The sequence below is a fragment of the Cavia porcellus genome, unplaced genomic scaffold (genome assembly GCF_034190915.1).
Source record: "Cavia porcellus strain 051 isolate PalLab524CR breed Dunkin Hartley unplaced genomic scaffold, mCavPor4.1 scaffold_31, whole genome shotgun sequence".
Classification (NCBI taxonomy): domain Eukaryota; kingdom Metazoa; phylum Chordata; class Mammalia; order Rodentia; family Caviidae; genus Cavia; species Cavia porcellus.
The window spans coordinates 31,639,038-31,844,964 of record NW_026947514.1 but is presented as its reverse complement, the minus strand read 5'-3'; the positions used below and the strand labels follow the sequence as shown (position 1 = coordinate 31,844,964).

General features: G+C 43.8%; 1 protein-coding gene across 6 annotated transcripts; it reads left to right on the top strand.

Moving 5' to 3' along the window:
• The first annotated feature begins 44,966 nt into the window (after window positions 1-44,966).
• Window positions 44,967-193,200, top strand: Smoc1 (SPARC related modular calcium binding 1). Of its 6 annotated transcripts, none has more exons than XM_063241320.1 (13): window positions 44,967-45,341; window positions 118,262-118,427; window positions 119,970-120,082; window positions 138,776-138,875; window positions 140,848-140,895; window positions 154,294-154,383; window positions 156,819-156,899; window positions 173,088-173,280; window positions 173,817-173,899; window positions 175,301-175,406; window positions 186,718-186,962; window positions 190,664-190,714; window positions 191,153-193,200. In XM_063241320.1, the coding sequence occupies exons 1-13, from the start codon at window positions 45,243-45,245 to the stop codon at window positions 191,164-191,166; spliced, it is 1,389 nt and encodes a 462-aa protein (XP_063097390.1). In that variant the 5' UTR covers window positions 44,967-45,242; the 3' UTR covers window positions 191,167-193,200. The 6 variants fall into 6 exon arrangements, with proteins under 6 accessions (XP_063097390.1, XP_013010713.1, XP_013010716.1 ...); XM_013155259.2 differs by having other exon boundaries at window positions 191,150-193,200; XM_013155260.2 differs by having other exon boundaries at window positions 44,968-45,341; window positions 154,327-154,383; window positions 191,150-193,200.
• The last annotated feature ends 12,727 nt before the right edge of the window (window positions 193,201-205,927 follow it).

The following is a 205,927-nucleotide window of genomic DNA, read 5'->3' as shown; positions in this document are numbered from 1 at the left end:
CAGTGTGAAGACTTTACATCATCAGATTTGTCAACATAGAAAGGCGCTTGAGCTCCAGGCTTTCTCCAGAATCATTGTAGAGAAATTTTCACCAACTTAACTTTTCACATGGTGGTCATTTCCTATAAAGGACAATTTCATTTTTATTCTGGAAAAGCAGAAAGGAGCCAAAGCAATAAAATCTCATGGAGATGTGGGAATGTATTTTTAAGGAGCGGCACCTGTCACCTGGTGTTTGCTGTACGTTTTTTTTTTTTTTTTTTTTTTTTTGGTTTCGTTTTGCTTTTTGTTTTTTGTTTTTTGCTTTTCTGAGACACGTTCTTGAATTCACTATGTAGCCCAGGCTGGCCTGGAATTTGCAGTGATCCTCCTGTCTCAGCCTCCCGAGTGTGGGGATTACAGGTGTGTACCACTGCGGCTGGCTGGGATTGTGTTTTTAAGTGAACTAGAGAGTATATTCTTTAAGTTCCAGAAAAAATTGACATTTTAAAATTCATAATTCCATGCCCACCTTGGCAGCACATATACTAAAATGCATAATTCTAGACAGCACAATCTCTTCCAAAGTTGCAATTAAGAAATGCATTTAATTTATAGATCCTGGTGGGTAAATTACCATTGGCATAATACCCAGAATTCCCATTTAGGATTATGGCCAATTTTTGCCATATTTCCATATATATACCCCCAGTAAATTAGGTGTAATGGTTTAAGATAGTTTTAATGAGTAGAGATCCCACATTTCTTACATTTAGCTGTAGGTGTTTTCAGTTTTGGCTTCTATTGTAAAATGGGTTCCTCCCTCTTCCCATTGCCTTTTCTGATTGGAAGTTTCTGTTTTTGTTCTTCCCAAATGTGACAACCAGAAATGTATCCGATCATTGGCAAGGTAATTGACTCCTGGGTGTTAATTTTCTATTAAATTAAATTAAATTAAATTAAATTAATTGCTAAATATAGTTGCTAACTATATTGAACAATCTTATTTTTTTGTTAAGATGAAATTCATATAACATTAAACTATCCATTTTAAACTGAACAAGTCCTTCTAAATTGAGCACACATAAATGTCATGCAAACACTCTCTCTAACTTCAAAATGTTGAATCACCACAGCACAGAACTCCTGGGTCCATTACTGTGTGCTGTTATTCCACGCATTCCGAATTGATGTTCTAGAAACAGGACAATATATCACAGATATGGTTGGGTTGTATGGCATGGCCTCCAGGTGGAGGTGATCACGAGGGGCCTGGAGGTCATGGATTTCCTTTTCTCCTACAGTGTGGGAAACGCACAGATGTACGATTTTTTCCATTACACAGCCTTGATTTGATTGCAACCTTCCTTCCTTGCCGCTGTCCCTTCCCATTTCCAAGATAAAGCTGAGGCCTGGCATTGTCTGCTCCCGTGGCTCCTCACTTCTTGTTCCCTAGGACTGACTTTTCACTTTCTCCGGGGCTTGCATGGAAAGCTTTGGACTTACATTTTGGTATGAGGCAGGCAGGGAAATGGAACCAGTCTAAGGTTTCTGCAGGTCTTGTACACATGCCTTTCTCTGCCTTCTGCCTGCTTGGAAGTAAATAGTTTGAGCAAGTCACACTGAAGTGACCCTGAGACCTCCTTTGGCCAGTCACAAGCCGGGCTCCTGCTGCCAAGGATAATCAGTGCTTCCGCACGGCTTGTGCAGTGCTACGTGCTGCCAGGCCTGGCCAAGAAGCCCTGGGGCTTGGAGTGGGCAGAGGGTGGTGGAGGCGGGGAGGGCAAAGAAGTCTGGGAGGTCAGTTTGGCTTGCAGTGGTTAACACTCAGGGATCAGCAACTGCGTAAGAGCTGCACGTTATTTGTATAAACATATTTATTCTTAAATTTCTCACAGTATTTTAATCATTTATATTCAATGAAAACTTCCCAATGCTTTTGCTGCTATTGTAAATATACTTTTTAATCTCATTTTCTATTTGGCCATCACTGGGTCCCAGGTTGTTTGTGTGTGGCGTGTGTTCACATGTGCATGCTTCTGTGGGTGTGTGTTGATCTGGTTGCCACGCTCTGTCTCAACCCTGTGTATTTTCCTCATTGATTAAGTTGAGAATTATGAAATATTTAATGTTTTAATTAAATTAATTGTTCAACAATTTGCCAAAGTACTTACTATGTTGAGGATCAAAACAAATATTAGCAGCAAATTTTTGATCATAGAAAAAAGTCAAGCAAAGTTTAATCAAGTAACAGGAAGTTGATATGTAGGCAACAGCATCCTGGAAAATGAGGACTAGGACCCAGGGTTCGGATCAGGAGATCCCAGCTGTCCCACACCTTCTTATGGACAGAGCTCTGGCTACTTGGAAGTCAAAGAGAAACTCTTCTGGAATAACACCTTTGGCCATGATTTTAACTGGTGTACATTAATATTTATCTTAGATTGTAGACAAGTGCTTGTCAGTGATGTTGACTGATGAACATTTCTCCTATCCCCACTTTATCTTTCTGTTTAAATATTTTTAGAGGAACATTTTAAACATATACTGAAAAATAGTTTACTAGACTTGATGTACACATTGCTTGAACTCAAGAGGCATTCATGACCAACTTTGTTTCATTTGTAAGGCATAGATTCCCCAGCCCTCTTTTTTGACTTTGGTTTTTTATTATTTATTTATTTTTATTAGTTTTATTAGTAACTATATTTTTATTAGTAATGATTATATTTTTCATGGGAAGTTGGTACATATACATAACACATCTTAATTTTTTTAATACCCTTATCCTCCCCTACCTCCATTCTCCCACCTGTCCCCCTCCATCACTGTTTCCTTTTGCAAAATATCTCTCTCCCATTTCCTACCATCTATCTTTTATTTTTCTTTTTATTTATATTTTGGGCTTTTCCTATAAGAGAAGCTTTATGGTATTTATGCTTATATGTCTAATGTATTTTATTTAACATTATAGTCTCAAGGTGTATCCATTTTCCTATGCATGACTCAGCTGTTTTTTTTTTTTATACTGGGGAATCAAACTCACCACCTCATGCTTGCCAGGAAGGTGTTTATGCCGCTGAGCTAAATCCTCATTCCCTGCATGACTCAAATTTATCTTTCTTCATGGCAAAGTAATACACTATTGTATGTAGATAAAACATTTTCTTTACCACTCATCTGTTGATGGAATATAGGCTATTTCCAAGACCTAACTATTATGAACTATGCTACTATAAACATAGCCACGCGTGTATCACTGTGACGTTATGTCTTTAACATTTTTGGTAAGATATCTATAAGCAGAATAGCTGGGTCAAATGGAATTTCTATTTTTAAGTTTTTTGAGGAATGTCCATATGATTTCCATAGTGAGTGTACTGGTTTACATTCCCACCAAAATTTTCTGTATTTCCTTTTACCCATATGCACGCCAGCATTTGTTGTTATTATTTGACTTCTTGATGTTGGCTGTTCTTTCTGGAGTAAGATGGAATGTCAGTGTTGTTTTAACTTGCGTTTTTCTAATGGCCAGAGATGCTGAGCATCTTTAAAATGTATTTATTGTCCACTTGACTTTTTATGAGAGGCGTCTACTTATTTACCTTTCCTGTTTTTGATTGAGTCTATTCTTTTGGGGAGGTCTAATTTTTTTGAGCTCTTTATATTTTTTAGATATCAATCCTCTATCTGGAGAACATGTGGGGTCTAGTAAGAGACAAGCCAGGTCTCCTTTACTGTGAGCCAACTGATGCACTGGCTGAGAATCAAGAACACCCTTCCCCATCAACACTACCTCCACGAGCAACTGGCTGGTTCAGAGGACAGGCTGAGTTCACAGCAACTGAGATAAAACAAAACAAAACAACTAAATGCTTGTGTTGTTTGATTGACTTTGCAGGCCTAAGGCTGATAGTCTGAGCATCTATTGGGAGGAGGACAGTATGCAATATAGCAAATATGGGGGATTTCCTTCCGTTTTGTTTTTGAAATTCACTGATTTATTTTTTGTTTTGTTTGTTTCAATTTTTTGAGACAGAGCCTTGCTCTACATTTCAGGGTGGCCTTGAACACACAAAGTAGCCAAGGATAGTCTAGAACTCATTCCAATCCTTCTTCCTCAGACTCCCAAGTACTGGAATTACAGGCATGAGCCACCACGCTAGCATCCAGTGACTTAGCATCAATATAAACTCAGAAATTAAGTATACTTAATGTGTTTCAAACTCATGGTTGTTAATGATTATTATTGTTGACCTTTTAAATGAACAGAACGAGGAAAGGTGTATGTATTTATGTATGTATGTTGGGTAAAATTATTCATGAGTTCGTATTGATACTTCTGTTTCAAATGCAAGATTGTAGTTTTTCTAGCTTTTTTTTTTTGACAGGCTCTTACTATATAGTCGAGATTGGCCTTGAACTCACCAGGCCAGCCTCCAAGTCACAGTTGGGATTACAGATGTGTGCCATCACACCTAGAGAAGATTGTAGTTTTTAATGCAACCTCATTGATCTTATGTCAGTAGTTACCTCAAAGTGTAGTTTCCAATGTCACCAAGTTATTTATTTGGCTTATTCTATATTACACATATACTAATCTTATAAGATGAGCATCAACAGATATACCAACATTTTGAATACTGAAAACCACTTAAAAGGGTTTTTTTTCTCCCACTAGGAATGCATACACTTTTATACTGTCCTTTGGGCTGGTTCTTCCTGGGTGGATATGCTATAGCTAGGTTCACTTGCTGTATTTTACTTTTGATTTCTAGGTATTACTTTATAAGTGTATTTTTGTTTTATGATTACATAGGTAGTGAATCTCACTGTGAAATATTGTAAGCAAAGGTATAGTCAAAGAAATCTGCCTGTGTGTTAGGTACAGGTGCAAATTCCCTATGATGAGTGCGCTCAACATGTATGACAAATATGCAATAATAAAAATAAAGAAAAGAAGTCTGCCTTATGTACTCTCAAGCTCATTTACTCCATTTTTAAGAGAGTTATTTATCCTTCTGTTTAAAAAGTGTAAAAGTCTATGTATTTATATTCTACATAAAATAAAAAATATGGCACATACTATGTATATTTTCCTCCCTTTTCTCATTTTCTCCTGTAACACAATATTCTAGAAACTACTACATAGTATTGTATAGCAGTATCTTGATTCCTATTTATAACTGCGTAGTGTCACACCATGTGGTTTATGTTTGTGTATGCACTTCCTTACACAACGATGAACATTCCCCCCACCAGTCTTTTGTTACAACTAGTGCTGTAATGAAAAATAACATACACATATATTTGCAGTAATGGGGATTGCATGTGGGGGTGCCATGTCACGAAGCTACATCCCCAGTCCTTTTTTTTAATTGGACAGAGTATTGCTCAGTCACGCAGATGGGACTTGAGCTGGCAATCCTTCTGCCTCAGTCTCCCAAGGGTTGCCATTACATGTGCACCACCGTGCTCAGCTATGTGCTTTCATATTTTGCCAGCCTGTCTTTAAGATGTTGTTTCTAGAAGTGGTATCGTGTTGGGCCAACTGGTTACATGCTATGTAGATTTTATTAAATTTTGCCAAACTGCTTCTCAAAGGATGGTAGCATTTGAACAGCAGTACTCATTTTGCCCTGCCTTCACCAGCAAAATGGGTTGTGTGGCAGAGTCACTTACCAAAGGTGGCTGCAACAGCATCCCTTGTGGTCATCTAACTTGTTCTGGGGCCTTTTAACCACTTTGAGCAGGAAGTCAAGTCAAGTGTAGTGGCAGGAGAACTCTACGGCTTCTGAAAAGCCCGTGAAGTCTGCTTTGTTCCTGAGCTGCTACTCCTGAGGGCTGGGAGGCTGCTTCCTCCACTGAGAAAGGACTCCAGGCCTCTGCTGCAGCCTCCTCTGAGTGCCCGGGGGGCAGACCCAGGGGAGCGAGGCAGCTGGACAGGGGTCTGGGAAGTCAGGGCCCAGGGAATGGCCATGGCTGAGGCTGCACAGAGTACAGAAGTGCTCAGCCCTGCCTAGTAAATAGCTGTGGTTTAGTTCACAGAGTTTTGGGGTTATTTGTTACACAGTAATAGATAACTGATGTAGCTGTCAAACTTTGGGTTCTTCCCACACAGGTAGGCGAGAAACAGTACTCTGTCAATTGATGTTCATCTTATTAAGGACATGGCTATACATATTTTTAAACAGTGGAAAGTCATTTACATTTATTTTTATACCCTGTTCATACCACTTTTTTATTTTTTTTTTTTTTGCTGTAGAGCTGTTGACAACACACACCCCACTCCCTTATCCTCCTCCCTCCTCCTCTTCTGTGACAGGGTCTCCCTGTGTACCCCAGGCTGGCCCACACTCCTGGTCCTGCTTGCTTCAGCTTCCTGAGTGCTGGAATTATAGGTGTTCACTACATCTGTAGTGTATAGAAGTTCGCTGACTTCCCTAGCTTTAGATTTTACCTTTTAGAGATTTTAATCCTTTGTAACATAATTTGGAATTTTTTTTCACAGTTTATCATTTGTCTTTCTACTTTGCTATGGAGAATATTTTACTTTTTATGCTGTTATATTGAATTTTCTCCTGTTCTCATTTTGAATCACAGGAAAGTTTTTATTTCTCTCAGGTCATAGGAGAAGCTCCCAATATCCTTAATAGTATTTTTATACTGTCATTTTGGGAGTACATTTAAATTTCTCATCTTTTTGGAATCTATCCTGGCTTATGATGTAAGAAATGGTTCCACTTAAATTTTTCCTAAATGGCTAAGGTGTATATATTTCAAGGAGCTTTCATGGACTCCTACTGAGTATTTTCAAAAATGAATATAAATTGAATATTAGCAAATGTCTCTTTTGGAAAATCAGATGTGAAGATACGATTTTTTTCTCTAATAGACTGGCTTGCATCAGTGGATTTCTTACTATTTACTTGCCCATATGTTTATAGACCAAATTCCATTTGATCATGATATATTGATTTTCATATATGATTTTGGATTCTGTTTGGTATTTTATTGAGGGTTTTTGCATCAATGTAAGTCAGATGTAAGACTTTTTTGGGTGCATTTTTTTTGTCAAGTTTGGAATCACCATTACTAAACTTAATGAAACAAAATTAGAAATTTTCTTTATTTTTCTGTGCTTTGGAATAGTTTAAATTGTATAAATCATTTGATCTTTAAAGATTCCATAGGTGCCTCCTATGAAATCACATGAGATTGGTGCTTTTCTTGTTTGAAAATGAGTTTTAAAATATTTTCTCTTTTTCTATGAAAGTTGTCCTACTTAGATTTTCTTTTTTAGAAACATTTCTATTAGTATCAATTTTGGAAAGCTGTATTTTAAGAAATATTTACTTTTTTAGGTTATAAGAATTACGAGAGCTATGTAAGTCAGCTTCATTAGTTGGAAAAATTTCTGTTTTTGTAGTTATTTTTCCTTTTTTCTAATTTTAACCAATTGTACTTTTCCTCTGTTTTTGTTTTTTTCTTGATTGTATTACTTAGGTTTTTTTTAAAAGAACAAACTTAATTTATTAGCCCTGCTTTTCTTATTTTTTGTCCTGTTTTTCTCCTAACTCATTAATTTTATTTTATTTATTTATTTTTTTAAATTTTATTTAAGGAGAAAAGAAAAAAAAAGCAGAGAAAGGGTACAAGTTATACAGATTTACAGAAAAAAAATGAACAGTAGGAAATTACTAGTTAATAGATTACATATTGTCATCTTAGAAATAATTGTTCTAGTCACAAAATTAAAGCTTGTAAAGTGGACATTCCAACAATGATACTGCAAACAGTTCTGTTCAATGATCCAATAAAACTCTGTGATATCATTTCCTATCTTATACACTTAAATGTACATGCAGTTATATAGTTTAGAGCACTTTCTTTTCGTCTCTTTTGTACAATGACTATTACACATTTTGGGTTTCATTGCTCCCACGGTTCTTATTACTTTTTTTGGAAGAGAGTAAAACCAAATGTGACATAACAGAACAGAATCCGTCAAGTCAAAAGGGTGGACATAATAGATAATGTAAAAACATAATACAAGGTGATCAACAATGGTTACCATAATGCCTCCCGCTATCTCTAATAGAATTGCTTATATCATTAGTTATAATACAATTGAACAAAACAGTAAAGAACAAAACCGACAAAACCAAAACATTGGCGACATTGTAGGTCTTAAAAAGTAGATAAAAGTCAACGAGAATGGGCGTTATAATGAATCTCATTATCTTCACAGCTGATGCCTAAACTTTCGAACCTGATACTATCCAGCAAAACAGAATAGGGGAACATCAGTCAAAAACCAGATGGTGAGAGTAATATAGGGCTTCAAATCGAGATAATGGAAAGTCAAAGTGGGTTACTATAATATATCCTGCTATTTTTTTTCCTTTAATTTTATTTTAAAGCTTTATTAATTTATCTTTGCTGATTAGTGTTGGTTTACACGGTAGAGTCTTCTGAATTTTTGAGTTGGTGCTTGATTCACATATTTTTATTTACCTAGATGTAGGTGCTTAAAATTGTAATTTCAGTTACTCCTTTTTGTATATCATAGATTCTGACATGTCATGCTTTTATTCCTAGTTCCAAGAAATTCTCTAGTGTAATTTAGTAGTCCCTCATTGATTCAGAATTGTTGAAAACATTATTTTTAAAATCTTATTATTAAGTTATAATTTTGTTAGACTGTAGAAAGTTTTGTAAATTTTTCTTTTTAGGGACTTATTTAGTCTTTTTTCTTTTGTGTAACCAAAAATATGGTCAATTTTGATGAAAAAAAAATATGGTTGCTACTTCAAGTGCACCTAAAAAGCTACAGTGTCTAACAACAGTAATAAACTGTTGAGTTCTACCATAAAGCATAGAAATTGCAAAGAGAATAGATTTTAAGTATTTTAAATGTTCCACACACAAAAATAAGTATATGAAATGAGTTATATTAATTAGCTTGATTTAATCATACTATAATGTATATGATTTATAAAAACACATTGTATCCTGTGTATGTATTTGTCAACTTGTATTATTTTATCAATTAAAGATAAAGTTTTACAAATAAGAACAGCTGTATTCTGTTATTTGGGGAAGAGGATTTAACAAGTTCTATCTTATCAGACAACAAGATTGTGACAGTTTTATTTTTAATTTTTGTTTTTGTATACATATGTTCTAGGGGTGTCTTTATTCATTTAAAATTTAATAACTGAGACAGAGATCTGAAACTCTTAGCTTTTTGTGTCTCTTGTAGGTTTTCAAGTTGCTTTGTTAGTCAATCTAAGAATCTTTTTATGGAAAAAAACTAAAAATTTCATAACAAAATAATAGAAGAAAAGTGGTTAATACATTAAGTATTGTTATTTTTAAGTAGTTAATCAGAGTACAAGATACGGACATGAAAAACTCTCCTGAGATTAGCCCAAACTTTTCAGTAACTAAGTGAAGCTAGGAGTATAACGCGTTTGTATTTTGTTTTAGTCCTTTTCCCTTCCCTCTTTTTCCCTTTCTCCATCCCAGCCATCAACTGAGACTCTCTTATTTTAATAGGTGCATTGTATGTATTTACACCATACATTCAATATATTTGGCTCACTTATGTTTTATTGTGATGATGACTTATGTCATATATCTTTTATGTTTTATATATCGTATTACACACAACTTTTTCATTCTCTCTCTCGATGTATCCTTTTGGTATTTAGGAAGGTTCCACTTTTTGTTCTAAAAGTTACCTTTATAGTCGTACTTTTATATAATTACACTAGTCCTCATTTCTCCTTTGCTCTGGATGGGACCTCATCTTTTATTCCCATAACATGAGTAACATTAAAATTAGGTAGTAAGTAACTTCTCTGTGTCACTTCCTTTTCCAGCAGTGTTTGAAGTAATATTTTTAAGCTCTCAGATAATACTTATAAGGCAATCAGGAAGTTTATTCTACTTTGCATATACATTTTCCATCTTCCCCTATTTCGTATTAGTTATATTGTTTACAATGTTGGATCAAATAATCACCACATAGTAACTTGGCTTACTTATAACCATCACTTGGTATTAAGTTTTCAGCTACATTTATAGTTAATGTTTACCACCAGTGCTTGTAGGTATCTTTCCAGTTATCATTTGCTTTTTTCTTTTCTTCTCTTCCTTTCTTCCTTCCTTTCTTTCTTTTTTGAAGCAAGGTCTCACCATGTAGTCCAGACTGACTTGAAACTCACTGTGTAGTGCAGGCTGGCCTTGAATTCATGGAGGTCCTCATGCCTCAGCCTCTGGAGTTCTGGGATTATTGGTGTGCACCACTATGCCTGACAGTTTTTTTTTTATTTTATTTTATTTAAGGAGAAAAGAAAAAAAAAGCAGAGAAAGGGTACAAGTTATACAGATTGCAGAAAAAAAATGAACAGTAGAAAGTCACTAGTTAATGGATTACATACTGTCATCTTAGAAATAATTGTTCAAGTCACAAAATTAAAGCTTGTAAAGTGGACATTCCATCAATGATACTGCAAACAGTTCTGTTCAATGATCCAATAAAACTCTGTGATATCATATTCTATCTTATACACTTAAATATGCATGCAGTTATATAGTTTAGAGCACTTTCTTTTCGTCTCTTTTGTACAATGACTATTACACATTTTGGATTTCATTGCTCTCACGGTTCTTATTACTTTTTTGGAAGAGAGTAAAACCAAATGTGACATAACAGAACAGAATCCGTCAAGTCAAAAGGGTGGACATAATAGATAATGTAAAAACATAATACAAGGTGATCAACAATGGTTACCATAATGCCTCCCGCTATCTCTAATAGAATTGCCTATACCATTAGTTATAATACAATTGAACAAAACAGTAAAGAACAAAACCGACAAAGCCAAACCATTGGAGACATTGTAGGTCTTCAAAAGTAGATAAAAGTCAACGAGAATGGGCGTTATAATGAATCTCATTATCTTCACAGCTGATGCCTAAATTTTCGAACCTGATACTATCCAGCAAAACAGAATAGGGGAACATCAGTTAAAAACCAGATGGTGAGAGTAATACAGGGCTTTAAATCGAGGTAATGGAAAGTCAAAGTGGGTTACTATAATATATCCTGCTATTTTTTTCCTTTAATTAAAAGGATAAAAATTTTTTTAAAAAGTATTAAAAAAGTAAATAATGGAGTGGAGACTGAGATAAAAGAGGGCATAACAACGAAACAGCACAGATCAAAACATAACCATTTAAGCAGAATAGTGTTTCACCACCAGATAATCCTGACCTAAAAGTAGTTACCATATTGTCTCTTTCCTTGAAATCCTTGAGTACAACTTCGTATACTGTAGCATTAAGTATATCAAAACAATGTAAAACCATTTAAGAGAATGACAGCATTACAGAGTATTTAGAATCGACTAACAGAAAATGAATAATGGTTTCTGTATAATCTCCTTGTCTTTAAAAGGTTTTTGCTTATACTATTGTACATAATAAAATCCAGTAAGATACAACCTATTTAGACCATTGGAGACAGAAGGACAAAAGCTAGATGAGACTTCAAAACAAGATGATACTAAATCAGTATTACCTATTAAGATGTCATTTTCTCCAAAATAGCTGTTCCTATCATCCAATCTTCTCTGTCTCATTTCTGTTGAGCTCTTATTCTGTCAGTAGCTGTCAGTTTGTCTTCGTCACTTTGTTCTCTGCTCCATTAGTCGTGGCCTCCACTATTTCTGGATTCTTTGTATTTTTCTTTTTTTAGAATATCTTGCAATACTCTCTGTAGAGTTGAATTGGTGGTTGCAAATTCCCCCAGTTCCTCTTTATCCTGGAAGCACCTTGTTTTCCCATCAATTTCCAGGGACAGTTGTGCAGGATATCTCAATCTTGGCTGGAGATTATTATCTTTCAAAGCTTGAATTATTTCCCCCCACGCTCTTCGTGATTTGATGGTTTGTGCAGAGAAATCTGCTGTAATTCTGATGGGTGTTCCCTTGTAAGTGGTCTGTTTCTTGTCTCTGACAGCTTTTAATATTCTGTTCTTGTATTGAATTTCTGGAATTTTTATTATTATATGCCTGGGTGTTGCTCTGTTTGGGTTGTAGGTAGCTGGGGTCCTGTATGCCTCATACATCTGAGTATCTTTACCTTTTGCTAAATTAGGAAAATTCTCCTGGATTATTTCTGTGAGTAGCTTTTGTAGTTCATTTGTTTGTGTCCCTACTTCTTCTTTTATGTTCTTAATCCTTAAGTTATGGCTCCTCTTATCATCTTCTTGTCTTTGTATTATTGCTGTTTGTTTCTTTGTTATTTTTAAGAAGTTTTTCATTTCATTCTCCCATATTACAATTCTGCCCTCCAGTTCAGATAGTCTGTCCTTAGTTTCTTTCAAGCTGTTATGCCAGTCTTCGATAGACTTCTTAGTTTCTTGGTAGTCCCTTTGAACCTGCTTCACGTATTCTATGCTTTCCCTGTTTTCTCCATCAAACAATTCTCCCCTCTTTTTCTGTTCTTCCATTCCACCATCTGTTTTTTCTTGGGTGGGGCTTAGCATTTCTCTAACTATTTTGCATACTTCTAGCTTCAGGTCGTTGATAACTTCATTCCTGAATTGGTCTATGAGGCTCTCTATATGGTGCTTTATGTGTATTGGTGCGGTGTCCGCTATTGCCTGTTTCTCAGAATTGGGGGCCGAGGAGCCTTTCTTGTTGCTGCCTCTTCCCATATTCTCTGTTCCTTATATATGCAAGCTTATATGAGAGGCCCAGCTTCTCTCCCTGTCAGCCACAGCCTGATCGAATTGCGCCGGTTAGGTGTTCCCACTCACCGCTGCGCACCAGGCAGCCTACGCGGGGGCCCGCCCCTCCCGGCCTCCGGCCTGACAGTTTTTGCTAAGACTACTTTACTGGTGGATTTTTTTTGGAAGAGATGATAAAGAGCGCATTCTTGAATTCTTGCATATTATTAAAAGTTGGTGCATGACCTTTCTATATGCAGGTTGGTTTGGCTGGATATAAAATCCACAGCTCATATGTCCTCAAGTATCTTAAATGTTATTCTGTTGTGTTTGAGCATAAAACATTGCTGTCAATAGTTTTGATGACAATTACAATGTCTTTCCCTTATAACTGATTTGGTCTTGCTTTGATATCCAAACTACCCCTCTGTTGCTGGATTTTTTAAGTGAGTTGAATATTTTTGGAGATGTGATTGGCTTTTTTAGGTTCCAGGCTCTAGAGTTTCCTTTTCTGTTGTTCTTGTAAAGACAACAAAATATGATCTAGTATTTTCTTTTTTTCCCTGCTAATATTATTTACTATTCACAAAAATCATAAAGGTAGAAGTTAAGTTTATATCCTAGTTTTTATAGTATATGTTTGCAGTTGATAATAAATTCATTCCTTGTGAATAGTTGGATTCTTGTTTCATCCTCCACCCCTCCCAACATTTCCTAATCCCTTTCCCACTTGCCAAAGATCTATCTTCCTATTTCCTATTTTCTATCTTTTATTTTGCTCTTTGAGTTATATTTTGAGTTTCCCATATAAGAAAAAGAATGTAGTTTTTAAGTTTGTGTGTCTAATTTATTTCACTTAACACTGTAGTCTCAAAATGCGTCCATGACTCAAATTTATCTTTCCATATGGCAAAATAGTACTCCATTGTGTATAAATATCACATTTTCTTTATCAGCAGGTGTACATCTGTTGATAAGCATAAATGCCATTTCTAATATTTAGCTATTATGAATTATGCTACTATAAACATGGGTATGCATGTATCACTGTAATATGATGACTTTAACTTTTTTGAGAAAATGTCTAGAGATGGAAAAGCTGGGTCAAATGGAACTTCTAGTTTTAGTTTTCTGAGGAATCTGCACACTGATTATCACAGTGGTTGTACGAGTTTACATGCCCACCAACAGTGCAGCGGGTTCCTTTTGATCTGGTATTATCTGAGATCTCCCTTTCCTTCTGCTATTTCCTGCTCCCTTACTTTCCTCTCCTTTGAGTCTATTGCTTGGCCCTGCTTGGTGTAGGTACTTTTTTTTTTAAATCGGTACCAGGGATCGAACTCACGACTGCCTGCTTGCAAGGCAGGAGCTTATGCCGCTGAGCTACATCCCCAGCCCCTGGTGTAGGTACTTTTGCCAGCACTTTCTCTTCAGCAGGGACTTCTTCCAGAAAGAGCTGAGGCTCATGGGTTATGAGAGCTTATAGGTCCCAGACTGCTCCAGGTCCATCAGTCACTGCACCCCCAGATCTTCTCGATCTGATGCCTGAGCTGGACCCCACAGAAGCTGCTCTGTTTCTGCCATTCTTCCTAGACTGATTCACTGTGTTTTTCAGTGAATTCTGGTGTTCTGCTCCTTTTTGTTTCTGCTCAGACATCCCACTTACATCTTGTAGCTACCAAAGGTTTATTCCTATGTGCATGTACTTAGTGGATTCTGGGGATACTTGGTCACCTAATATTGTTGCATTGTTTTCTATGAGCTTCAATTTTGCTATCTTGGGGTTATTCCATCTATGTTTTGGGAAAGCAATGGGAGATCAAAAGCTAAACTCTTGTCACCATCTTTCCACAATCTACTTTCTTATCCTGATCTTTTAATAATAGATTTTATTTTTTAAAGATGTTCAGATTTATAAAAAAATAGCAAAGATAGTAGAGATTTTAGCATCCAGTTTCTATTACCATTTTACATTGGTATGTATATTTGTTATAATCATTAGAAGGAAAAAAAACTTTTAGTTTTTTTGGCTGGACTAGGCTTTGAACCCAGGGCCTTCCCAGTGAACTATGTCTCCAGGCATTTTTATTTTTTTCTGAGATGCGGTCTCATTATGTGGTCCAGGTTGGGCTTGAACTTGGCCACTCTCTTGCCTCAGCCTTCCCAAAGCACTGGCATTACAGGCATGGGCCACCACTCCTGGCTTGGCAAATTAAATTTAACAGTTTATTTGAACTAAGAATGATTCTTTGAAAATCAGGCAGCCCTCAGAATCAGAAGAGGCAGTTCCTCTCTTTAATGTGGGCAGGCAGCATTTGTAGACAGAAAAGACACTTGATTGGTTGCAGTTCAGGTTTGCCGTATTTCAACTTGATTTGCTTAGTGGCCAACCTGTGACTGGTTGAAGCTTGGCTGCTGTGATTGGCTGATACTTGCTAATTGTTATAAAAAATATCCAAAATTGGTCATTGAATTTGCATATACAGTCTGTTTTGTGGGGATTTGAAATAAGGAGGCACCTCAAGGCAAGCGAAGTTTAATTTAACAGCATTCAAAATATTGATACAGTATTATTAAGTAAAGTCTGCACTGTATTCACATTTCTTAGTTTTCACCTAATAACCTTTTCTACCTTAGGAGCCTATCTAGGATGTTATATTACATTTAGTCATCACATAGCCATAGATTCTTCTGGGCTTTGACGGTTTCTTAGGCATTCCTTGCTTTTGATGACCTTGACAATTCCATGGTATCTTTAGGTATTTTGTAGAAATTCCCCTCACTTAGGATCTGTCTGATATTTCTCTCATGATCAGTGGGGGTTTTGGAGAGCAAGACCACAGAGGTAAAGTGCTACTCTTATCCCGTAAGCACGGGTAAATATTGTTAATGTGACCCTTCACTGTTGATGTTGACTTTGGTCTCCTGCAAAAGGACTGTGTGCCAGGTTTCTTTGCTGTGTGTGACTTTTCCTCCCTTCCCCCTTTCCATTCTGTCCTCTTCGGAAGGTGATCACTGGGTGCTGCCCACATCTAAGATTGGGAAATTGCGTTCCACTTCTGGAGGGCAGAACATCTACATAAATTATATTCTCTTCTCTCTCATTTATATTATTTATCCCATCACTTATTTCTATCAGTATACTGTCCTGAGTATTTATTTTATACCGTGGGTTAGTCCAAATCTACTTTATTTTGTTGCTCAGATTGTTCCAGGTTCGGAAATTGGAAGTTGTTTTAGTTGCTTTCTGTGTTTCTTTGATATACCCCCTCATTGTGTGTGTGTATGAGTGTGTGTGTGTGTGTGTGTGTAAATAGTTTTTCCTTCTGTCATGATGATGCTTACCATTTGTATTTCCTGCCCTCGTCTTGGAATCCAAGGAGCCCTGCTTCCTTGGGAGAATGGTATTAGAAATCAAGAGCTGAATGGGCGAGCTCTCCTTTTTGGCCCTGCATGGTGACCTCTATTTCTGGGCCTCCTCATCCTGCGAGGGTACCACATCCATTCTGCCTGCATCCCGTGGTGACCATGTTTGTTGGATGTGATAGGTACACTTCCCCACAGATTTGAGTTTGCCGCGAGGCCTTATTGGTTTCCAGTGTGGTTGGCAAACTTACTTTTCTCAGGGATGGCCGTCCCGTGTCACTGCCTCCACTCAGTCTTCCTTCCGGAAATCTTAGCAAGGGCCGGGGCCTCCCATTTCGCCAAGAAAATAGAGACTCAGTCCCTCAATTTCTCTCCTCCAATTGCAAATGAATTTTATGCTCACCTTCCTGGCCTCAGTTCTTCCTGTTTTATTTTTCTCTTTCATCTCAGAGAACATGTTTTTTTTCTACCTGCAGGCCAGTCTTCCCATTAGCTCTATCACCAGGAGGAAGTTTCTCTTTTAATATTCTCTAGAATTTCATCCCGTATTTATCTAGTTTTGTGTGTCCTCAAATTCTTCCCCAATCTTGCTTCTGTCTCGCTGCCTATGAAGTCATCTTTCTCATCCTAAGCACAAGCACACATCCACACTTTGGACATGAGTATGATGCTTCACTGTTTTATCACTTCTTCTTTTTCCTCCTGCCTTTCCTCCATCACTCTTCCGAGAAATTCAACCTAAGTAACTGTCTTGCTATTATTCCTTCTTTCCGTCATGCCCATAAAATTGTTTCTGCCTTCTCTGAGTCTTTTCCGAAATCCTTCCCTCCGAGAACGACCCTCTCCAGGCTCTCCTCGCCCCTGTCCTCTCTGACTCCTCTCAGGGCAGCACTTCTTCTCTTGTCCTCTCCTTTCCTTTTGGCATTTCCCCGTACTGGCTTCAGGGATGTAAGCTCCTTTGTTTCTCCTTCTTCCTCTTGCATTGCTGTCTCTGCTGCTCTCCATCAGACCTGCCAGGTTTGGTGCTTGGCCCTGTAATCCTCTCATTTCTACTTCCTATACCTGGGGGGGGGGGGGAGGAAGCATCCACTGTCAAGAGAAACCCAAAGTATAAATAACCTAAAGAGCAAAATAAGATATAGATACAGGAAACAAGGAGATAGACATTTGCAGATGTCGAGATGGAGGTGACGATGAGGAGGGGAGAGGTACATAAAAAGGATTTAGATTCCATATGTACAGTTACCAGCTCCCCACGAGTGTATTTGTTATGTATCACAAATATATACTTAAAAAAACATTCAGTAAAAGCCTACCAGGTGTTCCTACCTCTTGCTGTGCCCATGAATGATACATTGGACTTTAAAAGGCCAGATCCAGGTCCCTTCCTAAATCTAATACAGCAGATTCTCCATATATGCAACCCAGGTAGCTCTGTTTATTCAAAGCTTGAAGATGCTCTGCTGAGCAGAGGTGCAGACCTCTGACTTCAGTGTTAGTGATTCCCCTGAGGACCTCACACAGGTCTCCCCTGAGCTCCAGAACTGCACGTCCGTTTACTTATTGAAAGGTACACGATAACCTCAGATGGACAGGAGGGAAATGGAACTCACTCTTTCTTCCTCCTGCTCCTGCCTGCACATTTCCTACTCCCCTCTCTAGGGCTGTCACCATCCACCTCATGAGGCAGCAGAACGCGACCCGGCTGTGGCTTCCCCCTTCTCCCCACTTGCCTATCGAGTTGGGATTCCCAATTGCTCTGCTGGCTGCTCATTTCTCTCACTCTTTCAATCTAAGCCTCCCTATTTTCTTTCTGGAATACAAATCTCAGAGTTTCTTTCTTTTATGGAAATCATAGGGTGACCGTCTGACAACTTCTTGAGCTTCCCCGGCGGGATCTTCAGTCCCATCCATTGGAACCATGGATGGCACCTGTTAAAATCAGAACCAGAGGAATCTGCATTTTGAAAATGCTCCCCCACAGGCCCTAACACACGGAGACATTGAGGTAAAGCCCAAGCCTTGCAGCTGGCACATAAAACCCTTCATCCCTTGTGCTCTGTCTCTAGATTGCATGGTCTCCATGGATCTCAGTGGTCACCAGATTATCAAGCTGAGGTACCACTTAGCAAAGGTTGAAGTCTAGCCATCCAAGGCTACTTCCTCTCTCTTGAAGATACCTTGCCCTTTGCTGCCCATTTGCTTGCTCATTCTGATTACTTCGCTGGTTTAGAGAAACCAACCAGGCTGGTTAAACTAGAGAAGACTTCCAGCATTGTGGAGGGACGGGGCTAGAACCAAGACCAGTCTCTCTTTCCTGGGAGCCTTTGCTTCGGGCTGGTCTGCCATGGTGCTTCCAGGTACCAAAGGGTCCATGTAGCTGAAGGCCTGCATCACCTGTCCTATCCAGTTCCAGCGCTGGTCCTTCCCCCGAACCCTCTCATCAAGGGTCTGCACACCCCTTTCATCCCTGCTGTAAACTCAGATACCTGCTTTTCCTCCCTGCCCAGAGGCCAGGTCATTTCCCCGTCGGCCACCTCCTCCCATCAAACTGCAAAGGGGCCCAGTGATGCATAGACCAGGCAAACAGAAGTGGGGGCAGGCAGGAGGGAGGGAGAGAAGGAGGCAACAGAAGCAAGGCAGAGCTGGAGGGAGGGAGTGTGAGCAGAGGGCCAGAGCCACAAACCTTAATTTAATCACAGGGCCCCATGCTCAATTTAACAGACACAAGGGCTCCGAATGCGGTCCCTGTGCAGCGGTGGGGCAGTCTGCCGAGGCAGTTCCCGGGAAAGCATTAATTGCAGATGACAATGTGTAAACAGCCGGGAAGAATGGAGTGTGCAGGTGTGAGCGGCTGGGACCAGCCCTGGCTGTTTTCACACAAGCAAAGCAAGTGAGAGCACAAGAGGCCCCTTTACGGAGGCCCTGCTCCCAGGCCTGGATTGGGGCTGAGAAACCGCAGAGGGTGTTGGAGCTGGGCACAGGGCAAGTGGCTGGGAACAGCGTGGTGGGCTCTGCGTGTGTGCATGTGTGCGTGGGTACACATGCGCATGCGCACGCGCTGCCTGCATCTGGCCTAATCCCCAGTCAAGCCATAGGCCCTCTGGAAAGCAAGGCTGGATTTTTAATAACGATGAAGTTTGCCAAGGCCTGTACAGCCTGGGGGCAAAGCCGGGGCCTGCTGTCCACAGAGGCCGAGAGCCAGCTGGCAGAGAGGCTGGAGGGAATGCCCAGAAGCCTGCTCTCGCTTCTGCCCCAGGCGTGGCTACAGACCTGGGCCAGCAGACCCTCCTGCATCAGCCAGAAGCCTCCCCTTGGCTGTCATGAGAGGGATGTCAGGGCTGTTGTGTGGAATTGGAGGGTTGCTGAGATGGGAGCTCCCAGAGGCTGAGTTACCAGAATGCCTTTCACCTGAGGACCCCGAATTCCTCTCCCAAGCTGTCTAACAAGTATAAAAACAGAGACTTAGAAATGTAGGATAGGGACGAGGCCCCTGCCCAGCCACAGCTGGATGTTGGAATGATGCGCTTAGAGTAGGGGTCACTAACTATTGGAACATAGGCAATTATTATTGTGGATGCCGTCTGTGTGCCAGGCACTCTGGTCACCACGGTACTTACATAAAGCTCTGGAGCTGCTTTCTGTACAGCTTCCTTTGTTTTTGTTTCTTTTCTTTCTTTCTTTTTTTTTTTTTTTTTTGGTACCAGTGATCGAACTCCTGACCTCACACTTGGCCAGGCAGGTGCTGTGCCCCTGAGCTAAATCCCGGCCCTGTTTTTCTTGTGTTTCCTTCTCAGCCTTGGCAGCACTCTCTGGGGACAGATGCTCTGCCCCCATCCCACTTCTCTCTCCCACGATCCTAGAACCAATGGGCCCTCAGGAATCCCGGGAGTGGAGGCTTTATCCTTGGGTCAGGGACTTGTTGGCTGTTTTTGGCAGCCAATGGGTACTGGTTTCAGAAACACAAAGTTGACCATCATCCAATGGCTGAGAGCCGGAAGTAGCCACGTGCAACTAGATGCCCTGGAAGAGCTGCAGCTGATGAGAGGAGGTGAGAGCCCTGGTCTCTGACCCGGGAAGTGGCAGTGGGCTGGGGAGGAGACGAATTCTTGGTCTTGGGATGGGTGGCTTTGGCCACTGTTGGTCTGTGTTCTGGGTATGTTCATGAGAAAGAGAGGGAGCTGGGTTTAGAGCAAGTTTCTTTCTGAGGATTGCTGACATCTCACAGCTGTAACAGTGACCGTTTCACTGTTGAGGGTTAATAGTGGACCTAGGGATTCCCTGAAAGCAGGTGGATGCCAGGTTCCCACACCTATTCTCAGCCAAAGGCCTTGTGCCAAGTTGAGGGTCCTGGCAAGGGGTCTTTCTGCCTGGTGAGGGGAATTCACTCTGAACATACCAGGGGCCCCAAACCAGGAAAGCAGGCAGGGCATGCACACTGGTGAAGGACTTAGACAACGAAAATCTCAAATTGGCTCTAAAGTGCCTCAGGTACAACACAGATGTCAGCTGACCTCATTGTCTTGAATCTATGCTTTCTTCAGGTAGTCCTCTCAGTCCTTCTCTCTGGCTTGTTATCTATCTATCTATCTATCTATCTATCTATCTATCTATCTATTCTGTTGAGACAGAGACTCACTATGTAGTCCAGATTGGCCTTGAACTTACAATCCTCCTGCTTCAGCCTTGGGGGAACTGGCATTGCAGGTGTGCACCAGCATGCCTGGCTCGCATTGTTTTTTGGAGAGAGAAATGAGTTACTGTTTTTTAATCCATGTAAGTTTCAGGCACTCAAAGAAAAGCTAAAAACCTAAGTGAGTTTCTAATCAAAGGAAGGCCTAAAAAAATCAGGGTAAGAATTGGATATTGAGTATTATCTGTATTTTGGGGTCATTTTCCTATTATAATTTTATGTGTGTGGAGAAGGGCTGTGGATTGAACCCAGGGCTTTGCATATGCTAGGCAAGGGCTTTACCACTAAGCTATATCCCTAGCCCTCCAGTAATGGTTTCTAGTATAGTGATCTGGATCTGGAGCCTAGGATCAGATCCCAGCTCCATAATTTGCCAGTGTGACCTTGGGAAAGTTTACTTAAGCTTGGACAAGTTTCCTCACCTACAAAATGGGGATAATACTGAGAGCATGGTGCTGAAGTGGGAACCAGATGAGCTCAGGAATGGACTTGCTTAGTAGTCAGACATTACTAGACTATCTGGAGGTTTCCTGACCTCTGAGTCAGTCTTAGGCTTCCTTTGAAGGGGGGCCTTCTGGGTTTTCTGTCCCCTTTGTGTCACAAGTGTTAGATCAGCCTCTGGAGCTCTCAAGATGAAGACTGAAAACATGTCAGGCTGGTCTGGCAACTCATGGCTCCTGCTCATCCTGCTGTGCTGCATCAGCTCTGGGGCTCTATTTGGGCAGCAGTTCCTTGACGCTGACGTTTCTTGAATGTTATAAACATTGTTGGACAGATACTCAGTAACTACTTGGACAAGTAGGGATAGTAAGGAGAGAATGGTCCTATAGGACATGTTAGCACCAGCAATGTCAAAGGGAACAAGGGCTATTGGTTATTTTGACCACCAAACATCCATTCATTCACTTCACGTAACAGCCCCCAAGGTTTTGGGTGCTCCCCTCCCCACCTCTGACTCAGATCTGAAGCAGGTGACAGGTGTAAGCCCATCAGGGCCTCAGATTCCTCTGGTCCCTGTGAATGAGCATGTGGCTCAACCAGAAGCAATGAGGCACTGAGAGATTTCCCGAGACCTGAGGAAGGTGGCTGCCTCTTCCTGCTCAACTCTGACCAGAGAGGATGTGGTGTTGCTGGTGCTGCCGCCATGTTGCTATCCTATGGAATATCCTAAGGAATTTTCTAGAATGCCCTTCCATTGGAATTTGTATGTTTTTCCTCCTCATTAAAGTGGGATTGTATGTTTTTGGAGGAAGGCCATATAAGTGAGGCACCACATGCTCTCTGAATAACTTGTCACTGGTGAAGTTGACCCTGGTCACGTGGCTTAAGGGTTCACGTTGGTCAGGGTTCTGCATTGTAATGTTGTTACTCTTTCTATAACCCCTACTATTCTGCTCTGTTGGGAAAGAAGCCACCACTGCAACCCATTCTTAACCAGTGGGAGTTATGTTTCTTCCTTTTGCGGGTGCAGCACCTAACTAACATGTTCAGCATCCTTCTACATAAGAGATTCGTCTCTTTCCTCATGTTTGTTTATTCATTTATTTATATAACTATAGGCTCCTAGATTCTTTAATACTTTGGGTTATCACACAGTGCTACTCTGTTTTGTTGCTCAGAGTGGGAGACCTTTCAGCTGGCTCCTGTGCCCCTTTGGCATTCTCCAATCACTGAGGTCATAAGCTATCAATTCCATTCTTATCTAAGGTAGTTTAGGTCAAGGGTTCTGTCACTTTTTTTTTTGTTGCCCAGTACTGGGGATTGAACTCACGACCTCGAATTTGCCAGGCAGGCGCTTATGCTGCAGAGCTAAATTCCTGGCCCTGGGTTCTGTCACTTACAGTCAAAGGATTTTTAACAAATCTTAAGAGATGGATTTTAGGTTGTATTCCTCATTAGAAATTTCACATGCTGCTGACATTTTTCATATGTCAGTGCTGTTGAATGGCGGTTTTATACGTGTACGTTGAAAAGCACAGACACTCCCTTGAACTGTGGTGCCCACTTTGCTGGGCTCTGTAATAATATTAGGCCTGGGAGAGGGGAGCTGTGAGTGGCTCAAAGTCAAGCCTTGAGGTCCTAGGCAAATCACTTAACCCCTGAGCTGTATAAGAGGCGCCCCCTATCGGCTGAACTGACATCTGGGGAGTGTAAGGCAGTTCCTAAATCAGGGTTTCCAGATAAAATACCGACTACTCAGTGAGCTTGGAATTTCAGATAAGTAGTGAAAATTTTCCCAAATAGTTCATGAAATATACCATTCTACAAATTTATTCATTGTTTATCAGAAGTTCAAAGTTAGTTGGATATCATTTCTTTTTATTTGTTAAATCTAGCAACCTTCCCTCAAGTACTCTCTCACTTTTTGGTTCCTTAGACCATTTGTTCCGGGGAAGGTGACTCTAGAGTCACTTTAACTTCACAGATAACAGAACCTGAGCCAAGTGATGCCCTGGGAAGAGAAGGCCTGTGTGGTCTGATGTGAATGCAGTAAAGTCTCTCTTTCACCACTTGGGGAAAATTGCTTAAGCATATCACTCAGTTTTTGTCCTTGGTAGTGCAATGGGTTGATAATCACAGATGCTTTCCTAGCGCTAGGGTTTAGGGACTCCATCACTTGTGGCTGCTGCTGCTGGCACTCTTCTCTGGACAAATGAACAGAAAATCCTGAGAAGGCAGAAGAGGAGATTAAAGGTCTCAGTAAGGCATTTCCTCTGCCCATCCAGTCACCTTTCTGCACGAGGAGGAATGCCAAATCCTAGAGGCAGAGGCTGGCGAGCAGATGGAGTGTAGAGCAATCCAGGGAGATCTCTTTTCAGCCTTGGCTTTTGCTGGAGCTCCGAGTCTTCCCTAGGGGCCTGCCATCTGAGGGCTTGAGGTTGAAGGGAGGAACTGGTGTTGACAGGGCTTGGAAGACAGTAGTCCTGGGAGAAGGAGGAGAAGATGAGTTCCTGGCAGAGCTCACCTTACTCTTTGCAAACAGGCCAGGCAGGCACACGGTAAGGAGTCCCTTTGTTGAGCACTTAGTATGTATCAGGCAGTTTCATGTACCTCTCATACCCATAGCAGGTATGGTATAATCCCAGCACTCTGAAAGGCCAAGACAGCAGGATTGTAAATTGGAGCTCAGTTGGGCAATTTCGTGATTAGTAAGACTGCCTCAAAATAAAAAATTTAAAAGGGGTGGGTGTGTAGTTCAGTGTGAAGGCTCCTGGGATCAATTCCTAGTAGAGGAGAAAAAAAGAAAGGAAGAAAGGAAGGAAGGAAGGAAATCCTCTGAACTCATGTTATAGGTGAAGAAGATGAGAGACTGGGTAATGTGTCCAGTGTTGCACAGTTATCCAGTGGGGCAGCCAGGCACTGTTCCAGTCACATGCTCAGCACCTGCATGTCTTGTTCCGTTTAGTTCCCAGGACAGCGCTCTAAGGTGGATCTGATAGTATCTTCACTGTGTAGCTGAGGACTCTGAGGTTTATGTCCTGCCCAAGGTTGTCATTCACAAGGCCTGTGATTGAAGCAGCAAATTTCCAGCTTGCAGGTGCCTGGGAGTGTCCTGTGGCCAGTGATGACCTTCCCCTCCAGGGCAGCCCTCCGAAGAGGTGGAAGTGCCTGTGTGGAGTCTTTGATTTATAGGGGGCAGAGGAGGTGGGGGTTTAGACCTGGCTGTCAACTTGGGCAGTCACTTGAGGATTATATCTAAAAAACTGCCTCATAAGTTATCATGTGGGGAAAAAAACCACCGCTATCCCCCAAGCAACTGGCAGAACAACCTCAGTGGCTAAAAACCGAGGAACCAGTTAAATCAATTATGGTACAAGGCTGTGGTGTTATATTTTGTAGCTATTTTTTAAAATTACATTTTTCAAAGACTATGAACATAAGAAAAAGTTTCCAGATATAAATAATAGCAGAAAATAAAACTGTATACACAATGGGATCCCAATGAATAATTTTGCATATGACTTTTCATACATATTAAAAAAAGCCAGAAGAGCCAGACATAGTGTTGCATGTCTGTGATGGCAGCACTTGGGAGGCTGAGGCAGGAGGATTGCAGCAAGTTTGAGGCCAGCCTGTGCAACATGGTGAGTTCAAGACCAGTTTGAAGTATGTAGCAAGACTCTGTCTCCAAAAACAAAACAAGAAGAAAATATTCCAGAAAGTTGACACTGGCATCTTGTGCTGTGATATTAAAAGTAATTTAAATTTTATCAATTATGTACTCATCGCGTTTTACAAATCAGTTCTTTAACTCAGAGACCATCAGAGTTTAAAAAAACATGGGCAGCCTGGTGTGCCTGTAACCCCAGTACTGGGGAGGCCGAGGCAGGAAGATCGCCAGTGATTCTGAGACCAATTTGTTCTACATTAGTGAGTTCAAGGTCACTTGAACTGAATTACATAGCAACACCCTGTCTCTAAAAACAAAACAAAAGGGGGTGGGGATTTAGCTCAGCGGTATAAGCGCCTGCCTTGCAAGCCTGAGGTTTTGAGTTCGATCCCTGGTACCCGTAAAAATACCATAAAAACAAAACAAAAAATACAGATAAAAAAATATGGGGAAACTGAGGCCCAGGCCTGGGAAGGTGGTTCAGGCTGATCAGAAACCCAATGTGTTTGCCTAGCTAATTGAGGGCCCTTACTTGTGGCTCTGCCCGGTGCTGAGGTGAAGGGGTGACTGCGGGGTACAGTGGGGCGCTCCCCCCAGGGGCACAGCTGGAGCAAAGCAGCGGAGGGATGGGAGAGGCGAAGACGGGGCGGAGGTTGAGTGGAAGCGAAGATTGGGGAACCTTTCAAAAATGGAAACCAGATGAGCCCTTCAAAGGGGAGCAAATTCTCCACGGCGCGCTCCTTTGTTGCGAGCGTTTGAGGCGGCGGCAGCTGCGCGCCTCGCCCCCAGCCCGGGCCCGATGGGGCGGACACGGATAACTGCATTAGACGCACTCAGCTCTTTTCAATGGAACGCCCTTGTTGGAGGCACAATAGGGGGAACGGGGCAGCAGCCCCAGGCCTGCCCGGGGGCGCCCTGCCCTTCTCCGGAGAGCTGCTGCGCTCATTTTTCAGGCTGCGCTAATTGATGCTGGGCCACAGCTCGGTTCCAAAGCGAAGTTCGGGTCCTCCAAGCCACAGCCGCTGGAAACGAGGCCGCCCACCCGGCGGGTCTGGGCGGCAGCCAGGACCGCGGGGCAGCTGGCCACGGGCGGCCAGGGCACAGCTTTCCTATGTTGCTGGGACCCCGAAGGGGACACAGTCTTCTGAGGCCTTCCCAAAGGGCTTTGGTGCCCCAGACTTCCAGTTTCCGGGGAGCAGTGCACCCAGGAAGGAGGCAAGTGTCAGTTGCACGGGGAAAGACTCAGGCCTGGAAGACTTCATTCGTGATGACCCAAATTCCACATTGTTTCAATAATTCTAATCAAGTTTAAAAATAAAAGAGAGAACGGGCATTTCCTGCACCCTTGCATTGAGGTTGCTTTGAGAGAAGTGTTTTACAGATGTGGTGATCAAGGCTGAGGGGGTCGCTCGCTTGCTACAGTTGCTGGGCAGTGCAGAGCTGGGGTTTAACCAGGGGTGTCGGACTGTATGGCCGGGTATCCTGAGCCTGGCACTGATGGCGTTCTGTCCTGGCTCATTCTCATTGCAGGGGTTGTTCTGTGCATTGGAGGGTGTTTGATAGCATCCTTGGGCTCTGCCTTCCAGATATGGTCACCATACAGGTATCCGGACGCTGTCACCTCCTCTCTGAGGTGTATGGATGAGGTGTATGGGTGACGTGTTCTTCCTCTAAGAGCCAGGTGGGTTTTCCAAGAAGGCGTTTGGGTCTTTGCTTGGCAACCTTATCTTTTGGGGAAACCAGTGGACTCGCTGTGTCAGATTCTTTTAAAGTTCAGCCCTGTGGTTGGGGCCTGTAGCAGAAGAGGAGGCAGCGAATCAGATAAGGGCAAACTGTCTGTGTGTAAACATCCAAAGGTGTGTGGGAGTCTAGAGGCTCCGGCTGCCTAAGAGTACTTTTCTCCAGTTTCTCTGGGCCAAGACTTTAGTGTGGACCAGGCAGAGCCTTCTTCCCTTGGCTATGGGACAAGGTCAGACATCAGGGAAAGTCCTGGGGAAGGCGGCATGGAGGGAGGGAACAGTGTGCCTGGGAAAAACCAAGCCTTAGCCTGACACTGAAATACATACAGAGAGAATTCTGATGCAGGTATCTATCTTCCTGCTGACCAACATTTTGGGGGAGAGAGTTTAACTGATTTTCACTCCTGGCTGACACAGGTGTGATCCTCTCTCCACCTCCTTATTATACTGGGCCTGCAACAGCTTTGACCTATGGAATAGTTAGTTCTACTCCCCAGTCCCCAGAGCTTACCCAGGCCACCAAAAGCCAGCCCTGGACTTTGTGGCCACACTGAACTGAGGCCTGATTCAGTTCAACTACTTCATTCTCTTGTAGAGAACTGTTTATAACTGGGCTCTGCCATATTGGTTTTCCCATCGTTCCCATACAGGACCTTCTTCCTCTGCATCTGGGTGAATTGACTTGTTGCTAGAAATGCCATTCCCCAAAGGTGCCTCTGGAAGAGGAACCATGGGATCCAAAGAGGCATCAGCATCTCCCAAGCTGCATGCTCATCCCCAGCATCCCTCCTGGGGTTGTACATTAAGCCTGTGCTTGGTTGGGGCCCAGAGACTTAGGGATGGAGCTATCTCAAGAGAGCAGAGAGGGTAAGGTCTAGAGAATGTCAGAGAGAGAAACGGGTATCTGGAGAGAAGGGAAATTAGATATCAGGATAACAAAAATAGAGCAATACTTTAGATGAGGTTAGCTGGGTTCCCCTTCTCCATTTTTTTTTTTTTTTACAACTCACAGACATCATGAAGGAAATAGCTCATAGAAGTGAACGTGTTCTGTGCTTTCACTCTAACATAGGCTGCTTACATTTATAGGCAGACTAGCATTTTATCTCGTGTCTATTCAAGTAAACATGGATAATAAACTCTGAGTAAGCACAAGACATGAGCCTTGCAGTTTAACCTCTTTTTTCAGAATGCCTACTTTTCCCAATGAAGTAGTTTGTCAGCCCATTGCTACGCAGATCTCCTGGTACAGGTGGCTGGAACAGGGACTTTATGGGCGTCAAACGTTTTAAACAGTGCTTGAAACATCTTGGAGCAGGACCAATGGCTCAGGCTGAATGAAAGCCCTACAGCAGGTTGGAAAAGGTGACCGAGAGCTGGGTGAGGACTTGTGATAACTGAAGTTTGTCTTTGTATTTTTCTTTTTCCAAAAGCTTTTGAGTAAATATAAAAGTATATGTACATAACGCCTCCCCCCAAAACATCTTTAAGTTGGCTTGGTGTAATACACACCTCTTTCCTGTTTTCCCTTTAAAACAAGTTCAACTTAAAACAAAACAACTTAAAGTCATATTTGGTGACTGTGGTTTCCTTCTAAAAGGACCACGTTAAAAATGAAGACACAAAAATAAGTGTGTGAGACTGCATGTGTCCTCACCATATGTAACTGCTTTTTTTTCTTTCTTTTCTTTGAGTGTCTCCCCCTTCCCTGGGTGGTTTCCATTTGCCCTGCTTTTGCTGAGATAATTTGCACTCTCCAACTTCATTAGCTGCAACCCCCTCCTGCCCTGGGACAAAAAATAGGGCCAAACTGTTCAAAAGAACACATGGAAACCCCATTAATGATGGCCCTAATTGTGCCAATTCAAACCCCTCAATAACTCTAATTAAAACCTGTCTTGTTCAGGGCGCTGAATGGCAACACAGCTGCCACGCTAAACAATCACAGAGGAGACCTGAGAGGAAAGGGTCTCTCGTGCAGTTTGTGGCGGTGGTTGTTATGGAAAGGGTCAATGAAGGAGGATTAAGACAGGGGTGCAGTTGGAGTGGGGAACCTTGAAGTCTTCCATGTCAGGTCACAGTGTGAAATCAGAAGACCTTTAACTTCCCCTTCACGCCCCACCCCCAGGCAGGAACACCTGCAAAGGACTGGAAGGGCCATGACCACCAGACACATGGACACCACAAGTTGACTAAAACATCTGAAAGAAGGGGAGGGGGGAGGAAGCCCCCAAGACTCAACCAGCAAAACCAAACACCAAAAACCGAGAGAGACTTTTTTTCTCTGCTTCCAATGTTGTCTTTTAGGATCCAGCTGCACTTTGCTGGGCACCATAAATAACGGTGCAATTACATTAATTGGTTGCATATTTGTTGACACCGAAGGAGAAGCCCTGAAGGTTGGGGGAGGTGGATTTCAGCTGGAATGTAACACTCTGCCATCCTTTTGTCTTTGATTTCCAGTCACCTCCTTTAGTTTTCCTGGGTGGGGATACTGGGGGCCTGATGTGCTCATTTCTGAATATGTTCCCAGTCAGACTCATGTCTCATCTGTTGGCTTTCCCTGGACCCACTGATCCACTGAGTTCAGAAATTATATCCCACTGTAGGAGAACTTGAGAGACAGATTTCTGGCCACACCTGCCAGAGTTGAATTTTTTTCAGGTCTCTGCTCAGATGTCTGCTTATCAGTTATGTCCTCTTGCTTTTTCTGTCAAACTAGTGGAGAATTTCTTCCAGAGGCAGAGGATCGTATTTATTTATTTATATAAGGAGAAAAAGAAAAAAAAACAGAAAAAGGGTACAAGTAATACAAAATTTAAAAAATAAACAGTAAGAAATCACTCGTTAATAGATTACATATTCTCATCTTAGAAATAGTTGTTCAAGTTATAAAATTGAAGCATATAAAGTGGACTTTCAAACAGTGAGAGTGCAAACAGTTTTGTTCAATGATCCAAAAAGAACTCAGTAATATGGTTATCTATCTTATACACGTAAACATTTATGCACTTATAACCTTTACAGCACTTTCTTTTCTTTTGTACAATGACAATTACACATTTTGGGTTTTATTACTCCCACAGTTCTTATTACTTTTTTTGAAGAGAGTAAAACCAAATGTGACATATCAGAACAGAGTCAGTCAAATCAAAAGGATGGGCATAATAGATAATGTAAAAACAAAATACAAGGTGATCAACAATGGTTACCATACTGCCTCTTGGTATTTTAAGCAGAATTGCCAGTTATAATAAAATTGAACAAAGCAGTAAAGAAGAAAACCAAAGCATTGGAGACATTACAGGACTTTAAAAGAAGATAATAGTCAACCGGAATGGGTGTCATAATGAATCTTATTGTCTTCACAGTTTTGAGGCAGAGGATTTTATGGGCTTATTGACAGGCATATTATTTGGACCAAGTGGGAACTGGATAGACCTTTGCCTGGCTCTCTGAATCGTGTTGGAGTTTTCTAATGGCTTGACCCACTCTGTGGAGTCTCTGGAATTCCCTTTCTTTGGAAGCAATAGGATATTAGTTATCTTGGCCACTCAACTTTAGTTAGTGGAGAGTTCAGCTTGAAAATCAAGGCTCTGTTAACCAGGTGGACTTTGCAGAGTGGAGGTGAGTGGGGGCAGATGTAGAGAAGGAACCTCAGTAGGCAGTTCAAAGATGGTTGAGGACCAGAGACTCAGGACTCATTTTCTTCTGCCAAAGTCGAAATTGGTAGAGATTGACTTAGGACTGGATGGACCATGAGAGAGTGGGTGCCATGCTGAGGATGTCTGCCATAGTAGCTGCCCCCTTATCTGGTCCTGCCAAATGTCATCCTTGGGAAGAGGAGCCATGTTTATTCTACTTAATCACTGTTTCTTCATAGTTCTCATCACAAACCCAGCACACAGGAAGCTTTCAGCTAAGATTTGATGAATTGGATAGATGGATCCATAAATGGATGGTTGAAGACCTAAAGTTTTGGTTTCCAGTGCTCTTAGCTTTTACAAAGGAAGACATCACATGAGTCTGTAGTCACTGGTTATTTCTACATGGAATGGTGGAACGAGCTTAGGATTTGGAGATAGCAGACCATGGCTTTAATATACTTTTCAGAGCCATCATGAAGACAAAAAAGCTCATGAGAGTCAACCCAGAAAAGCACTGGATTTCCTTTTGCTATTTCTGTTAAAACCAGTAGGAAAAGTAACTTTCTGATTCTAGGCCTGTTGTGCTCATTGTAAAATAAGATACCATTGTCCTAGAAAGCAGCAAATGGGGGGAAGCAGGCTTGAGGACATAAGAGCCTGAATAAAACTGGCCTCCACCATCAGGGTTTGGTGTTCGCTACTCCTTTGCCTGAAATGCTTTTCTTCCAAATTTCTGCATGCTTTGATTTCTCACTTTTTCAGGACTCTGATCAAATGTGACCTTCTCATGGCGATCATCCTTCCAAAATACCAATTTTCCCCGCTCCATCACTCACATCTTCATCTGATTTATTTTTCCTTGTAGCTCTTATCTCCACTGACATTACATGTATATTTGTTATCTATCTTCCCTTATTGTATTCTCAGTTTTATAGAACAGGAACTTGTTTTTTTTTTATATTCATACCGCTTAAAACAGTGCCTGACACATACTAGATGGTCAGTATGTATTTACTGAATGAATGGATGGAGGAAATGACACGACCAGGAAGAGAATGACTGGCCCTAAATATTTGTTGGGTCAAAGCACTCCATGATAAGTGCATTGTAAAAGTGTGGCCTTTCTGTGGTTTCCAATCTGAAGTACCCAGAAAGATCTAGATTCAAATGCTGGCTCCACATTTCAATGGCTGTAGACTTAGGATAGTTACCAAGTACCTCTGAGCCTCAGTTTCCTTGTCTGTAGATACATAGGGCTATTGGGTGAGTTGGGATAATGTTTAAAAATGTGTTTTGGGCACTTCTTGGCATGAAGTATGTCGAGGACAAATGGTTGGTGCTTCCATCTTCGTGGCCATAGTCATCCTCATTATCTGGATGCTGAGACCTTCTATTCTCCACTCTGAGAATGGGGCCTGGCAATCCCATGAGGTACAAGGTGAATGAAGGGGGCACAGAATTTTATTTTGAAATGGCACTCCCCATCCTGCTTAGGGAGAGGGGAGCCAAGTCCTGTTCTGCTTCTTTTTCCCCTGTCCTTCTCAAAACTTGCACCTGGTTGCTAGTCACACAGTCACGTAGATAGAGAAGGACCACAAATTCCTCACTGAGTTTATGCCCTCAAGCTTGGCAACTGGCACAGAGGTCCCCCCATGGTATTCAGGTTATTATCATCTTGACAAGGAATCCAATTTCTCTTTAAACTGGAATCTTTTCTGCCCAAGGCCAGGGTAAGAACTGTTGCTTCAGAGGCCAAACAGATGAGTCAGGAGCAGACAATCCCAAGTCTTCTTGGTTTTGCCGGGGTATTGTGAGCAGGCACACCCTTAACCTCTGCTCACCCCTGAGAGCAGGTCTTAGGTGCCGGCAAACGAGGCTGCCTGCTCCAGGCTCCCAGCTTGGTAGTCCATGGGGGACCCGTGACTTTTCTGGGGTGTGTCAGCTTTACCCAGTTCTCTTTATCTGCCCAAGCGTCCTGTACCCAGTTACATCATATGACTGTGTACATGTGTGTATTTATTTATGTGCATATATGGGAACATATAATGTGAGTATGACCTCTAGTCATTCCCTGCTTTTGAAGCACTGGAAACAGTGTGGGCTTTGGAATGGTCTAGACTTCAAATGGTAGTGATCGGCTTTAAATTCTGGCATTGTCACAGAGCAGCCTTGTGACTGGCTTTCACAGAAGCATGATTAACAAAACGCCTGAGGTGGGAAGTCCAGCGTGGTGCCACCTGTACGAATGCCCTCATGCACATCCAAAGGAGCGTCTTCTCTTTTCCTCCAGCAGGGAAGAGGGCTTGGGGACTAGGAAAAGACTAGGTTCCTGGGAAAGGAAAGAGAAGGGAAGGGGGCCGTGTGCTTTGGAGAAGGAAAGGACCTACTCGGAGGGGAGAGTGCTGTGCAAATGTGAGTACAGTGGGGTGCTCCTGGAGCACGTGTGAGGCTCGCTCGGGCCCCCGCTGTGTTCAGGGGCACCAGGTGCTGCCCAGCCCTTCACAGTGTGCAAACCTCAGACTCAGTGCATAACAGGGAGTGCTGAGCAGAAGCAGGCCGGATGAAGGACCAAGGAGGGGCTCATCTCTGGGTGTGCTGGAGAATCACAGACCTTTACTGACAAGGGGACACCTTGCAGTGGGCACTAAAGGGCAGCCTCAAGACAAACCCCAGATGATGGAAGAGGAGAACCTTTGATTCTATCTGAAGTGTCTCTAAATCAAGACACAAAAGCGACCAGGGATTACTCATAGAGCGGCTCTGGTCGCCCCACCCCATCCACATATCAGGCATGTGATGCAGACACAGCGAGCTGGCAGGTTCCAGTGATGAGGAAATCGGAAATGATATTGAATTCCACTTGGTAGATGGATTTACAGCAACTACCACTAATGATGAGCTTCACCACAAGTAAATATGTTATCTTTCTATATCACTAAGTGATAAAGTAAAGCCATCATAACTAATACAATGTAAAAACGTTTTTTCATGTTTATTTTAGCCTTTAAGCTTCTCTGTGGACCTTTCTCCCACATATTCCTTTCCTTCCGTCCTTCCTTCTTTTCCTCCCTTCCTTCCTCTTTCTTTCTTTGGCTGGGGATTGAGCACAGTTTGTACATGCTGGGTGACTGTTCTTCAGCTGAACCATGTCTGCAGCCCTCCTTTAAAATTTTCTACATATTCTGTACACAATATGTCCAGAATTCTTAGTGGTGTGAGATTTTCTTGTTGTTAAGATATAGCATCTCCCACTCCAAAACATTTACTATAGATCATAGAAACAGATTAGAGTGATTATTTTCCCTCTGTCTTTCAGCTGTATTTGTAATTAAAAAAAAAGAAGTGCCCTTGCCAAGGTTCAGATTTTTTCTGAGAAATATTAGTCACCTCAAGAATGAGACTGTTTACCAGAAACACACACTAGGGGAAAGATAACCTTTTTAATAAATGGTGTTGGTAAAACAAGTTATCCACCGGGAGAAGACTGAATCTAGACCCATCTTTTACCATGTACTAAACTAAAATCAAAATGGATCAAAGAGCTAAATGTTAAACTAGAAACATTTAACCTGCTGGAAAACAAAATAGGTAAAAGTCTTGAAGTCATAGACATATGTAAGACTTTTATTTTATTTTGAGAAGGGTTTCACTATATAGTTCAGGCTGGCCTTGTACTTGTGGTGATCCTTTTTTACTCAGTCTCTTGAATGTTGGGATTACAGTGTCTAGCAAGGATTTTCTGAACAGAATGCCAGTTGCACAAGAAATAGTATTGAGAATCAACAAATGGGACCATATGAAATTTTAAAAATTTTACACAGCAAAAGAAACAACCAACAGAGTGAAGAGACAATCTATAGAATGAGAAAAAAATTCTTCCACTTATACTTCAGACAAAGGACTTATCTAGACTATATAAAGAACTCAAAAGTATTAGACTCCCAAAATAAAAGACCCAATCAAAAAATGAGCAAGTGAAATGAACAGACACTTCTCAGAAATACAGATGGCCACAAAATACATGAAGAAAAGCTCAACATTGCTGGCCATTAGAGAAGTGCAAATTAAAGCAACACTGAGATTCCATCTTATTCCAGAAAGAATGACCAACATTGAGAAATTAAATAATTACAAATGCTGGAGAGGCTGCAGGGAGAAAGGAACCCTTCTACATTGCTGGCAGGAATGTAAACTAGTATGACTATTACAGAAATCAATATGGAGAGTCCTCAACAAACTGAAACTAGAAATTCCATCTGAGTTAGCTATTCCCTGTCTAGGTATCTTCCCATACATACTCATGTTTATAGCAGCGTGATTTATAATGGCTAAATCCTGAAATGTCCTATATGTGCATCAACAGATGAACAGAAAAGAAAATGCGGTATTTATACACAATAGAGCAGCCTTCTGCCATGAAGGAGGACAAGCCTGAGTCATCTGTAGGACACTGAGTGCACCTCGAGACCATAATATTAAATAAAATAAACCAGATGCACAGGCTTAAATATCACCTGGTTTCTCTTGCATGAGAAACTCAGAAACAAAAGATAGATAATAGGAAGCAGGGAGATGGGTCATTCTCAAAGAAGAAGAGAACCAAGAGATGGGGGGAAGGAGGTGAAACAGGGAATTAGGGCACATAATGTGCCTGTGCCAACTCCACCAAGGAGTGTAAACATCACGTGCAGCAAACATGGACAAAAAGGTGGGGTGAGGGGCCAAGAGATGGGTGGAAGACAGAGGGGGGGAAGGACAAGCCATAAAAAAGGAACTAAGATGTGTTATGTACACGTAGCAACTTCCCACAAGAGTGTAAGAGTTACATACATACTACACACGTGCTAAGAAATTAAAAATTTAGCAAGGGAAAAAAAAAGAACGAGGCCCTCGTTACATATAAATCATGTAGAACTAATTTGTCTTAAGGACCTCTAGTACTGTTCTCCTGAACCTCCTGTAGTAGGTATGGTATATTCTAGAACACAGTGAAATAACCTTTTCTAAAGAATACTTCATTAATCATATATTAGGAAGATTCCATCCATCAGCGTTTTCAGAGATCAGCCTGAGTATCCTTCAGTTAGGGAAGAAAGGGAAAATCGTACTGGAACTCAGAAAGCGCAGGTCCTTGGGAGGAGGAGGCTGAGGCTGGGAGAGGGGAGGGGAGGAAGGTTAGGGGCACCGGGCATGGGGAGAGGGCCAGGGGCTGGCAGGAGCGAGGAGAGGGGCTGGTGGCCTGGTGGCGAGCAGGCCCTGGGAGGCAGGGCTGTGGGCTCACTCCACTGCCTGCTTCTATTAATCCAATTAAAGAGCTGAAAATCAGATCCCATGGGGAGCTTTGAGCATGAAGCTTTCATGGAAGCATTGGGAGGTTTGGGGTGGAGGGCGAGGGAAGTCACACGGGAGACACCATGAGCCATGGAGAGTGGGGACAGGATGGCCCTGCGTTCCTCAGGCCCCCACTTTTCTGGGGCCCACCAGAATCTCTAGCCCCCTCCTTCATGCGTCATCTGCCCTGTTGTCTTCCCTTCAGTCTCTGAAACTCCATTCTTTGGCTAGGGCTACTTAGCAGGTGGGGCATGGAAGGCCAGCCCTGTCATGGCCCTTGTGCTCGCCAGCATGAGAACAGTGACTGGTCCCAAAGCTGTAAGGAGAGCTATCCCTGCCCCTCCACACATCTGACACTCATTTGCTTCAAAACCTGCGTGAAAAAACCAGAGGAGGGTAGAGCACAGAGACATCGTTCCTCAGGGAAAAGGTGTGCCCCTGCTGGAGGGACACCCTTGCCCAGTGCTCCTTGTCTTGAGACTCCTGCACTTTCCATGTTGTATTGGTTTTTTTTTTTTTTTTTTTTTTTTTTTTTTTTTTTTGCCGGGGTCTCACTATGCAGTCCAGAGTGTCCTTGAAACTCACTTTGTAGCCCAGGCTGGCCTCAGGTTTTCAGCGATCCTCCTGCCTCTGCCTCCACCTCTGAGTGCTGGTACTCTATTCTTATTCTACAAACTGTCACTGGAGCTGTATGGGGTGGCACATCCTTGTACTCTCAGTACTTGGGGAGGCTGAGGCAGAAGGATCACACATTTGAGCCTAGTCTGGATAACTTAGTAACACATTTAAAAAAAAAAAAAAAAGGCTGGGGATGTAGCTCAGTGCAAAGACCCTGGGTTCAATCTTCAGCACCCACAAAAACAAATATCACCCCCATCCTACCAATGATACCCAGCACTGTGCCAGCTCCTAGGTCTCCTGTGCTGCTGCGCAGTGTGACTGCCCTCCTGGTGCGGGTGAGACAGTGAAGGAGGAACCGGCTCCACTCCATTGCCCTCAGCGGCCAAGGACTGTAACCCACCGGCCTGCTGTCTGCCTGGCTAGCAGGTGGGGCCCTGGCGGAAACCCAGATGTGCCCCTCGCTCTGTCATCCTTCTCCCACACTTCCCCCCAGGATAAGCTTGTTATGTGGTCAATACATTTATTTAGATTTAAAGAGGGAAAAGTCTCACCGCTACGAATGCAGTGTGCTGCTCCCGGCTGTGTGCTAGGGACAAGGGGCCCTGGGGTGGGGGTCAGGGTGGCGAGGGTGGCGCCTTCCAACTCCACCGTGCACCCAGGGCCCCTGGCGGAGGCTCCTGGAAGGGGGCCTCCCCCACCCGCCTGGGGTTTAATCTCCGCCAGGCCTCCGAGCTGGCTGCTGGTGTGTGGTCCCTACCCTGATGCCTCGGCAGCTGGAAACAGTGAGGAGGGACGGGGACCTCGAGCATAATACCCTGGCTCTTCTCAAAACAAAACCAGTGACTGCGGCTTTTAATCAGCGCAGGGCTGAGGCCTGGGAAGTATGTTTGGTTTCACACAGGCAGCCGTTTCCAGGTCTCTGCTTGCAGGCTGAGTTGTGACTACCATTTATGCAAATGGACACAGGACCTGGGCTGAGGTGCAGGGCCTGTGGGTGGGGACCTTGGTGGGTGGCTGGGCCCCGGTGGTGGGGGACAGGCCCTGTGAATGCAGCTTGGTGCTGGCCTTTATTGACCAGACTCTTCTGCAAGGGGATTGGGATCAGCTACTCCCTCTTATCACAGAAGCCCTGAAGAACCATAGCTTGGTGTACTGTGGTCTACCGGGCCCTCTGCCTTCACAGGCGAGCCCCTTCCAAAGGGGGCTGCAAACCTAAGTTTTGAAAGTTCATTTCTGTGTTAAGACTTGTTGAGGAAACTTGGTATTTATAGGGGCTCAGTTGTGAAACAATGTATTTGTGAAGCCAAGAATCCTGTCCTAAGCCCTGTTCCCCCACCACTATGCTGTCCAGATTATTCCACAACCTGCAGACATCCTACAGTGACTTAGTAAAAAGCACCTAAGGCAGAGTCAATCCTCTTCCCTTGGATGGCCACACTTGGCGAATAAAAATACAAGATGAACTTGAATTTCAGGTAAACGGTGAATACATCTTCAGTATGTCTGTGCTAGGAAACAGGGCTATGCAATATTGGTTGCACATTTATGCTAAAAGCTCTTCTGCTACGTGTCTGACATGCAGTTTAACAGACACCCGGCTCTGACACTCTGCTCTGACCCTGTCTCACTTGGGTCCCACTGCAGATCTCTTCCCTCCTGTCTGTTTCAGGTCCTCTTTTGTTTTGCCCTGGTTTTTCTTTTCTTCTTTTAAATTTGTGTCTCCCTGGGGTCCTGTGTTCTCTCTACATTTCTGTCTGGTTATAATCCCTCCTTATCAGCCTGGGTTTCTCTATCAATCTTGTCCCTCACTTTTTCTTCTTGCCTGGTTATAATCCCTCCTTATCAGGCTGGGGTTTTTCTACTCATCTTTTCCCTCATCTTTTCTTCTTGCCTGTCCCCTTGCAGGCCCTGCACTGCTCAAGACTCAGCCTTTGGAGCCTCAGCAATTAGAGTTGCGTGACTAAATTGTACATATCACAACTTAGTAACCCAATTCCTGTCAGAGACCATTAGTTGCTTGACCAATGTTAATCCATTTAACCTTATAACAAAAACATAAAGAAGTCACTGTTTATTGGAGTGAAATATATGCAATACAGTGTAAACATTTCAAAGTATGTAGTTCATTTGGCTATTGTGAATAAGGTTGCCATGAACCTGAGTCTTGAAATATCTGTTTGAATCCCTGCTTTCAGTTCCCGTGGCTATGTACCCAGAAGTGGACTTGCTGGTCATACGGTAATTCTGTGTTTAATTTCTTGAGGAATTGCCATCCTGTTTTCCACAGCAGCTGTATCATTTTACATACCAACCAGCAATGCGCAAGGATTCCAATTGGTCTACACTCTTGCCAACACTAGTGTTTTTGTTTTTGTTTTGTTTCATATTTGGATATTAGACATCCCAATAGGTATGAACAAGGAAAACACTTTTAATTACTAATTCCAAATGAGAAAGCTGAGTCTTTGAGAGAAGGAATGTCTTGACCATGGTCAGCCAGCAGGTTTCAAAGATGGAATTTGAATCAAAGTCAGTCTAACTCCCCAACTGGGAATCTTAACTATTATGTTGTATTTCCTGCCTCTAATACAAGCATCCAAATGCAAATTTTTCTGTCTTTGGACAGATGTCTAATTGTGCAAGACATCTGGTAAAGGCACAAATGTAGGAACAAATATGTCTGAGGGTTTTTACATGTCCTGATTGAAACTGTACCTCTCACATGGGAAAACAGCAATAACAAATAATTCCCCCTTAATTTGCATTTCATTCTAGTTAATTTAAAAGTAGTCTGTTCGATTTAGCCACTTTTTAGCTTGGTCTCATTTGGACATTTTAATGCGTACAAAGTGTGATTGAGATAGGCTTTGACTTCGCTGGGCTCGGGAGGGAGGACAGAGAACCCAGGAGATGGAAGGTGGGGCTCCAACCTCAAGATGCTTGAGCCGAACTGGCCAGAGAGATGTGGCCATCTGAGGCATCACCCAGTGCCACAGGCACTTGGACCAAGGAAGCACTGGGCTGTGGGAGAATGGAATCCACAAGGGCTGCACTGAGGGTCACACAGGAACGGTTCAGTGCGCTTGTGGCCTGTGGGTCGTGTTCCTGGTCGAGCGCAAGGCTGTCTCCTTGGCTGGTGTACGGCCTGGCCTGGCTCCTGCAGAAGGAATCTGTGGTTGGTGTTGTCCTACTTTCCAGGCTCTGGCTCCTTCCCGAGTGCTGCCCTGCCCAGAGGCTGTGGACCTCAGCTTGCACCACTGACTTTGAATCAAGCTCCCTGGCCCTGTTTCTGATGCCAGCTGAGATTTAGACTCACTTTGAGGAAAAGCTCCTGGTTTTCTAGTTCTTCCAGTTCAGATTAGTGACAGATAACACGTGCTTGGTGCCAGACAAGCTGACGTTAGAAAACAGCTCTGCCACCAAGGGCCGTGTAGCCACAGGAAAAGTGTCTTAGCCTCTCTGAGCGCCAGTTTTCTCCTCTGAAATATGGCAATAATAAAAAGGATAGTTTGGTTGTTGTGAGGATGAAATGAGATTTTTTTTTTTTTTTGGTCTTTTTCCTTTTTATCGGTACCAGGGATCAAACTCACGACTGCCTGCTTGCAAGGCAGGCGCTTATGCCGCTGAGCTAAATCCCCAGCCCAGGAGACTGGTTTTGACCTTTCTTTTTTATATTTTAAACCACATGTCTTCTTTTAGCACAAATATAACTTATAGGGTAGGATAGAAAAGTACAGAGAATGTTTAAATTATTACAGTGTAATGTATACCTTTCTTACAGTATAATGTATAACTTATTGTAGTAAAAAACATACTTTCACACATCCCCTTCAAAACACTCCCTGTCATTTCAAACATAGGTTTCCCATCCCAACTGGCACTGTCTGAAGCAGCTCTAGAAGCCCTTTTTCCTCGGTGTCTTTAGTTGCACTGTCCTTGGCTGTCTCAGTGTCCTGAATCATTTAAAAACATTTACCTTCGATGGTCGATTCTGACTTTAGGGACGAGCTGGAAGTCATGCAGTGCCATTTTGTGGTGAGCAAGGTGGACCAAGACACCTGTGACGTTTCCATGAGCCCGCTTTTCCCTTGGATGGCACTCTGCGTCCACGGGCACTGCATTTTTAATCATGTCTTGTAAAGACACTCAAGAAAGAGGACGTCCAGACCTGCTTCAGAAAGGGGCAAGAATGATGGGAGAAGTATGCTTGAAATGAGGGGAAGGTTTTTTTAGGGGGGTATTAATGGCAGTGTCTTTTGCTGTGACACATTTTAAAATAACAAACATTCACTGAATATTTTGACCACCTGTCCTGCCTTTATTGGAGGAAAAAGATTAAAAACAGAAAAACGGAGATCCTTGAACTGGAGAAGGATGTGGCAGAGATAAGGTATGAAACCATTATTTAAAGAACACTTTGGAATTTGGGATTTGGAAACGGCTCCATGGGAGAGCTTTGTGTTTTTTTCCCCCTTTTGACTTCTATCAGCATATGTTTGCAATATATAATGATTACATTCACAAGGGAGAGGTTTTTAAAAATATAATTTAGTTTATTGGTACAATTTGATATGCATAATGATCACATTTATCACAGGGAATTTGCGCCTGTAAGTGATATCTTGGTTCCTCTTTTTTCTCCATTTCCCAACCCCAATTTCAACCCCTCTTTCCCTCTTTATTTACAAAACTCTGTTTCCATCTATCCTTTTTCCCTCATTATTTGCTTTTCCCTTTCACCTTCCCCCCATCCTCCTTTCCCTTGAACAGATACTTCCTATTTTACAGTATTTATTGTACATTTTGGTCCTTATTTTGCATTTTCAGTTTCTCACACCAGAGAGACAATGTGATATTTATGTGTCCAATTTATTTCACTTATAAGTGTGGTCTCAAGGTGTATCTGTTTACCCAGAAATGTCTCAAGTTTATCCTTCTTTATGACTGAGTAGTACTCCATTGTATTTTTTAAAAAGCCACATCTTTTTTATCCATTTGTTGATGTTGATGGGCATTTGGGTTGTTTCCAAGATTTGGTGACTACAAACTGTGGGGCTATAAATATGGATGTACACATATTGTTGTGGTATGATGCTTTTAATTGTTTTGGAAGGATACCCAGAAGGGAATGGCTGGATCAAATGGGACTTCTGGCCCTAGTTTTTTTTGAGGAATCTCCACACTGATTCCCACAGTGGTTGCCCCAATCTACACTCCCATCACCAGTGGAGAAGGTTCCCTTTTCCCCACAGTCCTCTAGTATTTGCTATTGGTTAATGTCTTGATGATAGCTATTTTTCCTGGATTGAGATTGAATCTCAGCATTGTTTTAATTTGCATCTCATGAGTGATCAGTGATGCTGAACATTTTTCATGTATTTATTTGCCATTTATACTTCTTCTAAGAAATGACTATTCATTTCAGATGCCCACTTTTGGACTGAGTCTATTTTTTTATTTTAAAAGCAACAAAAATGGTTATACAAATTTCAAAAGGAGCTAACAGGAGACTGTTGTCAGTTTGGCAGAAGTCTCCTCAGAAGGATCAATTTTTCTGTTCTATTCAGGCCTTCCACTGATTTGACAAGGTCACTCACCTAGGGAAGATATATTCTGCTATATTCAATCTACTGATACAAACATTAGCCTCATTCAAAAACACAATCACAGACAGACCCAGAATGTTTGGCCAAATATCTGTGCCCCCCATGGTGCAGTCTGGCTGACACGTAAAACCAGCTATCACAGATGACATGCTCTTAGAGGCTGTGATGATGCCCTGGCCCTCACCTGGTGGGAACACACACTGTGCTTTACCACTATGTACCTAGGGATTCCTTGGAAGTTACAGCCTCCCCAAGGGCAGAGTGACCTCAGATTCCTGTGGTTCTCCATGGCTGATGGTGACCAGTTGTGAGGGTGACCAGTATACATCTCAGTGAAGAGGGTAAGCCATTGGTGCCATCATCAAGACTATAGACTGCTTCCCTGGGAGACCAAAAGGCCAGGGGCTGCAGCCCCTGGACTGCAGGGCACCAGAGCACTGCACATTGATGGGGTGGGTGCCTGGTGGACACGGTGGTGGCTGTCTTTCTTTAGCAGTTGGAGGGAGGGGACAGAGCAGCTGGGGTGGTGAAGGAATCCTCGAAGATGGAGAACAAATGCAGGCATTGAATGAATCTTCTCTTGCTGCTGCTGCTGCTGCAGGTTCTGACGTGCCTTGGTGAGCAGTGCCTCCTCGCCATGCCCAGCCACACAGTGAGTCCTCCTGGCTCCCCAGATTGCAGCATCCACATCTGCTCTTGTTCACTCACACAGCTACTTCCAGAGCCAGACAGCTCCAAGCGGAGCAGGTCAGAATGGCCTCAGCTCTGCTGGTGGCCAGCTGCACACCCCTAGTCCCTTTTCTCCCAGTGACCACGCTCATCTGAAGGACTTGGGCAATTTTTAAAAGCTGCTCACAACACAGAAAAAGTCATTTAAACTCTTCCAGGACACTGATGCCCTGTCTTCCAAAACAAGACCTGCTTTGAGATGACCTGCTTCTGAGTACACATTAATGTGTCTGGCAAATTATCTTCCTAAGGATTTCAAATACAAATTTAACCCCTGAAGGACATTTTCCTATGGCTCATCTCATTTTTGTTCCCAGCAATTTTGTGAAGACATTATCAGCTTTCATAGAGGTGACAGTGATGTCAGAGGCCTGGAGTAGTCCTCCATCTCTAAGCCCAGGAATAGTCTATTGCACAGGGATAGTCCTCTGTCTCCCGGGGATAGTCCTTCATCTCTAAGCCCAGGGATAGTCTATTATTGCACAGGCTGTTTCTTAACTAAAATTAGACTCTGTCTTTCATTTCTGGGAGGCCTTCCCCACATTTTGTCAAATAGATAAACACTTCTGATGGATTCAGACAAATTCTTTTTTTTTATTTTTTATTTTTTTGTCTTTTTCATTTTTATCGGTACCGGGAATCGAACTCACGACCGCCTGCTTGCAAGGCAGGTGCTTATGCCGCTGAGCTAAATCCCCAGCCCCGGATTCAGACAAATTCTTATTCTAAAGATCTCTAAGAGCATTATTTCTTCTAAACTTCAGCCTGGCATCCTCACCTTCCATCCTTGCTGTATGGATTACTTCTGTAATTTACCTATCTCTAGGTAGGAACCTCTGCTCTACTTTACAAGATCATTCGGAGGGGGAATGAGAGGAAACATTGGTGTGAATGCCAGAGGGAAGTATTTGTAATTTGACCATTCTAAAGGCTTTACATGCTCCATCTCCTTTAATCCTGGCTACAGTTCAGGCAGGCATACAGTTTTTTTTTATCCCCATTTCACAGAAGGGAAAATCGCACCTCAGTACCAAGTAAATTCTTATTCAAGGTTAGACCACTAGGTGGCAGACCCAGGATTTCACTCCAGCTGTGGAACTCCACAGTTTGACCACTGAACTAATTTCAGTGAGGAAGATGAGAATTCTTTTGGAGGTGTTCTAAATGTTTGTTGGGAGAACCACATATACTTTGTTCCTGTTCCAGCACCGGTCTGGGCTCTTCTGTCTGAGGACGGTGGGGAGGGATAGAGCCTGTAAGCAGGGAGCAGTGCATTCAGCCAGGCTTGCTATTTAGAAGAGCAACTGGCCATAGCCTGGTGGCCGATTGGGCCAGTATGGGGGTGATAAAGCTGAACACTGGAGTCGGTGGGAAGCTTGTTCATATGATCCAATGCCGAAGCCCCAGGGAGCAGAGCTAATCTTTGTCAAGACCTCTCAGGCCCGACAGGGAGGAGAGGCTAAGAGACACTGGCTTGCAGTCTCATTAGAGAACCCTCTCCTCTCCTCTGGAGCAAGCCCGGCACCCGTGGAAGCAAAGCGCTATGGGCTGTGCTGCGTGTAAAAGATAATCATGGCTCTCCTCCCCATGGAGTTAAGCACCCGGGAGACAGCTGCCCCCCTCTGACCCATCTCTGGGATCTCTGCTCCCACAGCCTACCACCTTCTCCACCAGTCTTTTCCTCCTCCGCACAGGGGATCAGGGCCCCTCTGAGTCCCTTTCCCAGGGTGTGAGGCCTCAGGGGAGCTGTTGCCTGGCAGCTCAGAGTGGGGAGCCAGGATTCCTGGGTTCCAGTCGGGTGATTTTTCATCTTGTCCCCTCGAGACCTCTTGGGGCAGCCGCTGTGGCACTCAGGTGTCACACCCAGGGAACTTGTTGGACAGCAGCGAGGGCTCCCACTCCTCACTTTCGATGCTGTCACAGCCCACCCTGCGCGGGTCACCTGGCGACCTTCTCATTGCCCTTGGTGTTGCTGCAGCCGGGAAATAGATTTCTCAGTGCCTCACACAGCCCTCGTGTAGCGATCTGAAAAAATGCGACTAGAAGTGCTTTCCCTGCCTCTCGCGGGGAGCTGTTCTGACAGCCTACACACTTGAGCGGAAAAACGACAGGAGCCAGGCTGCCTTGCCAGCCAGGTGAGCATTCGGGTGGGTTTAAGGCTGCTGGAACTCGTTCAGGCTTCCTCAGGCAGAAGAGTCTAGAGAAAGTTACTCTTTATCCCAACCTCTCCTGGAGTCCACTCGGGCGGAGCAAACGAGTGTCTCTCCGCAGTGGGGGCTGACAACGAGCCGCCCCTCTAGGCCCTCTCCCATTGGCTTTCACCTGCCAGCGCGTCGGCAGCTACAGGCCGCTGGGCCCGTCCATCAGGCAGGCCGGCCCGCCCCGCCCCTCCGGGGGGTTTATAACGGGAATTCCCATGGCCCGGACTCCGGCGTCCAACCTGCTGCCCTGCGGCCCCCGAGCGCAGCGGACGCCGTGCGCAGAGCACAGGCTCGCGCTCCAGCCCCCGGCCGGCCGTCGCCGTTCATGCCCGTGTTGTCCGGCCGCAGCCCCCGCCAGCCGCCGCTGCAGACCCGCCGCCGCGAGGGCCCCCGAGCCGAGCCAGGCAGGAAGGCAGGCGCGGTGTGCGCGCCGCCCCGCCCCGCCCGCCCGCCCGCGACCCCGGCCCGGCTGGCACCATGCTCCCCGCGCGCTGCGTCCGCCTGCTCACGCCCCACTTGCTGCTCGTGCTGGTGCAGCTGTCCCCGGCTCGCGGCCACCGCACCACGGGCCCCAGGGTAAGTGCGCTCCAGACGCGCGCCCACCTGCGGAGGGAGCCGAGGTCGCCGGGCGGCTCCTGCGGGCGCGTGAGGAGGGGGAAGGGAGGTGTCAGGTCACCGCCTCCTCAGCCACGACTCCGTCCCCTGCAGGCTTTTTGCAGAAGTTGCTGAATCAAAATCGCTCCGTTGCCTACCTCTCTTTGCAACACCAACCCTCACCCCAACTGTCATTGGTGGGTTTCCTTTCCCAGCTGCTTCTCCCACCGCATTTTGCACCAGGACCCCGAAGGCGCCTCCTGCGTCGGGGGAAGCTCGCTGAAGTCGGGCTTCCCTGCGGTCTTGCGCTGCGCCGGTCCCGGCGGGCTGGCGCTCTTGGCAAGCGGAGGGGGCGTGGGAGGGGGGAGCTCTGCCTGGAGAGTTTTAGGTTACCCGCGAGCCACACAAGGACTTTGTGTTGTTGTTGTTTTAAAAAGCGATCGCTGCTTGTAAAACCTGCAGCAGATAATTTTAATGCTCCCTCCTGCCGGCACGGCCGTGGAGGAGGGGCAGAGATGGGGGGCTGCGGAGAGCTTGCGAAGAGCTGCACGGTGTTGGAGGATCTCTTCCCCCCCGTGCAGTGCTGGGAGGTTGGACTGCTTGTTGAACCTTGGTCTGATTGGAGTTTCTGAAAGACGTGTAACGTGCCAATTCTGTGCACAGGACAGGCTGTCCAGGGCATTGTAAACTCTCCTGGAATCGACATGGTTGTACTTATTTCTGGTCTAGATTATTGCTGTCCCCAACACCCTTCAATTGGTCTAATAAAGAATTTCACTGCTTTAAAAATGTACTATTAAACCACCTCGTGGTTCACTTGGTCACACTTAATCCAGACCATCTCTGGCCACGCATCGCGTAGGTCAACTGTCAGGGTACCTGCTTGCCTAGTCCTTCTGAAGGTAAACCAGGATGTTTGAGAAGGAAGTTGGCTGCCTCAGCCAGCTGCTGCTGTCTCTCCTGGCTGTCCATCGGCCCTATTTCCTGGATGGTTTGCTAGCCCCATTACCACCTGTTCAGACCGCAGCTTCTTTATTCACAGATTTTGCTACACGAGAATCTTCTTTATAGCTGTCGTGTGTGGAGGAACAGCCTCGAAAAGCCTGAAGAGCCTTAATGACTGCTAACATGCGTGACTGCCCAGATGCAGAGGTGATTACATCCGATCCCAGCTATCGCTGTGAGATCAGATTTGCAGCCACTTAGGAAAGAAAAGTGTTTGTCCCGTATTGGGCCAGCCCTTGCTTTTATGGCCAGATGTGCAACAGTTAAAGTGCGGCAGATTAGATCCAGGGCGTGTCATAAATCCTCGACAGCAGGCATTCCCAGAGCCCAGGCAAGTCAGGGCTCTGGGAGTGACTTTTATGGATGCAGATGAGGATGCCTTTTAAATGAAGCTGCTTGGTTTGATATTAGGACTCAGAGCTCTTAAACTCCGAGGTCAGGCGAGCCATAGCGTTCCCTCCAATAATTAGGAACAGTCAAGACAGAGACGCAGACCAGAGCACCCTGACTGAAATCTGAATGCCCGCCCACAGGACGGTCCACAGGAGGGTCGAGAGGAGAGAGGCCCTCTGACAAATGGTGGGGGACTCCTTTGCTGCTGGGCATGTCTAACGTCTCAAGCCATATGGCTCTGCTTCCCTGCCTCCTGAAATTGGAGGAAGCACCTCTTAGGGGAAAGCGAGGGACCTGAGGGGAAACCTTAGGTTAAGGTTTCCTTGCAACTTCTTTAGTTTAGTAATTTCATAGAAGTGCTGGAGTATAAGCAGAAACTATAAACAGGCTTGGGTATACCCCAGCTACCTCTTTCTGTTTTTCACATTCTTTTGCTTTCTCTCACACACACATGTGCACACATGAGCAGATGCATGTGTTGAGAAAGTACAAAGGGGAATTTGCTATCTTGAGTAAGTAGTTACCTTGAGTAAGTAGTTGTTATGTACACTGTAGGCAAGAAGAGCTACACTCTATGCACATTTGGTCTGGTCACTTCTCTGACCTCTTGTACTTAAAGAATGGGAGGATAAATTTTTTTTTGGTGGAAAAGGAAATGAAACAGGCTAATGGGGACTTGCTCGAATCACTGGTGGTGCTTAAATGTGGCCTTGGGAGCCAAATCCTAGTTTAAGTGGGCTTAGAGGTTGTGTGCTTTCTACACAACCCAGCAGCTAGCTGCAGGGAGTGTTCGTCCAGCAAGCCATTCCTGTTAAAGGAGCAGATGACTCTATGAGAAAACCCTCAACCTAGAGGCATCAGACAGGTCTACAGAGAAAGTGTTAACAGTATTTTTTGCTGTCCATGTCAATAAAGAGTAATGTTTGAACTTCACTGCATCTCAAAGGACTCCGGGTCTCTTCTATGGCTTCTTGGTGGCCCCAGAAATATACAGAAGAACAAAAACATCTGGCTTGTTGCAGAATTCCCCTTGGGCACCCCTAGATCTCTTCTGTTAATCTTTTGAGTGACAGAGGCTTAAAGATTGGCATCTTTTTCAGTTAGCTTTCTAGGAAACCAAGAACATGCCCTCTTGGTTTAACTTTAGCTGGCTCACTAATTGAGCTCCCCTGAGGCCTGGACCCCAATGCTTGCCCCCTTATTTGCTTCCTGCCTTCCTTCATAAAAGTCCTGACATTTGTTTGACTCTGGAAGCCAGCAGCTATCAAGTATCAGATTGGAGGCTATTATGGAGGAAGCACCTGATTTTGGGGTCTTTCAGCCCTGAGCAGCCGCTTGGCTACCTGGGCTGGTGGTCAGGATTCTTTTAATTACAGAGCAGACAGCCATTTCTTTAATCCTGCACAATTTACTGAAAGTACTTCAGGGGAGGATGCAGGGGAGGGCTTTCCTGGGCCGATGCAATCTGGCTGATGGTCAGGCCAACGAGGCTGTCTGTCTCTGTTTAATCCTCCATCGGCCATTGAAGATAGGAAGTGAGGTGAGGCCAGGGACTGAGTCTATCTTGTCTTGCATTCCCAGAACTTAGGGTAGGGTAGGGATTTACTCTCTTGGCCTTTGTGGAATGACCACATGAATACGGATAATGAATACGGATAATGGATGTGTAGTGGTGGTCCGTAGATTCTACTTTTTAATGCTTTACCATGACCAGAGGCAGGATTAAAGAGTTAAGAAGTTTGAGAAATCGGAGGAAATGAGAAGATTGAGAGATCTCACTCAAATTAATTTCACAATTGTTTTAAGTATATTCTTTCTTTGTTCTCACCACTCTTGGTTACTTGATTTGTTTTCAAGCCCAGCTCTAACATTGCTTTCTAAGAACTCTTCACGCATTTCTAATGTTTGATTAGAATCCATAAATCTCACCTTTGAACAACTTCCATGTTGGTCCTCTTTAATTCTACCTTTAACCTTCTACAGTGAAAGTTGTACTACCAGGCCAGCATCTCCGTTTTCTCAGCAGGAAGTTACCTCTGGGCTTCTTCATGGCTAATCCTGGCTGATTACAGGAGCAAACTTTGCAGACCTTTGGAGGGAAGAGTAGAGATCTTGTCAGTGTCCTTACCCCACTGTAAAGCACTCTGTTCAGATTTATTGAGGTGACCTAAACTGTATAGTGAGGGCTAATCTGGAGCCCTGCTCTCCTCTAACCTGTTATTGGTTGCTTAATTTGTTTAAAAATTAATACACATGAGAGAAGACTGGGGAGGACTGAGCAAGCTCTTCCTTAATCCCTTTTCATATTGTGTATTTGCCAAAGCAGCTTTTAGACAGTTCCTTTCCCTTGGACTAGCCTGGCCAGTGTCTGCATCTAGGTGGGAGACTGATCTGCTTGGATGCACTTCCTATAAACTGTGTGTCCGACAAGAACTTTTCTCTTCCATGTGAAAGAATTTATCTGAGATGCTGCTTAGTTATCAGGCCAAACCTGAATTAAGCATTTTGGTAAAGCTGGTATAAAATGAGAAAAAGTTGAGGAGGCTAGGAAGGGGCCATAGTCATCTTGCAGTCTATAGGCAATGCAGTCAGAATGGAAAGATCTTTGGCATCACTATTTCTTAAAGTTGAGCATTTACCTTTCTTGTGGCCCAATGATTTTACTCCTGTGTGTGAGAGCCAGAGAAAAACTTACATCAGTACAGGAGACAGGTGTGACCATGTTCGTGCTACTACAGACTGGAAGAAGCCCAAATGCTCCACAGTCAGAGAGAGAAAGAATAAACCAATGAATTCACAAAGTGAAAAATTATACTGAGTCCAGACAAATAAATAAGTGACATGCAAAATTAGTAATGAAAAGAATATTAAATCAAATAATAGTCGAATAGATGCATCATGAAATCCTTTATAGACTTACAAATAGCTAAAATTAAGGAAACTTTTAAGAAATACACGTAGCTACAATAAGATGATCTGACAAGAAAATCCAAGTGATGGCTCCTGACTCACATGAAGTGACTGGCGAGGTAACGGTATGGTTAGTGTGAGTTTGTGGCTGTACTTTACCATTAGTAGGAGAAGGGAGGATGTGTTTGAAGATATTTGCCCATTATTAAAAGCCTAGTAGATGATTAAATAAAAAGTCAAAGTGGGCTGTGCATAAATCAATGTTGAATGTGTCATGAACCAAGGATTATAGTTAATTCAATTCTTTGCACCTGAGGTCAAATGCAGATTCCTGGAGTCAGGCACTCTTTCCTTGCCGCCGACTGCTTTCCCCTCCCCCTATCCAGATGTGCTTGTGGTCCTGATCTAAAATACCCCATTGAGGAATGATTATTGGCTTTTGTTTCAATTATTGGCCAGTCAGTCTCAGAACAGGCCTGGGCCCTGGCATAAATATGGACATCAGCTAGCTTCGGCCCAGCTGGCAGTGGGCAGTCTTCCCAATCGTTACCCAAAGGTCCTGCCCATGCCTCTGAACTCCCTGCTGGCATGTAGAACCATTCACTAACGGATGAGGCTCCAAAGCCTGACTTGCCAGTGCGGGTGGAGGTGGGGAGGCTGCTTCTAGTTGATGCCTGTCATCATCCCAACCTCCTTCTCCCTCCCCCCGTTTGCAGGGGCTGGGGGTGGGGCATGGCCCTCCTTAGCAGGTACAGGGCACCCTTTCTCTCCAGACCACATAGAGATTTATTGTTTCAGCAGCCAAGTTCTGGCATTGCCACCAGTGGTGGGGAATGTCAGTGCCGAGGGCCTCCTCTTTCTGTGCTTGTCACTACAGAGCTGTTTGGGAGAGGACAAGGGTTGAGTTGCTGATGAGAAATCGATCGTAGTTGCTGGTGAGGCTGCCAAACAGAGTCAGCATTGTCCACAGTACGTGCTCTGCACAGCCATGAGTCACCGAGGGGATAAGAGAACTGGATCTCGGTGAATACTTCCAGCTATTTCTATAAAGACCAAAGCAGCATGGTCCCTATAGAAACCGACTGGGTTTTGCTTTACATGTGATGTTATTCAGAATTCAAACCGACTGGGTTTTGCTAGATCCTAAAAGAACCTTACCTTTGACCACCACCTAAGCTTGCTAGGTCTGGAGTTCTGTGTCCTTCCATGATGTTGCCTTGGTTGCTCTCAGCCTCCTTGTTTTTGAGCTAGAGCAGAGCAGCCTGGTTTCTATGGCACCTGATTCCCCGTCAAGAGGACCAGGACTGGCTGAGGTCCCACAAGGTAGTAGGTCAGGTGCGTTGAAACCAGATCCCTACCCTATGCTGGTGAACAACTTTGCCTCTCCTTAAAAGCCATTTTACACTACAACGTAGATTAGATTTTACAAGGTTTGATTTGTAAAATAGTGGCAGTGGACAAAAAACTGGACCTGCTTTCCACAGTGGTTTATTTTTAGGGTTAGATAAGCATCTCTAAAACCTTGCTGGGAGTTCTAAGTGACTTTTGTGGGTGTTTATTGTGCTTTTGTTTTTGAAGAGTCCTGTAAAGCCCTGAGAACAGGATATAAAAGTAGGTAGTAAGCAAGAGAGCGAGGGGGTTCTTATTAAAGGACATAAGTCACTCCTTCAGGTACACTGTGCCACTGGCTAGGTCAAAAACAATGACACCTGTGTTACTAACACAACTTTGTGCAAGAATAGAAAGTCAGATCAGAACTTTCCAAAATTAGCCGTGTGTGGCTATTAAAAACTTGAAATGTGACTATAACTAGAAACTGAATTTTAAATTTTATTTAATTGTAGTTAATTTAATGTTAATAGCCACACCCAACACCCAAAGTTAAAGGAGGAAAGGTTTATTTTAGCTCACAATTTGTAGAGGTCTCAGCTTATTATTGGCTGGCTCCCAGGCAGAGAGGCATGGCAGAGAAGAAATAGCAAGGAGCAGGCCAGGTACAAGGACAGCTCTATCTAGCCCTGATGTGTTATCTAGGCTACGTAGGGCAGACAGCGCTCACGACCTTAACCTTAGTGCCCTTGAGCTAGCACCGCACTGTGAATCAATCCCAGCACCACACTAGATCCAGCCACCTCTGAAAAAGCCCCACCTATGACTGCAGGAGGCTTTGGAACATCTAGACACGAGTCATAACGCTGTCCATGGCCCCTTCATCTACTCTGGACCTCAGCTGCTCTGAGTCACCTTATGTGTTCGAAGCTTTCCTTCACTCTCATCGGTCTGTCAAAATCCTACTCATCATAGAAAGGTTCATTTGCTGTCCCCAGTCCTCTCAGATTTGCTCCAGGCCAAATCTTTTTTATTTCCTGTGCTTTGTGTCTCCTGTGCTGTGCTCTCCAATGTGTGTTCCCATCTGTTTTGAGTTCCAGCTGAGCAGGGGCAGCCTCGGCACAGATATGGATGTAGACAACGGAAGTTAGAGTCTGGATCTCCCACTATGATCCTGGGCCAGAAGCTGAGCCTCTTGGATTCTCAGTTTCATTATTTATCTAATGGAGAGCACAATGTCTGTGTCCCAGAGTGGGTTGAGGGGAGGATGAATAATTGTAATAGCTTCCTATTGCTGTGGTGACAAATTATTGCAAAATTAGTGGCTTAACATTCATTTTTGGAGAAATTTGAATCTTAAAGGGCTAAAAAATCAGGGTTGAAGGCTGGCGATTTATTTCAGTGGCATAAATGTCTGCCTGGCAAGCACAAGGTTGTGAGTTTGATCCCAGGTAGAGAAAAAAGAAAATCGAGATTGAGTTGTCTGTTAGAGATCTAGGAGAGATTTCATTTTCTTATCCTTTTCAGCTTCTAGAATCTGCCCTCAGCCCTTGGCTCATGGGCCCTTCCATTTCAAAGCCAGCAGTGGCCAGTCAAGTCTTTCTCAAACTGCCAGCTGTCTCTTCTGCTTCTCCTTCTCCTTATTTAAGAACCTATTATGATAAGATCAGGTCCACTGGATAATGCAGACCAATCTTACCTTAAGGTTAGCTGTTTAACAGATTTAACTCCATCAATATCCTTAATTCTTTCCAGTCTTAGGGCAAAGCATTATCAGAATTAGAAACCAAACATTTGTGGGAGACCATTACTTTGCCTCCAACATTCATGAATAGCCTAGTGTAATACCAGACTCATTCACTGGGGGCCACCAGTATGACTGCATCTGTTAGATTCTTTCTTTTAAAGTGGAGTCACTTATGGTCAAGTTGCTTAATTTTCTTTCTAGACTCCTTCCTGCCCAAGAACAGATGCTTATTTAGTAAGTGTTTATTGAATAATGAAATTTTCAATAACTGTAGATATTTTCTTTCATTGTAAGGTTATACTGAACAGTAAAAAGCAAATCAGAATGTATGATTTCCTTTGTGTAGAAAAACGTGGTTATACCTAGAAAAGTTTGGTGGATTATACATTATGCAGTTAGTGGTGGTTATCATAGGACCGCCCAGTATCTATGAGATGTATCTTAGTTGTTAAACTCATTCTGATTCTAATGCACATCTTTTAGTTTTAGAGGAAAATAATAAAGATTAAAACATGTGTGATTAAAGAAACATCTCCCAAATCTGTTTTAATCTGGCCTTGTTACTAAATAACATTTGACAAAGTCTCCATCTGATGCATTTGGCCTGTGCTCATGTTGGGCTGACTTGTATGCTAATAACAATTAGGTCCAGGCCTCCTCTTCATTTTCAGCATGTTTTGAACTCAGACTGCTTTAAAGGAGAGTTTTCAATATAAATGTTCAATATAAATAAATTAGGGCATGACTGTAAAAATGTATTTATTGATGCTTGTAAGAATATAAAGCAGTACCATCACTTTGTAGAACTGTATTTGAAGTTGTACACATTCTTTGACCTTGTAATTCTGGTCCATTACATACCTTAGGGAAATTCACTTAAATGTTTGTAAAAAGACATGTTTAAGGACGTTCACACTGGCATTCTTTGGTGGTCGTTAAACACTGGAAACTAGCTAAATGCTCAACAATAGGAGAATAAAAATAAATTGTGGTATATCCAAATAATAGACTACTACATAACACTGAAAAGGATTAATGTGAAGCTGAACTTAGTATCATGAATCAATTTCATAATTGAAATGCTGAGTGAAAAAAGGCAAATGGAAGAATAATACACATACTACAATTCATAGAAAGACTGAAAGCATGAAAACACTGTACATTGTTTATGGGTACAAACAGATGAAAGATGCATGAGAAAGTTAAGAGCAGTGATAAATACAGAGCTCGTTCTTGGTTATCTTGGGTGTGAGTGTGAGGTTAGAGAGGAATATGTTTGAGGAACACAGAGAAGGCTGGGATGGAACTGGTAATGTTTTGACTTCTAATTAGGTGATGTCTGCATGAATTTTCAAACTCCCTTTTGTATAAGTTGAATAATACACAATAAAAATTTTCTTCTATTATACTTACTCTTCTTGGATGATGTTGGATGAGATTTGTTATTTTCTCAAAGTTCCTGGCGCACAAATAAAATCCAAGATGCCCATTAAATTAGAATTTCATATAAATAACATTTTATAATGTTATGTATAAGTGTGACCCAAATAAAAACCAATTTATTATTGAAATTTTAGTTTAATTGGATAGCCACTATTGTAACTGAAAATCTTACATTAGGATCCCCCCAACTTAAAAAATAGAGGTATAGTTGTTTTTTATTTAATAGTATTACACACTTTCTGTCATATCTGGTAAATACTTTTCTTAGTGTATTGTATAAAAACACTATGGTTCAATTCATATTAAAATTTTACATTCTTATGAAGCTAATCTACCATTATGGATTTTATCTTTTGTGTTAGACTGAGAAAGGTGTTCCCCTGTTAAGATTTTAGAAATTAGAGTAAATAAGTTCCTAAAATCTTCGATTGCTTAAGCAGCAGCAAGTGTGTTACATACAGATCATCTATTAATGTTTACTGTGTATGTGTATAGCATTTTCTTTGAACTAAACTTCCTAAAGCAACCTTGTGGATACAGTGTGTGGCCTGTGTTTCAGAAATCCCTAGTAACATTTGAAAATAAAATGTCAGCTGGAAGCAGTCTGTGAAGGCCATTGCTTGGGGAAATTTGTAAAATGTGTTATTTAATAAGTGTGTTATCTTGGCAATGATATTAGGGCATTGGCAAGGAATTTAGAATTTCTGTGATACTTAGGTTCTTTTCATTCATTAAAGAAAAACTTTCTCGATTAATCATGAAAACTTCCAAGAAACACACAAAAAACTACTAACATAATGAATTTAACCCAACGTTTACAACAAACCACTTGTGGCTGGTTTTGTTTCTTCCACCATTTTCCTAATCCCCTTTTCAGATTATTTTGAAACAAATCTGGCATTATGTTTTCCCATATGTAAGTATATTCCTATATGGATGTCCCCAATTAATGATGATTTGAATTATGACTTTTCAACAGTGTAAAAATGATACATATACAGTGGAAACTATACTTTGATTTCTGATCTTTTCCGGGGTTAGGTGTGTGCAGTTTGTCTTTTATGATGCTGTGTAGTGATGGTGACCCACAGCTGTGTCACACATGTGACCCTAAGGGTAAATAAGCAATACTCAATGTACTGTTTGCTAAACTATGGTATTTGGTAGGTTAGGTGTAATGAATGCCTTTTTGTTTTATTATATTTCCAACTTATGATGAGTTTATTAGGATGCTATGCACTGTAGGTTGAAATCTCTATATCTGAAAGATTAGGGTTTACTAAAAAAACTAACCATCAAATTGTATCATGAGACAATTAACAAAATTTCTTAATATAATACATCCAAATACTTAATCAACACTTATGTCTCCCTGATTATCTCTTAAACATGTTTTCTGTTTGTTTGAATCAAGATCCAATGGATCCATATTCTGCAGTTGGTTGATCTGTCCCTTGAGTCTTTTTAAATGTATGGGTTTATTCTATACTTTACTTTGTAACTTATTTGTTGAATTAACGTGTTGTATATTTTAGCAGATTGTTTAGACGAAAGCCTTAATGATCATAAAGGAAATAAAACCGACTGAGGAAAGCACTGATTAAAATGATGCTATACTAAAAAATGAATTAACAAGTTGTGCTGGGCTTTTGCACACTAGATTTTGCTGCTTGCATTCCCATTGTGTTTTGCAACATGTTCCTCTATCCTTTATATTTCTTGTAAAATGGTGGGTAGATCTAGAAGTTTGACCAGGTATAGGTTTGATATGTATTTTTTTGGTTGGTGTATTTCATGGGTGTTGCCATGTACTTGCTTTCATCATAAAGCACATAACATCTGTGATGTTAGCCCTCATTAAAGACCATTAGTAGACTCATCAATTTACTGACTTTCAAACAATTACTATAACAAGGTGCACGGAAGAGGACTTTTAATTTCTGGGTGGCATTGTCATCATCTTCCATGGAGGGATAGAGAATAGTTCCTTCTCAGTGGTCTCCCTGGGGAGGTGGCTTGTGATTATTGAGCTCTGAAGGGGAGACTCTTTGTTGGTGGCTTTGGAAGGAGAGTCACCCAGGATTTTGGTGGAAGCTGTAAGGACATGAGGCACAGGATTCCCTGTCTGGTGCTAACTGTGGGGCTTTGAAAGTAAAACTAGATCAGGTTTGTATGAACTTTGATATGTTTATATCAATTGGAAATTTACATTGTAAGAAGCAGATAACATGTTTAAAACTGGCTTTACATGTGGAAAGGATTCATTGGCAGGAGTTGTGGGCTGAATTATGTCCTCTCCCACTTCCTATGTCAAAGTCTTATCCCCAGTATCAGAATATGACTATTTAGCAGTAGGGCCTTTTTATTTTTTAATTTTTATTTTGTATTCATATAGTTTAATATTATACTATATATGTGTGTGTATTGACACATCACATGTTATTTCATTAATGTGAACAATTTTTATTATGTATCACTTAAAAATAAAATTAATTTAAATAAACTAAATTTTAAAATGACAGGAAAATATAGTCAGTTAATTATAATTAGACAGGGTCTTTAGAAAGGTAAGGTAGTTAAAATGTGACTGATAAAGTGGTTATTATATCAAGTGTGAGTATTGTTTCTATATGAAGAGGTTAGGAAACCTGTCTTGTAGGAAACCAATCTGGCTGGCACCTTCATCTTGGACTTCTAGCCTCCAGAACTATGGGAAATAAATTTTTCCCTTTAAGCTGTGTAGTTATGGCTTCCCAAGCAAACTAATGCAGTGACCTTCAGGACTGGTGTGAGTCAGTGGCTTAATAGTGTCATCAAACACTCAGTATCTTTATGTTTCTCCCCCTTTGCTTTTTGCTTTTTTCTCCCAGTGCTGGGCATCAAACCCAGGGCCTCAAGCGTGCTAGGTGAATGTTCTCTGATGGACTTGCCCCAGTTTATTTATTTATTTAGATAAGATCTGACTGTGTAGCTAGGTGGGGGTTGAACATGAATTCACAATAATCCTCCTGCCGCAGCCTCCTGTGCCACAGGTATGCACCACCACAACTGGTTTATAGTCTCTGTTCCAAGTACAGCTGTCCTAATGGTGGCGAATGGCTACAGTGGCTCTAAGCTTCATGTTTCAACATCAGTCTTTCTAGAAGAAGGGAAGAGAATTAGCTTCCAACAACTCTTGGAAGAAGGAGAGTCATCCTCTTAAGATGGTCTCAAAACCTGGGCTCTTAGCTTATGATCTAAAGTAGATCAGATGCCCATTCTTTCAAAGAGTCTCTTTGGCTAAAAGAATGTCGTGTTGTGTGTGGCCTAGACTAGGCTCCTTAGATTCATCCCTGTGGCAGGGGAGGAGTCAGTGTTACCCAATTTTGGAACTAGAAGCCGTTTTAGTTACTTTTCTCTCATTGCTGAGACAAAATACCTGACACCCAAAATTAAAGGAGGAAAGGTTTATTTAGCTCACAGTTTGTAGAGGTTTCAGGCCGTAATCAGCTGGCTTCCAGGCAGGGTGGCTTGGCAGAGGAGAAGAATTTATGGTGGCACAAGATAGCAGAATCAAAAAGAGAAGAAGGTAAGCCTCTTTTTCTCCCTTTTATTGTGTCCAGTCTAGTGGGATCAGGGTGGTGCCAATCCAGTCAGTGGACTGATTCAGCAATCACCCGGCCTTAATCCCAGCATCCTTAATCCTAGCGTTGCACTGTGAATCAGTCACACACTCTAGATTCAACCACCTCTGAAAAGCCCCACTTGTGACTACATGAAGCTTTCAGAGAAGATCTAAACACAAACCATAAGAGCAGCCAAATTAATCCTGCTTGCTCCTCTTCACTATATGGCTGCTAGACAAGCTGAGTGTTATGGTTTATGTCAGTGGCCCCCACACCTCATGCAATTATGGATGGGACCAAATCTAGAATTTGTGTTGGTTCATTGTCTAGTGCTTAGATTGGTAGTGTGAGTGTTTCACCCACCCAGGGAGGGAGCCAGGATATGATGTAAAAGTGGGAAGAAGATGTGTCACTCTCTTGTGGTTCGTGCTTGCTGTTGGCAGCCAGCCATGAATGGTGGCTCGCCATGCTACCCTGCAGCTTGGAGCCTACTGACTGTGGACTGAAACCTCCAAGAACTGTAAGAAATAAACCTTTCCTTCCCTAACTTTGGGCATCAGGTATTTTTGCTCAGCAATAAGTAAAAAGTAACTGAGACAGTGGGGCAATGTCAGGGTGACAAGCTTGTGTCTGTTTTGGGATCTGAGGCATTCAGAGACACTGGTGGACAGCCCAGTGAAAGGCTCTCCTCTTACTGTATGACCAGTTTCTTTATCTATTAGACATAGACAAAGAAGAAATGACCTCTGAGCTCGTCACAGTATACCATTCCAAGAGCAGGAGCTGATGGGAAAGAGGAAACATATAAAGAATTCATAATCTTTCAGAATAGAATAAGTGGGCCATATAAGATGATTTGGGAAGGCCCAAATGTGGAGCGCATGACCATATAGGCCCATGATTGGAAGATTTTCACAGACACTTTCTTTTTATGCGTGAAATTGAGGGCCATTCAGAGTGCCTGTGGCCAGCTGGTGAGAGGCAGAGCCGGGACTAGAACTCTGATCTCTCCCTTCATTGCTCTGTCCATGACTTTTTCTTTCAAAGATGCCCTGGAACACTTGGGAAAATGGCAGAATTCCAGCCAGCAGCAGGAAATAGTTTGCATTTTCATAGAGGATTGTGTTTCTGAGTTGCTTTGGACTAATGCAGCAATTTCCAGTGGTTGGGACAGGCAGCCAAAACCTCAGGACCCGAGGAATCCTCACCGTCCCTACCCCCTGACTCTAAATGCATTTTGTAGCATTCTTGCTTCCCTAAAAGGGGCAAGTTTCTCATTACTACAAATGTTAGAGGTTTCAGTTAGGAGGCATGAAGCAGGGCAGATAGAAAATGTAGCCAGCCACACAGTTTGAAGGAGTAAAAGTAAATCTTGGTGTCAGACTTGTAATGCTTGTTAATAGCAATGGGATCCATGCAGATACAAATCAAACTGAACAGTCGGTGGCCTGCAGGGGAGGAGATATGTTTGATGATCAGCCTAGTGGTTTTCTGGGAGGCCTTTAAAAATCAGTACTGACCAAGGGACTGGAAGTAGAAATGCTTTGCTTGTCTTGAGGACATCCTTTCCCTGCCAATCTTCGGAAAGCCTTCAGAAAGATTTATGACTTGACGTTGGGGACTGAGTGGAGGAAGGAGTGCATCATTTCCATTCCTTATCTTCTGGCTTTGAGGACTGTGTGGTAGGATCTTGTTCTCTCCTGGTGGTACCGTCACTTATTATCACTTCTCTTTTAAGATGTAGGCTTAGAGGAAGTTTGAGCTTCCAGCCTTGGTCCTATTTGTTGCTGATTCTGTTTGTACATTTTCTTTCTGTAAAGCTGTATCTCCTTTGAGGATGAATTGTGCATGTTATCTCATTGCTGGGTGATAGAGTAGAAGTCTGAGCCATTACTTTTCAACTGACTGCCTATTTTATTGTCCATGTGGTAGTCAGTGTTGCATCGTGATTAGGGACCAAAGTGACCTGGCATTGGGTCATAGCTTGGCTGTTTTCTAGTGATATATTCCTGGGCAAATTACCTAAGCTCTAAATTTGATCTTCCTTATTTCAGTGGAAGATCCTACTTTCCTCACTGGATCACTGGGAACTCACTGGCAGGATGGAGTAATGGCAGAGTGCTCAGGAAATGTTAACTATTCATAAAAATACCAGATATAGCAAAAAAAAAAAAAATATAGGAGAAATGCTCATGAGAACCTCAACTTGTTTTCTTTCATTTTCCCCATAGGAATTAAAGCTAAAAAATCCCATCAATACATTGGTCATTTATAACCTGTAATTTTATTTCCTTTTGTTAAAAGAAAACTCATTGTGTGTGTATGTGTGTGCATGCGCGCACGTGCATGCCCTAAGTCAAACCTGACACAGATCAGGAGGATCTTCTGAATTGGAAATCAGTGGAGGAAGAGGCTCCTTGGCATGGTCTTCCTCCACATGTCCTGTGGCTGTGTGTTCAGCTCCTGGCAGCTACTCACCAGGTCCTTCCCAAAGTCTTCTTTCATTGGCTGTTTTCTTGGCCTGATACGTTGTTTGCCTGAGTGTGCAGCATCAGAAGAAGCTTGAGTAGTCTTGGCCACTTTCTCACTATTTCTCTAAGACAGAGAAATAGATTTGGCATTAGGAGGTCCTGCTAATTGATGTACCCCTTGGTAACTCACGACCCTGGGAGTCAAGCTGGTGACTGCTCAGTATGTTCCCAGCTCTGGTCCAGGAAAATTCCGAGGAGCAGAGGAGCAGTGCCTGGCTTTTCGCCCTCTTTCTCCTCTCACCCCGAGCAAGCCTTTCCTTGCCTGGGGTTGGAAAGCCATTAACAGCAGGGCCTGCCGGCTGCTTTCAGAGCTGTTTTCAGAAACAAAATCGTTGCGTTAGCTAGCATGACTTTATGGAGGAGTATTTCTGGGTAAGGTGGCTTGTGCCAGGCACACCTACTGTTTTTTCTTCTAAAAGTTTTTAATTGGTGTATGTAGATCATTGATGACTGAAGTGATTAATGTAGTTTAGTTACTATCAACTATTATTTGTCCTACTTTTTTTCTTTCCTTCTTTCTTTTTTTAGTTTACTTAAGTTTATCGGTATAATTTAGGTATATATAATGACCACATTCATTATAGGGATGAATCATTACAGGGATGAATGCTTGTATCTGTGCATGATATGTCTTGACTTCTTTTTTCCCCACCAATTTCCATTCCCTCCTTTCAAACCCACTTTACCTCCCTCTTCACAAAGCTTGGTTTTCAATATATCCTTTTCTCATTTTTTTCCTCCCTCTCTCCCTCCCTTCCTGTTTAATGTTTACTGCTTTTGTTCCTGTTTTTGCCTTTTTTTGGTCATTTGTGTTTTTAATTGAGCATTTTACATGATTCTATTTCCTGTTAGCATATCCATTATACTTTCAAAATTCACTTTTGAAATAGTTCTAGAGTTTGCAAGATACATTTATAGCTAAACAAAGTTTGTTTCAAATAATACTGTACCACTTCACTGGCAGCATAGGATCATATAATAACAGCATTCCTAATTCCTCCTCCCTTCCATTGTGTGATTGCTGGATTTCTTTCACTTATGCAAAAGCTATTGTCATTGGATACATGGTTGCTGTTATTTTGAACCAACTATTGTCTGTTAGATCAATTAAGAATTAAAAATAAAATTATTTTACATACACTTAGTCATTCTCTCTCTCTTCTTTTTGGTACGGGGCATCAAACACATGATCTTGCACTTGCCAGGCAGACACTTACACCACGGAGCTAAACGCTCAGCCCCTTACTTACTTATTCTCTCGTACTCTTCCTTTCTTTATGTAGATCTGAGTTTCTGATCTGTATCATTTTTCTCCTCTCTGCAGAACTTCTTGCAAGATTTCAATAAGGCAAAGCTACTGGCAACAAATTCGCTCTATTTTGTCTGACAAAATTTATTTTTCCCTCACTTGTAGAGGATAATTTACAGGCTAAAGAATGCTTGGTTGGTAGTTTTTTTCTCTCGGTACTTAAAATATGCCACAGTTGTTGAGTTTGCTTGCATGTTTTTTGAGAAGTCAGAAATAATTCTTACTTTTTGTTCTTCTATAGATCAGCATCCCCACCGCTTCTTTCCAGATCTTTAATTTTTGATTTCCTGCATATGTGTATATATATGTATATTTCATCTATTTACTTTGTTTTCTTGAGACAGGATTTCACTTTGTAGTGTAGGCTGGCCTTGAACTCACTATGTAGCCCGCGTTGACCTCGAACTCGCGGCACCCTTCCTACCTTAGTCCTGCTAAATGCTAGGACACTACGCCTGGCTCCTGCAGATTATATATTATATATCCAGGATACTGTGTGTTGTTTCCCCTTTTTCTGTTCCTTCCTTTATCTGGTTTGGTGTTTTTATGTTCTCTGATCTTCGTGAATCTGAAGTGAGGTGTCTGATATGAATTTTGGGGAATTCTCAGTTACTACTCTTACTTCTTTCTGGCATTGTATATGTTATATTTTTTGTAGTTGTTCCACAGTTCTTGGATATTATGTTCTGTTTTTTTCTCCCAGTCTTCTTTTTCCCTTCTTTGCTTTTCAGTTTTGGAAGTTTCTACTGATACATCCTCAAGCTCAGAAATTCTTTCCTCCTGTCTGCTCAGCCCACTAACGAGCCCCCATCAAAGGCATTCTTCGTTTCTATTACACTCATGTATTCTTGCATCTCTCTTTCATTCTTTTTTATTTTCTATTTCTCTGGTACATTATCCATCTGTTCTTGTATGTTGTCTACCTTTTTCCATTGGAGCCCTTCACATATTAATCGTAGTTTAAAAACCTCCTTATCTGGTCAGTTCTAATACACCTGGCATAGGGTCTGATTCTGATCTGTCTCTTCAAAAACTTTCTTTTTGGCTTTTAGTATGCCTTGTAAGTTTTTGTTGGAAGACGCCATGGTATATTGGGTAAACTGTCTTACAGTGAATAGGAATTTAGTAATGTGGTGAGTAAGGTACAGAAGGAGAGGAAACAGTTCTGTGATTAGGTCTCAGTCTTTTGGTGAATCTGTCCCGTGACTGGATGCCATTGTTCAAAGCGCCTCTCATTGTTTCCTCTCCTTTGGTTGGACAGAATCATTAAAGTAGGCAGGAGTTGGCTGTTTCCCTTCACCCAGATAGGCGAGGCTTTGATAAAAACTTCAGGAAGTTAGGCTGTCGTGAAGTAGTTTCTCCTGAGGGCAGGCCTCGTTAAGAAAAACAGAATGTTCCTGCGTATTTCAGGATTACTTTCCCCTACACTTGTTGGAAACACAAGGGGATTTTTCACTGATACTCACTGTGAGAATCTGGTAGGGCTCCTTGAGATAAAAACTCATCAAAGTGTACTGAGCCTCTAGCAGTGTTTCTACTTAAAATGTTTATGTTTAGGTGTTGGATTAGATTTTTCTACCACGTTGGTTCCTGCGGTGGTTTCTGCTCTTGGAGGCTGTGACTCCTGATAGCTGTCTGCTGTTTCTCTCATTTTGGGGGACAGTGGTTTGCGCTGAGATCTCCCTTCTCTCATGGATCTAAGAAGAGCTGATGATTTCCAGTTTGTCTAGCTTTTTCTTTGCTCTTTTTTTTTTTTTTTTTTTTGTCTTTTTTGTTTTTATCGGTACCAGGGATCGAACTCATGACTACCTGCTTGCAAGGCAGGCACTTATGCCGCTAAGCTAAATCCCCAGCCCCTTTTTTCTTTGCTCTTAATGGAGACTTCTTGGCTCCCTCCTTACATGCTCACTGCATTTACTTCTACTCATTCCAAACACAGAGTGTGCTCAGTAATGGAGCACAGCAACTGTTTCCCAGTTACTGTTCAGATGGCTTTGCTTTGCAGAGGTTTCCCATGTGCAGAGAGAAAACCAACTGCACCACGTAGAAACCAGCAGAAGCAGGCAGCCAGCTACCCAGCCTTTAGGGGATATGGTGGCATTTAGGGACTATGATCTACTTATTTGTCCACACTGAACACCTAGCAAAGAATGTGGCACAAAATTTGTGTTTTATTTATTTGAATCAATGAATTATATGAACGTTTATGGAGTTAATATTATGTGCTGGCCTGTGCTCCAGGCCCTGGGGAATGAGACAGTTCGTAAGGAACAGACAATGCTTACGATGTTCCCCAGGCTGGGTGTGAATTTAGAGGGATCCTCCTGTCTCCACCTCCTGAGTGCTGTATTAAGGTGTGTGTCACCATGCCTGGCTCACATGGCTCTTATTGTATTCCAGATACTCTTCTGAGCCCTTTACACATACTAAGACATTACATTTTTAAAAATTGCTGTTGTTGCTTTATTTTGTTTTGTTTTCTTTTCTTTTAAGATAGAGTCTTGCTATGTAATTCCAGCTGACCTTGAACTCACTACGTATCCCAGCCTGGCCTTGAATTTGCAGTGATCATCCTACCTCATCGTTCAGAATGCTAGTATTCCAGGCATGCGCCACCATGCCAGGCCTAACTCATTATGTTCTTGTGACAACCTTATGAAGAGACATTATTATTTGTCCCCATTTTACAGATGAAGAAACTCAGACACAGAGTGGTTCATTAACCTACAATTGTTTGCCTTGGCTAGCAGGATATTTACTCATAACTTAATAATGTGATGGAAATATTAAAACAAACATGTTCTTGCCTATCCCCAGCCCTCAGAGGCTTTTTGTGTTAATTATGAAAAACACAGTAACCGGGTATTCCCCCAAACCAAAACAAGGTACTTCCTTGTTCTTGTGATCACCACTACTGATTAGTTCATATCCATACACCCCATGGCCTGGTCCCTCATAGAATCCATGGTCATGCCAGCCTATTACCAGACATTGATAGCAAAACCTTGCCCTCTTCTCCAAGGAGGCAAGGAGCCAAAGCAGAGTTATGAGTACTGCTACATCTTGTAGATAGATGTTTCTCAAAAAGGTCTATTTCTGGAAGTGTAATCTTGCTTACTGAGATTCTGAAGGATCTAAGAAAGTACAGTTCTGTAATTCCCACAGGTAGTTCTTAGACATATTCTATTTAAGACTAGTTCTTTAGAATAAAGCTGTAGAAGAGAATAAAATCTACCAGGTAAGAACTGGAACCTATGGCCTGTGCAACTATCATTTTAAAGAACATGAACAACTCCAAATTTCCTTTACTCTTGCCAGTAGCTACTTGCATGTACTAAGACAAACTTCCCATTGAAGGAAAGAGTCTCTGGAAATGTCTGCTCTCTGCCCTCCCAGATGTTACAGCTGTGTCAGAGAGTAGAGGAGCATCTTGCTCAGGGATTAGAGTTTTCCCTAAACTGATATGTAATTAGGACTCTTGGCTGGAGTTCTAAAAGCATGATGTTCAGTTCTGTAGAAGACCAAGTCCACAGGGCCACCTGCAACCATGATACCATGCAAAGAAATTTAAAATGAGACTTTTTCTATGCTCTTTGCTGGGTACTCAAGAGATGTCCAGGAAAATGAAGAGAAGCAGTGCTGATCATAATCCCCAAAGACACAGTCCCAAACACATAGTCCCAAATGTTGAAATTCCATGAGATCCAAATCCCTAAGGTCTAAAATCTGGAAAATCACAGCCCTAAAAGATTAAAGTCCTGAGTATTAAAAACTCAAAATTCTGTATTATGATAATTCCTACTGGGGGAAAAAGACTACAGAGAAGTTGTGGAAAGCTGACTTGTTGGGAAGGGGTCAGTGCATTTTTGGGTGTACGAGGGTTAGTGATTGTACCATGTTAGGCATAATGAATTCCAGGAGAAGTGGAAAAGCGTCATTTTGGGTGTATTCGTGAGAAGATTGTGTGTGGGTGTGGCTGGATTAGGTAGGGCAGATCCAGGTACCACTAGTTGGACAGGCTGGAGAGAACAAATACAGAAGGTGAACTGGGCTCTTTCTGTGAGCTGGGATAGTTTGCTTCTACTGCCTTAGACATCAGAGCTCCAGGCTCCTGGCTTTTGCCCTATAGAACTTGTACCACTGACCCTGGGTCCTCATGCGTTTGGCCTGGCACTATGTCTTACACCATCACCTTCGCTGGTTCTGTGGTTCCCTCCGTAAATGAAAGATGCCTTTTCTGCATTTGTGAAAGAGATTTTCTCACAGGCTTAGCTTTGGGGGCAATCTTAAATAACTTGAGTTATAAGATCTGGTGTGACCAGTTACCAAGCATAGTGGTATGTGCTTATACATTTCACTTTCTGACCTATTTTTCATAAATATGCTCCTGTTATACTTGTAAGACTGTTGTTTATATACCAGAGCATTTATTACTGCAAATACATATGGTATTAGTGACCATTTTGCTGTGTTAAATAGGATTTTAGACATTAGGGATCTTTATCTTTTAGATTTGCAACATTTGGGGTTCTGGCATTTGAGGTCATGTTTACTGGGATTATGGCTCTATATTAGTCAGCTTTCCATCACTATAAAAAAGTACCTGAAATAATTAATTTATGGGAAGAAGGATTGATTTTGGATCATGGTTTTAGAGGTCCCAGTCCATGATCAGGTGGACCTATTTACTTTGAGTACCTGGAAGGGTGTTGGATAGCAATGATGGAGAGTATCTGGCAGAACAGACTGCTTACTTCTAGGCCAGGAAACAAAAGAGGAAAAGGAAAGGAAGGGCCAGTGTCCTTCACCCTCTTCTAGAGCCTCCAGTGACCTAACTCCACTAAAGGCTCCACCACCTCCTAGTCGCGCTATGCTGGAGACCAGGCCTTTTACACAGATGCCTTTGAGGGACGTTCAACATCCAAAGGATAGCAGACCCAGATCCAAAGAGAAGTGCTATGGTATAGATCATTAATGGCTCAAGCGTTTCCAAAGGGACTGGTTGGATAGCTGAGGTCAGTTCACTCCATTGACAAATTCTGCTCACAACCCAAAGGCTTTGGCGCTAAAACACAGCTCGAATTATGAGAAACATTTTGGTTAATTCCCTCATTCATTTATTCATTCTGCAACTCATTCATTCACTTACTTGTGACTCACTTATTCACTTATTTGTTTTGCCTAATTCCTGCAGGTTATGCTCTAAATATTCTTGGGGATGCAACCATCTCGGCAGTCTGGGAATTACTAATGGTCCAGATCTTCACTGTATTCCCTCAACCTTTAAGTAGTTTTGGCCCAGTTACTTTCAAGATTTTATGAGTTATCCTGTGATAGAGCTGTGGGAGGCAAGGGGGAAGTTGTATTTGCATCTGATCTGGTACAACCATTAAATTAAAAGACAAAGCATTCTGATTCTTATTAGGGTAGGGCATCTTAAGGAGCAGTTTGACAAATGTCTGAGAAAAGACATCTTTTGCCAGATTGAATAATTGTGCAAGTGCATATTGAAAAAGGCTTTGTTTTAGATCTTTGTTTTTAAACCCGTAACAAGCTATTCAGTGGTGCACACGCTACCCTGCTGGGTAACTGGGACTTGTCAGCTGGCAGAGTTGCATGATGCATTGGGAGAGAGAAATTCATTGCATTCTGTGGTGGTGGTTTAGCCCCTGTCGCTATCTTGAGAAGCCTATTGTAGGAAACATCTGTTGTTTTGCTGTGTGTAGCATCTATTATTTCTTTTCTGGGGATACTTTACTTTTCTTTAGGGTATTTCTCTCCCTCTCTCTTAGTACCCATAAGTGGATTGATTCTACTTCCCCATGTCAGGGTGAGTGTATGATCGAGGTTCAGCCATCATCATATGCTCTCCCGTGAGATAGGGATGGTCATGAGATCTAAGCTAGGCCAATGGACTTAGTTTTAGTACTTTTCTTTGGAACCATTAGGAAAGAGGAAGCCACTGTAAGGTTGGTACACTCTAACAAAAAAGCCAAGAAAGGAATGACATTCCTGATAATGTATTAGGAGCACCTGTGTGCAGTTTTGCTTAAAGCTCCCCTGAACTGCCCACTTATATGAGCAAATAATTTCCTATGAAATATAAAAATATTTAATGAAATTGTGGCTCTTTTCAGTAAGAGGTGGTGCCTGTTTCATCACCTCTGAATCCGAGTGAGCCTTGTGACTTGCTTTGATTTACAGCAGGTGGTGAGTGTCACATTGTGTGAGTGATGGAAACCAGGCCGTGAGGGGTCTTTCAGCTTCTGCCTTCATCCTCCTGGATCTCTGCCCTGAGGGGACCATATAAGAAAGTCAACCTAAAATGCAGGAGGAGGAAAGGCCACATGGAGGAGAATTGCGGTTTTCTAGTTGTTACTCATACATCCATGAGGCCATCTTGGTCTTCCAGCCTCTTGGACCATCCAGCTGAGTGCAGCTGCCATGGTGAGTCCAGATGGGACCAGCTAATGAACTGTCCAGCCAGCCCCCAGAATCATAGTTGTCATTTTAAGCATCTACATTTTGGAGTGGTTTGCTAAACATGAATAAATAACTAGTGTCATCCCCTTTTTTTGATTTATGTCAGTTTGGTTTTATTTTCTGTCCTTTGCAACAGAGATTGACTGATACATTTATAAAATAAACTAAATATTACAAGAAATGTAGTTTTGCATACCTTCCCACCTCCAGGTGAAACCAGCTGCCTTGATATAGTCTAATGTGTCAAGTATATGTATGTATGTATGTATGTGGGTTTTCTTGTTAGTGAAATTCATCTTTTACTCTTGATTGTGTAACTTATCTGAACAATAATGCCCCTATTTCCAGAAAAGCTATGGATTTTTCTAGCGTGTGCTTCAAGAAGAGGTCCTTGAGCAACTCTTTCATTGTTGTTCACTTATGGATTTGACTTTTCCTCCCTCTGTTTCATTGGTAGATTCTTTGCTAGACTCTCACCTCATGCAGGTGACTTCTGGGGTTCCTTATCTGTCCTGAAAAGTGCCAAGGAGAGGTGAAACATCAGTTATTTGAGAAGGCAGACAAAGCAGTGAAATAATATGGGCTCTGAAAGCCTGGCTCTGCCACCCACTAGTTGAGGACCTGGTATACAGCACTTAACTGAGACTCAGTTTTCTCCTATGCAAAAATGAGAGGTAATACTGAATTCATGAGGTTATGTTGACCTGAATGAGGTAAGGCATAGGAATGTGCCTATTCTACATGTGTTGATAGCTGTTTTAGTTATTGTCTTATTGCTGGGATGAAATACCTAGCACTATAAGTTAAAGGAGGAAAGTTTTAATTTAACACACAGTTTGTAGAGGTTTCAGTCCATAATTGGCTGGTTTCAAAGCAGGGTGGCATCACAGAGGGGCAGGGCAGAGGAGATATAGTCCATGTCAGGACATGCAGGAAGTAGGGAAGCAGCAAGCCTCCCTTTCCCTTTTATTCCATCCAGGCTACAAGCTGTTATTACTGCTGCTCACGCCCAGGTTGGGCCTTCCCATTATCCATACTGACAACTATGCTAAACCAGTAAGCGGCCTAATCTAGTATCACACACCCACGATCCAGCCAATAGTCCCACCTATCAGTGCCTGGCTTCTTGGGGAGCCATTTAGATATAACCCAGCCCAGATTTAGCAGTGATTCATTAACAGTGTTCCTCTTGAAGGAGGGAGAACACCATGCCTCCCCTATATCTCATTTTTAATTTTAGAAGAAATCATGCCCTGTTTGCTTTGTAATGTGTTATCCCTGATGAAGAGGGTCTTTCCTAATAGCTCATCTATTTTTTTCATATGCAGACTTGTGTAGTGATGGTGACCAGAAGGGTGATAATAATATTAGCGACCATTCTGTGTGTATCAGAAATGTGACAGTGTTGGGAAGGGATGCCACAGCAACACAGACAGGAAGAGTGACTAATGTTCTTCACAAAGTAGAGGCAGTCCCACTTAGTGTAGCCACTTGACACTGAGTAGGAGTTTCTAAGGTAGAGGTTGGAGAGGAATTTCCAGCAAAAATAACAGTATTTATAAAGATATGGAAGTATGAGGAAAAACAGTATGTTCTAGAGATTGCTAGAAGGAGAGTTCATGATGGTAGCAATTGATGCTGGCGGAGGGTACTAGTGGGGGTGATTCTGTGACTTTTAGGTATAGGTAATAGAAAGAATACTGCTTTCACTGGTTCTCCTAGAGTATTTACCTTTGGAGCCCTGAGCCCTGAAAAAAATCTGAGGTTGTCATTGTTTGAAGAACTGAGACCACAGGGAGAAGGTATGTGAATGTTTTCTGGCCAGTAGCCCAGTTGAGGTTCCAGCGACTGCCCAGATCAACTGCCAAGTATGAGAGAGACACCAGAGGAGATTGCCACCTCCAGATGTAAATACATCCCCAGTCTTTGAGTCTTCTGTGGAGCGGAACCATCACCTCCTCTGTATACATTCTGAATCCCTGACCATAGAATCTGTGAGCATTGCCTCAAAATTTGCTGCACAAATAGATAACCAGAACAAAGAGGAAAAGGAAGACTGAAGAGAAGCTAGAAGCTAAGGAGGTCTTGAAGCTAAATCAAGGCAGCTAACACCATCTACTGGATTTGACTACCAGGAAACCATTAATAGTGTCAACAGAAGCACTTTCAGGGCATTGTGAAAGCTACAGTCTTATTTCCAGAAAGGACAAAGAGGAGACGGTCTACTTCAATGAGCTTGGTCATGAAGCCTTGGACAGAAACGATGGAATTAGGTGGTAGTGATAATCAAAGAATTTTCTTTAAAAGATGATAGGGAAAGAGACTGAGGTTGGAGATATACAAAGAAATATTAATTATTGGGGGAATGTCCTGAAGGGAATAAGAGGCATTAGAGAAAAACAAGTATAGTTATGAAGAAATGGTCCTGAACCACCTCCGTTGAAGAGGGAAAGAGATGTAATAAGTGGTAAAGAAAGTCACTTCTGAGACTGGGAGCCACAGTTACTTATGTTTCTGGTGGCTTTGATGTGAGGCTTTCTTTTTTTCTGTCCTTTGAGACAGGGTCTCACTATATGTAGTTTGGACTGTTCTTGAGCTCGCTTTGTAACCCAGGCTGGTCTCGAACTTGCAACAACCCTCCTGCCTCAGACTCCTGTCTGCTGGGATTACAGGTGTGAGCCGCCATGCCAAGCAGTGAGAGGCTTTTTGAGCCAGTTGTGCTTTAGGGTCTAGGGGTGAGAATCACAGGAAGTAGTGTGGCTCATTTAATGTCATATCATTGAGGAACTGTATGATCGCCTTGACGGCGACAATTAGTGAACTTTACTGTTTACTGATGAAAGGAGTCTCAGGTGTCATATCTTTGCCTCTACTCTGATGATGAAATTATTTCTCTTGTATTCTTATTGCTTATTTTCTTCTTTCTGCCTTGATGAAGCTTCTACCCCTTTGTCCTATATCTCTCTGTGGAGCTACATGAAAGAGCATACTTTCAAAATCTGTGTGACCTTATAATTTAACCAAGGATATAGAAGACACAGGCAAAGGCCTGGAATTTAAGGTGGCTACTATTTTTTATGGTTTTTTTTTTTTTTTTCCTTTAAGGGCAGTGTCCTTCTCATTTAGTAACATTTAGAAAAATAGGGGTGGATAAGATTGAAAATAAAAGAGAATTAACCACTTATCAGTTCAATTATTTAATTATAGGATGACCAAAAATTGCAAGTTTTCAAATTATTATTAATTTTTTTTTTTTTTGGTACTGGGGATTGAACTCACAACCTCCCACTTGCCAGGCAGGTGCTTACGCCACTGGGCTAAATCCCTGGCTCTTAAATTAATTTTTATAAGACAATATGACAGGAAATATAAAAACGACAATTTTATCAAATTTATTCAATGTAAGAATTGACTGGTTGAAATGATACCTGCTGGTGGTACATATACAAACCTGCTGCCTGGGTGATGCTTGCAGTGAACTTGTCAAGTGGTTAAGAATGAGTCTAAGTAGAGTGGACACCTTGCAACTTTTGGGTGACTGTAACAAAATACCATAGAGTATTTTAAACAGTACCATAGTGCTTACAAACAAGAGAACTTTGTTGCCACAGTTCTGGAGACTGGGAAACCCAACATTAAAATACTAGCAGTTTCATATCTGTCAAGGTACTTGTTGCTCAGGATAGCCTTTCTTTTCACCCTAAACTCCCCTGGCGGAAGGCATGAGAACTTCTTTTTTGAGGGCATTAATCCCATTTGGGAGGATGCTGCCACCATGACCTAGTCACTTCCCAAATATTGTACCTTCTAATACCATCATCTTGCAGGTAGGAGTTTCAATATATGAATTTTGGAGAGACAAAAGAAACATTCAGACCATGGTGGTAGGTGAATGTGTTATTTATGGTATGAACTCCATAAAAACAGGTTGTATTTTTGACATGGAAAAGTTCATAAAGGCTGTATTATATTGCAGAATTCTAATTTGTAAATGACAAATGTGCAGGGAAAGAATACACCAAAGCATTAATGGTTTTCTGTGGGTAGGTGTATGATGGGAATTTTTATTTTCCTTGTTGAAAAGGAACACACATTTCTTGTGTTAACAAACAGAATCAGTAAAAACAAAGCAGCCCATGAATCTGCATATTTGGTCAACAGCATCTCCCTCCAGCCCAGGGAGGTCCCTTTCCTGATGCTTCACAGCCTTTACTGAGGTCACAGTGTGCTATGGGCTGCTGCTCTAGAGAGCGCTGGGAGCATGGATAGTTTCTGGCCGCAGACAGACTATGTTTAGACAAAAGAAAGGAAGGGAGATGGCTAGACTCGAGGAGCTGCCAGCCAGGCCTGGGCCTCAGCATACTCCGTGTTCTCATCTGGCCTGTGGCCTGTGTTTTTTTTTTTTTTGAAAAATATGTATATTTTGGACATGTCTCTCATTCTGATGGTGCCTTGGGTTCTGCGGGTGCTGGGCTGGCCTTCCGGTGCCCTCGGCCAGTTCTTCCTGTTAGTGTTGGAGGCTGGAGGAAGAGGCAGCTTTGGCTTATTGTGCTAACCTCCCCAGGTACAATTAGAATTTGGTGAATGCTGGGCTTAAAACAGTACAGGACAGTTGTTTCTCTGGTGTTGTTTTCCCTCTTTTAACCGGAAGTATAGAGGTGTGTGTGTGTGTGTGTGTGTGTGTGTGTGTGTGTGTGTGTGTTCATGCAAATGTACATATGTGCTTGGGAAACTTATTTGGGAGAATTCTACTCTCCCAATTCTTTTTTTGAAATCCCCTCCCTTTCTTCCTGCATAGCTGCCTAGTGCTTTGTGCCTCTCTGCTGAATGAAGCCCTCCATGGGGACAGCTGGCTTGTTCACTGTCCATTTATCTCTTTGCCCACTAGGCCAGAGAGGACTTCTTGGGGACAGGAGGCCCATATTTCCAACTATTCAAAAGAACTCAAACGACAGTGACGTTTAAATCTCAATCCTCCATTGTACTAAGTGCTGAATAATCATCTGTTGTGAATCACACCAACCAGCCTCGTGTCATCAATCTGTGTTTCCAGCATCCCCGAATCACAGTGAATGTCTGCACCACATGCTATGTGACTTTACCTTGGTGAGTGAAACAGCGCTTTGACATCTGCACGTGGAGCACACTGCATCTGAGAGCAGGAACTTGACTAAGCCCTTCCCTGTCTGCGGTAACCTTCTTTAAGCAAATGCATTTCCTCTGAGGGCTGCGCTCTGATTTCACAGGTGGAGAGAATCCAGTGCTACCTGTGAGGTTCCCCCTGAGGTATTTAGGTGGAAAGCTTGGCCAGGGCAGGAGGCAGTTCACAGCCCAGAGCGTGGCTTCTGGCAAGGATTTTCAGAACTGTGACTATATCTTGAGTGAATGTTCAGTTTTATGTTTTTGAGAAAAGTTATTTTCCATTGGGAAATGATCTTGGATTTTTCCCGAAAATAGCAGGGCATTTTCCCAGGGCACCCCAGGAGGTAGGAGCCACTGACACACTTTTAAAAGTCTGTATTTTTATGGACATTGGCCATTTAATTTTTTTTCATTGTTCTTTGGGGTGCATACAATTCTAACTGGGTGTGAATTAAGATGGGAATGTAGGGCAGAGGTCTCTGGGCTTAATGCTTTCGATGAGAGGAGTTCCTTGATAATTAGTCACAAAGACACTGTTGGAGACTGATTTTCAGTTTCTCTGTTCACTTGTCATCCATTCCTTTGATGCATGTTCTTAACCTGGAGACACTGATCCCTTGCTTTTTGTGTGAGCTTATGGTTTTAGGTTTGTGTGGAGCAACTGCCAACTATAGGAAATTAGGGGGAAAAAAGACTTCATGTGATGAGATGTTTTATGAACCAAGTCCTGTGTTATGTAGTTTACATAGATTCTCACATTATTTCAGTAGTCTTGCAAAGGTTATAATTCTCACCTTGAATGAACAAACCTAGGTTCAGAGAATTAAAAAATAATGTTCAAGGCCCTTGAATCCAAAGCTAGTTACAAAGTCCTTGTATTTTCCAGTTGTACCACATGGCTTTACTAGCACATTACACCAGGATTCAAGGTGCCTGCACAGGTGAGTTGGAAAAAACAGTTGGGAGGAACCTTTTTGTGCAGATTGTTACTCTGTTTGGAGCACCTAGTAGTTGATGTCGAGTCAGGAGGTTTGAGCTGGCAAAGGCACTGTCACTTTTTGCCTACAAGACAGGCTCTGTTTATTTTATGCTAGCTAATGTGGAAGGTGGCTTAAATGATTTATGTTTGAAGGGTTTTTTTTTTTGGTTGACAAAAATATCCCTATTGCAATAAGCTTTGGATACTCCATTTTTAATAAACCAGGCTTAGCAGCTGCATAAGGTCAGGAGAGACAGACTGTGTTTGTGCCGAGGAGGTGTCAAGTCAAACGTGCCCCTGGTCGGAGTCCCTCCTGAGCAGATGGATTTTCCATGGCCTGACTCTTAAGGATTAACCCTGGACATTCAAAACTTTAGGGTACACTGTTCCCTGGGAAGTCATCACGGGTAGCCTGAAATGGGGCTTTGCAGGGAGTGGGTCTGTGCAGTGCGCTATTACCAGGGAGTTTCCAAGGCCTGAGACTGTTTTGAGCTATAGATTTGAGACTGACACATTGAACAGCATCCAGACTCCATGTTACCCTGGGCACATCCTCAAGTCCTGGGAGTCGGGCAGCTGCAAGGGCCAGTAGCAGGGAGTCACCATGGAACTTGTTGCTAATGTTTATGCAGTGGCCGTTATGGAGCTGCATACAATATAGCTATTGTTCTGCATTTTAGGAGTGCCAGGCAGTGGCTGGTATTAAAATGTGTGCAGGGTTTGGATGGAGAATCCTCTCCGCCTACCACTATATTAGATTTTTGAGCGGCATTTAGGCAGTGCCTGGAGGTAGAGGTGGACAGTACATGTTCAACCCTATTTTTTCAAAGGCCCACTCATTTAAACTTCGTGTGTGTGTGTATGTGTGGTGCTTGCAGTTGAACCCAGGGGCTCGGACATGTTTGGCAAGCACTGTACCACAAGCTACATCCCAGCTCCTAGATCTATGAGTTTTGACAAATACACTAGCTTGTAGAACTACCACAATCTATATAGAGAGCAGTTCCATCACTGCTCCCCAGCCCAATTCTTTCATGTTGCTTTTTGTAGTTAACCTATTTATTCCCTGACAACCTGTTGTCTGCTTCTTTCTCTCTAGTTTTACTTTCAACAGAAGAATACCACATAAATAGAGTTAGATTGTGTTATAACGCATTTGAGTTCATCCATGTTGCATGTATCAATAGTTTGTTCCTTTTTCTTGCTAAGTAATAAACTATGTTATAAATATATCATGGCTTGTGTATTCACCCTTTGAAGAACATTTGGATCATTTCCAGTTTTTAAATGGCCCCCCAAAATGTTCTTCATTTGCAATTATACATAGAGAATAAAGTGCCAAGAAGTTAGTATCAGAATCTCCCTGAAGAGTATTATAGTGACCAGCTTTGAAGGATCAATTACTTAAAGAGACTTAAAATAGCAGAGATTAAAGTAAATAACCCATGTGAGAAAACACACAATGTACAATAGTAAAAAGTTAGAAAATAATACTGCGGCAAAGATTTATTAGCTGTATAAGTTAGCTTTGATAAACGAATGATTCCTTGTTACAGTAAAATATCAAGATTTTCATTGCAACAATATTTTCCCACACATGTTACATCTGGAATGAATATGCCTTTCTCAAATCGTCATTTAGTTGGGTTTCCCCCACCCTTCAAGACACAGAAATAGGTTTTTGAATATCAACTAGACATTTATGAAAGCCATAAGATACAGATATTCATAAACATTACACAAGTTACAATGAAGGTACCTGACAAACACAACCAACACTTATGAAATAAAGATGTTGGTCTTAGAAGTCCTAAAGGAGTTTTAATCAATGCTGTTCATGTCCTGAAATCAAAAAGAGGGAAAGGGTCATTTCCGTTTGAACCCAGGACTGTTCAACTGAGCTATATGCTCAGCTCATTTTTATTTTGAGACAGTCCTGCTAAGTGGCTAAGGTGCCCAAGCTGGGCTTGAGTTTGCAGTCCTCCTGCCTCAGCCTCCCAGAATGCTGGGATTACAGGCATGAGTCACCACACCTAACTTGGTGCTAAATTTTGATGAATGTGAGTAAAACTGTTAGAAACATTCATGTACAGGTGTTGCATGAACACAAGTTTTAATTTCCTTTGAGTCAGTATCTGGAGTTGGATTGCAGGGCTACATACTAAGTGTTATGTCTAACTATATGAAAAGATACTGCTACTCTTTTCCAGAGCCACTATACCATTTTTGGGTCCACACCATCAATGCATGATGAAGGCTCTAGCTGTTCTGCATCCTTCCTCGCTTTGGATGTTGTCATTATTTTTTAAAAATTTATTTTATTTATTTTTAGTATTTTAATAGATAAGCTCAAAAAAATAGATAAGCTCATTGTGGTTTAACCTTGCATTTCTAGTTAAATGTTTTAGGTTTCTAAATAAGGACCATGTATACAGTCACCATGTTCAGGGTTGAAACAAGTAAATAACACAATTATATTGAACTTATTTTTGTGTATGGAAAAACATTCATTTGTCAAGTGTGTGTATTTAACATTTACCACAATTTTGGTACCCTTGTTGTGGTGTTTCTTTATATTTTAATATACCCCGAGCCTGTGGCATTTAGAAATGCTATCTGGCTGCCATTAACAGATACTCAACCATGGTTGAGGCATAATTATACATAATTCACATAAAGGAATTCCAGATGTAGACAGCCCATGGCTGGTAAGGTGGCTCCACCAAAATCATTGGGGACTTGGGTTCTTCTATCTTTCTGTGCCATCATCCATAAACTGTGGCTTGCTTCTCAAGGTCAAAAGATGGTTTCTGGAGCCCTAGCCATCAAGCTTGCTTACAAGGAAGGCAAGGAGCCTCATGGTGCAAAAGCCTCGTTCCCTTCCTCCTCATGGCCATCATCCTGCCTGTGCTGCAGTGTGTCTGTATGCTCATTGTGTCTGACCACTCTCTGCTTCAGAAGAATAGCCAGAATTTTACTTCTTTCACTAGGAAGTATCCAGGCCTGTTCATTTGTAAATTCAGCTTTAAATTCCGTTTGAAAAAGCCTATGACTTTCAATTCATTGGAAAATTGGAAGCATCAAATTAGAAGATTGAAGGAGGGGTGACTAAGGTCTGGCTTATGGAGGCGTGGATGGTGAACACTTTGATGATGAAGGAAGAGTGTAAAAAGTCCCAAAGGGGAGCCAAAAACTGTCTATGTAGGGCACACAACTCTGCGGGGCTTTGAAACCTCTGGCATCTTGATTGTGTAATTCCACTGGCAGAGTTGGCTTGATAGGTAACAAAAATCATTTCTGCATCTCTTTCCTTTCTATTAGACTGCAGGTATCCCCAGAGGACAGAAGCACAGTGGATTTCTCTCCATACACAATGCTCTGTGTGCTTATCTATGTGAATTTTGTTCTCTTGATACCTTCCTAGAAAGACCAAACAAAGCAAAATATAATTGGATGCTTTGGGAATCCTTAAAGTTAGGGCTGCCAGATAAAATATGGGGCATCTAGTTAAATCTGAATTTCAGATAAACAATACATTTTTTTTTTAGTGTAAACATATCCCAAATCGCTCATGGGATACACGTATGATAAAAATATATTTATTGCTTACTGGAAACTTATATTAACCAATCATTCCGGGACTTCTTTCTTTCTTTCTTTCTTTCTTTCTTAACCTGACCATCTGGGAGTAACTGAGTAGCAAAAAGCCCCAATGTACTTGTGGGAGTAGCATCAACTTTAATGCAAGTGGTGGGAAACATGTGTGGATCTGACTTTGCTGAGTTTGGAGCCCCTGATACTTTCCTGAAACAAAGATGAGTAACAGTCCCTTTCCATAGCTGCTCAGAAGTGAACTCAGTGCAGCCACCGGTGAGAATCCCTGGCTATCAAGACACTTGGGGATGACGTGAGGTTTGTGTCCCCTTTTCACCTTGGTTCATCACTTGCCTATTTAGAATCTTGTATGTCTTTTATCTCTTTCTGTATTTAAACCTAAAATTAGACTGGGAAAGCTCTAGTTTACAACAGGCAGGAGTAGATCCTGATTATGTGAGCACAATAGGCCAGTGTTGACACATTCAGGGCTTTCCAAAATCAGCGGTTCTCAAAGTGTGGTCCCCGGGCCAGCAGTGTCAGATCACCTAAGGAATTCATTAAGAAATGTAAACTTGGACTCCACCCCAGACCTCTTTAATCAGAAAGTCTGGGAGTGGGGCCCAGCAATCTGTCTTTATTGAGTTCTTGGGGTAATTCTGATGTATCCTAAAGTTGGAGAACCACCTCTGTAACACAGAGGTCTCCATGCCTTTTCTGGAAAGGACCAGAGAGTAAATAGTTCATATTTTGTGGCTTATCGAGTTTCTGTTGCATTTATTAACTGCTGCCATTAGAATGCAAAAATAGCCACAGACAATATGGGAGTGTTAGAAAGTAAATAAAAGTTTTTTTATTTATAAAACCAGGGAACTGGGCAAATTTTGTTCGCTTTGAGAAGTGTGCTGGCCCCTGTAAAAAGCAAAGGCACCTTTCATTGATAGGTGTGAAATGCTCCTAGGTAACCACTTAATCAGAAGTGGGAGATACTACAATGAATAGGATCAACCAACAAATCAAGCCCCAAACTGAGCTGACCAAGTCGGGTAATGTAGCTACTGTCATCCTAGAAGGCTCCCAGTGACCAGAAGTGTCTGTCCATCTCTGAGTCTTATCCTGTTTCCAGCTGTGATGCTCATCAAGGAAACCATTTTGACTGCTCTTACTGGAGACTTATTCCTGTTTCTCCAAAGCACTGCCTGACAGTTGCATTCTTTCTCCTGTCCACACGCCCACCATTGCTCTGGAAGACCAGCCACTCTTTCTTTCCTCAGACCTCCAACACATCATGTTCTTCCTCACTCTCGGGTCATGACTGTGCCTCCTCTTTCACAGGAAGTATAGGAAAGGGAACAGAATTTCTGAAGCTGCCATTACATCTCAGAATCTACCCGATATCTCCCCAACTGGTGCTGCCACTGCGGGTCAATGCCATTGTGTCTCCCCAAGCCACACACCTCTGCTTTTGCTCTAGATCTTGTCTCCTTGTGCTTATTTCAGGCCATTAATGGAGCAGCTGCCTTCCTACCTTCTATATCACTGACCGCCCCCCATCACTTCCTTGATGTCAACACTCTGTAATTTCTCCCTCGTCATCTTCTTGTGATTGCTTCATTTTCTACTTCCCTTGATGGCAAAACCTTCAGTCTACACTTACACTTCCTGATCTCTTCCTGCTTCTCTTTAACCCACACCAATCAGACTTTTGTCTCCACTGCTTCCCTGAAACAATTGTCAGTGACTTTTGACTGGTTACTTTCATGGCCACTGCTCAGTCCTCAGTGTACCAGGGTGTTCAGGAGCATTTGACACAGCTGATGACAGTGTCCCTCGTGAGCCATTTTCCTCAGTTTCTGTGACTTCACTCTCTCTGTTCTCTTTTAACCTCTTTTTCTGGTTCCTCCTCCTCTCTGAGTTTCTCCTCATCTCTTGGGTGCTTTTCATGCCTGCCTCCTCAAAATGTTGGAGTTCCTCAGGGCTCAGCCCTTAGATCTTGCTATATTTATTCCTTTACTGACCTCATCTGATTTTATGGTTTAAATCCCACCGATTTTGTGGTTAAAATACAAAGTTATCTCAATCTGTGTCTATAAATACTGTACCCAGGCTAACATATCCGACTTCTTATTTAGTGTCTGAATGTGGATGTCTAATAAATATCAAAACTAAAACCAAAACTAAAATCTCAGATCTTTCCCCACCGTCCTTACCAAAATTATTTACCCTCTAGTTTTCCACAACTCATAGATGACAGCTCCACCTTTGCAGTGTGCCAAAACTTGGAGTTACAGAGGATGAAAAATCTTCTCTCTACCTTCTGGAGGCACAAAGTACACCAATGGGAGGCAGATTCATGGGAGAAAAGATATTCTAACTTATTCCATGCTTGGGGAATCACATAAAAGAAAAATATCTCAATATCCAGTGAGATCTAGAAGCTTGATACCTCGTCATAGGAGAAGGAAAGGGGAGAAGCAGGGAACGTTAGGAAGAGTAAATGATTTCTGGGAAGATGAATGGACTCCCAGGAAAACTGCCCAGGAAAAAACATGGGCATGCCGCAGTATTTAGCTTCTAGTCCTTCCTGCAATGCTGGTTCAGTCTTCCCTGGTTGATGAGACCCAGTTAAGAGTCCTAACACTGCAGCTTCTTTTGGAGGCTCTGTCTCTAGGCAGATAAAGGGAGTTTTGAAAAAGCTTCTCCCTGCATTTGCTGTTGACAACTGTCCTTAATTTGAAGTCTAAAGTGTCACATCTTGGGTGGCATTTGCGAAACTCCTCCATTTCTCATCTGAAACTTGCCTGGAAGTTTCATACACTAAAAGTTGAGTTGGTGGCTATAGAGAGAAAAATCAGATTAGTAGCTGAGTGCTAAGAGACTTGGGACTGGGTCAGTGCAATTAAATAGGTGTGTCTCATCTCAGGAGGTCTTGTGCAGGTGGACTCCCACCAAAGTTACGTCGCTGTGTGGGGCAAGCAGATAGGTGTTTAGTAAGAGATATTTCTAAGGAAAGAGAAGAGAAGTCAATGTTAAGGGCTTAGAACATAAAGTAGTTTCTGAGTCTGGAGGGTAGGTAGTTGAGGAGGTTTCTAGATGCTGGGCTCGAGGTCACTAGTTGGGGCGAGGGGCAAACAGTGGCAATCCAGCAAGATGTCCCAGTTTGCCATTTGCATCTGGCATCCCAATGAACATTCTGAACAGTTTGTACACAAGTGGGCTTAAAGGTCGTCTGTATGTGTAAGTTGTGGTTTCTCTGAAGCCTGTGTCAGATGGTTAGGCTTCCCCTTGCAGGGCTTTGAGGAAGAGCAGTTTTAATTGTAGTAATTCCAAGAGAGAAGGGGGAGGAAATTGGTTAGTTTGGAAGCATGTCGCCCAATATTGGTAGAAATCAGAAGAATCAAGTATCCTACAAATTTACAAGTAAGTAACAAAATCTCAAAAACAATGAGCCAGGATTTTTTTTTAAAACATGTAACTTGTTGGAGAAAGCTAAAATTTAATAACAGGTGTACTATAATTGTTGTCCGAAAGGTAATTTTTCTCTCTACAGTCACACGCATTTCTATCAAAGATAAAGTAAGACTCATTTATTTTCAAAATAAGCTTAATTTCATTAAACTCCACTTGATTGTTTACATAAATGGAACAAAGACTAACAATTGACAATAGAAATTGTTTTTAAGACAGCTTTGCTGAAATCCAGATTGGAGTTTTAAGTGCCTACAGGGCTAGTAAACCAAACCAGGGACTCATCATCAAATTTTGCCTGTAATATCTATAGATTGGGTGATTTTCTTTTTTTCTGAGGTTCCAAACTATCCTGAGTTTCCTGAGCCTGCTAGGAAACTCATTTACCCGTAAGTCAACCATGTGGATGGTGTATTCAAGGAATAGGACCAGTAGAATACTATCTCCAAATAACTTTCTTTGCCCCATAGAGTCAACTTTAGTTCTGTAAAGTTGCTCATATCAGAGAAGATGGCACTGCAGTCAAAGCTTGGTAATACAACTGGTATTTCCAATTTTGGGTTGATACAAATAGAACAGATTCTTACTGAAGTTACGTAAATAAATATATGGACATAAAACAAGATTACTCATTGATGGTTTTACAATTCTGGAGAGATCAGATAGGGAGAAAAAATTAATTTTTGAGTCTGTTAGTAAAAGTATTCTTTATTTAATTGTTGTAAGTTATAGGTAGTTTAAAAGAAAGCAAATTTCCTTAAGTCTGGAAAACAAAACATAAAAAACAACCAATAATGTTTCAAACAAAAATGTCAAAAATGATATAATCCTTCATTAGTTTAGTTTATAATAAATTCGTGTTCAGCTTGATGTTGGGTTAGCAATTTTAAGTTTGGTTTCATGTTAGGGTTCTGGAAATTCTTACCAAGTCCAATGATAGTAATTTCAAAGTTACTGGAAACCTAGTATTCCAGAGACTCGTCAGAATATTTTCTGTGAATGTTCTTGAGGAAGAGCTGTAGCTGATGGCATACATTTTAACATAATCCAAATTATGACTGAACAATTGCATTTCTAGGAATCTCAGGTAATATTTCAGTGTTTTTGTTATCATATCAGTAACATTAATAAATGTAAAGAAAGTATAGTACACTTATTATTTGACAAGGCTTCCCATATAACTCAACATATCAAATTATCCTAATTAGTTTACTAAGTCTTTTGTAAGGTGAGAGACATTTCACTTGAACTTTTCAGGAAAATGGCAAAGTTAGTTCAAGAGCAACAAGACAACTTAGAATTTAATTTTGGATAGAAAAACAGAGAGGTGGACCCTTTGCAGATGGGAAGGGGATCTAGGGATGGAGAGAAAGGGAAGGGAAGGGGACAGGGATCTAAAAAGGACTCAGATGTGATGTGAACTGTATAGGTACCAACTCCCCACAATGTGTGTACTCATTATATATCACAAATATGTAGTGATTAAAAAAGGAGTTAACAATCTCATTTTGTGAATTTGTTGAAAATGTCAAAAAGTTTTAAAATACTTGATTAAATGTGATCACAGGTATGTGCATCATTGATTTAACCAGTAAAAACTGAAAACTTTAAGGTCAAATACCTTATACATAATTGTAGAAAATACTTAGTGGAAAGGACTCCTCAGGTTTGCTTTAGTTTGTTTGTTTTTGTTTTTCCAAATATAAAGACATCAGGAAAGACAACATGAAGCACAAAAAATTATTTTGGCAAAATACGTTTTTGTTTTTTTTTTTTTTTTTTTTTTAGACAAATGACTCAAAAAGTGAAAGAAAGCCAGATGTGGTAGCCCACACCTGTAATAACAGCTACTTGGAAGGCTAAGGCAAAATGATTGCAAATTCAAGGCCAGCTTGGGTGACTTAGTAAGACCTTGTCTCAAAATAAATAAATAAAAATTTAAAAATAACAAGAAAAAAAACCTTTTACTATAAGAAAATTTTGTAATGTTGGAGAAAAGGCCAAATTCTAGTACTTTTAATTATATATCAGGATTTTAAGATTATTTATGGTCTAAGTAACTAATTTCCAATGAAAATCTAGGAAGTAAAAAAAATTCAACTCTTATATTCCAACATTTTATAGATATGCATTTCATAATTTCTAGAAGTAAATACTTCCTTGCAGAACAATTTTTTCATGTTTATTAACAATCTAAATTTTGAGGGGCTGGAGATTTAGCTCAGTGGCATAAGTGCCTGCCTTGCAAGCGTGAGGTAGTGAGTTCGATTCCTGATACCAAAAAAAAAAAATCTAAATTGTGTGTGTGTGTGTGTGTGTGTGTGTGTGTGTGTGTGCGCGGAGGGTACTGGGGAGCAAACTCATGACCTCATGTTTCCCAGGCAGGCACTTACACCACTGAGCTAAATCCCTAGTCCTCAAAATAAAAAGTTCTGTAAGGTCTGGGGCTGTGGCTCAGTGTGAAGGTGCTAAGTTCAATCCTTAATACTGGAAAAAAATTCAAGAGTAGATAAATATAAAATTTATGCTTACCAATTAATGTTCCAATATTTCATTTTATTTAGAAGTAATCTATGTATTCAACTAATATCCAAATTTTTATTTTTCTATTAACATCTTGTATATAATGTGTGTTAGTTATTACCTGAACAAGAAACTGTTAAACATATGAATATTGCTGATAATCCAGAAGACAGCAACAATATTGAAATAACCAGATTTACAGGCCGGGGATTTAGTTCAGTGGTGTAAGCGCCTGCCTGGCAAGTGCAGGGTGGAGAGTTTGATCCCCAGTACCAAAAAAAGCCAAAAAACAAAAAACAAAAAAAACCCAGTAGTTTGTGGCTACCAGATGTTGGCTGGGGGTGTAGCTCAGCAACCGTTAAGTGCCTGCTTGGCATAACCAAGGTCATGAGTTTCTTTCCCAGCACCCCCTCAAAAAAAACAAAACAAAACAAAAAACAACCCTCTCCAATTTACCTTACCCTACTTATGTAAATTTGAAAAGTATATGGGTTAGAATCTATGTTTCTAGCAGTTTTAAGTATATTTAATTCACGTGAGCACTCGTGTATCTCTAAGCCAATTTGAGTTGAATTATTTGAAGGTATTTTTATATTTCATGGACAGAGGATACAGATATATAGATATGTATACATACAGAAGCCCACTCAAACGTGAACACAAAGAAAGAGCTCATAGTTTTCCTTTAAAAATTTTTGCCATGAGCCGGGCGTGGTGGTGCACACCTGTAATCCCAGCATTTGGGAGGCTGAGGCAGGAGGATTGTTACAACTTTGAGACCATCCTGGGCTACAAAGTGAGCTCAAGGCCAACCTGAACTGCATAGTGAGACCTTGTCTCAAAAAGACTAAATAAATAAAATAAAAATTTTAGCCATGAGACAGACACAACAATATAAAACTTGTTTGTAAGGACAATTGGATAGAAATTATGCATTTTTGCAAATGGGACAAATTAAGATTACTTGTTCATATCGTCAAAGGATTTTGCTAGTATTAGTAAAATAAACAACCACCACCACAACAAAAAACCCAAAACCTGATCTTTTAAGATTGTTTCATTTGTCAATTTCCAAATAGTTCCTTTTACCTTGCCCATCCCACTTCTTCCCATCCCTCTTCTTTCTCCTCTCCCTCTGTTATCTCCCTAAAGTTTGCAAATGGGATGATTCTCTGGTAAAACTAGGTCTAAGATTTACATCTCAAAGGCACAAGGAAATAATAGCAGATTTCACCAAAAAGCTTTTGGGCTGCATGTTCATTGTTTATATTTTTCTTCTTTTTTCTTAAGTGTAAGGTAGGTCTGTTTCCATTGTTGAAACTTTTTTTTCTTCACAATTTCTGTGAGTATTTTGAGATAAATAGGTGAAATTTAGAGATTGGAAAGGACAGGTAGACTTTTTGTTGTTCTGGGGATTGAACCCAGGTCCTTCCCACTGAGCTACATCTCCAGTCCTTTTAAAATTTTATTTTTATGTTTTATTTTGAGATGTCTTGCTAAGTTGCTAAATTGTCTAGGATAGGGTCAAACTTGTGGTCTTCCTACTTCAGCCTCTCGTGGTGCTGGGACTACAGGAATGGGTCACCATCCAGCCATTTTGAATTCCTGCCAAAGGCACATTCCAGTTTTTGTAAAGACTCAAATTGTAAAACAAGGACCATTATTTCTAATTCCCCAAAGAATTTGGTTGTAGTCTTCTTGGTATCAACGGGGTGAAGACCACCAGTCATCCAACTGTAGTGTCTTCAAATTGCTCTTTTATATTAGGGAGATTTCCCACTATGATGCATGCTAGATTTATAGCTGTTCTTCTTTGAAATACTTTAATTAATTGTTTTCTTTCTTGTGTCTAGAGTTCCATGTTTGCTTATAAGGGAAGGTCTTTTAAAAAGTTACGGTCATTCTCTGAATAGACCAAAGTTTTCAAGCAAAGGTCTATCTTATGAGTAACTGCAGATCAAAACTAATACGCCTTTTGGGGCTTTCAACACAGATGCATGAGATGCTTCCAAAGAAGGAGAAAAAACATGCAGCTTTCTACCAGCCAGAGCTCCTCCCAACACAACCAGGACGAATAAAGATGTAGACAGTGTCCCTGTTGGTTACTCTTGGTATCACCTACCCTTAACAAGCAGAAAGTCAGACCAAGCAGGGCTCAAGACAAATACATTAAAAAGCTAAAAAGCAAAGTCTCAAACTAACAGGAAAACTACAGGTATCCGTGGGAGGGAAAGAATCATTATTAAATGGGTACCTCAAAGCCAAGAGGCCTAATTTGAGCCAATTCTTACAATGCTTCTCCCATGGGATGAAGGCATTTGATGTTTACTGAAGAAATGGAGTTGGATTTGGAGGAGGGAAGCCCAGAGATCTAAAATATCTTCTGGAGAGCAAAGATGGGGAGTAGGCAGAGAAAGGGTTGGTTTAAATTATTTTTAATTTTTTTCTATATCTGATTTCTGCTTTTCAGTGTCACTAAAGGAGTCTAAAGACCAACTGTTACAGTCTGTTTCAATATGATCTTCCCAAAGGTACCAATAAGACAAGTTTAGCATACAAGTGTTCTAAAAAACTGTTTCAAAATATAACCAATTTATTTATTCTAGAAGTGACTCAAACCACTAAGTAGTCTCATAGAGGGATCTGGAAATAACTTTCCTGGTTTAGAAAATCATGGAATGAAAATGGCAATTACTAAACTCAGTGGACAAGATGAAGCCCCCATGAAAAAAAGTTCACCCTCAATCAGAGCTAGATTAGGAAAGCAAAGGCCTTTACTGCTACAGGTGCTCCGGGGTGCATCTGTGAAAACAGCATCTCCCGTCTCCCCTCCAATGTGGGGTCACTCTTTTGTGTGTGTGTGTGTGTGTGTGTGTGTGTGTGTGTGTGTGTGTGTGTGTGTATGTGGTCACTCTTTACAGACCCCCTAATCTGGGACACTGCACCAGTGATGTTCAGCTAGGCATTTCCTAGCACTAACCTAGCACAAGTTTGAAGTGACAAAAGCCCTCTGTGGGCTCACACTTCTTACTAAGACCGTCCCCCCGAGAGCAGAGAGTGCCACCTGCCACCTCATGTCTTGGGCTCTCTGCCTATTCAACCATCTGCTTGACACAAGCTGACTTCTGTCTTGGGCTGGCAGAGACCACAGTGAGTGTTCTCACTGGCAAACACTGAGCTTTCAGGACACAAAAAACAAGACAGAAGGAGAACCACATCCAGTTTTTGTCCAGGGGACCCACAGCAAAACTGGCCTAAAATGATGTCAGTCTGGTGAGAACCAGGAGCTCACCTGCCTGTGAACAACTGGCTCGTAGAGTGTCTGTCTGTGCTCCTGCCTGTGAATCTCCATTGATGACACCTGACACGAGAGAGAAGGAAACAGTGACCATTTCTGGGCAGGCAGGGATTAGCAGAACTCACACACCTGCAACACCAAAGTTCCTCTACCCAAAGACTGGTTCACAGGAGTGTTTTCTCCTGCGAATCTGAATTTGGCACGAAAAAAGACCAGGAAAGACTTAACCATGCTTGCTTCACCAAATCCCTGGGTAAAGATCCAGGGTACTAACCTGGTATGGAATCTTACCATTGTTCCTGGGCTAGTCAGGCCCATGGCCTCTCAGCTGCAGCCTGACAAGGTTCCACTTACATGGCCGGAACTGGAGGGGCTGGAAAACTTTCCCTCTATCCTGAGGGCGAATCTGTGAAATAAATTGACAGCAGGCTGATTAACAACAAGACACTCAAATTTATGACATATTTATGGGCAAGAAAAGTGAATACCCCCTATCCAGGGTGATCTAGGAACTTATAGATCCTCTTTGTAGAGGAGAGGGCAGAGGGCAGGCCTCTCAGGGAAGAGTAAATGATTCCTGGGAAGGATGACTGGCCAGCACCTGAGACATTCAGTCTGGTTTGGTGTCAACCTCCAGTCCCTCTTTGGAGATACGAGTTTGATCCCACTGTTTGATGAGATTTTTAAAAGAGTTGAGGACAATTGAACAGTCTTTGGAGGCTCTGTGTCCAGATAGATAAGGGAAGTTCAGAGAAAGCCCCTCCCTGCACCTGCTGCCCCCAGGAGCCTTCAGCGTGAAGTCCTACGTGATGCCCTTCAGGGTGGCCACGGCTGGGCTCCTTCAAGTTCGCCTTTGACCCTTCCCATCACTCACACCCATCGCTGTCGGTCAGTCCATCCTAGTGACTCTACGTTTGAGATAAATCTAGAATCTTCCCACTTTTGCTCTCCCCTGCATCAGTGCCTTAACAGAGTTACTGAGATCACTGCTATACTGGTCACCTCTCTGCTCCTTGCACTGTCACCGGCACAGCAGCTGGGTTCACTTTTCATTTATTTTGTAAAGCAACATCCTTAGTCATTTAAAAAAGAATTTTTGTTTTGTTTTGTTTCGACACAGCATCTCACTAAGTTGCTAAGTGTCCCAGGCTGGCATTGAACTTGCCATCCTCCTGCCTCAGCCTTGCAGAGTGTAGGAATTACAGGCGTGCACCACCACATCTGGCTGGGGGTGCTTTATAATATGCATCAGCTCTGCTCCCCTCTGCTTCACATTTTGCAGTGGCTTCCAAGTCCACTGTATTCTGACTGGAGCTTCCACCACTCTGGCCTTCTCGCCATTTTCCAAGCTCCCTGGGTGCAGGCATGTTACCTCCTGAGGGCCCTTGCCCTTGCCCTTCCCTCTGGAGGGCGTGTTCTCTCCCTCAAAAACTGCATGGCTCACTTGTTAGTTAGCTTCCTTCAGGCCTTTGCCCACGTGTGTCCTTCTCAGACATTTTCCTCGAGCAAGCAGCAGATAAGAATAACCATCCTCTCCCTCCTTCAGCCTTTCACCCTTTGTTGTGTCTTACTGCTCACCCTGGCATTCTCACCATGATCTGTGAGTTGCTTATTGGCAGTGCCTCGCCTCTAGAAGGGTGCCCTGCGTGAACAGGCATCCTAGTCTGGAGCAGTGCTGCCAGTTAGGCTTTGCTGGAAGCGCACCCCCCTTAGACTTAAATGAGCTGCATCCGAGCAAGGAAGGCAGTGGTTGTCACACTATTCACTAATAGGACAGCTCCTTCCCAGACACATTCGAAAGGAGCCTCAATTTGTGGGACAGGTATTCTTGGTGTCTGTGCTACTTGAATTATCTAATTTTTATCTCATTTTTAATGTCTTTCTGTAAAGTGTTGAGAAAGTCCTGATTTGCATTGCAGACATTATCAGCTCTCCGTGCAGTAGCAGAATAGTCTTTGGTTAAACAAACTCAGAAGCTGCAAGGAAGGATAGTAAGATTTTTATTTTAATGTTGAACATTCAGGAGTTTTTAAGCAATTGTGCACAGACACCTTGCTGACACTACTCGCTGAACATATGTGGCCTGCTTTTGTCTATAGTGTGCAAGTATATTGTGGTGAATTTCAATTCTAGAAGTTCACACAGACATGTGCAATCTGAATTTAAAACAAAACAAAACAAAACAAAAACACAGAGCTACAGCTCTGACATGTTTAGAAAACATTTAAATAAATACCCAGGGTGAGATGACCAGGAGAAGTTTTGTTGTTGAGTGTTGTGTGAAAACCTTGAGCACACTGCATGGCTAACATTCTGGGAGTGTGTGACACTGGCAGTCTGCAGTGTGTTATAGTGTGGACTGTCACACATCACCTGTTCATTTAAAAATGGTTTGAAGAGTAGTCTAACAGTTTTGAGTTACTGTTTTTCTTAATCCTCCTTTTAAAAGTGATGAATATTATTTTTCAGGTTTTGATAGGAATAATATATGCTGAACAACATGGTATTGTAGACTTTTCCAGAGTTGTCAGGGATGTCTCCAAGGACTACTGGCATGAGACAGATACTCTGTTAATGAATGTCGGATGCTGGATGAAGATAGTTGAGGTCAGAGTGGAGGCAGCATGCAGTGTTCTCTAAAATGAAAATCTTCACTCACCCCTCTTTCTGCCTGTATCAGTGCAGACCCTATTCCCTGCCCCTTGGCTTTATTAGGCCAACACACACACACACACACACACACACACACATACACACACACACTGCCATGTTTTCACAGATGTAGATATGAAATGCTTAAATCAAGCCCATCAACAAATCCCTTGCTCATGTCCTTATCATTTTCTTTTGGCTGGGGGACAACATTAAGATCTATTGAGTCCAGCACAAATGCCAGCCAAGTGGTAGATTATTCTGCTTTCCACATATACCCTGAACATTTTCCACTTCATAAAATGACAGTGATTATTATTTTAGCTGCAGCAATGATCACTTTCATATAAATATTTACAAATATCCAAGGCCTAGAAGTACCAAGTACATATACTATTATAACATGCCTGTGATGATTTATACTTTATAGACATATAGAAGAAACCGGGCTATTAAACTTCATGTAAGCCCAAGTCATTCAGCTTGTGACTATGAAACTGGGCCTTGGCTGTGACCAGTTTGACACTGAATATCAGTCACAGTTGGGAAAGTCTTCAGTCACAGTTGGGAAAGATGGCAGCCCTGCTCTTGGCTCTAGGAAAATCAGTGGAACTGTACCAGGAGTTGATTTTTCAAAAGCTGTATTTTAATTACACACTGGGTAACTGAATAAAGGTCGTCCAATATTAAATTAATGTGATCATCTGGACTAAATCATCTTCCTAACACAGATACCACGCATACCCCTAGAGCGGGGTGGAAAGCACACAGTGCATCTTAAGGAGAAGGTGGGTGCCTGCTGTAACCTATTAATCTCTGGGGAGATGTAGGTGCATTTTGTTTCTGGGGACGGCCTAGCCTATTACTGTGTGTATAGTTTAAGAGTTCACAGAGCAAGACCCAGAGCCTCTGGAAGGGACAGATAGGATTACATGCACACCCCATAGACAGGGTAAGTGCCAGCGAGCCCCACCAAAGCCCAGAGGCCCTGATGATCTCTGGGAGAAACTCTTTCTTGGCTCTATGCACTTGACCAGTGAATGAACACAAAAGTGTGAGTAGTGTCATGCTGGCTCCGTCCCTGTTAACCACCTGCTTGATGTAAGTTTTATGGATTTGTGAATTAGCCACTCACTGGTAGTAGGCAGCTCTTGGGCTGTTAGCAATAAGTTCTGCAGGCAGATCGTGCATCCCAATACCTTCTTGCTGTCTTCCAGCCGTCTGCCATACCCAGTGTCCTCACTCTGTCCTCCCAGGCCAATCCAACATTCTGCAGCACACTTCCAAGGAGCTTCTGCTCTGTGCCAGACCCAGCTGAGAATACGATGCCTGACACAGTTGCTGCCACCCTGGGTTTTACAGTCTGGGGGAAGCCAATAAAATAATTCCCTGAGGACAGTAAAGCCTCATCCATGGAGAGATCGTCATCCCAGGACTTGGTGCTGGCCTGGAAGGTCAGAGGGAGCAGTTTGGAATGTGTGGTGAGGCAAAGTCTGGGGCAAAGGAGGTGAGGAGAGTGCGGGGGAGAAGGCACAGCACAGGGACAAGCCCGGTGGTGGAGGAGACTCGATGAATTTTACCCCCCCCCCTTTTTTTTGGTACTGGAAGAACTCGGGTCTTTGCACTGACCTATATCCCTAGCTCATGTATTTATGTATGCACATATGAACATATGTATGTATGTATGCTGAGTTGCCCAGGCTGGGTTCAAATTTGCAATCTACCTGCCACAGCCTCCCAGACATACCTTGGTATTATAAGTGTGCATTGCCATATCCTGTTAAATCCACCCATTCTCTAAGCAAGTTCACCATTCAGGTGCCATTCGGACAAGGAGCCCTGCTCTGGACTCCTCAGCACTGGATTTCTTAGGGTACTGTGACCTTTTGGCTCCTAAGAGAGCCCTGAGTCATTAGGTGTGAGGCCCACACTTAGTAGCCTGCAACTAAGATCCTAGATAGCTTGAGGGCTCTTTCGAGCACATAGACTGTGAAATACCTACCCCCTTTCATACTGACTTTCCACCAAGGGGCTGGCCAGATGCCTCCTGAATCTCATCTCTGGTGTGAATAGCAACTGGGAGCAGCTTGATTCTGCAGCTGCCAGGCCTGAAGGCTTCACCTAGTTGTCTCATGAGCAAGGTCTTGCAGGCTGGTGGAGGGAAGAGGCAGCCTGATGAGTTCCTCAGATCCACTTTGCCTACCTGGACCTTCCCAGGACACACTGTTGGGGCCTTAGGCTTACAGCCTGCAGTTTTGAATTTTCCCTTAGTCACTGCAGGTTTGGTGTTGAGTTTCTTCTGGCAAAGGGAAGAAGAAAAGAAGGGAATGTGAACTCATTCAACAAATGGATATTGCAAATCCTGGCATGTCCCATTCCTGGTCCCTGGGCTTGGTCCTGGAGCCTTGGAGGTAAACAGGCTCTGTTGCCTGTGTGTAGTGAGTTCCCAGCTGGATGACAATGACAGCCCATGCCCCACCATTAGTCTGCAGGAAGGATAAATGATATTCCATTTCTGTGCATTGCTTTATGTTCTGGGGAAGGAGAGAGCTGACATATATCCAAAGAGAATCTTATTAGCCTTCTGTTTATGTCATAGTTTGTTCTCTGCTGCTATAACAAGACACCTGAAACTGGATAATTTATAAGGATCAGAAATTCATTTGGGATAGTTCAAGGGTATGGCGCAGGCATCTGGTGAGGGCTTTGCACTATATCATCCCATGATAGAAAGCAGAAGGGCCAGAGAGGGCAAGAGCAAGAGGATCCCACTTCCCAGTGGCTAATCTACTCTTGTGGTAAAGAGAGTAGTGTATCTGTGAGACCTAATCACTTGTTAAAGTTCCACCTCTGAACTCTGCTGCATTGGGAATTAACTTCTCAACATCCAGACTTCAGGACACACATTTGCAAGAGCAGTGTCCAACAAAACAGCATCTCCAGGGGCTGAGCCGTTGTCCCCATTGGGTGGTCTCATTGCATCCTCCAGCTGCAGAACACATTGATGTTTGTTTTATCAAATGACTCAGAGGATAACTAGTAACCGTAACTAGTAACTAGTAACTGTAACTAGTGCTTTGTTTTATACTCCTTTAGCTCCTTGAAGTGGCGCTCAGGCTCCCCTGTTGTTCTGCCTCTCTTGTGGGATGGCCTGTGCTCCTATCCTGGATCCTGTGTCACCAGCTTTACCTTTTCTCCCTGTGATTTTGAGTCTCATGGCTTTCACTGCATGCTCGGTGACTCTCACATTTGTATCTCTGGCTCTTCTTTCCTAGACTCCTATGACCAGCTGCCAATTTGCTATCATTACTGAGGTGTTGCTGATGTTGGGTTTCTGAGCCAGGGATCCTAGAGTGGGGAGCTTCTTAAGGGCAAATTTACCCAGGAGAGAGTGGGAGGGAAGCAAGGTAGAGGAAGAGAAGAGGCTACCCAAGGATGCAGTGTCTGGCAGGCTGGCCTTGGCTTGATCTTTTGGGCGGTGTCACCTCCTGGGTGCCCCCTGGTGGGGTGGCAGCCTTCCTCCAGTTCTGTAGAGACAAGATCTGTAGTATTGTCATTGAGGGGGATGGAGGCACCCAGCCAGAAGAGGGGAACTGGGTGAGGTCTCGGCTTCATCTGCAACTGCTTTCCATCTTCCCTCTCTGAGTTAATATGCTTTTTCCTCACGAACTTAGTGTCCACTCCACCAAACCCCAAATCTAGAGGGCCCTTCCGGCCCTTTTTGTTTCCCTTTTTGAATCATCACATCTGTTCCACCCGCAAATCCAGTTACATCTACCTTCAAAATATACCCATCTGTACTTTGTCTGTCCATGTACACCATCCTTCTTGAAGCAGCCACCCCCATTTATTGAGCCGAGATAACCTCAATAACTTCAACATTCCTCACTGCTTTAAAAAAAAATATGTTGACAAAGGTAAATTGTATGTATCAAGTACATCTAGTGTTTTGAAAAAAATACATGGTAGAATGACTAAATTAAACTAACAAATGTACTAATGCATAAATAGCCTTAAAACACTTGAAACCCATTCTGTCAGTCATTTCACGAGATATTGTTATTAACTGTACTTGCCGTGCTGTGCAAGAGAACTCTTGACGCTTGTGTGTGGCCTCTCAGCTGCTGTCCCTGCCTCCTGGGTAACCAGAGTCTACTTGTGGCTTTTCTCATCCTTCCGCATGGAGCAGCTTGGGTGAACCTTTTTAAAACTGTGTATTAAATGATATCACCCGCAGTGCCTTCTCATGGCACTGTGGGAGTGCTGATGTTTGTCCTTCTCCTCCCTCATCCTCTCCACCCTCCTTCCGTAGGGTAGGACATGGTGAGGGTGCAACTTACGCATGTTTGTGCATCTTTTGTCTTCTACTAGACTGAGGGCCATTGAGAGGAGGAACACAAGCTTCCCTACATTTGTGGGGGCGGCCCGTCCAATCGACACCCATGAGTATACTCAAATGTTGGCTTCCACCCTGGGGAGTCTTTCCTCAGCCACACGCTCTCGTCCTGTGCTGGGCCATTGGCCTGGTTTCTTTCTTTGTTTTCTTTTCTTTTAAAGAGAAACAAATACCCAACAAAAAACAAAGATACAGAATTTCAAAAACAAGACAATAGGAAATCCACAATGGTCAAAATATTGTGTGTTGTTATCTTCAAAGTAGTTGCTCAGATTGGCTTAGTTTATTTTTTTCAGAGCACAAATCATTGTCTGAAGTTGTTTCGTTCACTTATTTGTATGTGTGTCTGTCTGTCCCAACTCCCTAAAATATTAAGCAGGAGCAGAGACTCTGGTTTCTTGCTTTCCACGTGGTCTCCAGCACTGAGAACGTGAGCGAGCACCCAGGAGGCTCAGGTTCCCCTCAGCCAAGTGACTGAACCCTGAGTGAGGTAAACAGACGTGTGCAGGCTGTTGGTCCTCTGGAGGGCCCCATTTAAAGCCAGATAGGCTCCTTCCAGAAGGTTCACTGGAGGCTTGAGGTTGTTCTTACTCCAACTTTCTTATCACAGAGAGCAGAGCAGGAAATGAAGCCCAGTTTCCTGCTTGTACCTCAGACCACCAGGAAAGACTGAGAAATATAAAAAAAGCTGAGCCAACACTAAAAGTCTTCTGACTCTTCTCTTGGGGTATTCTCTGCTCCTCTTGGGACCCTCTGAGCTGAGGCCTGACGGGCTGCTGAAGATCCTGAGCTCTTTTCTTCAGTCTCCAGAATTGGCTCTTGCCTCAGGATTACCAAACCTGGGCAGAATGTGTGAGCTGCCTGTCCAGGGGACCCACACAGATAAACTGTGTTCAGCTAGATGGCAGTGTAAAGGGCAAGTGCAGGATCTTCCGGAGGGGTCTTCTGAGAGCAGAAAAGAAGTGAGGCCACTCCGACCCCTGGGCTATGTTCAAGAGAAGCCTCAGCCAGGGGCCAGGGAGGACCGAGCTATCCTGTTTGCTGCAGGCTTCCAGTCAGCATGGGCAGGCCGTGCTGGTCCTGCGGGTGTTCAGAGGCTGAGGACGAGAAGCGAGAACGGCACATGGGGTGAGTGGTGCAGTGGTGGGCTGGGCTGGCATTGGGATTCCCTCTCTTGCAGAAGAACCTCCCTTCCTTTCATGGCCCAGGTCTCAGTGGTCCCACAGAGTGGGGAGCACGTGGCCTCCGTTGAGAGACAGCAAACTCCACTTCTTCTCTGTGCACGGCAAATCCTGTCAGAGTGCCTGGAAACCATGTTCTTCCCACACTTCCTGCTCCTCTGGGGACCAGGCCTGGGTCCATGATTGTTCTGTTGTCTGTTGTAGTCCCGAGAGTAGGATGCCAAATAGGCAGCCAAGAACCGTAATAGGTGTGGAACTTGCAAGTGGCAATGATGACAGTGACTACCATTATTCGAGTGTCTCCTTTGACCCAGGCACAATTGCAAATCCTTTGTGTGTCTTGCAGTTCACTCTGCTCTGAATAACCTCATGTGGTGGTTCCATGATCATGTCCATTTTATAGGTGTGGGGATGGAGGCACCGATTGAGTCAAACATTTCTGAGGCCACAAAACTAGGCCTCAGCCTTGAACTCCTGTGTTTATTTCATATGACTGGTTGAGAGTCCACTTTGCCAAGTGCCAAATGACTTTGAGTAAAATACAAATCTTTGGAAGCACTTAGCTTTGGCTTGGGAGGTCATTAGCTTCTGAGCTAATGGGACTTGGACTCAGTGGGGTGGTGTGGAGAGACCTCTCATCTGCAGGAAGCCTCAGGGGAGGTGCAGGGTTGCTGGGTCAAGCCCACTTCTCTGGCCATTGCTCTGGTTTTCTGAAAGGCATGGGAAGGGCCTGGTCCTCACTGCCTGTTCACTCCTGAACCAGCGCTTGGCAGCACTGAGTAGCCAGCAGGGACTCCCAAGCCACCTTGGCCAGAGGTAACAGAGCAGAGTTCCCTTCTGTCCTGTGATGTGAAGTTAGGAGGGAGCCTTGAAGGAAAGTGGAGGGAATAGACACAAGGGGGCAGGGAGCAGTGCTGGCCGGATGATGGTGGCAGGGAGCTGGATAAGGAGAACAGGGAGAGATGAGGGCTCTGCGCAGAGCGATTTCTGCCAAGGAGAAGGGATGCCTTGAGGAAAGTCCAGGGAGCACGGCCCTGAGGCCCAGGCAGAGGAGAGACTTGCCTAGGGCCAGGCCTGGAGGACAAACTTAGTATCTGTGAGAGCCTCAGGCTGGCACTCACGAGGCTGGTGTTGGCTCCTGGCCGCCAGGCTGGGAAGTAGGAGGCTGGGCTGACCTCCTCTAAGCCCTCCTCCTCCTCCTCCAGGAAGCAGACAGGCTGCTTTGGTTGTGCCATGCCTCTGAGTAGCTCTAATTTATTTCGAGATTTTCCTTGTCTGAATCAGAGATGGTTTTTCTTGGCAGATTGCATCTTTTTCAGAAAGCAAAAATGCAGTCTCCTCGTAGTCTGGGTCAGCGTAATCCCTTGTTTGTTTATGCAGGCTCAGTGTGTTTGAGGCCGGAGCCAGAGCCAGCCGGGGGTGAGGGTCCGGCCCAGCCCAGACAGCTTTATAGCTGGATTTGCAAACTGCAGTAGACTCCAGCTCTAGATCCTTCTGATCCTTGGGGTAGGGTGGCTGGGTGCCGCGGTGTTCTTTGGTGAACTTTTTTTCTGTTTCCTAGGATCTTTACTTCACAGTATGAGTGAAATAAGAGCCTGACTCACGTATCAATTTGCAAAAAAATTAGGTCATTCCTGAATTCCTCCAATTCCATTTTGTCCAATGAATGTGCCCATCTGAGTGGAGTTTATTAGTATCACATATCTTCTGAGGCTGAATAGTTAAATGATGCACATTTATGCTTTTTCTCCTTATGTTTATCCTTATTTTCCACATTTATTCTAAGGTCCCCAAGGATGAGCCAGGAAAATGTGTCTGTCCAACCCTCAGGTGTCAGACGGAGTGGGTACTGGGGGTTTTGGAGCAGGAGATGGAGTGGACACCGGAAGTGTCTCCATACTGGAGGAATGAGTCTCCGGAGCTCTCAGGAAAACCCCTCCGGGAAGCTGGGAGCCTCCCCTGGAGTGTCAAGCTCCTGAATGGTGCAGGAAGAGTCCTTCTTAAGGTGGCATCTCTTGGCTTTGGGTGCCTAGGCAGCATCTGAGGTCCACATCAGAGGTCTCTTTGTGCTGATCTGTAAAAGAAAGCATGGGGCACCCAGCTGGAGCTTGCTGAATATTTTCTGTTCCCTTTGCCTCCCCCATCTCATTTTAGTCTGAGTGCCTTGGAGCACTCTGATACACATGGCTACCATCGACTAAGTGTTAACAGTGCGTCAGGCATTGTGCTAAGCACACTGTACATATCCTGTCACCAGTTCTCATGAGCAACCCATGGAATCATATTCTTTCTTCACAGATGAAAAAACTGAGACTCAGAGAGGATGGGTGACTTTCTTAAGGTCACAGCAAGTAAGTGACAGGGCTGAGGGATTGAAATTCTGGTCTACCTGATTCCAAAAATCTTGCTTTTAAATATTGTTTGGCTACAGAGATGTCTGAGATATTGAGTGTTTTCCAGGACATTGGGGTGTTTGTTCTAGATAGATATTCTGGAAGCCATGTGAGTAAGGCCAGAACCTTGGGGTTGAATCTTCAAGGCTTCTTTGGGAGTCTGAGTCCCCAAATAAGAAGGGAGTGGTGTGGTCTCCAGGGAAGAGAAGTCAGTAAAGAGCATGTTGAATCTGGATGATACCCAGCTGGGCAGTCTTTGGGAACCTGGACAGATGTGTTGGGGCTCCTTTCTTGGCATAGATATGGAAGTAGCAGCTTGAGGTGTCAGGGTGACAGAGGAGGTGAGTGAGGAGCCTTCTTACAAGGAGGCCACTTTCTGGCTTCTGGGCCAAGCTGAGACCAGTGTCTTTTCTGGAAATGCAAGCAGGGTCTCACATGGAACCTGGTAAATGTGGCTCTACACTGTGGAAATCCTACTCTAAGCGGGTGTGGACAAGGCCAGGAAGAGCAACCTTGAACCACAAGTCTACTTGGGGACAGCCCTCAAACCCATGCATGCTTCTGTTGCCTGTTTCTGGATCATTCCTAGTTTTGTTCCGTCCTTTGCTCACACCTGGCCTCATCCGGGGTGACTGTACCCCAGCTGTGCTCCAGAACACGTGCCCCTGCAGCTGGAGACACTTCCGATGTCCATTCTTCCAACACCATGGGGCCCTCGAGTCAGTGTCAGGTCCCTCACTTTAGAGCCCTGGGCCACTTGGCTGTGCCTGATCCATTTCTGGGGTGTGGGGGACATGCTTTTGGGCAAGGTGAGGGATTCTGACTCCTCTGTTGTGGAACATTGTGTTTAGATTGCCTGAACCTGAACCGAACCATGGCTTTGGAGAAGGCCTCTTTTTTCTTCTTGGCAGATGAGTGGGTACAGGGTAACATGGCCGGTTCCAGCCACTTTTTCCTGGGTACTTGATGGCAGCCTGTTCCCTGGGTTTGCCTTTTGGGGTTAAGAAGTCTGAAGATGGGGCCCTGGAAACATTAGAGAAAGGACCAGGAAGCGGGAGTTGCTGGCATCTGGGTTTGGGCTCAGGAGAGTCTCCCATGAGAGGCTTGGAGCCACGGTCTGAGAAGAGGCTGTCGCCAGAGAGCAACGCCTGAGACGCTTGGTTCCACAGGCGAGGACACACACCCCCCAGGGCCCGAACTGCGCCTGGCCAGAGCAGGAAGGCAGGAGGTGACCCAATTCCATCACATTTACTGAAACAGGCTGGAACCAGGCGACATTTACAGACTCTTCGTCTACACCATCTCCTACACCGATGCTTCTTTCCATCCCACCCAGTCCAGAGCGATTGGACTTGTGCCAGCATCTCTTTGCTGTCTGTTTTGTGCTTATTCTTTTCCCTTTCAGTCGGTTCTGCCCCTGTGTCTGGGTAAGCAACAGAAAACACGCCCTGATTTGTGAAGTGGCTTCCGACTCCAACCTCACCAGGGCAGCTGCTGGCTTGAGGGGTGCCTTGGGTTCCCCATGCAGTCACACTGACCTCTGCCCAGGGTCCTGAGCACGCAGGTTCCTTTGCCCAAGATGCTCTCCCCGCTGACAGCTCCCGGGTCCCTCCACCAAGAAAAGCTGGTAACTCTCCTGCCAGAAGTGGCTGCTCCAACACCACCTTGGTGGCCTCCCAGACCTACAGCCTCCCGGGCCTTTGAACAGTCACGGATGTGGTACGCAGGCTGTGGCCCCAGTTTGTTGGTCTCTCCTTCTCTACCAGAGTGTTGGTTACTGGAAGGAAGCAGCCACATCATGTTTTTTGGCAGCCTGGGGAAGGACCAGGGTCAGCCTTCTGTGCGTACTCAAGAAATAATTATTGATCAATAAGAAATAAATTTAATTGCAGGATGGGGGACTTTGTTTAGCTGCAGGGAAAGATTTGTGGTGAGTACTCAGTTGGTGGAAGGGCCCACTGAGGGAAGCTGTGGCAGCCCTGGGTCTTGCATTGCTCACAAAATCAACACCCCCCTCTCCCGAGCGGTGCTGTCAAGGGGACTTGGTGACAGTTGGGGAGCCAGAGGGCTGTGTGCAGAAAGATGGGGGATGGAGGGAAAGAGACGGCTGAGTTTTGACATCGAGTTGAAGGACTCCAGATTTTCAGCTGGAATCTGCCTTTCTACTGCAGACTCTTTTCATCAAATGAGTGTTCGCTGCTTTTTTCTCCTGTTATACAGCTTGAGTCAGGCTAAAAGGCAGGATTGGGAGAAGAGGGGAAGCAGGGGACAAGAAGGGAGGGGACAGCCTCATTGGGGATAGAGCCTTGGAGCCAGTCCCTTGTTCTGGAAGTCCCCAACTTGAATGGCTTTGCCATCCCATTACCTGAAACCTAAATTGCTTATCAGTTCACCACTGGCATGCAATGGGTGGTGGAGAGCCTGCTCAGAGGCTGCAAACACCCTTACCACTGGGCATGGTGGCACAGGCTTGTAATCTCAGCTCTTCTGGAGGCTGAAGCAAAAGGACTGCAAGTTCAAAGCCATCCTGGGAAGTTTAGACCTCTTGCCTAGCATGCACAAGGCCCTGTGTTCAGTCCCTAAAACTGCAAATAAGAAGAAAAATAAAACAAGTTCATAGCTGGGGTGCCTGGAGATGGGGATCCCGGGTGAGGCTTCCAAACAGGTCCAGCTTCCCAAGGAGCCCATGGGAGGGGATGGTGGGTCATTGCTTTGTTGGTAAATGTGGGTATGCTTTGTAGCAGAAGGCAGGCTGGCGACACGGGGACCGGCAGAGACACAGGTGAGGGCCCCTCACTGTCCTGGGTACTTCCGAAGGCTTCCTGAGCAGCCCCACACCTCCTCTGTCTCCCTGGGGGTGGGATGAGAGTGAAAGGAGCCGTGGAAGTGAAGAACAAAGACCCCACAAAGGAGTCAGAGGAACGGAGGCAGTGAGAGCCGGAGGGACCTTGTGGTGCCCATTTGGGCTTCAGATGCGGCATTGTTCCTACAGGTGCAGCCCTCATTCCCTGCTCTCAATGGCCAGATTAGGCACATTCAGTCTTTGTTCTGACCACCCCAGAGGCCCTGACTGTATTCATTCAAAGGCGGCTTTGTGGGCCTGGGGACCGGAAGAGGGAGAGACGCTGGCAGGGCAGTGGCGGCCTCTTCCTCTCCCAGTGACCAGTACTTGGGATGGGCTGAGTGGGTTGCTGTGGAGCAAAGCCTGCACCTTTGGGGCTGAATGTATTTGTGGGTTGGTGGCACCCACTTCTGCCTCTGTCACCACCTGTCATCCCATGAGTCCAGACAGACCAATTTTGAGATAAGATATACAAGGCTAAACCAACTTAGAGCAGTAGTTTTCAAACTTCTTGAAGACACAAAGCCCTTCTGATGTCAAATCAGATTTTATTCTCAGAGGTGAGTGCTGGGAAGGTGTTAAAGATTAGTAGGTGTGCCGGGTAGGGGCACACACCTACAATCCCAGCACACAGGAGGATTGCTGGGAGGCCAGCCTGAGCTACACATTGAGCTCTTGTCTCGAAAAAAAAAGTTAGTAGATGTCAGGTGACCCATAACATTATGGCGTGCAAAGCAAAACTTTTAATTGAGATGGTTTTCTGAGTTTTATCCATAGCATAGCATGGGGAAGAAGGGGTAAAATTTTGTTGTAAAATACAATCCTACGGTAAAATTTTTGTGTTACTTTTACTTTTAGCCAGTGACACTCATAAAAAGTCAACATTCAGGGGAGTAATATGTACTTGGAAGATTCAGGTTGGCAATTATGGGGCTAAAATAAGGTTTTTCTCCCACTTAAATAGTCATTATTACCATCTCTGCAAAACAAAAGATGTTTTTCACTATAGTTAGCAACAACTGTACTTTTTTAAAACTTAAAACTTTTTGGAACTTAAAATAGTTTCCACTTCTCTTTGCCACGGTTCTTTATACTGCTACGGGTTGAAAAACCACTGTAATATGAATTAGAAAGAAATGTATTCATATAAATGTGAAATATTATACAAAGAAAACTGGGTTTTTCACAAGATAGCCAACGTTCAGCCTCGCTGGCAAACCAGTTCCTAGAATCTCTGCTAGCTTCAGCCACACTGTGGTGAAGAACTCTATTGATAGTGAAAACAGTAAAGACTTATCACTCATTTTGTGTAGCCTATTTCTCTTGTCTCTAGAACCGCCAGTAACACTAGAACTGCCGTATTTCTTTCTCTTAACGGATGAGGAAACTGAGGCTCATAAAGGGAAATCTTGAGGGTCCGTTGTGCGAGGACCAGATCCCAGTCTGACTCATTAAACCCACGTTTCAGCACCTGCCCAGCACTTTCTGCCCAGCACAGAGGACCTGGCCAAGCACTGTTGCATTCCCTGCTGCATCCCATCAAAGGCTCGGATCTGATTTCTGTTCACCGTGTCACAGCTGACCAGCAGCTGGGGTACTGAATTAGTCTGCTCCCACCCCATCAATACCTGTTTCCTCTACCTGGGAGACAGGATGGCAGACTTGATTCTGAATTTTGCTGCTCATGTTCTCACCTTGCCATATTCAGGGAGTAGGAGGAGATCCCCAGTCCAGCCAGGCATGGCAAGAAGGGTGGAGTGGGGCTGAACCCGGGGCCGGAAGTGTGGGGTCTTGGAAAGTTACTCCTGGCCCAGGTGCTATGGCCCAAGAAGACTCAGAATTTCATCCTGTTTCTCTCTCTCTTTCTCCCTTTCTCTCCTTCTCTCCCTCTCCCTCTCTCTCTTCCTCTCTTTCCTTGTCTGTCTGTCTGTCTGTCTGTCTCTCTCTCTGTGTTATACTGGGGATTGAACCAAGGTCTTTTACCCTAAGCTTATCCCTGACATCCCAACCTTTAAAAATTTTTGTATTTTGCTAGTGGTCCTCATTAAGTTGCCCAGGCTGGGCTCAAACTTGTGATCTTCTTGCTTCAGACTCCCAGCATGCTAGGACTCCTGGAATGTGCCACTGCACCCTCCTTTTGTCCCATTTTTTAAAAAGGGAATGACTGGGAAGAGATGAGAATGTGGTTGGTAGGGTTATTAGGAATCTTTACCCAATTATACAAGAACAGCCACAACAGACTGAATTTTTGTACTTGCTGAACCTTCACTTTTGGGTTCACTTTTGATGTCATAATGGGGCCATGGCCAGGAATATAGCTCAGTGGCAAAGTACCTGCCTGGCAAGTGCAAGGTCCTGAGTTTGATCCCTGGTACCAATAATAATAATAGTAATAATAATAATAATAATAATAATAATAATGGGGTTATAGACCTGGGTTTAAATTCTGATTGTGTAACTTTGAGCATTTGCTTACTTCCTCTGGGCCTCAGTTTTTCCATCTGCAAAGTGGGATACCAAATATTACCTCCTGGGTTGTCAGGACCTGATGCCTTGTTTAGTTTATTTAAAATACCAGCTCTGGGTCTGGTATATTGAAGACACACTGTCAAAGGGAACCTCCTGAAAATGTATTTCTACTATGATCTTTTCCTTTCCAGCTCTCTCCAAGAATGCTTTGAAATTTTAGCCATGCAATTAGTTGTTTTATAGTCTAGGTCAGATAAATATAGTTTTCTTTCTAAGAACTTTTGCACAGAAATATAATGATGCAGGCAGATTTCTGGGGTACTGAGACCCCAGGGGGTTGAGATCTGGTGTAGAGAATCTGCTCCTATTAAAGCAAAGCAGAATCTACTTTAAGCATCATCTTTAGGGAGACTTTGGAGTGCATCAGGCCTAGGGAGGATGCACTCTGTTAAGATAAAGAGAGACAGTTTTAAGATGACCTTTTCTCTTGCACTATAAGGAATATTTCTTGTAGAGGGCAAGTGTTCCTAGAGCCTTGTTCCCCAGGAGGCTGCAGTGGGAGGCCATCAGCCCTGTGCCTCAGCATAGCCTCAGACTCGATGAGCCTGAACACCCTGGAGTTGTCCTGCGTAACTTCTAACCATTTTGGGGGGTTTTCTTTAGAAACCATTTTTTCTCCTGGGTCAGGTCTGTGTGTGTGTGTGTGTGTGTGTGTGTGTGAGGCAGTGGGTCTTTGTGCTGATTTAGACTTAGAAAGACATTTATTTCCCCAGGAGTTCACTGGGCATGGGTGCTTTGGTTTAATACTGCTCTGAATTCTGCTCCTAGGGCCTGACTCTGCAGCTCATTAGTACCAAGGATCTAGGATCAGGCCCTCCGAACGTGGAATAAGTTTAAGAAATATTTAGTTAAATGAATGAATGAGGCCAGCTGTGGAGTTAGGATGTGAAACTACCTTGTAGGTTTTGAGTTATTTTGTAAGGAAGTCAATGCAAGAGAAGTTTTGTTCCCAAGGTGTTTTTCAGGAGTGTTGGGGTACAGATAGTCCCTGCTTCTCTCCCACACCTGGGGCAGGGGCTGCGTATTCTCTGAGGTCTTGATTTTAGTCACGTGATTTTTGTCCCTTCCCTTTCTTTGGTTGATGCTGTACTCACCCACACCTGTAGACTGACAGCAGGTACAGGTGGCTTTTTAAGGCTGGACCTCACAACATGGATCTGGAAAGGAAGGTTGGAGGCTGTCCTGTCTGAAGACACTCAGAGATGCTCCTGGAGAGACCATGTGAAGAGAAGCTTGTGCCTGGACAGATGCTGCCCTCAAGTGCACCTGGGCCTCCAAAGCTAATGACACCCTTGGGAAGGGTTCAGAGTGCCCGTGCCAACTTCATGAGAGCCCTGCATGTGATGCACTAGAACAGGAAATGGGCTCTACCTCCCTGAGATGACCCTTCCCTGTCCTCTTCATGTTTAGACAGCGTCTTTCAGTCTCTCATTTTGCTTGGGCCACTGTCTGCAGTGACACCAAGATTTAGGGTAGAACTTTGGACATGACCTTGCTTTAGAGGTGGGTGTGGGTCACACTGGTTGGAGTTTTGTTTGGGGCTCTCACCCTCATTCCTTTACGGTAGACAAATTGTAGGAATTAAAGAAAAGTACAAAGAAAAATACCAAATCCATCTATCATTCATCTGTATTCCTACTGGAGATAGGCACTGTTAACATTTTGATGTACTTTCTATTTTTTAGTCTCTCTTTGTCTTTTGGTGGGAGGAGGTATGCATGTATATATGTGCTATTTATATGTATGTTTTATATGGGAATATATCATATTTATGTACAATACTCTGCTTTAGTTTTGATGAGCTATAAACTGGCATTTCTATGGTCAGCAAGAAGTCTGGAGAACCCTTTTGGAAAGGGGTTTAGACCCAGAGTTTTGGGGCAGTGTGCTAGTGTCAGGAACCTGTGGATTCCTGATGAGGGAATTTCTGTCCCTGGGAGTGGCAGCCTCGCTTGATGTCCCTGCAGTTTCTCTGAGCAGCTTCAGCCCACCCTTGCCATCTATTTACCCAGCACTATTTGAGTGGTAAGACCTGCTAAGTGTGGAACTAAGTGTCATTCCATCAGGTCACCTAATTCCATGTTTGCGGGCAGCCTAGACCTTAGGCTCAGAAATGTCTGGACTAACAGAGAAAGATTCTTTCAAATCAAATGTAAGATTTTATCTTTCAAGGAAAGATGATCTCTTTGCCAAGGAACTAAAGGGTTAGCATATGGAAGAATCACTCTTTCTCTCCCCCAGGAGTGGGTTTGTTTTGGTTTTCCTCTGGTCCTCCATTCCTGCTGTAGAATTGGAGGTGGTTTTATTTACTTTTGCTTGGCCCCATTGGGTCAATAGGGTTCTCTCCTGCTCAGAACAGCCTCATAGTTGTGTGAAGGAGCTAAGCCTGAGCTCTGGACAGCTGTAATCAATCCTTGTCTGAGTGACACAGGGGGAATTTTGAGCCAGAGATAGTCTGGGAGCTCAGCTTTTCTGTGACAAATGCAATTCCACGCAGGCCAAACGTATTTCTTCTTTTTTGTCTCTAAACAACTTGGAAGGTGTTATGGATGTGATTGTGCATGTGTGCGTACTCACGTGTATATTCATACATGATTGTGTTTGGTGATCTGAAGTCAGGTACGAGAGCAGCAAGGTCTTAACATGACAGAAGAAATTGCAATAAAGGAAATGCACAGTTTAAACACACACGGCCCCGACAGAATGCCATGATACAGCAAGACTGGGATTTCCTCTTCTGATTGTTTTCATCTGTACTTGCTCGGCCTCCTCCCAGGACTTAGGGCTGTAAGGGGGTAGATTTCCTCAAGTGCTATGGATAAAGCATTTCCTCTTCTGTTATCTCCCTTGTCAATGGAAATTGCTTCACTGTGTGAGTGAACGCAAAAAGTGTTTCTCTGTGTACCATAGGGCCTGGCCTGAGTGAAAGAGGCACACATGTGGAGAGAGTACCAGCTTCTCTGTGTTGTTGTTATAGAGCTGCAGAATCACTTCTGGGAGCCAGGAGGGTGGAATACTTTTTGTGTCTTCTTGAGGTGTTTGGAATTTGTCTTTTATTGTGGGTGGGCTACTTAGGGCCTCTTTGGATGGATAAGGACAGTAAGCTTAGGAGCTGGGGCATCTCATGCCTGGTACATGAGTACATAGATATTTTCTAGGGCTAGAAAGTGAACAACAGTAGCACCAAGAATCCTGAGAAGTAAACTTGTGAGTGCTAAATGTGGACCTTTGTCAGAGGGAGAAAGGAGGTTCAGGCAGATGAATGATCATCTTTCAGTGTGAATGGCTTAAATCTGGGGGGCCCTTTGAATCTCTGCATTGCTCAGGAGGTTGTTGGGCTGTAGCTGCATTGGGAGCTCACCTGGCTTCCTGAAAGAGGGACTAGAAGTGTCCATGGCATCTGTGGGTAGTACAGAAAACCAACCAGATGGCTTCTTCAGTATAGAACAATTACCTCCACTCTGGCTCAACTTGGCCCTGTCTCCATGTAGTGGTATGTATGGAGCTGTCTAAACAATTTCATTTGCCCTTCAGCTGGCTCTAAGCAAGGTAAACCGGGCTAGCTGAGGTGCTGATGTGTAATCTTTGAAGCCAGGTGACAGTCCTGTTTCCTCACCACAGTGTCTCTCTCTAAATGGTTGAAACCAGCGGGATGGTGGAGCAACCCTCCAGGACTGTCAACTGGGTTCTAGCCTTGAGGTAAGATGCTATAACTTCCCAAGGCAGAAAAAGTTTGCATATCAGAGACTGAAGCAACAGCCTCCTAAATGTTAAAGGCCACCTCAGTTGTGTTATGCAGATTGGTCTTTTCGAATACCCTTCCTCTGCATATTGTAGAGGTGCTTTCCAGCTTCCTAGCTAGTCCAGCTCACTATACTCACACAATTCCTGCCATTCTCACAGTCACTCATCCTTTAGCTTCTGCCTTCTTCACCTGTGAATAAAATCCGGGTTAGACCCTGGGTCAAGGCCTTTGTTCCGTGAACCCTCATCTGTATCAAACTTAGGACCCCTTGGCTGCCCTTAACTGTAAATGTCTTAGTATCTATTCTTACTGTGGATTGCATTGGAGGTGGTAGATTGGAATTAATTTGCCAGAATTCCAATAACCCTTTTATTGGATTACAAATATAAACTTTCTAGATTGTGAAGAGGAGGAAAAGGAGCCTCTGTAGTACATGTGGTTTCACTAAATAGGAACTTCACTCACCAGATTGTGACATTAAAGAGCTCGCATCTGACAGGAGTATCCATAAGTAGAGGAAAGTAAAGACTTCCAGTGCCAGGTTTTGCAAGCATCTTGGTCTCTCAGAAGATGATCTGAGGGCTCTTCAGAGTTGGCTCTTTTGAATATGGACTGTGTGTGTGTGTGTCACATGTGCCTGGCTCACGAACGGGTCCAGCAGACTGACCCTTTACTTTGGAGAACTATCCAACTCTCACTGCCTCCAACTTTCCTTGTAACTCTGGACCAAGGGTTATTAGCTTGATTTTAGCTCCACTGTGACTTAGAGGCATTTTGTGGACCAGTCTGGGAGCCTAAGATTGTTTCCATCATAGTTTAATTGAAAATTGGTCTCTGGATCCACAACTGCCTCTGCAAGTTCTCCCTGAGTCCAAAGCTGCCTATTTGACCCCCACCACTGCTGAGTGGACCTGTCTCCCAATAACCAGCTCTTATAACTATCTGCCACTTCCAGGTCTCTTCTGTCTGTGATTACAAAATGGTGCCATTTACATTTGTTCCCAGATTACAGTGACTTAAGACCCTCATCTGTTTCAACAGTATCCCCCCAGTCCTTACTTTGAGGTGCCTTAAATAATTCCACAAACCAGTCACATCTTGCCCCTGTGCCTAAGGAAACTTGCTGCTGGCAGCATCTGCACAAGAGAGAGCATGCGGGGCTGGGCCTGGGCAGCTGTCTCCAGCTGTTGCCAAAGCTGTCAGTCCAGGTGCCAGAGTAGGGCCGCTTTGCCTCATTTTTGTGTGTCTTTGTCATCTACACCCTGAAGTAGCCTTCTGTGAGTGCCCAGAATCTCTCAAAGGGGTCTTGAATCTCTTGAATACCCTTTTGGCTTCCTACCTTCCACTTTGCTCAGAATCTCATCAAGTCTCCCGTGAAAACGATTCTGTCTCTTTTGGGAGCATGTCTTTCCAACCAGTGGGGCTATCACTGACCAGAGTTGGATGGGGACCAACCTCAGTCATGCCTGCCATAGTCGTTGCTCTGTTACTCATGACTAACCTTCCCTACTCTGTCCCCGACTTGTGAAATACATCACATGTCCCTGGGAGCAAAATGCTACCAATGATGATGGGACAGAGTATGGAAGAGCAGGGACAGATGGTGCAGAACGGTGACCAGGCCCTCCTGCCATCAGCCAGTATGCTCAGTGACATGTCACATATTTCTGCTGTTCACAGTACTCAGAGGAAACTTGGAGCATGGAGCTGGGCAGAGCTTGCAGGCGTGTGCGGGAGACCTTTGTAAGGAGAACTAGCCTTGGCTGAATACATTGTTCCTGCTGGTCAGAGAGATAGTGTCATTTTAGCTGTGTGTGTCATGGAGACACTGAGAACCAAACAGGCACTGAGAAGCAACTCCTCTGTCCTCTGCCTCTGCACCCTCACAGGTCTGAGGCCTCACTTATGCCATCCATAGTCTCTTGGATGCACCCAGATACTTGACCCCTTTGTTGCTCGTTGGTCATATCATCAGCTTCACCTTTATTTTCCCCAGTGTTTGTGGAATGTGAAGATGCTAGGAATTTGGGTCCTGAGTTGTGGGGATCCCTCTGTTTATCTAATCTGGAATGAGAGGGTTTTTTATTTACAGTGGTGGGCAGACTTTGAGGATGAGGACAGGGGTGGGCACATGGCTGTCTCCCAGCTCTTGTTTCCTGTGTTCTTTGGTTAATATTTAGCTACTGGAGGGGGCGGTGCAAGCTGGAAACAGACGTGCTTTTACCTGTGATTGAAAGCTTTGTTTTCCTGAGGGTGCTCATGGAAATTAAAGGATATTTGAGCTCTGTTCATGATGAGATGCGTGCTTACTGGTGTTCCGACTTTGCCCTCTTGTTCTTGGGGAGCTCTCATCAGGCCTGGTGGAGCATGTGTGATGGGGCAGCAACCCCTTTTCCTGCAGAGTTGGCTATTTGTTTCTTAGTGCTCTTAGTTCATGCAGAGGATTCAGATTCCACCTGGTGCATTTGCTTTTTGGCTTGGAATAACCAGCCAAATCTGGCTCAGAAACACAATGTGTATCAAACGTCAACTGTCACTTCCCTGAGGTAGGGAGGGGAAACTCTGATAGGTTTGGGTTTGCTAAACTCATGGCCTAGAGTATGGTTGTGCTTATTACTGGGACACAGCCACCTCCTTTGTTCAACTGTACCTGCTTTGTTTTTCATTTGCCCTGCTTCCTTATCAGGTATATGGTACTTCTATGCTGCTTCTCTGCCGTCTTTCATGTTCCTGCTGGAGATTTCTAGAGCTTGGGTCTGACCTTGTCCTTTACTTCCTATACTGACTGCTGGTTCTTTAACAAGCAAAACAAAACAATGAAACAGCTGTAAGGTTTTCAAGACCCTTCATGATGTCACCTGCACCCTGGCCCCAGAGCCTTTCTTCTTCCATAAATGGTCATGTCTAAACCCCACTTTGGATTTAGCCCACTCTTCTGCTCCTGTGCTTGTTACCATATCTAGAATTTCCTTAGACATCTCTTTCTACTTGCTGAAATATTTCATGGCCCATTTTATGGCCCTTTCCCTGGAAATAGTGCTGGACCCTTCTACTTGGAATTAACCTCTTGTCTGATCCACAGAACATGGTCAGCCACAGCGTCCCAGCACTCTGTGTATCCCTGGGACGTAATAGGTGCTCAGCAGTTCTTTGCTAAGTAGATGCCTCTTCCCCTCCCTGCTCCTCCCCTCTCTCTCATTCTTTTTGAAAGAGACATCTGTGGACATCTCACCTCTCAGACTTTGTAGCATCTCATTTTCACACCTTCTGTCCTTTTGTCTCTTTGAGACATAGGCTTTGCTTCCTGTTTGCTGGTTTCAAAAGTGCAGTCCCCATGGGGTTAGCTGTACCCATGTCAGTCTTTGCAACTAGATCAGCTTTGGGGGGCAGAGCCTGAGTTTTTGTTTATTTTCATAACCCGCAATGCACCTAGCATGATGCTGTGTAATTGAAGGAGGTGGAGGAAAAATCTCCAGAAACCACTCTGAATGCCTTCGGGGAGTTCGATGGACCCTTCAAAGCAAACAATTTTTGGAATTATTGCTATTCTTTTTTAGTTTTGTGTTTTATGTTTTTCTCTTCTGTTTATTGGGATATAATTTAGATGTAGTACTGTTCTCCATTTTAGATACACACTTTTATGCATTTTAACAAAGTTCTAACCACTACCATAATATAACAAAGTATAACCACTACCATAATCAAGGTGCAGAGTATTTCCTTCATCCTCAAACATTTTGTTATGCTTCCTCCACTCAGAACCTGGTGATCACTGATCTGATTTCTGTCTGTTTCGTTTGGCCTTTTCCAGAATGTCATAGAAATGGAATCACTTACTTTATAGTTTTCTGAGTCTGGCTTCTTTCACTTAGAAGAATGCTTCATTTTGTTGGTATTCCTGGGCTCTGACTCATGTTTTATGTGCACCCACCTTTCTCAGAAGGCTGGCATGGGGTTGAGTTTGGGAGCAGAGAATTGGTCAGTGTAAGTTAAAGCATGGGGCCTCTTTAGCCCTAGGGTCTCCCCTGCAAACCCACTAGGCCGCTGGCCTTCCCCGCAGTGGCACTTGGTGAAAGACAGCCTTACTGCTGGGTTTTGACCAGTCATTCCCATGGCTGTGGGGGACAGGGTTGGAGGGAAGCCGCTGGGTGGGTGAAGTGACCAGTAAATCCCTCCCTGGGGAAGGAGGTGGTGGGGTGAAGAAGGTCAGGCCTCTCCTGGCTAAAACAACAGAAGTAGTTCCAGCTGCCCCACAGCTGGAGGGTGGTGTCTGCTTTCCCTCAGCGGTGTGAAAAGGCCTTTCATCGGCCGGCTGTGCAGCTGTCAGGCCACAGTGGAGGTGTGCAGAGGAAGAGCAGGGGCGGGACTGCCAGGCCTCATCTTCCCTTTGACCTCCCTTATCTCCCCTCCTCCATCTCCAATCCCACTCTGAAGCCTCCGGCTGAGGCCTCCTTCGCACCTGTGTAAATGCAGTGGCCATGGGGTCAGGGAAGGGTGAGCGGGAGCTGGCCCCAGTGGGGATGTGGGTTTTCAGTGGGGATGATGGATTCGACAGTGGGTGAGTAAGTGGTATTTTCATGTAAAACTGCTCTTTGGTCCTAAAGATGTGGCCTAGGGGAGAAGGGCCAAGGTCTGGTGTTGTAGATGGGAAAGTGTATTTAGTGGCAGGAGGTGGACAGTAGTGTAAGAGGTGGAGCTGCAAACAGAGGTGTGCAACTCTGTTCTCCACCTGGAGGGCCAGGCATTGGCTCTGGAAGGGGCATTTCCTCTTTTCAGTAACTGATTTGCCTCCTGGAAATACAAACTTGTGTTCGACTTTGAAAAAAATAGCCTCTGTTTTAGAGGTTTCTTTGCTTCTGAAGCCCTTCTCTTCTCCTGTCCACCTGAGGGAACACTGTCAAGGAACCCACAACTCTTCCCAGAGCTAAGAACAAAGTGCCTTGGTCCTTAGCCACTCTGTGGGACTTGGTGCTTGATGTCCCCACACTAAGGGAGGCAGAAGTGTGGTAAGGAGAATCTGGGCCTCTAATAACACACCTAGAGTCTCTGCCCTTCAGTAGCTTGACCTTGCTAATCCTTGGGTTGCTTCCTTCCAAGCCAGAAGTATTTATGGAAGACACACTCTTGGCCAGGCTACTGCTGGGCACCAGGGGTCCATTGACATGACACCCAGATCTTGGGTCCTGCCCATAGGGAGCTTTCAGCCTATGGGGGAAGAATGGAAAGAAATACCTAGTCAATTGCTCACTGAGTCCTGATTATGGCACAGGCCACAGTTGAAAGTAAGAGGGTGCGTTGAGGACTCCCCACAGAGGCCCCAACCTACTTGGCTATCAGCTGCCCCCAGAGCAGCATCTGCACTCAGCTTGGAAGGTCAGTGCAGTGTGGAATTTGAACTTGAATGGGGAGAAAAGTCAGGTGGCAAAGAGGCAAATATTTAGGGGAATGAGGAAGGGAAAGAGGAAAGAGAGAGACGGGGAGAGAGAGAGAGAGAGAGAGAGAGAGAGAGAGAGAGAGAGAGAGAGAGAAAGGGAGAGAGAGAGGTAAATGAAGTCATTGTGAATAAGAAGAACCTACTGAAGACAGAGGCTCAGTGGGTCCTCAGCCATCCTGGCCACCCCAACTAAAACATGGTCAGTGAAGCCATATTAGATGTCCCAGCACCAGTCAATCTCCCAGCTGATGCAGGCAGATGTGTTACCTCAGCCACCACTGTGTAGAGCAGAAGAACTTCCCCACTGAGCCCTACTAGCCCAAAGAATTTTGGGAAATGGCTATTCAAAACCATTAAATTTTGGAGTGACTTTGTTTACAGCAATAGATAAGTAAAACAAAAATGTCAAGTGACTACTTAAAGCTGTATTGCCTGTGAATTTTTTAATGAAAACCTACAAATTTGTTTTGAGTTTGGCCTGTGACCTTTAAAGAGTTCTAACTGTGAACTTCACTCTCCCAGACACTGACTGGGTTGTTTTGCATGGTTCTTGCCCTCTGTATACCTAGGAGAACTGGCAAGCTATGGATTACCAGAAATACACTTGTGTAGGGTTTTGGCTGTTAAACCATCCTGGGACTAGCAGGTGGAAATGAAGTTAGTAACAGTTCTCTATTAGAACTGAACATCTCCTCCCAAGATGAAGTTCAGGCTGACTCTGTAATTCTTTGATTGTCATGGAAACTTGGCAGCTCATCAAACCTAACAGTTTGTGGTATTGGGGTGGTCTCCTTGGTCTACTCTTCTGGAGGCTGAAGGGCAGGAACCAATGTGTATGCACTTCAGATGGAAGGCATTTTTGGTCTATCCTTGATTTTGTTTACCCTGATCTTTCCTCTGGCACACGCAGCCCCTCAGTCAGTAGCTTACTTTCCTAGTAAAAAGGATAACTTGTTTATATGTAATCAAGTGTCCATCCTACTTCACCAATGTGAGCACAACACAAAATGTTTGCAGTCATGCACTCTCCAGGGAGGTGGAGGAGAGAGCGAGGGGAGAAACAACTGCAGATGCACAATAGTCCCAGTCTCTTTTGTCTGGTTTCTGCAGTAGGCAGTCATTTGGCATTATTATTTTGCTTTTATTGTCTTTTAGGAAGAGGAAGGGAATCTGTGGGAATTTCCATGAAGATGCACTGTGGAAAATGACTCAATGATGGCTTGTGGGGGGGTGACCACTTGTCTCTGTCCAACACCAAAAATTCCTGCCAATCATGATTGTTCTTGAGCCTACAGCAATGGACTCCTGGCCCCAGGGGTTTATGTCCCAGCAATGTGACTCTAATTCTTTGAGTTTTGTATGTGTGATGAAACAACTGACCACAGCCACAGCCTCATGCTGAGTGCTTTTAGCCTGTGTCTGTGTCTAGCCTGTCCCCTGAAAAAGAGAAGAAAAAGCCACACTCATGAATTCACTTGGACTGTGACAAATTCCTGGGATATCCTGGCTGTTGACCCAGAAGTAGTGAACTGATTTACTGTCTAGTTTCAAGATGCAGAGATTATTCTTGGAATCTGCTTCATTTTTTCTTTAGCCCAATCAGTGAGCCTGGCTCAACTAGCAGAAGTTCATTTGAGGACCACCATCTCTCCCCTCTTGGTTTGTATACTTTATGAATGGGTTTTTTGCATATGGGAGCCACTAGCCACATATGGTTATTTAAATTAAAATAAACTGAAATTAAACACAACTAAATGTTGCTCAGTTGAATTTGGTATATTTCAGTGCCTAACGTGGTCAGGGGCTACTGTGTAGGACAGAGTAGACAGAGACCATTTCCTTAGAGTTGTGTGGCTTTGTTATGTTGCAGAGTCCCTAGGATCACATCCCCTCTTTGCACCTCTGTGGTTTCCTGCTGACACACTGCACGTCCTCTGCTTGCTTAGTGCATCCAGCCTAGTGGGTGAGCTGATGGAGGGCAGGGACCACACTGGCTGTGTGTTGCTTCCTAAGCCTGGACAGGGGTGGCTCATTGTTGCTGCTCACTCACTGGGTACCAAGTCCATGAGCAGATGGGTGGCAGATTGGAGGACTACATTATTCTTAGTGTCTGTGGACCCAGAGTCATCTCTTGTATGATAGCATAGTCATCCTATTAAAGCCTCATTTTATAGACCTCATTGCCTGGCTTAGAAAACAATCATAAATACATACAGTCCCCAAAACAGATGGAAACAAGACACCACCATTGATTGAAGATGGTCTTTAGCCATGGCTCTGTGCTGTCTTCAGTGTGTTAATGGGCTCAAGGGCCCAGTCATTTCTAGACAGAAATCCTTCAGGAGCTCTTCTCAAACACAGAACCCCTTCTGTGGCCAGGCTAGGTAGGGCCTGGCTCTTTAACCTGTCTGTGCAGACAGAGTGTTCCTCTTGTTGTTAAGCAGGTCTTGGGTATAGCTGCCGTGGTGTCGGGTGCAGCGCAAACCATTTCCAAACTGAATTTATGATCTGGAATTCAATGCTACCCATGATGCCTGCAGCTTTTCACTTTTGTGAGCTTTAGAGCAGACAATAAAATAACCTCTGTAGGTTTAAAAAAAAGAAAAACCTGTTGTCTGTCTCCCTTTTTTCTTGTGTATTCTCTCTTAAAAAAAGAAAAGAAGAAAGAAAACCAACAAGTCTTCCTCCCCCATTTAAACTCCAAGGAAAGAAGATGGGCAGGAGTTTACATGTAACTTACAAAATGTTAACTAGTTTAGTTTTTTTTCAAAGTAACCCTGTGCCACAGAGTATATTAGTATCCTCGTTTTACAGATAAGAAAACGAATGCCCAGGAAGTCAGGTGACTTCAGCAAGATTCAGCAGCATGCAGTGTTTTCCTGGGACCCATACCCATGACTTCTCTGCAGAACCGCACTTCTACTCCCTGTTCTGCACACCTTTCCTTGTGACAGAGCAACACCATGAGCAAAAGCACTGACCCAGCTGCAAAAGGGAATTCACAAAGCCAAGAGCCCGGCTACCTGCCAGACACCAAGTGAGGACCTCCAGGCACTATCAGGCCCTCTATGAGCCACTCCTTATGAGTGTCCTTCTGAGTGTGGCAAGGGCAGGGGACTCTGGCCTCCTCTGCCTACTGAGTAACACAGCAGGGATGGTGCAGGAGAGGACCCAGCTAGAGAAAGGCAAGGCTTTGAGTACTATAGGAAGTAGTGGCCCAGGGATGCCCTCCCGTGGCAAGAGCCTGGGACACCAAAAGTTATCCTCACTGTCAGAGCTCAGCTTTAGGGATCCCATTGTTAATCAAATCACAGAAATTAATTCATTGTTACAAACCGTTAAGAGCCATTAAGGAAGAATGAGCTGCGAGAAATGATTCCAGGGACCCATCCTTTCCTGTGAGAGTCAGGGGAAAATCCCCAGAAGAGATGGTATAAACCCAAATCTGGAGTAGAGTGAGGGGGGCTGAAGTGAGGAGAGTGCATCTGAAGACCTGGGGAGCGCCCCGAGAGATGGACCACAGGCCAGAGTGGTGAGTGATTGTCAGAGAGCCAAGGGGCCAGAGAAGTCAGAACAGAGGCCCAAAGGGGACCCAGGGTCAGATGCTACTGGGAGAGACACTGTGTGGAGGTCCCAAGGGCAGTGGTACTCCACTCCAGGGTTTTAAGCAGGGGCAGCCAGAGGGGAGTTGAAATCTAGGGGATGTGTGAGAGTGGACATGTTGCCACCCACCTCTCTGTGTGGTAACTGGGGGGACCATGGATTCCCTTGCATCTGACTTCCTAGCCACTTTCTTTTAACCCTAGAACACTAGATTGTATACAGTGCGGTGCTCATAAGGTGTGATCAGGATAGTCCCCTTTGAACTTTGGCGAGACTTGGGGCTAACCTGCGAGCATGATGAGAGGGCCTCACTGCACTGTCCATCCTGACAAGGCCCATGTTGTGGGCTGAGTGGTCAGCAGCAGTCTCTCTGTGGTGAGCATCCAGCACCCAGGATGAGGTCAAGGTAGTGGGTGGGACTGGCTTTACAGCAGGGATGTGCTCTGTGTAGTAATGCACAGGTGGAGGGGAATCTCTTGAGATTTGGGGCAGGATGAGGGTGGCTGGGGTCTGGGGGCGAGATTGGGTCGGAGTAGGGAGAGTGTTTTCAACACTCTCGAAGACTGGTCTGGAGCTACCTTTGGGTCTTTCAATACTGTTGTTGAAAAGGATCAACAAGGTCTCACCTATGTGTGTCACACAGAGGGCTTGCAGTACAGCTGAAGCAGGGCTGTACACACCTCTTTTTTACCTCTGAGCCTGGTGTGATTATACAGTCAGCTTCAGCATCACTGAGGTCCACCGGTACATGCAGGACATTGCCAGGCGTCATCTCTCCAGCCCTGCTGAGAGGGCCTTCAGCGTCCCCAGGGCTCTACTATAGGGTGTGAGTGAAAGCAGAGCTCACTCTAGGCTCAAGTACAGTAGATCATCGTGGGTTGCTGGTTCAGTTACTGTTCTCCAGCTGTGTCATATGGTTAACACATAGTTCACTGATAAAGAGGTTCATGGTCAGATAGGTTTAGAAGCTGTAGCATCATATATGTGTCTTGACCTAGTCATGGATTGCTATGCAGCAAATGACCACAAGCTTAATCCTATAGATCATTATCATCCTGCACAGTTCTGTGGGCTGACTGGGCTCTGCTGGGTGGTTCTTGCCAGGGCGTCTCATGGAATTGTTTTCTTTACTGGAGTTGCATTTAGTTGAATGGTGAGCTGGACTCATCAGAAGGCTTCATCACACTCCAGTCTCTGTGCTGGAGTTGTTGGGCATTTCTCAGTCTATATGGTTTTGAAATACACTGACTTGGATTTCTCCTAGTGTGCTGGTTTCAGGGTTGTCAGGCATCTTACGTGGTGACTGCTTTCCCCTAAGTGAGTACTGCAAGAAAGAAGCTGCAAGCCTTCTTCTAACCTCCTCCAGGAGCCCTCCAACATCCACAGCATTTTAGTGGTCAAACACATTCCTGAGGCTGGTCTATGCTTAGGTTTAGCTCCAAAGGTCAATAGGAGAAGTGGCAAATAACTTGCAGGTATCTTTGATGCACTATGCCTCTTGAAGATTCACTGTATATAAGAGTGTATCAAAAAGATGTCTGTGAATTCCAGGACTAAGGAAATCTGTTTAACTCAGCATTTCCCAAGCTGATTATCACTGCTATTTTTAAAATCAGGAAATACCTTTCTCATAGAAAAGCACTGAATTATGCCAGAGAGCCGTGGGCAGAAATAGAAGGATGGTAGATTTGGGGCTCAGTATTATCTAATGGATAAAACTTTCCAAAGATGGAAGTTAGAGATTGATCAATTCTTTATTTGAGGAAGTAATCAAATAGACATTACATAACCATCTGCATGGGTGGAGGGACCAAATGTCCTAGAGATTAGAGCTCAGATTTTATTTCTTTTTTTTTTTTTTTTTGTCTTTTTCCTTTTTTTATCGGTACCAGGGATCGAACTCATGACCGCCTGCTTGCAAGGCAGGTGCTTATGCCGCTGAGCTAAATCCCCAGCCCCCCAGATTTTATTTCTAACAGATTCAAGTTCAGATTCATCTTCTCCTCTTTACAGCTCTGTGACATTGTACCCATAACTCTCCTTGCCTTCGATTTCCTTGTCTAAAGAATAGGCAGTTTCTGTTACAGAGTTGCTGTGCTGACTAGTGAGATTCTGCATGTGAATTTCTTGGCACAGTTCCTGATCGTGATCAGTAAATGTTAGACATCATTGTTCTGATGTGTGGAAGAAGCCTTCCTCAGTTAGACTTTGCATTTGCCAAGTTCCCATCACCACTAGGGTTTTAAAAACTGAGTTTGTGTGAAACTTGCCTGCTAAGGCAAAACAGTACTGCAAATCATGCACTTTCTCCTGCTTTTCTTATGAAAGTAACCTCTTTGTCCTTTCATCCCCTGCCCCCCAAATCTAGTTTCTAATAAGTGACCGGGACCCGCAGTGCAACCTCCACTGCTCCAGGACTCAACCCAAACCCATCTGTGCCTCCGATGGCCGGTCTTATGAGTCCATGTGTGAGTACCAGCAAGCCAAGTGCCGAGACCCGACCTTGAGTGTGGCCCATCGGGGTCGATGCAAAGGTGAGCCTTGCTCAACCCATAGGAACCTGCTGGGACATCAGCTGTCTGCCCAGCACTGTGCAGTCACCAGAGGGGACTCAGAATGTGTCTGTTCTTTTGATTTGCTACCCTATCTCCGTATCCTTTTCCTCAGGAATTATGGGAAAGAAGGCTGGTCTACCTAAAGGTATAAGCACTTCCCTATCTTTTGGATGCTGCTGCCAGCCTAGGCCTTTAGATGTGGCTGGTTCTTTGTTGTTTGTTTTGTTTTAAAAAGGGGGTGCAAGGCATTATTACTAACCCTGAATAGGGATTCCAAACTGTTGGCCAACAGATGTGTTTTGTTTGATCTGTTGTAACACATTAAAAACATTGGAGACAGTATTTAAAAACTGAGAAATTTCAACATAAAAATCTGCCTTTGGCAACTTTTCTTTTAAAATTGGGTGTTCTTGCCCTGTTAGGTTTGCACAGCAGCGCATGGCTAGAGCAGAGTCTGTTTTCCAGTTTGCCATAGCCCTCCCACTCCCTACGGCCTCTCAGGATGGAATGCTGTTGTGCTCATACTCAGTTGATCTCACTTTCCTAAATCCCATAGGTTTAGAGTTTGAGATCCTGGCTTCTTCAGTGCAGGAATTACAGGAATTAAAGGCTGAGCAATGTGGGAAACCACCCAGATGACTGTCCTTGAAAAGAAGGGCAACTATCTCCATTTTGGATAAACGTGGCCCTGTCTCCCTGTACTGATATGTACAGAGTTCGCTAGGCTTTTTCTTTGTCCCTTCAATTGGCTTTAAGCAATGTAAACTGGGTTGGCTGAGGAGCTGATGTGTAATCTCTAAAGTAAAGCAACAGGTCAGTGTTACCTCGCCCAGTGACTCCTCGAATACATAGTTGAGCTAGGCAGTATGGAGAGCCATGCTCAATGCTGTTGGCTGGGACAGAGCCTTGAGAAAGAGGCTCTGACATTCCAGGGCAAGAAGGATTATATATCAGAACTGAAGCACCAACCTCAAATTATTGCTCTCTCTGTATTTTTTGCCCTCTGCTTATCGCAGAAGTGATCTCAGACATTCTACTTAGCTCAGCTCATGGGAGTCATGGCAGCTACATATTACCTGCCACTCTACTGTCACTCATCCCCAAGCCACTCCCCTCATGGGGAATTAATAAAACCCGTGTTGGGCTCTGGGTGAGGCCTTTGTCCTGGTGAACCACCATCTTGGCTGGACTTAGGACTCTTTGGCTCCCCATAATTGCATGTATGTCTTAGTGTCTTTATTCTCTCTTTGGGTTGCACCAGAGGTGGTAGATTGGAATTAACTCACTAGAATTCCAGTAACTTCTTCATGGACCATGACATAGATGGGAAAAGGTTCGCTATACGATAGTCAATCAGATGTCACTAACCACTGTCCACTGGATAGACATTTTGGTTGTACGTGTGGCTTCCTGAATGGAGAGGGTTTCTCTCAACATTCTTGCCTCTGGATAGTGATTTTGTACCATGGCTTCTATGTGGAATTCAAGTGAAATATGAAATATGCTTCTGTCCCCTTTTAGATGCTGGCCAGAGCAAGTGTCGCCTGGAGCGAGCCCAAGCCCTGGAGCAGGCCAAGAAGCCTCAGGAAGCAGTGTTTGTCCCAGAGTGTGGTGAGGATGGCTCCTTTACCCAGGTGAGGAGTAGGACTTTCTCTCAGGTTGCTTGCTGGACTGAGGCAGAGGGAGGTGTCTGCAGAGTGTGAGGGCTGCTGAACACCTTCATTATCTGGGAAACAGTGAGTGCATGGCTCTTTGACTCTTCTCTGTGCAGCTTTCTCCTTTCTAAGCCCCCCACAACACCTCTTGCCAACTGGCAGTGAGCCCTGACAAGATGCATGGAAGTCAGAGCCAGGAAACTGGCATGGCTTGGTCCCATCCTCCCTGCTGGCTGTCTCCGCTAAGGGCCTGACCTGCGCTTTTTTATTCTGTCCAAAGTGTGCTGATTATTTTTCCTTATCCTGGCCAGTTTCCACTGGCAGCCCTATATTCCCTTTACTTTATATTGTTGCCCCTCTGCATTCCCTGCTTCTTACCATCCCTGAATGAAGCAGACCCCTCTCAGAGCACGAAGTGCATATGGCTCTTGGAGTGTGTGTGTGTAGGCCTGGATGTGTGTGCACTCAGATTTTAAAATCATTTTAGGCAATTACACCTGTCTTGCACCCTGTGTGGTCTTCTGGCTGGCTAGTGCTTTGTGTAAAGGTAATGCTACCTGTGTTGGTGCTGGCATAGAATGTTTCTGGAGTACACCAGGGAAGGACAATAAGGTGCTCCTTAGGGAACTTGCTAGATTCTCTCCTCCCCCGTTTGTACAGGGACTTTAGTTGGGAGGCAGCAGGCTTTTCTGAGTCAGGATATCATACAAAAAGTGCTATGAAGGGCTGCCTTGATGGGGCTCAGGAAGGACCCTGACCCTGGACAGTTTGAGCTTGGCCTGGTTGAGAATGGTCCTGGTGCTTATGATTTCTAGTAGAGCAGCGTTTGGAGGAATCCATTGTCCCAGAGCAGAGGGTACTGGGAGTTTAAAAGCTTCTCTGTAATCCTGGGTCAACAGGGCAAAGGGTATATAATCTGGACTTTGGTCCATGGGATTGCAGGTTTCACTTTGGGTTGGGTGTAGGAGACAGCTGTTTTCAGACTGACTACAGATGGGTAGAAATGTGGAAGAGTGGTGGGATAGAGGTTGGGTACCTGGGTTTTAAAAGTTTCCCAGTTGATTTTAATGTACATCCAGGCTCAAGAGTATTGAGTTAAACTGGACTTGGCTGTCAGCCTGGGGAAAAGAGCTTTTTATTCATTTTCTTAAGTTTTATTACAGACCTAGATGTAGGTGTCATTATCCCCATTTATAAACGATGCAACAGCAGCAGGATGTGCAGTGCAGAGCTGAGGTTCCAGCCCAGATTCCCCCAAAGTCCTCTAGACCTTGATGTTCAGAGGAGGCGCTGAGGTGAGGCCTGGACGAGGTGGTTAGTAGGGTACCCCTGGATCCAGAATACTGGGCATGAGGCCAGCCCCACACCGAGCTTCTCTGAGGCCAGGGTTTCTTTATCTGAAAAATGAGGGTGATTATCTCCATTATCAGTGTATGCTATACATATGTTAAATGTTATTACCAACATTATGTCATATATATTACATGTTGCTTTTATGATATATTATGCATTACTGTTGTTATCAGTAATACTGTTAGTAATGAGTATTATTATTGTAGCTTCCCTCATGAGGTTGTAATGAATATAGAATGAGGGAACTCATACAAAACAGTTGGAACATATGAAGGTCATGCAAATGTTTGTCACTGTCATCCCCATGATTTCTGTCTCTCTTGTGGTTCTGCTACTCAGATCTCCTTAAGATTTTATGGATGATACCACTTAAGGTTAAACAAAACAAAATGCCACAATCTTCTGTCAAAACTCCCCAAGTGTAGAAATTGATTGATGAGCTGTCTCATCAATTTTTAATTTACTATTTATTCTAGTAAAACGAATGTGGGTGATCTTTGCATATATTTAATGCTGTATTGCTGAGCATCCTGGCGGAGGAATTTAGACCTTTCTCAGATCACTTTGGGGCTGAAACCAGATAAAGGTAATGGAGGGAAGGGCACAGCGGACAGAGGCAGCTTTTTCCCTTCTTGGGCCTGTGTGATCCCGGGTGCACTGTTTATGAGAATGATTGACTCCTGTCTTGATTCTGAAGTGTTTATGGCCTCATGATGGACAGCTCACTGGTCAGCTTTTGTTTTGCTGAGGCCAGGCTGGGCCAGGTGGTGTTTGCTGAAGTAAAGGAACTTGCAGGCAGGCTGATTTGCTAAATGAGCATGCCCCTCGAAGCTCGGACAGGTCCCCTTGCTTCACTGACATGCTAAGCACTGCCATGTGAACTCAGGCTCCGGTGGGCTCGCCTGGTGGGCAGCCCGACAGCCAGACAGCACTCCATCCTAGCTCAAGTGATGCAAATAGATGTGCTTTCCCCTTGATCAAAGATGCTGCGGTAACTTCCCAAAACGAGGCACAATGCCAGGCTGCCAGAATGCCTGGAGACAAAGTGCTTTCCTCCCTCCTTCCTCCATCATCACTCAGCTGGGCTTTTTCCCCAAGACCAAAATACATTGCTTTACTGTTTCTTAGAGTATTGTTGTGTATCCTGGTGTTAATAACATATCTTGGCCCTGGGAATTATTATACACTCTCTTGAAGTTTGTGGAGGGGATAATAGGGCTCTAGTGGGATTGGGTTTGTCTGGTATGGGACACAGCTTGAGCCCATATGACTGAGTTGGCTTCAATAGTGTCCACGTGGGACTCAATGGTTCTCTTCTTTTGTTACCCCTTGTCTTCTTTTCTTACTATGCTGACCCCAACTCTCTGTCTCTGTCTCTCTCGCTCTCATATACACACACACACACAAACACACACACACTCATTTTCTTTCCACAGTAGTGACACTAAAGTTTTTAGTATCAGTGCCCACACCACACCTCAAACCATTCAATCAAATTCTGGGAATGGGACGCAGACACCATATTTTTTTAGGGTTCCCTGGATAATAGGAGAGTTTGGCCAAAGTTTTGAACCACTATTGGTTCTCATTTCTTGTTCATGTCATTGAAATGCGGATTTAAGGCCATTAAATCAGGAATGACAGGCTTCGTCTTTTGCCGGGCTCCTGTTTTCTGAGTATTGGGAGCATAATTTCTTCTACCATGCTTTCTGCCAAGCAGTTGTCTAGTGCCCAGGCCAATTTAATTGAAAACTTTGCCACAGTGGACCAGTTGTTGGGTGCCACCATCAGGAAGTATTGTGTGGCACTTGTCAACTGGTGCCTCACTGAATAACAGTAACTCTGTTTTGGGTGTTGGCTGACAATTTTATACTCATTACTTAATACTACAACCTTAAGGTAATTAATACAGATATCTCTTTATGTAAAGGAAACCTGAGAGAGTGAACAGCGGTGTGAAGTCCCTGAGCTAGCAGGATTTGTGTTCAAGTCTACCTCACGTCAAGGCTGTGCTCTGAACATTTTGTGCCATGGAAGTAGCCTTGTGTGTGTTCTATTTTCATCACCATTGTTACCCGACAAGTTCCTTCTGTTGTTGTCCAATCAGCTTAAGACACATTAAAGAATCTTTTGATTGTGGAAAATTTTAAAAACACAAAAAGCAGGCATAATAGTGGAATGCACTCCAGGTACCTATCTCTAGCTTCAACAGTGATTGACACATGGTCAGTTTTATTTCATCTTTCCCTCATTTTCATCCGCCATCCCAAACTGAATTGCTTCAAAGCAAATCCCCTGACAGGATATCTTTTTCTCCCAAACAGACTTTTGAGCTCTGGGCTGGTTGCTGTCAGGGCTTTAAACAATGTCATGACCTCTGCTTTCAAGGAGTGGTATTCCTTTCGGAAACTTCCTACAAAAAAACATATTAAGACAAATGATAAAGTAATGCATAAGAAATACATATATATATTATATATATATATGATTAGTGTGTATATATTTCAAAAAAACCTATTCAAAATTCACTTAGGCAGAATTTAGAAATGCTAAATTGTCAAGAAAATGTGTACAAATTAAAATTTCTGACTATAAACACATTAAACCAAACTAAAAAGCCAATGGCACACACAAGCCTTGGTGAGAAAGAACTAATCTTATATAAATCACTGCTACCATTTGGAAAGAGTAAGAACCTAGTAGAAAAATAGGCAAGAGCTATCCATAAGCGGATCACACAACGATCAATTTCTAATAACTGAATCTAAATGGTGTTTTCTTCCCTAGTAATTAAAGAAATAGCTGTAAAAATAATGATGGATTATTTTACCAATTTGATACTGGAAAAGATGATAATATACAGGGTGGGATGGAGGGAAAAGGCTATCTTTACATTGTAATTGGAAAATAAATTGGCACTGAAGTTTTTAGTGAGGTAATTTTGCAATATTGTGCTAAAGTCCTTACTGGGTTCACATTTTGGAGCTGCAGTTTCATTTCTAGGAATTTATTCTAAAGAAACAATTTAAAATACATGAAAACATTTAGCCACAAGAATTTGCACCTAAGTTCTGTTTATAGTAGTAAATATTTGAAAACAACTTAAGTATCCAATAATAGATGATTATTTAAACAATAATGACAAAAACACAGTAGGCAGCTCCTGAAATGATACATTGTGGAGATTTACATATGTGTGTATCAATGTGTATTCAGGGCTTATGTAACCAAATACTTAAAAGAAAAATATTTTCTTTTTTTTTCCTAACAGAAAAATCTATTACTCTGTAAAAATAAATTTCTAGAAAGATAAAATCAGTGACTTCGTACTCCTGAAATAGAAACAATTCAGTCTATCACCTTCTAGGTTTTTGGGGGATTATGGATTTTTCCTAGTTAAGTTATATGTAGCTCTACCTCATTAATAAAAGATGGCTACATTGTATTCTGTTGGAACCATGAACCCTAAAACTTTGAGGATTAAATTTCTAGAAGGTATGTATGTGGTCAAAAGGACATGTACTTTTTAGGGTCTGCCCACATAACCAAATTGCTTTCCATAAATGCTGAGCAATAGTGTGATTGATTGTAGTTGCTTAAGACACATTCACAAGCCATTTTAATTTGTTGTATAGAAGGATTATAGTTCTCATAATATCCTAGCATATGAAACTTTCATTATGTAACTTCTGTGTGAAAAAATATATCATATTTCTCATCTATGAGCTTCATATTCTAGGAAAAGTTGTTGGTAGACTAACACTTGCTCATTCTAACCGCTGAAAAAGTTGTGTGTGTGTGTGTGTGTGTGTGTGTGTGTGTGTGTGTGTTCTGTGAAAAGACAATGGCTCCTTGCCATTTCTCTACTTCTTACTGTTATATTTCCGAAAACCTGGGAAGACACAATACTTATTTTCTAAGTGCCTGGAGTCAGGCTAAAAAGCAAGTCTCGTTCCTTTGAGCTTTTCTCGTACCCACCCCATAGTGCTAAACTGCTCTTCCTGACGTCAAACCTTGTAGACCTGAGTTTGTATGAGCAGCTCATCTTGGAAACATCTGGTTTACCATCTGGTCCTCCTTGCAGAATCTCAGCAAGTACTGACGGTATCAGTGTGTCACATGAGCTGTGATTTGGGTTGACTTGGGCTGATTAAGCATTGGCAGGCTGTACCCTAACAGAGTGGAATGCATTTGTCCAATCTTCTTAGGCCAGGTCTGAGAAGAGCTCACAGGCAATGGTCTTGGTTTTGGTCTTAATGTGAGAAGAGCACTAGTGTAGGTCTCTTCTCAGTGCAGAGGACTCTCTAGGTCCTAAGTGCTGAGACCTGGGCTACATCTATGAGCTAGGATGCTCCTTAGCTTCTCTAACCACAAATGGCCCTTTAGATGCCCAAATAAAGCCAGTTCTTGTGTTTTAGTGGACAACACCCAATTTAGACTTCAGTCTTCTGAAGCATGTACTGTTATCTCCCTTTCTTCCTCCATTCCTCCCTCTCTGCCCTTCCTTTCCCCCTCTCTCCTGCCATCTCCCTCCCGCCACCCTTCTCTCCTTCCTTCCTGTAAGGAGTTGTACTGTTAAACATTTCAGCTCATCCTTCAGGTATAAATGGCATAATGATAAATGGATTCACTGTTGGACAACATGTGTTTTCTTTTTCCTTGTTAAATGTTCATTAACCATTGTTACTATTAGTTTGAACACCCACTGTGTTTGGTGTATCTTACTACTTTTTTTACATTCTGTGTAAAATGTATTTTTGTAAATTTGTAAGTGTAAATTTTAGAAATATATTGTTGTGTTTTTCATTGAATCACTTTTGTTTTAAATAGTCAGTTATTGCACATGGATTATATATATATATATATATATATATATATATATATAAATACTCTTTATTTAGCATAGTTTTTACTCAGCAAATGTGAGGCTTTTTTTCTCTACATTTCAGTTTCCTCAGCTGTGATATGGGACAGTTGGATTAGCCCGGAGGTTGGCACACTGTGGTCTGTGGGCTCAGTGCCTGTTTTTTTCCTTAAAAATAAGAACTCTATTGAGATATAATTTGCACAGCATAAAACTTACTCTTTTAAAGTGCACTAGTATATTCTCAGAGTTGGAGAACCGTCACCACTTTCTAGTGCCAGGAGATTTTCATTACCCAAGAAGGAATCCAGTCTCTATCAGCACTCACTCCCCATTTCCCTGGCTTCAGCACTTGACAGCCACTAATTTACTTTCCATTTCTATGATTTTCTTATTTCATACAAATGGAATCATACATAACACGTGCCCGGCTTTTTAAATTCAGCACATTGTTTTCAAGGTTCATCTGTGCTGTAGCATGAATCAATAAGTAATTCATTCCTTCTTATTCCCCTCGAATACTCTATTGTATGGATATGCCCCAGGTTGTTTATCCATTCATTAACTGATGGGCATCTAGTTACTTCCGGGTATTTGGCTACCATAAATAATGCTACTGTCAACAACTTTGCATAGATGTAGTTTCAATTATGTTTGTATAGTCTCAGAAGTAGAATGATTAGGTCACGAAGTAACCTCATGTTTCAGCTTTTGAGGAAATGACACACTGTCATCCAAGGTGATTGTATCATTCTATGTTTCCACCAGCAACTTCTCCATGTGTTTGCCAGTACTTGTTATTGTAGCCTTCCCAGGAAATGTGAATGGGTATTTTATTGTGGTTTTGTTGCATTTCATTAATGACCGGTAAAAAAGGTTGAGCATCTTTTCATGTACCTTTTGGCCATTATATATCTTTGGAGAAATGTCTATTTAAATTCTTTGCCCATTTCTTAATTCAGGTATCTTTTTATTGTTGAATTATAAGAATAATTTATATATTGTAGATATAAGACGTTTTTTTGGTACTGAGAATCGAACTCACAACTTTGCACTTGCCTGACAGGCACTCTGAGCTATAGCCCTGGCTAGATATAAGACTTAACAGATGAATTGTTTACAAATAGTTTCTCCCATTTTTTGAGTAATTTTTTCACTTTCTTGCCAGTGTTAAGACTCAAAAGTTTTAATTTTGAAATCCTATTTTGTTTTTCTTATTGTTTATGGTTTTGTTGTCATACCTAGCAGTTTCATGATTTTGCCTCTTACATTTAGGTCTTTGATCATGGTATGAGGTTAGGGTGTTCAGTTTTGCTCTTTCACATGTATATGGTCAATTATCTCAGTGTTACTTGTTGAAAAGAATTGTCATGGTGCCCTTGTAGAAAATCAGTGGGCAGTAAACATGAGGGCTTAGTTTTGGACTCTCGGCTCTATTTCATTGATCTCCAGCCCTGTGCTAGTGCCAGTCTTTCTTGATGAATATACTTTTGCAGTGAGTTTTGTAATCTTCCTCCTTTTCCATAAACAGAGAGGGGTGCAAATTAGGAGTGGGAAACTCTAGACTCATCAAAGATGAGATTTGTATTTCTTCAGGGGTTCTCAATCTTTAACAGGCTAATATTTCTTCTTTAATCTACAAAGGGAAGTGATTTCTTCATTTTTCAAATTAGGAAGAGTGGGTGACAGCGAGCCTTGATACATTCGAGGAGAAAGGCTGTGGCCTGTTACAGTAGAGTACTGGGCTCACACTGGCTTCTGGCCTCACACTGCCGCACCCTCTGCGCTCACCGAGCTTCTCAGCACATTAAAATCTGGGAAGATTTATTTTCTGTCTTCCTGTGAGGTCCAGGGGGCAATAAATTTGTAATGAGTGAGTAATTAATAATGCACCTTGGAAGCTAACTTTTAATTGGTAAATGGTAGGAACAAGGCCTGATCCACGTATGTGCAGGGAAAACGTGTCTAGTCTCATGCGTGTGGCAGGAGTCACCTCTGTCATCTTTTTAGTGGTTGAACCGATCCTCCCTGCTCACCAGGAAGGTACAAGGATGTACCAAGAGATGAGGGTGGATGGAGCTTTGTGCTCAGACACTGTGTTCGTTGTCCTCAGTGGAGGATTGCCTCCCCATCCTGTGCTCTATCCTACTCTCAGTAGCCGGTATCCAGCTGGATAGGCACCATGCACCCTCTTTCAGGCTGGCTGGTGTCACTTGCTTTGCAGTAAGAAGACTGGGTTTGGATGTTCGCAACTGGGCATCGGAGCTCCCGTGGCCCTTGAGTATTCTGTGCCTACCATTTGTCTATTGTAGACATGAAAGGAGCAGGCTTCTGGGAGGAAGCGAGGGAGTGGGGAGGGAAGGGAGATGGAAACTGTTTCTCTGGCCTCTCTGCTGCTTGTTAGAAGGAAAAGGCTTTGTGATGGGAGGCTGCAATCATTCCCTCTGCCATTGTTTTCAGAGAATAACAGTCTAACAGTTGTCCTCAGAAGCATCACTTTCTTATGTGTATTGCATTTACTGTGTACCAGGCTGTTTATATGTGCTGAGATTCATTAACCAATTTAAGTTTCATTATAGACTATGAGGTAGGCACTGCTACCATCTCATTTTTGTAGGTGAGAAACCAATGCAGAAAGAAGCAGAGTGGGTTGCACTGAGTCACACAGCCTGCAAGTGACAGATTCAGGATTTAACCCTAAGCAGCCTGACTCCAGAGTTCTCAGTACCAACCACCGCATTGTATGGCCCTCTGATGAACACTGCCATCTATTAAAGTGATGGGCACAGCCAGCAGGGTGATTTAGAGGAGCCAGGAAATCTTGTCAGTGAGCAATGCTCATTGTGACCAGTGATGTTTGTTATGAAGGTGAGAACCAAGAGATGGATCATCTCACCCTGAGTAGTGAACAGTTCTTTTTTGTTTTTGGTACCGGGGATCAAACTCACCACGTCATGCTTGCCAGGCAGATGCTTATGCAGCTGAGCTAACTCCCCAGCCCCTTAGTGGTGAACAGTAAGATCCTTTTTCTGGTTAGCTCTCAGAACTGACCCGGGATTACTGAGTAAAATACATAAAGATGAGGCTTGTGACTTAAGATAGAGAAGATCTTTCTAAAGGCAAAGCAATCTGCAGATGGAACAACTGCCTCAAAACAGACTTAGATTCCCATCTTGGGGAGAGGGCAATCAGAGACCAAATGGACATTCTGCAGGATGCAGGGCACCATGGGAGGCAGGGAAAAGGGTCAAATTGATGACCTGAGGAAGAAAGTGCCTCACTTTTAAGCACTTTATGAGACAGTAGATAATATTTAATCAGGTAACTAGGGCACACAGTAGGCCGAGGAGCAACATTTTATTCAGGAACTTTCCAGGCAGGGCTATTAATACACTTAGGGCCATGGCCACTCTACTGTGCTACATATAACATGCTGGGTGGACATCTGACCCTTTTTACAAAATCAAAGGGGTCAAGAAATTATTTTCCATGTCAAAATAGGGAAAGGTGATAGAAATACATGTGCGGGATAGGAAGACAGGGAAATGTAATTAGAAACGAAGTCAGACATGGGAAGAGAGAAAGAGCCCTTACTCCTGTAGGCCCCTATTTCCCACCAGAAGCTACATTTCTCCCAGTACTGATCTGAACAAAATTCATATCCACAGCAGGTTTTTTAATTTGGTATTTTGCAGACATAAAGACATATTTGCCCCCAAATGGAAAAGTAAGTGAACATATTGGCCATTTACAAATCTAGACATTTCAAGGATCAGATAGTTGGACAGAAATTCAAAAATCTAGGTTCTTTAAGGTTGCTGAACTTCTAAGGCTATCTGTTGTTTTTAAATTTTTTATGTGTATGTTGGAGGGCATGGTATTGAAATTTTAGGAAAACATAGTTCTTCATCATAAATTGAGACACTGTCAGTTGGGTATCAGTTTATAAATCTTCACCTTTCTCTTGAGAAACAAAAGTCTCACTTATGGCAGGGATGTAGAAGTGTAGATCTGAGTTAGAAAGGACTTCGGTGCCCTCTTTGTCTCCTTCCTCTCCCTGTATGCCACAATCCAGAGGTCAGGTTCTACTCATAGTGTCTGACTAAGTGGCCATCTGTTTGCTACTTGATGGCCACCAGAAACAGGAAACTGGTTCACACAATGGCAAAATCTATAAGACATTTTAGAACTGTAAAGGAAGATCCTTTTCACATGATTTGAGATCTGTCTTCCAATAATTTCTAACGAATGATTTTAGTTCTAGCTATGGAACTTATAGAACCCATAGAAATTCCACTTTTTATGGAAAGAATTGGAGATAGACACCTCTCATCCTAGTAAAATCCTTTCTTTTAGCTAACGATTATTTCTTCAGGCCTTAGCCAAAATTCTTAGTTTTGTGGATCATTCCAATATCAGGGATTTATGTCTCTTTCCTCCTGGCTTCTTTCTTCTAACTTTAGTTGTCCAAGGGCCTTTGTACAAAGCCCTGTTTCCCAAACTGGACACAAGATATCCAATGTGCTCATAAACAGCCTAGGATGAATGGAAGTGTCTAACTAGTGTCATACTGCCAGCTATGCCACATCATTAACTCATAAAAAGTGAAGTTGACCAAAGATCCCCATATTTAGGAAGATTTGAAATGAAGGGTCATCTCCTTCTCTACCTCCCCTCCTAAGTTCTGGAGAATGATGTAATTACTCTAAAAGGAAAATTCCTCATTCCCCAACAGACAATCCTCCCTAGACCTGGCATAGAGTCAGAGATGGTGTTTGTAGCCAACAGAACAGCACTGTTTTGAGGCTACAGCTTATGTCTTCCCTGAAAAAGGGAAAAGAACAAACCAGCATGTGCTGAGCAGTACCTGATGCTACATTAAGTGCTTCACACGTCTTACCTCTCTCAGTGATGGTCAAAGCAGTGACTTTAGCCCAGTTTCGTAAACAGGCTCAGAGAAGTCAAGTGCTAAGGAGTCTGATTAACACACAGATTATAAAGAAAGAGAAGGAGGAGGAGGAGAAGGGGACTAATATGGACAAGAAGAAGAAGAGGACGAAAAAGAAAGGAGGAGGAGGAGAAGAAGAAGGAGAAGAAGAAAGTTTCAAACTCCTACTGTCAAGAGAAGAGAGTTCGGAAAATATCTACCTGCTTTCTGATTCTAGTTTAGCTTTTTCCCACTTGAAACTGTTCATGGGCACAAGTGTAGTTACTTCCTTACATATTTGGTAGTTGCTATTGAGAATGACAGATCAAGCCTGTGCCTTTGCATATGGTTCATGTTTTCTGTTTTGCTGAAGAGGTGCCAAGTGGTAGATGGAGGAGATGAAGCCACTGGGTGAGGGGGTTCTGTGTGTTGGAGAGGATCCCGTTGTCTTAATCACTTTTTCATTGCTGGGATACAATACCTGACACCCACAGTTTAAAGGAAGAGTGGTTTGCTTTGGCATACTTCATTTTGGTCCATAATCTGTGGTCTATACAGAAGGACCGCATGAAGGAAAAGCCGCTCACATTATAGCAGCCAGGAAGAAGAATTAGGGAAGAGCATGGAAGGGAAGTGCACCCTTCCAGGTCCTGCCTGGAGTGACCGATCATCTCTGCCCAGACCGTGCCTTCCAACAGGAAGCCAGCCTTAGTGCCTCCACAATCCAGTCACTTGCCAAACACATAGGCTGGGGGGGGGGAACGTATGCATGTATGTATGTCTGCATTTAAGACAGGGTCTCAGTGTGTAGTTCATGCCTACCTTGATCTCACTATGTATTCCAGAGTAGCTAGAACTCACAGTGATCCTCTTGTCTCTGCTTCCTGGATTCTGACATTATCGGTGTGTGCCACCACACCCTGCTCTGCCGCCATTTTAGATACCAACTGAAGGTCTGGGATAATCGAAAATGGATTTCTTGACAGAGATACAGCTTGAGAAATCCTGATAGAAGGGAGGGAAGCATGATCTTTGGAGGTGAGGTATTCCAAGCATACAGAACCTACTGAGTGATTACCTGACATCTAGACTGTTAGAAAGTAGGATTTGGACAAAACAGAGAAATAAAGCAAGGCCCGCAGTTCACTGTGCTTAGCCAGCCCCAGAGCATATGGCCAGGGACACTAGTGCCACCAAATGCCCCATACAAAACTTCAGGGGATAGATAACTATACTACTAATCTCTCTTCATCACAAAGAACAGTTTGTGTTGTCAGTTTGATCATTTTTTTGTGTCTAGATTTTGTAACCTGAACAACTAGTTCTGAGATAACAATATGTAATATATTAGTGTTAGTTCTCTATTTTCTTTTTTGAAATTTTGCATCATTTCTATCCTTTTCTTCTGTTTTGTTCTTTAAAATAAAAAAATGTTAAAAAAAAAAAAAAAAAACAAGGAGGGGCTGGAGGTTTAGCTCAGCAGCATAAGCGCCTGCCTTGCAAGCAGGCAGTCGTGAGTTCGATCTCCGGTACCGATAAAAAGGAAAAAGACAAAAAAACAAAACAAAACAAAAAAAAAACCAAGGAAATTCTCATTTAAGAAGTTTTGAAATTGCTGCAAATAGGATCTTGCTCTTTTTTTTCAGTAAAATCACTTAAGTCTAGAATTTCTGCAGTGAGGAAGTCTTTTGACTTGGTCAAATCCAGTCTTTCCAGGATGATTCGACCAACAACATCTTGGTCTCTGGGTAATTCCTATTCTCACCCCATGGGAAGCATCTGTCTCCGAGGAAAGGCGGTGGACTTGGAGGGAAGTGAGCCCAAGAGACAGTTTTCACCCAGGGTTCCCTAGGGAGGTGGGTACTCAGTAGGACGGAGAGCAGAACCAAAGTAGAAATGGCAGAGAGGTCTAGTGCTGTCTGAGAACCCCCCAGGAACTGTGAGGAGAGCAGCTGGCCAGTGGGTGTGGTGGGGGCCCCCAAGCTATTACCCAAACCACTCCGAAAAGTTTTCCCATTTACGTAAACTCCACAAAGGGCTCTCTTCCTGCTACTCCTCCAGGAGAATATTTGCCCCCATCTCCTTCCCCCAGAAGAGTTCTTCATACCAGAGAATTGGGAGGCACAGACTCAGTCCATTCCCTTAGACACCAGCTTCTGAGAGAAGGAGAGCTGGGAGCTGCTGGGAGGTTCCCGTCCGCCAGGACCACGCCTTGGGGACCACGCTGCTCCTCCGTGTTGGGCCCCAGCTTCCTGACTGGAAAATGTTTGGTTAGACTGGTGATCGCTAAAGATTTTTCTGGCTCTTTGTCAGTTCTAAAATGTTATGAGCATTTAAATATCAGGATTCTAATCTCCTGACTGTTTATTACCTACCCATGACATTTGAATAAGTAATGTTGCCTGTCTTTGTCCTGTAAATCACTTACACACAGGGTGACTTTGAGCCTTAAATGAGACAGTGCAGAGATCAGCCACGGAGATGGAGAAACCACTGTGACAGCAGAAGATAGTGTTTTCCGTTTTGGTCATGGCATCCATGGGTGATGGAGACCTGTAGGACTGTATATGCAACCTCTCTGCCCCTCTGTTTTTCTTGATATTCTCCAATGTTTGTCTCTTCTTGCTGGTGTGTTTTCTGCCTCTTTGCTCACTGGTCACTTGTCCACCTTTGTTGGGATGCTGGTCTTCCACATTCTCCTAGGTGGCCAGTAATTGAGCTAATGTTGGAGATTAGCAGACTTAAATGATTTTAAATTTATCTTAAGTTGGACAGTGGTTGGACTGCAATATACAAGGGGGCTGTTTATGGAAAGGGCCTCTTGCCAACAGTGTTCAAGTATGTGAGTCACAGATGAAACTTTCTTATCTGAGAACAAACTGTTTTAAAGTACCCTTAGGAACATCAGTTATATCCAACAGGATAGTTATAATGTAAGCTGAGGGCAACCTCACTTTTCAGTTGGTTGATGTACAAACACTTAATGTCTCTAAAGTAAGATCTGTCATTTGACACTTTAGTCTTGCTAGGATGCTCCAGTGTGGGATAGGGAACCAGATCCTTAATTTGTACCTCTGAGGCTGGAACAACACTGAGTTTTGAGAACTGCACAGCCCAGTATTAGAAATGGCCTCAGCAGTATCTCATGACACAAGCTTTTTCTGTAGGTTAATGCCAAGAATTGATTAATTTGAGGCTCTAGGGGCACAGAGGGCATTACTTATTAATTTAAGAGAATCAGTTTTGTATAGGAGAAGGATAAAGCAGGAAGAATTTACATTTTGATTATGCATCAACTCTGTAGGATGTCGACTTTGCTTTTCTTCAAGAAGCCTTGCCTCTCTTCTCTGAGAATAATACTTCTATTCCTAAATAAAACAAACTTCTTTCTCCACCCAAACTTTCAAACATTTTTCTCATTGCAGACTGCTCTTTTCTAGTCAGAATAGGATGTTCTTTTGTTTCTATCAGATAATGTGGCTCTGACCTTTTTGAGTGTACAGTTAGTTTGCTAAAAAAATAACATGATGATAATGAAAATAAATAACTAGAATTAACTGGGAACTTACCCTATGAGCTAAATGCTTTATTTACACTATCTAATTTCACTTTCTCAACAACTGGAATATTTACTGTTATCATCCTCTTCATCATTATCATCTTTGTATTCATCCTTGTCTTCCTTTTTTAAAATAAATGCAGAGTCCCAGGCTTAGTCTGATGAAGAAAATTTCTGAAGCTGCAGTCTGTCTCCAAGTCAGTTCTCTGCAAGAAGACAGCTTGAAAACTCCCTGGGACAATTTAAAAAACAACCTCTTAGCTGGGTGTGGTGGTGCATGAAAGGGTTTTGGCCCAGATAGGACACTGTAGCCAGGAAACCCACAACCGGAAGCAGGAAGCCCCATCTCCCCTGCCCCTAGGAAGTTACCTGTGACGCCATCTTCCCGCCCCTGGAAATTTACATATGGCGCCAAACCTAGGACCAATGGGCTACCTGTGTATCCCTAATGCCCGCCTTAGGTTCCACCCCAAACTGAGGCTATGTACAGGCCCCCATGCCAAGTGTCCACCGGAGAGATCGCTGGACGCCAGCGGTGAGGGTGCTGGTCATCTCTCTCCGTGTTCTCAGAATAAAGGCTGCTTTTTATTTTATATTTCTCATCTTTTGTTAATATTTTTCATCTTTTGGAAATAACCCTAGCATTTGGTGCCGTGACTCGGATTCGAACTGAGGTTGCTGCGGTGGAAATAACCCTAGCAGTGCGTATCTGTAATACCAGTACACAGGGGGCTGAGGCAGGAGGATTGCTGTGAGTCTGAGAACAGCCTGTGGTACTGGGTGAGATGTTGTCTCAAAAAAAAACCCAAACAATCAACCAGCCAACCTGAAATGAAAACAGAAAGTCTAATCCCTCTATTTAAAAGCAAAGGCTGAGTCTTTGATAGGCACTTTAGGAATTGGGTTTTTCTTGGTTGCTTCTGCACTCTGAGGTCTGCTGGGGTCTCTGTGACTTCATTTGCCTCCAGCCACCCCTTCACTCCCTCCCCTGCGGCACATCTGGGTCAGGTGTGCTACTGTTGTGGATCCTGGGCCTCGAGGAATAAGACAGCAGTTCCTCGTTCTGCTTCAATTTCACAGAATTTGGGAGGAGCTCCCAGCCTGAAGACTTTGTAATCTGGGGTCTTTTCCTAGGAGGGTAGATGAGGAAATTGCTGAGGGTCCTGGGGAGAAAGGAGCTGTGTTTGGGGGCTGTGGGCCTGGCTGGGGTCTAGGAGGCAGCGTTCCTGTCCCTGTAGGGGGCACAATGGGCCCACTCAGGGAGAAAGTGGCCCCTGGCACCCACTGATCCCAGAGGTCCAGATCATATCCCCTGAAACAAAGCTCTGGACTTGGCCTTTTCTTTACAAATTTAGTTCTGTCCCCAGTAACCTTAGTTGGAACTCTGCGCATGCTCCATGGGAGAGGCTTCACATCAGCCAGTGTTCTGTGATCTGCCTGATCACAGTGCCGAACATCATCCAAGCATCATCCGTGCAGGGCTGGGCAGAGGCACAGCCCTGAGTGCTAACTCGAGGCACAAACCTTGTACAGAGGGAGGCCTGCCTTGACCTTGGATACCAAAGAGCCTGGGAGTGAGTCAGCACGGCCACCCAGACTCTGGGCCAAGTCCCCAGAGGTGATTATTGGTCAGTGAGGAGAAAGCAGCCAGCCAGGTCCCATTAAAATGCTGTCCCTGGCTGGGACTTGTCTAGGAAATATCCCCTGCAAGACCCAGGGAATCTGAAGGGGTCAGCATGAGGTTTCCAGAAGGGTTTCCCACCCATTCCTTCAGAGTTACTAGAAGAGCCTTGGCCTACTAGGAGCCACATGGTCAGGTGTTTCGGACACAGCCAAGAGCAGATATCAGTCTGGGCACAGCCACTCACTCTACCTGGCCTTCATCACCTATGATGCAGTGGACCTCCTCACTAGATCCTCCAGGCTGGACATTGCTACCAAACACCATAATTTCCCCCATGACAAGTTGTTTACCATCAGCCTACCCTCAGTACATGCTGGGCTTCTAATTGGCTAGATCAAGGTTAAACCCTAGCCTCTGAATTTCTTTCCAGTTCACAGTTAGACCTCTTTAGAAAGTGGTACAGCGCAACCTGAGCTATTGATTTTGGTGAGTGGCCATGGCTGTGGGGTACCACCTGTTGCCAGGGAGTATCAGCTATGACCATGAGATGAAGTGGGAGTAGAACACAGTTCTGGGGGGTGGGCATTGAGTACCACCTCCTTGCAGAAATTGTAGAGGTGAGGAGCTCATTTAGACAGAGTCATCTTATGAGTCAGAGCAAAGGGCCCTCTATCTTGTCTTTCCCTGATTTCTGTGGATAGACTTGTGGTGCAACCATTTGTCTAGGGCAGAAATCATAGTGTTTGCTACTTAAGCAAGAGCAAAAGGCTTTCTGTAGATTTTCTACCACAGTGGTAACTTCTGGGTCTCACCCAGCCTGTTTGATTGCCCTTTTCAGTCTGTCTCCTTCTATACCTCCCTACTCAATTTGTATGCAATTACTGTCTGATATCAGTTTCAATATGTCTTTGGTCCCAAGAGGCATGCTTTTTTTTTCACACTTTAATATCTTTGCAATTGGCACACATCTTGTCATTGAGATCTATGTTTAATGTGATGCAGCTGTGTAAATTGATGTTGCATTTTTAGAATTGATGGAGACCAAGAATTGAAGAAACATGAGAACTCATGCCTGTATGCAACCCATCAATCACCTACAATAAAATGTCAGGTGTTAATGCTCTATGCTGGGAATGTAGAAATAGCTATTATGCAGTCCTTGAGGTCTAATGCAGAGAGATGGACCAGCCAAATCCATAGCTAGAGCTCATTGTGCTAGAGGTTCTGAACTGGAGAGGGATCAGGGGAAGGGGGAGGTTAGGCTAAGAGAGAGGAGAAGGTAGATGATAAAGGAGGATGGGATGTGGGGGGATTCGGAGAGTGTTGGGAACAGGTTAGAGAATGGTGTCCAAGACAAGTTGAATAGCAGCTGGAGCAAATAAAGATTCAGAGTCAGGAGAAACTAGGGTGTGTTTGGGAACATCAAAGAGTTCATTGTGGCCAGAGTGGAGGGCTTGCATAGTGCCATGGGTGTAAAATGATACTGCAGGAATGGGGGATGGATCTTGACCTTGAGTGCCATGCAAATTAGTTTAATCTCCATCTGAAGTCCAAAGGTGAATGCTGAAGGGTTTTAAAGCAAAGGGATCTGCCTTACTGTGAGTTTAGGAAAACCACAGAGAAAACAATGGGAAGAGGACAGTGGAGTCCAGGGCAGGAGGTAGGCAAAGTGACAGCTATTGAAAGAGAAGAGAAGAGTCACCTTGAAGGAAGGACACAAAAAACCTTTTTTTCCTTGACTGTTCTCAGGCCAGTGGACCTGATTCCATGCAGACTTGAAGAACATCACCTAGTGGTATAGCTGGGCCTCGAGAAATAGAGCCTTTGACCTTGCCTTAACTTCATGATTGGTGCTCTTATTTCAGGAGAGCCATGTGGTTATAGACAGGCTGATCTAAGAGTGAATGCCTAATTAAACTAATTTGCATGGCACTCAAGGTCAAGAACAAAAAAACCTTATTGCTTACCTTTACTAGTTAAAGAAGTGTCATATCAACCCCCAGTAGTGACCTTCCAAGTTGTACATGCCAAATTAGTTCACCTTTTACAGTTGGATGGAAGTCCCAATATTGGGAGACCCAACACAGGGAAATGTGGATGTATCTCAGCATGATATCAGATATTAAAGTTTTTGGAGTCAAAGAAAGCAAATAATTTGCAGTTGTGCATGTATGTGGGTCATACAGCAAATGTTGATGCTGTTGGCTAACTGGTCAACCTGTGAGTCACTCTGAAGCAAGAGGTGGGGTGGGAGGTGGGAGCAATACTTGAAAAGGTGTAAGAGATGACTCTTGATATCATGACCCAAGACTTATGTTTTTTTCCTTTCTCACTTCTCTGAACAGGTGCAGTGCCATACCTTCACAGGGTACTGCTGGTGTGTCACCCCAGACGGGAAGCCTATCAGTGGTTCTTCTGTGCAGAACAAAACTCCTGTATGTTCAGGTACCGTAGGGAGGGGCGGGAAGCACGAAAGGGGTTGGAGAGAGACCCCCTTGGTGGGTCTCCTGCACCTGGTGGGAAAACCTTTGAAAGGTTGGTGGTGGCTATGAGGTCTTTCCCTGCTCAATAGTCAGCTAAATGAGGAGAGTTAATATATGCCTATATGTATATGTTTATCATTTTGAGTTTAGGTTTCTGGTTCAATGCTGTCTTCCTAAGCATTGACTAAAACCCCTAGAGCTGGATGGCATTTAAATTTGTAACTTGTATGCCTATTGATTGCTGTTGAAGTGTATTGGAATGGACTTTGAGACTGCATGGAAGTACCACATCAAAGACTACAGTGATCAAGTAGTGATGACTGTCACATGTGCTGAAGAGGACAGTGGTGGCCTCTATAATAGAAGTACAATAATGGAAAATTTTCCTATCAGTGGCCCTTAAATCTGGCTGATCCTCAGAAGTACCTGGGGAATTAAAAAGAACCCAGATGCCAAGGCTTCTTCTTATACATTCTGATTCAGTAGGTTTGGAGTGATCCTTGCAGACCTTATTTTTACAAAGCTTTTCCTGTGGTTCTGAAACTACTTCATGATGGTGACCTGTTGCGTTAGTCTATAGCAAAATTAAGTCATTACCAACTTTATAGACATAGTGGAATTCTGCTATTAGATCAGTTTCATGGGATTATGGATTATGGATTTATATAAGCTCTGTGCTGTCCATTTCCATTCATTTGTAAGGAATTTAGGAGCCACTCTCTTAAATTCACCATGTAGTTCAGCACTTTCAAAAAAAAAAAAAACCTATCTTACCCATCAGTTGCTTTGTATTTCCTGTGTGTATAGGTGGTTTTATTATTTTTAATTTTATGTGCAAAAAGTATAAAAATTACGTGAAACTCTATGGGAAATTCCAAAGGGTAGCAGTCTTACTATCCTAATTTTTTTTTGACAAAATTGATCCACTTTTTTGGTAGCCTGTCTGTATAAAGGGAAAAGTAAGTGGGAAAGGCAGTAAAAATATATGTTAGGAAACCAAAATTTGCTTACTAGAAGGGAAGTTGACTTTATTTGTGGTTTATATGGAAACTGGAAACCTTAATTGGGGTTGAAGTGGGGAGAGGCAGAAATTAGCCTTCTTTACAAATGACCTGGAAAGTTTCATTCAAAGCAAACAAAAGGCACTAGAAACAAGCCGTGCAGGGCAATATAACAGAATTCTCACAAAGCTAGTATTTGGAGAAGAGAATGATACTGATTAGGAAAACATAGATTCTTTCTTGCTCTCTGCTGGTGAGACCTCCGTGGATGCCCTTTTGTGATGAGTAGTTATGCCCTGCACGTGTAGAACTGAACTTTATGGAAAAGACAAGTGCCATGGGGTTAGGCCTGGAGGATGGGTACATGTGGCATCCTAGTATGTGCAGGGTAAATGTTTGGATAAACACACATGCTACCCCTCCTTGAGGAACAGGCCGTGTCTAGAAAATTGTTTCCATGCCTCAGACTATTTTGGCCATTCAGTACAATTGGACCAACAATTTTCTACTTAATGCAGTTGGAAAATCACCGATTTCCTGCCCTAACCAGCAAGGGATGTCAATCATTGTATTTGCAGTAAGAAGAGTCTCTTTTCAGTCCGCTCTACTGACTCGATATAGCTCAGACATAGAATTGGTGAGAAGTAGGGGACATGGGTGTGGATTCAAGAGTCAGGTATTGGAAAGGGGAGTTATATGGATGTGGACTTTCATAAAAATCTGGTCAAGACTAATGCCAGGGAACTTGGAAATCATAGTTCAACTCAAAACAAAGCTGAGTTATCAGTGACACTGATGTTAAACAAATCCTACTCACCGTGTATGACGCTAGATATAACATATGTTCACAGTGTCAGGCTTTGCCATTGCTGTGAAAGAAACCAAGCACAGTGCATCTGAATGTCTAAGTTTTTGTTTCCCTTTTCACCTAAGGTTCAGTCACCGACAAGCCCTCGAGCCAGGTTAACTCTGGAAAGAAAGGTGAGTGGAGTTTTATGCTTTATCTTAATGTGTGCATCTCAAGCCGGCCTGCCCTCCAAGGAGTTCTTAGACAAGATAGAAGGAGCCTGGGGTGAAAGCTGAAAGTGGCCTCCAGAAAGTCTGCTCCATTCTCATTCCCTGTTTCCTCCCAGAAGCACTGGAGGTAAGGCTCATGTGGCGGTGGCTATCAAGTGCCTGAAATTTTCAAGGGTAGTGAACAAAAGAGGAGCACAGGCCTGAGAGGGGCCTTATGTGAACCCTGAGAACCTCGGCTTCCTCAAGAGCTCAGCTGATCAGCTACCAGTGAGGCCAGTGCTAGACCAAAGATGAAAAACAGCATGTCCATGTCCGTCCTTAGCGCTCTCGTTTATAAACCTAGAAAACATGTCTGGGTATATATATATATTTTTTGCCTACTGATTCACCTTAATCATGTGTTCCAGCACTTCTAGACTTCTTCACTGAGGGCTGGGCTGGTGTCATGGATATGTGACCTGTGCAGTTGCTTTCTTGAAATTCTGAATAATTTTGTCTTGGACCTGGGAGAACAGTGACACAGTGCACATTAGCAGAGAAGGTATCTGCAATACGAATCTCGGTTGCTGAACCTTGTCACCACAGTCACACGTAGGCAGTGTGATGCATAGTAAATCATTTCTACAGCATACTTGAGGTTTTAATTTTTCTTTACTTGGTACAATACTAAATAGCAAGTTAAAAACCATCATGCCAAATTCAAAAGAGAGAGAGACTGTGGAAGAAAAGGTACTGCTTCATATTTAATGCTTTATTTTTAGTGCTTAGTTTTTCCTGCTGTTTGTACAAAGGGTCTAGCAGTTTCCTTTCACATTGGGCCCTATGAGTTCAATAGCTGATATTTGTCTGAGTGCTGTACAGTGGACGAGCTAGCACGAGGCATAGCCTTGGGATATGCTGACCACAGTGCTCAGTGTCAAAGACAGTTTGAGGCCCAAAATTGATGGTTACTGATTTCCCAGACAGCATACACAGGGAGCCGATAGTGACCTAGAAAGCAAGAATCCATTTCATTGCATGTGTGAGCACTGAAGAGCTCCTATGTAGCTAGATATAAGGCTTCCAACTTGCATCTAGACCTTGGAGATGATATGCTTGGAAGCTTGGAGAGCTGGGTCCCCTGAGACTCAGCAGAAGTTCCCAGGCTTGCCCTATGCACATAGTTACTGGGAGACCAAGTCAGGCCCAGGCCCCTGCCCCAGGTGCGTATGCCATGGGGATGGGAAGAAGAGGCAAAGCCACCTGTCTTGAATGCAGGAGATAAAAATCCAGAGAACCCAATGCCCTGAATGCAGGTGCTCCGAGAAGATGTGGAAGTGGCACCTGAAGCTGCCACCCCTCACTGGGAAATATGGGACCAGTGAGGCAGCTCCTTTTTCCCTGTGCAGGAGTATGGAAGTGGGTTAGAAAAAAGGGTGCAAGCTCCTTTCCAGGTCCTTCCCAGAGCAGGGGGAGATAGCCCTGTGTGCTCCTTTCCAGGTGGAAAGCGGGGAGAAGGGAGAAAAGTAAGTCTCAAGATCTGAAATCACCAGTGCTGCCAGTGGTATGTCTCTGCAGGGTTTGGGAGTGGGAGACAGCTTTAGTTTTGCTTGTTGCAACTGAGGTCTTCAGGTTTACCACCTTGTTTCTGAACACAAGGTCCTAGTGGAAGAAAAAAAATGCAGTTGTGCAAAACCTACCGTTCAAGTCTTCCCTACTGAAGGAGCTGAGTGTGTAATGATGAATAAGATATCTGGACCAGGAAAGGCCATCTGCTGGGCAGAGCTGTGTTCTCCAGGGTGATGTGGCTTTGTACTCTGGGTAACAGAGACAGACCATAACCCTTCTGGGTGAGCCAGTTGGAAGAGGGCAGGTGGGTTGGCAGTGATATTTATGGTAAATGACAGCACCTTTTTGTCCCCTCTTAGTCTTAGGGTTCACTGCAGAGGAGCCGTCTCCTCCAGGGGTGATACAGGGAAGGGGTAGAACCTGAAGCCCCTGCTCAGAGGGACAGTTTGCTGCCTGCTCCCAGCTATTTGCTTCCTACTCTACACGGATTCTCCCCTCCCAGATAGTTCCTTCAGAGGCTGCTTTTCTGGGGCAAAAGTCAAGACAAAGTGTGTGTGTGCATGTATGTGCATATGTACATGCATGCATACATACATGCACTAGGACTACTCTGTCCTGGGGAGCTGAATTCTGCCCTGTGCTCTCTCTTTCTCTCTACTTGGAGGATTGAGTTCTGCGCTAAATCATCTTCTCTTTGTGTGTCATGGGCAGGGCCTTGAAAAGCAGGTTCAGGCCACCTGTAGGAAGGGCCACCTGAAGTAACACCTGTCCAGGAAGCTGGAGTTTGAATGGGGATAGGGTGCGAGAGAGAGGGCATTTGTAATATCCTGTGTTGACCTGCCAAGGTTCCTCTTTCAGCTGCCACTTAAGAATGGAATGTGCTCTGCAGGGCAGCAGGTGGGAAGACACAAAGGCCCCTTGTCTGAGCTTGTGCCCGCACGTGGCTGCCCCCAAAGCATCTCCCTGGGGCTTGAGCTTACCGTCTCAGGCCTGCCTCAAAGCCATACTGGCCCAGGCCCTGTGCAGCCTGAGGGTACGGCTGGAAAGGAAGTGAGCCTAGAGGTCTGCAGTGTGAGAAAGGGCCTGAAGGACCAGGAGAAGACCCAGTTTTCTTTTTTCCTACCTTCCTGCCTTTTTGAATCTGCCTCACTGACAGGCCTAGAAGGGATCGGTTCTCTCTGCCTGCAAGGAATGAAAAGACTATTGTGTGACAACAGAGAATCTGGTTGCCAGCCAGGAATTAGTCCTGTGAAGGACAGGAGGAGAAAGGCAGAGTGCAAGGAGCCGGGGAGGAGGCCCGGAGAGATAGCAGGAGGAAGGCAGGCAGGAAGAGGAGGCCGGGGAAGCTGGGTGGTAGCGGGTCACAGCAGTTTGGCCGGGCTGGGAGGCCTGGGTTGCTGCAGTCTGTAGGTCCGCAGGTGTGGAGCCCGAGGGGAGGCGTGGGGAAAGAAGGGTGGGGGAGACTCTTATCTTCCCCAGATGCACGTGCTGCAGTGGGGAGGAGGGTCAGGACTTCAGACTGTTTACTTAATCCCTTGGAATGTCCTTTCCTCTCTCTGTTCTTTGGGCCCCTTGTGCTTAACGAACTCCTTTACGGGCACATGTGTGGTAATTAACACGTGCAGGGTAGGTCCAGGGCCATGTGTTTGAGTTTCAAATATCCATTGATCTGGGGCAATCCCATCCCTGGCCGCCCCCTCCTCCTCTCCTCTGGTCCTCGAGGAGAGATGGGGAGGGGATGTGTGCTGGGGCAGTGCGCACATGCACTCCTACGTGTTTTATTGATGTGATGGAGTGATACCTGGAGACAGGAGGAGCCAGACTGCCTGGTTAGCTCTGAAAACAGTGTTGGATAGCAGTTGAAGGCTGCAGAAGGTGAGAGATAGACAATCACTTGGGGTTTTCTCTGAGGTAGTATGCGGGAAGCAAACCATGTTGAGAGGTTATCAGTTTCTTCTGGGTGGTTTTGCCTGGCTGTGCCATGGCCCAGGGGTTTTTTGGAGGTGCCACTTTTGGGGTCTTGATGCTGATTCTTATAGGTGAACTTCAGAAGGTGGGCTTGGCCTTCCTCGTTTGTGAGTGCCAGACAGAAGTTCTCAGCCTCGGAAGGGTTACGTGTGAAGAATGACAGATGTGAAGATACGGGACTGTGCTTGGAAGATGAGTTCTGGCAGTTCTCTGGGAGTATCTTTCCTCTGAGTGCCCAGAATTACAAGAGGCCCTCAGGCTGATATTGTGATAAATGGCAAGTGAAAGTTTAGGGTCACCAGGAGTTTTCTGCAATTTGTTTATTGCCCTTTAAGAAAGAAAGATAAGAACATTAACAACTTCTGCTTACATTTTTCTGCCTGAACTTCTCTGTTTATTAAGCCAGTTTCAGAGAAAGGCAGAATTTCCAAAATCCAACCCTTTTTTAATGTGTAGAGTCAAAACCCCCCCAAAAACCAAAAAGCAAAAACACTGGTTGCTCCATAGTACGTGTTCCAAGTAAGGAGTGAGTCACATTCATTTCCCTGAGGTTCCTGTCTCCGTCTCTATTTTTAGAATCTCTCCCAGCATGGCCTCCAGGTTGTGCCAACTTGCAGTCCTTGTCCCCCAAGCAGTGGCTGACATGGCCCTAAGGGTCACAGGGTCAATAGATGGCAGGCATCCAGCTAAAGGAGGCTGTGTGTCTTCCAGCCTGACTCTCAGGGGGTGCTAGCACACCTAACGGTGCCCCAGTGCTCTGAGCCTGACTGACGTGTGCCAGGTTGGCTTTGAAGGACATTCCACATGTGGAATGTCACCCTCGCTTGCATGACTTTAACTTCTTCCCAGCTGCTTCTCTTTTTCCCCTCCTATCCAAGCGCTCAGGGGCAGGATCAGGGGAGGCTGGACTGGTGTTAGTGATCTACCATCCTGGGCTGGGTTTGACTGGAGATGGCAGCGGGTCCCCTCTGGTCCCACTGCTTCCCCTTGTGGAGAGGCATGCACCTTGACGTGTGCCTATAGAAACAGAGCTGTGCCCAAACAGCCCCAAATCCACAGAAGGCTGCTCGTGGACTGTGTGTGCCCATTGCTGCTACTGTCTGCTCTGAGCCATCATGATGAAGCCTGGCACATTTGTATTCCGGCTTTGTAGAGATCACTTAGAAAGGGGTGTGTGTATGAGTGTGCTTGAGCTCTCAGACACATGTCGTGAACATGTAATTTTTCTCTCCTTCCCATAGTTAACTGTTCCTCAAGCTTGGCTCCCTGCCCAGACCCCTGCCCTTCATCTTGCCCTTTGTTCTTGATCTTTGCAGGACAGTTTATGTGTGAAGGGTACCTAGATTAAGAGTTTAAATCCCTGCCATATCCCTTCCTCTAAGAATTGGAGAGGAAATAGGATTTAGGAATCTGGAAAGGCCTTCAGGTCATAAATTTATTTGAATTCATGGTGGTATTAGTAATCATTTGTGTTATATACTTGTTCTTTTATTCAATAAATATTTATGCAGAACTTACTAAGTGCTATGCTTGTTATAGTCCCTGAGGATCCAGTGATGTGTAAAACTGATAGGAGCCCTGGGCTCGCCTCCTGGAACTCACATCTGAATGGTTCTCAGCATCTGTTGGGAGGTAGATGTGAAGCCTTCCAGGGGAGCAGTACTTTTCTAGACCCTTGGAAGTTGTCACCTTTGCAGGTACCTAGGAGGAGCATGGCCCATTGTCAAGTTCTTATGCACTCTGGTTGGTACTTTCATGGAGCCTCTGAAGTCCAGATGAGAGGGATCAGAGCTTGTTAGGCCAGTGGGAGAATGTTTGGTTGCTCAGTGTTGCTGCCGAAGTTCAGTTCCAGGTGTGTCCCAGCAACTTAGATAAAGCCAGGGACATGGACATGTGGGTGCACAGGTCTTGGGCCACTCTGACCTTTATCTCTAAGGCCATAGCCTGAGTGCCCCATTTAGCTCCGATGTGAAGGCTGAGGGACCCAGCTCCTGTTGCATGGCTTCTGTGCCTGCAGAAAAAAAGATGTGAGGGTTGAGGTTGCTCATTTCTATGGAAAGCCTATAAAAGTAGACGAAGCAATTTTTAAAAAGAAAATAAAATGTAGTATTAATGATGGAACAGACACATAGGCCAGTGAAAAACGGAGAACCTCAAAACAAACCCAGGGGACCTTTGATAAAGGTGCAACAGCATTTCAGTGGAGGAAAGGTGTTCTTCCAACTAAGGCTTCTATAACACTGAGGACCTAGAAGCCAAACAAATATAACCAATAAATATGCCCCCAAACCTTCACCCAAAACCTCACATCTTATGCAAAACTTAAATGCAAAGCCATTACTTCTCTTCAGAGAAAATCTCATCACCAAAACCTGAGACTTTAAAATTTGTGCTTTAAAAGCTTGATCTACAAAAAATTTTAAGAAACTGAAAAGAATTACAGATGGAAAGAAATATTTAAAAAACCATGCATCTGACATAGGACTTGTGTCTAGAATATGTAATGAACTCTAAACATGCAAAGACTGAAGAACTATTGACCTAAAATATGGACAAACTACATGAACATACATTTCACAAATAAGTATACAAAAAGTGATTCAACATCTTTAGCAACAGGAAGTACAAATGATAAGATACCACTAGTAGTATTCTATTAGTGAAAAAATTATTTCAATACCAAATGTTAGTGAGGCTGCATAGAAACTGGATCTCATACATTGCTGGTAAGAATATAACAGGGTACAGTCACATGAAAAATACTTTGGGAAGTTTCTTTTAAAAACTAAGTATATACTTAACCATAATCTAGCAGTTGTACTTATGAACATTTATTTTAGAGAAAGACTTAACATCCACACAGAAAACCTGTACATGAATGAATAGCAGCTTTATGTATAATAGCCAAAATAGAAAACCCAAATGTCTTTCGGTGCATTAAACACACTGTAATATATCTATATCATGGAAAAATAGTCATAAAAAGGAACAAACTATTGATATGTGCAACAGCACTTTGGAGGACTGCCAAGGGCATTATGCAGAGTGGGGGGAAAAAGCCAATTTCAAAAGGTCGTGTACCGCATGATTCCATTTATACAGCATTCTAGACATGAGTAGAGAGCTGGGGAACAGACGAGTGGTTGCCAGGTGTGAGGGGCAGAATGGAAGAAGGAAAGTGTGGCTGTGAAGAAGCAGTACATGAGAGATTTCTGTGGGGAAGGGATAGTTCTGATGATGGTGGTGACATGGATCCGTATACAGATGGACAGGGATAGCAGATGCACGTGAGGGCATATAAAATTGGTAGGTTCCTGAATATGACCCTTGGAGTAGACCAATGTCAATTTGTCGATTTTGATTTTATGCTATAACTATGTTACCTATATAAATTACAGCTATTCTTTGGTATCCGTAGGAGATTGGTTCCCAAACAGCACCCACCCCCAGTAAACACCAAAATCCACGGTGTTCAAATCCTTTGCACACAATGACATGGTGTTTATATATACTTACGTACATTGTTCTGTATGCTTTAAATTATCTCTAGATTACTTGTATAACCTAATATAATGTAAATACTGTTAAGTAGTTAGGCTGTTTCATTTTTTGCTTGTATTGTTCTTATTGTTATATTGTATTTTTATTGTGATCCCCCCCACACACATATTCTGATCCGTGGTTGGCTGAAATCTTAGATACGGAACCTCAGATATGGAGGGCCAGCTGTGTAGTTACCTATATAATTATGTATAATTAGGTTAAATATTAAGCTGTTGTCATTGAAGAAACTGTGTGACAGGTACATGGAACCTGTGTGCTGCATTATCATCATCGTCATCATTTTCATAGTTACAATAGCTATTCAGAGTTTGTAAGCACAAGATGGTATGATGGAAACTGTAAACACTGACTCAGTTCTCACAGTGGTCTTATCAAGTGCGTGCTGCTGTAGATTCTTATCCTCCCTAACAGATGAACAAACCTAAACATGAAATTAAGGTCACACAGCCTTTAAGAGCAGATAACCCAACTCTGGGACCACTCTCTGTAATTTTGCAACTTCTCTTTGAGTCTAATCATTTCCAAGTAAAAAATTTAAAAAACTAGCACAGTCTTCTGAATGAACCTGGCCTTTAGTGAACTCACCTACTTCTGGGCTCCTCCCTACCTCTGGTCTACCTCCTTTGCCAGCCTCATGGTTTTATTCTTATTTAGGGAAATGTAAGGCTTGAGTATGCAGGTAACTGCTTGCAAAAAGCCAGCTGTGAGCTTCTTTTCACATTAAAAAATGTGAAGTTTAGCCAAACAGTAAAACCTCTTGCTTTGGAAAGGACTTGAAATGCTTAGATAAATTTGGCTTTTTCAAGTCAGTGGAGGGACAGCTCCATTTCTGAATCTTGCTGGTCAGGGGACATGCATCTCAGGAAATGCTGAGGGTGACAGCATTCCATTCTCATGGTATCATTTTGGCCAGGTTCTAGGGACTTATGCAGACAGGTGCAGTTGTATGTCTAGCATGCCCACAATAAGTCATCTTGACCTCTTCACTGGGCCAAATTCACATGCTGAAGGGGATGATGGTTTTGGCATAATTGTGATCCCTTCAAAGGCAAGAACCTTCTAGCCTTTCTACCAGGCTTAAGTTTATCTCTGTATCATTTTAAGATGGATAGTGAAAGCTTAAAAGAGTATGGAGAATCACCAAACCAATGATGGACATGGTCAGAAAGGGCCCAAGAATCAAAGGGGACTTGGGATTGTTGAGGAACCTCCAAATCACAGGACGGGGGTGGTGGATTCTTTTTTCCTCATTCCCTCCTCAGTTTCGAAGACCCCAAGAGAGGCCATTAATACAGATTCCTGCTCTGGCCTCTTTGACACACTTGCTTTTGAAGGACCTTTTGAAGGACCTGGAAGAGAAAGCTCTTTGTATGTGGTCAGAATAAACTCATTGTACACCCAAACAATTAACTCCTCAATGGACTTGCCAGCCCCTTGAAAGGGCCAGCTCTGCTTCCCTGGACCTCTTGGGCTCTATTCAGTCCCTTAAGCACACCAATGTTTTGGGGGTTTTGTTTTGTTTTGTTTGTTATTCTGAAAAGTCTTTCCTTGAGAATAGTCAGAGCAGATCAACATTGTCCTCAGCTGGGCATTTATCTCCCCTTGCCAGCGAATGTCAATCAGGAATCAAAAAGCCAAACAGAGGAGGCTTTGAATGGTGTCATCAGGGGTCGAAGTGACTTCCAGCTGTCTGTGTGTGAGCCAGGCCTTCTCGCAGGGCAGGGAATTGTGCTGTCATACAAACCCATTCTCTACATAGGCTCCCAAAGCCCATGTGGCCTGAAACCGTGGGGCTGCACCTGCAAGGACAAGGCCTGCTTGGGGGCTGGGGAACCTTGGAAGGCCACACGCCATGGTGTGGGGCTGGGAAGTTTCCAAAGCTGCTCTTGGCCTCTGGGTCCTTGAGCAAAGCACTTACTTGCATTGAGACTCAATTCTCTCTTCATCTGCCTAGTGCCTTTCTGCTCCCTGAGTGGTGGTGGAACGGATGAGGAAAGTTACCTGCCGGAAGCTGAGCGTTGCAAAATATGACAAAGCTGCTCTTACTGTTGATCTTGGCGTCATCCCTGAGAAATTCTCTCATGTTTGCTTTATTTGCATATCATAATGTTTTCAAATCTACCTCTTTCTCCCTCCCTGTAAGAAAAATTATTAGTATTTGAATTAGTTTTTTTCCCACAGTGTCCTGTCTTCTTCCCCTAGTTTGGGGGAATATTGTGGTATTAAAGAGAAAGTCTTCCTATTGAAGGCCCCCAAAATGACCAAGAGTAAGCACCAGGCATCAGATCACTGTAGGCATATATGTAAAGTGAGATTAAGATGTTCGTGTTAAAATATATGCAAGACTCTCACTATGAATGAAGGGTTGATTATATAATCCAGCTGTACTTACTGCCAGATGATCTGGCTCAGGTACCTGTGACAAGCTGTATTGCTTAAACAGCTTTACTGGGGTATAATTTACATCCCCAAAATTCACCCACTGTATATGCAGAGTTTGGTAAAATTATAGAGTTGTGCAAACAGCAGTAGAGAATGTTTCTATCACTCCAAAAAGAAACATCAAACCTATGTATAATTAAACCTCACTCCCACCTCCTTCCTTAGGCAACCACAGATCTATCTCTGTGGATTTATCTTTATTAGATGTGCTATCTGAATGGGATCTGACAACATGCAGTATTCACGTTTCCTGCCTACATTTAGAATAATGTTTTGTGAGGTCCTTCATCTATATGGCAACGTGTATTAGTTATCCATTCTTTTTCTCATTGCTGACTGGCATTCAGTTAGGTGGGTATATTTTAATTTATCTGTTCACCAGGTGACAGACATTTGTATTATTTCAAATTTGAGACTATTACAAATAGTCTTGCTATAAACATTTGTGTAAATGTCTTTTGTCTTTTTCGTTTTTATCGGTACCAGGGTTCGAACTCACAACTGCCTGCTTGCAAGGCAGGCGCTTATGCCGCTGAGCTAAATCCCCAGCCCCTTAAAATTTATTTTTAATAGAAGTCCGAAAGGCAGAATTTTAAGGTTGAATGTAAGCTTATGTTTAGCTTTAAAAAAACCTGCCCAAAGTTACTACCCAAAATGTATATTACCACTAGCAACACACAGGGTTCCAGTTTCCCACATCCTTGTCCACACTTGGTATTATCTTTTTAAATTTTAGTCATGCTAGCGAGTGGTTGGTAGTATCCCCTGTGATTTTAATTTGCACACTCCTAAACCCTAGTGATGTCAAACATCTTTTTAGGTTTATTAATCATCCATATGTCTTCTTTGATGACATGTATATTAAAATACTTATTTCAGTTTTAAATAAGTGATCTTAGTGAATTACAGGGTTTTTTAAATTTAAAAACTGATAGTAGCTTAATTTGTAAAACAAAATTTAAAAGTTGCCTAAGATGGTTAGCACTCATAAAATTATATACCCCTCTTCATAGGTCTTTACACAGAGTTTTTTTACCCGTACATAGTGTTCTGAGGCTTTGGCAGGCAGGCTTTCATTTTTAGAAGACAATATTGCTACCCAGAGAAGTAAAGGAGGGGTTCAGTTTAACTGACTTATTGGACATAAAATGGGGATCAGAATGTGATCCCACATGGGCCTGAGAGGCCAGGGACATATTCAGAAAGATTACTCTTTTCCCAGAGGCTCCTGTGGGGCCTGGTACTGCTCCAGGGCTTGCCCGGAAGCGGCCCTGCTGTGGACCTTGGATCCAGGCCTTGGATTTATGTTTGGTAGAAGAGGTGTGCTTATTTGTTGGATCAGAAGCCAGGTGTCCAGGTGCCCGGAGATGATGGTGAGAAGGTCCTGTTGGCTTTGGCTTGGCTTCCTGGCCTTTGGGCCTGCTGGATTTCACAGGTGGCTCCTGGCATCAGGGCGCCTTGTCTTTTCTCACTTTATAAAGATTTCCACCTTGGACCTCCCTTGTAGCACAGCAGCTGTATCTCCTCACCCTTGGTGACCCTATCCCGCAGGAAGATTCATTCGTTACAGTGGCTTTACACTCCAAGGGCCCGTGTGCCTGCATCTGGCAATGTGGAAGTCATCCACCTGCAGAGAGGTGCAGGTCATCCCCAGGAAACCCTCCTTGCTTGGGGGGTAGACCTTTTTGCTGATGGCCAGACCAGAAGGGCAGTCCCAGACGACCATCTGGATGACAGGAGAAAGAAACAGAATGTTTTCAGTTATCTTGCTCCAGAGAGAGTTACAGCTCTTGTAATATGGGAGGATTTTAACACCTATGTTGAATATTAAAATATCGCATAAGCCATTTTCCACTCTGGTTCTCACTCTTGTTCCTCTTGAAAAGTTTTATCTCTCACTCTGCCTTTGCTAGCTTGTAAGACTCCTAACACGCAGCCACCCTGTGTGGAGGGGCTGAGTGTACTGTTGGGCTATTTACACTGTGAACTCCACATCCGGCAAGAGCAACCAAATGTGCATTGCAGCTGCCAAAAGGCTCCATTCAGTGGCTCACTGAATTCAATGGAAAGAGGTGTTAATAGAGTCAGGGGAAGTGATGCTATTTTTTTGTAAAAAATGACATTGTGTGGCTCTGTCCTGTGTTTATTCTCCTTCAGTGACTTCCAGCTCAAACTCCCACAGCTTGGCATCAAAAGTTGCCTGCTTGGGACCCAGTTGGAGGCAAGTGAGATGTCCAGGGTAGCTACCCTTCTCTGCCCACGCCATCGTGTTCTTAGGATGATTGTCAGATAGTTCATGGTCACTCTGGTCCTTGTGAGAGTTAGGTCTTCGTGGCGGCACATGAGAATTAGTAGCAGGGTCGGGTGTCACATGACTGACAGGTCTTTGTATCCATCGAGTTTGTGTTTTGAATCTTAAGATTCCAAAGATGGTGACAAAATAAACATCAGAATTATACTCTTTCTACCTTCCCTAATAAGATGAGGAGGAATCAGCCAAAGGTAACAGGAGCTCCAAATGGTGGAGGGTTGTTCTTACTGGTGATCTGACTGGCATTTCCCTATTCCATAAATAGGGAATATTCCACTGTCTCATGCCCAGAGAGTGGACTATTCCATTCTAAAAGACCTCTGGTGCTTGGGAAGGGAGGGGTGGTATAATCATCAAATACCTAGGACATAGTGTTTAACCTTCCTCCTCTCACTAAAGGAGAAAACAAAGAAAAAATCTCTAAACAATGTGTCCTCAAGATGGGCATACATACCTATTCTCAGAGAGTGAAGTTGTTTCTCGGTGGTGATGGGGAGCTTACTCTTTTCATATATAAAGCACAAAAATATATATGTGATACATGATCAGATACACAGTTTATATATATTATTAAAATTTCATTAGGGAGGCAGTTAGGGGAAAACTCTAAAAATTTTAGGTGGACTTTTTAGTTGGGCAATAATGGATAAAAGGCTCAGAAGCACTCCTCTAAACTAAAGGTTTTGGGGCCTTGATGAAAGTAACTGAGTTCTGGAAGCTAAATAAACAAAGTCTGCTCTACCTCTTGACCTGCAGAGAGTTTTGCTTTGTAGACCGAGCTGCCAGCACTACTGGAATGAAGGGCTTTATGACTTTGCTACCGGGGATGCCTCGCTCCCATCATCAGTACTAGAGATTTCAAAGCAAGAACAGGGTGATTTCTGTGATTCTGTTTGCCTCACCCCCTGCTGGGGGTTGGGGTATGTGCTGCTCCATAGTTTAAAATGTTCTAAGGATACTTGATTTTCTTGAGTGTGCTGCAGAGGGAGAATGATCCTTCCTCGAAAGGAATGATGCCCAGGACTCTGTTTTTCTTAAGATTTTCAATCAGGGCTTCTAGAAAATATTCTGATCCAGTACCTTTCATAAGAGGACAGGAAACCAAACTGAGGCTGACCTCATCCTAACATGCCTGGCCAAAGCTCAGGTGCTGGAGGGGATGCCTCCTCTCAGCAGTGCTGTGCTGAGGAGCAAGCCTGGAAGGGGCATGGCGGTGTTTGCATATGGGTGGGAAAGGGTCTTCCAAAGTACGAGCCTGCCTCCTCTGGTGCATGCTTTGGGATAGTGAGCACACCTCTGGATTTGTTTTTAATGCTGTGTCTTCCTCTGGTTCTCTTTTCCTTTGGTCTTTTCTTCTCCTTCTCCTTCTCCTTCTCCTTCTCCTTCTCCTTCTCCTTCTCCTTCTCCTTCTCCTTCTCCTCCTTTTTCTTTTTCTTTGGCCTCTTTATTGGGACTTGGCCGGGCCATGTACAAACCCAAATCATTCAACAGTGCTGGAGAGTAGATAGTATTTACCTCAATAATGGTAGTCTCTTTTCGCTTCTTTTTAACCCTCAATTCAGATGACGGGTCGAAACCAACACCTACGATGGAGACCCAGCCGGTGTTCGATGGAGATGGTAAGTCCTTGTATTACTTACTGTCTTTCTTTCATCAGATTTTAGGTTTGGGGAGTCTTAACTTTAGGTGTTTGTTTATGCTTCTTTATGATTATTCTCTTTTCTAACTTCAGTGTTTTCTAATGTAAGCTACATTGTCTTAATGTTTTAAAAAAAACGAATCCAGCTAAGGACCAAGTATACTCTCAACTTCTGGAAAGGACTTTGGTTTTCCCTAGGCTTCCTGTCTCATGATGCCCAACAAAAACACAGTCTGGACAGACAGGGAGTCATGGCTAAGAAATTCAGGCCAGTAGTGTCCTTTCCACATTTACAAACACCTGCTCTGTACCTAGCATACTGCAGGGTGCCTGGGTGAGGAGAGGTAGTGTATCAATCTCAGCCTTTGCTCTCAGCAGAGTTGCAATCACCAGAGAGCTTTGTGGGCTATAATCTGTGGTCTCAATTTGCATTGTAATATACATTTATCACAGAGAGGTGGTCATAGTCTGAGAAAACTTTCTTTGAAGAGATGCAACTCAAGCTGGATCTTGTAAGCAAAAGGGAAGAATTGTGGTGTTCCAGGCAGGGAGACTGGCACGTACAAGGAGGCGAGATGGAAATCAGTGATGGAAGTAGCCAGGATGGAGATTGGTCAATCAGGCTAGATTGCAGGGACGAGGGGAGTGCACTCAACATATTGGGAGAAGAAGAATTCTAGCTCAAGGGAAATAGAGTCTTACAACAAAATAAAGGCTGGAAGTCCCTAGAGATATGGGGAGGGGGCAGAGAGGTTTCTGAGGGTGCAGAAGTCTGGCCTCCATTCAGGTTGGAGCTGCTCATGGCCTCTACTCTTCAGGTATTTTACCAAATACTCCAGATTCCCATGAGCAGGAAGAGGACGTTTGGTAAGGTGGGGTCTCTGGAACATCATGAGACAGGAAGGGAAAACCGAAGTCCTTTCTAGAAGTATAGAGCATACCAGGTCCTTAGCTCTGGGGGATGGTCCTAGCATAGGCTCAGATCTGGGGAGAAAGATTGAAAGATGACATTTCATATTAAATTGGTTTCTTTAGTGGAACATATAAGGAGTGATCAAATTACACAGCCAGCTAATGCTTACATTTTTAAAAAATGTATTGCAGTAAAAGGAACGTTGGCATTAATCTCCCTCAAAATACTCTGTCTTACTTCTAACACACCTGTCCCACCATTCATGCCGCTTTCTGAAGCAGTTCTGGAAGTCTCTTTTGTGAGGTCTGATCACACAAACATGAAGTGGGTGCTGCTACTGTTGAGCATCATAAACAGAAAAGTTGGCTTGTCAGTGCTTTCCAGTGCTTATCCGCCTTATTCACAAGTCTCCCTCAAGGTCAAAATGTCCATGAATACCAGGGGTATATCTCAGCAGCACAGCATCTGCCTGGCATGCACTAGGTCTTAAGTTCGATTCCTGGTACAAAAAAAAAAAAAAAGAGACCATGAAAGGTAAATGCTTAGAAATGACTTAAGACATCCAGGCAGCCCAACAACACAACTGAAGACTTTTTTATTCACAAAAGGGGACTTCCAGAATGGAAAGAACAATGGGATAAATGTGTTCAAACAAGGAAGGGAGTTTTGAGAGGAATTAATGGCCATGTGTATTTTACTGTCATACATTTTTAAAACTTAACCATTACTCCACTTCTGCTAGGTTCATGTCTAAAAATTCAAAAGTCTCTGATTCACAAAGGTCCTAAACTATTGCAAATCTGGGTCTAGATGATGCGGAGGGGGAATGGACATCATGTAGTCTTGGGAGACCTCCTCAGTACCCTCACTGGAGATCTTGTCACTCCGTGGTATGTTCGGGGCCATTCAGGATTCTAACACCCCCTGTCCACCGGGTGACCCAAGTCCTGAGAGCAAGGAGGCATACTGGAGCATTCTGGACACAGCCACTCAGCACCTGTTTAGGGACCTGTGGGGAGCAGGGTCGGAGCATTGTGAGACCCACCTTTTTCTTCCCTCTGTGTGGCAGAGCCTCAGCAGGCTGGATCTGCTGTGGCTCAGCTGTTTCCTCTGAAATGGTCTCTGTGGTCGGTTTGGCATGTGTTTGTTGATTTATCCCCTTTCAGTCTCCTCCCAGGGAAGCAGCCGAGAGGGACTTGGCTTGGCCCATGTTCCTCACCTCCTGGGATAATATTTTTATTCCTGGATGGAGTGGTTCAGTGTCGCTAGACTCTGACCACTCTGTCTCCTGCCACAGGATTCCCCGGTTGGCTCTTACAAACTGGTGGGGAGAGAGCTTTCATTTGTGAGGAGGGGAGAGGGCATTAGACAAGGGGCATACATCACAAGAGAAATGCCTACAGTCTTGAGAACTCAGACTTTTAAAAGTCCAGGATTACACTCTATGTTATTTACTTTCCTTTGCTCATACCTTCTTTCTCTCTTACTTTTTTTAAATCTAGAAATCACAGCTCCCACTCTATGGATTAAGCACTTGGTAATCAAGGACTCCAAATTGAACAACACAAATGTAAGAAATTCAGGTAAATAATCTTCCTTGGATTATATATGCACCAAATATGCCCCTGGTTGTTTTGTGATTTTTACATGACATCCTTTGAGCTAGACAAATCATTGAATTTATCCGGTCTTCAATTTCTATAACTGAAAAATAAGGAGACTACATAAGTTCATTGCTTCCAAGTTTAATTTTCTTCAGTTGTCATCTCAGGGATCATCTTTCATGAACAGTTAATCCTTTTAGCTAAAAATTTTGGACTCTATTTTAATATTTTGACTTTTAATATTATTTAAATAGTATGACTTTCTGTATGCTGTGTAGGAGAATTTGTAAGAAGAATGACTGAGTATAAAGAAGTTGAACTTCAAGCCTGGCAAGGCTTAGTTCTGTCCATTTTTCATGCGCTAACAGTTGATTATAGTTGGTTTTTTCTGGTCTGATCTTTCAAAGCTCTTTCTGTAAAATTGTGGTACTGATTAAAATCTTTTTAGAAAGGTGATATTTTTTGAAGCTTGATGAGATTTGTAGAGTTTATTTACCACTAATAAGGACTAAAGTCAATAAAGTTCATTTGTCATCAATAAAGACTAAATGTTCATCAACAAGGGAATATATGAATAAACCAAATCTGTATCTTTTCAGGGAGGATCCTTCTTTCAACTAAGACTTCATTGTGAGAACTATTACTTTCTGGCTGTATATTATGTCTGGTTGTTGAATTTAGCCATATGATCTTTTCCTTAGAGATGGCAAGGACTGTGAACAAACTAGATATGCTTTTGAACAGGCAGGCAGAATTTGACCTGACAAACCTTTGTCTCTTAAATGTGTTGTCCTTGGCCCCTGTGTTGTCCATGTGCCAGCTCTGTCCTACAGGTGGCGGTGTGGGGACTGGAATGCACTGAATGGTTGCGATCAAGAGGTGAATCCATGTGACTTTTGGCTGATTTTGTCTGTGAGCTTTGGCTGGTGAGCATCTCTCCAGGAATCCTGTTCACTGTTTGATAAAAGCTAGAGGCATGGGATAGTGAGATGGAAGAAGACAGTGTGAGTTCCCTGGGGCTATAATCTCTGACAGAGTAGTAGAGAGGTTAAAGAATAGACTTTGGAATCAGCAAATCCTGGGTTCACATTCTGACTCCAACACTTGGTGAGTGATCCTTCCAGTCAACTCAGGTAATCTCTCTGGACCTCAGTTCTTATCTGTGGAATAGGATCAGAAGACTAGTTAAAGGTTTACTAAGCTAATATCTATGGGGTATTTGATGCCTAAGTCATAAATAATAAGTGTGTGACAAATCATATGTATTTTTTATTGTCATTGATAGAAACAGTGGGATTAATAGCAGTGCTTATTTTGAGAATTCCTCAATCGGGAAAGAATTTCTGATCATTAGCCTAAGTAAAGGCATCTATCTATCCAACAAGCTTCTAAGAATGTTCCTCCATTCCCTGCTCACTCTTAGGCAAATAGAGTATGTTACAGAGAAGTGGGGCTGATACTGCTAGTGCCTGGTGCTGGAAGAAATATTTGTAAATGGTCTGTCTTGACCCTGAGACCTTGGAAGTTCTGCAAGCTCTCAGTGAGAGAATTAATTCTCTTTCTGTGACCAAGTGGCAGACAAGAGGCTTTGTCCTCTGAATTATATACCACCTTTTATCTGAAACACTAGCTTGACATTTAGTAATTGCTTCTGTGAATTTTCTTTCTTCTACCAGTCTTTAACTCTGTGAGGATAAGGGCTTTATCACCTACCTATGCCATCTAATATAGAATCTAACTCGATGCATTTCATTGCTTTGGGGAAAGATAGAGGAGGAAGGTCGTCATTATGATTATTGGTAAAATTGGGCTAGTACTGTCATGGTAGCTAATCCTGAAAATTTTACATTTGTTTGCTCACTTTAACTCATTTCACCATAACCCTATGAAATGACTACTGCTATTATGTGTCAAGTGGTTTGTGTCATGTGGTCACGGTCCCATAATCAGACAAGGGTTGGAGGCGGACAGAGAGAGAGTGATAACTAGTAATTTCTTGGGCTAGAGAAAACTAGTTATTTTAAAGATTACGATGCCTATCTTCTGGGGCTGTGTTCTGAGTGTGGTAGTGTGATGATACCAACTTTTGCTTTTTATCTGCTCTATGTCTGTGTAGTCTACTATTAGGGTCATGTTGAGAAATGATTTCCAGGCACATACAACTACCTTCCTTTATTGGTGTGACGCAGCCCCCTTTATTTTTCCCGGTTGGCCTCATTTATGTCTGTAAGGTCAGTATATAGAACAGGAACATGGTGGGAGAGATAATAGTTCTCTGGGAGAAATGTGACCAAGGATAATTATTAGGTATTGGTATCTTAATAATCACCTAAGAAACTGAAACGTTGTCTATTATGATCAGCTGACCATACCAACTGAGTGCATGTCAATCTTTTTAACACACAGTTCACAAACTTAGTTATTTCCATGATCCTGGTCACAAACCAAATTGGACAAGAAGTGAATCAAATTTCCCCCTAAGGTCAACATTGATTCTAACCATTGGATTTGATTCGGTTCTCATTCAGTTCAGTTTGCAACCAGAATTGTGGAAAGAATTAAGTCTGAGCTTTGTGCAGTAGTAGTATCACAGCCAATGAGGTTTATCTAAGACACAATTATTGCTAAAATAATTAAATTTGTGAATGGAGGTTCCACTGTAACTGTAAAAGACATGTCTCCCCAAAGCCACATAACGGGGGATGGCAGGAGGCCAACTGACTGTTTTAGTAAGTAAAGTCTTACTGGAACTGATTTATTTATGTATTGTCCAAGGCTGTTTCCGTCACCAAGAGTAGACTTGAGTATCTCTGGTGAGCCTGTGTGACCTACAAACTCTAAAGTATTTAGTATGTGATCTTTTCTGAAAAAGTTTGCTGGCCACTGGTTATGTGTGATGGATTGAACAGAAGCAGTTACACAGGAGCGTGTACCTTGGGTTGTGCCATTCAGGTGTTTTATCCCCTTCACAGAGCAAGCAGAAGTAGGGGCTGAGGCTCCTGCGATGTTCCATGACAGACCCAGGTATGCCTGCATCAGCACAGCAACTTTTAAAAGTCTTTACCATCTCCCATGAACCAGTGTCAGACTTTGCCATCCTGCTCCTGTGCATAATTTCACAAATGTTGCCAAGGAAACATCCCAAGGTTTGCTGTTTGCAGGGAGTGGGGTTGGGAATCTTTTGCATTTAGTGGAGATAAACCATGTAATGGGGAAAGCATGGGATTGGAGAGCAAATGAACCTCTAGACCTAGCTTCCAGAATGCTAGCAACCCACTGGGAGGCTTGGTGAGCTCGGGAAGGGTACTCAGTTTTTCTGCATCTTGATTTCCTTATTTGTAAAATAGACTACATCGCAGGATTACTTGATGCTTGGCCCAGAATAAGTACACTATGAAGAATTGAAAAACAAAACAAAACAATAGCAACCGTGATGAAATGTCTTTATGTATTATACTAGCCTCTTCTTGCATGTTGTCACATTTGGCTTAATGAAAAGCCAGACCTAGTTGGATGGTAACTGGCTCTAGGCGGCTGGAGAAAACTAGAGTCACAGGGTCAAACACCTGAGACCATTTTTCATTAGAGTTTGGTGGTCAAGTCTGGTTTCTAGCAAGCTTCCCTCGCATGCTTGGGGAAATTGGAGCAGGACTCTGAAGCCTGCCTGGGTGAGACCTCTTCTCAGCTATCTCTCAGAGGCAAAGTCTATCCTGGTTTCTTTTACACCCTAAACATCCTTTTTTCACACTCAGACCCTGTGACGCCAGGTTTGTTTTCTGGCCTGGGGACTGTTGATGTTGGAAAAGTTCCACTGGGCAGCCGAAGTTGTGCAATAACATGGAACACAGGCCTGCAGACGCAGCCAGTCTCCCTCTCGCCTCCTGATAGGCTTGGTCCTTGTTTTTAAGGCTTTGTCATGTGGTCAGTGTGGTCAGTGTTGCTTTTCGAGCCCTTGGCAGGTTCCACCTCAACAGATCTGCCTCTTTTGGTCTTCCATTTTCGCCTCCAGTGCCCCTCTTCTCCATTGCACCCCAGATTCCTATTGCATGCAAGAAGATGACCTGACAGCTGACTCCCTGGAACTGGGAGCAGCAATGACTATCTTCTCATGGCTGAGCTGTGTCAGAGCCCCTGTGCTGCTTGTAGAAGGAAATACGAACTTCTGATGAGGTTTTTAAAAATCAGAAATTAGCTACCAAAGTATTTCTTATAATGCCTATAGTTTAAAATATTGTTTTATCACTTACATTTTATAAGAGGGTAAAGAAATAAAATAAATGTCAAGAATTAGGCTTTTTTATTAATTCTTCATTCTATGCCTCATGAATTCTAATTTGATTATTTCCAGGTACTTTGGAACTAAGTCTTTGTATGACAGAGTTCTGTGCTTCTTCCTCTAGGAAATCACAATTTCTCAGGAAACCGGGCCATACATAGCTTTGTTCTCCTCATTGGGCACTGTAGTAATGTCCCCAAAGCTCATAGCCTGCTTCTCTCTGCTCTAGGTGATTACGTTAACTGTCATACCCTCCAGTGGAGTTGATAGACTTCCCTCTCTGCATTCCCTGTGTCTTCTCTCTCTTTATATTTTCCAGTTAACTCTTATTATCTGGTTAGGGACTTCATGAAGGCCCTAGAATCTGGCCAGTGAGTTAAAGGCCCATACCCCTATTCCCTTGGTCTCTTGACCAGCTGAGCTTCCTGCTGTTCATCAGTGAATGAAGCAACTCCTGGTAACTGCTCCCTGGAGACAGAGCCACCCTCAGGGACACAAGGTGGAAATGGTTGTCTTGTAAGTTTTGCCATGAAAACATTACTCCCATCTCCTTCTTCTGTGTTTGCCTAGAACACTGTCCGTGTCACAGGTAAGCTGTTCACAGGGTCAGAATGTTGCTTTTGGCCACATTTTGGATTGCATTTCCCTCATTCAGTTCCTGCTGGGATGGTTGCTATGGTGGGGACTGCACCTCCTGGCTGAATCCCCTACCCCCTAAGCCTCCACACTTGGCCTGCCTAGAAACTGTAGGCTGATGTAATGACCTGAGGTCTGGAAAAATAAACAGCTCACAAGGAAACCAGCGGTAGCTGTTGTAAGCAAATACCCCACAGCCACCTGGAATCTTGCACATGACGTGATTGGAAGGAAGAATGAGTAATCTGCTAACGTTAGCAGTCGGGGATGCGTCTGGGCTTGTGTGCATTTAAAATTTCTATATAAAAACAAACCCTAGATATTTATTTCTATAACTGGCCTTCTCAGTATCTAGCCATCTGTGTCATGCAGGTGCCTTGGTCAATCATGGCCAAAAGAACAGAGCTGGGTCTGGGGCCAGGTGGTTATCACCATGGCTTTCTCCATGGCAACAAAGGCTTTGCTTTTTCTCCAGCTTTCCCTTTGCTAAGAGGAGTGCTAATCATGTCTAGAGGCCCCAGAGAGCCTAGCTCCACAGTTCATTTTCACCTTGTTTTAAAATTAGCTCCTTTACCCCTTGGAACATGGGGTGTGGACATGTCCCAATTTTTCTTTTTGGCCTCTGCTACTAAAAAACTGAAATCAAAGATCCTATCCAGGTATTGCAATTGGTATTCCAATTTGTTGGAAGTCAACAATGGTGTCTGCTTTGAACTGAGAAATTCATTCTGTATTTATTTACTTGTAAAATGATTTTGGAAGTAGGCAAGATATATACCTTATAAGTGCACACAATATGCGACATTGTTTTGTGGAATAAAGTTGCAATCCTTTATTTTTGACAAATTAAAAAAAAAAATCTCTTTCCCATCATCCCACTTTGTCCCTTCTCTTCCTTTCTTGCCTGAGGTTTTATATGTGCTAGCACTTGTCCCTTGATGATGAGAGCCTGTCAGGTCAAGGTCAATAGAGTTACTAAACAAAACTAGAAAGAAGACAGCTTGCAACTGCTCAGGACTTGTCATTGCAGAAGTGTTGTCTTTCTGAAGGAAGAGTCATGTCCGCTCACTTACGGTATGAGTCAGTAGAGACAGGAGCTGTTCTAAACTTGAGTAGATGTGAGTCAGTAATACTTTGGGGGAAAAGTTATGAAGAAAAATATCTACTTGCTATTTTGGGACAATCCACTCCAGAAGAAATATCCTCTGCAGAATTTGTCTTGTTTTCCCTGCCCCTCAGGAGCTCAGTATCTATCTGTGTGGGAAGGAAATAGTCACTGCTTTAGACCATGGTGAGCTATGCATGACCATTTTAGGTTCTGCAGAGTAAAAACTATTTAGACAGAGTGGTTGGTTTGTAATTTTCCCTTCCACCTCCTCAACCATAACACTTCATCCCAACATCTTGCCCTATTTACAGAGCGAGTTCCAAAGGGCCCTGGAAAGAGTGCTCTCAGACAGTGTTGGAGAAGTGGGATGGGCAGTTTTTCTTAAATATTGGGGCTCTGAGATGCAGCAGTTTAGGCGTGCAGGCGTTCAGGCCATGCAGCAGTCCTGTGGAAGGGGAGTGAGGTACAAGGGAGAATCTACAACACCTGGCAGTATTACCTTTGATTCAGCCCATGGCTGGTGCTCAGGTTCCACTGGGATGTGGGAGGCTGAGTTTGGAACATGCCCAAGCCATGAGAAGGTACACCTGCTGTCTAATTATAAGATCATCGACCACTGGAGTGAAAAGGTCAGGGGTCATCTAGTACCACTACTTACTATTTAGCAACTGAATAGGACCCCAGTGTGGGCTTTGTCCAGGGTCCCAGACTCATCAACTGTTGTATACCAAGGCCCCTGGGCCTCATCTTAGGATGAGGGATACTGGAAACAATGCAAGGCATAGCTAAGAGAGGAGCTGACCTCTGAGCAGTGGCAGGCCACCTCAGTGGAGAGGGATATTTTATCGCTCACGTTGTTTTGAATTTCCAACTCAGTGATGATGAAAACGAGACCATTAATTGTATTGTTTTTAGTTTGCCTACAGGGTGCCCCTTTATTGCCTGCAGTGGGGAGGTTCTTCCCATTACCTTGTCCCTGGTCAGCCCTAGCAGTCCAATTGAGGAGACCAGTCACTCACAGGGATAGGCCTGGAAGACCAAATTTATGCCATGTTGTGGAGGACATCGCCATAGATACTTTTACATTACTATTACATTTATTTCTGTTTTGTAAAATTCTTGTGTTGCTGGGGGTTGAACCTAAGCCTTGCTGTGCTCACCGTGCAGTCTACCAGTGAACCACAGCCCCAGCTGCCCGTGTTATTATATCTGAACATCACAAGGACTTTATGAGGCGTGTGGTAGGGTTACCCTCCTTTTCCAGGTATGGAACCTAGGAATTTGAGAACGTAAGCAAACTGACTGAGGTCACACTGTAAGTAGAGGGGCTCAACCCATTGATCCCAAAGCCAGTGCTCTTTACTGCCATGCTACACCACCTCTGTTCCAGTTGTTTTTGGATTCTGTAGAATCTTTCAATGTGCCAGACCCTGAGTAAGCATGCAGGAGCAGGAGAAAAAGACTTATTATTTGTTTCAGCCATACAAAGAAAGCACAAGTATCTCCAACGTGCCTGAAGCTCCTATAACGTCTTCCCTCTAAGCTCCCCAAGTTCCCAGCAGAGGTTTCACCACTTCCATGTTTCCCTCCGAGGTAGAGCTGAAGACGACCCTTCTCCTGGTTCTTTGGTTGGGGCGGGGAGGGGCAGTGTGGCTCATCCAGTGTCCTCCAGGTCACTCTGTAAGCTATGATCGGGAGGAAGATGATGTCTTATTTTTTATTTCTTTTTGCTCTTCTGCAAAGAAAGGGGTTTTTAGTTTAAAGGAGGAGAGGTAACCATCCCCCTGGAAGAGGTGACTTTATTAAATGTGAGCACATTCTGTTTCTGATCTCCCCATCCCCACCTCCACCTGATACACTCCTGAGTGCAATTACAGGGCCTAACTTTGTTCTGTTCACATGAGACTTTTGCTTTTCCATGGCCTGGCAGGGCTTCTTCTCTAGGCCTTTTCTTTTCTCAGCCAACTGTCTTCCCTCTGCCCTGAAGGGCCACCCTGTGAAATGTTTCTGCAGGCTCCCTTTCTCTGCAGGAGTTCTAGGAACCTCTGGGTAAGACTGAGTACCATGGATGTTGAGGATTGAGAATTGGCTCTAGCCAAGTGACACTAAGTGACATGGATGATGGAAGGCCCAGAGGGAAAAGGCAGGCACAGCCAGGCCAGCAAATGGTGCTTGGAAAAATGATCCTCCAGGGGCCACTTAGCCCCTCCTGTGAAAAATGCTAAGTTTACAAGTAAGAAAAATAACCTATTCACATAGTTGGCTGGAAACCATAGGTGCTAAGACCCCATGTGGCTAAATAAACAGAAAGGGCCCAAGCTTAGTGATGTACCATAAATCATTCCCAAAGACTACTGACTCCAGCCAGCCCCTCCCCTGAACACCACATCTCCCTTCCCCGAGCTCCTTCTCCTTCTCGAGCAGCAAACTCGCTTCCTGAAAACCTGGACTACCACTGCTCCTTTTGCTGCTGCAGTCTCTCCACTTGTCCAGTTTTTAGCCACTCTGCAGTTCTGGAGTGGACCCTACCCTACCCACTCACATGTTCCCACTGATCTGAAGAATCCAAACCACCCAATCCCTTACACCTCCGAAATCTCACGTTGTGATTTAGAAAGTTTGTTTTTAACACATAGCTTGTTATTTTGGGTTATCCTTCAGCATTTCATTCATTTTTGATAAGAGGCGAGGTGGGTGGCGTATCCGAAGGGGTTTCAGGGTCATTGTAGGCGAAACAATGCTAGTAATTTTGCTTAATATTTTTGGCCCTGCAGGATCATTCCTTTTGCAATGAAATATAAGTAAGGACCTCTCATTTTTCAGACTGTGTAATGTTTTATTGATGTTTCTGTCTAAGGAAATCCAGTCTTGATGATCTGAGGGTTGGGTGTAGCATTTCCCAGGATGCAGAGATTCTCTTTTTCAGAGAATCCCTGTGGTCTCATCCTCACCATAGGCTTTTGTTCCACAGTGGGCGGCCTCATCTCGGGTGCGTCCAACTAGAGTCATTTCTCGGCCTAAGTACTCTTCGTGGATTTCTTACTCCAAGGATTCCATGGTTCTTTCCTGAGTGAGGAGCTGGCACCAGGAGCAGGAGTAAGGGAAGGCTAGGAAGGACAGGGTAAAAAAGAGCTTACAGTCTAGTGAAATTGAGCTACCAAAGGGCCAGTAGAGGCACAGGGATGTGGAGGCCACGCTGTGCCTCAGCCTCCATGCAGCAGGGCTCTCAGGGAAACCTTGAGGGATGGGAAAGCTTGAGCCTTGAACAAGGGTATCTTAAGGTTTCACAGCTCGTCCTTCTACTTGCTATGTCTTACAGAACTCTTCTGGTCTCCTCTTTGGGGCCTGTCATGGCATCCACAAAAGGTGTATACCTGTTAGTAGCTTGGTTGCACACCTTGGCCCTCCAAGGTCCTAGACCTTTGCACTCTCTTCCTGAGCCCTAATCTCCTTTGCCATTTGGTGCTGCTGTCTCAGGCCATTGTCCTGAGCTATGTCAGAGTCTATGTCACTGCCTTTTCTGCAGCATAAGCGCCTCTGTCAGGATGGCCTGTGTCACTATCCTTAACTACCAGCAAGCCTCCTAGAGGAGAGCTGCTGGGCCCATCTTTTGGGAGATAGTATCCTTGGTTTGATAAAGGGGAAATAAATGCAACTCCCAACCTGCTACATGTCAGGTCTGTGTACTCCAAAAGTGAAAAAATAAATTCTAAGGAACAATGGAGGTTAAGAGCAGGAAAGTTTTATTGAGAGAGCCAGCTCCCGAGAGACAGAAGGGGACCCAAAAGTGGGTTGCCAATGAGTCTACTTCTCAAAGGAAGTTTTATAGAGCAAAATCACAAGGTGGGTACAAAATCATGAGGTGGGTACAACCTGGGTCAAAACCGTGATTAACCAAGAAGATTATAAATATAGCTGCTTAGGTAGTGTTGATCTAATAGGGAAGCAGATCATATAGCAAGTAAACATGAAAAAAAAAAAGACCTTTTGAGGAAGGAGTAGATCAGAGGTCTTTGTCACCCATCTGGGTGACTGATGTCTATTTAGAATTTATTAGGCCAGGTGATAGCAATTATAGTGTATTAGTCTGTCTTGAGGCCTGGCCTTCCACAGCTGTCCTCTAGCCACAGCTATGTGTTCTGATCTTTTACACTGACTCCCGTAGGGCCCAGCCCTGTCTGACTGCCTATACTATTTTTCCTGACTTAGCTGTCTATAATAGGTTGAGGCATCATCCCAGCCCATGACTCTTCTCCCCTCTTTTGGGTATGACTCCTGTGAGGTTGGGCTTTTTCCTTGCATTCATCTTTCCTATGAGCTTTTTGATGATTCATTCTGCATGTCCACTTGGCTGGGTGACTGGGTGTCATTGCTTGGTCAAGCACTGCTTAGGTGTTTCTCAGAAGGTATTTTGTAGTTGTAGGGAACATTTGCAATCATTTGACTTTAGTAAGAACAGATCACCCTCCATGGTGTGGATGGGATCTTTAAGTTAAAGAATTTAAAGACTGAAGATTCCCAAAGAAGAAAATTCTGCCTTGAGACGTGAACATAGAAGTCCTACCTGAATATCCAGCCCATGAACTTGATCTGTTGGTTTGGAACTCCAGACTGCCCCATCATTCCTACCTGAATTTTCCGCCTGGTGGTCTCCTACTTATTTCAGGCTTGCCAGCCTCACAACGACAGGATCTGAATCCTTGAGCTTGAGCTTGAGCTCTCTGTCTCTTTCTCTGTGTGTGTGTATATGTATATATGTGCACATGTGTGTGTGCATATGTGTCTTGTTGGCTCTCTTTCTCTGAGCCTTGAGTGATACAGAACTCACTGGCTTCTCTGCCATCCATCTCCTCCACTGGCTCTACCACCATGCCATTCCTATTTTCTTTCTCTAAAGGGTTCATGTCGGGCTGGCACACTGATCACCGCTGCCTTGGTGATCCAAAGGTGCGTGGGGGTTGGATTACCCACTGTCTTGGCTTTTCAGTCTGTTCCTTCCTTTAGCACCTCCCCCCGCGGAAAGCTGCAACTAGAAACACTGCCCAAGAAACCGAAACTCAGATCTTAGAATGTTTATGTGCTTTGGCCATTTTTTTGCTTAAAAAAAAAAAAAAAGTAAAGAAGAGAAAAGAGAAAGATGATGAAAGAGCAAAGTTTCCCAGAAGGAAAGGATTAAACTCTGGGCTCAAACAGAGATTGGGGATTAGCTGGGAAGTTAAGCTATGCATGCTCTCCTTCACTCCTAATTACCACAGGTAATTGAGAGGCACAGAACTCGGGCCAGCTGTAGCAGACAGAGCTGTTCTCCTTGCTCATTCGCTTTTAGCAGGATGCAGAAGGATCCAGGCCCTGAGCCTGCAGACAGGCTTCATGTTTGTCTGACTCAATCTGGGCTCTTATCGCCTGTTCCCGTGCTGCCTCATCCACCCCCGCTTTAGCCACTTAATTCCTGCTTTGATTTTCCCCAGTACCACGTATAATCAACTAGTAGAAGAGAAGGCTGTAGGGCTTTTGGTGGCAAGGACTGAACTTGGTTTCATTTCTTCCACAGGATGCTTTTCAGTTGTGTTTCTTATTGGAATAGTCAGAGGTTTTCAAGTAAAGCTTTAGATACCCATTGCGAAGTAGGGAATGACCTGGGTCTCACTTCTCTGCACCATCCGGGGGATAGGATTACAACAGGTGGGCATGTGCTAATGTGTAAGTATGTGTGGCCATATATTCCCCTGGGAAGCCACAGTATTTTCTTCTGTTCTTTATTAGAGCTTCCAAGTGCATACAGATGGTCCTGGCCTATTCTCGTGGTTACTGGGCCAGACCTTCTCATCTGGGCCAGACCTTCCTAAGCAGAGTTGGAGTGTTTTAGAACAGTGTATGTCCACTTTGGGGACCTCCCCTTTCTCTTAGTCAGTGATGGTGAAAAGACCCTTGAAATCCACTCCAACTCTTAGATTATGATTCACTTTGGAGGTGACTGAAAAGATCTGAGTCTGACAATGGCCTCCACGATGGGTGGCTTCGGGGTCATTAGGTATGGGATGAGTCTACTGTCTCTGGTGTTTCCTAATCAGCATTAGACTTCTTGAGATGAACTACAGGAATAATTCGATTGATTGGAGCTACAAAAATAAGATATAGATTGATCAAGAATAAATCAGTCTATATTTCTCAGTTACTGATTGTTGTGTAAAAACTACTTCCAAAGTTACTGGATTATCATACAAGTTATTTATTCTTGCTGATGTGCCTGTGGGTTGGCTGGGAGATTTCCTTAACCGCTTTTATCTGAATTCACTCATGGACTCATCTGAGTGAAGGATCAGTGGGGCTGGAATATCCAAGATGACCTCTCCATGTCTGACATGTCTGACAGTTGTGCTGTCTGTAGGAGGAGTTGCTTCTGTTTCCACTCTGTCTCTCCTCTTCCAGGAAGCTATACTGATCTCAGGGTAGCTTCCATGGAAGCGAAGGCTGTAAGGCCCTGAAGGGCTTGGCCAGTCTTCCGGCATCGTTACTGTGCCAGGCTGTTGGTCCAAGGCGGTGAGAGTGAGAGGGGATGGGGCTTTACGGGGTGAAGACACCGAGGTGTGAGTACCAGGGACTATTCTATAAAATCTACTATAGAAACTGAGTAAAAGAAAAATGCAGGTTGGAATAAAAGTGAGTTTAGCCCATGGCAATGAAAGATGTTATTGCAGAGAGTAAAGAACCCAGCCAGCTGGGCTGGAATCCCAACTGGTGCTGTCTGCTCTTGACTCAATCACTTGGCCAGTCTGTGTCCCTACATCCGTGTGTCTGAGGCCAATACCTGTCCTCACAGCTGGTGGGAATGCGAAGTGAGTTAATCCTGAGTTAGGCACGTAGTAAATACTGTGAGAGATATTGGCTGCTGTTGTTTTATAATTCTATAATGGTAGGAAGGTTACAAATTTGGTTTTAAGCTTTTGAGTTCTGAGGAAAAAAGAAAAATACTGAGGAGAAAGCTTTGTCTTGTGCGTAAGCTGAGAAAATAGTGGTGGTTTAGAAGAAGCTGTGCTCTATTAAGCACACTTTGTTTGGGACACATAGATTTGGAGTCATCCAAAGCTCAGTGTATGCTATGGTTTATATTTGCATGGTCCCCTCAAACCTCATACAATAGTGGACACGGCTGAATCAAGCGTTTGTGATTGGTTTGCTGCCAAGCACTGGGATTGGTGAAGTGAGTGTTGCACTTGCCCGGGGTGGAGCCAGAATACAGTAAAAGGGTGGGAAGAAGGCCTGTTTTTCATCTTTTGCCCCTTTTTGGGCTTGCTGTTTGCGGTGGCCATGAATGGCTGCCCAGCCAAGCCACCATGCCACTTGGAACCGGCTGAATATGGACTGAAATCCCCCAAAACTGTAAGAAATAAACCTTCCATTGCTTCACTTTAGGTGGAAGGTATTTTGTCTCAACAACAAGAGAAAAGTAACTAAGACAGTGTATTTTCCTCTTACAGCTAATGGTTAGCGGTGCTGCCATCTAGGATCTCGAGGTTACTGGGTTACTGGGTTGCCCAGCCCTCCAACTTTCCTGGCTGAAGGAACTGGGGAAAACTCATGAATTGCTCTAAAGTTCCACTTTCTTGTCTACAAAAATGTCATTTTCTTAGTGCTCACACCACACCTCCATCAACCTGAGGCAGGAAAAGCCCTTTGTCTGTCACCTGGCCAATTTTACTCAGTGAATATTTGCTTTTATTGTTATTATATGTAAAGATGACTTCAAGGGTTTTTTTCTCTTAATAGAAGACAAACTGTGTACTCTTCACTAATGGATGTTGCTAGCGTAACTGTTCCTGTCTTTTTCTTGGTGGACACCAGGGCTTGCAGGGACTTATATTAAAGTAATGAATAGGTAAATCATAAATAGAGTAGTAAGCTCTGCATTTATAGACTTCTGTTTAATTCCATGCTATCCCCCATTTTCCCAGATTAGTGAACTTTATCCTTTTTATGACTTAATTCTCCATAGAACCTCACAGAAGCTGACTGTGAACATTTCTGAGCAGCCTTCGAGGACTTTCATAAATCCATCAACAGGGCCCAAACCGTGTTCCACACTCTTCCGACACGGCCGGCCGCTGTCCACGTTTCCGTGAGCTGGAGCACTCTCGGTGCTGTGAAGTCAGGTTCATTCACTGGAGGGGAGGGGAGAGGCCTCCTCCATACCTCGCATCTGGCTTTGGTCTGATTTATGACTCGAAGAGGTTGGCTGGAGAGCCTTAATTTAAAGCATCTGTCAGAGGTTGTTACACAAACGTGGTGCCAGTAAAACACTGTTTTCCTTTGCTTTTCCTCCTCTATTGCCTCTTTCATGGCATGAAACACGAGGCAGGAAAATAAAACTACCAAATTAGAGTTGGGGGAACCATTGCAAACCTCATCTATAATCCTCTTGAAGTTGACTTGGCATCTTCCCCTGCCAGGGGTTGAAGTCAAAGTTCTGGGTCTTTACGCCAGATTTCCCAAGTCCCTCTGACTATCAGTTTCAATCCATCCCAAAGTTGTCTCTAGATGCTGTTTTGTGGCATTTGCAACTGGGAGGGTGCATCTTTAGTCCAATGTTCAGCGGCTCTGTTTCTTCTAGACAAGGTGATTGTCTTTAGCTTTCTTGCATTTGCATTATGAAAACAATATTCCACATTACATTTCAGTAGCACAGATATGTTGTATATACCTGCCTCTTAGTCCTCAGATATTTTTGGGTCCCTGAGGAAATATTTCTCTTACTTTGCAATGAAAGTCTCTGGGCTGTTGCTCATCATACTTTTCTTAGCAGTGAGATAAGGAATGATTTTTCTTCCATCTGAATTATTTTCTCTAAGATGACGTTATGTTCTATGATGGCTCTATGTATACCTATGGTTTGTTGGTGCTTTCCCTAGAAATGTGTCCTTTTGAGTGGAATTGAGTTTCTGTTATTTTGACCATTTTCATGGTGTTTAGTGAGTAAGATGGTTCTCCAGGTTCCCGATACCACACGGCTGTTTTAAGAGTAGCATTTTATACATATCACAGAAACTGTTCCCATGTAAGTTCAAGAGGAAAATTATAGACTAGTGTTCGTAAGAAAAATCCTGATACAGTAAGTAAATAAATGAATTAATCAAGACTAAAGTACTAGTAATAGCTCACAATGTGATCCCTTGTTTTGTAAAGAAAGAATAGATGGGTATGTGTCTAAATCCATGCATGTATCTGTGTGCCTGGTGGAAGAGTTTAAAAAGTAGACGGTTTACATTGATGGGATTATGGATTTTTCAAATTTCCTTTTAAAACTTCATTTATCATAGGGAAAGAAATGTAACACTATTTATTGTTTCTTAATTGAAGCATAAACAAACAAACAAACAAACAAAAGACAAAAAGGGGAGCCAGACTACTTGGCTGGATAAAATAGCTCAGTGGTGTAAGTTTCCCTGTAGGTGGCCCTGCTGGCACAAACCCTCCTCCACTGACTCCAGAAGACCTGCTTTAGCTGTTCAGATGCATTCATATTTTCCCAAAGCAGTGGAATACACACACCTTCCAGCTAGGCTGGTTTTCTCTCCTGTTGCTTGGAAGCAGCCTCATGTGATCTCTTTAAGTCCATCAGCCTACTTTGCCCTGCTGTGTTGGAGCGTGGGAAGGAGCTGGGCTGGGCCTTTGTTTCTGCTCCTGTTGGGTGCCAACCATGCCCCACATGGTGGCCATGGCTGTGTCTTGTTGTGTCTGGGCCTGGGAGCGTCTACATACACGGTCTTTGTTGCACCAGCTCACAGCACAGCTGGCTCCTATGCTGGCTTCTCCTAGAGGAGGAGCCACTCTGAAAACAGAGAAGAAATTCAAGCCCTGGTGCACACTGCTGCTCTGGGCTGGTTTGTGGCTGCAGCAGAGTCCATTTGTGGAGAATGCTGATGAGCCCTGGCAGTGGATATGGCCACAGGGAGGCTCTGGGCCTCTAGCCGCTCACCCTTGGCTGGCATGCAAGACACAGCTGTCGTTGATGATTCATCTAGCAAGCCATCGGTTCCTTGGGGCAATGCCTGGTCCTTGCCCTGGTCCTTGCCTTTGGATACTGGCATAGAAGGTGGGAATGACAAGTCACAGGAGTGATAGTCACCAGAGGCTGCATCTTCTCTTACAGAGAAAGTGCACTCATGTGACCAGGAAAGGCAGAGCGCCCTGGAAGAGGCCCGGCAGAATCCCCGTGAGGGTATTGTCATCCCCGAATGTGCCCCTGGGGGGCTCTACAAGCCAGTGCAGTGCCACCAGTCCACTGGCTACTGCTGGTGTGTTCTGGTGGACACGGGGCGCCCACTTCCTGGGACCTCCACACGGTAAGCCCACTCAGGCCTGTCCTGGGACAAGCGGACCAACTTATAGTTTATCTTGGCATTTCTCAGCTTTATTTCCCTGGCTTAGTTAGAGTCAAGTCACAGGGAAAAGTCAACTTTTCCATTCATGAGCAGTTAAGGTTCTGGTAGAATGACCCAGGATCTGGAATCTGATCATAGATCTGTCCCATCCTATCTGTTTTCCTTGGAAGAGTAACTTCTCTGAACCTCAATTTCTGGATGAGAAGATTGCTGTGCAGCTTGAGTTAGTAGATTCCATGGACCAAAAAAGTTCCCGTGTGGAGATCGAAAGTGACATTGTCGTTAGGCTTCAGTGGTTAAAATAATGTGCCTGGACATGTCTCAGGAGGCACATTTCTGCTGGACTGCCTCTTAGCTGCTGGACAGTACAGGGACTATTTTGCTATGAACCCCGAGGACTCTGGGTTTTAATGACAATGTAGATCATTGCTGGGCAGAAGTGGCTGCAGGAGTCTCAGTTCCAGCCCCTCCCAGCCCCTGTGTCTCTCTCTTCCCAGCTATGTGATGCCCAGCTGCGAGAGTGATGCCAGAGCCAAGAGCACGGAGGTGGAGGATCCCTTCAAGGACAGGGAGCTTCCAGGTGGGAGACGCTACCTTGTGTCCCATTATTGTGCAGAAGCTGCAGCTCCTCTTTGGGTCTCTCTCCATGTACAGTATGCAGTGGGGGTGCTGGACAGGTGCATCACAGCAGTGGGGTGCCACAGCTATGGACTCTGTATCCTGATCTGGGGTTTGTCCCTAACTAAGAACATTGCTTCTCCTTGGTCTTGTGTCTATCTGTAGGATATGGTCGTTGAGTTAAAATCCTATCCTTATAATTTTGTAATCCATTCTCAATCCCAGTGTGACTGAGGCAATGTTTCAGGGACTGTGAACCATTTTTTCCAGGGTTATGAAGAAAAGACAACTTAGAGGGAGGGTGTGTTCTCAGGGGTCTGGGAAATGTCTTAAACTTGTCTTGCAAGAATATTTTTGTGGTGACATAGAATGGCCATGGGGGCCAGGAATGGGGTGGGAGTGACAGGAGACCCAGGGGCCCAGGACCTGAAAATAACTGCAGTGCTGGGTTCCCCTTATTCCTAATGAACTCTACCTGTGAGTTACAATAACTACTAAATATCAGTGCCTTCGAATCCTGTGGGCTCCTCAGCACAGAGTCAGGTCCATATTGGTGGGAATTGGGGCCACCTTCTTCCCATGAACCATTAGGACTCCAACATGAAAACAAAGCAGAGAGCCGTGAAAGTCAGTGCTGTCCACGTGACATTGGTAGAAATTACCCTGTCACAGAATTGGAATCATGAGGTCAGTGCACCGCCTGGTAGCCATCCCCTCAGTGGATGGGAATGTAGGATGGGGTGAGGGAGGAGCATGGAGAAGGTTTGCCTGTGCTTGAGGTGTTGCTGGAATAGTACACCGAAAAGAAGAGGCACAAAGCATGTGGGAGTTTTATTAGAGAAATGCTAGTTATGATCTCATCTAAATGAGGGTGAAGTGAAAATAAGAGGAGGTTCTTGTGTAGATATATTGATGATCTGAGTCACCCTGGACTAGTGAGGATCCCAGCAACCACCCCTACCATGTGCTCCCTCTGCATCTGCTTCTCACCCCTGGAGCAGCATTTTCCTCCCTCTAGGATGACTGGCTGGTCACTATCTTGAGTCATCAGCCCAGAATAATGCAAATTTCACAAGGATAAGGACCTTAATGTCTCCTTTGAATTTCACTTAGCCCATGAGTTGTGGTATCCAGCAAAAATTGGTGCAATGGAAGCAAATTGAAAGCATTACTGTCCCATTGGCTCAGTGATCCCTCGTGGGCTATGAGGAGAGAGGGATGGGGGAGGCTGTCAGAATCATCTGAGCGTAAACCCTTTGGCTGGACAAGGACTTCACTAAGTCTGGGAAAAGATGGTCGTTGAAAAGCTATTTACTTAATCATTTACTTGGCATTTGCCTTCCAATCTCATTTTCTCTTTTAGGCTGTCCAGAAGGGAAGAAAATGGAATTTATTACCAGCCTACTGGATGCTCTCACCACTGACATGGTTCAGGCCATTAACTCAGCAGCGCCCACTGGAGGTGGGAGGTGAGAATGTGAGCAGGACTGAGGCCCGGTGGGATGTGGGGCCCTGAACTCTTTTTGGGGCTGCGGGAAGTTGGGAGGGCAGGGAAGGCTTGAACTCTGTCCTTTCCTGAAACATATGCCATGTATCTCACCTTCTGTCAAAAATCTTCCCACTCCTCAAGCTCTAAGGTTTTGAGCTGTTTATTGTGAGCTTTTATAGTTCCTGGTTTACAGGGCTGTCTGGAAACTTTCATCTGTTTAGTCTCAGAAGGGAAGATGTTGAAGGGGCGATGTTGAAGTGGCAGAAAGGATGATGGAACAACCGATGAGCACAGGCAAGGGAGCACAAATCACTTTGTGCTTCTCTTCTCCTTGACACCTGAGAATTCCAAGGAATTCTGGGGAGTAGAACTGGTACTCATAGCCAAATCCAGCTTCAACCAGGAGTCAATAAGGTACTTGCAGCAATCCTGAGATGAGGCTGAAATGTACAAGCTCCATGTAACCAGCATCGCTGGAGCTCACTAGTTTAAACCCATTAAGTTGGTTGGAGCACACATCTGTCCATCCACTGAGGACACTGAGTCCTAGCCAAGGACAAGGTGCCCAGGCATATGAGAAATTATCTTCAAAGAGTACAACTCAGTAGGGATTCTGGGCCATAGACAGATGCCTACAAAGTATGGCAAAAGGGCTAGAAGAGAGGTGGAAGAAGATATTGTGTAACTCAGCGTAGAGGAATCAGAGAGTTTTTTTGAAGGAGGTGGTAGCGGGGCTGGGTTTTGAAGGATAAGTAGGATTTAATCAATCAAAGGAGGAAACAAAACCATTCCAGGAAAGAGGAAGGAATATTGTGACTTTGAGAAAGTCTACATTTGTGGTTCAGTATGACTAGGCCATGGTGGGAAGGAGGAGAAAGATGAAGAGGAGGAACAGGAAGAGGAAGAAGAAGAGAGAACAGTCATGACAAGGGAGCAGGAACCAGATCCCAAAGAGCCTGTGAAAAACAAGTCTAGTTCTGAAGCCAGAGAGAAATGGAGGAAGGGAAAGGAGTGGAAGGAAGGAATCCTCGGGCTCCTGACACCAGCAGAAGAGGCACCATGGGCAGAGCAAGGGTGGACAGTCTGCCGCTGAGCCCAGAGGTGCAGAGCAGTTGTGCAGCATCTGCCCTGGAGCGGAGCTCTTGTCATGCAGGCAAAGAATGGCACAGTAGGAGGACAGACCCAGGCCTCGGGCCCCATAAAAGAGGCACGGCCAAGAAATACATGAAGAGATGTTCAACATTGCTGGCCATTAGAGAAATGCAAATCAAAGCAACACTGAGATTCCATCTTACTCTAAAAAGAATGAATATCAAGAAATTTAATAATAGCAAATGGTGGTGAGATTGCAGAGGAAAAGGAGCCCTTCTACACTGTTGGTGGGAGAGTGAACTAGTACAATGAATACGGAAATTCCTCAAAAAACTTAAAACAGAAGTTCCATTTGACCCAACTATTCCCCTTCTAGGTATTTTCCCAAGAGTTAAAAGGTTCGTATTATAGTGATACATATATGCCCATGTTTATAGTAGAATAAGTCATAATAGCTAAATCTTGGAAGCAACCTATATACCCATCAACAGATGAATGGATAAAGAAAATGTATTTGTATGCAATGGGATACTACTCTGATATAAAGAAGGTTAAATAATCTGAAATAAAGAAGTTTGAGTCATTTGTAGGAAAATAGATGTACCTTGAGACCATGATGCTAAATGAAATAAATCACACAAGCTTAAACATCAGTTTCTCTTATGTGAGAAACCCAAATTATAAATAAAGAGTAAAACAAAAGATAGATTAATAGGAAATAGGAGATAAATCTTTTGCAAAGGAGAAAGGGACCAAGAAATAGAGGAGAGGAGGAAGAAAAAGAGGATAAAAAAAAAAAGAATAAGATGTGCTATGTACATGTGGCAGCTCCCCATGAGGAATGTAACTATTATATACTACAAACGTGGATTGATTTTTAAAAAATGGCAGTGATGATTGGCAGGACCATGAGGTCAATATTCAGGATAATGGTCTAGGATTGCAAGTTTATGGTAGTTGTCAGTGGTTCTGCATTCTGAAGTAGACAAAGGCTACCATCTTGGAAACCTAGTTTTATGTCAAGTCAATGTGATCTAACTTACAGCCAAGATATGGAAACAACCTAAATTTCATGATTGAGTAAAAAAAATGTGGTATATGCATAGAGTGAACTATTAGTCCTAAAAAAGAAGGAAATCCTGTTATATTGAAGATACATAAGCAAAATAAGACAGTCATACAAATAGCCCAGGATTCCACTTATATAAACTGTGTAAAATATTCAGCCCTGTAGGTTCAGACAGTAGAATGGTGATTGCCAAGTTCCCTGAGGAGAGGAAAACGGGAAAACTTTTATCATGTTTCAGTTAAGCAGGGTGAAAAGTGTAGGGGTCCACTATGCCACATGGTCCTTCTAGTTAAGATGTCATATTAAATACTTGTACCATAATAAAACTTGTACCGTCATGCAATAAAATTTTTTTAAAAAGGAAAGGATAAACAAAAAGTTTTTTTAAAAAAATGAGTGTAATGGTGGTCATACTTGCGGTCAGTCTGCCAGGGGTTCCCTCTCACCTTGGGAATTCCAGACAGGCCTTCCTTAGGGAGAGCACAGCACAGAATCTGAGGAAGAGGGAGACAGTTTCACAGGTCACAGATGGGAACTGCTCAGAGGCTTCTGGTGAGCCTTGGGGACAGTTTCCAAGCTGTGAGGAGTGATCTAAGAATATGGTGAATGTTGGATTTTAAAAAATTCATTATAATTAAAGACATATTGCCACGCATCTCCCTCAAAATACTCCTCGTGTCCCTTTGTTCTTGCCACTTAACTCCTCTTCTGTGAACATCTTTAGTCACATTATCTTGGCTGCCACAGTGGCCTGAATCAGTTCAAAATCTTTACGTTTCATGGTCATTTTGACTGTGGAGAAGAGCCAGAAGTCTCACAGTGCCAGTTCTGGTGAGTAAGGTAGATGAGGACACATTGTAAATTTTTTTATGAGCCTGCCTTTCTTTTGGAAGATTCTCAGTAGCATGCACCATATTTTTTTATCACAGCTTGCAGCACTGCTTCAGAAAGTGACCAGATTGGTGAACTAATTGCATTTGAAATGAAGGGGAATATTTCAAGGGGCATTAATGGTACCCTGAATTTTACTGTAATAAATTTTTAAAGCTGAAGCATTCACTGTATTTTTTAATCAGTCCTTGTAGACAAGATAAACCTGAATTGCCAAGAAGAGGGGAGGGGTTGCATTCTGAAAAGGAGCATTTGGTATTACATGCCTTTAGGTTATTTATGTTTAGGATATGGAAAAATGCCTGCTGTTTCATGCAAAGACAAGCCTGGGATACAGTAGTCCCCCTTATTTGTGGTTTTTCTTTCTGTGGTTTCAGTTACCTGCTCAACCATGATCTGAAAGTATTAAATGGAGTTATCCATATTGATTGTGGGGGGGGGCAGGCACATGGGCTTAAAAATCCTAGGTCTGGGGGATCCCACCTCTTACTCCCCAAAGGCCCTGTGCTCTGAGCACCAGCTCAGGGATTCTGTGTGGCTGTTGTGCTTCTGTCCTGGAAAGAGGCCACTTCACGCTCTACCCTGTTGTTCTCCTCTGGAGCCGCAGCCTTGGGTCACTGCATGGTCTTGGCTACAGGAAGCGGGCACAGATTGGTGCCTTTCCCTCCGATCACAGGCCCAGGGGATTTCTACAGGCCATGAAAACTACATTTATAATGTTGTTCAGTACCAGTGTGTCCCCAGGGAAGAGTTTCCTTTTTTTCTTTTTAATTTTATTTTAACCACTGCTTTTTAGTATAATTTATATTTGGGAGAAATTTTCTTTAAAAAAAGAAAACAACTTTCCAAAATGTGTTTTTCATTTAAAGCTCATGTTAGCTTTAGGTTTTGATAGGAATGAAAGGTTTGAACTGCTTCTGGTAGTTGTATTACTTTCATGAGGTAGACCAAGAAATAGTTGAAAAATAAAGGAAGGGCTGAGAAGAATAGGATGGAGAGAGAAAACCAGACTTAGGGAGCCAGCTTACCAAGGTTGCCGGCTTTCCTGGGTTTAATTCTTCCGGGATCTTCCCATTACACTTAGTGGAAGTCCCGAGTCTCACCTGAAGTGGCCATAGGGACAATCTCAGGGACTGCTCCTGGCATATTTCTTCCCCCCACCATTGTGTTGCAGACCCCAGTTCTCTTTGTTTCCTTTGGCAAGTCAAGCTCTCACCTGCCCTGGGGCCTCCAGGCTGTCTGTCACTCCTTCAGCCTAGACTTGGTCCTTGCTTATCCACTTAAGCATCACCTTCTTAGCCTAAAGGATCTGCTCAGACACCATCTGCCACAGGACCTACTTTTAACTCATGGCCCAGCTCCTCTCTCTGGTATTTTACTGGCTCTTACATATAGGCTCTAACTCACCTCACCCAATGAGAACTTCAGTTTTACCAGACAGGCAGCGTTTCCTATGCTTTTCCCTGATGCGTTCCCAGAATTTAGAATAGTGTCTGGCACAGGGTAGCTGTTCCCTGCTTTGTGTCAGTGATTAAACAGTTAGAAGAGTGGGCAGGACAGGGATGGGTCATGGGGGTTTACTGACTCTTGAAGACTTAAATAGTAAGGTTGAATCAGTCCAGTTCACTCTGGCTCCTCTTTGTAGCCAGGGCTCCACGGTACCCTGCCTGGCCCCAAGGGGTCCTAAGTGCTGTGTGGACAGGTCTTCTTTTACAACAGAGGAGCAAAGGCAGGGGGTGCTCAAGACCCTGTAGGCCATCTGGAACAAGATGATAGAGTAAGGGAATCTAGGCTTTTTGTTTTTTGACCTCAGGCTTAGAATTCAGGCAGAGCTGGGTTGCAGGCACGAGGTTAAGGAAACCACATCCGATTCCTTCTGCACTCTCCCAGAGTCTGGCAGTTAAAGCTGTTATCAGCTGAGATCAGAGGGAAGGAGTCCCACCTGGAGACAGTGGGAAGAAGGGACAGGGCCAGTGTTAGGACAGTAAAGCAAGTGTCTTCTTCCATATCACTACCTCTCGGGGTAGATGATTTTGGCATGGCATCAACTCTCATGTTTCAGCCTCTCCCTGGTATAAACTGTATGCTGAGTGCTAGGGACATCTGAGAAAAAGGGTACCACAGTCCCTGGCTGGAAAGTGTTTGTGACTGGAGAAGCTGGGAAAGGGTTGCTGGGACTTCAAGGAGGCAGTTACGAGGGCCATCTTGACGTAGAAGGTGACATCAGAACCACAGCTTTGCTTCCAAATGGGAACAGGGACCCACACAAAGGGACCAGGGGTAAGGACTTCCCAGAAGACAGAGTTATATGGGGTGGGGAAAGGTTTTATGGCTAAGAGGCCTGTGGAAGGAATCAGGAGAGGCACTATGGTTCAGTTTAGGAGACAGGCTGTGTCAGGCAGGAGACGAGGCTGCAGCACTGGGCAGACGTGGGCAGAGCCCAAGGGGTTCCAGGTCTCATGAGTCCTGTTATGGGGCAGTAGGGACCATAGGAGTTAGAGGGGCATTCTGAACAATCATCCTGGTAGTGCTGGGCGAGTGGACCTGGAGGCAGAAAAGAAGAGAGGCAGGAAGGTTATAGTAGTCTGTTTGGGGGTGATGAGGTGCCTGGGGAAATGCCTTACTGAAGCATTTACAATGAAATCGATAGCATTTCAAGACTCTATGGGTGAGGGTAGAGGAGGGAGAGAGGTGTCGGCTCCCTTTTCTGGCCTCCCAGTCGGATCCAGTGGTGAAAAGCAGTGTTGCCCAAATCTAAAAATAGATGAAGTAGAATGGGGTGTCTATGGAAACATTTGTGGTTGGTGAATGGGAGTGGTACCTGCAGACATCACTGGGTGACAGCCATCCTCAGTGAGGCTTGCTGGATGATTAAATTATCCCCTTGGTCTCCCTACTAGATCTCTCCCCCTCAACCAGCCTCCTCATAGCAGCCACAGGGCTGAATCAGTCCAGAAAGAAGATTTCTGGATTCCCCTGGAGCACACAGAGCCAACCTTGCTCCACCCTGTCCCAGGCAAAGCCAACCTAGAGGGCAGTGGGAGGAGCTGTCACATGCCTGTTCTGAGAGGCTGCCTGGGCTGTGGCTCTGTCCTCCTGCACAGTGCCCTTGCGTTGATGGCTTTGCAAGGAAGAAGCTGGAATGTGGCTGACTTGGCATTTCCCAGCTCCACCCGCACAGCTGGTGGGGCCTGGACCCAACTCCAGATGGGGCTCAGTTGGTCTGCTTGGCTTGGCTCACACCTCCTGGCTGTCCAGCCTTACCTTCTCTAAAACTGCTTAGGACAGCAGAACAGGCCCCAAGATCTTGGCCAAAGCAAGTTGTGGTAAACAGGGCTGGCTTTCCAGCTGTGCACTGCAGCCAAGGCCTGGCAGGGCTGAGGCTGCAGAAACAAAACTGAAAGTGCCACAGGTTAAGGGTGCCCCCACGCCCGAGTTAGGAGAAAGATCAGCAGGGCTGTTCAGGAAGGGACCTGGCTCTAGTAGTGGGTTCTCTATTCCTGGAGGAGAGACTCATTAACCAGCCCAGAAGCAGCATTGCCCTGAACAACAGTCTGGGACTTGGTGTCATTTGGGTATATAGTTCTACACCATGTCTGAGGAAACGGGTGCATTTTACCTACCTAATGAACCTCATTAGATCTTCACCTATGGAAGGGATGTAGTGTAGACCAGCAAATGCAGTTATAGTGGTCTTAAGGAGCCATTGCACCCTCTAATTTGAGGTTCCAGTCCTAGCCTAGTGAATAGTTCCCATCCCCATGTGCACATGTGAGAGTGAGGGTGGGTGTCTGCTGCCAGGATCCGCCTACAGTGGAAAGGGGAACTGTGGGTGTTTTTTGTTTTTTTGGGTTTTTTTGGTCTTTTTCTTTTTTATCGGTACCAGGGATCGAACTCACAACCGCACACTTGCAAGGCAGGCGCTTATGCCTCTGAGCTAAATCCCCAGCCCTGAACTGTGGGTGTTTTAAAAGCCTATGTCTGACAGGTGGAAAGAGCTAAAGGAATTGGTGGAGTACAGTGTTGAGGTCAAGGTGTAAGTGGTCAGGAGTCTGTGATGCAAAGAACTCTAGCAAAGATGGCTTAAGAGACTCCTCACTCTGGGGGAGACCTTCCTGCCTCCTCCTATATCCAGCACTCCCTAAAGAAAAATTCCAGATTCTACTCAATTAACAAAGGCCCCTGAGAGACACAAATTTCCTAATTCTTCGTGGGGTGCTGAGGGAATGGGGGTCTCTGTCTTCTACGGCTTCTTCAATCTGGGAGGGGCTGTAGGCCCCGCCTACTGAGGATTGTGTGCTCTCTAACTACCCTCGGATGCTGTGGCTCTCTAGCTGTCAGAAAATAACCAGAAAAGAGTTAGTGACCAGTGAGCACCTGTTGGATGGGAGAAAGAAACTTTATACGTAGTCCAAATGTGAGGAGCAGGTCAGATTTCCATGTTTCCTATAGAGAAGAATGTGTGCTAGACAGGTTTTCCAGGTAGATCATCAAGAGTCTGAGGGCCATGGCCTTTGTGAGATCTTGTTAACTAATCTCTCTATAACTGTGTTCTCCTCTAGTGTGGCTATTCCGGAACTCCTGATAGATCTTGGTTTTAGGAGCTTGTATAAACCAAGGTTGTCAATCTTGTTTGTGACTTAGGGCTGTTGCCAAGCTAGAAACTTGATTTATAGAGTTTTAAGTCAGATATTTTTAGTGGTTTTTGAAAAAATAAATTTCATTTTAGTAAAAATATGGAAACTATCCCAAATCATTCCCAGCAACTGTCTTTTGTCATACTCTTTCATCTTCCAGAAGCATCATGCTTAAATATTCTGGAATTGGGGTGGGATTTACATCCCTCTTGATGAACAATGTTTTTACTTGAGCCAATGGAGAGCTATGGGTGAGCAGTGGGAAGTCCATTAATCCCCTAACATCTGCAGACCTCTGTGTGTCTTTCTCGAGACAAGACCTATGGCTGTGTTTAGGTACTCAGATGGGCTATAATCACCCAAGTACCTAAAGGTAAGAAGTTCTTAAAGCAAAGGCATTTTGGGTTTGACCTAGTACCCAGGTGTGATGCTAGCACTACCAAAATCACAGGTAGAAAGCTGGGCTCTGTTACCAGGGTCCAAAGGGGTTTGGAATCCAGGCCTACACCGGGAAAAAGGACAAGGAGGCAGGACTCTTACAGGCTGTGGCCATGGTTTGCAGGGGCCTAGAGCTCTTCTCACGAGGAAGTATGCTGGCACCTTGCAGCCCATAGTCTGGTTAGTGGCCCAGTGGGGCTAAATATGCAGACCAACAGTGGACTTCAAGGCTGCACAGTGGAGTCCTGCCAGGCAAGATGAGAGCAAGGCTGTGGCTCTGAGAAGGGAGGCAGGCATAAAGGGCCAGTCAGAGTCCAGGGAGGGAAAAGGAGCAGGGGCCAGGTGATGATCATGCTTTGGCATGGAAGGAAACTCCTAGAGGCTGCTAGTTGGGAAGAACTGCTTCTTGCTGCAAAATAGCCCCAGGGAAGGTGGGTATGAGGGGAGCTCTATCAATGGAGTTGCTGAAAACTGACTGGCGGAGCCCAGGGAACACGTGTTGGAGGGAGTGAGCCTTCCCTGGCAGGGCCTCTGGGTCAGATGACCTCATCCCTTCCCGTCTCAGCGACTGAGGCTTTATTATTCCAGCCTCTAGGTAGACATTACGCTATGCCCAGCCTAAAGGTTAAAGGAAGATCTGCCTGTGCCTTGGGGCTCCCATAGTTCCTTGGCAGGAGGGGCTGAGGGGGAAGATCCCCAACTGCTTCCCTCAACTGCAGGAGCTTCTGCTGGAGCCTGCTCAGGCTCCTTATGTCTCCTTTGAGGCTGAGTCCTCTCTGGTGTTAGGGACACAAGTAGGGAGTGTCCTTTCCTACAGACTGAGCACCCCCTCAGAGAGTTTTCTGCCTGCCCGCTTAGAGTGCCGTGCAAGTATAGTCTTGGGATCTCCGGAAGTGATGAGGTCAAGGTGTAAGTGGTCAGGAGTCTGTGATGGAAAGAACTCTAGCAAAGATGGCTTAAGAGACTCCTCACTCTGGGGGAGACCTTCCTGCCTCCTCCTATATCCAGCACTCCCTAAAGAAAACTATTTACCTGCAACGTAAATAGAGGAAGGTAAATAGAGGAAGAAGAAAAACATGAAAATACAGACAGCAACAGAATCTGAGTTCCTCCGGGAATAGCTTCATGCATTTCAAAGACATCCTGCACCTGGTTTCCATGACAGATTCCCCAAGAGTCTGACCCCAGGGCAGCTCTGTGTGGTTCCCTCACCCTTTCCCCCAGGTATTCCCTGAGTTAAACTTGTCAGGAGGAATCTCTCTGGCCATCTGCTAATTGTGTCCTGTTGGAATCAGTCCAGGATGACCAGGGGGATCTGCCCGAGACTGAAATCCACTTAATAAGAATGGACATTTAGCAGGACTGACTGGCTATTTATTTATTTATTCTTCAATGAAACTTCTTTTTCTTTGAACATAGAAGTCACTTGGGAGGTGTGAAGTGCAGAGGGAATTTACTGGCTTGTTCATAGAGGAAAGATTAGAAATGCTTTCTTCTCATCCGGAGATCTCAGCAAACCCCAGAAAAGACAAGGTGGTATCGACAAGTGCCTCGAACATTTTTCTTGTCAGGTTCAGCTTCTAAATACTGCCCTTGATCTCCTGGCCTAGGATCCCAGCGTAACAACTCCTCTTGCACATGCTCTGTTCAAGTGCCCCACATTGTATGTGAGTGTAGGGGACTTACAGCCTCAATCTCCTTCCCCTCTCCAGGTATTGAGTCTTGCCCACATGCACTCAGTGTCAAGCACTGGGACCAGGAGTCAGGGGACTCATGTGTCTCTGTTTTTCTGCTCAGAGAAGCCAGCCACATCTTTTGGCATAGACCCATCTATTTAAAAATTGTAACTGTTAGTTACTACCTGGACTTCTTTTGAGATAAGATGGAGGCATGGATAGGTTATTCATGCAGTTACACACAGAGACCTTGGCCTTACAACTTGGTGTAGTCATCAGAGATGCATGGGTTGTGCTAGATGTGATTAGCACTGTGCATCTGGATACCATGGTATGTTCCTGATCACTCAAGGCCAGTGTCGATGCTGGTTAACATCTCTGGGGCCCACCTTGGGTCTCCTGACTGAAATCTCAGGTTGGAGAGACTTTCTCCAGCAGGCCTTACATTTGTCTGTTTTAGAATCTCTGTCTCTGTACCAATTGCCTTCTCTCAATTTTTGCTGTACTGTGTACCCAGAGGTGGAGAGCTGTGGGAACACCCCACTTCCCATTGAACTGTCATGCCTGTGTTCACAGTTTTGGCTCTTCCACACTGTGATAGCAGGCAGCTTAATATGAGGGTTGCACTTCCCTCTTTGGGGTCCATCTCAGGACCCGCTTCCACGGGAGATGGTTTGGATACTTAGAATACAGATTCCCATAGTTGAGTCTATCTGTGAACAAATTTATATGAGAAGAGCATCTTGTGTGAAAGTGAGCTTTAGGTCAAGAGAAGGACAATTTGGATTCCAGCTGTGGTTCACTAAGTGGATTAAATCCAGCCAATTTGTCTTGAATATTCACCTTGTACAAAAACTTTTGTATAGTACAGGTTCATGTGATAAAGATTGTCTACTTGGGAACTCCTAAGGAACAAAAACTTTTCAGTCTTGAGAATCAAGGCTGGTCAGCTCTGGGAGGTTTTTGGCTTGGAGGAGGTTACCTGGAAGCCCAGCATGAGTAATGCCTCAGTGTGTTTTCTGTTGCTATAACAAAATGCTTGATATGGGGTTATTTATAAAGAGAAGATATTTATTTTGGCGCATGTTTGTTGAAGTTTGAGAGCATAGTGCTATTTTCTTCTGGGTTTTTGGTGAGGGCCTCACTCAACTTCAACACATGGTGAAAAGTGTGAGGGAAGCAGGCACATACAAAGAGGAGGAGATGGGGTGGAGCATATGTTTTGTAAGAACCCACTCTCAAGAACTAATCCATTGCTATAAGAACTAACTCAGTTTCTTGTGAAATACATTAATCCCTCTAAGAGATCCCTCCGCCTCCCAGTACATCTGCATAGTTTCAGGCTGAGTGTTGGTGGGGGTAAAGGACATTCAAGCCACAGCAAGTGCCTTAGCATCAGCCGGTTGGAAGTAAGCTAGAGTGGGGCTAATGTTTCCTACATGATCCTGAGCAGTGTTTTCTGGGGTGGGGGTGTCTGCCGTGGTCCAGGTTCTCTGAGCCAGACCCCAGCCACACCCTGGAGGAGCGTGTGGTACACTGGTACTTCAGCCAGCTGGACAGTAACAGCAGCAATGACATCAACAAGCGGGAGATGAAGCCCTTCAAGCGCTATGTGAAAAAGAAAGCCAAGCCCAAGAAATGTGCCCGACGTTTCACTGACTACTGTGACCTGAACAAGGACAAGGTCATCTCACTGCCTGAGCTGAAGGGCTGCCTGGGTGTCAGCAAAGAAGGTGAGTGTTGTCCCCTGCCTCCTGCTTTGCTGAGGCATTGGCATTGGCATCAGTGATTGTCCCAGGAAATGGGATCTCATGTGCTTGCTACTCAACAGCAAGTCCCAGGGGTGTGCTATGCTTTCCGCTAGATGCCTGCTACGGTGGTGGACATGACCGAGAAGGCCCCTGTCCTTACACAGTCCACTGAGTAAGCCACACATATACTGTGATAAGTGCTGTGAGAGTACTGTATTTGCTGGGATAGGGCAGCAGTAACAAGTAGAAAGCCCTATTCTTGGGACTCAATACAGTGGAAAACACTTATTTTGCCTGTGGAATCATGAAGTGTGGTTTCAGGATGTGGTGGAAGGAGGCAGAGGGGAGAGGAGATGGAACAAACTTGCTCCATGTAGTCAGTCTGGGATCTAGGCTGAGGGTGAACTTGCCATCTTTATCAGGTGACCTCCAAGATCACCTGGGGGGTCATCTCTATCCTCGGTCAATGAGGTGAAGTTAACACAGATGGCACATGTGGGGTAGTTTCATGGGACAGTCCTGGAAGTGGCACACAGTAATTCTCACCTTTCATTGGCTGGAACTCGATTGCTAGACCATACCTGCAGGAGGGAGTTGTGACAAGAGGCAGGGTGAGGTTGGAGAACATTTTAATCCAGCTGAAAGGCTTTAGGAGGGCAGTGTAAAGCTGTTGGGAGGGTTCATCTGGAGAAATGGTAGGAGAAGTTTTGCTTTAGAGAATTATGCTGGTTTAGTGTGGAAAATGGCCTGGAAATGCACAAGGCAGAGTCACCCAAGAGATGTGGTATAACCCAAGCAGGAAGTGATAGAGGGAAAAATCATCAAAGCAAGGGGGATGAGACATAGATGGGTTGGTGATTGAGTAAGATACAGAGACAATGGTGGAGGTGGGATAGGTAACAGGGAAGAAAGAGCAGCAGGCATGGGTGATAGGAGCGGAAACGAGTGTGGTTTGGACAGGTCAGGTTGGATAACCTGCAGACTGAGTGGGGCTGTAGGGCAGGTGGTGGTCTGGGCTGAAGATACCAATTCGCCTGATGCTGATTTATTGGAAGAGAAAGCTTTGGAAAAGCTGAGATTACTTAGGGAGACTTAGCGTAGGAAGACAGAAGTGCTTTTCCTTGTCCCTCGGTTGTCAGAGTAAACCCACCCATGGGAGGGGTAGCTGGGTGGTTATTGCAGGAGCCCCATTTCAGCTCCTCCATTGCTGAGTTCCGCTGCAGTTCTCAGGCTAGCTGGCCTGCCCGCCCCGGCTGAGTGGCCTGTCTAATGAGGATGCCTCACTGGTTCCCACAGAGCTCTGAGTCTCCAGCGGACAGTGTAGCATCACGGTTCCAACCCCACCTTGGCCACACTTTCACTCTGTGTGCATTTCTCAGCCATTCTGTGTTAGCTTCTTACTCTGTATAATGGGAATGATGATAATGTCTTCCTCGTAGGGCTGTCATGCTGATTAAATGAGACAGCATGTGAGAGCATTTATCATAGTGATATCATATGAGTGACACCATTTATCATTGACTCATATTTACCAATGAGACAGAGAATGAACTCAGTCAGAGCTCAGTAAGGCTCCTTTTTATAAGATTATTGCTTTTCTCAACAGCACTTATCACACTGTATTGCAATTTACTTTCCTAATCCTCCCTTGAAGCCCTGGATGCTATCTACTCAACTCTCCATGTCTAGCATGTGGCACTGAGCAGCAGTTCATGAAACCCTTGTCAAACAAATGAAAGAGCAAGCGAATAAATGAATGAGGGGTTGCTCCATGTAGCCACATCATGGTCAGTCTCACTTGGAATCTGTGCTCACTTCACAGAGCAAGGCAGCACCCTGGCTCTTATGCCACTTTGCTATTTGCTAGCTCTGTAATCTTTGACAAGCTACCTGAGTTCTCTGAGCCTCAGTTTCTTCACCTAAAAAATGGAGATAATAGTATCCAGTAATAGACCTGGTGTAAGGGTTTGACAAGATAATGCGTGTGAAGAGCACACCCCAGTACCTGGTGCTAGTGAGCACTCAAAAGAAATTATTATAGTAAAATAACCCACCCAGGGGCAGCCTTCCTTGACCCTCTGCTTTGGGGCCACAGCGCAAAAGCCACTTGGTCCATGGCGTGCAGCTACTCCAGTGAAGGGAGCCCGTGCATGGGTCATCCGGTGTCACATGGTGCCCTCTGGTGGACCTAGAGGGGCTTGCACCCCCTAGGTGGGGGCCAAGGGGGTGTTGGAGGAAGATGAGGGGCTCAGGGATGAGGATAGCTTTGCACCAGATGAACCAACATTTTGGAAATTCCATAGGAACACAACTATTTTTACCAGTGGGACCTCTCAACAGAGAGCTGAATTTCTGCCCAGCCTGAAAAGCCAGACGCCTTGAGAGCTGGAGACTCTGTCTTAACTGGCATTTTCCAGTTTATAATGTACCTTCCTTGGGATTATTGCCACCATCCTGTGAGGCAAGTGGGGAGGTGACCTGTGCCTCTGTGTTTCACAAATGCCAGCTTCTCCTTTCAGTTAAGATGCTACCTGCCCCGGCCTCAGCTTGCCCTCTTTTGATGATCCAGAGTGTGGTGTTGGAGGCAAGGGAATCAGCTCTAAATTTGCTTCCTCACATGGAACTATGCCGTCCTGCACAGGCCACTGAAAGCGTTTCATAGTCTCAGCTTTGCCATCATAAGATGGGGGTCATTTTATCACTATTCCATGGGGTTGCCCTGAAGATCTCTCTTCCCTGATCTTGGTTACCTATTTGTTTCTTGAGTTTCAGCGGCTCTGCTCCTTTCTGACCACCTGTATTACGATTGTCCTTATCTTTCTGAGTTTGGGTCTTAATCTGAAAAATTGGTTATACCGACATCTACCCTGTGTCCACCCCGTGTTCTCTTTTTTTCTGGCCCTAAGGAGTGTGGGGATGTTGAGCTGTGAAGTCTCATGACCCATGGGTGGGCTTGGATTCCACAGCACACTGCGCCTTCTCCTAGGCCCTTCTCCTCCGTGAATCCACTTGATCCTCAGCATAATCCTGTGAGAGAGGCTGAAGGGAAGCTGTGCAGCTGTGGCCCTGATCCACATCCTCTGGATCACTCCAGAGAGGCTCAAGGGTGTGCCTAGCACAACACACAGCTGGCCCAGCTTGCTTTCAGTGCTCCCTAGTTCAGCCTCACTTTAGCAGACCATGGCCCCACAGGAGCCAGCATGGCCAGCCTCCAGAAGTACTCGACCCCATGTGGGGAGGAATGAGCCTTGAGCCTCCTGTAAGTCACTAGCTGCTCTGAGCTTGTGCCTCCAGAGTTGTCATGGGAAGGGCTAAGATTGCTCCTACTTCTGACATTCCATTATTTGGAGAACCAAGACCAAGAAGTTATGCAATGCTCAACAGTACCAAAGCCCTTCTTGGCTAATAGCTGTGGGGATTTGAAAGAGGCAGCCCATCAGGATTCTGGCTGCTTGGAAAAGGGATTTTGTTTAAGAGGTCAGTCATCAAAGTGTTCCTGCAGGCAGAAGGAGACCACAGACACCCACAGAGCAGGAAGCATGGCCACCAAACTTCTGGCTCCTTCCCAAGTCCTTGCCTTCATTCTGGGGGCGAACAGAGGTAGGGACCCAGGTATAAGAGATGCTTTACCTGAATCCCCGGGTCAAGACCATTCAAGTGTCACGTGTTCCTGTTTGTTGCAGGTGGTAGCCTTGGCAGCTTACCCCAGGGAAAACGAGGCACAAACCCATTTAGTAAGTTGCCTTCTTTCTGAGCTCCCCTATTTCCTCTGTGAAACCCCTGATGAAGTTGTGGCAGTGAATCATGGGTGAAGCAACTGTCCATGTTATTAAGCACCCTCTGTCAATATGTCAAAACAAACTAGCAAACTAAGGATACAAGAAAAAGATGGAGTTTGTGCTAAGAAGATAAAGTGACGTATGCTGCACCTCAACTCATGCTAGGTCTCTGGAGGGTCCAGCTGATTCCTGGGGCCACTGGTCTGCTCACCATGGCAAGGATGGGCTGGTATTGTGTGCTTATCTGCAAGCCTAGGCAAATTGTGCCCACCCAGCCATATCTAACAGCCGGATGAAAGGACTGGTCTTTGAGGGAACTGACTTAAGTTGCTACATTTCTCATCTACCCAACTCTTCTTACTTACACTTTTTGTCCTCTCCTCTTTTCAGTAGGACGTCTCGTCTAAGGAGCGGAAAGTCTAAAGGGCAGTAGAAAGTCCACGGAGACAGAATGGACCATCAGACACCGAGGCTTCCATGCTGCCCATGGCTCAGCCACATCCCGTGTAACATAAGTGGTGCCCACCGTGTTTGCACTTTTAATAACTCTTCTTTGTGTGTTTTGTTTCTGGTTTCCTTTGTAAACACCAGCATCTAACAGCACAGTGGGAAAAGGAAAGGGAAGAAAGACTGTTTGTTCTCTCTCGTATTGTAAGGTTTTGGATCTGCTACTGACAACTTTTAGGTTATTTGGGGGGAGGGGTTATTGGTGGGATTGAGAAGAAAGAGATTTATATACTGTATATAAATATATATGTAAATTGTATAGTTCTTCTGTACAGGCGTTGGCATTGCTGTTTGTTCTCTCTCTTCCCTCTCCGTGCTGCGGGTTGTGGGCACTCTGGCCTCATGGTTCAGCTTTCTAGAACCTAGGACTCTATTCTCAGCCTCCTAGACTGCACTTAGACTGACTTCTGTGTGAGTGACGATGGGGACCCTGTGACTGCATTGCAGACTCCCTCGGTTCTCTTCCGGTGGAGGAGTGCACTGCCCCGGCCCACTGTCTGTCACAAGTAACAAGTCATTTGCAGCCTTGGCCTCCAAAGATGGTTGGGTTGGTGAGAGTTGGGCATTGCCCCTGGAGGGCATTGGAGTCCAGATCACAGGCCTCGGTTTGCCAGTGGTCCAGGGAGGTTCCTCCTATCAAGACCCCCAGGGAGTCCAGGGCCAGTGGGCACCCCAATATCTTAGTGACTAACTGAACAGCTATCATCAAAGGTGTCCTGTAAGATCAGTTTAAACATTTCCATCCATGTTTGGCGCCTCCTCTTTACAGGATATGAGAAGGGAAGAGAGAGAGAAAAAAAAAAAGACACACAGTAGGACCCTTTAGCTAGTGGATGTTTGATATCTAAGCAGCGTAGGGAGGACAGAAAGCCTAACTGAAGGAGGAAAGTGCTTGTCCTCCTGCAAGCCCAGCAGTGAGGCTTCCCGACTGTTACTCTCCCAGAATTGAGCTAAGACCATGTTTTCACTTTTTCTTCTCCATCTGCCACTCCTGTCTTCAGTGGCCACCAGAATGAGCCTGAGAGCGGAGCCGAGCCAGTCACCTTGTTGGTAACTCAACAATTGCTTTGTTGCTTTAAAGCCCAATATCAGATTTTCCCCCTTCCTTCAAATTTTCTTATGGACTTTGAAGCCTGAAGGCCCGTTCTAGAAGTAAAACTGAGTTTGTGTTTTCTACTCGGCCCCTCCCAGGAGGAACAGGAATGACCACCCAGCTCTGGGGAAATCCAGGCCAAGGTTTCCACAGGGAGTTCCTGAGATTCCAGTGTGGGCAGCTCAGCTTCTGAGAAAGATGTGCAACTTCCTCTGCCCAGGTGACAAGCTCATCTAAATGACCCTCAAGGGCATGAAGTGCCATCGAGGTAGCCATGGTGGTAGTGAGGGGGGTCAGGCAGCCCAGGACTGGTGCTCTTGCCAGCAATTGAGCCTCAACTTGTATTCCACCCTGGAATCCCCATACATGCATCTACATTGGCAAGTGGGATTCCATTTGGGATCTGGGTGGTCGTTGCCCCATAAGGACTGCCCAAGGCAGAGGGAAATGGCCTTTTCAGGGCTTGACCTGCCCGAGTCTCAGGCTAGAGAAGGCTCCTGCAGTCCTGGAGGAAGTCACAGAGGTTGTCTTGGGGATGACTGTTGGACCCATCATGAAGCCCACTCCCATGATCCTCCACTAGAAAATGCAGCACACTGCAGCTGGATGGACCTTGCAGGAGACCCCAGCCCCAATTTGTGATCCTGAGGAAGCATGTAAATGCAGAGAAGTCTTCTTTGAAGATTTTGGCATCTTCCCCAGGCATCTTCTCCCTCGCATATGTGCGTGGGCTGTGTTGTGTGGTTTTTCCTTGGGAAGGAGGGAGGGTGGAGGGCGGGAGAGAGGGATACTATTTGTAGCTTGTTTTATAAAAAAAAAAAATAAAGATGGGTAAACCTTGGCAGCTGTTACCTCTTTCTTTGGGTGGCTTCCTCTGACAGAAGGCTGCATTTCCTAGAAGGTTTCATTGCTTCCCAGGCCTGCATGCTGTCACAGATCTGGAAAAGTCCAGATTGCTGTTAATGAGGTACCAGCAGGGAAGGCTGAGTAGCCACCAGGTGGTACATGCTTTGGGCAAGCATGTGCTGGAGGAGATCCTCCTGGCCCTTGGGTGTCTGTGTGTGCTCTCTGTAATGTTTCTCTAACCTCCACCCATGCAGCTGCCCCCCAAGATTATATGGAATGTTGCTGGCAGAGGCTTTGGGAGCAAACCTATTCCCCAGCTTTGGGCTGGTAGGAGTGACTGCTTTGGCTGTTGTTCAGATACAGACCCTCAGGCTGGCAGCAGGTGGGAACCTTAGTGGGGTTCATGCAGTCTGTCTTAGTTCTATGGGCATATATACATATTGAGGCTGAGGCCACTCGTCTGATTTTCTGGGTGGAGGGCTTCAGGATAGGACTGACAGAAGGACTAGGGAACCTAGATTTTCTTCCATGTGATTGGCATTGTTTTCTCTTACCCTTTCTCCAAACACAGCTGTCCCTGGAAATGACCAGCATTTGCCAACCTTCTCCAGATTCCTATTTTTTTTTTTTTTTGGCACTAGTAATCGAACTCAGGACCCTGCATTTGCCAGGCAGATGCTTTGCCACTGGGCTATGCTCCCAGCCCTCCAGATTCCTTTTACCATACACTGGGTCATTGTCCTCCCTTTGGAAAGTCTTAGACCTTTTCTCTGGTTGACCATTCCTGGGACAGGGTCTAAGCCCTGCTTGTTGTGTTCACAAAGGCCTCCTTATTTGGTCTTTCTCCCTAACCACACCTTCTCTTGCTTCAGAAAAGAGGACAGCCAATTTACTGCACACTTTGCCAGTGCCAGATACTGCCTGCTGCATCGGAAGTCCCTGCATCGGAAGAACCTCAGGAGTCATTGTTCCCCACTTCCCATGTGTGAATTCAGAGAGTTTTGTGACTTGCTAGGGACCCTCCATGTGGGAAAGACAGCAGGTGTCATTATCAGACATTCTGACTCCAGTCTGGAGCTCTGCCCATATCCCATCTGTTCTCCCTGAGGGTCCAGGGCACCTACTCTGTCCTGTGCAGCTTGGACTTGGGCTGCAGCAGCAGGGAGAGTCATTGTACTCTGAGAGGTGAAGGTTAAGGGTCTTATTAAAAGCTACTTCTCTGCAGAGGCCCATCATCATAGACTTCGATGACTGGGGGAAGAGAAATAAGGAAGGTATTTGCCCCTGCAAGACCACCAAGGAGATTCAGGGTTGATCTATCTCCAATCCAGCAGGACCAAGAGTCAGGGAAAAGCACAAGATAGATCCACTTTGCTGCTGTGAGACTGTGAAGTTCTATGAGGCATCGCTGTGAGCCACACTCTACCCCTGCAAGGAAGAAGGTTGGGGACATTTCAGTGGAGATGTTGAGAGGTGACTGATTCTGGGGGCCATCTGTCTTTTGAGGGCCCTTGTGATGCTGACAGAGGAGCAGTCATGGGTCTGTTCCCAACTGGATCTAAGAGGGGTGGGAAGCTGCCAGCATCAACTTCTTTGTAGAAAAACAAAAGCAGAGAAATTAGAGACTATGGCCAGGCATCCGGGCCTTTAGTTCTGAGTTCCTGAACAACCTGCAAGACCACAAAGATACTCACCAAGGAGAGTGAAGAGACCTTCCTAGGCACCCTGACTTTTTAGTCTAGAGGTGTGGACAAGAAAAACTTGATCTTTTCTTTTTTTTTTTAATTTTATTTTGGAGATAGTAAAAATGCAACAGCACAAGACAGAACAAAGCCAATCGAGATAATGCAGTGAAATTGGTACAGGATTTTACAGTAGGATACTGGGATAGTAGTAATAGGTGCTATGGTATATCTCGTTAATTTCACAATAGTTGTACAGTCAATTAGGTATAGCAAAATCAAACCAAAAATAGAACATTATATAACCATTTGAGAGTACTGAAGAAACATAACAAAACAAAATAGTACAAACAACTTTGCCTTCAAACAGAAAATAGAAGGAGATCCCCCATATTTGCTATACTGCATATGGCCATTCTCCCAAGAGACATCTGTCTCCAGAAGCTACGGTGGGGGTGTGTGTGTGTTTGATTTTCCGCCCGTGTGCTGGTAGGCTTACAGGAGCCAGTGGTTCTCTTCCTGGCCATCGACGGGGGCACTTACCAAGAGGGCGGGCAAATAAGCTGCCTGAGTCCCACCATGGCCATTCTCGGGACCGCTGGTTCTCCTCCTGGGTAAATTACTCTTATGACAGTGATGTGACCATTGGTGCTGACTCTTTACATCTTTTTTAAAATTCACTGTCATTGATGACACACAGGAAAGCCAACCAGCAGTGACTTCTATCACCTCCTCCGCGGTCCAATAGCTTGATCTTTTCATGCAGTGCTATCAAATCAATAAGGAGAAGGGTATGACCTCAGTGACATGCTTGCACATTCCTACTAAATGCCTGTGCTATGTGCTGCCCAAGTGTCTCACCATTTTTTTGGCAAATCTAAGCAGAGCACTCTAGTCAGTGTCTTCTACTTCTGTATGTCACCTGCAACTGACACCTCATCAGTGCAGTCTCAGCACCCTCCCCTGCTCTGCACACCCTTTTGTCTGTATTCTTCTAGCCAAAGTGCTGACTGGCTAATGGTCAGTGGTCCTGTCTGTGACAGATCAGGCCTGTCTGCAAGTTTATGATCACACTGCTCATCAATACACTTGGCGATAGAAGGGTGTACCACATACCTGTAGGTGACCTTTTCTGCAAGGTGATGGACAGTTGCCAAATTATTCTCAATAATCAGTCAGTACCAGAGTTAACTGCAGTAACATATACCCCACCACCATATACTGTGCCTTAATACACAAAGCTACAACCTAACCTGTGTGTGTCAGCTGGGCACTTCTCTACATTGTCCTAATTTGGGGGATCAGGGTTGAAGGAGGTCTCATTCTCCACAATGTGGAAGCAGAGAAAAGCATATATAGTAAATTGCACCCTACTTTCCATCTGGAAGTGACATATATCATATCACTGTCGTTTCAGTGACTAAGCAAATCACATGGCCCCACCTAACTTCATGGCAGCTGATTAAGTGCCCAGAAATAGAAAGTATTTTGTGAACAGCATTGTGACTATTACAACATGCATCATCCTTGTGTTTTCTTTTCTATCTTGATTTAAAATTTTCAATTTTTACATTGTGTAAGAATAAAGAGATTTGCTTATGCTGGTTTGTGTGGTGCATTTCATATACATCATTTCTGACAGCTCTGTTATACTGATGATAAATATTATTTTTTGCTTCTCAGCAAAACGTTCAAGGTGAACACATACCTCCTCTCCTGTGAGATTCCTGCCTCCCATCTGGAAGCTACCTCCTCGGTCTCTGAGACCTTGTAGGAGCCATCCTCCATAGTGCAAGGAATTCAGAGAAGGAAGGGAAGGCCCCAGTAACTCTGGAGTTTCAAAGTAGTTGGTTGAGGAATTTCAATGCTCTGAGTGAAATTTGTTTCCTCGGGAACTATTACTCTCAGGTCTGCCCTGTTGAGTTATCCTTCAGCTGTGCAACAAATTCATGTCAACCCAGCTGCTCACATAATTTCCTGGTCACTTCAGTTACTTACAAGCTCAGTTCCATCCAATTACAAAACTTTGACCTCCAATTTGGTTTAGTTCCTTCTCCCCTCCCTGCCCTGACCCTAACTTGTGCTGATTTCATGACTGCTAGGGTGCTGCGGAGCTATGATCGGGCTCTGAGTCAATTCTGCCTCTACTTTATCACAACACAGCTTTTCTGAGGTGGTGGGGTGAGGAGGAAGGGAAGGAAAACCAGGCAGGCTGCAGCCCTCACTGTTCATTGTGGCGGTTCTCAGATTACCACTGGCTTTCTTTTCATACCCTGGGTCAGGTGCCCATGTGTTAGTCCTTATTAGGACACATGTCAGGTTGTGGGGTGCACCCTCCCCATTGTGTAGGGCCTTAACATGTGTAGTCCTCTCGCTTCCCCACTTCCATACAACAATATACCCCATGCCCACTTTGTTGTAGTGACTTAGCCTTTGTTTTTATACAGATAATATGTCTATACCTGGCCTCCTTTGGAGGTGTCCATTCACATCCTAGCCATGCCAAACAATTGATCTCTTCTCTTGGTTCTGCATCTCTTTCTTCTTCTCTTTCCTTGCTTCAACAGGTAGAGGAGACAGATCATCAAGTCTGCTGCATTGTGGTGTCCAGTTGGGAAAAAGATGCCATGCTTGTGACCAACCTGAATTCCTAAAAGCAATACAATCTCCCCACTTAGTTGGCTTGAAGGAGGAGAAAAAGTGTCCATTGATTCTTTATTCTCTTTTTCTTTTCCTCTCTCAACTCTTAGATTGGGGCTGGGGAAGAGTGGCTAGTTTCAGAGCACATTCAATATCATGTGAGTTACCCTTGGGTAGAGTGTCAGACCCCAAATGTTTTTCTTTAGGATATAGGATACTTAACATCTCTATAGTCTTAGTTTGGAGTCACAGTCACAAGTGTGTGGAACTAAAATATCCCACATCAAATCCTATTATAGTGGATTTAGTAATAGATGCAGTTATCTCAGAGAAAGATTCCTACTTCATTATGAAAAGAAGCCCCTTGCTGAGCCCATAAAACCCATAGAAGTTTCAATCCCAGACCTATAAACTACAGGCTCTTACCACTCTGAACTCTAATGGGCCTACCCCAGACAGCTGAATTGGAGTTCTGTTGGAGGCCCCAAAGGACATAACATATCTTCTTTAGGTCCTGGCAGGATCCCAGAGGACCCATTCATTCCACCCTCCTTCCCCAGACAGGCCTCTACACTGTATATGTCTGCCAAGTTCCCATGACCCATTTCCATTATAATACATTGCCTTGCAGGGCTGGAACATTGGAGAGAGTTAAGGCTTTTAGATGACAACTTTTAGTAATATGACACAGAAACTCCAGTCTCCGTTCCTCTCATCCTCCCTACCACCCAACGCTTGCACCACTTCCCTAAGATAAGAACTCTGCTTTCATGCGGGACTGAGCTGACCTCAGAGCTTTTGCTAGACCTCCTTTGAATAGCCATCCCCTTGAAACCCTTGCCTGGGTATATGAAGTGGGCCTTGTGGCTTCTGCAAAACCCAGAAACTAGAACAAGTCCGCTGGCTTGAGAAAGGAAGATCAGGAAAGCTTACAGAATCCTCCTTTAGGAAGGTGACAGGGACCCAGCTGGAGTTGGTGAGAAACACTACGAAGCCACAGTAGTTGCCCAAATGGGGTGAAAGAAGAGGGCTTTGCCTGTACCTAGCCACACTGATGTGTCATTTTCCTGGGTGTCTTAGAGACTCCTGAATTTAGATCCAGATCATTTTATTCTGGTTCAGCCATTGAACTACCTTTGGCTTTGGGTAACTGCCTTTACCTTCAAAGGATCTACATTTTTTTTAAGTTCTAGAAATGGAACCCAGGGCCTCATGTCTGCTAAGCAAGTACTGAGCTGGATCCCTGACTATTTTAATTTCACTTATTTTAAAATTTTTATTAGTGTATATTTTCAGTACATAATGTTTACATTCCTTATGTGGAGTTGGTACATGTCCACAACATATATGAATTCCTTTTTCATCCCCTTTCCCTCTGCTCTCCCTCCATCTCATGATCCCTTTTCCATTTGAGAAAGATCAATCTCCTTCCTATTATGTATTTTTATTTATAATTTGAATTTATCATATAAGACAAACCATGCTTATGTGTCTGATTTATTCCATAGTGGTCATAGTAGTTTACATTCCTACCAACAATGTAGAAAGTGTCCTCTTTCCCTGCAGTCTCCTGGCATTTGTTATCGATGGCCACCTTTTTATGGAATGAGATGAAATCTTAGTGTTGTTTTAATTTATATTTCTTTAATCATCAATGGGGTTGAGCATTTCTTCATGTATTTTTTTTTTGGCCATTTGTACTTCTATGAAGTATCTTTTCCTTTCACTTGGCCCCTGTTTGGTTAAGACCTAGATTACTTGTATTTGGACCCTTCTCTACACATGGGGTAAATGTATCTTGCATTGAAGGAAACTTGCAGGTTTCAGGAGAAGGGAAGGCACATGCAGAGTGAAGGGGGCCTGGACAGTCTGAGAGTTAAGAGGTGAGAATGGGTCAGCATAGAATGGGGAGAATACAACATGTGCTTTCAGGTTGTGTGCAGTATGAGGAGTCTTCTCTGAGGGGAACCATGTAACTGCATTGTGCTTAACTGTGTGAGAAGGAAAACATCAAGGGGTGGAGTGTACACTGGGAGAAATAAGAGAGATGGAGCAAAAGGTAAAGAAATGTGCAGCGGGAGAGGAGATGAATACAGGAAATTGTGAGAGGAGGAAGGCTCACATTGGGTGAATAAAAGTCATGAGAGACTGGCTGGAGGTATCAAGAAAGGGGGCAGGTTAAGGGAGAGTGTGGGATGTGGCAGGATGAAGGAGAGGGCTTGGGAGGACTGAGGCCTTCTCAAACTGCAAAATAAATAAAAGGCAAATCAGATCAGGTTATTGTCCTGCTTAAAGTCCCTCAATACCTCTGAACAGCTATTATGGGCTAAATTTTGTCCCTACCCCAAATCATGTGTTGAATGCCTAACTGCCCATGTGACTATTTGGAGATAGGTGTTGAAGCCCTCCTTTTTTTTGTCCCTGTTGTGGTCCAGAAATTTTATATTTGTAATCCATAATGAGTTAATTCCAATCTATCAACTCCAGTGCATCCCATGGTGAGAATCAAGACACTAAGACATATGTATGGTTACAGGCAGCCAAGGACCCTGAGTCCGGTCCAGATGATGGTTCATGGAACAAAGGCCTCAGCTCAGGGACTAACCCAGAATTTGTTAATTTGTGAAAAAATGAGTGGCTTGAGGATGAGTGATGATGAGAATGGAGGAAATTATGTGAGCTATGTGAGCTGAGCTAGCAAGGAGGCCAGAAAACACCTCTACACTATGCAGAGAGAAGGATATGCAGAAGGATCAATCTGCATAACACAGTTGAGGTAGCATTTAATGCTTAGGGGACTGGTGCTTCAGTTTTTGATGTGTGAACTTTTGTGCCCTGGGAAATCATAGCCTCTTATCTCAAGGCTTGAACCTAGTTGACATTTCTCGAGCACTGACTCTGTCATCCCTCTGGATTCAATCATTTAGAGAGAGCTACCCAAAAGGGAAAACAGGACTGTTGCCTGGCTTTAAAGATTACACGTCAATACTTTAGCTAACCCGATTTACATTGCCAATTTAAAAAAATATCTTAGCCAGCTCTATACATATCAGTACATAGAGATAGTGCCAGGTTTAGCTAAAGTAGAGATAATTATTCTATATTCAAGGAGAATTGGCATTCTACAGGTAGGTCTTCTATAGGCAGGGCCTCATGGCAATACTTAGGGTTGTAGAAGTTCATAAAGATAGAGTCCTAACTTAGGACTGATGTTCTTAGAAGGATTGAAACAGACACCAGAGATCTTTCTCTCTCCACATCCATGCAGAGGAAAGAAGTGGGAGAGCACAGTAAGAAGGTAACCATTTGCAAGCTATGCCAAGAACCCTTACCAGAAGGCTTGACATACCTTGTTGACACTTTGATCTTGAACTTTTAGCCTTCAGTACTGTGAGAAAATAAATTCCTGTTGTTTGTGCCATTCAATCTATGTCATTTTGTTACAGTAGCCTGAGAGGACTAATGTTTGCTCTTTTTTTTTTTTTTTTTGACTTTTTATCGGTACCAGGGATTGAACTCACGACCACCTGCTTGCAAGGCAGGTGCTTATGCCACTGAGCTAAATCCCCAGCCCCTATGAGAGGATTAATGTGATAGCTATCTGGATCATTAGAGTTGCCTAAACATCTCTGCTCCTGACCTTAAATCTTTATTCCAACCCATCCCCCAAATTCCTGTACAGTATGCACATCTCATTATTATGACATTTGCACACTGCATTGGTGTGCATTCTGTTAAACTCTCCCACATCCACATTCAGGATACTCTTCAAGTCACATCTATGCTTCTGCCTAGAACAACACTACCAACAACAATATAGATAATCCTAAACCTATTAGGTGATGTGATGTATATGTTACATCAGTTATGTATATTAACCCCCAACCCCTCGAAGTAGGTAACTTTTATGTAGTTGAGTGGAACATGTAAAAGTTTAGGACCTTAGAGTTTACGTTGTGTAGTCAGTATCACTTTGATAGTAATCTGGCACTAATAATCACTTGCTGCTCTTAATACTGTGCCTCTGAACTGCTGGAATGTACATGTTCTACCTGTCCTCATCTAATAACTCTTTCTGGTACTTCAAACCTTAGCTCATACTTCATTTTCCTGCTCAGAACTGTACATGCTTCCTCCTGAAAGTTCCCAAATTACCATTCTCTTCCTCTAGTAGCAGCCCTGCTGAGGTCCAGGTTTTTAAGAGGAATGTGCTGAAAAGTGGAGTATGTATTTTAAAGGTTTTCCTTTCATTGATCATTGAGGGAACAATCAATAAATATACTTTGAGTTGGTAAAAAGGTTATCTTTTTGTTTGATTTTTTAAAAGAAAATTTAATTAAAATAAGCAGACCACATTATAATTCTTCTGGCTAATGTAAGAATCTTCTCCTGAATATCCCTTCTTTTTCTTTTATCAAATGCATTTTATTTCAGGTGAAAGAGAAAAAAGAAGAAGAAGAAAAGAACTAAAACAAAATTTCAAAACACATCAATCAGGGAGCAACAATGGTACATATATTGCACATTGTCATCCCCATCACTTCTTTTTAGAAATATTGTTAAACATTTTTATTTTAAAAGAGAATAAAACCAAGAAAAATAAAACAGAATAAAGCCAATCAAAACAAACCATTGTAAGTGACACAGGACGTCAAAACAAGATAATAGGAAATCAACAATGGTTATCATAATGCCTCTTGTGGTCTTCAAAATATCTACCCAATGAAAGCAATAAAGGGCTTCAAAACAAGATAACAGTAAATCCAAAATGGCTACCATAATATATCTTGTTATCTTTGAAATAGCTTCCCAAACCATCAGCTACAACAAAATCAAAAAAAGACAAAACTGAATAAAATCAAACCAAATGAAACAATGAAAGTGATACAGGACTTTACAACAAAATGGTAGGGAATTAAAAATGGTTACCACCTTCAGAAGGAGATCCCCCATAAATGCTATATTGTGTATTGTTAAACTCTAAGTAGATGATCAGACTACTGGCTTTAGGCCTGCAAAGTCAGTGAAACACTAAACACTACAAACATTAAGTTTTATTTTATTTCAATAGTGATCATCTCAGCCTATGTTTCTCTGAATCAGCTGGTCGCTTGTGAGGTGGAATGTGGTATACCTTGGCTCTTTTTTTCTCTCAGTCCATGTACTAGAAGAGTCTGGCATCTTGTTCTCCTCCCTGTGGCTTGTGCACAGGAAAGAGCTTGCATCTGATTTTTCTCCCTGTGGCCAGTGCATGCACCAACTAACAGGAAAGGTCTGGTGTCTGATTGTCCTCCCCATAGACTGTGACTGATGCTAACTCACAGGAAGGGGCTGGCTTCTTGTTGTCCTCCCCATGGCCTGTGACTGGCACTGACTCACAGGAAGGGGCTGGAGTCTGGTTCTCCTCCCCTCAACCCATGCATGGTACTGGCTGACAGGAAGGGCCTGGCTTCTTGTTCTCCTGCTTTCCAAAAATGACATCAACAGGAAGGGGCTGGCTACTTGCTCTCCCCATAGTCTGTGCATGGTGCCAACTCCTTTAGAAAGAATTCTATCTTCTTTGTCCATTATATGCTGCTTTAGCATCAAGTGTTGGTATTGCAAACTCCCAAGAGTTTGCCCCTATCCACAACTATGTTGTAATCATTACATGTCATGTCTGCTCCATCTTCTGGATTGGAGTGACCCTTAGAATTTTAGAGTACCTTGCAATACTGAATAAGGGATGTGGTAAAAAAAAATCATTGAAATGATGCAAAAGCTATACTGAGATGTATAAATGGGAATAATTATGAGAGAGGCACACTTAAAAATAAAACTGGGAAACAATGAGAAACTTGACTGGATAATTGATGATACCCAGGAATTATTAATTTTTAAGTATGATAACAGCCCATAATTATGTTTTTACAGATTATCCATGTGGTTTAGAAAATATGTACTTAAACATTTACAGATGGAATTATTTGATACTTGGAATTTGCTTCAAAATAATGGAGGAAGTTGGTTAGGAATGGTTAAGGGAATAGAGGAAACAATACTTACAATGACTTGGTAACTCTTGAAACTGGGAGAGAGAACATAGGAGTTTATCTTGCTAATCCATTTACTGTTTAATGTGTTAGATATTCTTCAAAGTAAAGATTAAAATAAACATTTAAAAGATAAAATAGGATATACAAATAGAAAGATACTGATGCTCTTTTTAAAAGAGCAGTGGTGTTATTTTCACATTTGAACATATGAAGTATATCATAATAGAAGAATAACACAGAGTGAGCCAGCATAATGGTTCAGAACAGTGGGTCTCTCACTTGAGGGTCTATCAGATTTTCTTGGAAAGCTTGTTAAACACAAATCACTAGGATCTCTTCCCAGAGATCTAACGTGAAGTCTGGAGTGAAGCCTAGGAATTTGCATTTCTAATACATCCCTACATGTCACTGATGTTGCTAATTTGGAGGTCACGTTTCGAGAATTAGAGTCATTAGGGTTAATGTTTGGCTACTTGTGTCAGGCAAATCCAAGTACACAGTCCAGTAGGCTCTTGCAAAATCACTTGTCTGCTGTGAGTCTCAGTTTCATTACCTGTAAAATGAGGACAATCCTTTCCTGTTGGGTGGCCATGGTGGTTCAGTGAGATAATGAGGGTGTACTCGGCACAATGCCTGGTGCAAAGCTGGAGACCACTTTCTAAGAGTCATCATCCTATTTCTTCTTTATGTCGTTAGTGAACTTAGGTACTGAGAAGAGCCTAAAACATCACCTATTATAATGTGTTTAATTTGTTCATTTAGTTTTGCAGGCTGGGAATTAAACTCAGGGCCTCATGATGCTAAGAAAGCAGGCTATCATATCACTAAGGTATACTCCCCAGAATGATTATTCTAATTTTTATACATAAAAATCCCAAATCTTAATAAACAAAGGGGTCTTCTTTAGGTTAACCCACTTACCTCCCAGTAGAGCCAGAATTAGATTCCACTATTTTCAACACTGAATTTGGTAATTTTAATAGCATTCAATTTGCTGTACATTGAAAGAGGAAGAGGTATGTATGAATGGCGAAGTCCACTGATGTGGAACAAAGAGGATATCTACTGAGATCTTAAAAGGCACGTCATGTCAGTATCTAAAAAGATGACTAGGAAAAGGTAGAGTGAAATGAATCAGAGATGGAATAATGAGATGCACATGGCATTGTCAAAAGGTAAGACGAGGGGCTGTATCATAGAGACATAACTGCTGGTGGAGAAGCTACAGGAAAAAAACATCAGTGGCAAAGTCACCTGTTACAGCAGAGCCAAGAGTGTTAATGGAGAAAGTACTTCTTGCAGGAGTCCCCGTCCTGGCTTTGTTATGAACTAATTATGTGCCTTAGAGCAGTCAGCTTCACCTCCCTGGATCTCCTCAGTGTTTTCTCCTGGGAATTCTTATTACACTTGGCCCTCCACATATGCAAATTTGACACCTGAAGATTTAGCAAATCACAGATCAAAGATATTCTGGAAAAACCCTTGCATCTGTACTGAACATATACAAACATTTTTCCTTGTCACTATTCTCTAAACAATACATATCATGTAACAATGATTTACATTGCGTTAGGCATTATAGGAATCTAGAGTTTAAAGATGTGTGGCGGTTATATGCATATAGTAGGGAATTTTATGTGAGATTCTTGAGCATCCATAGACTTTGGTTCATGAAGAAGGGAAGTCCTGGAATCAATTCACTTAAGATGCCAAGATGCAACAGTGTATGTCAGGCATTTTTAAAATCTTGTTGCTGTATGAAATCATTGCAACAACTCCATGTGGTGTTCCAAGTGTCTCTAGATCCATTCTTCTCTTTTCTCCATCTGCTTCCTGCTTTACCACAGAAGTCTGATTTGTCTGTATTGCATCAGTGGAGTTTCTGTGCCCTTTTGTTCAGCAAAAGAAGAGAGCTTGGGAGGGAAGAGAAGACTCCCCTGGTTCTTTCCTGTAAAATTGCCCTATGCTAACTACCTTCAACTCAAAAGTGTTGCTCCTCCCTTCTTTCCTTTCTCTTCTTAGTTCTAAAACCTCTCTTCTGCAGCTTGGTCCTAGAAGTGATAACAGTTCCAGTGCTGCTAGCCTTGGATTTTCAACAATCTGTTCATACTTTGTAATATTTTACTTTGAATGCACCATTTGCTTCTCTTGGGATTTTGACAAATACTGACTGCTGCTAGAAATGGCCCCAGGAAATAAGCTCATAAAAGAAGACTCTGGATTTGAGTTGGTCAAATACTTGATAGTTCAAGGATAACTTTCTTGTTGAGGGAAAATAGGACCCAGGTGGCTTGTGGAAGATAGTAGCATTATAATCACGCAAGTCATAACTGGAGGTGATATGGCAAGGTGTTGGGTGATCTCA

What these genes read in the sequence shown, in the direction of transcription:
- Smoc1 (XM_013155259.2), top strand. Translation starts at nt 45,243, where the DNA reads ATGCTCCCCGCGCGCTGCGTCCGCCTGCTCACGCCCCACTTGCTGCTC. An exon ending in CCATCGGGGTCGATGCAAAG is followed by an intron (nt 118,428 to 119,969) that starts GTGAGCCTTGCT and finishes GTCCCCTTTTAG; the next exon opens with ATGCTGGCCAGAGCAAGTGT. An exon ending in AGGATGGCTCCTTTACCCAG is followed by an intron (nt 120,083 to 138,775) that starts GTGAGGAGTAGG and finishes TTCTCTGAACAG; the next exon opens with GTGCAGTGCCATACCTTCAC.